Source organism: Rhinatrema bivittatum, chromosome 3 (assembly GCF_901001135.1).
Source record: "Rhinatrema bivittatum chromosome 3, aRhiBiv1.1, whole genome shotgun sequence".
Lineage (NCBI taxonomy): Eukaryota > Metazoa > Chordata > Amphibia > Gymnophiona > Rhinatrematidae > Rhinatrema > Rhinatrema bivittatum.
Genome location: NC_042617.1, coordinates 303,836,687 through 304,125,044, shown reverse-complemented (window position 1 = coordinate 304,125,044; position 288,358 = coordinate 303,836,687). Strand labels below are relative to the sequence as shown.

Sequence of the window (288,358 nt, the reverse complement as noted above, 5' to 3'; positions counted from 1 at the left end):
GCCTTCCGCAGGTGGTTCCTCTCTGGCATACCTATCTTGGGTTCTGGACTTGGACATTCTGCTCGCCGCCATCCTAGGTCCTTCATGGGCCCATGCACCCCCCTCCAAGAGGGGTGGAAAACATCTGAAACCACAGCCCTCTCCAGCCCCCAACAAGAAAGCCCTAGCGGAACAGGTCATCTCCCAGATCTCAGCTGTTCTCTCCAGGTTCTTTGCCCCTTTGGAGCCCAGCAACCATACACCACCTCTGACTAGACCATCGTCTGGGGAAGGCCTTCTTGAGGACGAAGTGAAACCTGCTAAAGGGAAGCCACCTAAGAGAGCACGTATCCCTTCCCCCCCCCCCCCCAGTTCTCCCCCCGAGTTCACTTTCCCAGGACTCGCCACCTTCTTCACCGGGGTCATCTACAGGGATGCCACCTGAACCCTCCTCCCTGCCGAAGGACCTCTCCTATTCAAAATTAATTGAAAAGGTGGGAATGAGGATCAACATCGAGACCAAAAAGATCCCTGACCCAAAGGCGGAATTCATGGGAATTCTAAAGATTTTTGAGGTGCCATCCGAACTGACAGCTCTTTCCTCCCACAGCGTCCTCGGCACGTTGCTGGAAAAGTCCTGGCAGTTACTGTTTTCTACCTTGCCAACTTCCAGAAAGACAGACCTAAAGTTCCAGATGAGACAGTCCCCATACTACTCCTCTTCTCAACTTCCAAATGCCTCCATCGTCGTAGAATCCACTATGAAGCATGCTAAGAAGATGAGACTGCACTCAAATGCACCGCCTGGAAAGGATAACTGCTACCTGGATGACTTTGGTAAACGGTCCTTCCAAACCACCATGCTGGGTGCCAAAATACAACAATACCAATTCTACATCACCCAGTATCTCTGAGCCCAGTCACTGAAACCCTTCTTCGGTGAGGATGCATCACCCACAGGGCTCCTGCAACTGGTTCTGGACATGGAGAAAAGGTTACGTCACCTCCTCCGTACTATCTACAAATCCTCTGAAACATCATTGAGAGCATCCGCTTCAGCCATAGCAACTCACCGCCTTGCCTGGTTGAGAGCTAGTGCAATTAGGGAGGATGTGCATGAGAAACTAGTGGACCTCCCCTGCAAGAGAGACAATCTATTTTGGGACAAGCTGCGAGAAACAGTTTCATTGTTGAAAGAGCAGAATGTGGTGGTCCTGTCACTAGCTTCTCCGACTGATCATTCTGCAAGCGTGAAACACTACTATACGACGTACCATAAACACGGCTTCCAGTGGCGCCCCTTCCATTCCTATCCACCTTACAGGGGGGCCAGCTTTCCAGCTGCATGCCAACCCCCCAGCAGCCCCAATAAAGAGGCAGATCCAGAAGCCAACGTCAGCATCCACCCCCATGCCGAAACCCCCACAAAGTTTTTAAGACATGCAGGGCCACCACCATCAACATGAGTGGGGGGCAGGATAGCACAATTTTTCACCACCTGGTCCGCGATCACTTCTGACGTTGGGTATTGGATATTTATTTATTTATTTATTTATTTATTTGGAGTTTCTTATATACCGATAGCCGTTTGCACATCGTATTGGTTTACATACAACTAATAACTTGTGGGCATAGCCCTTACATCGAACAGTAAAAGTAAAGTGGGAAACAAATATACAAGAGGTATATGAGAAATTAAAAGCTCTAGGAAACAATATACAAAGGTCTATGTAACAAGGTCTACGTAACAATCTCTATGAAACAATATACAAGGGATATATAAGTATATAATAACGGAGTATGAAAGAGGGTTTCTTAGACAACTATAATAATAAATATATCTTAAAGATAGCAATTATGATGTAGGGGACATGATACTAGCAAAAAACAATAACCTTAAACTAGAGGATATCCTGAGAAAGTGTAAGACAGCCGTGTTGAGCTGAGAAATTCAGATATTCAAAAAGGTGGGTCATGAGGAAACAGCCTAGCGTAGGTAGAAGGGTGTGGGAGAGAAGAGGAGGGTTGGGAAAATATAAAGGAGGGCGTACAGAGGGTGGGAGAGGGGGGTGGGTCATGAGTTACATAGGGGGTGGCCAGAGGTTAAGGGAGATGCAGAAAATGCTAAGGAGGGTGAGAGTCAGATGTATGGATATCCTAACGATATCCTATTGTAGTGTCTTCTTCATTGGGGTATCCTGTTGAAGGGTATTCTTCATAATGATGGGGGAGCATGTGGGTAGGCCTGTATAAACAACCAGGTTTTTAGGTTTTTTTTTAATTTAGGAGTTGAGGTCTCAGTGTGTATATCAGGGGGTAGGGAGTTCCATAGGATATCATTTGCAAAGGGTACCAACTGAACTTCAAGCACTCCCCCACACTTCCCTGGATAGCGGTCTCTCCCACGAACTTCTCAACACCACAGATCCTCCTGGAGGAGCTGTCTTCGCTTCTCATCTACAAGCCATCCAGTTGATTCCACCTCGTCAATGGGGAAAGGGATTATATTCCCCGTATTTCCTCACATCCAAGAAGTCGGGAGGCCTTCGCCCCATCTTGGATCTCTGAGAGCTGAACAAATTCCAACCCAAGGAGAAGTTCAAGATGACATCCTTGAAGATGATCCTACCTTTTCTTCGGCCCAAGGACTGAATGTGCTCACTGGATCTCAAGGACGCCTACTCCCACATTCCCATGCACCATTCCTTGTGGTGGTACCTGTACTTCCAGTCCAGTGGGCAGCACTACCAATACAAGGTGCTTCCCTTTGGCCTATCGTCTGCCCCCAGGGTCTTCACCAAATGTCTGGCAGTGGTGGTGGCCCACGTCCGTCGAAAGAGTATTCAAGTCTTCCCATACCTGGATGATTGGCTGTTCATAGCCTCAGACGCCTCAACACTGGAACTGCATCTGAAGGAATCAATAGAGTGCCTTCAGGTACTGGGACTTGTGATAAACCACGAAAAGTCCGGTTTCCAGCTGACCCAAATCCTACAGTTTATAAGAGCAAGAATCGATACGCTGTCCAAGAGGGTGTTCCTACCTATCAACCGAGCAGACGCCTTATGCAATCTAGCCAGGAAGTTGCTGTCCACCTGCAGCACGTTAGCCCATCAGATCTTCACACTCCTAGGCCACATGATGGCGGCATTCTACGTGGTTCCTCACACCAGGCTACACGTGTCACATACAGTGGGGACTAAAGGCTCAGTGGACCCAATATTGGCAACCATTGTTGGACACAATTCACCTGATCTGCTCCATGCGCAAAGATATCGCTCGGCAGCTGCGCCCACAGTCACTCATGAGGGGTGTGTTATTCTGGATACCGCCCCACAAAGTCATCCTAACCACGGATGCTTTGCGCACAGGATGGGGAGCCCACATCGGCCATCTGCAAACACAGGGCCTATAGTCACTGTCAGAGAGGGCTCAACAAATAAACGTCTTGGAGCTTCAAGGGATCCAAAATGCCCTGCTTACCTTCATGGATCAGGTTCAAGGGAAGAATGTCATGGTTCACACGGACAATCAGGTGGCCATGTTTTACAGCAACAAGGAAGGAGGCTCAGGTTCGTGGAAGCTCTGCAAGAAAGTGATAGCCGCTCTGGAGTGTGCCGCCCAGCAGTCCATCAGGTTACAAGCCACTTATCTCCCAGGGATAGCGAACGTGCGTGCAGACCGCCTAAGCAGGATTTTTCACCCACCCGAGTGGTTGCTGAACCAGAAAGTGGCAGATGACATATTCATCCAGTGGGGTACTCCAATCATGGATCTCTTTGTGACAGTGCACAACAGAACTGTACGCGAGTTCTGCTCTGTATTTCTGAGCCCACTGAGATCAGCCCAGAATACCTTCTCATCCTGTGGACGGGGGGGGGGGGGGGGGGGGTTCTCCTCTATGCCTACCCTCCCATTCCTCTGCTAGCCCGCACTGTGCAGAAGTGCATGGAGGATGTCGCCGACTTGATCCTAATAGCCCCAGCCTGGCCACAGCAACCATGGTATGCCTACCTCGTCCTGCTGTCGATTGCCCCACCCATTCCCCTTGTCACGGCAGGGGTCTCCTCTCGCAGGAACGGGGATCTCTGCAACACCTGATGCAGTGCTCTCTGCATCTTACAGCCTGGAGATTAAAAAGACACTACTAACGGAACAATCCATGAGGAGAAACTATCATCTGAAGTGGAAGAGGTGCTCCACCTGGTGCCGGAAACGCCAGGTAGACCCATTCGCCTGTTCACCTGAAACCCTATTGGACTACCTACTCACACTCTACCAATCTGGTCTGGTGACAGCCTCAGTGAGGGTACATGTCAGTGCAATAGCAGCCTATCACCGCCCACACAATGGCCAGCCAATTTTGTCGCACCCGTTGGTCTCCCACTTTATGAGAGGCCTCCTACCCTTCAGACCCCTGGTAACAAAACCTCCTGTGCCCTAGAACCTGAATCTGGTTCTTGGGCAATTAATGCTGCCTGCAGTTCTCACATAAAGTATTTGACCTGTAAGGTGGTGTTCCTTGTGGCTTTAATGTCGGCCAGAAGAGTCAGAGAATTACAAGTGTTGGTCCACTACCCTCCCTACCTACAGTTCCACCACCACAAGGTGACCATTTGGACTCATCCTTCTTTCTTACCTAAGGTGATCTCGGCATTCCATCTCAATCAGACCATTACTCTTCCCACCTTCTTTCCAAAACCTCATACTCGTGCAAGAGAACACCTATTGCATACCCTGGACAGCAAGCGGGCACTTGCCTACTACAAACACAGGACTCAGGTGGATCACAGGGCTTCGCAGTTGTTTGTTTCCTTCAACCTGAATGTGCCAGGTCGCCAGTGGTGAAATGCACCATCGCAAGCTGGATTTCACACTGCATCCAATTCTGCTACTTTAAGTGCTCCCACTTGCTTCCTACCAGAGTAAAGATTCATCAGGTCTGAGTGGTAGCTGCATCAATTGCTCACCTGCACAACATATGCATGTTGTGCAGGTGAGCACACCTTCACTGCCCATTACTGTCTGGCTCAGCAGACGTCGACAGATGTGACGATGGGAGCGGCGGTGTTGGCTCACTTCACGCGAGAGAACCCTCCATGGCTGTCCATGGTAAGATGGGTTGGGCTCGCAGAGTGGATTTAGAGTTAGGGGCAGGGGCCCACATGCCGAGTGAGGTGCAACCCAGGAGCTGGGGACTCCCAGACAGCATGGCTAATTCAGCCATACTATCGACTGGGAAAAAGCAAGTTTGCTTACTGTAAATGGTGTTTCCATAGATAGCAGGATGGGTTAGCCATGTGAACCCCCCCTCCCTGGACAACCCGAGATGGAGAAGAGGGGTGAGGGGGGGGGGGGGGGAGAATTGTATTCCAACACTTTTCTCTGCTATATTACAGACTGAGGAAAGAGTGGGCGCTAATCCACGCAGCAAGACGCGCAGAGCCGCACAGAGCAAAGCTCCATAACAGCTACATAAAGCTCTGCCTCGAGGCCACCCGGAAGGACGTCCCAGACAGCATGGCTAATTCATCCTGCTATCTACGGAAACACTGTTTACGGTAAGCAAACTTGCTTGTACATGAAAAAGTACAATCTGAGATAAAAATATCACTTACAACAACATGTATATTGTATTTGCAGGCAGAAAATCCTGCAAAAAATGTAAAAGGCATTTGGAGACCATATGGTATTAGGCCTATGATAGTGCATGTTAGGTGTAGACTTGACCCTCAGAGAGCCATGAGTAAACTGAATTACAATTACAATATAATAAACTTCCCATAACAAAACAGCACTACATGCCAGCACTCAAACAGTAACAATCCTATCTATGAAATGGCAACACTGCAAATAGTACACCAGCCCATAAAGCACCACTATACCTCCTATTAGGAAAATAGAACAAGCCAAGCTACTATAGACACCACACAAAACTACATGCTAGCATAACATCTCACCTTGTTTACACATGCAGAATACAAACAGAGCCTCACCAAATACTGAATAAAGAGACCATAAACGTTACATAGAAACACAAAGACAAAAACCGAACTGCTCGTTGTCCAGGGGGGTCCTGTGTTCTTCCCTGAGGCCCACAAAATAAAAAGCCCATACTCCTTCCTATCCCCCCACGTCTCAGCCCGTGAAACCCCTCCCCTCCCCACTGGGAACCCTTGCCAGAGAACTACCTCCCAGCAGGGCTGTTCCTAATTGATCCTTTTTACTTACACATCAGTGGCAGGACCAATCAGCAGTAAGTGAAGGAATGAATAACCACATTGGAAAGCGTGTGGGTTCTAGCTTAATTTTACTAATAGATTGTAAAACTGAAAGGATGGTGCTTAACAACTCAAACTGAAAACTGTCCAACTGATCTTCACAAAATAAAATTGAATACATTTGTGAACATACTTTTTCCAGCAACGAACTCTCCAATTACTTCTGCCAATTCCATGGTAAGTTGGCTCCTTACTTCTCTTCTCTTAGTAACTTAGTCCTCAACTTCTCCCATGGGAATGGGGGGGGGGGATTTATCTGAATTGAATACTAACAGCACAAGTCCCAGTTTTTATAAATTCCCTTTAGTCATCAACATTCTGCACTGCCAGCTGTGTGGCACCTGATGGGCATCTCTCTTCTCTGATGATTCTCCCTGTCCATAGAAAATTCTTACACCGTACCTCAACTTCTTCTACTTGGAAAATGATATGAATCCAGTCTTCCTTGATGACACCTCTTCTTTTCCCAGTTCTTTCAAAAGTAAAGGCACCTCTCCTCCAACCAGCAGCATCTGAGCCCCTGGGCCTTGTGTACTCTGTAACACAAAACCCCCAAAATATTACTCAAAAAGCAGCCAAACAAGAAGCAGGAAGGATGGAAAAAGAACTTCCTCTTCCGACAACTAAGACAGTTACCAAAACATGGACAAACACTACAGGGATCAGCACTCTGTCTCCTTTCTTATCCCAAGACTCTGCTTAGAGAGAGACTCCAGAGGCCTAACCCGGGGAAGGTTAACTTAGAAAATCCAAGTAAAAATCCAACTGAAAGTCCATGCTCTGGGACAGTGGTGGGGATTTATAAAGGCTCAGAGCACACCATCTGCTTCTCCCACATGGGGAAGAGAAACCCCAAATTCTGCAAACTAATCTCTCTGCACCTCCCCAGAAAATTGGTTCACTCCTTTTGGTAAGGAATCCAAAGGTTCCTTGCACAAAGTGAATTGATTTCTGTGATGAAGTGGCCAGAGTAGCAGATCAGATTATACAGTAGATGTAGCCTATCTGGATTTCAGTAAAGCCTTTGAGATTGTTCCATATGGAGGACTGGTGAGCAAGCTAGCTAGTCTGGAAGAAAAATTGCAAACTGGGTGAGAAATTGCTTGAGCAACAGGAGTTAGAGAGTGGTAATCAATGAAGTCCACTCAGGGAAAGGAAAATGACCAGCAGGGTACCACAAAGATCAGTGCTAGGCCCAGTTCTTTTCAGTGTCTTGTAAGAAGCATTGGGAAAGGGTTAGAAGAGAAATTTGTAACAGAGTAGACATGCCAGAAGAGGTAGATGATAAGAAAGGTAATTTTCAAGTTTTGGAAAAATGGTCAAAGGCATAGAAATTACTTTAATCCCAAAATTGCAAAGTTATGTATTTGGGATGCAGAAGTCCAAGGGCCAGATATCTTTTTGCAGGTGAAGTACTAACAGCTACCAGACTGCAAAGAGATCTGAGGGTCATCATCTCTGATGTGACCCCCATCTTGGAAACCGTGTTTGGTTCTGGAAATTACATCTCCAAAAGGACATGGACCAGGAGGATGCAATCCAAAGGAGGTTCACAAATATGGTACATGGATTGTCCTATAAGCCATACACAGAGAGACCAAAGGAGCTAAGGATGTACTCTCTAGACTAGAAGACAGAAGGGAAAGAGAAAAAAAGGCTATGAGCATTCAATTGTATAGCAGGTTTCAGCTAAACACCAGAAGGAAGAATTTTCCATAGCTGACAATCTCAAGGACAAGCGCTCATCATATTAAACCGAAGAAAGCTCAAAAGGCTTGTGGAAAAATACTTTTTTCCAGTGAAAGAGTGGAAGACACCTGGCACAGACTTCCAGTGGATATGGTTGGAGCAAAAACAGTGGCAGAATTCAAGTATACAAGATACAAAAGGACTTAGTAGCAGACAGGGAAGAAGACCACGGATCAAAACAGACCTGTGACAGCACGGTAGGCAGGCAGACTGCCAGCTTCTTCTATGGTTCTCTTCCTATGTTTATTGAAGCCTGCTAAATATTGCATTGGTTTTATCAAATCCTTCCTTCAAAAAGTACATTTAAGTGCCTCAAGCCTCTCTGGGCCTCTGTGCTAGGTGGTGTTATTAGCAGCAGGTTACCAATGTTAATGTTAATTTTGTACAGAGCATATGCGTGCTTAACAGACTGTGTTAAAGTGAGCCCAGTCCTTAGAACCCAGGCACTCTACCTATATTTATCTTAGTGCATGATTCCCCATGCTCTCCTCCCACGTGGCTACTTTGCTTGCCAGTCCTTCAGAGCAAGTGATTTTGTGAGGATCATCAGGCATGGGGGCTTCAGGTTTAAGGTGACCAGGTGATAGCTCCACGTCGCCTGGGACAGGCCGAGCCAGTCCTGCTTTTACTCTCATTGCCTCCATGGGCTTGCCATAAAGGAATTTCGGCAGGAAGCCCAAGTCCATGAAGGCAATGGGGGGGGGGGGGAAGCCAAGACTGGATCGGCCTGTTCCTGGCGACCTTAAGCAGGAGAGAAAAAAAAGCAGAGACAGAGTAAGGGAGGACTAAGCTTGAGCTTACACTGCACTGCAGGGTCTTTTGGAGAATGAAACGAGACTTTTGAAGAAAGTGGCAGCGACCTTAGGAGTGTTTATTTAATGGGCAAGAAAAATGAGATTTGTTTTCGGGTATACTTTGTTGTTTTTTTTTTTTTTCTGGTGTTTTGTTTTCTTTTTCGGGGGAGGGGTGATGGTTTAAAGGTGGTGGGGGCAACAGCGTGAAGGAGGTTAGCCTGCAGAGATGGCTGCATGCCCAGTCCTATGGGGATTACAAAAATGCAGTTTCCAGTGATCATCTTTCTTTGCAGGAATTTTATTCTTAGATAAACCCACATTCCTAATGTTTACATAGTTTGCTGGAGCGAAAAACAATTGTTTTCATGTTGGAAGAATTAGAATTAGGCAGGACTTTCTTTTCAGGGGGTTCTTGCTGGTACTGAATACCAGCAACTTTTTCCGCCATTTGCTTGATTTTCCCTATGGACCCTCGAAAAATAAAAAAAAACCCAAAACATGCATCTTGCATGTGAGTACCTGCATCTATTTTTCCCCACAAAGATAGCACTGGTAACAATACCAAGTAGGGTTGCCTCCTCACACCAGGTCAGCTGAACAGCCTGATCCTGTCTTTGTTTTGCCCCATTGCATGCATGAATTTGTAGTTCTGATGGTTTCAGAGAAACCAGTGAGACGATCAGTGCTACAAGTTCATGCATGCAGTAAAACAAAGCCAAGACTGGATTAGCTTGTTCAGTTGATCTAGTGTGAAAAAGGTTAATATAAAGCCATGATCTGAAAATGCCTTTTGCCCACTCCGGGAGAGAGGAGGGGCCAGCATTGCCATTTGGCTAGGGCCTACAATGTTCAAGGGGCCTACGTTTGTTGGGCAAAATTAAAAAAAAAAAAAGCTAAAATATATCTATTTCTAACATGTATAAATAAATATTTCAATTGTAATTGAAGAAATTGCTACAAAAAAGCTCATAAGGCCTTCTTAAATAAATAAAAATTATTTGGGAAATTTAGAAAATGAATTCTCTTATTAAGTATCACATCAGAACCTTACATAGGGGTCTACTTTTCTTAGCTGGCACGAGCCTAATGCCTGCTCTCTCCCGCCCTGAGCACTGTGCAGGAAGAATAACATTTTATGCCCCATTCCTAGGGAGTTTAACTGACCATTGAATAGATGAGTCATAGAGTCAGGTAGGGGATTTGTATACCACAGCCCCCTGAACATCTGCTGGTAATTTTGTAGGAAATATCACTAAAAAAAATCAGAGGATTTAAACTCCTAAATTACAGAACTATGACTAGGAAGGGGATTTATGAGAGAAATGTATTGGAAAACAGTCCTAAGAGGCAAAGAGATTTTAACTCTGATAACCAAGGGTATTCAGACACATGGATTCTGAGATCCCGCACAACAAAAAGATGACCAGGAAGGATGGAAATGCTTGTGCCTAGTGGTTTTCTCTGGTATTGATAAAGAAGTATATGTAGGATATTTTGCATTTTTCTATGGTCCTGCCTGGGGTTGGTCTTTTGGTTGAGCAGTGATCCATATATAGTCAAACAATAGATAATATAAAAGCCAGCATGAGAATGCTAAAGCAGCCATGGGCTATGGGCCCATGCTTCTCCACCAAGAAAATAAGAGGAATGATTTTTATGCAGCTGGCAATCCCCTCCAGGTCAACACAACACTGGGGGGTCAATTACATATTTTTGCATGGGTGAGAGAGAAGTTTAATGTCATCTTTTCATTTAATATATTTTGTTTCTTTAAGTAGTATCATCTCTCCTTCCCTATATCAGCATGGGTGAGAGAGAAGTTTAATGTCAACTTTTCATTTAATATATTTTGTTTCTTTAAGTAGTATCATCTCTCCTTTCCTGTATCAGTCTCTTTCCCATGATCCCTGAAAATTATTTTTCCTTCCATCCCCTTAATCCCTAGTGGTCATCTCTCATTCCTGTCCTCTGCCCTCTATTAGCCTCTTCCCAAGCACTCTCCCTTCTTCACTCTTTTCTTCCTCTTGTCTGCCCTCCCACTCCATGGAACCTTCTGGTACCTTCCCAAGAGCCTTTCTTCTTGTGATCTTCCTTCCCACCTATGCCTCCTTCCCAGTGATCTCCCTCCTGCCCTCTCCCCAGTGTACCTTCCCCTGCAATGCTCCTCCTTCCATGTGCCAGCCCCCTCAAGGCCCCTTCCTTCTTTCCTACACCACTGCCTCCATGGCTATACCACTCACTCAATTCACTTTTTCTCCCTCACTGTCACTCCATGGGAGTAGGCAGGGCACATGCAACAGTGACTGGAAACGCCCTTTAGGGTTATCATCCTGTTTCTCTCCTCTTCCTTCTCTTGTCATGTGGCACATTAGCCACTGAAGTTGCTGGCAGCAGCATTCTTTCTCTCTTCTTGGCACCAGGTTGAGCACCTCACAGAGGCAATCAGTGCCATTCTTCCCTGCCTCCACTTTGCTTTGGGTTTAGGCTTCCAGTGGTAGTGATCAGCTGCATTCTTCCCTTTCTCCTCTCCATGCAAGGTTTGGGTTCCTTAAGGCCTTGTTCTTCCCATCCTCCGCATGAGATCAAGCAGAAGTAGCTTTAGAGCGGAGCTCCTCAGTGGTGAGGTCAGGCCTACTGCTTTTCTTAGTAGCTGCACTTTAGTTGCATCCCTTCTGGAAGAAATCCTGTGATGGTTTTATGAACCCCAGATTGAGAATGACTATTCTGCTTTTCCTGATAAAGTAAATACTTATGTTTACAACAATTTTTTTTTAACCCAACAGCATCCTCACATTCCTTTGGGCTTCCAGTTCAATTAGAACCAGGGCTGAGATCAAGGGGGCAGTGGAATGCCTTTTTGGTTGGGGGAGCCATGCAACCCTGCCCCCGACTTCTATAATTGTTATTCTTTGACACAGATTATTCACATATAAATTATACACTATATAGTTTAACTATAACAATGCTAATTTCAAAACTAAGTTTAAAAAAAGCACTGTCACTCCAGGAGAGAGGGGGTGCCAGCATGGCCATTTGGCTAGGGCCTACAATGTTCAAGGGGGCCTACGTTTGTTGGGAAAATTTTTTTAAAAAGCTAAATATATCTATTTCTAACATGTAGAAATAAAAATTTCAATTGTAATTGGAGAAATTGCTACAAAAAAGCTAGTAAAGCCTTCTTAAATAAATAAAAATTATTTGTGAAATTTAGAAAATGATTTCTCTTATTAAGAATCAACATCAGAACCTTACATAGGGGCCTACTTTTCTTAGCTGGCATGGGCCTAATGCCTGCTCTCTCCTTCCCTGCTTTTGCCCTATTGTTTTCCAAGTAGGGTTTGTCATCAGGGTCAAGCTGAGTCGGGCCTCTATGTATGGACTTGTAGTTGTCATGTTCCTAAGAAAATCAGAGATGCTACAGGGGAAGCAAGGGCAAAATATTGGAAACCATGAGTGATGGCTCTCTGAGGAGACAGCAAGGGAAAAAGTAAGGAGAGAGACTGCACTTTATGGCTCCCTAATGAGAGAGAGAGAGGCAGAAGTAAGGCGAGAAGCTGTGCATGATGAGAAACAGGTGGGCACAGTTCCCTGGTTGCTCACGTGATGACATGTAGCATTGCACACCCCCTTTCATCTTGCTTTTCTGAGGCTGCTGTATCCACGTTATACTTGCAGCGATGATCCACACACTGGGTGCAATGCCTTGGACCCAAAATATTTTGCTTGTTTCGTGTTCCCCCTCCCCACAGTGGTACACGGACACCTCCCTTATTCTGTCCTGGAGGTGGCTGCACCCTCAGTGCTTGTGTTGGGGGGGAAAAGACTTTGAGATCTAAATAAAACTGAGATAGAATAGATAATAGTAACTTGGCACTAAAACTGAGTGGCCCCACCCAATGTATCCAGCTGCACACAGCTGCTTTGCCTGCACTGTTTTGGATGCCAGATGAGCAGGGAATACGTAAGCTCCCTGCTAGCCTCCCAATAGCATCTGGTTCTCTGCCTGCTTCCCATATCCTCAGTCTTACTATGGCCCCTGCCTTTGCCCAAGCTCTTTCTAGGAGCCACTGTTGGTAAATTCAGCATATCAGAACTGTGAACACTCTCTTTGCTCTGGAGAACCGAGTCAGATTCAGACCCCTCAAAGTGGAAGGTTTAATAATTCTGGAATTTTCAAGAAGACAAACCCTTGAGCTCATGCTGGCCAGGACCTCAGTACACACAGCTGTAATCGTCTATGACTAGACTGAGAATCTGAATATTGCATTGGCAAACCTTCACCCTAAACCATGTCATATATTGAGAGGTAATGTTAAAAGTTGCTGCTACTACCTCAAGCATTCACTGGAAAGTATCCTGTGGAGTGGACTGTGTAAATATCTTTCTGCTGTAAATAAACAGACTTTTGTTTGGAACCACAACTGCCTGCAGCCTGCCTTTATTATCTGGGATCTGGCTCACCAGCAAGAGAGAGGGAAACAGAACTAGTAGTGGGTTCGCTGAGAAAATTCCAAGTCTGTGTCTAGAAGGAGAGCTGATACCATCCACAGAGGTGGATGGTAGAACCTCTCATTGCACTGGTTAACCCTGTGCAATGAGAGGTTCAACCCTGGTCCACTCCAAGGCCATTGGAAGGGTTGGGTAAGGCATGCACCATGCTGCAGGGGCAGAAGCAAGCTTCAATGTGGCTCCATCATCGGAGCAGGACTTTTCCTCTCTGGCAGCTGCATCATCAGAAGGCTCTTCCCCCCCCCCCCCCCCCCCCGCCCCCCCAGGATGCAAAGTAGGTAAGTGATGATCTTGGGTCTACTACCCTATCTGACCAACCACCTGACAATAAGAACCCTGAATTTGGGACCGGTCTATCATCCCATATAATCCAGTTACACTCAGAAGCAGCCCAACGATATGGCACACTCAATCTATCAGAGGAACAGACAGCACTTCTTTGAAAAAAGGGGAAGAGGGAAAAGAGGTATTTCTTAGAGTCCAGTCAGATGAATCCAGAACAAATGGGTTATGCATTCCTGCCAGCAGATGGAGACAGAGTAAACTGACGTCACATTATATACACTCCTGCAGTGACATCAGCCTGCCAGTATTCTCTGCCTCCAGCAGATGATGGTCATGCATCTCCCCACTAGGGACTGCTTCTTTTTAAAATAAAGAAGAATTAAGGATTGTTGTGTTTGTGGCATTGTGGACCCTTGGTCGCAATGGAGATGACTCTACCCATGGGAAGGGGCCCCGTGGGGAACCACTGCAATAGGCTGAACTCAGATAGCAGACACAGTATGGATAGAGGCTTTATTGTACTGCTGTAGATAGATGGTGAAAGAAGGAAGGTAAGGCACTGATCCAGGAAGTGCCAGTACGTTCAACAGGCTCAGATGTGAAGTCTCACTCAGATGTTCATGATAGGCAGGAGCCCGCAGTGCGGGTAACGTCGCGGCTGGTGGGTGGAGCTGGAGCACCGGATCGTAGAAGTACTCAAAGGAATGATGGCGTCTTCCTGATGGTGGAAAGTTGGGACCGAAGGTCCATGGTGCAGGATATAATGGCTGGCAGGCCCTTGAGGAGCGAGTACCCGATAGTCCGATATCCTGAAATGTAGAAGAGAGAGAGAGACCCCCGAAGAGCGGTTGTCTTAGAGAGGACCCTGAAAGGTAGTTGGAAGTGAGAGACCCCTGAGGAGCGGGTATCTAGAGCTTCTACAGGAGCGAGGCCCTTGGAGTGAAAGCAGCATCTAAGTGGCAGCTTAGAGCGGTGAGAGTAGCTAAAACCGAAGTCCTTGCTAACTCAAGGTGGTAGCGGAAGCGGAGGCTAGATATACCTGGGAGGTACTGACGTCATGCTGTGGGGCTGCCCCTGAGGTTCCCGCCATGACGTGTATTTGAGCGTAGGAGATGTGCATGCTCGCGTCCTAGGAGGCCACGGTAGTGAGCATGGCGGATGGGGACGCCCATGCTGGTTTGGAAACGCCGAGATCCTCGGCACTCTGCACCGGAGGCAGCCATCTTGCCCAAAGAGAGTGAAAGAGGAGAAAAAGAGGTAAGGCAGAGCGGTCGCAGCCGTCTGTGACCGATGGACACAACAAGGATAAAATTCACCCCGCTCTCCTGCAGTAAGACCAAATGGTCCCTCCCCCAGTTGAGAATTCCTGAGGTGATTTTCGTGGTCCCTCAGATGAGTGCCTTGGTCCGGTAGCTGGTTTAACCAACGTGGACATAGCTGCTTGAGTAGCTGAAAGGCAGCGGGTGTAGGTATGGCTGAGCTCTGATAAATTAAAAACAAAAAAAGAGATAGATACAGAGACTTAGCAGGAGGTTTGTTGTTGTACAGGGTTTCCTTCTCCTCTGGTCTCCATGCTCGGCACGCCTGTCCAACGTTTGTTCCAATCCTTAGGAGGTCGAGGGACGTGGGCAGCTGGTGGGTTGAGAAGCCCCCTTAGGCTAGGCCCCGCTCTGAGGCTTTTCGCTGCATGCCGACAGGATTGTCGGTTCGGCTTGTGCGTCTCGATGTGTACCCAGGTTGAGTGCCTAGTTTTTGGGCACACAGCGGGGCCTTGTAGACTGTGCGCCCACGTTAAGCGATGCATAGTGGCTGCATGCTTACCTATGCACACAAGTGTTACTATGCACTTAAGTTTTTTGTGCGCTTAATTTGTGGCCACCTAGGTAAACGCCTAGGTGTGTGCGCCCAAGTGTTGGATGCATAATTTCTAGACACCTAGTTGAGCGCCTATTTAAAAAAACAAAACAGAAAAACAGCTAGACGCTTGCCTCCGGTTGCCACTCAGCGTGTTGTCGCTCATCCTGGCACCTATGCCTAAGAAGCCTAAATGTCTTTCTCTTTGCACTGCTTGTTATATACAGGCATCTCAGCCAGGAGTGCCCGCTGAATTGTGCCAGTGCTGTTTGGAGGCTCAGGGAGACTTGTCTTCCTCTGATTTCACTAAGCCTGGTTCTTCCCAGCTGGACGTGGGTCTGGGAAAAGACGACTCAGGTGGGGTGCCTGATTTTAGAACTCCCCAAACTGGTTTCTCAGCAGGGGATGGTAGCTCAGTTGAGTACACCTCAGGTCCCTTCCGGTCTGGATGCTTCTACTTTTTCATGGGTAGAATTTTTCCAGGAGTTGCAATCCTTTCTTCAGGCGCAATCCTTGGCCCCATCCCATGCTCCTAGAGCAGAAGTGCAGAGGGAAAACCTTGCCTGGATCTTTTTAAGGTGCCGGAGTACTCCTAGAGTGGCAGCAGGTTCTCTGGATGGAGATCCGGATGGCATGGATGATGACGCCGATCCTGCTTCTCTTGAGGATGGTGAAATTCCCCCCATATTAGAACCATATAGAACTATGCTACGGTTTTTTTCATAGAGATGAACTGCCGGCTCTGCTTTCCCAGACCTTGAAAATGCTTGGAGTTCCTGGGGAAGAATCAGTGTCTGAGCCAAGAGAAATCCCATTTTGGTTTCCTTGCGTACAGCTTCTTGTTTTTTCCCCATGATGGATGCCATTCAAGAATTAATTGATCTTGAGTGGGGCGCCCCAGAGGCTATTTTCAAAGGGGATCAGATTTTGGAAGGCCTGTACCCTCTGGATCCAGTGTTGAGAGCACTTCTTTTTTTTTTTTTCCTAAGGTGGAAATGCACTTGTGTGTGCAGTCTCCAATGGATCACTATTCCCGTGGAAGGAGAAGCAGCCTTGAAGGCTGTGTTACGCGCGCCGGCTGCGGCAGACCCGCGACTCAGCCCCCTCACCTCTTTCAAAGTGATCCAGCACCTGGCCCCTCGTCTCTGGCGGCTGTGGGCCGCCAGCTCCATCCTCGGGCCACCCCTGGGGCCCCCGGCTCTGCTGCAGTTCCCGATGTTCTGTGTCGGGCCTCTCCGCGTGGCCCGTGGAGAGATGCCGTCCCGACCAGCGCTGCGCCCCTCCCTAGGCGCACGCGAGCGCACAGCTGATCCTTTAATAGGGCCCGCGGCGGGAACCTGGCCTTGGGATCACTTATCTGGCTGTACAGAATAGGAAAGGAGAGAGTTGCCTCGCTGGTCTACACGCTGACTGGTGAAGGTGTATCGGATTTTTTTAATTATTTAAGGAATTTGGGACTTTATTTTAGAGTTTATCTGTGATTCCCCTAGCCCTGGCACAAGGAGGGAAATCTCCTACACTGGGGAGGATAGGAAGAGAAGACACGCTGAAATCCATCTCGCACCCAGTGTGTAGGGAATCTGTTTGAGTGGTTTGTTGCTTTTTATCTTTAGGAGGATGTTTTTACCATCTTTCTTGCCCAGGAGTAGGGATAGAAAGAGAGTATTCTCTGTTGTGCTGAGTATTGGGAACTTCACCCTGAAAGATCCAATGCACCATCTGAGAGGAGACTTGGGAGTAAGCGGATTTCCATTTGGAAACCCCCATCGGAGTCTTTGATCTGGAAGGAGAAAAGAAGACTGGGAGATTTGGAGTACTGGACAACACCTGTGACCACAAGTATTTTGTTTCTGATTTGGGATCAGAGAACTAATTATTTCTTTATTCAATTTGTACATTTTAATTACAAGTTACAACTTGTATAAGAAAAAGAATATTGAGAGAATACAATTACAAGAAAACCCACAAAAAATAAAGCAATGTGTAGCCGGTCTCCCTTTTGGGTGGTTTATCCACATCCAGGGGTGCTACAGGTCTGGCTCCAGGTCCAGTCTGGATGGGGAGAAAAAAAATGATCTTTCAGGGCCCCTGGTAATAACAGTCTCAGCCACTTACTCACATTCTAGTTCTCGGATTTCCAAAAAGGGCCAAATTGTCCAGAAAAGGAGCAAAGAAGCCAGAACCAATAAAAGAGGCAGAAATCAAACTTCAGACCAGTGGCTGTTCATACAACTCTAGCACTGGAGTTGCAGGAAAAAAATCAGTAGGCGACCAAAAATGATGTTCAAAATGAAGTCTTTACTGCAACTTAAAAAAAAAGTATCCAGGCCAGATCCACAAAAATAAGAGTCAGCATCAAACAAATCACCAAAACAAAACAGAAGGTTTCCATGTCCATTCTCTTCTCTCCCTGCTCTTCATCCATAGAAAATATATCCTCCCCAATGAGGGTGGGATAACTAGAGTACAGCTCCAGCGTAAAACTGGTCAGATGGAAAAAAGCACAACAATTCAGAAAAATACAAAAACTAGTAAACTGTAATCCATTTGAAAATCTTCACGTCTCCTGAGTTTTTGCCTCAAAAGTCTCGGTCCTTCTCTTCATCCATGCTGTTAACTGGTTGCTTAGGCAGAGAATACATATAAAATATATTATAGATGATATCTCATGCCCTATAGGCTGAAAAAATATACAGTATGGTATCTGATGCATGTTGGAGGGGATATGATGGTATAAGCATAATGGCATATATATGGTGGAATTGCCTGGTTCTAGGTCCTTTTTGGAGTAGGGTGCAAATGCTTGTTAAGGACATTACAACCTGTGTGGTGGAATTAAGGCCCGATATTTGTTAAATGCCAAGTTGGATGATCTCCCAAGACCGCTTGCCAAGTTGATTTCTCACATTTTGGGGCCGATGCAATAAACTCGCATAGAAAGCGGGCACTGAACAGTCAGCGCCCACTCCATAACGCACCCCAGGCGCCCCCAAGGTGGGCGGCATACAATATTTAAATGAAGAGGTCGCGTTAGCAAGGAGGCACTAGGGTCACTTGCGCAACCCTAGCACATCCTTGCTAACGCGAACCCAATCGATTTTCGTGACTGTCATACGCCAGTCATGACAACAGACGCCGAGGTTATCGGCGATGGTTTTCCTTACCAGCGGACAGCCACGAAAACAGACATTGATAAACCCAGCGTTGGTTTTCATGACCAGCGTACAGCAGTAAGAGAAAACAATGCCGAGTTTATCGGCGTTAGTTTACCTAATTTATTTATTTATTTATTGAAGGCTTTTATATACCAACTTTCTTGATACAAATCAAATCAACTCGGTTTACATCGAACTAAGCAGTAACTATAAATAACTATAAATAACCAATCAACAAGAGACAATTTAGAGAGCATAAAAGATACATTATAACAAGGAAGCCTTAACTGGGAGTGGGAAATAAAGAGGGTGAACGAAGATTAAGTACTATATACATGGGAGGGAGGCAAGCCGACCTCTTAATAGCTAGTAAGCGTGATTTGGTGATTGTTTATTTACATAAATGAGTGAGGAACAGTTCTAAATCAGTCTGTGGAACTTGTAGTGGGGAAGGCTTGGCAGAACAGCCATGTCTTTAGTTTCTTTTTAAAAGTTAGTAGACAGGTTTCTTGTCTGAGGTCCGGAGGCATGGTGTTCCAGATGGATGGGCCTGCAGTAGAGAATGACCGGTTTCTAATGTTTGAGTGTTGCACTGCTTTGATAGGAGGGACATATAAGGATCCTTTATAGGCGTCCCTTAAGGGTCTGGTCTTCGAGTGTAATTTGAGGGAGTGAAGTAGATCAAGAGGGGTTTGATGGTGGATATTTTTGTGGATGATAGTGAGTGATTTATGAAGAATCCTGAAGCTTACTGGGAGCCAGTGAAGATCTTTTAGAATGGGAGAGATATGCTCTCTCCTATTGGTGTTCGTCAAAATTCTCGCTGCTGCATTTTGGAGCAACTGGAGAGGTTTTATAGTAGAGGCTGGTAGACCTAGTAAAATGGAATTTCAATAGTCGATCTTGGAGAACAGAATGGCTTGGAGGACGGATCTGAAATCGTAATGGAATAGGAGGGGTTTGAGTTTTTTTGAGTACCTGTAGCTTGTAGAAGCACTCCTTTGTAATGTGTTTTACCGGCGGACAGCCACGAAAACAGACGCCAATAAACCCGGCTTTGGTTTTTATGACTACCGTTCACCGGAAAACCGATGCCGAGTTTATCAGCTTCGGTTTTCGTGGCTGTCCGCCAGTAAGGAAAACTGACGCCGATAAACTCTGTGTCTGTTTTCATGATGGGTCCGACTGTCAATTTGTTTTTTTTGTTTGTTTTATTTCTTTTATTTTCCATCTTTTTTTTTATGTGCACAGCTATTAACACCTGCTCCTGGCAGGCGTTAATAGATGACAATTAAATGTGCGTCTTGGACGCACATTTTTTTTTTTGCATCGGGAGTGAATGCCTAATAGCCTCATTCACATGCATTTGCATGTGATATGTGCTATTCGATTCACTCCGCGTTGGACACAAGTTGAATATGCACTAATCCCCTTATTGCATTAGGGGATTGATTAGCACCTATTCTACCCGCATCCGACTGCAGGTTAACAGTGCGCCCGGCTCAGCGCACCGTATACATCGGCCCCTTTATTAGCAGCTAGAGGTGGCGCTGTTTTAGAGAAAACAGGAAGTGCCTGGAGATGCTTGGCTATATAAATGACTGTGGCATATATATTATATGGAGAGATTGACAACACTTCAGAGAGACATTTTACCATTTTTCATAAGACTTGGGGACCCTTTCATAAGTGAGTGATCCAGGAGAAGAAGAAGAAGGTGGGGAAAAGTAGGGGTGGGCATTCAAATAGTGTGCTTTAAGGAATTGAACAATGTTGTAGGGGTGTGCATTCGGATTGACCGCATTAGTAAAACGCAACTCATATTTTTTTTTTAACTTAAAAAATTGATTCGACATAAACGATCGGATTTCCCACATATCGAACATAGATATGTTCGATATGTGGGAAATCGCGATTGTTGAGCCAAAATAAAAATATAAACCCCCTCACCCTCCTTAATCCCCCCCCCCCGACTTACCACAACTCCCTGGTGATGGAGTGAGGAGTGAGGACGCCATTTCTGCAATCCTTGGCGAGAAGCATGTGACGTCGGCGGCACGTCGAGTGACGCCGGCGTCACGTGATTCTCGGCTCGTTCGCGCCGGACGGCTCGTTCGGCCCAAAAAGAACTTTTGGCCAGCTTGGGGGGGCCTCCTGACCCCCCCAAGCTGGCCAAAAGTTCTTTTTGGGCCGAACGAGCCGTCCGGCGCGAACTCGCCGGGAATCACGTGGCGCCGCGTCACTCAGACGCGACGTCACGTGATTCCCGGCAAGTTCACGCCGGACGGCTCGTTCGGCCCAAAAAGAACTTTTGGCCAGCTTGAGGGGGTCAGGAGGCCCCCCCAAGCTGGCCAAAAGTTCTTTTTGGGCCGAACGAGCCGTCCGGCGCGAACTTGCCGGGAATCACGTGACGTCGGCGTCACGTGATTCCCGGCTCGTTCGCGCCGGACGGCTCGTTCGGCCCAAAAAGAACTTTTGGCCAGCTTGGGGGGGTCAGGAGGCCCCCCCAAGCTGGCCAAAAGTTCTTTTTGGGCCGAACGAGCCGTCCGGCGCGAACGAGCCGGGAATCACGTGACGCCGCGTCACTCGACGTGCCACCGACGTCACATGCTTCTCGCCAAGGATTGCAGAAATGACGTCCTCACTCCTCGCTCGATCACCAGGGAGTTGTGGTAAGTCTGGGGGGGGGGGATTAAGGAGGGTGAGGGGGTTTAAATTTTTTTTTTGCACATATGTACATATACCCAACTCATTGGATTTTTTTTATGTCCATATTGGCCGCAAGTGGGACCCCCTTTCGGACATAAAAAATATGAACATAAAATTTTGCTCTGCACATCCCTACAATGTTGATCTTCTGTGTACCTTTCAGAGCTATGGTGTTAGTTACAATGGAAAATGTTTCAATAAAAATTTAAATGAAAAAAAATTTCAAAACAGATATATTAAACAACACCCTGCAATTAAAACTATTAAGGATTTTAAAATTGCCCTACTGTCCATAGCTGGGAACTTTTGATTTGCAGGTACCCTGAGTTTGTCATGGTTTAGTAGGAAAATAAGAAGGATTATTGTACCCAAGCTTTCTCCTTTCTTTTTCATATATAAATAAAAGCACATGCATGCTCACTCAGATACACACGCACTCCTTTTTCACACATGCTCAGTCACATACACACATACTCTCCTCTCACACATGCTTGCTCACACACACACAAGCTCTCCCTCTCTCACACGCACACACATTCACACATGCTTGGTCACACATGTTGTCAAGCACGCATTCACACACATGTTCGCTCACACATACACTGTCTCTCACACATGCTCACTCACAAATATATGCAGTCTCACATGCTTTCTCATGCACATTCTCTCTCAAACATGCTTGCTGGCACATGCTCTCACACTTGCTCACTCATGCACATGTGCTCTCACACATGATCACTCATACTCACATGCTCAGTTACTCACATACACTTTCATACATGCTAGCTTACACACGCTTGCTTACACACACACATGCTTGCTCACATGCACATATTCTCTCTCATGCCTGCTCACTCACACACACACTCTCTTTCACACACTTGCATGCTTACACATATACATACACATGCTCTCTCACGCTTGCTCACTTACATACACATATGCTGTCTCAACATGCTCGCTCTCACACATACACAAGCATTTGTGCTCTCTCTCTCTCTCTCAAACATGCTCCCTCATGTACTCTGTATCTCACATTACTAACTCTCTTTCTGGAAGCACAAGGGTAGCAGCAGCCTCTATCAGCCCCCTGGCAGACATGATTACTTCTTCAGGTGCAGGGCCCAAGTTGCTCTGCTTTCTACTCATCTGATTTTTTTTCTGCCACATGGGCTGACCTTGCTCTGCCTAGACTCCTACTGCTTTTGCCCACCCTGCAGATATTGCTCCACCTCCTACTCTTTCCAGCTTGTGCAGCCAATGCTGCTCTGGGCCTTCTCATTTTGGTATGAGTGACAGATGGTGCTTCGTTCTCCTGCTCTTCTTGGCCTGTGCTGACTATGCTGCTCTGGGGCCTCCTCTTTTCTTCCGCACGAGCCCATATTGCAGTCTGCTCCTTCTGGCAACATTATCTTCGTCCTGCCTATACCAGGAAAGGAGATGGCATCGCTACTACTCCCAAAACTTTGGCACTCTAGGTGGCTGCCTAGTCTGCTGAGTTCTTCTGCCAGCCCTGCCTTCATCATCCGTGTAAACTGTAAAGACAAACACCATGCAGACTGACAACTTCAGGCCCAAGTGAGAAGTAGAACAGGAATGTAGTCTCAGTCCTTCATGCTTTAACATTTATATCTGTGATCATTCTACACTGCTGGAGAGATCCTTAGCACAAGGACCGAAAATAAACTCAGACATCAAATGTTTGCAGATGATCTAATCATTTTATCCCCTACACCTGAAGGCTTGCATAAGAACCTAAACCTGTTGGAGACCTACAGGTGAATCTGGAAAAGACATATTTTCTAGAAAAAAAGTAAAAAGAAATCTCACATGCAAATTAAAATGTTACCTAAATGATCAAGAATTAGAGCACATCATCGACTCAGTGTTAGGCCAAGGTATGCAAAGTGCAAATGAGAGGTTTAAATTGACTATAAAGATGTTACAGGGGCTATGCAATAAAGAAACCCTGGGCCATTTTCAACTACTTGGCAAAATGACTATTGAAATTATTTGCTAGCATCATTCAACCAATTTTCATATATGGAAGGGAAATTTAGTTTCTCTGTAGGATAGGACAGAAACCCAAAGTAGAGACCCCCTTTTGGACATCTACTAGAACTGGGCCCTAGTATAGGACCTGTAGGGAGTACAAGAGTGGAGCATACCACTTTGCTACAGCATCCCCCCTGTGAGGTTGCTGCAGTGGCGGGATCCTGCCTGATCATGAGCCGGCGGCATTGATCGGTTTGGAGTTTGACGAGAGGAGATCTTTTTCTTCGCTTCCTTCTTCCAGTATGGGCTGGGCCTCACACCACTGGCTATTTGAATAGAATGTGAGATACCACTTCTCTGCTTCACAGCCAGGCTAGTAAGTGTGGCTCATGCTTTTTGGCTAGTTTAAGGATTTTTGGATTTTATTCTGGTTTTTGTCACTGGTTCTGCTAGCCCTGCTCAGGGAGGGAAGTACTCTGCCGTGGGAAAAGCTAGGAAGAGCAAAACCCAGTTTTTTCTATTTCACATCCAGTGGTTGAAATGTGCTAACTCAGTCTTTTGTGAAGCTTTTGGAGAGTTTTTAAAGTGATTTGTCATTTTGGTTTCAGGAGTAAATTTGTGCCAACCTTCCTGCCCAGGAGTGGGGAAAGAAAGTAGTTTGCTTTTCCCTGCTGTGTTGATTTTGAGACTTTCAGCCAGAAAGATCCAATTACCATCTGAGGCAAGAACTGGAAGCATGTGAAGGAGTTCATCTGCAGACCTCCACAGGAGACTCTGCCCTTGGAAAAGAAAGGATAGGGAGAACTGGAGATTCGGAGAACATCTGTGACTCTGGTATTTTTTTTCTGTTTTGGAAGAAAGAACCAATTTTAACTAGGGGATCCCGTTCCACCCTGGGAGCCTTGTTTCCATGATTTGACAGGGGGAGGACCTCTCAGAGCCTGCAGCACTGAGGGGACACTACAGACTTAGGCACATCTGGATTTCATATTGGTTCATGGATGTAGCAATAAGGAAATTGCATGTTGCCAGCTTGTAACCATTGAAGAAGTCAAATAGTAAACATTTTTGTTGCAACACCCATCCTCATTGTCCAGTCGGATTCTTTGGCACATAAAGTACCTCTGTCAGACTTATCTACTAAGATTACACCCACAGAAAGACTTTGACTCTGCACCTTGGGCCCTAGAGGTCTAGCCTACCCTCCTTTCAAATAATCCATCCCACACTGGGGGGTTTTGTAGGACTTTGCCAGCCCTGAGGCTGAGTGTGATCTCCCACCTTCATAGTACATCCTAGAAGAAGGGCTACATCAGTATAAATCCTGCACCTCCATCTGTAGACGCACTCTACATTCACAGGAATTCCAACAAAATTGAGTGCAGAGCAGAACTGGGATGTTTCCCCTTCCAACTCACCAACTCCAGGCCCAATCCCTAACATAATCTGGCGGCTTATATAAACAATCCCAACTCCAACAACCACAAGTCACCCAGTTTAGTGCCCACATGGCATCTTTGGGTGGTGAATGGAAGAATATCTTGAGTTTTACAGAAGAGCAGGTTTCGGCAGTTATGAAAAAGAGCTCTCTTTTTGATTCTGGAGAAATACACGAGTCGAGTAGCTCGTGGACAGATTTGACAGCTACGTCGAAGAGTTTGACTCGGGTAGAAATTCATCAAGCAACAATGGTTTGAATACATTAAACAATAGATGATCCCGCGGGGGTCTACGTATGCAAAAGGAGCCAGGGGGTTTTCAGGAGGACGCAAATTTTGTGTCAAAGTGGATCGCAGTCCTCAACAAATGCTCGTTGGACTTAATGTTATTAATTGTGGAACGAACGGCAGTATCAATATCGGGCCTACAGAATAGGGTGTCAGAAATGAAAGTACAATTACAAACATCTACAAATTTGGAAGAATATGAAGCATCATGTAAACAATTGTTTGAGAACTGAATTTAATGGACCTTGGGAACAACAAACAAAAGGAAACTTTCCGTGTGGCTCCTGTGAGATGTGTGCACTAGTGATAGTCAGCTCAGCATGGCAACATCTGAGTTCGAAACGGACTATTTTTTTTGAATGGTTCTACAAATTGCAATTCGAGCTCAGTGATTTATGTTTTGCAGTGCCCTTGTGATTTAATCTACATGGGTCGCACAAAAAGAAAAATGAGGACACAGTTGAGAGAACATAAAAGCTGTATTAAAACATCTAAATCAGTGGTTCTCAACCTTTCTAATGCCGTGACCCCGAAATACAGTTCCTCATGTTGCGGTGACCCCTCGCCCCGCGAGGGCGGGGTGAGGGTGGGGTGAGGGTGGGGCTTTGGTCATATGGGGGCGGGGTTATGGATGGGGTTGGATTTTAGTGCATACTTATTTATTATGACATTTATAAACAGAACCACCATTCCTCATAAAACAATAAAATTAAGAAACATAAAGCATCAGTTATAATAGTAAAACCATACTAATAAAAGAATATTTTAAAATTACTGATAAATAGAATTTCTATTAATTAAAATCATGTACATTTTTATAATTTCCCAAACACCAATAATATTTCAAAACAGCACATACATCAAATAACACACAATAATTAAAACTAATAAGGATTTTAAAAAGCCCCTGCTGTCCATACATGGGAGCTCTTGATTTCCAGTCACCCTGATATTGTCGAGGATTAGGAGGTTATCCTCTCTCTCTCACACATACACTCACATGTCCATTCTCTCTCACACATACACTGTCACATACTTACACATTCATGCTCTTATATGCACCATAACCTCTCGCTCTCACAGACACTGACACACTCTCAGGGTGTAAGACACTCTCTCCCCCCCCCCCCCACACTCTTACTCCCCTGGATTTTCTCATACACACTCATGCTCTCTTACTGGCTCCCTCACAACCTCAGAGCCTCTCAGATAAAACTCTATGCAGCAGAAATAATGCTGAATGTTGAGAATTGTGTTATGCAGACTAATCTGGAAAATGCACTAATTTCTACATGAGTCATAATGAATCAGTCCTCAGCTGCAGGCTTCAATTGATTATCCTGGCTCCCTTTAATTTAATGTTTGCCAAATACAGTTCATGTGTAACAGCAATCCTAATTCTCCACCAGATCAAGCTGATTTCACATCCCACTTCATACTTTGTCACCTCCAGCTGAGTCAAACAATTAATCTAATTACTGCCACTGCTGCCACGTGGCTATTGGGGAGGCACTGATTGCTGCTATTGACTCTGAAGCCCATTCTGCTGCCTCCTCTGTGCAGGCCCCGTGGGTTTCCACCTCCTCCATGTTGATCTCGTACATTGTGAGATCTGCCATAGAGAAAGTGCTACTCTTGCACATTCCCAAAGATTACATGTGCCAATCAGTAAAAAGTAATTTATTTTTTTTTACATCTGCTTCCCTTTCTAATTTTTTGCCATTTCCTTTTATATTGCCTTTTTTTCTATTTCTTTTCTCTCCACCTGTCTTCTTCCCTCAAACACACAGTCAGGTTCTCATTCTCACATGCATTTCTCTCTCAAACACACATACACACACAGGATCTCACTGTCACATGCTCTTTCTGTCATGCAATCATTCATACACACAGTCTCTCACTGGCACAGGCTGAGTCTCACACACATGCTCTCTCACACCACCACATGCTGCCTTGCTCAAGCACAGACTCTCACTCTTACATGCTGTCTCTTTCACACACACAGAGGCTCTCACATGCTGTCTCTGCAAACACACACAGTCTCTCAACTCATCTCATACTCGCACACACCTCTCTCTCACCTCTGGGCCTCTTTTTTACGGGTTGCCACAGGATGGGCTCTGCAGTGGCCCTAGTCTTCCCGGCCCCGCTGCTCCTCTTCTGCACGCGGCTGAAGCGCCTCTTCTACCCACGCGGCTGACGTGCCTCCTCCTTCCTCCCCATGCGGCTCCGGCAACATTTGTCTTCCGGGGCAGGGCAGGCAGGAAGGAAGTAGGAGGAGCACCTGCAGTGGCTGATACACCTCCTTCCTGCCTGCGCGGCTCCAGCAACATAATCACTGCGACGCGCTAGCTTTTTGGGCCATGTCTCTTCCCTTTTGGGGTTGGAGAAGGCAGGTCGCCAGCTTCGCCCCGCCAGGGCCGGTGCAAGGGTATTAGGCGCCCTAGGCGAAAGGTCAGCTATGCCGCCCCCCCCCCCCCCCCCCCGCCTCCACACACAATTAACTTACATTGTGCATTAATGAAAATAACGAAGTCTGTATTTATAACAGAACACTTATTTGACATTTTTATGCCATGTAAACCATTGAGATGATTTGTCTTATCGACGGTATAGAAACTCTTTTATAAATAAATAAATAAAAATATATAAAATAAACATAAACCAAAGCTATACTTGTTGCTCAAACAAAAAAAGCAGACACATCACATAATATTAAATAATTAAAATGGCAGTCAATCAAGAAAAATGAACTTAAAAAGCCATCTTTACTTACCCCCTCCAGCAGCTCTCTTACTCTTCTTCCATGCAGGCTGTAGTACACACCAGAAGCAGCAGTAGTGGCTAAGCTCTATACCAGGGGTCAGGAACCTTTTTGGCTGAGAGAGCCATAAACGCCACATATTTTAAAATGTAATTCCATGAGAGCCATACAATATGTTTAAAACTAAATACAAGTAAATGTGTGCATTTTATGTAAGATCACACTTTTAAAGTACAATAAGTCTCTGAAAATATTACACCAGGCCTTAAGACACCAATACATCTCCTATTAGGAAAACGGACCAAGTCAGGCTGCTATAGAGTCCTACACAGAAACAACACGCCAGCAGAAAACCTCACCTGAATCACGTGCTGTCCCTCACCTAACATAGAATAAAGAGACCAAAACGCATAACAAGAAGCATGCAGAAAAAACTGAATTGGAAACTGCAACAAGCCAGAGTCTCTGTATGCAGTGTAACAAAGGAAAAAAGAAACATCACCCATCCTTATAAAACAAATCAAGAAATATAAAATCATCACCAGTAAAACTGTACTAACAAAAAGAACATATTTCGAAACAGCTGATGAGTGGAATATCCAATAATTAAAAACTCATATAAAACATTTCCAGATACCAACAAAATATTTAAAAATAGCAGACACAAAGACCCAGTAATGAAAAATAATAAGGATACAAAATTTTTTTTGCTCTGCATACCTGGGAACATTTGATATCCAGGTGTCCTGAGATTGTTCTGAATTAGCAGGAGGTGGGGTGGTTTGCTTGGAACTTTCTCCTCTCTCAGTCACATACCAGCGCTCTCTCTCACACTGGCTCTCAATGACACACCTATACACACATGCTCTCAGTACTCACATATACACATGTTTTTTCTCTCTCATATAGGCTCTTAATTACACATTTACACACATGCTGTCTATCTTTTCACACTTACACACACACACAGGCTTTCAATCACATAAATACATGCTGTCTTTTTCTCTCACACAGACTCTCATTCACATGCTTACAAACATGTCCTCTCTTTCTCTCATTTACACACAGGCTCTCAATCACATACTCACATGCTCCGTCACCTAAATCAGCTCTCAATCACACACAGACACACATGATCTCTCTCTCTCATTTAAACACAGGCTCTCAATCACATACTCACATGCTCCATCACCTAAACCAGCTGTCAATCAGACACAGACACACATGATCTCTCTCTTACTTATACACACAGGCTCTTAATCATACATACACATGATTTCTCTCACACACAAAGGATCTCAATCATACACACATACTCTTTCACACAAACTTACACATACAGGTTCCCAATGGTAAACTTACATTCATGCTCTCTCTCTCTCTCTCACAGGCAGGCTCTCAATCACAGACATACTCTCTTTCACATACACAGGCTCTCAATCATTCACATACATGCAATCTCTCACTCACACACACAGGATCTCAAACACACATGCTTGCTCGCTCATTCACTATCTCTCTCCCCCACCCCGGGAACTCGCGGCGGCAGCAGCCTCCTCCCAACGCTAACCTCTTCATTTTCAGCCCTCGTGGAGGCGGAGTCCCATCGGCCGCGGTTGAAACTCCATTTTCCTCCGAGCCGCGCTGCAGTCTTCTTCCCGTCGGACACTAGCGTGGCCTCTTCTTCCCGTGCAGGCACCCGATGCTCTCCACTTCCTCTTCCGGGCCGCGGGAAGAAGAGAGCACGCCGGTGCCGCTGAGTCAGCGGCACCGGCGTGCTCTCTTCTTCCCGCGGCCCGGAAGAGGATGTGGAGAGCATCGGGTGCCTGCGCGGAAAGACTCCTGCGCAGGCACCCGATGACTCCAGCGCAGGCACCCGGCTGACACCCGATGACTCCCGTGCAGGCACCCGATGACTCCAGCGCAGGCACCCGGCTGACACCCGATGACTCCCGCGCAGGCACCCGATGACTCCAGCGCAGGCACCCGGCTGACACCTGATGACTCCAGCGCAGGCACCCGGCTGACACCCGATGACTCCCGCGCAGGCACCCGGCTGACACCTGATGACTCCAGCGCAGGCACCCGGCTGACACCTGATGACTCCCGCGCAGGCACCCGGCTGACTCCAGTCGTGCCCAGCGTGCTCTCTTCTCCCCCCCCCCCCCCCGCGGCCCGGAAGAGGAAGTGGTGAGCATCGGGTGCCTGCGCAGAAGAAGAGACCACACTAGCGTGGTCTCTTCTTCCCGCGCAGGCACCCGATGCTCTCCACTTCCTCTTCCGGACCGCGGGGGGGGGGGGGGGGGGGGGCGGGAAGAAGAGAGCACGCCCGGTGCCGCTGACTCCAGCTGTCCTGCCGCGTTCCGCCCGGGCTGACAGCAAAGGACTCACATGCTTGAAAGCGCGGCTCTCTTAATTTTACCGGGGCAGTGCCGCCCCCGGGAAGCTGGCGCCCTAGGCGACCGCCTAGTTCGCCTAGTGCTTCCGCCGGCCCTGCGCCCCGCATCCCCGCAGCAGCCGCGGCGCCGCGGACCGGCAAAAAACTCCAACGGCCCGGTACTGGTCCGCGGACCAGTGGTTGGGGACCTGCTTTAGGCGACCCCTGCGTTTTGGTCGTTCGACCCCCGCCGGGGTCGCGACCCACAGGTTGAGAACCGCTGATCTAAATTAACAGCTCCAATTGTGGCCCACTGTTTGGATAAAACACACCAGTTTAAGGAGTTAAAATGGACAATTTTGGAATCTGTTGTGCCCTCGGGGGGGGGGGGTGATATTCAATCTATTTTGAATCACAGAGAACAGTTTTGGATTTTTTAATTGGATTCTGTGAAACCTAAGTGGTTAAATGAGGTGATCAATTGGTACTCTTTGATCTGAAGGTGGAGGATTAAATGAGGGAATTTTTTTGACCTGCAGTTAATGGCGCGCGGGCCATCCAGTGCTCCTACCATGTGACAGGGGCCGGCCAATGGCACGGATACCCTGTCAAATGGTAAGGATAAAGGGCGATCGGCGCCATTTTGATTAGTGGCAGCTGACGGCCCGAGAGCGGGAGATCGCTCCCGGGACCAGCACTGGACCACCAGGTAATTTAAAACATTTGGGGGGGGGGGGGGGGTCGGGAGGGTGGGGGAAGCTAAGGGAGATGTTTTGAAGGGTCGGGGTGGGTTTTTTGTTTATCAGCTCGGGCGCAGCCGATAAAAAAAAAACCCGATCGGGCCACACAAAAAATAATTCACGATGTGAATCGGAACTGGAATCGGAACCGATTCACATCTCTAGCAGTTACTGCCCTTAACAGAAACATGGGGATAACCTGCATGGAGCAGCAGTTACTACCATAAGAAACTTGCTTATGTAACCTGCCTTTAGTAAGAAGACAATGTCACTTATCAAAAAATTATCACTTGTGACACTGAAGGACTGCCAATGAGGTACTGTCTCTTTAAGGACTGTAAACACACTGGAGAGCTGTAGTCAGAAAGGGGCATGTGCAGCCAGATCACCCTTTCCTTCAGCAAGACAGAGGGAGTTCTCTGCTTTGCTCTGCCCTGAAACTAAAATTCTGTTTTAATTAAGGATCCATGCTGTGAAGGACTCAGAGTCCTTTGAATTGTGGAATAGCCACTGCTATTAATTGCATCAGTAGCATGGGATCTTCTTAGTGTTTGGGTATTTGCCAGATTCTTTTGGCCTGGTTTGGCCTCTGTTGGAAGCAGGATGCTGGGCTTGATGGACCCTTGGCCTGACCCAGCATGGCAATTTCTTATGTTCCCTTGGCTGGAGGCTGCGGTAACGAGGGACCAGCCGTTAGTAACAGAAGAAACACTGACGTCATCTCCCGCTCTTCAGCATGCAAAGGACTCCAGTAGGACACAAGCTGGGACTTTATCTGTGCAAAGACTGTGTAAAGATTGGAGATAGCTGCTGATTTAATACCAATTTGAAACCTTTGAGCAGGATTTCATGTCTAAGCCTCTACAGTATTCCTATATTTGTGGAGTGAGCAGATTGATCAAGTTTGCTAATCATTCAGTAAGGTTTAATGCTGTTACATGCTAATGAGGTGTGTAGTTTCATTATTGTTGCTGGGCTATCAGTTGAACTGCAGGTCTCTACAGCCTTAGCCTTGCATAGTCTGATGTTGGTTAACCCTGACTTAATATCCTACAGCAAGAAACCCATGTCACATATATATTGCAAGGTTACACTGGCAGACTGGATGGACCATTTGGTCTTTTTCTGCTGTCATTACTATGTTACAAAGTGACCCGACACTCTGGCTCAATATTATGATCTAAATTGGTTGATCGAATGCTTTATCTAACATGAAAGCCTGACAGAGCCAACTATACACAGTGACTCACTTCTGTAACAGGACCTCACCATGTGATTTAATGTTTTGGTGCCTCTTGCTTAGCTTTGCGCCTATCACTCAGTAAGACCATGTCAGGAAATGATTGAGTGGTTTAGGCATCATGGATCCAGCTTGGAGACAGGAGGATGCTCTTGAGGGCCCTTCCAGTCCCATCTTCTTGCTATTCTACAAGAACATTTCATTGTTGGGAACAAAAATAATTGTCTTACAACCAAACATGGCTTAATGGGGAAGAATCGGCATGATTTTAGCAAGGGGAAGTTTTAAAGACTTGTAATCTATTATAATTTTTTGAAGGTGCAAATAAACATGTGAATAAGGATGAGTCAGTCCATAGAGTGTATCTGCATTTTCAGAAGGCAGTGGATAAAGTCCCTCATGAGAGGCTCCTCAAAGAAATTAAAATGCCATAGGATAGGAAGCAAAGTCCTGTTGTGATTAGGTTAACGAGTTAATAATTAGGAAACACAGAGTAGGACTAAATGATCAGTTTTCCCAATAGAGAGAGAAGTAAATAGCAGAGTGCCCCAGGAAGCCCGTGTTGGGTCAGATGGCGCTTAACTTACTCATGAACAATGCGGAAGAGGGAGCAATGAGCAAGGTGATCAAAGCTGCAGATGTCACAAAATTATTCAAAGTAGCTGAAACTCAAGCAGACTGTGAGGAACTACAAAGGACTTTGCAAAAGCAGGGGACTGAGGAGTAGCCTAGTGGTTGGAGCAGCAGGCTTTGAACCAGGCAGACTGGCCAGACCAAATCCCACTGCTGCTTCTTGTGACTTTGGGCAAGTTACTTAACCCTCTGTTGCCTCAGGTACAAACTTAGGGGCCAATGCAATTAAAATGTGCTGAAAGCAGGCACTGAATACTCAGCCAGTTTCCTAACATTCCTCCTGGGGAACCATACAACACTTAAATTAGGGGTCACATCATCAAGGAGGCACTAGGGGCGCAAGAGCAGTCTGCTGTCCATCAGTTTAGAAAACAGACACTAAATTTATCAGGGCTCATCTTCCTAATCAGCACACAGCCAGGGGTTCAGGAAATGGACGCTTGTTAACTGAATGTCCGTTTCCTGAAGCTGACCACCAGCACTTTTGTTAAACTTTTTTTTTTTAAATTTGTTTTAAGAGAATGTACAGAAAAGCAGTGCTTTTGAGAGTGCTGAGTAATTAACCCCTGATCTAGGCATTGCTGGTGATTGCTAATAGCCTCATCAACATGCATTTGCATTTGATAAGCAGTATTAGTTTCCCAGCACGTTGGACGCGGGTTATGTAGGCAGTAATCCCCCTTAGGTAGCGCCTATACAGCCCGCGTCCTACTGTGGGTTAAAAAGTGCGCGCGGCTGAGCGCACTGTATTGCATCGGCCCCTTAGATTGTGAGCTTCTGGGGATAGGGAAATACCTATTAGTACCTGAATGTAATCTGCTTTGAAGGGCTGAAAAGCAGAATATAAATAAAATCATTATGATGAAATTTAATGTGGACAAGTGCACAGAGAGAAAAATAATCCTAATTACATTTATAAAATGATGGGCTCTGCATTAGGAGTTACCATTCAGGAAAAGGAACATGGAGTCATTGTGGACCATATGTTGAAATCCTCAGCTCAGTGAGCAGTGGTGGTCAAAGAAGCAAATAGAATGTAAGGAATTATTCATAAAGGAAGAGAGAATAAAACTAAGAATATCATATTGCCTCTTTATAGATTATGCTGTGATGCTTTTGCATATCGTATGCAGATAAAAATATAGTAGAACTAGAAAAGGTACAGTGAAAGGCAACAAAAAATGAAAAAGGGAGGATGGAATGGCTCCCTTATGAAGAAAGGTTATAACAGATTATGGTTCTTTTGCTTGGAGAAGAGAAGACTGCAAAGGGGTATGCTTTCTTCCTGCAACATCAGAGCTATCTTCTCACCTTACCCCCAACGCAGGAGATTTGTCTCTAGGCAGCCCGCTGGCTCCATTGACAGCAGGGAGCTCTGACCATGACTCATCCCCACCCCCTGCTGTCGTCAACTGAGCAAGGGATAAAGAGCCAATGAGAGATGCCAGAGGTGGGCACTTCATAATGCGCGCAGAGTACGACAAAAGCGCTCCGGTGTGCACTCCTTCATGCGCGACGAGTGGCAGTGATGGCCTGTCCTCTTCCCCGTTCACTCTCCAGCTTGACATGCCTCCTCTGAATGTTCTTCCACTGGTTTGTGGACATGGCAGGTATGGTTATTTGGCTTATTCTTCCAAACTCAACCTGACCTGGCAGCCATTTTGACATTGTCTGGTAAAGTGTTCTTTTTCATTATGTCTCTTGAAATCTGTTTCCTTAATGATCATGTTCTTAAATTGCCAGTCAGATGAAAGACTAGTTTTTGTGTGATCTCATTTTGTTGGATCAACCAGATGTTTTATGCATCAATGAGCCCTGGTTCACAAACAGGCCGATACAGAATGGTGCGTTTGGCCGAGCGCACCGTTTAGCCCCCATTTAGCTGCGTGTTTAGATGCTTATTATTACCCCTTATACTGTAAGGGGTAATAATAGCATGTGAAAAACACACGGCCAACCACCTCGAAACTAATAGCACTCATCACATACAAATGCATGTTGATGAGCCTATTAGTCACCTGAAATACAGAAAGTAAAATATGCGGTCAAGCCACACATTTTACTCTCAGAAATTAACACCTGCCCAAGGGCAGACATTAACCTTAGAAAGCACCAGGAAAGTGTACAGAAAAGCAGAAAAAACTGCTTTTCTGTACACCCTCCGACTTAATATCATAGCGATATTAAGTCAGAGGCACCAAAAATAAAAAAAAAATCCAAAAAAAAAAAAAAATTTGCCTGCCACTTGGCGGGTTTGAAAACAAACACTCAATTTTGCTGGCGTCCGTTTTCTGAACCCGTGGCTGTCCACAGGTTCAAAATCAAACACCAGTAAAATTAAGTGTCAGTTGTCGGATCCACTGACAGCCGCCGCTTCCGTTAATAAGGAGGCACAATGGACAATAGCACATCCTTATTAGCGTGACACCTAATTTAAATAGAGAATTGTGTACCCAGGAGAGGTGCCTGGGTGCATATCGGGAGAGCAGGCTCTCAAATCGGAACGCCGGCTCTCCCGCGTGTTTTACTGAATTGGCCTGAAAGTCTGCTGTGATTGTTGCCCATCAAATTTATCCACCAGAATATTTGTGGGTCACTCAGCCCCATGCTAATTATTTTTAGTTTGAAATGGAAAACACCTGAGAATTTGGGAGATAAATCTTCCTGTGAAATGCTGGTTTTATCAACTAATGGTTTTGCAATCAAATTTATCTATTCTCTTTGAACAACTTTTGTGTTCAGCTTCTTATCTTAACAAAATGATTATCAATGGTGATTTCAATTTGTACCTAGATGTATTTTCAAGGTCATCTGCTTGTGAACAACTTGTTGATATTATGGCTGGCCTGGGTTGGGAACAGACAGTTAGTAAATCCACACATAAATTAGGCTGCACTTTAGATTTGGATCACACTATACTGCTATCCAGACTATAATCAATTGGTATCTGAGACATAGTTTACAATTGGTTCAATTCCTTTCTCACTAACCGACAGTGCCAAATTCATTTAGGAGCCTTCTCGTCTGCACTCTACTCCATCCCCTCTGGTGGGCCTCAAGGTTTGTCACTTTGCCCTATTCTCTTCAACATCTACCTTCTTACTTACTAGATAGCTTAAACATCCAATTTAAAAATATATGCAGATGATAATCAGTTCTGTATACCTTACTCAACCTTATGGTCCTATACCCTTTCACTTGTCTCTCTATAAATAAATACAATAAGGGGTAGATTTTAAGAGGTGCGCGAACAGCCTACTTTTGCTTGCGCATCAGACTCAAGCAAAAGTACGCTGGATTTTAGTAGATACGCGCGGAGCCGCGCGTATCCACTAAAATCCTGGATCGGCGCGCGCAAGGCTATCGATTTTTATAGCCTGCGCGCGCCGAGCCGCGCTGCCTCCCCCCGTTCCCTCCAAGGCCGCTCCGAAATCGGAGCGGCCTCGGAGGGAACTTTCCTTTGCCCTCCCCTCACCTTACCCTCCCTTCCCCTACCTAACCCACCCACCCGGCCCTGTCTACACCCCCCCCTTACCGTTGTCGGGGGATTTACGCCTCCCGGAGGGAGACGTAAATCCCCGCGCGCCAGCGGGCCTGCTGCGCGCCGGGCCGCGACCTGGGGGCGGGTACGGAGGGCGCGGCCACGCCCCCGGGCCGTAGCCGCGCCCCGTACCCGCCCCCAAAACGCTGCCGACACGCCCCTGCAACGCCGCGCGCTCCGGCCCCGCCCCCCGACATGCCCCCCTCCGAGAACCCCGGGACGTACGCGAGTCCCGGGGCTCTGCGCGCGCCGGGAGGCCTATGTAAAATAGGCTTCCCGGCGCGCAGGGCCCTGCTCGCGTAAATCCGCCCGGTTTTGGGCGGATTTACGCGAGCAGGGCTCTGAAAATCCGCCCCTAAAAGTCTGGCTTTCACATAACCGCTTAAAACTCAACACCTGCAAACTGAAATAATCTGTCATCCATCCCCAACTCTAACAATGGTCCTCCTCCCACGCTTGATCTAAACGGCACTGCCCTTCCAATAAAGTGCGTAACCTTGGAGTAATTATTGACTCCCGCCTCTCCATGAACAATCATATATCCACTTTGATAAAAAATTCCTTCTTTAAACTACACATGTTGAAAAGACTTCGACCGATTTTACACTTCAATGATTTCAGAACAATTCTTCAGTCTCTAATTTTCAGCAGTCTGGATTACTGCAATACATTGCTTATTGGTCTCCAACAAAATGCTCTCCATCCACTTCAACTGATCCAGAATGCTGCGGTGTGCGTTCTCACAGGAACCTCTTGCAAAGAGCATATCTCTCCGATTCTGTACTCCCTACACTGGCTACCAATAGTCCCTAGAATAAATACAAAATACTTTGATTTATAATCTATTGAATGATGACACCACCTCATGGCTTAGCTCACAACTACGTATTTATAAACCAAACCAGTTAGAAGCCTCTGCTCCGCCAATAAAAACCTTCTAGAAGTACCCACCATCAAGATGGCACGTTTAGACATAACCAGAAAGAAAGCTTTTTCAGTAGCTGGCCCTCTACTCTGGAATTCGATCCCAGACAATCTTAGAAACTCCTCCAGTAAGAAAGAATTCAAAAAGAACTTGAAAACTTATCTTTTCGAAAAAGCATTCCCTAGTAAGAAATGACTCAGCACCCACCACCTTTCTTGACTAGCTCATTAGGCCAGAGACCTCCTTCAATATCCTTACTACATGTCTGTTTTTGACAATCCAGTTGGAATCTAACTCTTTTCTTCTTCAATTTTAATTGTTACCTGTTCATATAATTTTAATTTAACTCAAACCTTTTAAATGTATTTTCTTATATTACATACCTTTGTCTGTATTTAGTATTCTATTTTGTTTTGTTTTTTTTTGTGTATAATCATTTTTTATTGGCAAACCATAAAGACAGTACATTAAGTAGTACAAAGTCAGATAACAGGCAGCAATATTAGTACAACAACAATTGCAAGATCATGATGGTTTAACAAGGCCATGATAATACTGCGCAATAGAAAACAGTGGCATAATAATTGCAAAACATAGCAATTGCATAACATAGCAACCCCACTATTTTGTTTTTAATATGTATGTTCACCTTGTAAACCATTCTGACCTCCTCCCAGTAAAAAAAAAACCAAACAATATATAAAATTGTTTAAATAAATAAAATTAAACAAATTTAATTTTTGTTAATGCTTCAATTGTAACTTCATCCCAGTTGTCTATTGTCATTAGCTCGGTCCCATGGTCAGATCACACACACACTTTTCGCTTTGTATTATCCTCTTGTGGGAGTTCTTTCTCCTGCCCCTCAGTCTTTACCAGTACTGGAGACAGGCAGGATTGAGAAGGATTGCTTCAGAGATCTTTCAGCCTCTGTCCTGTCCAACCTTGGCCCTTTCAGGTTTTTGGGCCTTGATGACATTGCTCCATTAAAGCCTTTTTATTTTTGCCAAAAGAAATCCAACACTTGAGACCATCAGATCCTCCTCTATCGCCTCAGAGAGTTTGGCATTTCCAGTCTGGTGCGCCAGTGGTTTTCATCTTTTTTGTCCAATCGTTTGCAGCAGATGCAGACTGGCAACAATACTCCTGCTTAGGATCTGATCTCAGCTGCTGTCCTCCAGGGATCAGCCTTATGAACTTTCTTCTTTAACATCTATATGGCACCTATGTGTAAAGCTGTTGGCTGATATCTGCATGGGATAATGTTTATATGCCAATGATATCCAGTTTTTATCCCAATACATTCTTCATGGTCTGAAACATTGGAGATGATTGCCATCTGTTTATCTGCTGTTCAAAGATGGTTAACCCATATAAGTTACCACTCAATCTAAGACCGAGGTAATTGTTTTGCAGCGTCCTGGTTTTGATCGAGTTCCTTTGTCTGTCTGATTCGAGGATACTTTTATTCCCATCGCCTCTCAGGTAAAACATTTTGGTATGAGAGTTGATCAGAGCCTCACTTTTCAGTCACATATCAAATCAGTTGCTAGAGCAGGTTCTTTTTTTTTTTTTTTTTTTTTTTTTTTACAAACTCTGCTTATTTCGTGGTTTAAAACTCTTGTTAGATGCCTATGATTTTAGAACTGTGGTACAAGCATTGATACTTCTGTGATTAGATTACGACAACTCTATTTATTTGTGTTTACCTGCCTATGCTTTAAAAGCCTTACAGATACTGCAGAATACTGCAGCTTGGCTTATCTCTGGTAAAAAAAAAAAAAAAAGAGAGATCACATTATTCCCATACTTTCTGACATGTATTGGCTGCCTGTGCAGTGGTGGGTAAAGTTCAAGGTTGCATTGCTGGTGTAATGCATGGGACTTCATTCTTTTCCGTGAACAAACTCAATGCTTCATATCTAAAACCCTACTCACTCCTTACGTTTTCCCAATAAACAGGCCGAAACAGTAAAATCAGAGGGAGAGCCGGCGCTCTGAGGCGAGCACCCGCTCTCCCAACGCGCGCCCAGGCCACTCTTCTGGGCGCGCGATCCAGTATTTAAATGAGGGCCCGCAGTAAAAAGAGGAGCTAGGGACACTAGCGCGTCCCTAGCGCCTCCTTGTTGACAGGAGCGGCGGCTGTCAGCGGGTTTGACAGCCGACGGTTAATTTTGCCGGCATTGGTTCTCAAAGCTGATGACAGCCACGGGTTTGGAAAACAGACGCCGGCATAATTGAGCGTCCGTCTTCCGACCTGTGGGCCGATTTTTAATTTTTTTTTTAACTTTGGGGCCTCCGACTTAATATCGCCATGATATTAAGTCGGGCTAACAGTGCGCTCCGCCAGAGCGCTCTGTACTGTATCGGTCTGATGGTTTGCTGGCTATTCCTTCAGTACAACAAGCGCGCCTTGCTGACACCAGAGAAAAGGCATTCTTTGCAGCTACTCCAGAACTTAGCAAGTATTTGCCTGAATATATTCACTTCTCAGTATGCACAAAGATTTTTAAGACCATGCTTGACTTTTTTATTTCAGCAGGCATTCTGGTAATTTGCCCTGATCCTCCCCTTTTCAGCAAGTATTGAGATGTTGTAATGATCTACACTTTGGGAGTTGCACGCCCCGACCGCGCAAGGGTCTGCTCACTTCGCTAGCTCCTCTGCAGGTCGCGGATCGGCCTCCCCAGTGGCAGCCACGAGCACTTCCAGGCCTCGGCGTCCCGTGGTGGCGGTTGCCGGGCCTTCCACTGTGCACCAGGCCTTATGCCGGAGTTCGGCGTCTTCAGTGGCATTGGCCACGTCCTACGCATGCACGCACGGAACGACCGGCCTCTTGTAGGGCCAGGGGCGGGTCCTAGCTCCGCGGCGCGCCCCGATTGAATGTACGATATAAGGAAGTCCCTGCCTGCACTTCCTTGCCTTGGCAATCGAGTCGGCACTGTAAGTGTACTAGTTTGCCTCCGCATTCACAGTCTTGTTCCAGCGTCCTGCTGTTCCAGCGCCTGTCTGTCCTGTCTCCCCAGGTAGTGCCCTCAGACTGTCTCACTGGTACTGACCTCAGCCCCATCCTTGACCATTCTGCTCGCTGCCTAGATCCTGACCTCTGTCTGCCTTGTGACCTCGTCGGACCTCTGGAACCTGACCCCTGCTTCGTTGACTACTCCTCAGACTGATCCTCGGATTCTGACCCCGGCTGCCATTGACCACGTCTCCTGATTCTGGCTTTGTCCCTTGCCTTGTAATCGCTATGCTGTACTGGCCTTCCTTGGTTCTCCAGACCTACAGCCTACTGACCCTTGCTGCTCATGGGCACACCTCTCTACTACCTCTCCGGGAAACCCTGCGAAGCCCACCTAAGTCCAAGCGGCCCGGGTCCCTATGGGATCCACCTGCGGGGACCGTGGGCTTCCAGTGGTGAAGCTCAACCTAGCCTCTGTCTCCTCCAGTGCTCCTCTCCCTGGGGCAGGTGCTTCCTGGTCCCTACCAGGGAGCCGTTCTACATTGCTCCAGGACAAGGGTCCACCTCCAAGCGCAACATTGGGTGCATTATCGCATTTGAGAGACCCAGTGTTTTGCAGGTATTTGTTTTATTGTTCCGTGTCTTGCTGACTGTTTTATTTTGTTTTGTGTGTTGCTGTTTTGTATTTAATTGTTTTTATTTTCTTGAAACTATTATTCTAGTTTTAATTCTTTTTGTTCATGGCTGTGATTCATAAATACTTAATAACCAAAAATCAAGCATTTATCCTTTCTAACAGTCCTAGAACAAGGGATATTCCAGGATACTAGTTGGTAGCAGATTTAAAACAAATTCAAGAAAATAGATATTTGTTTTGGTCAGTACAAAATTAAGCTGTGGAATTTGTTGTCGGAGGATGTGGTCAGAGTTAATAGTATAGCTGGAGGACTGGTCCAATAACAATTATTAGCAAGGAAGGCACAGGGATTGCCATCTCCTGTATCTGCATACCTGGGAACTTTTGAGTTGTGGTCACCCTGAGACTGCTGTTGATTTGGGCGGGAGTGGGAGAGGGAGGAAGAGGGGATGAAGGAAGGGGGATGGAATAATGTGTATCAACTTTCTCTGTTTCACCCTCTCCCTTGCTAATCCACACTCTTTCTTTCTCTCTGCCAGCCCCTATAAAGTCACAGCTCCCTGACTTGTGCACCCTCACTCTGCCCTCAGCTGAGTCCCAAGTCCTGGAATCACAGCAATAGACTGAGTTGTATGTTGCAGTCTCTCTCTAGTTTCTTCCCATATGCAGTAGTGTAGCCAGAACTGAATTTTTTGGGGGGAGGGAAGAGGGGATTGCCAATGTTAACATGAGTGGGCAATAGGCATACTGTATAAGTTTGAGCCCTACTATTATACTCATATTGATAAATAATGCCTTACAGTGAATCTGACTGGATTTCTAAGTAGTCTGCAACAGCCATCATGCATCATGAATGACGCTTTAAAATAATTCAATTGTTTCATGCACTTACCAACATTAAAAATAGCTTATTGATCTGTATTAATTTATTTTATATTTATTTCAGTTTATAAATACACATTATCATATAAAAAATAAATAAACACTTAACAGAAACATCAGATTCAATCATGAAATAAAGCAAATATCAATTGTATTTTTTTCTGAATCTTCTTTCCAAAAACTCACAGTACTGTATATCATAACTACAATAAAACAGCAATGATCATAAGAATCATAAGATTTGCAATGGGTGCAGAGCAGAACAAGGATTGTTCATATTATAATCCAACAGATTCTGGAATCACCTCAGGAACAGCAAAACAAACTCAATCAACTGCCAAGCACTTTGTGAAGTAACACAAACCCTTACAAAATTATTTAAAAAACCCCTAGAACCTTGCCATACCATACCCTAACAGCAATGACTCTCAGGACTGAAACAGCAAGGCAAACATTACACCAGGGCCCTAGAACACTAATACACCACATATTGGGCAAATAAGCCGGACTGCTAGAAATCCCTACAGAGAAACTACACGCTAGCTGAAATACTGCACCTTTGTCACACATGTACAACAAAACACAGGCAGACCCTTACCTAATACAGAACAAGAGACTACAAATTAGAAACAGAAACATGCACACAAGACTGAAATGGAAAACCCAAGAAAACAGTCTCTGTGAACAGTGGAATACTGAAGAAAATGCAAAATATGAATATAAGAAGTGTATATTCTCAAAGATGGCTTATTCCAATCGCTGAAAGTCAAAATCATTTTTTTGCCTTTATCTGATTTTATTTTTCTAATTGGTTGTCCCAGTCTCTTTTCCCCTTTCTGTGTCTTTTCCACATTTTTTTTTTCAAGGTCTCTTTTATTCAGTTAGTTTTCTCTCCTCCTGTCTTCTTTTCTTCCTCCCTTATACAGGCACTCTCTCACACACATGCTTTCACTCACACAGGCTCCCACTCTGCAGGCTCTCTCTCATACACACACATGCTCCTACTCCCACCACTCTCTCTTACCCAGGTTCTCACTCTCACATGCAGGTTCCCACTCCCCCCCCCCCACACACACACACACAAAAGCTCTCACTTTTACAAGCTCTCTCTTACATGCAGGCTCCCACTCCTATATGCTCTGTCTTTCACACCCACTGGCTCTCACTCCCACATGCTCTCTCTTTCTCTCTCTCTCTCACACACACAGGCTTCTCACTCCTGTGCTCTCTCTCATATATACACAGATTTCTCACTCCCATGCTCTCTCTAACACATACTCCCACAGGCTTCTCACTCCCATGCTCTCTCACACACATACACACAAGCTTCTCACTCCCATGCTCTGTCACACACACACAGGCTTCTCACTCCTGTGCTCTCTCTCATATACTCACAGACTTCTCACTCCCATGCTCTCTCACACATATACACAGGCTTATCACTCCAATACATACATCCCACCCCCAAGGCTTCTCACTCTCTCACACAGAAACATACACACAGTCTTCTCAATCCCACATACTCTTATCTAGACCTCTAACTCTCTTCTAGGCTTCCTTGCTGAGACAGGCCTCTTTTTCTGGGGCCCCATGGGATAAGCTCTGCAGTAGCCCTATGTTGGGTCTCCCCTTCTTGGGCAATACGGGATGAGTTCCGCAACAGCCATGCCTTGGGCTTCCTCTTCTCATGCCGTGCGGGATAAGCTCCACAATGGCCCTGCATCCGGCCTCTCTTCTTGGCGTCAGGCAACACTGATTGGGAGGACCTGATCATGAAGTGGGTGGGCCATGGGAATGCCACTGCCCACATGCTTCCTGCAGTGTCTACTCCAGGCTCATCCCTCCTCCTATTCCCTGAAGGCTTATTGAAGGGGAATGGCTGGAGCAGTAAACAGAGTGGCCCAGAGCTTTTTAGTGGTTCTCAGAGACCTGGCATTTAATGCAAAGTCCCTGAGCATCTGGTTGAAATCTGGAAAGTTCCCAATGATTAAAGCAGTAGGCTGAGAACCATGGAAGCCAGGGTTCAAATCTCACTGCTATCCCTTGTGACCTTGATCAAGTCTCTTCACCCTCCGTTGCTGTTGAAAATGTATTCAAGTGGATGGATTTTGGGAGGAGTTTGGGCGGAATAAATGGAAATGAGAATTGCTAATGCTGCATGCAACAGCACAATGCATGTGTTATACATGCTATCGTGGGATATAAACCTGGAAATAACTATACCTTTTTTCCTAGTGTTATGCCTGCAGTAGCTATGCATTGTGGCAGAAATGGGTCCTGTTGAGGGGAGAGGGAGAGTGGAATGGAGTGGAGTAGAGAGAGAGCCTTTGGGGTGACACACAGATTATTTAACTATTTATATCTCTATAAGAGGAACTTGAGGTGAGGTTTTGGTGGTGGTCTAGGGTTTGGGGGGCAGTTTTACATGCACAATCAGAGGTACGAGCAGCACAGTACACATCAGTAAAGATTTGATGTGAACTGGAGTGAGGAAAGGTGCACAAAGATGAGATTTGTTCATTGTAGTCTCGCCCTAGCTTGATAGCAGCTAGATAGAGAGGGCATCAAACTAGGTTGAAAGTACAATGAACAAAACTCATCTTTGTGCATCTTTCCTCACTCCAATTCACATCAAATCTTCACTGATGTGTACTGTGTTGTTTGTACCTCTGCATGTAAAACTGACCACCAACCCCTAGACCGCCACCAAAACCTCACCTCAAGTTACTAGTTGACCTTCTTATAGAGATATAGTTGACTAATTTGAGAGCCTTATAAGGATTCTCTCTCTCTCTCTCTCTCTCTCTCTCTCTCTCCTTCTGCGATAAAAACGCAGGGTGAGGTGAAATAACACGTGCGATAAATTTAACTTGCATTGCGATAAAATAACTGTGTGATGCGGTAACAGGAAAATTTCCCTAAACACGCCCCTTTTCCCTATCATGGGCGTTAGGCCTGCAAAATTTATAGCAAAATGATGAATCTAGGTCTTAGTCAGTTAAGATTCAACTTAGCTGGTTAAGTGGCACCGTTTCAATATCTGGCTTCGCTCAGCAGCCACTACTTAGCCGGATAACTTTTTATCCTGCTATAATGTGAGAGGCGGGATAGAGTTACTTATCCTGCTAACATAGCCAGATAAGTGGTCATATTCAGTTTTACCTTGCTTAGCTGGATAAGTCTAGAACTGCTATTTTGGCTGTTCTAAACTTAGCCGGATAAACTTATAAGCTAGCAGAGTATATTCAGCAGCATAGCTGTGCCATTGAATATCTTGGCCAAGTTAGCTAGTCATGTTTATATTGTGAATCTAATTTGAATCTAACTTGCTCAGCTAGAAAGTGGCTGATCTCTTAGTAAATAGGTGCCTTAGATTGTAAGCTTTCTGGAAATAGGGACATACCTACAGAATGAGAAACAGGGAATGGATCTTCCCATTACTATCTGCTAGGTACTTCCAAGTGATCTAGACTGTCCACTGTTTGAGACAGGATGCTGGGCTTGCTGGACCATTGGTCTGACCCAGAATGGCACATCTTATATTTTTACTACAATTTTAAGAATAATAAAGGGAGATTGACAGCAGAAGAAGAGAGTGCTGGGGCTGAGCACATAGTGACCGCAATAAAGGATATTTTTTCCAGTTTTATAGTATAAAAAGTTCTGTAGCTCTTGGAAGGTCTTAACCCCTTCAATGTAAACAATAAGCTTGCACCATCTGAAAAACATCTTGGTTCACAGAATATTTTGTTTGCAAAATGTATTTGTTGACTTGGCAGCACCGGATATAAACTGGAGCCAACAAAGTGCTATAAATAATGTTCTGAATCCAACAATATTACTTGTTCTCCACCTTGTGCAATCACGCGGGGTGCTTGGCCGAAAGAAAGCAGCAAAATGTGAGAGACTCAAGTTTTCTCAAAAATAGCCCATAGTTGGACAGCTTTTTTGTTCATGGAAATGCAGAGGACAGCAAAAAAAAAACCAAAACCAAAATCTTAGGAATACCAATTAATTCTATTTCCTGGGTAAAATCATTTTCCTGACCCTGACACAGAAAAGTCATTGGAATCTCAACAGATTAGACAATCCAGTAGGAATTAGAAACACATTCAGATTAAAAGCAGCAAGGCATCCTATGAACATGTGCAAAAGGATTGTTAATCCTTTCTTTTAAAATTATAGTGCAGTTCCTTGTCAACCCTGCTAACGTCTGGGGCCTTCAGGGCTTATTCTCTAGTATGCCCCACAATGCCAGGCTCTCTTGTCTCATCCCCACTGTTTAGCCAATAGGAGCTAATGTCCCACAATACAACATTTATTTATTTTAAGCCTTTTTTATACCGGTATTAGTGTGGACATCATACCGGTTTGGTAACATGTGGGTTTGGGTATTTTAATCCAGAAAGGCATCGCTTAGGAAGAAAGATTGGAAAAGGGAGAAGAGAGACAGAGATAGAGCACTCTAATCCATGGATACTCAAGATTAGGGATATTCAATCATTTTAAAAGAATGTATTTCACAAACTAAATCAGGCCATTATTAGTTTCTTTCATTAAATCTGAAATGAATTGATAATGGCTCCAAAACCCCTCCAAAACTTTTGTTTATGTTTATTTTGGGGAAAATAGCACACACTATGTGCAAATAGATGGGTAGATTTTCAAAGGGTACACAAATGTACCCGCGCGCTTCTTTAAAAATCTACCCCAGAGTGCACTGTTTTCTGAAATAAATACAATGAAATGAAATGAAATGAAGGACCCCCCCCTGAAATGAAATTCGGCCAAAAAATGGGCCAGAAATGAATTCAAAATACTGAATTGAAAATTATGGCTACACATATCCCTCCTGAAGCCAGATCTTATCTGAGGAAAAAGATCCCAAGTGAAGCGTAAAATACTAGTGAAGAGACCAAAGAGGCTACTGAAATGAAATAGTTACTTAGTATATTTACTCTAGATGGCCAAGCCCTTTCTTAAAAACTTCATCCCTTTATCTTTGCTTCCAGGATCCAGCCTAGATAGGATCATCTTCACCACACAATATGCAGTGAATTCACCCTGTATCCCCCGCTTTGTCTCCCCAGCACAGCATTTTTCAATAATAGATTCACAGTGACTCCCACAGCATTTTATCTTTAACAAACCCTCTGCAGCTGGGAAAAGACGTTTCAGTGGCTTGGGTGGTATAGAGTGCTGCTAGCCTCTAGTGGCCAGACACCAGTACTGCATAATTCTGTATCACTGAGAATTCAAACATGCTTGGCAGACAGAGAGAGATATGGAAGCACTGACACATGTTCACCTTACAAACACTGATCAACAAACATGTAAAGAACCTTTCCTCAGAGAGAACTTTACAAAAACCTTTGACTCTATCTTGCACCCTGGTCTCTACTTTCAACAACTACACAGTGGAATTTGGGGAGTGGGGGAACCTATGATATAATTAAATCCACGTATTTATCCACCAGCTGTAAGGTAAAAATAAACATGCAGACAGGCAGCTTCAGACAGGAAGTCAGGAGTGAGACAGCGATGTAGCCTGAGCTCCACCCTCTTTAACATCTACATCAATGACCTCGCCACAGCACTAGAGAGCTCCACAACTCCAGGGCTAAAACTAAATGACTCAGAAGTCAAATGCCTGCTATATGCAGGTGATTCTGTCCCCCACCAGAGAAGGCCTGCAAAAGAATCTATACCTGCTGCAAATTGTGGGCCCTACAAATAAAGCTGGAGAAAGCAACAATTATGATTTTCCAGAAAAGGCAAAAAATGTCCAACACAAAACTTCAAATTCTTCCTAAATAAACATGAAGTTGAGCATTTCCTAGACTATTCATACCTTGGCTTGAGACTAAGTGCATCTGGGAGTTTTAAACTGGCTATAATAGACTAGATGGAAAAGCTCTAAGTAACAATAAAGAAAACTCTGGACAAATACAAATCCCCAGTAAAACTACTATTAATATTATTTGATAGCATCATTCAACCCGTTCTCTAATATGGAAGTGAGGACTGAGGTCTATCATTAACTCCAAACTATACAGAATGGGCCAGAATTGCAATAAAATCCAAAGCCTCCAGTTCTGTACACAGACATGCCGTATCCACAGAAACACCCCTAATAATGGTTGCAAGGCAGAATTAGGACAATTTCCCCTACTACTCACCATATTAACAAAAGGAATATTCTAATTCTGGCATCATCTTAACTGCAACACAAACTCCCTCAACTCCCACGTTTTCCATGAAGCAACACAAAACTCTACGCAGCACTTATGTAGCATATCTGCCCTACCAATCCAGCACTATAATCCGGCATTCTGAAAAATGGCAATGCAAATATTGCAATGTATCCTACAACACCAATACACCTCCTACTGGGAGGAGCAAACCGGAAAATAGATCAAGCTAGACTGTCACAGATCCCTGCACAGAAATACAGCAGAATACCTCACCCTCAGACACAAATGCAAAAATCTGGCAGACCCTCACCCAATACAGGATAAGCAATATTTAAACTGTGATCCCACTCACTCAGAGACCCTGTTGTTTATGACCTCTGTGCAGCCTCAGCAAGGCTTACCCCACTGTGACCAGAACTGCTGTTGCGACCTGTGTGCCCTGATTTAGCTCCCTGAATGCTCTTGCTGCCTGTGACCCCTGAAAAGTGAGGGTGCTGAGAAGGAGGCTGTCTTGCCGCTTAATATTTTTTTAACTTTGAGTTACATTAACCTGGCCTGTAGCTCACAGCTCCCATATGGAAACCTTGCTTACCTCATTAAGTAGTGAATATCTTGGCCTTTTGGACAAGCACTTCTGCCTTGAGGGAACCTTGCCCAGTCTGGACCAGATCCAGTGATCACTTTCTCTTCTGAAGGCAGAAAGGTACCCACAGCATTACAGACAGGGCCGACACTAGCTTTTTCACTGCCCTGTGCGAACAATTATTGTGCTGCCACCCCCCCCCCCCCTCCCCCACACCACACTTCTTTCATTCTCTGTCTCGAGCCTGCCAAAAAAAAGCCCAGCTCCTTCCAGCAACCTAAACTTTCAAAACTGTCACCCTCTACCCTCCGGGTCTTCACCCCCTCTCCCAGAACCCATTGCTGGTAGAAGAGTATTAGGTGCCTGAGAAAATCTTATACCCTTGCACCCCCCACCTCCTGCTCTCTCCACGTACATGGTTAAAAATTATGCATATATAATACCAGATTTTACATGAGAAAGAATATTCAAAGTACTATCTTCCAAGATAAAAAAAAAATATTGTAAGTATTTGCATGCAATTCCTTGGTGCCAACCAGGAAATCCTACAAAAAAGAGACACTTGGATCCCATATGGCATTAGGGCTACTGTAATGCGTGTTAGTTGTGGGCTTGACCCTCAGAAAACCATGAGTAAATTATAATTAAAATATAATAATCCTTCCACACCAAAACAGCTCTAACTGCCAGCACTTAAAAAAGTAACAACCCTACACCAGGCCCTAAAGCACCAATACACCTCCTATTTAGAAACATAGAAGAAATCAAGCTGCTATAGATTCCTACCTTCTAGAATACCCCTCCTCAATCACACATGGTAGGCCCTCCCCAAATACAGGAAAAAGAAACCATAAAATATAAATAGAAACGTGCAGGCAAAAACTGATGGGGGAAAACCGCAACAAGTCAGACTCTATGCAGTACAACAATGGAAAAACAGAAATCACCACCAATCCTTAGACATTAAACAATACATTAATCATAATAGTATAAACATACTAATAAGAAGAATATTTCAAAACAGCTAGTGAATGGAAGATCCAATAATTAAAAACTGATAAACAGATTGTTTTACATTTCTCAAACACCAATAAAATATTTTAAAACAGCAGACATATTAAAGAGCATCCAAAAATTAAAACTAATAAAATAAATAATTCTCTATACCTGGAAACTTTTGATTTCTAATCACTCTGAGGTTGCCGTGGATAAGTGAGAGAGGGATACATAAACGTTCTCCTCTCTTTCTCTCATAGATGTATATCTATACATTCACATACATACATATGCTCTCTCCCTCATACACGCACATTCCCTCTTACACACACAATATCCCTCTCTTTCTCACATATACATGCTCACACACACACAAACATGTTCACACACACACACACAAACATGCTCAGACACATACACACACACACATACCTGCTCAGACACACCACACACACACAAACATGCTCACACACACACACCAGCTTAGACACACACAGGTTTCCTCCTGCTCACACATACACTAAGGGCTTCTCCCAGAAGCCCTGGCCCTCCACTTCTTCCGCAGGACAGGTTGGGAGCTGCCTGGTGGCTTGGTTTTTTTTTCTTCTGGCCAACCTGCAGCTGCTCGTTTTGACCTCATGTCTCTGCGTCTCATCTTTCCCACGCGGCAGGTTGGGAACTGCCACACAGCCCTAGGGCTCTTTCTTTTCTTTGCCGAGCAACCCTGCAAATTGATCTTTGCCACACGGTGGCTTGCGAACTGCTGCCCAGCCCTAAGGCTCCTCCTTCTCTTCACTGCATGGCCCTCCACTGCCGCATTTTTGCTGCATGGCAGGCTGGGAACCGCTGCACAGCCCTGCCACGCTTTCCTCTTCGCTGCTGCGGCCCGGCGGCTTCTCTTCTTCTTTGCAGCACCAGCAACTCTTTTAACTCGGTCGTGGCCTGCGGCCGCCGCCCCCTCCAGGCCGCCGCCCTGTGCAAGTTCATGGCTTGCACAGTGGGTTGCGCCAGCCCTGATTACTGAGAGGATTGGGACATGCAGATGGTTCGTAAAAGCAATTAAGGGTTCCATTATGCTTTGTTTGCAGGAGTACTTCTTGGGTCAGATTTAAGAATGAGGGAACAAAGTAGCAAAACTCTATAAGCCAGTTTACATGCACAATGTTCAAATATATAATTAATTTCCTGTGAGTTCTGGTGAAAAAGCCAGCTCATAAAACAGTCAGTAAGGCTGCTAGTAGCCATCTTTGATTTCAATCATGGCCCTCAGACATGATTGCTGGGTTGATTGCCAGCCATGATTGAAATCAAGTGTGCAGCCTTATGGAGTTTTTATGAGCTGGCTTTTTCACTCATATTAACAAAATAAAATGTCTTGGTGGTTTGCAATATTGTGTGTGAAACATAAGGTCATTCTTCTATATTAGTAGCCGTTTCTGAACATATTTGGACCATCATTTGAGATAACATTTTAGCTGACATACATTTTTTATTTTAGGAAAACAGAACTGGCACAGGAAAAAATGTGCAAGAAAATAACTTGGCAGAAAAAGTAATGTGAGATTTTTCCTCTGAGTTAAAGATTGGACATCTCTATATGTAGCCACAAGCATTTCCAGGAGGGGTGTGTGTCTCTTTATGGAGGTGCATGAATTTCCATCTCTGGGGCGGTGTGTGCATCTCTGTGTAATGTAGGACATATATTTCCATGAGATGCATTCATCTTTATGGGATATGTAATCTCTGTGGATATATTCATCTCGATGGAGGTGTATATTGGTGGGAATGAATACGTTTGTATGGAGTTTTGTGCTTCTCTTTGGGTTGTGTGTTATCTCTGTGAGGATGAATGTGTCTCTATAGTTGTACATCTCTATGGGATACATATCTATGTGGAGATGCATGCATCTCTATGAGGGTATGTGCTTCTTAGCCCAGTCCTTGGGACACACCTAGCCAGTCTGGTTTTCAGGATATCCACATGAATGAGATTTGCATGCACTGCCTCCATTGTATACAAATCTCATGCATATTCATGATGGATATCCTGAAAATCTGATTGACTAGGTGTGTGCCAAGGATTGGGTTGAGAACCCCTGCTCTATGTACGTATGTTTATCTCACCATAGAGCAAGGGTTCTCAATCCAGTCTGCAGGACACATCCAGTCAGACAGGTTTTCAGGAAATCCACAATGAATATGCACGAGATAGATTTACATGCACTGCCTCCATTGTATGCAAATTACTTCATGCATATTCATTTGGAAATCCTGAATACCTGACTGGCTAGATGTATCCCAAAGACTGAGTTGAGAACTATAGGGCATATGCCGCTATGCTTATGCAGCACATGCGTTTGCATGCATCTTTATGGAGCAGTTGTGTGTGCACAACTATGGAGAACATAAGAACTGCCGTACTGGGTCAGACCAATGATCCATTGAGCATTGGTCTCACAGCATCTTGTCCCTGACAGTGGCCAATCTAGGTCACTTGTGTGTGGCGTACATTCTTTCTGGCCACGAGGAGGGCAGTCACTTGAGGTTATGTTTCATGGTTTTTAGAATCTTCTCGAATAAAAAGAAAGATGTGCTGTATCTGCAGTCTGCTGGTTTTCTGACAATATGAAGCAACTTGGATGAACTCTGCAGATTTTAATGGGATGATCCCTACCCAGTTGCTCTTTTCTAGAACTAAGAGGTGGTGCTTCCCATTTCTGCCTGGCTAAGAACTGTTAGTGGACCTGTCCTCCTGAAACTTGTCCAAACCTTCTTAAAACACAGCTATACCATTAACCTCAAATACATTTCCAGCAATAAATTCCACAGATGGATGGTCTATGAAGTGAAAAAAAAACTCTCTGATTTGTTTTACATATACCAGTTAGGCACTTGCTTCTCTATGGCATGTGCATCCGTACGATAAGGGGAATGTATCACTGCCTCAAAGGAAAGGGAAATCCTGGTTAGTTTTGTAGATTCCGAGTGCTGAGACAAAGAAAAACCCCAAGACAAGGAAACACAACATCTACACCAGTGTCACAAAGCCAACTGCAGTTTTATTAGCAGAATAAAAGCAAGGTACAGGCAATGGCTGAGGTTCCTTCTGCCATAAGAGTTTCACATTAATACACTTTTCTTTCCTAGGGTTATCCACTGGCTCGAGGTTACCAAGGGCAGGCTGATCCTGGCCTCGTCCTACCCCCAGTGCATGCGTGGAGATGTAGCCCTGGATCCTTGCAAGCTCATCTATACAGCAGACTGAAATCAGGACTGAAGCGGCCCGATCACTTGGCAAACCTCTTCCTTTTTAATGGCTATCACCGCCTCCTCCACCCTCCCCCCCCCCCCCAAAAAAAAAAAAAATTGATCCCTAGTGAAATAAACACATCAAATTGTTTAATTCTTCAACTTCATAATTAAAATCTAGATTTGTCTTTAAATCATTCATGTATAAAGTGCATCACCCTTAGAGCTGTAAGTAGCAAGTATATTCTTGCTCCTCTCTGTCACCCAGCCCTCCCACTCTAATTCTCCCTTCCCTCCATTCCAAATGATGGGAGCTGGACTCCTCCCGGCTTTTCATCCACTGCCAGCTCATGCAGGTGTTGCACTCATTTTCCTCCCCAAGGGACTTTGCGCCCTGAGCAACTGCCCCTCTTGCCCAGCCCTAGTTACAGCCTGATCAATCTTACAAGTTATATTACACAAGGCAAAAAAAGAAGCATATTATGATCCTTATGTTTCACGTTCACAGTCACTCCTCCAAAGGATCAAACTATCTCATAGGCATAATACGAAAATATCAGCTGATTATAACACATGATCTAATCTGCTCAATTTAAATACTATGATATAAATTTTTTTTTTTTGGCCAAAATCATATTTACATTTTTGCACTAAAACATTCCTAGCCATAGAATAAAGTATTTATTTACATTTCAACATTGTCACGGACGGAACAATGGCTAGTGCTTCCATTTAATATATTCAAAAGAGATATAGTTTACCATCGACAACTGAGGCACAGAGTGAAGGCAGATGTGGGCTGGAGTAAAGAAAGAAGCATTGTAACACAAGCCTAAGACAGCGCTTAACATTATCTGATCCCTGGATGGGTCGCTATGGGTGGGCCCCCTTCCCTGATGCCCACATGCACTTCACAGCAAGTACCTTCTGTGGCATTAATCTGCATGACAGCTTCGTGAAGATGTACAGACTACATCCTTTTCATTCCAAGTGGAGTCTTTTCTCCCCAGCGTGGAAACAGGGGGTCAGAATGTGCTGACCCCCTGTTCACATGTATGTGAACAGGGGGTCAGAATGTGCTACAGGGGGTGAACAGGGGGTCAGAATGTGCTGACCCCCTGTAGCACATTAGCTACAGAGAGGGTTCTCTCTGTAGCTAATGTGCTACAGAGAGAACCCTGTGGTGGCTTTCCCTGCTCTGCTGCCACACGAGGACTGCGAGTACCGTGGCATGCCATCTCACCCATGATCTCCCCCAAACGTAACTTTACCTTTTTTTTTTAAGGTGGGAGCTCAACTCTGTGAGGTCAATATTTAGTAAGCCAGTGAGCAGCAAAAATATCCGTAGATAGTTTACATGCATACATTTTCCTGGATACTCAATGGGACTTGTACGCGCAAATCTCCTGCTGAGTATACCTGAATAAAGGTGCACGCATAAAGTTAAGACTGCTGTTTTCCTGACCAAACACTTGGGCATGGCACTTTATCCAGAGAGCACTGTGTGTGTGTGCTCGCTGGGTAAAGTTAAGCCCCCACCCACAGAATGCCTCCATTGGTGCCCCTTTTTGTGCAGATACATTTTGTGTACCTAGAATGCATGCATTTAGCAGGAGAAAATATTCAAAGCTCATTTCTTGCGCCCTGAAAAGTTATACATACGAAGGCTTTGACTATTGACCTCAATATATTCTCTGGTGCTGAAATGTTTTTATTCTCTGGGCAGTGAAGGTACACTGCCTCATAAATTCTAATTATGATCTATAGTCTCTATTCCATTTGCCAGCAGCAAGGAATACAGACACTTTACTAAATTTTGGTTCTTCCAGTGCTCCTTCCCCCCCCCCCCCCCCCCCAATTATAGTTCAGATTCATAGATGCAATGGGAGGCAAAGCCAGCACTGCTGACTCAGTGAGGCCCTTATATCATGGACCTAAGTTCATGGGGATCCTTGACATAGACTGGCGAGAGATCGGTGGAGAGCCCTTGGGCCTCTGTGGTAGACTGGTCCATATTCCTATTTATTTTTCTCTGCAGTTAGGCTGCAGCCTTAGCATGCAACTTTCATTGTGCTGTGGGATATGGCATAGCAGGCCAAGGTCTACAGCTCTGATATGTGTTTAGATGGGGCTGCGACTGGATTTCAACATCGGCAAAACATCACATCAGATTTCAGAATCAGACCCCCAGAACTAGAAACCTTCTTAACTTAAACCCCCTTTATGGAGTGTTCACTGTGCTCGTCCCAGGTGCAGATGGTGCTAGTGAACCACCGTTATGCTATACAAGGTGTGAGGAATGCATCCTTAAGGCTGATCTGTTATCTATTATTATTTCTGTACATCAAGCACAAAAGATATTTCAGATTTCTGGTGAGCTGTGATTTAGCCTGCCACTTTCTGCTTGTGGTATGCAAGTGCCAATGGGGAGGAAGGGATTGTTGGAGGGAGAGGAAAAAAAGCTGAGGTATTTAGTGTAACACCTTCTTCATATGAGGCAGCAAACGTGTCTATTTTTTAAGGCATTGACCACAAAGATCCAAAACAATTTCAAACACAACAGCGAGTTTTTTTTTTTGGTTTTTTTTTTAATAATACATAAAAGGCGGAAGCACCACTCAAAAAATGTACCTCGCCACAGAACTTCTAACTCACATTTCTGAAGGTTTTCCTTTGCAGATCAAAACTGATTTAGAGAATAAGAGAGTAAACACTACTAGTGTTGGAATGATTTCAAGGCACGACTTTAAAGCAGCAGCACTAGAAAAAGGTTTGTTTTTTTTTTTTTAAAGAGAATCCACTTGACCATTAAAATAAATACAATCATTAAGACTCTCCCTTTATTTTATTCTGATTTTTTACTTCCTGAGGAGATATATTAGTGTTTAAAAGTTTGTGAAAGTTCTTTCTGCTCTGCTACTCCCACAATCGGGGACAGCGCTGTGCTGATCATCATTAGAATTCCATGCACACACTGTCCCCCATCTACGTAAAGCCTAAATACAGAATGAACAGTTGGGAGAGTGAACTTGGAGAAGAGAGGGAGAGCTCTTCATACATTATTTTTTCAATGTTAAAGTAGTGACTATACTTAGTGACAAAATGCAAAGAGCACTTAATTCATCAATACTCAAGCTATGACTTGGAAGTCAGGTGTGACTCTTTTGCACTACAGAATCCTTAAGAGCATCATCGAATTGGCTGAAATAAATATTTACATTTTAAGGTTCAAACAAAAGTGTGTGACTGGATGGGGCCCTCTACTGTGGTACACAGTTTGCAACTGAATACACTGGACTTGGGAGTCTGGACTTGGGAGAAAGCAGACAGCACATCTGCCAAGTTGATAAGTACATTTGAGATCAATACTAGATATTTTACTTTGTGACTAAATGCAATCTGTTCTGAACAGACAGCAGGGTTACCATTTTTTTCAGGATAGGCTGATCGGGCCCTGGATTTTCCCCATTGCATGCATGGCACTGTTGTTCTGATGTGAAAAATCAGGAAATGCAGGTCCATAGGGTAAAACCATGACTGGATCGGCCTACCATGAAAAAAATAAAGCCAGTTGGAATACCTAGAAATTGGGCATGGATAGGATTACCAAAAGATGCCAGGCTGAACGAACCAGTCCTGTTTTGCCCCCACATTTCCTTAAGAAAAATTGGACTACAAGTCCATAGATAAAGTGAAGTAAAATCAGGACTGGATCAAGGCCCTGGAGTATAGAAATCCTATAATAAGGGGCAGATGTATCATAATTTTGCATCAGTACAAAAGCTGCTCCTTGTTTAGCAATGAAAAGCATCCCAGGTGTTTTCAAGAGGACACGCCCCACGAGAAAACTGCAGTGTTATTTCTTTTGCACCACAACAAACGTGCAGTACATATAGTATTCTGGGTTACCAGACAGCTTAGGCCATCGACAACAGGCTAGGCTAGTTCAGATTTTGCCACATGAACGATGGACAAGCTGCCACAAAATGGAGATGCTTAAGCACTTCAGGAGCAGCTTCGGCCACTTTTTTGCCAGCCACTAAACAGACAAATGGAAAAACAGAAAACTGCACTCGGGACCCTCTGGATCCACAGCGGGCTCCATGGCCATAAGTGGGGGGGTGAATGGGGGACTGAGGGACAGCAGCTTCTCATTTTACATATTTCAGAGGGAAAGAGGGGGGATGGAGTACTGAGCTAGCCATCCTCGTAAAATTCTATGAGTGACAGACTGGACACCCCCCCCCTCATCCCCCACCCCGCAGAGCCTGAGAAGGGGGTTGCTGAGGGCTGCGGTCAGGAGATCTCATTGCCGAAGACCTCAAGGATGAGGGGCGTGAGCTGCATGGTGTGCTCCGGCTGGAAGGACAGGCAGCGGTACTGCTTGGAATGCTCTTCGCTTAGGCTGCGCAGATCCGCCAGCTTCTGGATCATCTTGGGATACAGCAGGTGATTGCTGGGAGGCAGGTGCTTGCACATGATGTATGTCTGCAGCACGTCCGACAGGCGGTCCTGAATCGCTTCAACCAGACTCGTGTCCTGCACCCCAGCTCGGTCTGGAAACAAATCACAGTGTGATGAAGTCCCTGCGCCACAACTGAGTACTGGGAATGTGTGCACACTGTAGTGCAGTAATCGGTGATGCTGGTGTGTCAGTGACATCTCTGTACCATGGCAGAATAAAGCAGAGTTGCTTACCTGAAACAGGAGTTCTCCGAGGATAGCAGGATGTTAGTCCTCACACATGGGTGACATCATTGGAGGGAGCCATGGTCCGGAACTTTGAGCTCAAAGATTCTAGAACTTTCAAATAGGCCTTACTGAGCATGTGCAGCTGTAGTCATTACCCTGCCCACTAGGAAAAGTCTCTCAGTCCATGATATAGCTCATACATGGAGAAACAAACACCCAGGGGAGGCAGGTTGCTTTCATGAGGACTAACATCCTGCTGTCCTCAGAGAACACCAAACAGGGTTTTAGACCAGGAAACCCTGATAACGATAGTAGGCCTAGAACTTCCTGGATACTGAAAAACTCTAGAGATGTAAGCAAGAGAAGAACTTTTGGACGAAGACTGCATAGTTTCCTTTGTTGTTACAATATAACCGAAAAACCAACTGAGGCCCGAGAGCTTCCCAAAAGAAGCTGCAGTCTACTGGCATCTGAAGTTCAGAATGCATCTGCAGAAGTGTGTTCATGTTTGGCTGATACGCATAATGGGCAGAAAATCCCAAGCAATGCTTGGAAGAATAATCAGCAACAATGGCAGGGTCTGTGACAGACCCTACGTGTGCCAAAGCACCAGACGTAGCTGACCAGCATCAAGAGTTTCAGGGGATGAAAGGCAATCCCTGAAGGGGATTGCTAGCCCAAACCCCCTCACAGGGAGATAAGTTAGGCCTGAAGCTCGCACACACTGTCAAGGGCAGGGCAGGGCTATCCATAGTTCAGGTGAGCAGGAAGGCACTTTGGACAAACTAATGAAATGAGAAAAGCTAAAGGCAGTCCTTGCCAGAACTTGGGGAAAATATAGGGAAAAGTGGTGGATCTTTCCCTGCAGGTATACACTAAGATTTACCATGAATGGCCTAGCTTTTCCTCCCCTCTCCTCGACATTCCAACTGGAAGTCAGAAGGAGCAAAGAACACAAGGAGGCAAACTGCTGGGGTAAGCACAAGTCACTAGGCTATATAACTCAACCCCAAGCGAATAACTCACTGTCTTTTCCAGAAGGATGTTACCCACCGAGATAGAGCCCTCAGCCTGCTTGGAACAGCTGAAACTGAGAGCGAATCCCCCAGGGAAGAAATCCAGAAACACTCCATTAAGAGACAGGAAGCCGGGGTGACAAATGCAGACCCCTGTCAAACAGGATTTCTTCACCCGCTTGGAAATCTTAAGGGTATCAGGGCATCTTAAAGGCATCAGTGTGATCTTGGAACAGACTGCTCTCCAATCTGGCTTAGGTATTTTACCTTGGCCATTATTACATATATTTCCCCCAAAGAAGCACTTGGTCCAGTAAATGGAACAACCATTGCATGAACCAGGACTCTCCTGTCCACAGATAGGGTTATCCCTAAAATGGGGAAGTATAGCTTGCAAGTCACTGCAACCAAAGAGAAGCACCTCTATTGCGGGGTCCCTCATCCCCCAACTCCCTATGGCGATAGGTTGAAAGGCAAACTTGTCAATTAGATGGACTAGAACCCTCCTCCTCACTGAGGCAGGGTCCCTGAGGCGAGAATGACTGGCAATAGTTGTCCTCATCAAAAAATGCCCATTGAGCTCAGCAGGTATCAAAGGTGACTCCTGGATGGGAGAAACCTCTAATCTTCACAGGGGAGCTACTCTGGAATGGCTCCCTCGCGAAACAGACCTGCTGTGCCCCTTAGGACGACCTAAGGAGAGCACTACTGTTCGACCGGCTCTCAGAGCCCATGAGGAACTGAGAGCGACCACCAGTCAGAAGCAGTGACATCCCTTCTCTGGGAAACAAGAGAATGAAGGACACCCCTTGTAGGGGTGGACAACCAGGCATCCAGAGGGGAACCCATAAGGGTTGCCCTGGAACCCAGTTGAATCTTCCTTTCCTGAAGGGACAGGAAAGCAACTGGAATTGGAGCCTCCTGATCCCGAAAAACCTTTCAACTCTCACTGATTGCTAAGATTCAGAAGTGACCAATCTGCCACTGGCAACTACCCTCAGATGGGGTAGGCACCACGGTAATCAATGGAGGAACCCCAGCAAAAACAGTCCAATGACTGCCGCTCCTGTCCTTTGGTCCTGGCCTACAAGGAGAGGCACCAATTTAAAGAATTGAGGCACCAGTTTGGCGATAAACTGCAAGGGTTGGAGCCCTAGGGCCTTCCCCACAAAGGGGATTTGTGACATGGGAGAGGACAAAAGACATATTCCTTTTCTAAGGAAGGAGACTCCCAACACTACCTTCCTGGGGATTACTTCCCTAAGAGTTCAACCAGGAACGCAGTCCTAGGTTAGTCCTGTGACTGCGGCGCATAATCTGTTATGCTCGTCACGAGGGAAACACACACTCACACACCCACCCCATATAGTAGAGGGCAACTGGAAGAATAGAGCCCTCCACTATAAAAGCACACTGACTAGTACTCATACAGTAGTATCCCATCCTACGGCTGGCGGCCAACCTATGTGCCCACTCGCCATGCTTGTGGGTAGAATCCCTCGGCACAGCAAGGACTGAGCACCACCTGTTAGACTCATTGGCTGCGTGCTCATAGAGGGTGTGATGATGACTTCCTTGCCAGTGCTCCCCAGCACTTTGTAGTGCAGAACAGACAAGAAGGCAGATATCTTGACGTGACGATGGCAGAATCCTGGCATGGCTGAGTACTGCACAGACAGGGAGAATGCCGCCTGCTATTGCCCAAGGCACTTGCAGCAGATGCCTTGCCATATCCGATCACGCATGCTGCATTCCACTATCACACTAATTCCCAGTGAAGTGAATAGGAACAGTGTGTCGATAGCATCCCCAGTACCACTGGGTTTATGGTTATGGCATGATGGTGGGTGGCGTTCTATGACGTTGCCCCCTCCAGTACCTGATAACGCTCCAAGAGGCTGGACACAGCCCTTCAAATTGGTTCACTGCCGTTTCCCTCATGAAATGGCAGCAGCGAAGTCCATGGCAACTGACTGTGTCCATGGTGCTCTGCAGTCATGTCCTGTGGCATCTGATCACATCCACTGGTGCCCACCGAGGTGATGGCACCTGTAGGGCCATTAGTGCTCTTGCACTCAACAATGGTGGATCACATCAAGGGCATCAAATGACATTACAACCAGGACTTCAACAGCACTTGACCGTGTCTCGATCAGTTTAATGGTATATAGTGCCATCCCCAGCAACACAGGCACCCACATATATCGACCGCCCGGTGGAACCGATAGAGTCCCCAGTGCCTAAAGGCATCGATGGATTGGCAACCAAGGATGCCAGGGGCGCCTGCAGGCACAGGCTCTGCAGCCCCAACATGTCTCATCGGTGCCCAAAGGAACCAATGACTGCCAGTTCCCCTCAGCTCACCTATCAGTCCAAGCTTGATGGCGTCTCTCGCCAGCGGCTATGGCTGACGATAGCTTTGCTAGCGCTCATTAGCATCGATGGTGCATGAATCCAGGTAGGGCCTCTGATGCCTCCCGATTTCGGTGGCTCAGGCTCCCGAGATAGTCTGTATCCATGGTACCCGATAGCCTTAGGCCAGTGATGGGACAGCAGGATACCTCTTGGTGCCCTGTCAGGACACTGCAAGGAGCATGGAGGGCACTGGACTACTGTGCCTGGATGCCTCGGCATCCCAGGGTTCCTTGAGTGGATGGCGACCTCAGCGCTCGATCCGTCCAAGGCTGAAACCCCTGTTGCCTGAGGGCTTCAGTGGCACTTGAGTGCTCTCCAGAGCCCTGGTGGTTGATGGCCTCAAGGATGACCAGGGCAGCCAAAAGCAATCCCAGTGCTGCATTAATTGTGCTCAACCTCGTTAAGAATGGCAACAAATGGCATCGGTGGCCAACATGCCCAATGGCTTTCATGGCGGCCCCGCACATCGATGGCATTGAGATAGCTCCACACTGTGATAGCATCAAGTTCATGAACCATGATGGACTCTAGGGCAGCCACATTGAGGCTACTCACCTCGATGGCATTGAGGGCGGCTGCAGCATTGAGGCCACGTACCTTGACAGCACTAAGGGTGACCATGCATGCACCTCAATGGCATCGATGGCCTCAATGGTATCGAAGGCCTCAAGAGCATCGATGCTGGCTCCAATGGCATCGAGGGGGTAGAACAGGCGAGTCCCCAGGCTCAGCAGCCTACAGAGATCACCCACGGACTGCATTCAATCAGTCCTGTCAGCTCTTGACAAAGGTAAAAAAAAAAAAAAACCAGACAGAGCAAGGGGAAGACACAGATACTAAACTGCAGGTGCAGTATTTATTTAATAAGGGATAGTAGTAGACTGTCAGACTGCACAGTGACTAAGGCTTGCCATGCAGCTGGCAGACAGTGGAAAGAAGAAGAAAAAGGAAAAGAAAATAAAACTACCATAAGGGAAAGGAAAGAAAAACAGCTGCAGCTCTAGAAAAAAAAATCACTTACAAAACCTGTGAGGAGAGTGCAAAACTGAATATCATGACACACACGGTTCCCACGACCACACGGCTCCACGGAAAAAAGAAACTGAGGGACTCTTCTTAGGGGGCAGGGTGACGACTACAGCTGCACATGCTCAGTAGGGCATATTTGAAAGTTGTAGAATCTTTAAGATCAATGTTCCAGACTGGGGCTCCCATCAGATGATGTCACCCACATTTGAGGACTACCATCCTGCTTGTCCTCCGAGAATCAGTGTAACTATACATAAACAGAATTCTTACAGAAATTTAAAGCAACGCCTTCTGCTTCCTTATCAATTCTCTGTCTCCTTTCCTATCAGCTCTCCAGCACTCTGTGGCTTTACTGAAACACTTCCTGGCCCTTTATTAAATAAATTATATGAATATTTGACAAACATCCGCATAGCTGAGTTCTGCTGTGGCCAAGCAAGGTACTGACAGACTGAGGAAAGAGCCACCAGGGATACATTAACATGAACCTGCATAAAAGAAGTGGTTCACTCTGAAATGTAGAGAGTTCTGGGATAATACAAAACAAAATGAGCCAAGCTTTGTTGGAGAGCCAAGAAGAGGCTGGTGGGGAGGGGAGGAGTTAAGAATGTAGGGAGAGTAGACACTGTCCCTTCACACCACATTACCCCTCTCTTATATTTTCTGTTCATTCTTTTGTTCTCTTTTCCCTGTGACCCCTATGGACCTGTTGTATGATAAGAGCCACACGCTGTGCTCTTGTGAAGCTGAAAATGTTCATTCTGCACTGAAGTCGCCTGCACGTCCCAGTAAATACTCCCAGTTGCCTCTCATCTTCCCTCCACGCTCCTGAGAGACCTGTTTGGTCATAGTTGCCTCGCATTTGTCACACAGGAGCAGGAAGGGGGTGGGTGACCGAGGATCATGATTCCAGGCTATAAACTCCACAGTTCCCATGTGCTCGATCAGACCATGCTTGACCTGCTTTTACAGGCAGCCACATGCAGGGAGACTCTCTGTGGTCACACTACGGGAAGCATGCTGTCCTGGTGTGAATGCAAGAGCTGATCTGCTAGCATTGCTGCCTCACTGCAGATGCTAAAAAGCCAGCAGAACTGGAAAGCGTCCATGTGGGTAGAGGATGGAGGAGCTGGATTATGTAAAACTGGTGACAAGGGATGAAGAGGTAAAGGGAAGTTTTTGAAATCCAGGATTAAGAGGAGGGGGGAGATGTAGGGAGATGGGTAGGATATGAGAGCTGGGAGGGACAGTCAGGTCAGAGCTTTGGGAAGAGAATGGAGGGATGAGGTACAGGAAAATAAAGGCTTCGGGGAATGTGGAAGTAAGAAAACATGGAGGTAAGGACTGGAGGTAGGGACTGGAGTGATTATAATGGTTGGAGGCAGGGAATGAGGGAGAATTTGTAATTTATGGGTAGAATATAGGGAAGTATATAAAATAGTAGGAAACAGATGTGAAGAGGGAAGGAAGGAGAATGTGAAAGCTGCAGGTAGTGGATGGGAGAAGACATTGAAAATTCTGGGCAGAAGCTGCTTTGCTGGGAGAAAGTAAAGTTGACAGATGGAAATAAAGGGAAGTGGGGTTTAAGGAAGGAATGGCCAGGGAGGGAGTGATAGGAAGCACAAATTAGTGTGGTGTGCGACTGGAGAAAAGAATGAAAGAAAGAAGACAGAGGGGCATAAAAGAAGAAGGAAATAGAGGATAGAAAAGGGACAAATGGGAGAGGCAGCGTGCATAGAGGTATAAGATGAGGAGAAAGGCGCAGACAGTATATGGGGACATCAAAACAAATTGATGCACTACGAGAAACTGCAGAGAGAGACAAGCAGCAGAGGAAGAGAAGAGGAGGAAGAAGGGAAGGATAAAATAGTGTGTGTGTTGGGGGGAGTGTGCCCTAAAACAATAGAAAGTAAGGGTGTACCTTCTTCTTGGGTACCGTCACATTTTGGCCATTGGTTTTCTAGATTTATGAACAGTACACAAGGTGGCAGATCTATGGAATGTATCCATGTGATGGATACCTGTGGATAGGGTTGCCATCTGACCCCAGGTTGACTGAATAGGCTGATTCAGTCCCTGTGTTGCCGCATTGCATGCATGGATCTGTAGGTCTGATTTTCTCAGGGTAATCAATGGGACAATTAGCCACATCCATGCGTGCATGGGGCAAAGCCAGGACTGGGATCAGCCTGTTTGGTTGATCTATGTCAACTGGCAACCCCTACCTATGACCCTTCTCTTTCTAGGTTGCTAACTGGTGGATATTTAAATTTTGCCTTACCAGGCGACACAATACAAATTGCCATCAAAAGGACATGTTCTTCTTCATGAAGTTCCAGTTTCTTAAGACCAATCTGAAATTTAACCAGTGGTTCCAGTAGCTCCAGGTTGTGACCAGCTAAGGGATAAAAACAAAAACAAGGCTATACAGAACAGCGATTTCCATTATTCTTATACTTGCATTTGTTATTGCAGCTATTTTGTTATGTGGTCTTCTTTTTCTTCCTAGCAAAATTCTGGTGTCAGGACAGGACTGTGCTAGCTTTTTTGTTGCCCTGTGCTAAAAAGTACTGTGCTACCCACCTCCCCCAATTCATTCAGTGCCTGTCCTGGGCTCATTAAAGAAAACCCAGCTCCGTCCTTCGATTTATATTATTTTTGTTTGAAATATGTTTATTAGTTTAACAAAGAAAACCAATATACATCCCACCATACAAGAAACAAAGAAAGAACATAGAAATGCAACATTCAATAGGACTGAGATTTCAAAATCCCCAAATCCCTCCCTACCCTTCCCTGATCCCTGTTTCCATCCATCTAAAGATTAACCCATACATATATAATTTATACATATGTAAGTTATATACAGCTTACTGACCGATAGCCTTACCACAAACAGTATATGATTTATGATAAACATGAAAAAAAAAAATCAAATCCTCCAGCTCTCCATAACCAATTGTACTAACACATAGTTACTATTGTCACCATGAAGAGAGAGATAACTTGTGAAAGGTACGGTAGCTAAATCTGTTGAATTTGATCTTGTATCTTTTTAGATTCCTCTCTGAGGTTCTCTCTAGCAAGTAAACATGCATAAAAGAAGTTTTCCATATCTCTAAAGATGGGCCTGAAATATGTAGCCAGTGATGCAGAATCAATCAGACATCCTTTAACTAATAGCAATTTGTGCTGTAGAAGTAAGTTGAATGGATTGCTAAGCGAACTTAAAAGGCTAAAAACAGCTGAGCAGCATTTTGTGGAGATCTGAATAGACTCAAGAGTCTGAGTGAGTTCCAAAAAATATGTTTAACAGCACAATCCCAAAGGCAATGGAGAAGAGACGCAGATGGACATGTACGTTTCAAACAGTTGGATTTGCTGAGATGTGCTGCAAAAGCTTCGTTAGGCCAAAATATTGTCTTGTGCAACACTTTGATATGTTTCCCAAAGAAGCACATATTTCATAGCTCGTCCATTAATAAGATCACAATCCAAAATGTCATCAGCTGCTATAATCGATCTTTAAATCTTGTGCCCATTTTACTGCTAATGAATCATATATATAATGATTGCTAGTGTCATGCATAAACTTGCACAGCACAGATACAAGTACTCGAACTTTTGCCATTAAGCATAACAGTGAAATGGACCGCTGACAATATTACCCAGTCCCTCAAGTAATATCTGCGTAACATAACCATGTAAATAAGTTAAGTGATCTTTTCTTGTAAAGTGAAAATGTTCCAAACAATAGTCAAAGGAATGAAAGGACCCAGACTGCAAATTTATGAAAGAAGAAATAGTTGTCATGCCTTGATTGTATAGAGAGTGTAATAGTCTACTGGTGAAAAGTTTGGGTTCCCAGCTAGTGGTAAGCAAAGGGATACCTGCCACTGAAGACCATGATGAGCCCTAAGTTTCTTCTATACCATCCTCATAGCATTAACTAGCAATGACTGTGCTATGGAAGCCAGAAGTTCTTCTGTCTTAGCATGAAGCACATACTGCAAGCTGAAAGGATGTACAAATTCACTTTCCAAACCTGCAATCAACCCTGGTTCCATGTTACCCAACCAGTCTCTGGCCACTAGTAGTAAACAAGCAAGGTCATATTTACATAAACCAGCAAAACCCAACCCTTCAATGCTCTTGCGTTCAATCAGCATCGAGAATTTCAGGCGTGCTCTGCGTCCCTGCTAAAAAGAAATGGGCAAAGTTGCGCTTCAGGAAATTGAGATCTTTGTTCAAAAGTACGAAGGGTGCCATTTGCAATTTATATAAGATTTTTGGTAGTAATACCATTTTATCAAGCACCAAACGGCTAACTAATGATAAGGGAAATTTCAGCTAACTATTTAATTTTCGTTTGATCTCCCGAAGTAAGGGTGGAAAATTAACAGAATACCACAGCTTAGGGAATCTATGAACCTTTACTCCCAAATATTTGATGGTGTCCAATGCCCAGCTTAAGAGAAATTTTGGCCAATTTACCACGATATTCCCCAGAATATCCACAGCTTCCGACTTCAGGAGACTTAACTTTAAGCCAGAGAATCCACCAAAAAGTAGAATACACTCTAACTCTTTGGGAAGTGCAGTCCTTGCATTCGTCAGTACCATTAACATATCGTCCACAAATCTTTAATTCGGTAGAACCAACTACCACACCAGTACAGTACAGTGTCATCTCCTTTTATTTTATGAATTAGGAGCTCTAATGACATAATAAAAAGCAAAGGGGATAGAAGACAGCCTTGCCTAGTGCCTCTTTGCAATGTAAAAATGGAGGAAGAGTAGCCATTAAAACAGATATAAGCCTTTGGATGTTTATATAAGAGCCGAATCGCTCGCAAAATTGATCCTTCAAACCCAAGCGTTTCTAAAACTATAAAGAGATATTTCCACTCCACCCTATCAAAAGCTTTTTCTGCATCAAAGCTAACTAATAATGGATCAAGTGGTCGATGTTTATGACAAGATTCAAGTGCTAGAAATAAATGTCTAATGTTGGTAATTGGTTTCTGAACCATTACAAAACTAATTTGTTCAGGAGATTTAAAACAGAGTAAAATCCCCTTAAGTCTATTAGCAATGTCTTTGGCATAGATTTTAATGTCTTGATTTAGGAGCAAGATGGGCCTATAAGACCATGGGTCTGTCGAATCCCTACCCAACTTATGTAATATAATAATAGCCGCCTCAGACATTAAATCAGGAATCTTTTCCTCAGCTGCCATAGAGTTAAATAAGGCCGCAACTGGGAGATGAGACATAGGACTGCAATTTTTTATAAAATAAGGAATTGAGACCATCTGGTCCTGGTGACTTATGCAACTTCAGGTCTTTAATGACAAGAGATATTTCTATTTTGGAAAAAGGCTTATTCAATCTCTCCAATTGCACCATAGTTAATTTTGGAAGCAACAAATTCTGAAAGAAATTGTTCTGGAAACACTCATTAGTGTTTTTAAAACTATACAAATTTTGGTAAAAATCTTTAAAAACTTCCCCAATATGTAAAGACAAGATGGCAAATGTCCCATCTCAACTCCTGACAGTACTCAAATTTAGAAGGGCATTAAGCTTTGGTCAGATTTGCCAGCATATGACCTGGTTTATTGCCATGCAAAAATAGTTTGTTTGAACAGAAACATGGCATCCTTGGCCTTCTGGTGCAATAAGTCATTTAATAAACATTGGTTGGAAAGGAATTTATCCCTCCAAAAAGTAGATTCAATTGCATAACATTGAGCCTTATAATATGACAGTTGCTTCCCAAGATCTAAAATTTTTTTAATTTTAGATTTCCTCTTAAAAGCTACAAAACTAATAATTTCCCCATGAAGGACAGACTTGGCTGCCTCTCAAAACAATCTAGGATCCGTCTGATGTATGGTATTAGCATTTTTGTACAGCTGCCGTTTCCCAATCAGAAATTCCTGAAAGTCACGCTCCAGATTTAACCATTCCGGCATGCGCCATTGGAATAGACCTGGGTAGCCGCCCAATATAGCCAGTTTGCAAAGAACCGGGCAATGGTCTGAAAAGAGCAAGTTCCCTATCTCAGCTGTAGCAACAATACTGAAGAGAGATTTGAATAGGAGGATGAAATCTATTCTAGATTTAGTTGGGTGAGCCTTAGCACGATGGGTAAAATCTCACTTGCCTGGGATGGAAAGCCCTCCAAACATCTACTAAAGAAAGGGTATCACAGATAAATTGAACCCCTTTATGCCTCCCCATCTTAGAAATTTTTGTAGAAGAGCATCTGTGCAAGTCTGGATCTAAAACACAGTTAAGGGCCTCTCCCAAAACTACAATCCCATCTCCTAACTTAGAGTAACCTTTAACAATATTTGTAAAAAAAAAAAAAAGGAGTGATCATATTGGTTAGCTGCGTACACGGAGATCAAAATAATCTCTTTCCCAAAAAGGTTTCCCTTCATCATAACAATCCTCCCTTCCGCGTCTTTCCAGGAATCTTGTAGAAGAAATGACACCTGCTGATGAATTAGTATGGCCACCTCTTTGTTTTTAGTGGTCCCAGAAGAAAAAAACAACCTAAGCATAACTCCTTTACGCAGTTTAGCATGTTTTATGTCAGACATGTGGGTCTCCTGAAGAAAATTAATGTCCCCTTTTAGTCTCCTAATATGCAATGACTTTTTCACGTTTAATGGGTGACCCCATATTGGCTACATTCCAACTCATATATTGTAAGTGGTTAGCCATGAATCTCATTAAATGCTAAATTGCAAAAATGTCCCCTTTTATAGGAATGAGGTGATAAATATTCCACAAGCACTCCAACCACTTGTAAGCTTTGCGGAAGCCCTAAAGTTGGCTAAAGACTACTTTAAATTGTTGAGAACAATTGTTACAAAACATACAGAACATAATCAAGTACTGATGTAAACCAATCAGTGACTGAAACCTTTCCAACCCTCCCCTGTAACTCCACTCATTTTGGATTCCTCCTTTGTTGGCGAGGGACTGTGCCTCTCGTCTTTTTTTGTGAAGATTTGCAAACTGGAAACTTGGAGTACTGGGCAACAGCTCTTGGATCACTCTGATGTACACTGTCTACATGTTTTTACCTTTCACGTGTTATATTTTTTGTACTGTTTCATCTCCTATTAATGTAGTTGGGAAATATGTTGAAAAAGTTGTTTGAATTCTCTGGGGAAGGACACCCGGTCATGCTTTAGTGACTGGCTCTTCTATTGGAGGGCAACAGCGATAGCTGTACTTCAATTTAGGAACAGGTAGGATGGGTGGAGTTACATGCACACTCACCCATTGTCCCCATCTCACATACACACAGGCTCTCTTCATCTCACATACACAAGGGCCACTCACACATGCTGTCTCCATCTCACACACACAGCTCTCACTCTCACATGCCGTCTTTCTTTCTCATAAACATACAGGCTGTCGCTCTCACACACAAGCATTCTCTTTCGTACACACCAATCAGGTCCCTGCCTCCCCCTCGCCTCTAGGCCTGCTCCACAGCAGCCTTGATGCTGGGCCTCCTCTTTTGGGCTGCCAAGGGTTGGGATCCTTGGCAGCCCTGCTACAGGGTCGTTTCTTTGGACACCGTAGATAGCTAATTGGTTGAACTACAGCCCACCCCATGTCCTCAGAGATGCTGACCAACTTCAGTATGGTGCCGATGTGGCTTTAACTTCCTGTCCGTGTGGGGTTGATGCGCCTCATACTTCCTACCCGCGTGGGGTTGACGCGCCTCCCACTTCCTACCTGCGCAGCTCCTGCAGTCATTTTCCCGAGCCTACTTCTACAGGAAGGTGCACCCAGAGTTTTTGGATGTTGGCCTGGAGACCCAGCAATTCTGACAGAATTCCAGAGTCTCCGGGCCAAATCCAAAGAGTTCCCAGGTATGTGCATGCAGCAGGATGAGAGAAAGTAGGAAGGAAGATAGCAAGATTAATGACTGTTGTAGTCAATTTAACACAACAAGAAAGGCCAAATAGAGGGAGGTTTGTTTACATAAGGAATGAGAGGTCTATGAAGAACAGTTACTCCACACAATGAAGTCAATATGAGGCGTTGCCAGGCAACATGCTCAACAGAGGAGATGCAGTTAGGACAAGAGGTTAGCAAGTACCCAGGAAGTCAGATCACCAAATACTGAGGAGCTCTTATGCAGGCTCTGATACCTTTTATTAAGCAAACATAAAAATTATATTGTTCTATGTGAGCTCCCAAGATCTCATCAGTCCCTTCAGATGTCACAAATATTTTGCTGCCCACAAAGAATGCCATGTTCTCTAGCACTAGTATAGATCTCAGAACTGGGTACTACGAGGTGAAACTGTATTCTGCATCTCAGTATTTTTTTTTGTGACCAATTGAGCCTATTTTGCTTTCTTGGCTACAAGATGAGTCTGCACAGCAGATACTTGCTATTTTACAGCACAACATTTTGATGGGGCTTAGAAAGTTGCCCTGCCGTAAGCCACAAATAAACGCATTAGCTCGGGTCCCACATTCACTCTGTCTTGTTGTATCATACTTTGGTTCCCAGAAGTCAGAATTAGACTTGCTGCAGTCCTGGAGTCCCCAGACAATAGGTATGGATCCATTAGGATAATATGGTAAAGCTGCGGTGCACAGCTAGATGAGATCTTCTTTCATGTACCAATGGCTGGGGTAGCAACACAGCCTGAAGACCATGAGGTACAGAATTCAAATCAACCTGACCAATCGACATCTGTGTACAAGAGGATTTCCTCAGCGCTAAAGACATGAAAAATGAAGCTCGGAAGCCTGGTCGCTCAGGCTTCAATCCTAAATATTCTGGTAGCCCTTGGCTAGCATGCCATCCCTGCCTCCACTATTTTCATGGTGTCACTAGCATTTTCTCAATGCCTTTTGCATTTATCTGGACTCATTGGCATTTGCAGCAGCTCAAAAAAAAAAAAAAAACAAACAAACCCCAAAACAACCCACTGCTTGGTGTGTTTTGAAGCCCCCAAGAAAATCAGCAGAATCCAAGAAAAAAAAAAAGAAAAATCCTCAGGCACAGCTCTGAAAGTCCTTGGTGTCACTTAACCTCTTTGCATTTGACCTCTTTCCCATGGTTTGGATAGAATCTGAGAAAAGTTGGGAGAAGTTAATTCCCCTGAAAAGCCTTTCTGACAGGACAGCTTGCTGCATTTACCAGAGCTGGATCATTCATAGGAGTGAACCTTAGTCCCTCTGTATACACCATCTACTTAACCTCAGCTTGAAAAGAACAGGCTTTGGAAAGGTGAAGATAATGTTCAGGTTATCAGCTGAGTGTTTGCTTTTCTGATCTCTGCAGCTCTTTATTGCTTTGCTTAGCCTTGGGTTGCCTGGCTAACTATTCCTGTGCTTATTTTCTGGTATCCTGATGCCTCTGTTTAGCAGATTTGGGGATAATTTCAACCTGCAGTGCACAGGGGTAAAGTGCAGGATATGGGTAAACTTTCTGTAAAGCCTGTCTCTCCCCACTGGAGATCTCCCTACAAAAAGCCATTTCTGCTCTAGTTCAGTTTGCTCACATTTCACCTCATTTCTTGCTTTCAGTAATGTGGGTAATCGATTTATTGTTCCCACTTTGCAATAAGGATTAGGCAGATAATATAACATTAACTATTAATGTTCTCAGTTCCTTACCATCTCTGGCTACATTGCACATAGAAAAACTGAATGGAGTCACATGCTCATTTTTGCACAATGACTTACCTCCAGAGTAGATCAAAAGGCAGAGAATAATTGAAGAGAGGAATTTTCTCTTGTCAAGTCTTGCTGGGTACTTTCACATGATGGCCTTGCTGTATAGCCTCTAGACTAAATCTAGGCAAGGCAAAAACCACTACTAAAAGGACAATCCCACACTGATCGCATGGCACCCAGGATAACATCTTGAAGCGAAGCCAGCCCCCTGACGTCAGAGGAGGGGCCGGGTGAGTGGTGTTTAAATTTAAACTCACCCCAGGCGCCGCACGCCGTGGGATCGCATCCAAAGGAGCAGGCCCCTTTGCGCGCCCCTTCCTGCAGCCCATTCATCGCAGCCCTCAAAGACACCCCCTTCCTAAACCTTGCCTTCTCCACCCGCTCCTCCCAAACACTAAATAAAAAAAAAACCAAACTGCATCACTAACAACTGCCTTTAAAAAGCAAGCTATACTCTCATATTGCTATCTCAATCAACTTTCAGTTCAAAATCTCAAAAAGATATGAAGATGAACAACAAGATATCATCTCCAAACAATCAACCTACATCCTCTAAGAAACATTCATCCTTGAAACCTCCACACAAACTAAATCAACCAATAAACTACAAAAACAACACACATATCCAACTCTCAAACTATATGCTTCTCTCATTCATACTCATCAATACTCGTTCTATAATTTAAAAAAATCCCTCTATTCAATGACCTACTCAGTGACCACAAACCAGATTTCATTGCAATTACGGAAACCTGGCTCAAAAACACGGACTCCATTCTAATAAACCAACTATCCAACCAAGATTGCAACACCTCTTCAATCCCCAGAAAAAATAAAAAAAGGAGGTGGCTTAATGCTTATATCTAAAAAAAAGCCTGTAACTAACACTTCGCCCATCTAACATTCCTCCACCATTTGAAATTGCTTTATTTGATTCACCAAAACTTCAAATATGCCTCATTTACTGTCCTCCAGGAGCACTCTATAAAAACTGCGCACCTCTAATTGAATATATTATGAACAACATCTCCCTCAACAAACCCATAATCATACTTGGTGACTTCAACGTACATTTCAACTTACCAACTCACTCAAAAACCTGCCAAACTATCATTGATGCACTCTCAACTCTATATCTAGAACAAATAATCCAATCTTCAACTCATAAAGCAGGCCACACAATTGACCTCATTTTTGTCTACACTGAAATCTGGAAATCATTCTCTACCCACAACACAGAGATACCCTGGTCCGACCACCATCTAATCCAAGCTAACTTACATACCAACCTCAATATTAAACCTCCTCAAATCACTCCAAACAAAATATCCTACCGTCCACCATTCAACATAGAACTTTTACAAAAAACTCTTCAATCCGAATTAAACAACATCAATATATCTAACTCCGAAAATGCTACCTCATCATGGCTAAACATCACAAAACAAGTTGCAGACAACATCAATCCCATTATTACAAAGACTAAACAACAACCCAAACACAACAACCAATGGTATAACGAAAATATCAGAACTGCCAAACGCATACTCAGAAAAAAAGAAAGAGAATGGAGAAAAAACAAAAATACTACCACACTAAATAATTATCGGAACAACTTAGCTCAATATAAAAATATCATCAACAATGCGAAAAAGGAATTCTTCTCCAACAAAATCTCCAAATTTCATCATAACCCCAGAATGTTATTCGCAATAGTTCAGAAACTTACCAAAACCACTCAAGAGTCTTCATGCACCAAACATGGAAGTGATGACTTTGCTGATTTCTTCAACAACAAAATATCTCATCTAATCCAATTCAACATAACCAACAACAACCAGAACACCAAACTTAACAACAAGATAACCTCATCATGGTCAAACTTTGACACTGCCTCCACCATTGAAATTCAATCTATAATAAATAAAATGAACCCCGCCAGCCATCCACTAGACAACATCCCAATAACAACCCTCAAATCAATTGAACCTACCATATCAAAAACCATCACCAAATTTGTCAATTTATCACTGACCGAAGGCAACTACCCCAAATGCCTCAAATCTGCTGTCATCAAACCAATCCTTAAAAAGAACAACCTAGATCCAGAAATCCTTTCCAACTACCACCCCATATCAAACCTTTCATTCATAGCCAAAACCATTGAAAAAGTCATACACACTCAACTAGATGACTATCTGGAGACAAACAGCATCCTACCTCCATCCCAATATGGTTTTAGAAAAAACCTAAACACAGAGGGGTAGATTTTTTTAAAAAGCGCGTTTGCGTACTTTTGTTTGCGCAGAAATCGGAGCGGCCTCGGAGGGAACATTCTTTCGCCCTCCCCTCACCTTCCCCTACCTAACCCACCCCCCGGCCCTATCTAAACCCCCCCTTACCTTTATCCACGGATTTACGCCTCCCGGAGGGAGACATAAATCCACGCGCGCCAGCAGGCTGCTGGCGCGCCGAGACCCGACCCAGGGGCGGTTCCGGAGGGCGCGGCCACGCCCCCGGAACACCCCGGGCCGGCACCACGCCCCCGGTCCCGCCCCCAAAATGCCACGTCGTTCGGCCCCGCCCCTGACACGCCCCCTTCCAAAAACCCTGGGACCTTCGCGCGTCCCGGGGTTCTGCGCGCACCGGTGGCGTATGGAAAATAGGCGCGCCAGCGCGCAAGGCCCTGCTCGTGTAAATCCGGGCGGATTTACGCGAGCAGGGCTTTTAAAATCCGCCCCAGAATCTCTCCTCATCTCTCTAAATGACATTATTATAAAAAGCTTTGACAAAGGTGAAAAATACTTGCTCATTCGTCTTGACCTTTCACCCGCCTTTGACACAGTGAACCACAATATACTATTGGAGCGACTATCCCAAATTGGTTTAACTGGCAATACCTTACTTTGGTTTTCTTCCTATTTATTTGATCGAACATACCAAGTATTAATCAACAACAACCTATCAAAAATAATCAACCTCAACATCGGAGTCCCTCAAGGATCAGCTTTATCAGCCACCCTTTTCAACATATACCTTCTCCCCATTTGCCAACTACTAAAAGAATATGAAATCACACACTTCCTCTATGCTGATGACATTCAGCTCCTCATTCCCATACAAAATTCAATTGAAGACACCTACAAGAAAACCTCAGAGCTACTTATCTCAATTAAACATCTCCTAAATTCCCTGAAACTCATAATCAACTTTGACAAAACTGAAATAATACTCATGGATAAAAAACCCAATCCAAATCCGCCACCCCTGACAATACTTGACAAACAAATGATAACTATACTCCCTACCACCCACACCAGGAACCTCGGAGTTATCATTGATAAAGAACTTTCTTTCAAGAACCACATAGCAAATAAAACTAAAGAAGGATACCACAGACTCCTAACCCTAAGACACCTGAAACCATTTCTCAACCCCTATGATTTCAGAACTGTACTTCAACATCTTATCTTCTCCACCTTCAACTATTGCAACTCCTTACTAATTGGAATACCTTTTCCATCCCTCAAACCACTCCAAATACTGCAGAACTCAGCCGCCAGAGTCCTAACTGGAACAAAAATAAATGAACACAACACCAATATTGACCTCACTTCACTGGCTCCCTATTACTGCACGTATTGCTTACAAATCAATGACCATAATCCACAAAATTCTAAACAAAGATCATCAAGGTCTTAACACCCTAAACATAATCCCTCAAAATCCTCCAAGAAACCTAAGCTCTAATAACTCAGGCTACCTAAACATTCCCCCTATCAAAGATGCACATCTGGCAACCACAAGAGAAAGAGCCTTTTCAATTGCTTCACCTAAACTTTGGAACACCCTACCTAAATTCCTGCGAACCCAACATGACCTAAAAATATTAAAAAAGGACCTAAAAACACTAATGTTCCGCAAATTCTACACTGACCCTCAGACATCTGATCATTCCAACTCTCAACTGAACTATCAGTTATAAACCTCTTAATACATTCTCTTCACGCTGAACTGCATACCCTCCTCTTCCAACCTAATAATGCTCTCTAGACTTGATATGCTTATTTCTGATATTGTTCAAATTGTTTTTTTATTGTTGTACAACTGCTAAGAAAATGTATAATGTTCACATTGTTTTTTCTGTTACACAACTGCTAAGAAAAATGTATATTTTTGTAAACTGTTATGATGGCTCTACCCAATGACGGTATATAAAACTCAACAAATAAATAAATAAAAAGGTGCCTGCCCTTAGCCTCTGCACTAATTATGGTAGTAGCGTGCTAGCACCTTCCGGTATAGTTGTAGGCAACAGGAAAGAGATCCACAGCCAGGGCCAGTGCAAGGGTGTTAGGTGTCCTAGGGCAAACCTTACAGCCTGGCACCCCTCCCCATCCATGTTGGTTGCAAACCATCTTTCCCCACTGGTCATACCCTCCACACACACAGCTGGAGCGGTTAACTGAACCTATCTGGCTAACTGAACCGGGATATTCAGCACCACTGAATATACCCAGCTTTGTTAAAGTTAGCTGGATATGTATATCCGGCTAACATTAGACCAGCCCTACAGTGCGGTCAGTTAGCCATATAGGTTAACCAGCTAATTTTGAATATCGTAGTTAGCCAGTTAACCCTATATGGCTAACTCTGCTCCTCCCCAAAACGCCTACCTCCACACCCCAGGAACACTGCCGACGTATCCAGCTAAAATTCTAGAATTAAGCCAGATAAGCCATTTAATATTACGCTAGCCATTTAGATGGATAACTTTTCAGTTATCTGTGTAAATGGTTTTTGAATAGCAGTCTCATTGCATTTATAATAACAGACTTTATATGAAAAAAGTACAGTTGAGGTAAAAATATCACTTTCAGCAACTTTATGTAATATTTACATACACTACTGTGGTGCCAACCAGAAAATCCTACAAAGATACTTGTAACCCATGTGTCAGAATAGTCTAATACCATACGCTGGGTGTGATCTTGGCCCTCAAAAAGCCAAGAGTAGATAGAATTACAATTACAATGTAGTAAACCTTCCATACCAAAACAGCATTAAATGCCAGCACAACAGAAACAATGCTCCTATGAAAAGGCAATGCTACAAACATTACATTAGGCCCTAAAACACCAATATACCTCCTATTTAGGAAAATAGAATAAGCCCGGCAGCTATAGATCCCTACAGAGAAAACAACATGCTAGCAAAATACCTCACCTCAGTGACACATGCAGAACACAGACAGACCCTCAACAAATACAGAACAAAGAGACCATAAAAGTATAAATAGAAATGTTCAGACAAAAAACTGGATTGGAAATTGCAGGAAGCCAAACTCTGTATGCAGTGAAACAATGAAAAAACAAACATCACCATTCCTCATAAAACATCAAATAAAATCAAGAAATATACATTAATGATAATAGAAAATTTATTATAATAAAAAGAATAAATATTTCAAACCTGATGAATACAATAACATCCAAAAATTAAAAACTCTTAAAAATTTTCTGAATACCAATAAAATATTTCAATACAGCAGACACATCAAGTAACACCCAATAATTAAAATGAATAAGGATAAAACTAATCACTCTCTCATTATCTGGGAACTTTTGATTTCCAGAAGCCTGAGATTGTCATGGATTAGCAAGGGGGGGGGGGGGGGGGGGGGAGGTGTTGCACACAAATTTTCTCCTCTTTTTCTCACTCACACGTGATCTCAATTACATACGCTTTCAATCACACACACACATACACACACACACACACACTCTCTCCACACATGCTCTCAATCACACACACAAGCTTTTTCCAGACATCATGCTCTCTGTCACATACACAGAGAAATGCTTTCAATCACACATTCACACACTCATTCACTCAATTCCTTTCCCCCTCTCCCTGAAGTACATGCAGCAGGGACCTCTTCCACCCCCACAACCCACAGAACTCTTGCTCTTATTTCCAGCTGCAGTGGCTGCCAAATCTCTTCCTCCTGTTCTAGGCTGCGGGGGCTGCCTATGCTCTAAGCCTCCTGGGGGGGCTTTGCCCCCTCTGCCCTGCCATGGAATTGCCCTGTACCAAAGAACAGAATCAAGAAAGAAGTCAAATAAAGAACCAGGAGACAGAAGAACTGATAGCTGAGCTCTTGGACTCTATGGAGATGGATAAGTTTGCTGAAATCCAGGTAGGGCTGTCATTGGGGTGAGAAGAGGACATGTACATTGGCACAGTTACCCCAGGCCCTATGGTTTGGAGGTTCCCATGCCAATAAGGTCGCCCTGTCTCTGGCACTTTCTGCTCGACCTCACTTCATGTTGCAAAATGCACTAGAGAGCCAGGTATGCAGTGGGCCACTACAGAACTGCACTGTGGAAAAAGAGAGGAACAGTGGAGAGGTACAGTGGCAGGCTCACTCCTTTCCCCCTGCTATTCATGCTCAGGGGGCACTCTTGTCCCCAAGAGTCAGCCCTGACTCCAGGACTACCTTAGCAAAACACAACACCCAAAATAAAATGTATAATCAGTAATATCAATGTGATCATAATCTGTATAAAAGGACCATCAATTATTACAAAATAAACTGTATTTAGCATCATGCAACAAAAATTATTATGCAGAAAATTTACCTACAAGAGTAAAAGACCAGAAGAAAAGAAAGAATATGACTTCTCCTCCCTGGTTACAATGTAAAGAGATGAAAATTAAATCACTGCATGCAGGAATGTCCCTGCACAATGCACCAATAGAGAAAGATCTTAAAATTAATATGCTCAAGGGGAGAAATCAAGATGGCGGCATGACCATGGTTGGGTTAATTAAGCTGCATTGTGTTCTGCTTGCTGTTTTGAATTACCTGGAAAAATGTCTCCTAAATGCAAGGGGAAAGTCAGGGGCTTCCTTTCGGACCCTGATCTACTATTGGGTCAACAGCAAATCTCATTTCCACCGGCCTGGGACTCTGCTTTATAGAGGGAAGAATTTCCCCATTTTCAACATCAGTGAGGGAGCACCGTTGCTGCTAGGGAAGGTCGTCTCCCTTAGTCCTCTTGACCAGTGTCTACCCCCGGCAGAGAGAGACAAATCACTCAGTCTGCATGACCCATTGGCGCTTGATGACTTCACTGCGGCACCAGCTTGGGAGGGGGCAGCTGTGCCTATGGCATCCTCAGCTAGCTTGCTCCTAGGCAGACCAAGCAGCTCCAGTGAGCTGACTCAGAAAAGATGTGTGTCCACACAAGTGGTGGATGGGACTCCCATAATAGCAGCTTCAGAGTCATCTGAAGCCTTAAGTGAGGAGTTGGCTCTACAGGATGAGTCTTTCCTTTTCCCAACTAAAGCAAAGGCGGTCACATTAGACTATTTGGGAGCTGATGACTTGTTTTGGAGTTTTGATAAACAATTATGAAAGAAAGACTATCTTCTTCATTAGGATCTATGGCACTACAACATGGGGGTCAAATTTTGGACCAAGCATCTAAAATTAATGTCCTTGAAAAGGGCATAGTAGAAATTAAGACTCTAAAACTCTTTGCCTAAGGATAGGTTTGCTCTGTCTAGACGTCTGGAATATTTGGAAAATAGATCCAGACATCTTAACATTCCTATATATAATTTTCCTAAAATTATTGGTGTGCAACCATTGTTGACCTTAAGAAAATATTTTTTAGAGATACTGCATTATGAATCTGACTCTATTCCTTTGGTAAATAAGATATATTTCCTGTCTTGTATCTTCTTATAATGCACATGATAAATCAGCTTTCACATTCTTCACCATTTCATTTTTATTTTTTTTAAGAGAACTCTGGACCTAAAATTCTAGAGAGAGGAACTCTGCTGGTTTCTTTTGTTGCAGACGCAAACCTGAATAAGATGATGCTTTCCTTTCTAAGATCAGCTTTCCTTTCTAAGATCAATCTTTGAGAATTTTCCCAGATTTATCCACAGAAATGCAGGAAAGGCGTAAAGGCATTCTCTCTCTTAGACAAGCAACATTATCTTTAGGTGCCTTGTTTATGCTTAGGTACCCCTGTAAGTGTCATTAGATTTAATAATGATTAGTTTTATATTTTTTTTTGATCTGCAACATCTTCAATCTTTCTTAAGAGTCTAAAAAATGAATATCTTCTTCAGTTCCTAATTCAAGTCAGTGAAGATTTGTTAATTAAAGCAGAAAACATGCTAAGTGATTTCTGTTAAACTTTTTTTTCTCCCATTTCCTACTTCCTCATTTGTTGTTTTGACCTAGAATTGAAATTATTTCTTGTATTTACTAAGTGTAACTTAACTTGTTTTTATTTTATTTTAGATTTCCAAGTGTTAGCAGAAGCTCAAAAACTGTGATGATATTAAAAAAGAAAAAAAATGAAAGACCTCACAATAGATTGTTTAGCAAAAACCCAAAAATCAAGTCCACAGTGAAAATACTGTCGAAGGCGAAATAGAAAAATGCTGGAGGAAATTATGAGAGGATCCCTTAGAACACAATTGCAAAGATAATGCAGGAGAATATAGAAAAGCAAATAGCAAAACTATGGAATAGCAAAAAGAAACAAAAAAGAGCTGGAAATCAGGTCAAGAAACAAATCAGACTAGAAGAGCCCTTGCCCTGATGCAGTGCCCAATCTTTGGCTCAGACATTTTACATCTCTCCACCAAGATGTGGCAAAAATCAATTGATCAGACAGCCAGAACTAAACACTAACAAATAAAAGGAAGAATAACCTTCTCAAAGGGAGACCCACGTCTCAAAATCCTCAATATCTACTTGCCAATTATTTGCCTACCTACAATTCACAAGCTTTCATTGGAATAACTGTAGACAGAACATACGATAACAGACTTTATAGGGTCAATACTTAAACACAGCCATTTACATACAAGAGATATTCAACAGCATGGCTGCTATGCTGATGAACATCCCCTATCAAAATGCTAGTTAGCCGGATAAGTCTTAGCAGGCTAACTTTAGACTTGCTATTCAGCAGGTCTAACTTTATGCTGTTATCATAGCTATATGAGTTTAAATCTCACTACTTATCCAGCTATATTAACTGGATAAATTGCTCCTCCCCAAAATGCCCATTTCCCCGCCCACCACTTATCTGGCTAAGTGGAAGCCGCTAAACTTGGCCAGATATTCAGGGCTGCCACTTATCTAGATAAGTCCTTACTTATCCAGCTAAGTGGTGCTAAATATGGCGCTCTGATTACATTATGATGATAAAATAGATAGGCAACAAGAACAAATGGTATCAATGACCAGTTAATGCAGCCTTGTAAAGTTCTGTTTGGTTCATTGTAGGGTGCCCCCATTCATTTCATTAGTTTTGGAATGGATGAAAAAATTAATTTGCTTTTTATTTTACGCCACTGTGGCACAATCTCCAGATGAAAGAGATCATATTAAGTCAAGTGATCAAGCAAGAAGATGACATAAGGCCTACTCCTGGGTGTCCAGGCCTAGCCTAGGCTCCATCATTGGGCCCGGGACTTGGCAACCAGGACCTGGCCTTGAGTGTGGAGCCTCTGGGCCTTGGTGATTGGGATCCAGATTTGGGCCTAGGCCCAGGCCTGGGCCTTGGTGATGGGGACCTGGCCTTGGCCGGGCTCCTCACTGGGCTCAGGCCTAGGCCTTGGTGACCAGGACTCAGCTTCAGGCTTAGGTTCAGACCCGGGCCTTGTCTGGGCTCTGGCATCAGGTCTGAGCTTAGGTCCTGGCATCAGTGACTGGTATCCAGCCTTGGCCGGCCCCAAGTTTGGGCTTGAGCCTAGGTGGGTCAGGCCCCAGCTATAGGCCTAGGCCCAGGCCCAGGTCTGTGCCTCGGCGACTGGGATATGGTCTCAGCTTGGCCCTAATGTCAGGTTTGGGTCTAGGCCCAGAAGATAGGTCTAAGCCAAGGCCTGGTCCCACTAAAAGCCCATTTTGGGGGTTTTTTTTTAGAAAATAAGTTGACACAAACATTTTAATGTATATTCATTTTCAGCTCATGCCGTTCGTATGAACCAAAAATAGCCTCATCTGTTACATTTTGCAGTTTCATGCAAAACATATGCACATCCCTAATGCTCAAGAAAGCGAACATGGCCAGTTATAAGACAAACTGAAATCTTAGGTTAGACTATAAAAGCGTTTGATAGCGTTTTAACCACTCTTAGATTAAAAACTGCCTTGAAATAAACCCTCAACTGACAGTATATGTCAACTTCACAAAGAAAATGTGGCAACTACATTCCATCTGAATTATGAGGTTGAACAATTTGTCATTCTTTAGATGAAGATCCAGCAAAGAATGCTCAGGGATAAATCCCTGTCACTACTTTTGTTTTGTCTGGCACTGAATCCACCAAGTAGTCTTAAGTGATTGAGCTATAGATTTAACCTTAATCCCAGCCATTAAAATGATCCACATATAACATTACACCTATTATTTGCTGATGATTTGAAGTGTTTAGCTCTTGTGATTGTCATTTAGAAGAACAACTGAGCAATAAAGAGCTTCTCAGATGACAGGATGATATTTGGCCTGGATAAATGTGCCAAGACAATCTTCCTTAAAGGGAAGCTTATCAAAGCTAAAAGCATCTCTCTGACTGAAGACTAATATAAAAGGTACTGAGCAAGAGGGTGTAGATAAATATCTAGGAGTAAATGAAAGAGCAACAATCCACCACAAATTACTGAGGGACGCAGACCAGCAAAGAGAACTGCAAGCGACAAAGTAAATATTGAGAAAAGTTTTAAACAGGAGAGAATTAGATACAAGCCATTAACCAATTGGTAATCTGTACACACTCAAAACAACTTTGGAATCATAGACTGGCCCTAAAATGATCTCAACCAATTGGATGTAAGAACAAGAAATCATACCCACCAGCTAATCTATAAGAAACACTAATCTGAGACTGTATATCCCAACAGCTGAAGGAGGTAAATGTCTTAGAGAAATAGAATTCCACCTAAAGAGCTGCTAGCATAGGCTTCCAACATATTTAACAGCATCAACAGACCTAAATACTCAAAAACAGCTAAAGTATGAAAGTAGACAGCCATAAACAAATTCCATCCTTGGAGAAGCATTCTGAGGAATACAAGGAATGAGTGAGAATCCATCAGTGCATGTAGGGAAAAAAACTACAGAATTTGCAAAATAAAAGAAAAAAAAACTCTTTAAAGAGTGTGAATCAAGGAACAAGGGAAAAACAAGATGCAAATGCTGAGTTTGGTTACAAGTTTATGATTTTAATGTTACTGTAATTTATGTTAAGCAGTGTGATCCGCTAAAGTACTTGGATTAGCAGAATAGAAGGCATTCAATAAATAAATAAACAAATAGATCAAAACCTAACACAGGAAAGGTTAGAGAGTAGTAAATTTAAACCTAAAGATGAGAGTTGCTAATTGCAGCACAGGATAGTGAACCATGAACTATGGTTTACAGCAAGCATAAAACGGAGAAATGCAGGCTCTATAGCACAAACTGGAAACAGTTACACATCTTGTTGCTGGGTACAATGTACTAATGTCAGAAGACCTGTATATGGAAAGGCACAATAAGGCTCATCGGTTGGAAATTGTTTAAACAGCTGAACCATAAAAGAACTGGGATCACAACCCTGACAGATTTGTAGAGAATGAAGAAACTGTGATCACCTGGGACATTTCCATTCAAACTAATAAAAAGCTTGATGCTAGAAAACCACACATAGTGCAAGAATGGCATTATTAATAGCAGTACCAAGTTATTATTCTGTACTACGTAAGAAGAGAGAAAAAAATCATCAAGTATCAAGAAGTGCAATCCGAAACCAAAATAATGTGACAGAAAGATACAGAAATAGTCCTCATTGTCTCGGGACCACAGGCCTGATTTAAAAGATTTTCCAAATGCATCTTGATAGGAAACCCTAGTAGTACATTTGAGAGACTGAGATCATATCTGACATAATCTGGATTAAGAGGGAGGTTCTGTCCCGTCACGGTAGGTCCAAAATAAGGAGGCAATATGTGTGCTGTGAACAAACTTCTGGTCTACAGACTTTAATAATTTCCAAATGCAAAATGTTTTTAATAAAAAGCCAGTAAGATTTGTACAATTTGACTTCAAACAAAGTGAAATGCAATTGTGAAACAAAAAACTCTGTCTCCCCAACACGGGGCCGCGTTTCGCCAAGGCTGCATCGGGAGGAACACTCAAGAGTAATCCTGTTAAACAAGTCAGAAGGAGTTACAACTTTATCTTAATGGAAATATCTGTTATACATGGAGTCTTCATGCGACATTTAAGTATGCTAAGCGCATCTTTCCACATTCCTCGTGATACAGAAAATAAACCCATTTGGAGATACTACCAGAAAGTAATTTAGATTGGAATATTAACGGTGGAGGAGATCTCCATGGCTGAGCACTACTGGATACAATGAGGCTGATATTCAGTGTCATTTGTCCAGCTAAATTTGGATTTAGCTGGATGAATGGCCTAATCTGAAAATCCTGCTGTGCTGACTGGCCCCTAAGTAAGTCGGATAGGTCTTTCTCCAAGTAAAAAGATTAGCTTGAGGGGGTAGGAAGGGGGCACTCTGGGATGGAGCTGGCTGTTTGGCTAAGTTAGCCAGATAAACCCTGATTTCCACCATTTTCCGGCTAACGTAGCTGGACAATTTTAGGACAGCCAAAGAGCTAGCCTAAAGTTAGCTGTATAAACTTGTCCAGATAACTATAAGATAGCCAGGGATGTTCAAAGTTCGCCCATGCCACTGAATATCCCTGCACAGTTAGCTGGCCAGAAACTGAACATGAATCTCAAAGTGCCTAAGAAGATGAGTTGGCTTCAAATAACTTAGAGCAAGCTTAAGCACCTCGGTCCTTGAGGGCCTCAAACTGATTGGATTTTCAGGATATCCTTAATAAATATGCATGAGATAGATTTGCATGAACCCTGCCTCAATTTATACAAATCTGTTTCATGCATATTCATTAGGGTTATTCGGTTTGGGATCCTTGAGGACCAGAGTTGCCCATCCTTGGCTTAGAATAAGTAAAGATGCATCCAAAGATTGTAAGATTAACAAATTAAACCAATTTCTGGATATGTAAGGACTGATGTTTGTAGAGGAATGGCTGCAACCCACAACATGAAATCACAAACCCCTGGATTCTACCTGCAAGATCTACAGTTTACCCAGCTCCAAGTGCAATTTCAACACAAGACAGTGATGCACATGGGTATGCAAGATAACTTGGATAGAGGTTCTGGGTTGTGAGACTAAGTCAGATGGTGAAGGAATTTACATAGAAATGCCTAATCTGTAAGATATTTAAGGTGAACCCTAGGAGAGAAACCCAAACCCTTCTGCCTAAAGTTTGCATCATGGAGAATCCACCATTTGAAATTTTTGGTGTTTTTTCTGGACCATTGCCTATAAAGGGTAATGACACAGTGGAAAAGGCATAAAAAGCCCAATTTTCAAAGCTGTCTGCAGTACAATTTGTATGCATAAGTAGACATGAGGCGATTTATACAAGTATTGTATTTTACTAACTGTGTGGCATAGGCCGTAGTTTATAAAATACCGTGCATTTCTGTCCCAAAAGTACACGCATATATTTCCATAGACAGAAAACACTTACTCCACCTATTTTGTAAGTGTACACATACATATTTTAGGTGCATAAAAATATATAACATATCTGCTAATAACTCTGATTTTAATGTTGAGGCAGCTATTTTATAAAGTATGTGTACTCTGACTCACCAGTTTGCCAATACCTCCACCAGTTCAATCAGACCCTTTTAGCACTGGACCTTAGATCACCACCAGTTCACCCAGAACTCCCACCCAAAATCTGACAAAAGACAAATCTAATTTCAATTGCATAAGTCAGTTAGCTGTGTTAAATGTTCAGACAAATGTATGCATGTGCACCTCTTACAAAATAGCTACTTGAGTGCATATTTTTGAATCCCATCCAGGAACGTCCTTAGACCGCCCCTTTTTCACCCCTGCAAAATGTACATGCCATACTGCAAGTATGCACAAACTCTCAATGTTTATTAAATAGCATATACATGTATATGTAATACTCATTTGCATACATGCTATTTCTATACACAAAATCCCTTTGACAATCCATTCCACGTTGCATTGTTCATCTGAGCTTGTCTCAGACCAGACCGCAGAAAAGTTTTTGCTGGCCTTAAGGTTCACAGGCAGACAGAAATCATGCAAAGGGATGTTTTCGGAGAATGCAAAACCTTTAGAAAAGCAGGACATGTACTTGAAGGAATTGTGGAAAATGCTCAACTCTGAGGAACTGGAAGAATGCTTCACTGAAAAGGGCATCCCTTGGAAATTCAACAATGAGAGAGGAGCCTGCTGTGAGGAGGAATCAGGAAAAGAATGGTGTGCACTGTTTAAGAAAAATATTGGGGAAGGCATTCTTATCATGTGAAGAGATTATCACAATCCTGACAGAAGTAGATGCTGTAGTTAACTCCAGATCATTGACCTTCACCGAAGATGATGGTGGTGAGCTACAACCATTCATCCTAGCACATTTATAACTACCGTAGCAAAATGGTCCTTCAGCAGAGTCTCACAACAATCCTCAACAGAGAGAGTTGACCAAGACATGGAAGTAAGTGTCATAAATTAGTGCATGGATTTTGAGCACAGCGTTGAAAGAGATACTTGCTTGGTTTGAATTCTGTCCCTTGGAGCATAGGGGGAGAATAACTCAGTCTCCCAAAGTTGGGAGATATAGGGGCGGATTTTCTAAGTTCGCAGAACTTGGTAACAGGGGGCAGGGGGGCGAAACAGGGGGGCGTGCGATAGCCTTAGAAAATAAGGCCCTTAGTGTTCATCAGTAAAAACAAATTGCAGAAGAAAATGTGGGAAAAGGAAAAAACTGAATAGCTGTTTTATGGATGGAACTATCTTGTTCTTTAAGGTTGCCCTCAAAGGCTGTGTTACAATGCTTAATTCAATTGATATATACCCCTGGAGAATCCCTATTGGTGTTTATTGGGAGGTGGAGTATGGATGTTGCATCTGTAAACTGACATTTGCCAAAATGAATCACATACTTTTAACACTGGTTGACAGGAAGTCAAATAGAGTTGGGTAGAGAGAATTATGGCGGAAGGCTTTCCAATGAGAAAAAGGCAAGTAGCTCAAGCGATGTGTTCAGGTTTAGTTCTGGAGCAAAATACTGTAAAGTTATAATTTCAACAGGGATGGTGTAGATCTTTGTGATTTGAATTACTGAAGCTGTGAATTCCACAACAACTCCTCAAATAGAAGTATGGGATGTTTGATACTGTTAAGGTGGAGGAGAAGTTCTAGAATAGGTGTGGCCAACTCTAGTCCACAAGAGCCACAAACAGGCCTGGTTTTCAGGATATCCACAATGAATATGCATGAGACAGATTTTCAAGTACAGCCTCCATTGTTTGAAAATATACCGCAAGTACGGTATATTAATTTTGGATGCCTGAAAACCAGGCCTGTTTGTGGCTCTTGAGAACCAGAGTTGTCCACCCCGTCCTAGAACATGGACTAATGAGATGAAGCTGAAGCTGGATAAACTCTTGAGTAACATAAGGAAATAGTTCTTCACAGAGAGGATATGCATGGTACATCCTCCCAGTGGAGGTGCTGGAGGCAAAAGCCATTAAAAAAAATTCCAGAAAGTCTGGGATAAGCACAGGAGATCTTCTGCAGTGGGCAAATGAAGATGAAACCAGAGACTTAGTAAAAACTGTGATAATGCAGTAAGCAGTAAGAATGGGTAGATAAGCTGAACTTTGTATCTACGATCTGTCAGCATATTCTATGTTCCTCTAATGACCTATGTGTTTATGTTGGTTACCTTGAGTGACGTCGCTGATCTTGTATTTGAAGTCTTCATTGCCACACGTCCAGGACATATCCTCCATGGTGAAGGACTGGTTTGACCGCAGCATGATTACTTCAATGGCGCTGGATTTCAACAAGGCAATCTGGTCGTCCGTAGTGAGATCCCTGCATAAGAGAACAGCATTCAAGGTCATTAACTAGCCTTGCTTTATATCAGGGAAAGCTAAGTTGTTTACCTGCAACAGGTGTTCTCCGTAGACAGCAGGATAAATCAGCCATACAAGTGAGTGACATCATCTGACTGTGCAGAGACTGAAGGCTCTCTCAGAACTCCGAAAAACCTAGGTCTTTCTAAGCACAGATGGACATTGCCTCGTAGTTACCTATCATGTGAGTCTCCTCAGTCTTAATAGCAAATTAAGCTTCCACTCTGAAGGAAAAGTGGGAGGAATTGTGTGGCTAATTTATCCTGCTGTCTATGTAGAACACCTATTCCAGTTAAGCAACTTAGCTTTCTCTGTGGACAAGCAGGATACTATCAGCCACACAAGCGGGACCTAGTATTTTATTTATTTTTTATATACCGATATTCGATCTCAATCGAGATATCACACCAGTTTATATTCAGGTACTGTAGGTATTTCCCTATCCCCAGAGGGCTTACAATCTAAGTTTTGTACCTGAGGCAATGGAGGGTAAAGTGACTTGCCCAAGGTCACAAGGAGCAACAGCAGGACTTGAACCCTGGTCTCCTGGTTCATAGTCCACTGCTCTAACCACTACGATTAATTTATTTGCATGTTGATAGCAGATCATTGCAACCCATCTATCTTGCCCAAGGATGGAGGGTAGAGTTAAAGAAGGTAATTAAATAGCTTCGAAGAACTGCCTGTCCAAAGCTGCTATCTTAAAATGAAGCAGTCTCTAGGTAGTAATGAGCAGTGAACGTATGGACAAAAGACCATATAGTAGCTTTGCAGATATCATCTATGGAAGCAGAATGCTGCTGCACTAAAGCAGTTGCTGTAACCCTGATGGGCATTTACTTTACTTTGAAGCTGTAAGGACTTACCCCTGACACGGCCAGCAGCTGGTTGTAAGGTTGCGGCAGGATGCCATCAATCTCCTCTCATGCGGCACAGGATGCCGCATCAACGCTGCTCCACCGAATATCCCTAGATGTAAGTTAGTTAAAGGGCTTACAGTGGGAAAATGCCTGCGGCATCCACTAATGATATCAGCGCCTCAGCCCTATATAAGGGCTTCACGGACTTCCCCTCCTCGCCACAGCAACAGGGCTCCTGCCTAGAAGAGTGTGTTGCTACACCATTCCTGTGTTCCCAGCTTCGTCTTGTCTTGCCTGCCAGTCCAGCCTCCTCCAGCCTTGCTTTCCAGTTCAACCTCATCCAGCCTTGCCTTCCAGTCCAGTCTCGTCCTGCTTTGCCTTCCAGCCAGTCTGTCCAGCTTGTCTTCCTTGTTGTCTCATCAGTGTCTTCTGTGTGTCCACGTCCACCCTTGGCTTGTCATTCTGGACCTTGACGTCTTGCTTGGACCTGACCATGTTCGCCTGCCACCTGAATCTTGTCCTCTTGCCTGGACCACACTACATTTGCCTGACTATTCTTGCCTGCTGCCTGACCTGGGCTTTCCACTGACTTTCATAAACTTGTTATCTACTCTATCTCTGGTATGTCTCTGCTCTAGGGACCCACCTAAGTCCTGCTGGCTGCCAGAATCCAAGGGCTCAACCTATGGAGGAGGCAACTGGTAAAGGTGAAGCTCCAGACTGTCCCGCTACAGGGCCCATTCACCAGTGGGGGCTCACCCTGGTATAGGCCTCAGGGGCTCATCACAGCATTAAAGGCTCACACACCCCCTACCCCTTACAAAAGAATTATATTTGTAGCTGAAAGCTCCTGTTTGATTGAATTAAAAGAAATCAGTGGTTGTGAGGACTTTCTGTGGAATGCATCCTTTGCAAACAGAAATTCATCTGCAGTCCAATGTATGAAGATTCTGCTTGTCCTTTGTAGGCACAATAGGTCACAAATTTGAATTAGGACAAGAGCTATTTTCTCTGAATCAAGCTAAGATGGAAGAACCGCCACTTTTCCACTATGCCTTAAGAATGGAAAATACAGACATTACAGAAAACAATTTAGGTCACAAATTTTTAACAAGCCCCAAACTGTCTATACCTCTGGTCTTGACTGAATCAAAGAACTCAACATGGATTGGATATTGCTTATCTTTAAGCATTTCTAAGATTATGTGGTTATTTAGGCAACAATGAACTCTTCATTTCTCCAAAAAAAATGAGAATACTCCAATCTAAAGCTGTGCTTGGCCCTCATTCATCTGCATGCATTATGCTTGATTACTTCCTTCAAAGTAAGTAAAATTCCAGGTTTCCGCTAGAAACAGAGCCACAAAACCACCACAGCCATCATCATTGGAGCTGCCAACATCAGAGCAGCGGCCATTGACAACAGCCATTGACACCTGAGGGCTGGCTCCAACTGAGCAGAAGATTTCTACCCAAAGGCTGCATCTTTGGTTAAGTAATTGTGATCTATATAGTGCGAAAACAAACTTTAACTCCTAATTATGTTAAGAAGGTCAGAGAACTGGTTTTAAGTAATCTGGGTTTAGTAGTCTGTAATATTTGTGAAATCTGTGTAGACTTAATTGACTGCTGTGCCAATTTAGAAACTTTAAGAAAATATCTGTCTTTAATCACTTAAACAATTGCTATATATTTGTATACCACCTAATCACTTATGTTTAATTGATTAAAAACCCTTAATAAAGCAATTACTTAATTTAGACAAATCAAAGAGGTTTTTATTCTGAGTCAGATCCTAAATAAAAATTATACTCTAAACACCTACTTAGAATCTGTAATCTGCCTTACATTTTGAAAAGAATGTTGGCAACCCAATGGACTGATTTAAATGAAATGTAAAGAGCCCTACTGAGTTTCTATTAGTAGGAACATACCAACCGTGTAGGCAGAAGAGAAGCATCCTTAGTTGGTGTATGGCTCCCCCATGTGGGTTGCTGTGTTGGTGTCTTCTTATTACTAAAAACAAGAGGAAACCTCCAGAGAGGGTATGGATTTTTTGAGTTGACCTTTGAGGAGGCAGGATGGAGCTTTTCTTGCTGCTTGTCTGTGTTCCTTTTATTTGGAAGGGAGTACCCTTGGGCCTTAAGGAATAAGGTCTGGGTCAGATGGAAGAAATGGCACCTCATCTTCTCTTTTTGAGAAACCAAGTGTACTTTTTTTGGATTTTGATTTGGAGGAAGTTGTATCCACCTTTCCTTCATCTTTTTGTTGTGTACTGAATCCTAGTGTTTTATTTTTCCAATCAACTAAATTCCCCAGGGCCTAAGGAATTTAGTTAATCATCATGAGGAAAGGAGTCCCCCCCCCCCCCCCCCCCCGGAGTCTCTCACCCAGTGAGATCCAAGGATCCTTCAAAAATTAATCTGTGGTGTGGATTCACATTCATTCTTAGGAGGAGGAGAGAAATGTGAGAACAGGAGAACCATGGAACCTATCTGGTGTTCACTACCACTAAATATCATCAGGATATTCTGAAGGAGCTTGGATTAAGGTATGACAAGTGTGAATTTAACTTATGCCATCTAAATTTAGTTGAAGTACCCCATTCCATCAATTCTGGGAGGGACCCTGCAATTGGAAAGGGATGTGGAACCTAAAAGAACAGACTGTCAGCAGCACAGAGTCACAGATTTATTGGAAGAGGATTATGCAATGGACTGTATAAAACAAGAACTTGTAAATTGTCATTTACTTCAACTTAAAATCGACTATCAGTAAAGCTATGTTGGAACCGCATTCATTGTCCAGCATAATTAACACTGCACATGTGTTAAAGACTGTTAAACAATTCTTAGGGCCTTGGAGATTGTTCTCCCACTCCCTCGCCTCCCCCAACAGGGAATTCTGGAGAGAAGTGAGTTTGTGGAAGTTACAGGAAGAGTGAACATAGCAAGCCTGTGAAATTGAAGTGTGCCCTTGGATTCCTTGGTAAGAACCTCAGCGCAAGGGTTCATGAAACTGAGAAATCACCTTTGGGAAACATTTAGGATGGTTTTTCAAACTACTGTGCAGTGAAAAACACAAGTATAAGGACAGCATGAAACTAGGGCTTACGTAATCCACTTCTTCTTTGAGCTGAAGTAACTGCTAACAAAATTAAAATATAACTTTTCAAGAAAGGAGTTTTACTTCTGCCACTGCTAAGGGCTCAAATGGTGGTTTCATGAGTGGAACAAGGACTACATTCAGAACCCAAGTTACAGGAGGATCTTTTATTGGAGGTTTCAGATGTATGAGACCCTTTCATGAATCTGGTAACTATAGGGTTGATGGGAAATGGTAACACCTTGCGAATTCCCATGCTGTTCTGCTATGGCACTAAGGTGAACTCTGAAAGATTTAGTTTTCAAACCGGAGTAGGAAAAGCCTTAGTAGATATTGAAGTAAGAGAGGAACAGGACACTTAAAGGGGTCCTGTCTGAATTTTTGAGTGCCAAATAGTGAATCTTTTTCATTTAGGGCTGAATTTACAAAAGGATTTAAGAGCATAAAACCGGGTTTTATGCACATAAATATTTAGAAAATTGTCTAGAGGGTTGTGTGCATAAATGCGATTTAGCACATACCTTTACGTGCACTAGAAAGAGTGATACTCGAGAGTACATTTGGAATGGGGAATCATTTAAGCGCATACTTTTCATTTTTAAAAGAATGGGCCTGATTTTCAAAAGCATTTACACACTTAAAACTGGGTGTTACATGTGTAAATGCTCTTTACACTTGAGGTGGGCTTTTGAAAATTGCTACAATATATGCCATTGAATTATCAATAGGATTTACCAGCGTAAATACACTTTAAGTGCATAAATGGCTTTTGAAAATTACTATGATAGTGTGTTAAATTTACGTGTATAACTTCTTTTAAAATTTACCTGTATATGCATAAGTGTACACGTATACATGTATACCGGCTTCCAAGCAAGTGTAAGTGTGTGTGCATATCCACACTGGGTTCTGCGCACACTCACTCATTTTCAAAACAGACTTGCATGCGTAAATCCACTTTGAAAATTCAGATTAAAGTCTGCATGTTTTTTTTCTAGATGCAGACTTTAGCCTGAAACATGCTGTAGATGTAGGATCTTTTGGCAGAGTCCTTTCTTGAACAAAGGAAAATTCCCTTTATTCTGTTAGGCAACCGCTTGAATGAAATTAACCGACTTTCAACATTCAAGACAATAGAGATAAAGACGAGGTTGAGATTTAGGAAATTTCCATTACACTGCATGACAAGGGATGGGAATATCTGCATCTTTATCAGTGGTTGAATAGCTAAATATTGGAACCATGGAAACTACAGCTGAGGCCAAAAGGAGACTATGAAATGATTTGTCCACTTTTCCTTCTCATTTTCTGAAAAATCCTTGAAATGAGTGGAAACACGTAGAGAAGACCTAGATTCCACTGAACTGAGAAAGTATCTGCTACTAGTCTGCCCCTTGCTAGCCTCCTGTAGCAGAATGTGGGAAATTTATTGTTGAGGAAATATTGCAAAGAAGTCTATTTGTGGAGTGCCCCAAAATTGAAAATAATTCCTGTGCTATATAGTTGTGTAGTGATCATTTGTGTGGCTGTAGTCAACTTACCGTAATCTGCCTACTATCTGATTCTGGTTTTCTAGAAGACAGAGCGCTAGAAGAAACATATCTTGGGATATGCTCATTTCCAAAGTTTGGAGGCTTCTAGGTAAAGCTTGTAAGAACCTGTTCCGCCTTGTTTGCCGATATAAAACATTTCCACCTAGTTTTCTATTTGGATCAACAACGCCTTGTTCTTTAACCATGGGATGACCAATTACAGAGCACTGAGGATTTTTCTCATTATAGTTGATTGATCTGAAGGGACTTCTAGTGACCACGATCGTTGAGCGGAGAAATCTTTTAGATGATTTCACCGAACTTTACTGGAAGCATCTATCATCAAAATGTTTTGAAACTGGGGTTGGTGAAACAATTGACCTTTTAATAGATTTGTGCAATTTAACTGCCATGTCAAAGATTTAATGACAGTATTGGGTATTCTCACTTTGTCTGACAATGGTTGGAGATGTTGGTTCCATTAAAACTGTAGCTCCCGCTGAAACTGTCTCATGTGAAGATGTGTGAAAGAGATGATGTAGACAGTTACTGCCATGTGAATTTACATTTTTATGAAAAGGAGGGCAGAAACTTATCTTTGGTCCCTGATCCATAGAATTCGTTTTCATAATTAGTCTGCTCTCTGTTAAGGCAGAAATGTTTTTCCCTAGGATGTATCCAGATGGGCCCCTATGAAGTCAATTACATAAGATAGCTTCATGTTAGATTTTTGAAGATTGATTAGAAATTCTAGGAACTGAAGCATGCTCATTGTAGGAAGAATGGATGAATGAACTTCTTGAAGAGACTGGCCAGGTATGAGCAAATCATCCAATAACAAAAACATCGTTTTTCCTTAAGGGGTAAATTTTAAAGAGTTGTTCGTGTTAAAAGGCCCATAAATGGAGTTATTATTGATAATTATTGATAATCACCTCTCATTTAAACCATTCATCAAATCCATCATAAAAGACTGCTATTTTAAACTCCAAACAATAAAGAAACTCAGACCCCTACTACACTTCAATGATTTCCGTACAGTCCTCCAAGCTATTATTTTATCGAAGATTGACTATTGTAATGCGCTCTTACTTGGCATTCCTGCAACACACACTAAGCCACTTCAACTCCTACAAAATGCCGCCGCTCGGATATTGTCAAACACAAAGAAAAGAGATCACATCACCCCCACACTTATTGAACTACACTGGCTCCCTATACAGTCAAGAATTCTTTATAAAACACTCTCGATCATACATAAGAGTCTAGTAAATTCCAACCTCAACTGGCTTAACCCCCCCCTCTTACCTCGTACCTCCAAGAGACCTACACGCCCAGCTCTCCAAGGAACACTCCGTGCCCAATCTATTAAATCTTTTAAACTCTCCTCCACTATTAACAGAGCCTTTTCTCTTGCCGGCCCCACCATATGGAACTCACTGCCCCATGATATCCGCATAGAGACCTATACCCCCACTTTCAAAAAGAAACTTAAAACATGGCTCTTTCAGCAAGCCTACTCCATCTCACCCCCTATTACATAAAACCCCCCTATGAATGTTATACTGATATCTTGGTATGAACGCCTTTATGTCTGATGATTTTGTACTTTGCACTTTCATGTATATAGTTATAGTTATATTCCATAGCAGCTACCCATTGATACCTGTTATATGTAAGGGCTCCTCCCAAAAATTTATTTATATGTTGCCTAGTTCATCATATTATATTATGTTATCTGTTATATGTTATATGTACGGGCACTGCCCAATGGTTTTTTGTTTACTGTGAACCGATACGATGTGCGAACGGATATCGGTATAAAAGAAATGTTAAATAAATAAATAAATAAATAAATAGATAGATAGATAGATAGATAGATAGATAGATAGATGTGAGTATATGGGCAGAGTACAAGCAATGAGAAATTACTACTTACCTGATAATTTCCTTTTCTTTAGGACAGTCAGATGAATCCAGAACAAGTGGGTTATGCACCTCTACCAGCAGATGGAGATGGAGCAAACTGATGTCACAGTATATATATCCCTGCAGTGACATCAGCCTGCCAGTATTCTCTTCAAAAGCAACTGTGGACAGACAAGCAAAAAACCTGATTTAAAAACAGATAACCATTTCAATACTTGGCCAACAGGCAACACCGAGCTCAGATAACAATGTAATAACATTAGTCTAGGGACTGGACTAACCAGTAATCCCTGTAATACGTAGTCACACAGGAGGACCATACTATAAACATTCAGCATACAAGGGAGGGAAGCTGGATTCATCTGACTATCCTAAAGAAAAGGAAATTATCAGGTAAGTAGTAATTTCTCATTTCTTAGCGTCCAGTCAAATGAATCCAGATCAAGTGGGATGTACCCAAGCTACTCCCGAATAGGGCAGGAGGCTGCTCATGGTCCTGTCAAAACCACACGTGCAAAGGCCACATCTTCCCGGACCTGCACATCCAGACGATAATATCTGGAAAAGGTATGTAAGGAGGACCTTGTTGGAGCTTGGCAAATGTCAATGGGAGACAACAACATTGCCTGAGCCCTAGTGGAATGAGCCCTAACATGACTAGGTAACAGCTTCCCAGCATCCACATATTCTGCTGTGACTACCTCCTTAATCCATCGGGCTATTGTAGCCCACAAGGCCAGGTCTCCTTGTTTAGTACCACCATGAAGAACAAACAGGCAATCTGTTTTCTGTAAAGTCTCAGTAACCTCCAGATACCGGATATGTCTCTAGACATCCAAGGGTCGCAACAGACGATACTCCTCTACATCTCGCTCTCTATCCAGAGACAGCAGGGAAATGGACTGATTCAAGTGAAATTCAGTGACCACCTTTGGTAAAAAAGAAGGAACAGTTCGCAGCAGTATCGCCCCTGGAGTCACCTGGAGGAAAGACTCCTGGCAAAGACAAGGCCGGTAGCTCGGAAACTCTCCGCACAAAATAAATGGCCATGAGAAACACAGTTTTCAAGGTCAGTAACCGCAAGGATAAGCTAAACATCAGTCTAAACATAGCACCCACTAAGAATTCCAAAACCAAATTTAGACTCCATAAGAGTACTGGAAACTGCAAGGGAAAATGAAAATGTTACATTCCTTTCAGGAAACAGGCCACATCAGGATGAGCCGACAAAGAACCACCATTCATCTGGCCCCTGAAATATGCAAGAGCCGCTATTTGTAACTTTAAAGAATTAAGGGCCAACCTTTATTCAAGCCATCTTGCAAAAATTCCAAAATGAGCGGAATCTTGGCCGAATGAGGAAGAGAACCTTGATCCTCACACCAGGCTGCAAACGATCGTCAAACTCTCACATAGGCCAATGAAGTGGAGAACTTTCTAGCCCTAAGCAAAGTGGAAATCACTGCCACTGAGTATCCACGTTTCAGCAACTGAGCCCTCTCAAGGGTCATACCTTAAGAAAAAAACAAGTCGGATCTTCATGAAAAATCAGACCCTGACTTAGCAGTTTCCTATGTGCTGGAAGTCGAAGGGGAGAGTCCCCCAGTAGCCGCCTCAAATCCCCATACCACAGCCTCCTGGGCCAATCCGGAGCAACCAAGAGCACCATTCCACTGTGGAACTCGAACCATCAGATCAATCAGCAACTTCTCTTCTGGCCACTCCTGCACTAGGGTATCGATCCCCAACAGAGTTGTGAGTCGGAACCGGTTCCAATTCCAGGTTCGGGGATATCGGGACATTTTTTGCGTGCGGTCCGATCTTTTTTTTTTTTTTTTTAAATCTGTTGCGCCCGAGCCAATAAACAAAAAACCCACCCGACCCTTTAAAAACACATCCTTTAGCTTCCCCCACCCTCCCGATCCCCCCAAAACTTTTTAAAAGTACCTGGCGGTTTAGTGGGGGTCCCGGGAGCGATCTCCCGCTCTCGGGCCGTCGGCTGCCACTAATCAAAATGGCACCGATGGCCCTTTGCCCTTACCATGTGACAGGGGCTATCAGTGCCATTGGCCGGCCCCTGTCACATGGTAGGTGCAATGGATGGCCCGCGCCCGTTGTCAGTACTAGCCAGTCTGGTGGTGCTAGGGAAACTCCCATACATAATCTGCCTGCAGCCACCACTGCAGTTGGGAGGAGACTTCCAGCGGCAGGAAGAGCCAAATTGAATAGTCCTGAGACTGCGGGTTCCACCAAGACAACAGGGAGTGCTGAAGAGGACGTATATGCTCTCTTACCCATGGGACTATTTCCAGGGTTGCTGCCATTAAGCAAAGTACTTGCAGGTAGGACTATATGGTAAGGCGCAGTGTGTTCAATAATAGACAGAGCTGTGTCCTCAACGTCTGAATGTGTGCTTCCAGCAGGTAAACTTTGCCCTGCTCACTGTCAAATCATACCCAGAGGTATTCCAATGACTGAGCAGACTGAAGACTGTTTTGGTCAGGTTCACCACCCAGCCAAGCTCCTGCAACAGGGAGATCACCTCGCGGGTCACTCTGCAGCTCTCTTCCAGCTACTTGGCTGAATCAGCCAGTCATCCAAATACGGCTGTACGAGGATCCCATCTTTTCTCAATGTTGCTGCTACTACCACCATTACCTTGGAAACGGTCCATGGGGCAGTGGCCAGACCAAACGGCAGGGCCTGAAACTGATAATGACATCCCAGAACTGTGAACTGTAGAAAGCATTGATGCTCTAGTCAGATGGGAATATAAAGGTATGCCTTGGACAGATCCAAGGAGGTCAGAAACTCCCCTGACTGCACGGACATTACTGAGTGCAATGTTTCCAAGCGAAAATGTGTCACTCAAAGATGACAGTTTGTTAGCGTTTGAGGTAGTTGTGGGTGGATCCTTGGGCCGGTAGCAGATGACCACGCCCCCGGGGGAAGATCCCGAGAGGGACCACCGGTCAGGTTCAGAGAATGGAGACAGACACACACTAGTTCTTTTATTAAACAGTATATTGAACCACCAGAGGTGGCAGTAGTTAGCTGAAGTGCACGGCAGGGCTGTAGTCCCTCAGATACTGGAACAGCGATCCTGGATAACTGAGCTGTAGAGAAACTGAATATAGTGAGTAGGCAGGGTGTGCAGAGTTCAGGAACAGAACCTTGATGGTAACACTCACACAATAGTTTCTTGGAAGCAGCCCAGGAGCTGGAAAGAAGCAGGCCCTCGAGGAGCGAGTACCTGGTTCCAGGGAACGCTCAGAGAGAGAAGGTAAATCACTGATGTTGTAGGCAGCGATGACTTCCTGGCAGAAGTGGTATTCAGTAGCAAGTCCGGGAACGAGGGCCCTCGAGGAGCGAGTACCGGTTCCAGACTGCAATCTGAGCAGCAAAAGAGAAAGCGAGGCCCCCGAGGACTGGGTACCCCTGGTAAGTCCGTGGAGGCAGAGTAGCTTAGGTAGAGTAACCCTTGCTAACTCGATTAGTTAGCGATTTCAAAGACCTTAAATATCCGGTGCGGATGACGTCATCTCAGGGGGACGCTCCTGAGCTTCGCGCCACTTCTGGTACTTCAGTCGAGGCCACGCATGCGCCCTTAGGCTCCGGAGAAACATGGCGGTGTGCAGCGTCTAGCCAGTCTGGGGGCGCTGAAGGAGGACGGCAAGAGGACGCCGCAGCAGCCAAACTTCCAAGAGGCAAAGAGGGAGTCGCCAAAGCAGTAAGGTGGGCGTAGTGGAGACGTCTGGCAGAGATGGTTGCAACACAGTTGACACATTTAAGATCCAGAATGGGATGAAAGGAGCCATTCTTCTTGGGCACAATGAAATAAATGGAACAACCACCTGTATTTTCTTGAGACATAGGGAATGGAACCACAGCCCTCAGACTGAGGAGCCTTGCCAATGCAGATTCCACTGCCTGCTTCTTCTGTGTGAAATGGCATGAACATGTCCCGAGAAACAATATGAAACTCCAGCGCATATCCTTTTCGTATCACCTCCAGTACCCATTGATCTGATGTGATCTCGACCCACCTCTGATAAAAGAGAGAGAGGCATCCTCCTATCTCCTGTTCCTGGGGATGGGTTGGCAAACCTTCACTGGGAGGTTCGGTAGGTTCCACTACTCGACCCACAACCCTTTCTTGGCTGTCAGGGACGAAAGGACTGAGAGGGTTGTTCCTCTACAGAGATGAAAACACCGGATCCTCTATAATACGACCTCTCATGTTAAAAGAGCATGGCATCTGCTTCTTATCCTCTGGCAAATGAGGAACCAGAGATTCGCCCCACTTACTGGCCAATTTTTCCAACTCACTCCCAAATAAGCCTTTAAAGGGCATTTTGGTATGGTTAGCCTTTGAGGTCGGATCGACCGACCAATTTCTCAACCATAACTGACACCTGGCCGCTACAATGGAAGCCACTCCTCTGGCTGAAGAGCAGACCAAATCACAGCCTGCATCTGCCAAAAAAGCAGCAGCTGGCTCCATAACTGCCATGGAGTTCAGCCCGGAGTCATCGATCTCCTGGGAAAGAAGTAAACAAGATTGAGCCACCAGGGAACAACAAGTAATGATCTATAAAGGTCATTGCCACTGCATCAAATACTTGCTTAAGGATAGTCTCAGTCCTTCAACCATGAGCATCCTTCAAGGCCACTCCTCCTTCCACAGGAATAGTTGTCTGCTTGGGGACTGCACACACAAGTGCATCTACATTTGGAAAATGTAATCACTCTCTTGCCAGTGGATCCAGAGGGTACAAGCCTTCTGAAACCTGACCCTCTTTGAAATTAGCCTCTAGGGTGCCCGTAAGAAGATAATTTTAGGCAGATTAGCTAGATCCCTGGAAGACTTTGTACTGTGAATAGAGAGCTATGGATCAGAACAGGCTCTAATGATTGATGAGTGTGGATCAATATATTACATATAATTTAACTACAAAGATTGTATAAAGGCATGATGCTATCATATTGTTCCTGGGACATCCTGGCAACAGGAATGCTGGGATGGCCCCAGGGAACATTTGGTGTCTCTGGGGAGATCAAAGACTAAGACATTTGGTATCTTTTAACACCTGAGAAGGTCAAATGCTAAAGACTGGTACCGATACCAATGAGCTGATAATGAATTAAGACATTTGGGGTCAAAAGACTAGAACTGAAAAACCTTCCTGGATAAAGTGCAAATTGAAACACCTAACTTGCAGAGGGATATATAAGGCATTGTATTTGCTTATTTTAGTTGGATGAGCTGAAAGAAAAAGAGAGCGAGTCATTCTTTTTCAGAGTCCCTGAGCCCACATCTTCCAGGTTTCTATGAACACTGGCTTATATACAAGGAGGACATTTAAGGGAGGTGTTTTTTTGTGTTCTTTATCTTTTGATTAATATCCTATCTTTATTTCTATCTGTTTCCTATTTACCTGTATTGATTTATGTACAGCTTATAGTGATACTGTATTCAATTTTGATATTACTTATCTTTACTGATTTATCATCCATATATTTAACTTAAAAATTAGTAAACTAAGTTTTGCTTTACCAGATTGTGTGTCGAGTGTTCTATGACATAATATAAAATATACCCTCATACGGCCAGTGCGCCCCACTCAAGATCAGTTGATTCTTGAATGGCTTCTATCATGGGGAAAAAAATAAGAGAAAGAAACCAAAATGGGATTTTTCTTTGGCCCAGACACAGCGCATGCTCCAAGAACTCCGAGCATTTTCAAGGTCTGGGAAATCAGAGCTGGCAGCTCATCTTTATGAAAGAATAGAAGCGTAGTTCTGTACGGTTCTAATCCTGGAGGAATTTCACCATCCTCAAGGGAGTCCAGATCGGTGTCATCATCCGTGCCATCTGGACCCTCACCGAGAAGTACGGCTGTTGCACAAGCAGTTCTCTGGAACATAACAGTAGGTCCCGGCAAGGTTCCTACCTGTGACTCTGCTCTGGGAGTATTAGAGAGGGCTGAAGATTGTGCCTGGAGCAAGGACTGCAATCCCTGGAAAAACTCTACCCAAGAAAAAGTAGACGCATCCAATCTAGGAGGTACTTGAGGCATACAGACTGAGTTACCACCCCCTGCTGAGGAACTAGTTAGGGGAGTTCCAAAACCAGGCACCCCACTTGAGTCGTCTGTACCCAGGCCTTTATCTGGCTGGGAAGAACCAGGCTTAGTGAAATCAGAAGACGGCAATTCTCCCTGAGCCTCCAAACAGCGCTAGCATAAGTTAGTGGGCACTCCTGGCTAAGATGCCCGAATATGAGAGACAGTATAAAAGAGAAAGGTGCTTAGGTTTCTTAGGCATAGGCTCCATTATGGCTGACAGTGCGCTTAAGCGGCAACCGGAGGCGTGCGTCTAGCTGTTTTTTAAATTTTTATATGACCATACACACTACGCGACCAACCTACGCATCCAAAAATAAGGTGTCCAACACGTACACCCGAATTTTAAAAGCCTGGCATGTGTAAAAACCGTGGGATACATGCGTGGCTGGGCCCTGAGCGCACAAGTGTCGGGCCAACAAAAAGGGGCAGGCCAGAGGCCAGCCAGGACAGTGGCCGTTAGTCCCCATCCTTGCGAAGTGCGTGCTGGTAGCTGGCCAGCACGCGTAACTTACTTCTGCTCCAAAGGAGCAGGCAAGTTTAAAAAAAAAAAAAAGGGTAGATAGATAGGGGTTGGGGAGGAGAGGGGAGGGGAGGGGAGGGGAGGGGAAAAAGGTAGAAAGGTTAGTTAGGGGTATAGGGAACAGGGGAAGGCCTAGCCACGTCGCCGCACATTGCTTTTTAAAATCCCATCCTCACTTGTGCGAGTCCCAACCCGTTCACACATGAGCACATGGATTTTAAAATCCGGCGCGCATGTGTGTGCGGGAACTGTATTTTACAACATGTGCACGTCAGCGCGTGCATGTTATAGCTGCATCCATGTGTGTGCTCTGGGAACCGCGTGGACATTTTAAAATTGACCCCTTAACATCTCGCATCCAAAACTTAGGAATCCCAAAACTAAGCACTGTAAAAACAATTTAAGTGCACAATGTAACTTAGGTGCACAGATAAGCGTGCGGCCACTTAAGGCGCCGCTTAACTTAGTTGCACAGAATACAAGGACCGACTAAGCATCCAAAAACTGGACGCACAACCTGGACACATGCCGAACCGACAATTCTGTAGAGGACAGCCTAAGAAAAGTTTGCAAAATGCAATTGCAGCCTACCATGTGGTGCACAGTGAAAATGCCTCAGAGTGGGGTCGAGCCTACAGAGGCTGCTCAACCCGCCGGGCTGCCCACGTCCCTCGACCTATGAACGTTGAAATGGCACGCCAAGCACAGAGACCAGGAAAAAGGAGGAAGCCCTACACTACAAAAGCCTCCTTTTACGTCTCTGTAAATATAATTTTCTTTCTTTTTTTTTTTTTTAAACTTATCTGAGCTCAGCCTTACCTGGCTGAGAACAGAGATGGTCTCTGGCTGCGGGGGTAGAGGGCATATGCCGTTACCACCGTGCTCGGCTTCCTGCACCCGCTGCCTTTCAGCTGCTTAAGCAGTTAATTCCACACTGGCTGAAAAACCAGCTAACAGATCAAGGCACTCATCTGAGGGATTAAGTAAATCACCTCAGACATTCTCCACAGGGGGAGGGACCTTTTGGTATCACTGAGGAGAGCAGGGCAATGTAATATCCTTAATTCTCCTTTTACAAAATGAAGCAATCCCCACTAGGGAGATGCATGCCCACTATCTACTGGCGAATACTGGCAGGCTGATGTCACTGCAGGGGTATATATATACAGTGATGTCAGTTTGCCCCGTCTCCATCTGCTGGTAGAGGTGCATAACCCACTTGATCCTGAGATTAATCTGACTGGACATTAAGAAACTTGTATATTAAAACAGCTCAGTTACACATGTATGTGTGTGTGTGTGTGTGCGAGCAACCCAAAGCACAGAAAAAAGGGGCAGAGTTAAGGTATGTCAGGGGCGTTCTGGGGCACAGGCTAACATTTACGCGTGTAAATATGGATTTTAAATCCAACGTCCGCAGCGCGCGTTGGGCTGTAACTCCCGCTTATTTACTTCTGCTCTTGAGGAGGTGAAAGTCTGAAGAAACTTATTTTAGGCCTAAAACACCTGGGTGAGGGGTCTGCATAAACTGGAGGGAGAACCAGAGGCTGAAAAACCAGAAGGGTCTGGATGACTTCGAGACAGACTGGGCAAACTGGTGGACTAATTGGTCAAACTGGCTGTGTACGTTAAAGCCAATATATTCCTAAGGAAGATACATGAACGACGTTTGCTCGTGTAACTTCTTAAGATTAGGAGCGCACATCTGTGCGCTAGGTTATTTTAACTCATATATGCACACTTATGTGAAGGATTTAAATTCCTGCCTATGTGAGTGCACGCCCGCTCATTTTAAAGTTACCTTCCTTGTGAGCAGCAACAATAGCAAATCATTTGGTGAAAACATTGGGTGCTGCAGAGAGGCCAAATGGGAGAACATAATACTGATAGTATTCCTTTGCTGTAGTAAAACATAGAGAAATTTCCTGTGAGTCTTGAGAATTAAGATGCGAGTGTAAACATCTTTAGGTCTAGGGAGCAAAGCCAGGGGAAAAATGGCTCCAAAACAGTTTAATTCTTAATTTTTCTTTCTATAGGTATTTGCTGAGATTTCTTAGGTCTAAGATAGATCAAAGACCAAATGTCTTCTTTGGAATTAGAAAGTAATTGGAATAAAACCCCGAGTTCCTTTCCTGCAGAGGAACAAATTCGAACGCATTGGCTTATTGTCTGTGCTGAACAGAAACTCGCTGGATTGTGCCAACTCCTGTGCTGATCTCCTTTCTGTGTCAGGTGCCTCAGAGGGCTTTCTGTCTTTCACTGCACCAATAATCTTTGGCACTAGTATCCTTTGGCATCAAAGAGCATGACTTACTTGCCTCTTTACTGGAGGGGGAATGGTGCTGGTGTCAAGATTGTGCCAAATCATGACTCGGAGCATGCAAAGACTCTATCCTTTTAACTTGATCCTAGGTCTCTCTGCAGATGTAGACTTTCTCCTTTTTCCTGAGAAATAAGTGTAGCTCCTGGATCTTCTGGGAGATGTGTGAGCCAATGGGCACAATTCAGCACATCTCGAAAAGTATAATCACAGAAGTTGGTCACAGACCGTTTTTTTTTTTTGTTTTGTTTGTTTTTTGGTTTTTTTTTTAACATTTAGGACATTTTTTTAAGCCTGGTTTTGATTCAGATATCTTGAAGAACACTGAGGTGATGCCAAATTTTTTCTGTACAAAATTGAGTTTGACAAGTGCCAAAAGAAAAAAATGCATATTACGGTAGTTCTTTTTTTTCTTGTTTCAGAGACTCACTAAAAATGAAGAATAAGTGAAAGAAAAGACTGAATAAAAGGCATAAAAACAACGAGCAGCTAGAAAAACTTAAGAGCAATTCACTTCATTTGCAAGAGTGGAAAGTACATGATGGAGGAGACTCACACAATGGGGGGCTGCACAGGAATGTCCGCACATTGTCAGAAAGACCTTGGAGTCATTAAATATCACCACCCACATGTGTAGCTGATACACTATCCCTCTTGTCATTAAATCCAGTCCTCAAGAATCTCTTATCAGACCCAATTTTCAGAATAACCAAAACATGTAAATCAAGTGCTCTGTACACAGTGAGGATAACTGTCAAAACTGCTCGTGCACGCCTATATATGCGTGTATAAGTGTGGATGTGAATTTACTACTGTATTTTATTACCTGTGTGCAAATGATATGTGCAGGTTATAAAATACATGTACATATGCGTGTACACGTGCTCGCACATGCTCACATACGTAAAATCCACAAGCCACGCAAATTTGGATTTATCCGGAAAAGTAACAGTACTTATCCAGATAAATTATGACTTATGCGGCTAAGAAGCAGCACTTAGCTGGATTGGTCTGAAAAGCGCTACTTGTCCATCTTAATAGAACTTTTCTGACTTATCCAGGTATGTAAGATAGCTGGATAAGTCTAAAATAAAGGCGCTATTTATCTGGATAAGTTCAAATTTGTCCACCTAAGTAGTGGCAAAGGCACTACTTAGCCGGATAAGTCTGAATTTAGCTGGATAAGTGTGCAAATAAATGATATACACACGCATCTGTACTTCAAATTTTAAAGGAAAACACAATTAAATTTTACTTGCGTTACTTAGACGCACTTACCCCGAAAGTCTGCTTTTACATGCGTTAAGTCAGAGGATTTTGTAACATGCGCAGGATAATGAAATTACCGGTTTTACCAATTAGTCTACCAGTTCGCCCGATCCATCTGCAACTCATGAAAATTCTCCTGGCTCTTCAGCCTGAAGTCTCCCCATCTCAACCAGACTCCTCACCCTGCAATTTTTCACTTTTGAGAGTTTTATGATCACTTACACCTGATATTGAGCAGGCGTAAATATTTTCAAGTACAAGACTTAAGAGTGTCACTTTGGCAGGCTGTAAAACAACAACGTACTCGTAAAAATGCTGGCCCCCCCTTCCCCGTATCACTCCTGTTTTCACACTCAAGTTTACTCGTGGTCCCCAATATAGGCACGTATGTTGCGGTTTTTAAAATAAAGTATACGTGCTATTTTACGCATGCTTGTGCTATTTTTTTTTACGTGCGCATCTTTGAAAATTCACCTCCAAGTGTATGCAAATGCATCTCATGAATACAGAGTGTAGATCAGAAAACCAGGCATGTTTGGGGCTCTTGAAGACTGGATTTGGAAGTCACTGAACCTAAAGCATAAGCATTACAACTGGGCTTCTCCTCCAAAACTATGAACAAAAATGAGAAATCAGATAAAATTACTAAGAATTATAAAACAGTGGGCAGAATCACTGTACTGTGATTAGCTGCTGAAGATTTCGATCTCAGTAAAATGGCACAAGTAAGAACCTTTAAAGCTCAATATTCAGTGGCATTTAAGCCAGATATCTAGTGCTAAATGCTGACTTTTGAATATTTCCCACACTTACCTGGCTAAAATTTAGCTGGATTGCAAAAGGGTGTTCCAGAGGCATTCTGGGGCAGAGCTAAGTTACCCAGATAACTTACCTGGCAAACTCTAGTCATACCATACAGTAGTCCTGAAGATGAATATCCCTCCAAAATTAGCCGTTTATATGGCTAACTTTGCAATCTGGCCAGTGACTATTACCCCCTTAAAGCCTTCTTAGTATATACAGGTTACTCCATAATCAGCCCTTACATTATTAGTTCCTTAGCTTCTATGCAAAAACATTTGTTTGCTATTATGGAGGTGAAAATGAAAGAACTACTACCCTCTATTTCCTATAAAACATTATCTATTTGAATACCTTGATGATAATAATGTAGAAGACACAAGCCTTTTTCAGCAGAAAATAGGGTTTAGAACAGGAGTGTTCAATGCTAGCCCTTGAGGGAATTTGCATAAGATAAACTTGCTTGCACAGTGGCTCAGTTATATGTGACTATCTCATGCATATTTATTAGGGATATCCTAAAAACCTGACTGGTTTGCGGCCCTTGAGGACTATAGTTGTACCCCTGGGTCTGGAAGAAGGCCAGTATTAGGGGAGGCACTGCACTGATAGAGGTTCTCTCCTTCCAGTGCTGACACCGTGTCCCGCTCCTACTATATGCATTGAAACACACTAACTGGGTAGCTTTCCAAATCTCCAGCATCTATCTAGAAAGGGCCAACAATGGCCTCCCAGTGTTACCAACTGGCACAGGAGGACTAGGACTTTACCTTAAGCAACCAGCAATTAAACGTTAAACATTAAATAGCACTGCTACCGGAGAAGATATCCATTCTCACCTGAATCCAGGGATCATCTTGGCAAACCCAATAACCTTTTGGATGCTGTAGCTCACCAGATCAGCCAGGTGAGGCAGCATGGAGAGCTGAGATGAGCCAGATGCCACCACCGAGCCATCACTGCTGTCCTCGCTCATCAGCAGGTGAGAAAAAAATTGTGCTTCGCCACACTCTGTGCAGGAGGGACAAGATACATAATTAGATCCTACCTGATTCATCATAAATGTTCAAGATCACTTGTTCCTCAAGTAAAAACAAAAAAAACAGCAGCAATTTACATTGGAGAGCTGTTTTGAGGTAACTGGCAAAATGAGTAAGGAAACGTATACATCAGAGATGGCAAATTCTGATCCTCATGAGCCACAAACAGGCCTGATTGTCAGGATATCCATAATGAGTATTCATGAGATAGATTTGCATGCGCTGCCTCCATTGTATGCAAATTTATTTCAATCATATTCATTGTGGATGCCCTGAAAACCAGACCTGTTTGTGGCTCTTGAGGACTAGAGAGTTGGCCATCCCTTGGTATACATGATCAGGACGAGTGGTGGGTATGGCATCCTTGAATTTTAGTAAGGCCTTTGACAGTGCCTCACACTGGAGGCTAATAAATAAACTGAGCAGCCTGAGGGTTGGTCTTAACTTGATTAGAAACTGGTTGAGTGATAGACCAGTGGTTCTCAATCCAGTCCTCAGGGACCACCTGGACAGTCTGGTTTTCAGATACCCCTAATGAATATGTATAAGAGATATTTGCATGCACTGCCTCCCATGTATACAGATTTATCACCTGCATATTCATTAGGGATATCTTGAAAATCAGACTGGCCAGGCGGTCCCAGAGGATTGGGTTAAGAACCACTGTGACAGGCAACAGAGGGTAGTGGTGAATGGAGCAGATGTGAAAGAAAGAGAGGTTTACCAGCACAGTGCCTCAATCTCCAGTCCACTTCAGTTTAATATTTTCTTAAATGACATTGCAGAGGGGTCATTAGAACAATCTGCATCCGAGTGGAGCAGAAAAAAAATGAAAGTTGTATAAAAAAAAAATCCTTGCAGATTGGTGTGGAGTTTGGCACATTATGTTTTGTTTTGTTTTTTTCTGACCCAGCAGTTTTCTCCTACTCAGTTAGAGCCAAGGCTGGGATCCTGGCACCATATTCTTTCATTCTCAATTCTGAGGATTTTTTCCCTATTTTACATTCCCCTGCCCCTCCCTTACCTACCCAATCTGGTCACTGCAGTGTCAGTCCTAAGACTCTCTCTCACCAAAGATGTGACATCAGGCAAAAGGGAATGTCTTCACTTCTCCAAATAGTTCCCTTTTTAAAATAAATACGAATCAACCAACCTTAAACCTACACTCATCAATACCTGCTGAGTTTTTATCATACCATTACCATTCACATCTGTGTCATACTTATTCATTTGGTTACTTATGTACCGTTTCATAGTGATGTACCGCCACATTTACTCACATAGTCTTATTTATTCACTTTGCTATTCTATTACATTAATAGGCTGAAATGTAAATATTGCTCTGTTCAATCTCTCCCCTCTTCCAGTTCCAAGTTAATTTTCCCTGTTTTATTGTAACTTTCTCACATCCTTTATCTGATTCACTGTATTTAAAGTTCAAGGTTCTTATTGAAAATATTGTTTTTTACGTTACGTTATGCTTTACACACTTTGTTATTTGTAAACCGGGTTGATGTGATGCCTGTCATGAAACTCGGTATAACAAAAACAATAAATAAATAAATAAAATAAAATAAAATGTCTTGGGATCCATTAAGGGCTCCCTTACAGATCCCCAGCCTTGCTGTCCAATATTGCTCCAACCACAGGAACCTACTAGTTTCTAGCTGCTCCACCACCTGGGCCCAATCACTACCAGTGTTCGCTTCTGTTCACATCTCTCCAATGTCAACTAAAGTCATCAATATCATAAGAACATAAGAAAATGCCATACTGGGTCAGACCAAGGGTCCATCAAGCCCAGCATCCTGTTTCCAACAGTGGCCAATCCAGGCCATAAGAACCTGGCAAGTACCCAAAAACTAAGTCTATTCCATGTAACCATTGCTAATGGCAGTGGCTATTCTCTAAGTGAACTTAATAGCAGGTAATGGACTTCTCCTCCAAGAACTTATCCAATCCTTTTTTAAACACAGCTATACTAACTGCACGAACCACATTCTCTGGCAACAAATTCCAGAGTTTAATTGTGCGTTGAGTAAAAAGAACTTTCTCCGATTAGTTTTAAATGTGCCCCATGCTAACTTCATGGAGTGTCCCCTAGTCTTTCTACTATCCGAAAGAGTAAATAACCGATTCACATCTACCCGTTCTAGAGCTCTCATGATTTTAAACACCTCTATCATATCCCCCCTCAGTCGTCTCTTCTCCAAGCTAAAAAGTCCTAACCTCTTTAGTCTTTCCTCATAGGGGAGTTGTTCCATTCCCCTTATCATTTTGGTAGCCCTTCTCTGTACCTTCTCCATCGCAATTATATCTTTTTTGAGATGCGGCGACCAGAATTGTACACAGTATTCAAGGTGCGGTCTCACCATGGAGTGATACAGAGGCATTATGACATTTTCCGTTTTATTCGTCATTCCTTTTCTAATAATTCCCAACATTCTGTTTGCTTTTTTGACTGCCGCAGCACACTGAACCGACGATTTCAATGTGTTATCCACTATGACACCTAGATCTCTTTCTTGGGTTGTAACACCTAATATGGAACCCAACATCGTGTAATTATAGCATGGGTTATTTTTCCCTATATGCATCACCTTGCACTTATCCACATTAAATTTCATCTGCCATTTGGATGCCCAATTTTCCAGTCTCACAAGGTCTTCCTGCAATTTATCACAATCTGCTTGTGCTTTAACTACTCTGAACAATTTTGTGTCATCTGCAAATTTGATTATCTCACTCGTCGTATTTCTTTCCAGATCATTTATAAATATATTGAACAGTAAGGGTCCCAATACAGATCCCTGAGGCACTCCACTGTCCACTCCCTTCCACTGAGAAAATTGCCCATTTAATCCTACTCTCTGTTTCCTGTCTTTTAGCCAGTTTGCAATCCACGAAAGGACATCGCCACCTATCCCATGACTTTTTACTTTTCCTAGAAGCCTCTCATGAGGAACTTTGTCAAATACCTCCATCACCACAGGGCTGCAGACCAGTGAGAGGAATTCGAAACTCTGGGCTCAAGCTGGCCACAGAGTCTGGAGTTTCTGGCAAGATTCCTTCTACCCTTGGTGACACCAAGGACCTCACCGGAGTCAACGTCATGGAGCCAGGCCAAAAGACAAAGGAATCTACTGGCCCAGAAATATCCTGCATAGGAGCAGATGAAAAAACCCATGGGCAACTCTTCCATTTCTTGCAGATCAAGGTAGGAAGAAACTTTCAAAAGGTCGCCAACGAGCTGCTCTCGCCCACTGGAATCTTCCTTCTGCCATCTTGTATTCCGTGGAAGCTGCAGAGTTTGGATGTCTCACACACTTTTGATGTTTAAAAGGCTGCATGTAAATTCACATGGACAAATCCCAACTTGCAAAGAACAGGAGTAATTGTGTGTGCATCATTTTGCATAATTCTGAAAGCAAACTTATGCACATAAGTCTGCTTTGAAAATTAGTGTAACTTTGCATGTAGCTGCCATGTAAGTTACCCGTGATGTAATAAAATTACCCTCCCTGTGCAGGCCACTGATCCAGTTTGGGCTTTTCCATGCCAGTTGTTTTCCTGGAGACATCATTCTCCAGCATTGGAGCAGAACTGGGCTGCTGGTTTAGGAATGAGCTTTTGAGATCCTGCATGTCCTTCTTCAAGTACTGTGCAAAGAAGGGTCAAACTCTGGTTAAAGCAGAGTTGCCTACCTGTAAGAGGTGTTCTCAGAGGACAGCAAGATATTAGTCCTCACCATGGGTGACATTATCAAATGGAGCCCTGATGCAGAAAACGTATGTCAAAGTTTCTATAACTTTGATTAGGCACACTGAGCATGCCCTATACTACATGTCCACATGGGGTCCCTCTCCAGTCTTGAAATACAGAATATGATTAAAATAAAAAATAGGAGAAACCCAACTCCGAGGGGTGGTGAGTGGGTTTCATGAGGACTAACATCCTGCTGTCTTTGGAGAACGCCTGTTACAGGTAAGCAACTCCGCTTTCTCAGAGGACAAGCAGGATGGTAGTCCTCACACATGGGTGAATCCCTAGCTACAGGCTGCTTCCCAACACAAAAGGGGACCAACAGGCACCCAACTAGGTGCCAGCGGGCACAACACAGGTAACAGAGGGAGAGACAGCCTGAACCCAAACAAGGCAGGAGAGTTGGGTTCTACACCTCCTACAGGTTCTGAAGGACAGACTGGCTGAACATCAGCCATCTCTATCCAGACAATAATGAGATGTTGATATGTGGAGAGAACTGCACATCACAGCCTTGCAGATCTCCTCCATGGGAATTGCTCGCAAGTGGGCCACTGATACTGCAATGGCTGACAGAATGAGCCTTAACATGACCACCAAGATGCAGTCCTGCCTAAGCATAACAGAAGGAGATGCAATCTGCTAGACAATTTGGCAATGGCATCACCCAACTATTCTTGTCAAAAGAAATTAAAAGTTGGGTGGACTGTCTATGGGCTTCAATATACTCCAGATAGACGGCTAAGGCACTACACAGTCCAAACTGTGCAGTGCTCGTTCGCTTTGGTGCAAATGGGGCCTGGGAAAGAATATTGGCAAGATGACTGACTGGTTAAGATGGAAATCCACCTGAGGCAGGAAATTAGGATGCGTACGCAATACCACCCTGTTATTATAAGACTAAGTATAAGGTGGATAACTCAACGCACAATTAAGCTCTGGAATTTGTTGCCAGAGGATGTGGTTAGTGCAGTTAGTGTAGCTGGGTTCAAAAAAGGTTTGGATAAGTTCTTGGAGGAGAAGTCCATTAACTGCTATTAATCAAGTTTACTTAGGGAATAGCCACTGCTATTAATTGCATCAGTAGCATGGGATCTTCTTGGTGTTTGGGTAATTGCCAGGTTCTCATGGCCTGGTTTGGCCTCTGTTGAAAACAGGATCCTGGGCTTGATGGACCCTTGGTCTGACTCAGCATGGCAATTTCTTATGTTCTTACTAAGGCCTGGAGTTTGCTGACCCTGCACATTGAAGTAATTGCCACCAAAAATAGGACCTTCCAGATCAGATACTTCAGATCACAGGTGCACAGTGGCTCAAAAGAAGATCTCATCAGCTCAACTAGCACCATGTTGAGGTCCCAAGACATAGCAGGAGGCCTTATTGCAGGCTTCAGTTGAAGCAGGCCCCACATGAAGTGTACAACTATAGGCTGTAAAGAGATGGGCGTACAATCTACACCTTGGTGGTATACACCAATTGCACTGAGATTACCTCTAATGGAGTCTGTCTTTAAGCCAGCCTCTGACAGGTGTAGTAGGTAGTCAAGCAGTTTTTGTGTGGAGCACGAGAACGGATCTAGGACCTTCGGCTCACATCACATGGAAAACCTCCTCCACTTCAGTCCACAGGACTTTCTAGTAGAAGGCTTTCTAGAAGCCACCAGGACCCGAGACACATCCGCTGAAAGATCAAGTGGCTGTAGGATTGACCTCTGAACAGCCAGGCTGTGAGCGACAGGGCCTGGAGGTTGGGATACTGCAGCCTGCCTTGATCTTGCGTGATGAGATCTGGGGAAGTCCCCAGACTGATCGGTCTCTGGATGGACAACTCCCATAGACGTGGAAATCAGTACTGTCTCGGCCAATGGGGGACTATAAGGATCATAGTCCTCCTGTCTAGCAGGGCTCCTATGAAGTCCAATTGAAGTAATGAGCTAAGATGGGATTTTGGGTAGTTGAGAACGTGCCCAGTGACTAACACCCAGATAGTCAAGCACATGGACCTGGTAGCCCCTGCCTGAGATGTGCTCTTGACCAGCCAATCATCCTGATATGGGAAAACATGCACTCCCAGCCTGCGGAGGTGCGCCGCCACCATGGTCAGGCGTTTTGTGAAGACCCATGGGGCTGATACGAGCCTGAATAGCAACACCCGGTTCTGGAAGTGCTATTTTCCCACAACAAATCAATGATACTTCCTGTCACCAGAGAAGATCTCGATATGAATGTATGCATCATTTAGGGCGAGGAGCACAATGAGTCCCTGTTTTGCAAAAGGGGGATTAAGGTGCCCAGGGAAACCATCTTGAACTTTTTTTTCTTAGAAACTTGTTCAAGGCCCTTAGATCTAGAATGGGACGGAGTCCTCCTATTCTCTTTGGAATCAGGAAGTACCTGGAATAGTATCCCCATCCTCTTTGCCCTGGTGGTACTGGCTCAATCACTCTGGCTGTTAGGAGAGCTCTGCTAATAGTACCTCCTGATGTGCTACAGCCCACAAAATGGGCACAGAGAGTAATTTGACGGGAGACCCAATAGGTTCAATTTGTAGCCCTGACAGATGATGGACAGAACCCACTGGTTCAAGATTATTCTGGGCCACTGGTTTGCAAAGAATCACAGCCTTCCCCCGACTGAAGAGTCAACTGTCGCGGGTATGGGCAACTGGCATACGCTCCCTACAACCCTGTCAAAACCCTGGAGTTGACAGAGGAGCCGCCTGGGGCTTGGGGGCTCTCTGCTGCCTAGGTCAGCTGCGGGAGCCCTGATGATGTTGACAGGAGCAAAGGGGTGGAGAACAGTACTTTTTTTGGCGAAAGACAGACTTCCTTGGCCCCGGTCTAGCCAGCCTCCTAGAAGAGGACTGATCAGGAGTGATGGTGGAGAGTTGGAGGATTTCATGGTGGTCCTGAAGCTGGGCCACTGCTTCTGTCACCCTCTCTCTGAAGAGGTTCTCTCCAGTACAAGGCATGTCAGCGAGTCGTTCCTGTACCTCTGGTCGGAGATCTAAAGCCTGCAGCCATACCATTCTGCAGGCACCAATTCCTGCTGCAGAGGCTCCCGATACAGTCTTGAAAACATCGTAGGTCGCATGGACCTTGCGTTTTCCCACACTCCAGGCTTTTATGTACCAGTGACATGAAGGTGTCTGGGTGATATTGAGGCAGCTGCTCGGCCAGCTCTTGCACCTATTTCCAGATGTCCTGTGAGAACTGGCTCATTTAGAGCTGTTAGGCAGGGATTTGGGCAATGAGCATGTTGCTTGAATCACCTTCCTCCCAAGAGTGTCCATCGCTCTATGGTTCTTCCCCAGGGGTGCTGAGGAATGAGTCCAAAAGCACTTGGCCCTTTTGAGGGTGGATTTGGCCACCATTGACTGGTGGGGATTCTGACATTTATCGAATCTTGCAGCCTTCTGGGTGAGGTAGACCCTTGTCTGCCTTCTTAAGGGGAGGTACTGTGAGGGGGTGTTTCCATATCCTCAGCAGCAACTCCTTAAGGATCTCGTATACTGGGACCACCAAGATCTCCTTAGGAGGCTCCACGAACTAGAGGATCTCAAGTATTTTGTGCCTGGCATCCTCCGTCAACAACTGAAACAGGATGGCTTCCGTCATCACCCTGCAAAAGTTAAGTCCTCAGGCAGAGATTTCCCTTACTCCTCTGGAGAAGGTTCTGAAGGAAGACCCACAAAGCCTTCGGAGAGCTCTGAAGCATCATTCCCCCTAGGGTTCTTCATCATCACTGTAAGCCATAGGGGATGGGTCCCTAGGTGCTCGTCCTTCATCCAGAGGTGCAGGCACTGGTAGAACTGGATGGGGGGGGGGGGTGGCAGGCTTTGATGGAGCTTCCTCCTCAGAGGAATTGGCAATGACTACTGTATTGGTAGGGGGAGCTTCGGTGCTCTGCTGGTCATCAGTGCTGTCCCAGAAACCAGCGTCAACTGGGTCGTTAATGCACCGATGAGCACATTGAGCTTCTCCAAAAGCAGTACAAGGATGGGCGACATCAGGTCTGGTGCTGTTGGTGCCACAGGATCGAAGCACTGCAACGCCCAGTTGACCGCTCGCTAGACTTGACGCTCCAGCTCCTCCTCGAATGTTGCTGATGTCAACACAGACTGGGAGGAAGGGGGGGTGGCCAGATCCTCTTCGGACCCAGGAAGTGGATCAGTGACTGGCATCAGGACTGATGGAGACCATTGCGGATTCCTGGCACCAATGGAGGATTGGCACTTCTCACCATGGGTTCACTTTGGGGGCATCCTGGCAGAAGCTGGTTCATCCCCATGCCCGGCATCATGCATCGAAGGGGACAAGTGCCAATGCTTCTTCAGCTTCTCTCAATGCTTGGCCCGGTCTTTCCCTGGTGCAGAGGCCGATGACAAGGAACATGACCTCCTCAGCCTGGAGATTGACGATGGTCGGTCTCCAGCACACCTATCCACCGGCGGCGACAGATCTGATGGTCCACCACTGTTGATGGCTCGGTGTCCATTGGCGCGGCTTCTTGTTACTTTGATGCCAATGGCTCAGACTTTGACCCAAAGAGATGCTCCATCTTGTCGAGTCGAAGCCATCGTCTTTTTGGGGTCATCTGGGTGCATACGCAGCAACACTGGACGTTATGTGATGTCTCCAGACAGAGGACACATATCTTATATGGATCTGTGATGGACATGGTCCTCGGGCACCGGGGACATTGCTGAAAACCGGACGTGGCCATAATGGATGAAACAAAAGGAGCACAAACTGAAGGCGATGGCAATGGGATGTCTATGGTCAGCAGGCACTGATGTACTGCCACCATGGGGAATCAACCGAGCAAGGAAACTTACCCAAAATGCCGAAAACTCGAGTAGGAGATGCTAAGGGAGGGCACAGAGGGACCTGGCGATGGAAAAAGGAAAACCATGAAAACCGCAAGAAAAAGCATGTTTTCCACAAGGCTAAAAATAGCCAACGTGCGCTCACTCACATTGCAAGGCTTACAGCTCCGCGGAAACAGAGAGACTGGAGAAGGACCCCATGTGGATGCATGGTATAGGGCATGCTCAGTGTGCCTAGTCAAAGTTCTAGAAATGTTGACATAAGTTTTCCGCATCTGGGTTCCATCTGATGATGTCACCCATGTGTGAGGACTACCATCCTGCTTGCCCTCGGAGAATTCTTACCTTAGTCCAAGAAAAAACGTAATTGCATCTTGGGTTGGATTTCTGGCTCAGATCTTCTTCTTTCCAGGGTTGAGGAATGATGCAAAGGCAGCGTTCACAGCCCCTAAAGGGAGGGAGACCTGGTCATCGTGCAATGGTGGACACCTAGTACCCACATTCAGGACTCATGACTGCAGGGTTCTGGATTGAGCACTGGTGCATGGCTCTGGCCGAGGGTTGTTGCTATAATGACTGGAGTAAATAGGGGTGGAAATCCTAGGGGAGCTGTGAATGAAGGCTCATGGTGCCACATCCCAGTCCTGGTTCCCATTGAGCTGGAAGCCAGAAGGGAGCAGGAGGAATTGCGGTTTAAAAAAAAAGTTGAGCAGCAGCATGCAGTCCTTCATCTACACAAGGGGTTCTGAGGATGTCAATCCATGAGGGGGTCATGCACGAGGAAGATCTTTTGGTGTTCTAATACACACAATGTTTAAGAGGCTAAATGATTCACACAAATAAACAGCATATACATTGAACAGCAGTACAGAACCGAAGGCACAGATAAGGCAAAAGGAACAACAGAGTGGGTGAAAAAAATACAAAATAATCCCTTCAACAAAAGAAAAGTGTGTCAGCATTAGCTGCTGAAGCAAACACTCCCCCTCCAGCAGTACATCGAAACAGCAGCATCACATACAGGAATGTGATAAACCAAAACTGCTGTCGTATTGGGAGGGAGGGCGCTGGAAGAAAAGTTAGGATAAGTCAATGAGTGAGTCCAAAAGTTACTTTCTTTTTTTTGGTTCTGTAGCTTCCTGCTAGCTGCTCCTTTGTGCTTTTAGCTAAATTAGACCCGATCTGTACTGGGACCACAGCGCCATGAGTTTCCATTTACAAGTACCCAAGGTTCTTCCCTCCTCTGTCCTTAACAGCATCTAACCAACCATGTCATTGACAGTCCTCAGCCAGAGGCCAAGGACGAAAGTTTCCTCTTGAAAACCAGGGTAGGTATGCAACTTCCATCTTGGACCATGAAGTGTTCCTCCCCTCAGGGGGCTGTGAACTCTGCCTCAACCATGTCAGGAAAGCAAGAAGCCAGGCCCAGGAACTGAACTTGGATCTCTGCATGGCAATGCACAGTGCCACCGCTGTTCAACTTGGATTGTTAACTGGATTGAGCTTTACCCACATAAATGATTCTAGTTCAGTTTTGGATTGTGATCACTGCAAATCACAGACATTGACCATGACCCAGGTGTTTATCCTCAGGTCTGCAATCAGGGATGTATGAAATGCTCATGATCAAAACCCAACCAGATGTGTTTTCAGCCTATTTCAGGTTTCCCTCAGGTTCAATGGGGAAATTTGTTGGAATTTTACCGGCGACTCTGGAAAAAAAAAATTCAACCAAATCCAATGCAAATTTAAAAGTGATTTACCACTTTGCAGAAATCTGTACTGGGCAGGCAATTTTGTATAAGGCCATTTCTACGCACAAAGCATGTTTTACCCGCAGAAGTCTCTCTGAAAATTACACTTTGGGGGGGGGGGGGGGGGGTGCAATTTTGAGTAACCTGCCTAGTGCGCAGGTAGTTTTATACTCGAGAACCTGGTAGACAGTTTTCAAAGAAAACCACACATGCAGTTGTGTTCTTTTTTAAATTCATTTGTACAGCTGCCCAGCGATAAAAGTACCTCTGGACTTTGCACTCCTCCTTTTTCTGCAGGCAGAGGAAAAGGGGGGGGGGGAGTGAACCCTCTGCTTAGAGGGTTCCATTCTGCATGTGTACTTTACTCCCCCGATCCAAACACCCCCTCCTCCCCCAGGTACGCCGCTGTTTAATGTGATTAAAAGCACCATTGCGAGGGAGGGCAGTTTTTAGACTTTCAATTTACATGAGCAAATGATTTTGAAAATTCTCCTCTGCACAGATGTGCAACATGCAATAGCACATGGGATAAATATAACCCATCACGCAGGTTAATGAAAGTCAGAACAACCTTCTGTGGTTCCCAAAAATGCAGCGCTAGCTTCTACCAAATATTCCACCATCTGTTAACTTCTACTGAGGAGGTGTGCACAGTAACTCCTGTCATCTCACCAGGGTGGAAAGAAATTAAATTTACTTAAATACTTTGAAACCAATGTAATAAAGTGCACAGAATTGTGCTAAACGGGCAAATAGCATGCGTTAAATGGGATAATACACGATTTGCCCTTATAGCTTGTGAACTTCAACTATTTGCTTTGCTAATAGCTATACCTTTTTTTTAAACAGTTTTACGCCTATGAAATTTTATTATAATGCAAGGTGACTGTGATGCAAAATTATGCAAACCAGCTCATCAGCTATAAACGCACAGCTAACCATGCACAATAAAACCTTTGCAAACACAATTTTGGAAAAAATAAACTACATCTCAACAAGGTGTACTTTCATTTTTTTGCAATATTTTCCATAGGAAAACTACATACACTATTTTGCTTCAGGGCTTATTTGCATTTAAGTCTCAGGAACAAACTGGTGCTTGCACAAAATGGAAATGTGCATTCAATTGTGTACACTTTAATACATCAGCCTCTATGTTTTAAGCCTGAAGATAAGTTTCTGTAACTGAGAAATGGCCAGCTCTGCAGGGAAGGTATAAGTCTGTGACATGTTAAGGTTCTCCAATGTCATGCTCCCATCTACATCCTGTATGCTTCATGCAAGTGGGAGATTAGGGCAACATCACACCGACCACAGAGCCTGCCTAAGTGAGCCCTGCATGGAACCATCTCAGTCTGCCACAAAGACAATCTCATTCAAAGTTAAATTGTAAAGTTTGCTTAAGGTATAATTCTAGAAAGGAAGGCAACAGCAATGGCTTTATCCACTGCAGCAGTGGAACAAGTTCTGCAGTGCTGGTTTTTGTTAATCTCCTGCCTGTGTGTCCTTCAGTGCTGGTGCGGTATGCTGAGCCCAGGGAGCCCCCTATTGCAGACAATACCTGGAATAGAACTGAGGAGATCTGAAGAGTCTTCTGATGAGAAATGTTGCGTCTGGACAGATGATGAACGAATTTCGTTTTCGGCAGAGGTTCTGACTGGAGGCTACGAGGAAAGCAAAGGATTGACAAACTTTATTCTAAAACAAAGTAGCGAAGTAGATGTCCACCCAGTTTGCCCAGCTATCCCTACCTACTGCTTCTCACTGCAGACCTGACTTGATATTTGGTCTACTCCCTCCTTTACCCATATTTCCATGCTCTGTACCTGTCCCAGGTGTGCTAGAATTCTGTCCCTAGATTGGCTGCTATCACATCTACTGGTAAGCAATTCCAGGCAACTACCACCCTAGGTAAAAAAAAAAAAAAAAAATCCTCACACTTTCTCTGCGCCTGGGCCTTATGTAGGGCCTAGGCCAATTTCGCTGCAACCTATCACAGATTTGAGGCCTGGTTCTGTGGCCTAGGCCCTGGCTGAAGCCTTGGGCTTGCGTAGGCCTAAAGCTGTAGTAGGTCACCGTGACCTCGGCATAGACCAGATGCCTGGGCCTTAGCTCGATGCTGCAGCCTGATCCAGAGATCAGTTTCCGATGCTGGGGCCTCAACCCGGACCCAGGCCCAACACTAGGGCTGGGTTCTGACATCAGGATCCAGGCCCTACCCGGGGCCTTGGCCTGGCCCCAGGCCTGACGCCTCTCCAGCGGAGGGCACCATTTTGATATATGGCTATCATATGTCAAAATGGCACCCTCTGCTAGGTATGATGCGCCGGAGTTAATTAACTCAGGTGCCTCCCAAGCAGACAATGTCATTTCATCTAAGAAGAAAGAAGACGGGACCGAAGATCTCAGAGGCTTGGCCCCAAGCCCTGGCCTAGCCATCAGGCTCTAGCATTGGACTTGGGTCTGCATCAGGACCCGGTCTCTTGACTCAGCCCCAGCCTTGGCTGAGGCCCAGGGTATTGGACTTGGCTCTGGACCGTGATGCTGGATTCGTGATAGAGCAATTAAGTTTGTTCAATTTTTGGGGTCTCGGCTGAGGCCCCGGCCAAGACTCCGGTGTCAGTCTGCAGCTTAAGCCCGAGCGCATATCTTGGTAAGTCCCCAGCCCTAAGCCTAGGCCCCAGCATTGCACTTGGGCATAGTCAGAAACCCCTAATCTGGGCCTCAGCCAATTCCCTAGGCGAGGTCCCAGCTTCAGGCCTGGACCTGGGCCTAGGTCCAGATTAGACAGATCAATTTTTTTTGTTTTCAAAACGAAACATGAAAACTAACTAAATTTAGTTGGATTTTCAATTGTTTTGCTTCAAGAATGAAACGAAATAGAAAATGTCATCTCATTTCCTATTTAATTTCTCCTGAATGCCCATCCCTACTAGAGAGTGCATTGAAAGGATAACTTTCAAAATGCAATTCAATGTGTAAAACAGTGCTTTACCCATGGAAATGCCTTGTTTTAAATTGCTTACCCAATATGCAGGTAAACTTATGTGCTTATGTCCTGTGGGGTAGATTTTAAAAGAAGCGCGATCAGCCTACTTTTGCTTGCGCATCAGACTCAAGCAAAAGTACGCTGGATTTTAGTAGATACGCGCGGAGCCGCGCGTATCCACTAAAATCCTGGATCGGCGCGCGCAAGGCTATCGATTTTGTATAGCCTGCGCGCGCCAAGCCGCGCTGCCTCCCCCCGTTCCCTCCAAGGCCGCTCCGAAATCGGAGCGGCCTCGGAGGGAACTTTCCTTTGCCCTCCCCTCACCTTACCCTCCCTTCCCCTACCTAACCCACCCACCCGGCCCTGTCTACACCCCCCCCTTACCCGGCCCTGTCTACACCCCCCCCCCTTACCTTTGTCGGGGGATTTACGCCTCCCGGAGGGAGACGTAAATCCCCGCGCGCCAGCGGGCCTGCTGCGCGCCGGGCCGCGACCTGGGGGCGGGTACGGAGGGTGCGGCCACGCCCCCGGGCCGTAGCCACGCCCCCGTACCCGCCCCCAAAACGCTGCCAACACGCCCCCGGAACGCCGCGACGACCGGGCCCGCCCCCCGACACGCCCCCCCTCCGAGAACCCCGGGACTTACGCGAGTCCCAGGGCTCTGCGCGCGCCGGGAGGCCTATGTAAAATAGGCTTCCCGGCGCGCAGGGCCCTGCTCGCGTAAATCCGCCCGGTTTTGGGCGGATTTACGCGAGCAGGGCTCTGAAAATCCGCCCCTGTATGTGCAAAAATTTACCTGGACTGAACAAAGGTTTTGGTTTTTTGTTTTGTTTTTTTTACAAGGCCAAGCAGGATGACAGTCCTCACATGTAATATTAAAGCTTCTAGAAGCTTTGAGCATGCCCCAACTGGACCCATGCAGCCTGACCCACATCACTGTGCCCCATGCTGGGCTCCTCCATCTTATCTTTTCTGCGGAATGTGTACGTTATGGCATATAGAGTCAATGAGCTCTTGCCTCAGTGACTTATCCACCTTATATTACGTTTTTCAACAACAATGTAGTTCTATGCACACATTTTAGGTTCCTGCCTAAGGTAGTGCTACACTTCCACCTTAACCAGTCAATCATCCTTCCAACATTTTTTCCTAGGTCACATATCCACAAATTGAACAGGCATTGTACAGTTTGGAGTGCAAAAGAGCCCTAGCCTTCTATCTGGAGCAGACTGTAGCCCTTAGAAAGTCCACCCAGCTTTTTGTTTCGTTCGATCCCAATAAACCTGGAATTGCCAACTGCACCCTTTCCAATTGACTAGAAGATTACATCTTCTGTTATGCCTAGGCAGGCCTGAATCTGGTTGGCCATGTCAAGGTTCACAGTGTTAGAGCCATGGCAGCATCAGTAATCCGCCTAAGACTGGCCTCCAAGGAGGAGATCCACAAGGTTGTGACATTCACATTGCACTATTGCTTGGACAGGGGGTCTCACAACATGACAGTAAGTTTGGCTAGTTTGTTCTATAAGTCTCTTTGAGGTATAAAAATTCCATTCCCGCTAGGGTCTGTTATTTTGTTTCCAGGCTGCCCAATAAATCAAAAAACCCCCCCTCCCTGAAAATAAAATGACCTGCTGCCACCAAAAATGGTTTAGCCCATTGGCACAATTCCTTGGTTATTTCCCTTTTATTGTTCGAGACAGTCTGTAGCTAAGGATTTCCCTAAACGGAAGGGTTGCCATCCTGCTTTGACTCAGAGAAAGCAGAGTTACTTACTCATAACAACAGGTGTTCTCCGAGGACCAGTGGTGAAGCCAGAACTGAATTATTTTTTTGGGGGGGGAGGGAGGAACAAGGTTAACATGGATGGGCAGTAGGAATATAGATTTGAACCCTACTAGTGTACTCTTAGAGTGCCCCTGCCAATGGATTTTTTTTGTAGTCTGCAACAGCCATCTTGCAGCATGAGTAACGCTTTAAAATATTTTGTTTTAAGCACTTCCCAACATTAATACAGATCAATAAGCTGTTTTTAATCTATTTTATATGTATTGCAGTTTATAAATACCTGTTATAGGTAAGCAACTCTACTCTCCAGGGATAGGGTTGAGGAAAGCTAAAATTGAATGCTAAAAATGCAGAGTAATGCATTCTAGATGCAAAATCTCAGTATTGGAGATGAAACTCTAAGCACAAAGGAAGAGTGGGATCTGGGGGCGATTGTATTTAATGATCTTAAGATGGCCAAACAGATGGATAAGGTGATGGCAAAAGCCAGAAAAATGCTTGGCTTCAAAAGGAGAGGAATAGTTAGAAGAACAAGGGATGTGATATTGTCCCATATAGGTCCTTGGTGACACCTCACTTGGAATACTGTATACAATTCTGGAGACCACACCTTTAAAAGGATATAAATAGGATGGAGTCGGTCCAGAAGGTGGCTACCAAAATGGTCAGTGGTCTTCGTTCTTAAGCTTTTTTTTTTTTCCATGCTGGGTCAGACCAAGGGTCCATCAAGCCCAGCATCCTGTTTCCAACAGAAGCCAAACCAGGCCACAAGAACCTGGCAAGTACCCAAACACTAAGAAGATCCCATGCTACTGATGCAATTAATAGTAGTGGCTATTCTCTAAGTAAATTTGATTAATAGCCGTTAATGGACTTCTCCTCCAAGAACTTATCCAAACCTTTTTTGAACCCAGCTACACTAACTGCACTAACCACATCCTCTGGCAACAAATTCCAGAGCTTTATTGTGCATTGAGTGAAAAAGAATTTTCTCCGATTAGTCTTAAATGTGTTACTTGCTAACTTCATGGAATGGCCCCTAGTCCTTCTATTATTCGAAAGTGTAAATAACCAATTCACATCTACTCATTCAAGACCTCTCATGATCTTAAAGACCTCTATCATATCCCCCCTCAACCGTCTCTTCTCCAAGCTGAACAGCCCTAACCTCTTCAGCCTTTCCTCATAGGGGAGCTGTTCCATCCCCTTTATCATTTTGGGGACAAACTTAAAGATCTAAACATGTATACCTAGAGGAAAAGGTGAGATAGGGGAGATATGATAGAGATATTTAAATATCTCCAAGGTTTCCATGCATAGGAGGTGGGTCTCTTTCAATGGAAAGGAGGCTCTAGAACAATAGGACATGGGATGAGGTTGAAAGGGGTAGACTCGGGAATAATCCTAGGAAATATTTCTTTACAGAGAGGGTAGAAGATGCATGGAAGCGCCTCCCAGTGGAGGTGGTAGAGACAAAATCAGTATCTGAATTCAAGAAAGCATGGGATAAATGCATGGGGATCTCTGAGGGAGTGATGGGAATTGTTAAGAGCTACATAAATTGGGTGGATGAGCAGACTAGATGAGCCATACGGTCTTCTTCTGTCATCATGTTTCTATGTGCATCCTTTTACAGTTTCAAAGGTATGTGCATAACATTTCCCAAAATGTATTTTAGCAGGTACAATTGTGTGCAGGTGTTTTTTCAGAGGTAATTTTCAAAAGCAAACATACAATTGCATGTTCACTTTGAAATTCAGTCTAACTTAGGCATGCTTTTGCCCTCTAGCTTTGCTGTTTTGCAGGCTCTCCCTACCCTCCTTTAGTAGCCCTTCTGAAATGCACCACAATGATAGGTTCAGGGATGTCTAATGGATGTGTCAAATTTCAGAAAATTTTGGCACATCCCTCAGAGATACAAAAAAGATCATACTGTAATGAGTGGATCCATAACCTTAATTTCAGAGCCCCAGAACAGAATAGAAAGAGGAGGAGGATCAGTGGCATGCCGCCATTTTCTTATTAAGGAGCTGGCACCAACTCTGCTCCACAAGGAGAGGACACACTCTTGTTTTCATACAATTATTTCACACTGCACTTCGGGGAGTCCCCTCCCAGGAAGAGAAAGTGGGCAATGTGTCGTACCCGAAACTGGTTGAAGTCAGAATAGGTAGGATCATAGGTTTTGCGATGGGCCTCCAGCAACATGTCAATAACCTTCTGGTGCTCCTCACTGAGTTTGGGTCTCTGGGACTCTTTCATCGCCTCCTCTTCCTTACGTTTCGTTATCAAGTCTCTTTTCCTCTGGACTTCTTCATCAGTCAAGATGACTTCAGAGCAATAAGGAGGCAAGAGAGAGAGAGAGAGAGAAAGTGAGACATGAGCAACATAGAATAGGACAGTCATGGTGCTCATTTAGGGGTAGATTTTCCACTTTGCGTGTGCTTCCTGGTGCTCACACATGGACACACCGATTTTCTACCATGCGTGCGCCCTTCCCTCCCTACCCCTAAGCCCTACCTGTTTCTTTTTTTTTTCCATTGTTTCACAACTTACTTCAACTCCTGAGCTGAAGTTGTGCGCACTGGCAGCTGGGTCTTCGGGACAGCGAACAATGGCGCTGTCCCAGCCCACCCCTTCGAAGAAACTCGGCATTTGTGCGCATACCGGGCTTTACGCGCGTGGCCGGGCCTTGCGCACACTGAGCCAATTTTCTAAGGGGTCGGCCACGCGTGTAAAGCCCAGGTTTTATGCATGCAGGGCATTTAAAATCCAGGCTTTAATGCTTAGACATCATAAATCCTTCTCTCTTTCTTCAAGACACTTTTTTATTTTGAATGTTTCATCTTTATTGACAGTTACTCTGACAATGTGCACACAGAGCTAGTTACTGTGGGGGTGATTTTCAGACAATGCATTCAGTTACAAAGCTTGTGGGGTACTTTTTACCTGAAGACTTTGTCCCAGTTTTCAGTGAAAACCTGTGTGAACTTTCACTTTGAACCTTGTCATGGGTATTTGCACCTGATTTTTACCACAGGTACTTTTTTTCCCCCCATGGATAACGTGTAGATTTGAAAATTGCGATGTCCGCACGAGTTATTCTCTTGCCCCAATCTAAGCACATTCCCCAGTAATACCATCTCAAAACTTGGCTAAAAATCTGGGCCTTGTTCTTTAGCCACAGCTGATTAATGCTGGTAAAATGCTTGGAAAACTGCACCATCTAAATATAAAAGTAATGAAACATTACTTTTATATTATATTAATATTTTATATTAATATTATAATTTTATATTATATTAATATTTTATATTAATAAAACAGCATGAAACATGAAAATATACCAAGTACATTTGTCAACATTATTCAAAATTATTTTTTACTATGTGGGGTGGGGGGCGGGGAGGGAGGGAATGGGTTATGTGTTACCAAGAAGAACCGTTATACAATGTCAATAAAACTTTTTTTTTTGTATACTTTATTTATACACATGAAAATGAACAGCAGCAGATAATAAACAGAAGCATATATACAATGCAAGATGAAATAATTGATAAAAGATAATGAAAACAATTAGCACAAAATGTCCATCTTAAAGTGACATAAAATAATATTAAACAAAGATATAGGCATTACTACTGTAAGCTACAATGTGCACGAATCATCCCCATACTTTTTAAATCTCTATCATCATCATCTATACTAAGTCACTCATACCCACACACAAACCCATTTCACACCTCAAAGGATCAGAAAATGCTATGATATGGGAAATAAAGAGAAACAAATAACTCCCAGGCCCAACCCTAAGAAACACATTCACCATATGTATGAGTACCCACATAGAGTTAAGGAACATTGAATTTTAGAAGGCAACATTAGGTGTGTTTCTTTTTTTTTTTTAATTTAATTTTAATTGAATTTTTAAATTTTACACAATTTATACATTGTGACAATAGATAAGTGGTATCCAGATGCAAATAACAAACAATATTTCAATATATTTTTCCATAATGTCTTCTATAATACCACTATATAAAAGGAAATTAAGTGGGGGTAGTGTATATAAAGAACTATAAGCGAACGTTATCTCCAAACAATAATAGGAATTTCAGGCGACCGGATGAAACCCTTACTCATTGCCATTCTGAACCGTATGGATCGGTTCGGGGTGGGAACTAAGAAAAAAACGGAGCTGTGATGGCTCAAAGAACACATAGGAAAAACTTTGATACTCAATAATACACTTGCAAGGATATCTTAAAGTGAACTTTGAACACTAACACAGCTTCTTCTCTCAACTCCAGGAATTTCTTTCTCCTTCTCTTGGGTGGATCTAGTGATATCAGGAAACATCCATATCTTTTGTCCCCGAAACAGTTCTTGGCTATTGCGAAAAAACAATCTCATGATATTATTTTTTTCTGAGGTAAATGCAAATGTTACTAGTAATGTTCCTCTCGTAGTAATTTCTTCATTACTACTTAACTCTAGTAGTGCTGAAACATCCAATTATTGTTGTTGCCGCAATTCTTGCTGTTCTCTATTTCTCTGTGGTAAGAAATATGCTCTAGTTATCAGAGGAGCTGCTTCTTTCGGAATCTTTAATATCTTATTCAAATATTCTTTAAATAGATCCATAGGTACAATATGATCTATTCGTGGAAAGTTTGTTACTCTCACATTTAGACTCCTCAAGGAGTTTTCGATGTTTTCTAATCTCTTATTTTGTATTGTTTCCTTCTGAAACATCCTCTGATGATGGTTTTCTATGGTTTTAATCTTTTCTTCCACAGTTCCAATCTTTCTCTCTTGAGCTTGCAATTTTCCTTCATTCTCAACTGAATTTTTCGCAACCACAGCAACTGTTTTAGAAAAGTTTACAATGGCACTCAATTGCTGCTAGTGCTTCCCATATTGCTTCATTTGTAATGGCTTCTGGCCTCACCAAGAAAGGAGTTAAAGGTTGAGGTAACTCACCCCTTTCCACGGTCTCGGTTACAGAGTCCCTTTTGTGCTCCCGCACATTAGGTGTGTTTCTGACCATAAATGAATATACTCCTTATGTACTTTTTTACATAGATATATTGCATTTAGTTGCTCTATTCGCATCCATTCTGCACATCATTGCTGAAGGCCCTCGGGGCTTGATCCAGGTAGACAAGACACATGCTTTGGCCAATAGTACTACTATTAAGATATATTTAGCTTGGCATCTGGAAATGCCAAGGAAGGCCCGCACCAATCCTAACAATAGTAATCCTCCACACTTAGAAGGTTTGCATTTAATTACATTTTCTATAATTTTTAGAACCACTTCCCAAAAGGGAAAGGGCACTCGACAAAGCACAAAATTGTGAATAAGCGTGCCTTTTTGAATGACATTTAGTGCACAAATCGGTTTGTACGATTTTCATTTTATGTGCTTTAACCACATCAATATCCTTCAATTCAAATTGCTGCATATGGAGCTCTTGAAATTTGGCATCAACAGTCATTTTATACGTGATATCAATATAATTAAGCATCCGTTTTTCATTTACAGTGGTACCAATCGCTAGCGACCAAAAATGGGCAAACAGCGTGAACAGAGACATGTCTTCAATATGAAAGCATAAATTATACCAAATAGACAATGTATTATTACATTTGTTTAACTTCCTTATTAAGGTAATAAAGAATTCTTGGGAACACGCATGAACAGTTAGATCTAGTGTTTTTGTAACAAACTTCAATGTCAGTACCTGAGATAATGGTAGTGAACTTATTCTTTTGATCATCCAGTCTCTCTCTAGCAGAAGTGCATTTTCCTTTTTTATAGCAGACAGCTCAGATTCTAAACGATCTGTCGCCATTTCCTGGGTAAGTACTGTTTTTGAGTGCGTTTCCATCTCGTCCTTCAGATCATCAATGGACGCCTGTAGCTTGTTTAATTTATCTTCTAGCACAGCTGATGCATTCTTCGATATCTCTTTCCTAAGCTCAGCTTTCAGCTCTTGCATCACTGTTCAAATTCTGGCGGCATTTTGAGTTCGCCAATTTTACCTTTTTCTCTGGTTACTCTGGGCGTTTTAGTAGTCATCACATTAGTACGGATGAAAGCATATAGCAAGTCGTCTCTACCACTTAAGTACAATCTCAGGAAGAGTCACAATTTGGAAAATGAATAGGCCCGGCTGGAGCTCCTCTTCCTTGCAACGTCTCAGCTCCGTGACATCACTGGAAGTCGTCAATAAAATGTTTAAATTCCAAACCACTACTGTGTGTAAGGACTATCTCCCTCAGGTGTTCCATATTACTGGGGTCCATATTCAGCTGCTGTGTGGCTTTGCTAGTTAGCTGGTTATACAAAACAGGCTAACTAGTGGTGTATATTCAGCAGTACAGGCATGCAGTTGAATATACCCGGCTATCTTAAAGTTAGCCGGTTATGTATAACCAGCTTTTTTGGTCAAGCCATAGGGCTGTCCTTGAGTTAGCAGTATAAGTTATCCGGTTAACTCTGAGTCAGACTAACTAACTAGTCAGTCTAACTCTGCTCCTCCCCAGACTGTCTCCAATTTATCTGGTTAAATTCTAGCCAGGTAACTAGTTACACCACTGGATTGTAACCAGTTATGAGCTGAATATAGCCAGGTAAGCCATTTAGATGGATAACTATTATGTTGTCCGTCTAAATGGCATTTGAATAAGGACCTCACAGTGTGTACCTGTTAGTGAGTATGGAGCACATTATTTCAGTTCATCAGCTTAGTATGCTAAGATCTGCAGAAAGACACATCATGGACCTGAGGCACTAGTGCAAGGCTTCCCAAGCCCGTCCTGATGAACCCCTCAGCCAGTCAGATTTTCAGCCTGTCCACAATGAATATGCATGAGATAAATGTGCATATGTTGGAGAGCTGCTATCCGTGTACTTTGTTCCTCTGATCTGCACAGATGGGATTCTGGTGGCAAAAAAAGATGCGGGTATAATTGAAAATTCAATTCTATGCCGATACTTTTCTCCCCGACACAGACATGTGCCCAGGAACGCCTCTTTTTAAATTTGGCTAAATATTGCATAGTTGCTCTGCTCAAAGCAAACTTCAAATCCAGGGATCTAGGTGCCTAACTCCGGTGATCGGCCACCTCGATCCCCTTTTAAAATTGCCGTGAAAATGGTGGAGAACCCTTGAGTGCAGGACTTCCCAGATCTAACCTGGTGGACTCTCGACCAGTCGTGTTTTCTGGATATCCACAATGAATCTGCATGACCTAAACTGCAGATAGTCTCTCTCTCTCTGAAAACTGGCTAAAGTCACACAGGTACAAAAGAACTATGAGGTACACATTCTGAGACATTTTGCCAAATAACTTGTAAGTCATCCGGCTATATGCAGACTACTGAATATTTATTTATTTATTTATTTTTTATCAAGGGCAGCTAAAATTTAGCTGGATAAAAAAAGGCATTCCAGGGCAAAGTGGAGTTATCAGGCTAACTTAAGCCAATATTGAACTCTTATCAGACAAAGTTAACCGAATAACTTTCAGACGGCCTCAGAACAGTGCTAAAGTTATCCGGCCACAGATGGACGGATAAATTAAGGATTAAGTGGCTATATTCAAAAGTATATAGCTGGTTAAGTGGCAAGTGTTTTAATTACAAAAAAAAAAAAAAAAAAAGTGGCACGTGAGCCTGGTGGCGCGATTGCCAGACCCCCCCCCCCCCCCCAACAATGTATAAAATACGGGCCCTGCCGAGCTGAGTCACCGTTACCCCCCTTCCAAGTAAAATTTAAAAATAAAACAGACACGGGTTCCCTATCCTGCCCCTCCCCGATTAACCAAAATCAGAATGCAATGCACTCTCCATCCCCCACCTCCTGCCCCTAACAGCCCAGCACTGACCCCAGTACCTTTTAAAACCTCGTTTTGGTGCTGGGATCACAGTACATTCATACTGCAATCCCGACAGCTTCCAGCATTGCTCTGACAAATATCTGCTCAATTTAAAATGAAACTTCTGAGGTCAGCCTGGTAGCTCTGAAGTGATGCTACTCACTAGTATTGAATGGGTAAATGTATCATCAGGACATGCTAGAGAGATAAAGTTCCTGGATGGAATAAATGACATTTTTATGGAGCAACTGGTTCTGGAACTGACGAAAGAGGGAGCTATTTTAGATCTAATTCTCAGTGGAGCACAGGATTTGGTGAGAGAAGTAACTGTGGTGGGGCCGCTTGGCAATAGTGATCATAATATGATCTAATTTAAATTAATGACAGGAAGGGGGACAATAAGTAAATCTACGGCTCTAGTGCTAAACTTTCAAAAGGGAATCTTTGATAAAATAAGAAAAATAGTTAGAAAAAACTGAAAGGAGCAGCTACAGAGGTAAAAAGTGTGCAAAAGGCTTGGACATTGTTAAAAAATACCATCCTAGAAGCACAGTCCAGATGTATTTCCACACATTAAGAAAGGTGGAAGGAAGGCAAAACGATCAATGGCATAGTTAAAAGGTGAGGTGAAAGAGGCTATTTTAGCCAAAAGATCTTCATTGGAAGAAAGATCCAACAGAAGAAAATAGGTTAAAGCATAAGCATTGGCAACTGAAATGTAAGACACGCTAAGAAAGAATTTGAAAAGAAGTTGGCCGTAGAGGCAAAAACTCACAGTAAAAACTTTTTAACATGTATCTGAAGCAGAAAGCCTGCGAGGGAGTCAGTTGGACAGTTAGATGATCAAGGGGTTAAAGGGGCATTTAGAGACGTTAAGGCCATTGTGGAAAAATTAAACGATTCCTTTGCTTCGGTGTTTACTGAAGAGGATGTTGGGGAAATACCCGATCTGGAGAAGGTTTTCATGGGTAATGATTCAGATGGACTGAACCAAATCACGGTGAACCTAGAAGATGTGGTAGGCCTGATTGACAAACTGAAGAGTAGTAAATCATTTGGACCGGATGGTATACAACCCAAAGTTCTGAAGGAACTAAAAAATGAAATTTCAGATCTATTAGTTAAAATTGTAACCTAGGACGGGGGTGGAGTCAAGATGGCGGCAGGCGTGTAGTGGCAGAGAGGAGCTGGCCGTTTCTTTTCTCTTCGCTTTTCAGAATCCTCCGTAAGAATGCCTCCCAAAAGGAAAGGCAGAGTTAGGGTATATCCCTCGATGCCCTTAATACTGTCTGGCCAGAAAACGATCCCCAAACTGACCGCAATTTATCCCGTTGGGGGAGCGGGCCCTGCTGATGGAAAGCAGGTGGGAGCGGCAAATCTATCTGGGGAGACATCTTTAAGCTCCCCAGACCTGAGAATTCCGGCTGCACCAGGACCCTATCAACTCCCTGTGCTTACGCCGAGCGATGAGATACCGAAGAGTATCGCGTGCAACGCCGAGGGAGCAGCTTTCGAGTCGGAAGGTCCCAGATCAACAATGGCGCCTGGCGAGTCTGGTCACACAGGAGTGGCAGTGAGAGCGGAGACGGACTCTAGGAGTGGAGCGACGCTTATCCCAGTCGGGGAAGCGGTGAGAAGAGAACCGTCTAAAGAACATCCCAAGCTACAGACGTTCCTAGAAATAGAAGACATCGCCAAACCGGCAGCGGTAACTCTAGATTCCCTGTGGGAATTACATGCTTCATATCGCCCTATGTTTAAGGGCTATTCTCAACAATTATCTCTATTATCCGGGAAAATGGACAGAATATCACTAGAACAAGATAACCGATTTCAAGAATATACAGACAAGATTGGTGTGTTAGAAGAATCAGTAAAGGCAATGCAGAATGTTAATCCAGGACAAACAAACTGTGTCTAGAAAGATGGAAATTATGGAGAATAAAATGAGAAGATTGAACCTGAGAGTTTTAAACTTCCCAAGAGTCATCTGTGAACTGCCTCATGTAACTTTTAAAAAGTACCTAACCGAAGTACTAAGAATACCTAGTGAAAGTATACCATCCTTTAACAAAGTGTACTTTTTGCCATTTAAGAGAGGGGGGAAGTTAGTCAGCCACAGTTAGATACTGGAAATCTGACAGAGTTCTTAGAGTCCTCATTTGAAATAGTAGAAAGATCAACTTTACTTGTTTTTTTTAATAATTGAGAGTGATGTAAGTCTGCTTATGAGATATTATTTTCAACACCTGGGTGAAAATTTTCTGGGACAGCCTGTCCAAATATTCCCGGATATGGCTAAAATAACACAAGAGAGGAGAAAAGCATTTTTGTTGATGAGACAGGAATGTAACACAATTGGGGCTAAGTTTCTTCTAAGGTACCCGTGTAAATGCGTGGTAACATATAATAAAGATGTCTTTATTTTCTTTGTCCCAGAGCAATTAAGAATGTTTCTTGATACTAGAAAAATGAGCTTATTAACATCTTCCCCTAGAGATAGCCCTTTGAATATCTCAGATAATGGTAATGAAGGAAAAATAATTAAGCTTGTGAAGCTAATTACTGATATGGATTTCTTATTGTGTAATTTCTCCCTTTAAATCTATCATCCACCCCCTCAAACACACAGATTGTGGTTAAATTTTATTTAAATTTCAAATTTCCTCTTGAAGTAAGACGTAATATTGGCAAGATTGCTGAGTTTTTGTGCAAAGGTTTTTGTCTGCTTTGTAATTGTTTAAAACTAATAAAGAGAAAATAAACAAAAAAATTGTAACCTATCATTAAAATCATCCATTGTACCTGAAGAATGGAGGGTGGCAAATGTAGACACAATATTTTAAAAGGGCTCCAGGGGAAATCTGGGAAACTACAGACCAGTTAGCCTAACTTCAGTGCCAGGAAAAATAGTGGAAAGTATTCTAAAGATCAAGATCACAGAACATATAGAAAGACATGGTTTAATGGAACAAAGTCAGCATGGCTTTACCCAAGGCAAGTCTTGCCTCACAAATCTGCTTCACTTTTTTGAAGGAGTTAATAAACATGTGGATAAAGGTGAACCAGTAGATGTAGTGTACTTGGATTTTCAGAAGGCATTTGACAAAGTTCCTCATGAGAGGTTTCTAAGAAAAGTAAAAGTCATGGGATCGGTGGCGATGTCTTTTCGTGGATTACAAATTGGTTAAAAGACAGGAAACAGAGTAGGACTAAATGGACAGTTTTATTAGTGGAAAAAGAGAATACAGTGGAGTGCCTCAGGGATCTGTACTAAGACACTTGCTTTATAATATATTTATAAACGATCTGGAAAGGAATACGACAAGTGAGGTAATCAAATTTGCAGATGATACAAAATTATTCAGAGTAGTTAAATCACAAGCTGATTGTGATAAATTGCAGGAGACTGGAAAATTGGGCATCCAAATGGCAGATGAAATTTAATGTGGATAAGTGCAAGGTGATGCATATAGGGAAAAATAACCCAGGCTGTAGTTACATGATGTTAGGTTCCATATTAGGAGCTCCCACCCAGGAAAAAGATCTAGGCGTCATAATGGATAATACTTTGAAATTGTCAGCTCAGTGTGCTGCAGCAGTCAAAAAAGCAAACAGAAATGTTAGAAATTATTAGGAAGGGAATGGAGAATAAAACGGAGGATGTCATAATGCCTCTGTATCGCTCCATGGTGAGACCGCACCTTGAGTACTGTGTACAATTCTGGTCACCACATCTCAAGAAAGATATAGTTGCGATGGAGAAGGTACAGAGAAGGGCTACCAAAATGATAAAGGGGATGGAACTGCTCTCCTATGAGGAAAGACTAAAGAGGTTAGGGCTGTTCAGCTTGGAGAAGAGACAGCTGAGAGGGGATATGATAGAGGTGTTTAAAATCATGAGAGGTCTAGAACGGGTAGATATGAATCGGTTATTTACTCTTTTGGACAATAGAAGAACAAGGCAGCACTCCATGAAGTTAGCATATAGCACATTTAAAACTAATCAGAAAAAAGTTCTTTCATTCAATATACAATTAAATTCTGGAATTTGTTGCCAGGGGATGTGGTTAGTGCAGTTAGTGTAGCTGGGTTTAAAAAAGATTTGGATACATTCTTGGAGGAGAAGTCCATTACCTGCTATTAATCAAGGTGACTTGGAAAATAGCCACTGCTATTACTAGCATCAGTAGCGTGGTACTGTTTGGGTACTTGCCAGGTACCTGTAGCCTGGATTGGCCACTGTTGGAAAAAGAGGAAGCTGAGCTTGATGGACCCTTGGTCTGACCCAGTATGACAATTTCTTATCTTCTTATGCCACGCAGAGAGACAAGTTTGATTCCCAGACTAGAACCCCTTCCATCCTCGGAAGACGCTGCAGAGGCAACAATCCACTAGGGATGTGCTGCCATTCTAAAAGAACAGGAAATATCATTGGTATTTTTATATATGTCTTACCTAAAATAAGGCAAATGTATATCATTAGTGTCTGTTTTTTGTGTGCGCTAAAGCATTTTAGCATGCATTATTTAAATTCCACCTCAATGTAAACATATAACTGAAAACAAAATGAACGAAACCCCCCCCAACATTGATGAGGAAAATAAATGAAATAAACGGAAAACAAAATCAAACAGAACTTTTCTCCATGCACACAGTTGAGGGGTATTACCATTGCCCTACAGCAGCACCCAGAGGCCAGACTCAAGGTTTATGACTGCATGCTGCTAAGGAAGCATGGTTGAGTGACCCCTAACTGAGGACTGTCTCTACAATGACCGGCCTGAAGAGAGTGAGAGGGATGTAAAACATGGTTAAAATACCCTGGGGAGGTGCATATGAAGATGGCTCATGGTGCCAGTTCCCAGCCCCCGCTACATTTTATTATTTCCTTTATTGCTATGGTTTGTTTACCGATTGTGCTATTCTGTGATGCACAATAGTTTAATTTGAAACACATTAAAAATAACAGACGTGTTTTGTCTGATCGCTCATGTTTTCTTAAAATGCTACACATCTTACCAATTCTGCCAGGGGTATGTAAACTTATGATCATAATTGTATATGCTTTGAACATTCTCCCACTGAAACTCCCCGCACACAGTTAGACCTGCTAAAATGCGTTTAGAAACATTTCAGGAAATTTTGCACCCAAGCTTTTGAAAATCCAACAATGCACATGCATGTACAAAATCTCTCTGCTCAATGCGAGTAAATGTTAGGCGCACCCAGGACACGTGCAAACATGCTTTCCGCGCATCGGACAGCCAATTTTAGAACGGATCATTTCTGTGAGGAAAGCGCCGTTTTTACCTCTGGAGATGCCTTTGAAAAAGACGACCCGCTATGGGGATAATTTCCAAAAGATTTCAGCGCGTAAAACTGGAAGTTACACAAGTAAGCAGCAGTGCGCCCTCACAAGCAGCCTTCCAAAAGGCTGAAGCACGCACGTGCTTGCAGCGTCGCATGTTAAGGGGGGGGGGAGGGGTGGGTTTAGGCGTGTTCCCGGGCAGTGCTTGGGAGTTTGCTCACAGTTTAATATTTTATTTATTTACAAAGTATTTTATATTAAGCCTTTTTCCAAGACTGGCCTCAAAGCAGATTACAAGCAAATCAGAGTCGACTAACAGGCCTGTCAGCAATGACATTAGTTGCAGGGCCATGTGCAGTTGTCAATCAAGGTCCAGGTATAGAGGGATGTTACTAGTGAACAGGCTAGGAGGAGGCCTGGCTGAACACTCATGCCTTTGCTTTTTTTTTTTTTTTTTTTTTTTCTTTCTGGAAAGTGAGGAAAGATGGTTCAAGGTGAAGGGATAGTGAGTGGTACCTCATGCCAGATTCTGGGAGCGTAGCCGCTGAAAGCCCTGACCCTCGTGCAGGACAGTTTCGCAGAAGTCACTGAGGGCAGGATAGAAGGGCCTTTTCGGAGGATCTGAGTCCTCTGGCAGGGGAAGGGAGGGATGATTCTGGGGCCTGTTTACTCACGCATTTAAAGATGAAGCAGAGGGTTTCGTTTTTAAATTTTGCAGAGACTTTTGTAAGCAGTACCTCTGCATGCACTACTGAACTTGCATGAAGGACACAGAGAGAGACGGTGTCTGAAGAGGAGGGAGACAAGAAGGTGGCGAGAGGAAGATTGTAGTATAGAAGGGGAAATGTAAAATAAATAAATAAATATCCACATCCCAATGTAGCCCTCAAGCCAAAACACTTCACCTACCCTTGGATTAAAACACTGGTAAGCAACGTCAGTTCTGGAATGCCACAAACAGGGAAGATTTTCAGGATATCCACAATGAATATGCATAAGGTATATTGGTATGCACTACACATTTTGTTTTCTTACTTTTTATTTATGCAATTTTAAATTAACAAAGCAAAGCAATACTTTGTTTCGGCAAAATGAGGATACCAACAGAAACAAGGAAAAAAAACCCCAAATAATCATAGCCAGTTATGTATATAATTACATCCAATAATATGGATAAGAAACTTTTCACATAGGGGCCAATTTTAAAATTTAAGCGTGCTACCCGGCGCGCACAAATGTACGCCCAATTTTATAATGTGTGCGCTCCCGCGTGCATGTTATAAAATCCGGGGTCGGCGCGCGCAAGGGGGTGCACACTTATGCACCTTGCACGCGCCGAGCCCAAGGGGAGCCCCGATGGCTTTCCCCGTTCCCTCCATCTTTCCCTCCCTTCCCCTATCTAACCCACCCCCCAGCCCTACCTCAACCCCTCCCCCCACCTTATCTCGAAGAGTTACGCCTGCCTCTGGCTGTGTCAGAGCACTCGGCCCTGCCCCCTGACCACCCCAGACCGCGCCCCCGCCCTCGGACATGCCCCAGACTGCGGCCCCACCTCCGGCCCGCCCCTTTTTCAAAGCCCCGGAACATACGCGCGTTCCGGGGCTTGCGCGCACCACCGAGCCTATGCAAAATAGGCTCGGCACGCGGAGGGGTAGGTTTTCGGTGGTTATGCGCTTATCTTACGCGCATAACCCCATAGTGATTATTATCCCCGATAATAAAGAAACATGAGCACTCAAAGAGGAAGAATATACAGGGAGAAATGAAATAACCAGTTAAAGAAAGGCCTAGAGCAAGTAAGGACCCCAAATATTAGTACAGGTCTCAATGTAACATCAAGAATCAGTCGGAACTGTAGAAGTAATAACTCCCCTAGCATCGAGAAAGGATTGTAGCTGCTCAGGTGCAAAAAATATGAAAGGTATCTGAATGTAACTTTACAAAACATTTACAGGAGTAACGTAGAACAAAAGAGACCTTCAAAGTAAGAGTATCTTTCCTGAGACCTAAGAAGCCTTTTCTCCTTTGCTGGGTGAGCCTAGAAATAGGAAAAATCCTGAAATTTTGACCATAAAAAGGAGAATTTAAATTCCAGAAATCAGGCACATGACTTTAGACATTTCAGAATTCAGCAACAAATGACAGTAATAAGGTGGCCCTTCTATATCTCATTTTTTATTATTATTATTATTATTATTATTATTATTATTTATTGTTTTGTTTATATACTGCCACTACTGGAGCTCATGCATATTCATTGTGGATGTCCTGAAAACCAGACCTGTTTGTGGCACTCCAGGGCCGGAGCTGTCCACCCTGGCCTAACAGAAGTGTGCTACTTCTTGGTTATTTATGAAAAATTGAATTTATGGTGGAAAGCTTTTGGATTTTTCTGGAAAATCATAATCTTTGTCTATCTGAGATTCAACCGTAAGGTCCATCATTTGCAGAAGATCTCTGGCAGATTTAGCTTGTCATGTAGACTTTTTTGGGACAGGGGATAAAATGGCCAGATCTTTTGCATACATTTGATCTCAGAGTTATTTAGTTTCAGCCCCAAGAGCTGAAGAACTTTTCAGAAGTTTGGGTGTAAATGCTGACGAGGGCAAGACTGACGCTACATCCCTGCCTTGCTCCTCACGCCCGCCTGGAATCCGTCTGTCTGCGTGACGTTAATCTTTACCTTCCCGTTTGCAGGAATGATGAAAGTGACCCTTACCCTGACAGCCTGCCCTGTGCTTCACAATCCCTTGCTATGACCCTGTACCATGCCTGCCAACAGCACAATGAGATCCATGGGTAGCCAGTGTTGCATACAGAAAAGGCAGGGAGCCATGACGTGGGGGGTGAGGGCGATGTCTGGAAAAATTGATTCGGCTTGCCCCCTCCCACCAGATCTAAAATTTACCCCCCCCCCCCACACACCCCCTTTGTCTCCTTAAATACGCCTGCCTAAAGATACCACTGATTTATACACATGGATGGAGGAAAGTTTTATGAACCCAGAGAAGCTCATTCAATTAAGATTCGAGCCACTGAGCTAAAAATAACCCCCAAATGCATGGCCTATTTCCTACCACTTACACAGAGTCGTGCCAAAGTCCATTACAGAGGGATATTTTTAGTTAGTCCATTTCATTAATAGAGTGAAGCTTTTACTGAGCGGGCTGCATGGCTTAACTACCACTCTTCAGGGATTCGTGCGGAGCAGAAATAAAGTATCTATTCCTTTAAAATGTCTATACCGTGTTTGTCTATTCACAAACAAAAATCACATTGCAATGAAAAGTAGTGGCGAATGGGAGTTGGAAATGGTGGGGAGGAGAGAGGAAGGGAGGGGACTGAAGCCCCTTGGCTTGGGAGAAGGTGGGATGGAAGGGCTAAAAAAGTGCGAGAAGTAAAAGGTACGTGGGAGACAGAGCTCATATTAGATCTCTTGCGTTTTAGGGGGGGCCAGAAAGAGAACTCCTGGGGTGGTGGGGAAGGCTTATATCCCCCTAGGGCCTGAAGGAGAAGGGGCTGGTAAAGTGCCTAGGCTCCAGATGGGAGGGGGACGACGGACAATGAGGAAAATGAGGGGGCGGCTTGCAGACTAAAAGTTCAGACTTGCTGACATGCTTAGGTACAGGAAGGCAACAATTTTAGAAATGGATAGATCCGAAAGGCAGAATCTGTGATCCCAGGACCCAGGGGGTTTGCGGGGCTGTTCTCATATTTTCAACCAAGCCCTCCGATCATTTGTGCATCCAAAATCATGGTAACAGCAGTGGGAAGGGAAGACCGTATTGACCATCTGTGAGTTCATGTCTGCCAGACTCAACTTAACAGACAAAGACAATGAATCCAGCTATATGTGGAAGAAGTATAAGAAAAACATTCATCTCATCCTTACCCTTTAAACGCAGACAACCAGTCTATGTAGATTATGAGACCATTTTAAAGGATCAAAAAAACCAGATATTATAATACATGAGGTCTGGAGAGCACACAGGTCTCTTTCTCAGAAGATCACACACACACACACCCCAGAAGAAAGCGCTTTTATGGCCTCGAAAGTTCACACACTGCAACACTATTTTGTTGATCCTTTAAAAAAGGTCTCTGTGGCAAGGTAAATAAGCGGTCAAGGTGCGAGTACTTTTATTTACAGTGCACATGAAATCACAGCATATCTGCTTACCTTCAGCAACAATCACAGTAACAAGCACCATTCACATACAGGATTCATCTAAGGTCAGCAATGTATACAGAAGCTGCCTTCTCCTGGAGACCTGGGTCTGGTCTGCTGATCCCAGCTGGGCTCTGGCTCTTAACCTCCCCAGCTGGGGCTCGCCCTTAGAGCCTCTGGGGGGATTTCAGATGGACCAGGCATTTGGTCCAGCAGAGATTAAGGAGGGGTAGAGTAAGGCTTCTCCTTCATATTCTCTTCCCCCCCCCCCCCCCCCCCCAGCTTTAATCCATTGGTGCAAGCATCTTCACTCACCCTAGATCCCAACCAGACTCTTTTTAGCCTCCCACCAGCTAAATTCTTGGTTGTGGATAAAAGGGTCATGCTACCCCTTCTCGCTAGGGTTATCCCAAACACCACCACCATCAACTGTGCCCTTTGGCTAGAGTCCAACCCCAAATCCTTCACATGACTCCACATGCAGGCTCTAGGTTCCAATTCTCCTCCAGCAAGACTCTCTGGACTTTGAGTATTCCTGTGATGGCTTCTTTTCCAATTGCTGTACAACTCTCCCTCTCTCAGGCACCAACTCTCTCGCAACTGTTGCCGCTGCATTTTCTGACTCAACTGTTCTGCCTCCACCTGCAGCACCTCCCGCCTGCCATTCTGCAGTAGTTGGGCACTCTACGGTGCCTCCCTCTGGCTCCCCTACAGCACCCCAGTCTGGGCTCCCGGTAGCCCCTCTCTCTGGATTCTCTGCAATGGCTCTGACTGGCTCCTCTGTAGTGCCTCTCGCTGGCCCTTCTGCAGCTCTGCCTTCCACAGGCCAGGCTGTAAAGCTCCACCATGAGCTCTCTTGTAATTCAGACTCAGTCACCTAATTTTCATTCACGCCACTGTGCCTGCTCTCTCTTTCTTCCCTTTATTTATATATATATATTTTAACAATGTGGTCTCCTCAGCAGATCGTCATCCCTTGCTCAGCACTTGGTCTGACTCTGCCAGAAGTTCCTCTATTTCATCCAGCAGCTGTAGGAATTAACTTCTCTGCCTGTCCTGGATGTCTAGGAGTAGATTCTCTGACTCTACTAACTTGGCTTGCTTCTCTAGCTGCCATATTTCTAGCTTCAGGTTCTCCCTCCTGTCCAGCTCTCGAGAGGTGGGAACTCCTACCACACAACAGTACTTGGCTGTTCACTTCCTTCAAAGCACTCTAGCTTCTCTTCCTTTACCTGTCCTGCAGTGCACTCACTGTGCAGTGGCGTAGCCAGAATTGATTTTTTGGGTGGGCCCAAGGTTAACATGGGTGGGCTGTAGGCATGCAGGACTACTAGTTGTTTTCTTACTGATAAATAATGCCATAGAAAGCCATTCTAGGGTGCAGTATAAGTAATTTGCAACAGCCATTATGCATCCTGTATGAAACTTTAAAATAATTTACTTCAATTATTTCAAGCATTAAACATTCTTTATTAATCAGAATTTATTTTATATTTATTGTAGTTTATAAATGCACAAGTATAGAAAACAATCAGATCCAATCATGTAATAAAACAAAAATTAATGTATTCTTTCAGAAATCTTTCAGAAATCTTCATAAATACAATAAAATATAATTAATCATCAGAACAGGTGCAGCACAGAGCTAGGGCAATTCACATTACAACTAACATGAAAAAGAAATTTCAAATTCTGGTGTCACCCCAGCAAAAAAAAATATCCCTCCACTGCTATTTTGTGAAGTAACACAAACTCTTGCAAAGAAAGAGGCATCTAAAACCTTGCCATACAGTCACAGCACTGACTCAGGATTCAAATAACAGCAACCTTATGAAAAAGCAGCAATGCAAATACTACACCAGGCCCTAGAACATTAATACATCACTTACTGGAATAACAGAACAAGCTGGACTACTACTACAGAGAAACTACACGCTAGAAATACTGCATTTCTGTCACAAACAGGCAAAACTGAGACCGACCCTTACCTAATATAGAAATAAGAAACTATAAATTAGAAACAGAAACATGCAGATAAAACCAAAATAGATAGCCTGAGAAACTAAAATTTCTGAACAGTGGAATACTTAAGAAAGAGCAAAATACAAAAATATAAGAAATGTACATTCCCAAAGGTGACATATTTAAATTGCTCATAATAATAAAGCTAAAGTACCACAGATTATCAACAAAACAAATCACAGTGAATTACATTTTTTTTGTATCATTAAGTAGACCTCATACATAGGTGTAGATGTGAATGCTATTCAGCATAACTTTTTACACCAGTAGTATAATCATGGGTCAGAAATTAATTTTATATGCTTAGGGGCGGATTTTCAGAGCCCTGCTCGCGTAAATCCACCCAAAACCGGGCGGATTTACGCGAGCAGGGCCCTGCGCGCCGGGAAGCCTATTTTACATAGGCCTACCGGCGCGCGCAGAGCCCCGGGACTCGCGTAAGTCCCGGGGTTTTCGGAGGGGGCGTGTCGGGGGCGTGTCGGGGGCGTGTCGGGGGGCGGGCCCGAACCGCGCGGCGTTTTCTCTCACAGACTCCCCCTCTCACACTCACGCTCTCATTTGCTCTTCCCCCACACACACACACACAAGCTCACATTCTCTGCAGACACACATACAAGCTCTCACTTTCTCACCCCTCCCCAGGCTTATATTCTTATGCACACACAGACGCACATCCAGGCACCCATTCTCACCCACACACAAACTCAGACTCCCATTCTCACCCACAACCCCATACTCCCATTCTCACCCATACATACACACATTCAAGCACCCATTCTTACCCACATATTTAAGCTTCCATTCTCACCCACACACACAAACCCAGACTCCCATTCTCACCCACATATACACACATTCAAGCTCCCATTCTCACCCACATATTCAAGCTCCCATTCTCACCCTCACACAAACCCAGGCTCCCATTCTCACCCACATATTCAAGTTTCCATTCTCACCCACACACACACACATTCAAGATTCCAATCTCACTCACACACACAGGCTCCAATTTTCACCCACAGACACACACTCAGGCTCCCATTCTCACCCACAGACACACACTCAGGCTCCCATTCTCACCCACACATACACATTCAAGTGCGTGCACAGTTTCCGCTTCCTCCCCCCAAAGCAAGAAGATCAGCTGGCCTCTCCTGCTGCCACCAGCCTCCTGCTATCTTCGGGCCGTACGGCCCACCGATCTTCTTGTTTGGGGGGGCGAGGGGGAGGAAGTGGAAATTGTGTGCTGCGCTTCCGCTCCCCCCGCTCCAAACAGGAAGATCGGTGGGCCGTACGACCTGAAGATAGCAGGAGGCCGGTGGCAGCAGGAGAGGCCAGCTGATCTTCCTGCTTTGGGGGGAGGAAGCAGATGCTGTGCGCGGCCCTTCCGCTCCCCCCCCCCCAAACAGGAAGATCAGTCGGCCATACGGTTGCAGCACTGCTTCCCCATGTGTGCCGTGATGGCGCGCCAGGCATGGGTCCTCCTGTTCACTGTCGCGGGGATGGGATCCCGCGACAGCCTTGCAGTTCTGGTGCCAGTTGGGTGGGCCTGGGTCTACATTGGGTGGGCAGCTGCCCAGCCAGGCCCACCCGTGGCTACGCCACTGCTTCTGTGCTTTCACACTTTGAGAAGGGCTTTGCCTCTAAATTGCTTGGCAGATCACATACACAACAAACTTTCTTTCTTACCTCCCCTGGGGACTTGGGTTTTCTCTGTGCATTGTATAGAGAAAACCCCCCAAACTTACACCATATGTGGCACAGTAAATGAGCAGTCAAGGCTTCTAGGAGTACTTTTATTTCCAGTGCACATGAAATCACAGTATATCTGCTTACCTTCAGCAGTAATCACAGTAACAATCACCATTCACATACAGGATTCACCTTAGGTCAGTAATTTACACAGGAGCTGCCTTCTCCTGCTAATCACAACTGGGCTCGGGCTCTTAAACTCCCCAGCTGGGTCCCACCCACAGAGCTCTCTCCCTCTGTGGGGATAAAAGGTGGACCAGGCATCTATCCTGGTCCTGCACAGGTTAAGGAGGAGTAGTAAGGCTACTCCATCGCAGTCTCACAGTCAGCAGACTCCAATTTTCTTCAGGAGTAATACAACTAAGAGAACGTCTCCTTCACTGGCAAGAACGCCAGGCGCATGAGCAGCATTAGAAGCCTCTTTAGCTTCGTCCCCATGATCATTTCTGCCACGGCTGTCCCCATTTTCACTAAGAACTAGAACATCATTGCCGCTCATGTCTCACTAATCTTTCCAAACTGCCCCAAGAATATCTAGACCAGATGACATTGACAAATTCAAGCTTTTTCTACATTTTGGGATAGAAGTTGTTTGCACACAGCCACTGACAATAATGCCAGGAGTGCTGAACGGCCTCTCAGAATAGACAAGGGTCAGTGCGGTCAGCATGGCCAAGTTTTTCAAGGATGGCCAGATGCTGCTTTTTTCTTGCCAGTCCTGTATGTAATAGGCTGCTTTATTTTTATAAAGTGGCCAGGTCTAAAATCATGTTTCATGGATTGCCGGCACTGCAGTCACAGGTCAGCCTGTATGGTGAAAAATCCGATGCCACAGGAGCTGGTGACGAAAAGAATTTCCACTCTTTACTGCCATCGTAGTGTTAATGATGCCACAGCCTTCCAACCACAGAGCACGAGGGATGAGACGGCGGATGGGGCACAGGGGTGAATGCTCCATGCAATGATCTGTCTTACACAGAAGGGGGCAAATCCAAAAGAGCACTAGAGCAGAAGCTGCACTCAAAAATTATAGTTCAACCACAATAAGTGCAGGACTATGCAACATTTCTCTGCACTTATTGTGGTTGAATTACACAGAAGGGGCAACATTTTAAGAGGTGCCTGTATTAGTTAGTATTTCACGCTTTTCCATCAAGACAGCTCAGAGCGTATTAGAACATGTCTGAATATACATCAAAATAGGCACATAAAATAAAGTCTGCAAATGGAATACAGATGTGCAAAAGAACTATATAGATGTTCTATAAATTCTGAAAACCACAACTTATGCATCTAAGCAGAGGTAGGCAGTTAACATGACGACAAAAAAAAAAAATATGGGTCTTGCCACTTGAATACACAGCAAAAAATTTCAATAGGTTAAACATTTAAAATTGCTCTACCTTAGTGTTCCAGGAGGCAAATATTTAAAAACAAACAAACCGTATGCTGGATAACTGATCCGGTTAAAGTCAGTCAGATAACGGGATATTCAGTGGGATAGACGCCCCCACTGAATATTCCTGAATAAAGCTATCCAGGTAAATCTACCCAGATAACATTGCAACCTATCTAGCCAGTTAAGATACAAGACCATACTTCTAATCTGCATAGAGTTAAAAAAAAATCCATCTTGACTTGGCCTCGGGGTTTGATCTACCACCCCCAACCCCAAATCCCCCTAAAATGATTATTTAAAGTTTGGCCCCTATCCTACCCCCCCCCCCCCCCCAAAGTCTAATAAACTAATAAAATATAAAAGACTCATAGCTTTAGTTCACCTTCCCCTCTCTCCTCCCAACCCTGCCAAGTCCACCCTTACCCTCCTGCACCACCCACAACCAACCTAACCTCATAAGGGGAGCTGGAAACTCAAGCTTGGATCTTGCATCCGGCTCGCTGAGTGCACCTAAGCCACCAGCATTGCTGTCAGAAAATCGCTTTACAAGTAAACGGCTTTGAATATTGACCTCCAGGAATTTAGACTTCTAACCAGGGGCCCCATCACGGCATCCAATCTGATATCCAGATGGGGATTTTAGATACCAAATGTTGATTGAAAATGCATACTATTTTTGCTATACATTCCCCGAGTCACCTAAAATTCCCTCTTCAGAGTGCATGTCCCTGCTCCCGTGGTACCCTATACAGACACTTACACTCTTTCATCATGCCTATGTCCAAACAGCGTTTCAGGCGGCATGCCTGGCAGTGGCGCCGGTTGTCTTTAGTTATTCTGCATTCACCATTAAATGGACACGTGAAAACAGCTTTCCTTTTCATACTTCTCCTGAAAAATAAAAAGAGAAAAGCAAGAAAATTATGCAGCAGCTCCAATGTTTACATCAAGAACACATAAAAGCTGCAAAGCCGTCTAGTCTCCACCCATTTTCCCTACCTGCTGCAACTGCACAAATCCTACTTGATCTCCAGCTTCCCCCTCACTGAAGATCCTCCATGCTTATTCCAGGCATTCTCAAATTCCAATGTAGAAAGCTACTATAAACCAGGTTCCTGTCCCCATGAGTTTATCATTTGTTAGAGCCGTGTATGGATCTCAGTGATATGTTTTGGACCTGTCAAAAAGGGTTTTTCTACTTTGCAGAGACTGCAAGCCACCACAGTCAAGGTGAAGGAATATAAAAATACAACAAAACCCCTGTTTGCTCTCCTGTGAATGACATACATTCTGCAAGAACCAGTATCCAGCACTCACAGTGTTAACAAGCTGGGAAAAGGGCTCTACTGTTTAGTCTGCCCAGAAAACAGCACTACATAGCCAGCCGAGGAGGAAGCCAAAGGAACTTTGGGTGACATTTAAGGAAGAAAAGGCGCAATTTGGTTGGCTCTGTCTCTGTGTAAGGGGTGGGGATGGCCAGGAGTTGGCGACAAGAAGAGAGTAGTGCATCTGGCAGCTCTGCAATCAGTTCTTCTCCTGAAGAACTAATTATCAAGCGGGAGAAACAGAAGTTTGCGTTCTGAGGAATTAGAGACAGCTGTTCTTGCTTCTTAGCTGAGCTACATTTAAAATCCCAACAAGGGACAGAGGAGCCAGGAGCTGAGAGATTTCCTTTCCAGAGATATCCAGGCCCAGGAGCAAATGGCTGGATCACCCTCCTAAGAGACTGAGTTAAGTAATCTAAACTTTGCACAGAGAATATCTTAGCAAAGGAGGGAGGTTTATTTTCTTGCACTTTGTCACAAATTCAGTATCTCATCTTAACTGCTGCAGCCTTTCAGCCAAACTCAAACATGAACCCTTGCCACAGTCACAGTCACACAAGAGAGGGCAGGGAAAGAGAAGCTGATCAACTGTGGATTTTCTGTAAGACTGAAACCGGTTTTCTGTTTAGTACCAAGTAAACCATTTGGGAAGCTCCCCAGGAGAGAGAGACCTGTCACACACTGCAGTGCTCATCTATTTGGTTTGTCATCTGGTCAGCTCCACCATCAAGAGGGATGTCTTCATTTTTTGATTGTTTTTCCCCACACTATTTTGTGTTTGAGACTGGCTGCATCCCTTACAAACTGGTGACACTGGTTTGGTTCTGGTTCCCTCCCACACACTTTTTGAGTACTCTGAGGTAAAGACAATTTTTGAAAGCTGTGCACTTCTCAGCTTTTCCCTCCAACCTTTCTCTATTAGCATTCCTTATTTTTTTTACTATTTTGTATGCGTATGTTGGTTGCCCTGGTTATCAGGCCATACCCAGTGTTATTTCTGCATTGCTTGATTTAAAATAAGAAAACTGCAAGTTTATATTACACTTCACTACTGTACTTTTTCCATGTAATGTTCTGGTTGGATTTACTGTTTACTTACACATTACTAGTTACAGGGTTAATTACTGTTTTCTTCTGGTGTGACGATTTTATCCGGTCTGTGGTGCCACAAGTGAGAGGTTGTTTGGGAAGGGCCCAGAATTGTGGTATCGGGGTGACCGGGTCCCTGTCTAATCCCCCACTCAGGCTACGAACCCGAAGATAAATCATATTAGTAAATATAATTCCTCTTGTAATACTCCCCACCCCAAGCATAGGGGTAATTCAAAGTCCAGACCTGGGGGGTCACACCAATATTAATTTTGCACCCACTAGCTGTCCTGGGAGACTGTTCCATGCAACCACCAGCCTTTCTGTGAAGGAAAGCTTCCTTCCTGTACCTCTGACCCGGAGGGGTCCCCTATCCAGGATCCTGATTCAGATTTCCACCAAAAACCGCTTGCCTCTCGTGCATTAATTTATACCTATGAGGTATCTGAATGTCTCTCTCATCTCATCTCTCTGTCGCCACCACAAGCACGGATATATCTGTTTGTTCAGATCCTCGAGTCCCACCTCATAGGACTTAACGGCGCAGATGCCGCACCGGACCATAATAAAGTCCCAGCTATGACAAGCAGCAAAACTATAGCTCTGACACAGAACTTGTGAAAGCAGAAGGTCACAGGCTAAAGTGAAGGAAGAGTAAATTTTACTTTCAAATGAAAGGCAAGTAATCCCTCTGCAATCTAGGTGCTAAAGGTTTCAGAATAATCTCCTGTTAGAATGAAATAAAGCATCTTCCATACAGCTATTTAAAAATAAAAAAAATAAAAAGTGGCTATACATTTACATCATGGGTTCTTTTTAACATCAAACCCTCCCTGGAGCAGAATGTTCCATAAACAGGAAAATGCTGACCACGATGCAAGTTATTTTGTTATTTGGGGAAAGGCTATTTTGCAAAGTGGGAAAACAAAACAAAGCAAGCGGAACGGGCTTAAACATGGAAACACAGAGCTGAACCACAAGTGGGGAGGCGGAGGGGGTGCAAGCACCAAAAGTGGGTGTGCGGTGCAGCCCGCTGTCCACTGAGGGGGCCGCAGGCATTCCTGAAGACTCAGCAGCCTTCCAGGCCAAGCAAAATACTCAGGGAGGTTTGTAGAGAAGATCCACAACAATGTGTGGGAGAAACGCTGGATTCTATTTGGAGAGCGCCGTACCCTGCTCCTGCTCCTAAAATGCCGCCTCGACCACAAGATTATATGCGAATTCCCTGCAAACTGCAGGTTTGTGCAGCAATCTGTGACACATGCACAGCTCTGCCTAAAGCACAAGGACTTTTGACCTACAAAAGCAGATCCGATGTTGGATATCCCAGGCCGCACCTTCTTTGTCCACGTTCAAAAAGATGTATCCGAGCAAAGAGAGGCTTTTACCAGGATATATTTGGCCCTTTAAAAATAACCCCCCCCCCCCAATTTATCTGGGTAACTCTGCACATAACTTTCCTGTGGACAAAGTTATTCTGGGGGAGGAAAACAAGCAGGGCTCGAGGAGCGGCGCGAGCAGATTTTAATATTTAACCGGACAGCAACGTATTGAATGCCACTTGGCTAAATAAATGTAAGCCGCTTTGAAAGGGCAGGATATAAATCAAAAATATGAACTGCATTTAACTACTACAACTGTTCAAACTGCTCTTGTTGCTGAGGTGGGAGGGGGAGAAGTGGGGTAGTATGAGAAATAATAAAATTCTTGCAACGCTACTATAAATCTGACTCCACTCCTGCTGTTAGCAACTCAGGGTAACCAGCACAGAGCAGCGGTTACTACTCTTAACAGAAGGCATGGGATTACTACCCTTAACCAATATCCTCGATGCTTACATCGCTCTCTGTTTCCAAGGAAGGGGATGGGTGGGTGGGAGGAATTTGGATTCAGAGACAACTAACACGAGCCATGACTTTTTCACAGTCTGGGGTACTGATGCGCAGACATAAGGGAAAAAGCACAGGACTGCTTCTACAGCCAAGTCCATAAGCAAAGCACGTCCAGCAGCCCTGACTGATAAAAGGGGGTAACTTGCTCGGTGCAGCATGGAAGCTTGCTGGGCAGACTGGATGGAGCATTGCTATGTTTATATGCTAACTGCTTGATTTAAAATTCACCTCGAAGCCGTTCTTGGCACACAAAAAAAGGCAGCGCTATCAAATAAATGTAAATTTGTGCAAATGGCTGTCTTAAAGTTGTGCAGATAACTTTATCCAAATATTCGGCTTAACACTTACAGGGTAACTTTCAAAACTGCCCACGTGCGTCCATGTACCCTTCTATAAGGGCACATGTGAATTTACTACTGTATTTTATAACCTGTATGCAATTGAGATGCGCAGGTTATAAAATACAAATAAATATGTGTGAACACGTGCTGGCGTACGTAAAAACTGCCAGCCGCGCAAGCTCAAACTTATCAGGAAAAGTAGTGGTACTTATCTGGATAAGCTCCGATTTATGTGGCTGGGTAGCAGCACTTACTTGGATAAGTCTGAAAAATATTTGTCCATCTAATTAGCATTTTTCTGACTTATCGAGTACGTTAGATAGCTGGATACGTCTAAAACAAAGGTGCTATTTTATCCAGATAAGTTCAGATTTATCCGTCTAAGAAGCGGCAAAGGCACTACACTAAGCCGGATAAATCGGAATTTAACCCGCTAAGGCCTGGATTCATCATTCTTCACAGAATGATGAATCCTGCGAAAACAGGGGGGCAGGGGGCGAAGGGGGTGGTGCTATTCGGCACGCTACTGCCGACGATGACGTTACTAACGTTATCGCCAGCAGCAAGGACACCGGACTCCACCCCCTAATTTGCATAATATTGCATGCGATAAGGCTTTAGAAATTATATGCCTATGTATTTGTACTCTGAATTTTAAGGGGCTATGCAAATTAATTTTACTCGCATTAATGTGACACATTTACTGCCGGCTCCCCCCGGAATTGTCTTCTATGCGCACAAGTCAGGTGATTTTATAACATGTGCACAGCAATGAAATTACCAATTAGTCTTCCAGTTCGCCCAGTCCATCAGCAGCTCGTGAAGACCCTTCAACCTGAAGTCCCTTCATTTCACCCAGACCCTCCCACCCAGTCATTTTTTCACTTTTGAGATGTTTACGATCACTTACACCAGATACTGAGTAGGAGTAAATATATGCAAATAAGAGATTTATGCACATCACTTTGGCAGGTTGTAAAATAGCAACATATGTGCGTAACTGTTGGCCCCTCCCCGGAACACCCCTGGTCCGCTCCCATTATTATTATTAATTTTTTATTTTTTTTTTTAACATAAGTCAAGTTTACTCGCGGTCCCTGATATATGTGCATATATTGTGGTTTTTAAAATACCGTATATTTATTTTATATACAGTTGTTCCATATCATGATCACAGTGGTTTACAAAAATAACATTCATAACTAAAATCAACACATAATGTAGGGTTACAAAGGAAGTATTCATAAACAGGCATTCACATCTATCAAGGGAAATGTTCCAATACATGTTAACTAACTAAAGACCTAGGATATATGGAGTGACGTAAGACGATACATTAAAAATAACAAATTTCACATATTAGAACGTTCAGTTTTACAATCTTTCATTAATTTTGCAACGATAGTAGATCTCTTTCTGATGTTTTAAGTTAGCTTAGGTTGTATGCATTTTTGAATAGCCATATTTTTAGCTCACTTTTAAATCTCTTTCTGTCTGGTTTCAAATGTAACATTTCAGTTAGGGAGTTCCAAAGTTTTGGTCCCGCAATGGAAAACACATGATCTCTTTCATGCATCAGGTGTGACTCTGTATTGTGGGGACAGTCAGTAGTCCTTTATTTTGAGATGTTAGTGTTCGCTGTGGCATGTTGTAATGTCACGCCAATCATATCAGTGTTATTTGAATGGATGATTTTGAATATTAATACCTTAAAATAGATTTGGGATTGAACTGGCAGCCAGTGCACTTTGTAATCAGTGAAGGTGTAATGTGATCAAATTTCCTAGTTCCTAACAAAAGTTTTGCTGAGGCATTTTGTAGTACTTGTAATGGTTTTAGGAGGCATGCGGGAAGACTGAGAAATAAGGAGTTACAGAAGTCTTGGTTTGAGAAAATTAAAGTTTGCAATACAGTTCAGAAGTCTTCGAAAGTTAAAGGTTTCAACCAATGTAATATACACAACTTGGCGTAAGCTGTGGTAATTCATTTATTAATATGCTTTTTCAAAGTAAGGTTCTCATCTAGCTGGATACTTAATCCTGTACTTGGTTGAGTGAGTAATTTTAAAATTACCCAGCTCTACATTCAGTGGTTTAGCTATCGGAGAATTTCTGCTTAACCAAATGATTCAGTCTATTTAGGGTTTAATGTTAGTTTTAGTTGTGATAAGAACATGCCATACTGGGTCAGACCAAGAGTCCATCAAGCCCAGCATCCTGTTTCCAACAGTGGCCAATCCAGGCCATAAGAACCTGACAAATACCCATAAACTAAGTATATTCCATGCTACTGTTGCTAGTAATAGCAATGGCTATTTTCTAAGTCAACTTAGTTAATAGCAGGTAATGGACTTCATCTCCAAGAACTTATCCAATCCTTTTTTAAACACAGCTACACTAACTGCACTAACCACATCCTCTGGCAACAAATTCCGGAGTTTAATTGTGTGTTGAGTGAAAAAGAACTTTCTACGATTAGTTTTAAATGTGCTACATGCTAACTTCATGGAGTGCCCCCTAGTCTTTCTATTATCCGAAAGAGTAAATAACTGATTCACATTAACCCATTCTAGACCTCTCATGATTTTAAACATCTCTATCATATCACCCTCAGCCGTCTCTTCTCCAAGCTGAAAAGTCCTAACCTTTTTAGTCTTTCCTCATAGGGGAGCTGTTCCATTCCCTTTATCATTTTGGTCGCCCTTCTCCATCACAATTATATCTTTTTTTGAGATGTGGCGACTAGAATTGCACACAGTATTCAAGGTGCGGTCTCACCATGAAGCGATACAGAGGCATTATGACATTTTCCGTTTTATTCACCATTTCCTTTCTAATAATTCCCAACATTCTGTTTGCTTTTTTGACTGCCGCAGCACACTGAACCAACGATTTCAATGTGTTATCCACTGTGATGCCTAGATCTCTTTCTTGGGTTGTAGCTCCTAATATGGAACCTAACATTGTGTAATTATAGCATGGGTTATTTTTCCCTATATGCATCACCTTGCACTTATCCACATTAAATTTCATCTGCCATTTGGATGCCCAATTTTCCAGTCTCAGAAGGTCTTCCTGCAATTTATCACAATCTGCTTGTGATTTAACTACTCTGAACAATTTTGTATCATCTGCACATTTGATTACCTCACTCATCGTATTTCTTTCCAGATCATTTATAAATATATTGAAAAGTACAGGTCCCAATACAGATCCCTAAGGCACTCCACTGCCCACTCCCTTCCACTGAGAAAATTGACCATTTAATCCTACTCCCTGTTTCCTCTCTTTTAACCAGTTTGTAATCCACGAAAGGACATCACCACCTATCCCATGACTTTTTACTTTTCCTAGAAGCCTCTCATGAGGAACTTTGTCAAACGCCTTCTGAAAATCCAAATACACTACATCTACCAGATCACCTTTATCCACATGTTTATTAACGCCTTCAAAAAAGTGAAAGCAGATTTGTGAGGCAAGACGTGCCTTGGGTATTGCTTTCATATATGTTGATAGTGTCAATTCAGTATTTTCAAGTGATCTGGAGAATGGGATGTAAAACTGTATGTCGTCAGAATACAGGAAGAATGTAGTTCCTAAATCCATCAGTAATTTGCACACTGGGAACATATAAATATTGAATAGTGTTGCTGAGAGTGCTGAGCCTTGGGATAAACCTGAATCAATCTGGAAAGTTTCACATATGTGATTACTAAGTTTGACTTGGAATGTTCTATTCAATAGAAAGGAAGAGAAACATTTGAGAACACTATCTTCAATCTCAATGTTGCTCAACTGATGGCAAAACAGGGTGTGGTCCACAGTGTCAAAGGCGGCTTTTAGGTTGATTAGCACAAGAAAGTAAGATTCATCCACATGAAACCCTCGTAAAACAGAGTCTGTTAATGAGAGGAGTAGTGTCTCAGTTGAACAATGTTTTCTAAATGCAAATTGATTTGGGAAGAGAATATCTTGGTCTTCCAAATGATTTTCAAGATGGGATAATACTGCTTTTTCAAGTACTTTTGATAGAACAGACAAATTGGAGATTAGACGATAGTTGTCCCAATTGTCGATTCTTCCAGTTTTATCTTTAGGAATTGGCTTTATTACAGCTATGGCTACAATGCCCTCTGAAAGAGAATGATTTATTAATGCTGTGATTGCTGGAGTGATAACACAGTGTACTTGTTTCAAGGAACTGGCTGGAACTGGGTCATGTGGGTGAGTGGCAGGCTTAATCTTAGCGGTGATTTGACTGATTTCAAGATTAGTTACTCTGTCGAACGTGGACCACTTAAACAGGCCATCTGAATCTTCAGTTGCTAGTGAGGGAGAACAAATAGGGAATAGAGTTGGTTTTTTTAAAATATATATTTATTTATTGGCATTTATAAATCAAAGCACACATTACAATACTTTGAAGTAAATCTTAAATGGAAATAACAAAAGAAATAAAGAAACAATATATTATCAGCATATTCTGTCATCCATTATGAAATAAGAAAATTGAAAGGAAAGCACAGAAAGAAGAGAAGATTATAAAGGAAACTATAAAGAAAAGGCCATAGCATTGAATAAGACTCCTGCTTAAATTACATACAAGCTATATAGATCAACTAGGGAACTGGCGAAGATGTTACAACCTTCCTTGCATTAATGAAAGATCTAAGCTGTTCAGGAGAGAAGAAAATATAGCTAACAGAATGATAAGTAACAACATTTACAGGGGTAACAAAGAACAAAAGTAGTACCTATTCCCAGTACCTCGTCTCAAAAGAAGAAAATCTCTTCTCCACTCCTGTGTGATCCTCAAAAGGTCAGGGAAAATATAAATAACCTGCCCATGAAAATTGGAGTTAAGATTACAAAAGTATAAAGACATTATCTTACTTAAATCCCCCTCAGTAAGAAAGGAAACAAGTAGGGTGGCATGATCTATAATCTCATTACAAGACCACTCAATGAGTTGAGTAACATTTAAAGAAGGAGAAGGAATGGAACTAGAGGAGGAAGGTAAGAAAAAAGCTTTGTTAACAGAAGGAAGAGAGTCTGATGGAAGTTTTAAAACATCCATAAATTATCTCCGTAATGTCAAAATAGGACGTTCCCTCATTACTTTAGGAAATTGCAAGAAGAGAAAGTTCAAGTGACGTGAAGAACTCTCCAGGAACTCAACCCTTCTGGAAATAGTGTTCCGTTCTTGAGCTAATTGAGCCTGAACAGTGATCACCTTGGACAAATCTTGCTGAACTGAAGAAAGTTTAATTTCCTGTTCATCTAACTTAGTCTCATGCATACTGACCATGGGGGGTCTAACTTTGCCACAAAAGAAACCAGCTTAGAGGTAGAAATAGCCAGAGCCTGGCCAACTTGCGATATCAGCTCCCAAAGAGAATCTAAAAGTTATCTCTGCAGGCTTCTGAGGAGGGAAGAAATGCTCCGACAATAACAGAAGGGAATTACCATATTTAAAAAGGTACAAAAACTGCCCCAAGATTTCCTGAGGAGACTGTAGAGCAGGGCTTCCCAAACCTGTCCTGGGGACCCCACAGCCAGTCGATTTTTCAGGATATCCACAATGAATATGCATGAGATACATTTGCATGCCATGGAGACTCAGTATATGCAAATGTATCTCATGCATATTCATTGTGGATATCCTGAAAAATCGACTGGCTGTGGGGTCCCCAGAACAGGTTTGGGAAGCCCTGCTGTAGAGGAAATCAGCATTAGAGCAGGTCCTTGCTCTCCCTAAGATGAAACGCCAGATGCAAGACCTATGGCATCCCCTTCCCATATCGGCAACAGTCTGACCTCGACCCGTGCCGTAACAGCCATCAAAAAGGAATCACTTCCGGGAGCCGGCAGTGAAGCTTGCTGGCTCCCGGAGAGGTCAGCTCTCCACCGCTGAATCTCACATTGGTACCTCCACCACCCGATCCAGGAGCAGGGGACACAAACAAAGTGATAAGCTGCTGTCCTTCAAGGTAAGAAGTCTCCTGGGGGTATATCCTTACCTTCTCTGCGTTTAGGAGCCATGAAAACAGCTGAGAAAAAAAAAAAGAAGCAATGGGACAGGGAGCAGCAGAAGTCAGCGTCTCGAACAAGCAGCCATCTTGCTTCCCTCGCTCTGGGAATAAGAGTTTTTAACCTATTGATTTTATCTAAAAAGGATGTGGCATATTCATTGCAAGGAGCCTTTGAGAAGTTATAGTTTTTAGAGATGGAAGACGGGTCCTTAATTAGATGTTTATCATCAAAGAGCAACTTAGAATTAAACATTACACCATGAATCTGTAGTCTTTTTTTTGCTTTATTGGTCAGTGCCAGATATTTTGTTAGGAGAGATTTATATTTTCCTAGGGATTCAGAGGATGGGCATTTCTGCCATTGTTTCTCTAATTTGTTAAGGTTCTGTTTGGTGCATTTTAAGTTAGCATTATACCAGGGTTTCTTTTGTTTAGAGGTATTCCTTACTTTGTTAATAGTTTTAATCTGGACAAGACTAGGTTTTCAGCTATTTCATTGACAATCTGGTCCCAGGAGTCAAATGCCAAGGAGGCAGTGGATTGCTGTAGTTCTTGGAGCTTATTTTCTATTGATTCTGCAAGTACTTCTGTGTCTACCTTTTTTTCTGAAGGTAAAAGTATGATTAATATCTGTATTTTTCTGTGGGGGTTTGAAGAGGGTTATTTCCACCTTTATTAATTGATGGTCAGACCAGGGTAATATTGTGTGAGAAGTATTGACTTGGCAGTTCTTGGGACTGGCAAATATTAGATCTAAAATATGACCTGCTTTATGAGTGGCTTTGGAAAAACATATCATGGGCTACTGTGCTAGGTGTTTTATCTACATGAAGGTTAAAGTCTCCTACAATTAAGGTGCAGTCTAGTGATGGCATATGTGCCATTTTATATGTGCATTGCTATTTTTTTGTTATGTATGCATCTTTTGAAAATTCACCTCTTATCCAGGTAACTTCTACTGAATATCCGGATAAAGTTACCTGGATAATTTTATCCAGATAAACTTACTCGCTCGCCATCTTACTGAATATGAACCTTGCAGTTGAAAGAAAGCTCTTCTCCCAACTAACGGGCTGATTCAGTAAAGTCCGCGGGAGAGCGGGCAAATGCCCGCTCTCCCGGGGTGCGCACAGGCCACTCGCCTGTGCACGCGATACAGTATTTAAATGAGGCCCGGCAGTAGAAACGGGCAAAAGGAGGTGCTAGGGACACCAGCGTGTCCCTAGCGCCTCCTTTTTGACAGGAGCAGCAGCTGTCAGCAGGTTTGACAGCCGACGCTCAATTTTGCCGGCGTCGGTTCTCGAGCCCGCTGACAGCCACGGGCTCTGAAACCGGACGCCAGCAAAATTGAGCATCCGGTTTTCAACCCGACAGCCGCCGGCCGACTTCAAATGGTTTTTATTTATTTATTTATTTACTTTTTTTTTACTCTTCGGGACCTCTGACTTAATATTGCCATGATATTAAGTCAGAGGGTGCACAGAAAAGCAGTTTTTACTGCTTTTCTGTGCACTTTCCCGGTGCCGGAAGAAATTAGCGCCTAATTTCTGAAAGTAAAATGTGCGGCTTGGCTGCACATTTTACTTACTGAATCGCGCGGGAATACCTAATAGGGCCCTCAACATGCATTTGCATGTTGAGGGCACTATTAGGTTCGGCGGGTTGGACGCGTGTTTTCCACCCCGTACTGAATAAGGGGTAAGGGAAAACGCGCGTCCAATGGCGGGTTAACAGTGCGCTCCGGAGCACACTGTACTGTATCGGCCCGAAAGTGAATTCAGCTTACACAAAAATCCCATCATTAATTCAATCTTTAAACCCTTTTGCAGACACATTCAAATTAATCTCTTCCATGTTTATGAAAGTCCCATAAGGGTGCACAGTCCTGTACTGTCCTTCAGAAAAAGATGGAAAGAGCAGAGGAGCAGACAACCAAAGCACAGAAACAGAGAATACCAAAGAAGAGAGAAGAAGCAAGACAGTGAAAGAGGAAGGAATAGAGAGCAAGTGAGACAGAAAGCAAGGGAGAAGAAGAAAGCCAGGAGAGATGATAAAGAAGGTGAGAAAGGGAGTGAGCAGTAAGCAGGCTAAAGGCCTTGCATCCCAGGCGACCTTAGTGAGAGGTGGGGATCAGATGGAAAGCTGCGTAGCATGTTTCTTAGTCTCCTGTAGAGTCAAGGGCTTCACTGACTTAATTGCACCACATCCAGCGTTGGTCTCCCAGTCAACCAAATGAATCAGGATTACATCCCGTAACCCTCTGGGCTTGTGACATTCCCCTGTCCTTTCCTGACTGAATTTGGTTTATCACCACTGAGGTGTGCATGATGCATGAGAAGAGATCTTGGTTCTTCCTCAGGCTCTGAATGCACTGTCCTCTTTACCTTCAGTAAAGACGTAACATTTCTTTTGTGCTTCTTGCCTATATTTACTTGTTCTTTTTGGCCTCCAGAACGTGGACTGTGTGCTGTCTAAAGAGCCCCAACAACAAAATCTTGCTCAAAATTATTCACAATCAAAAAAGGTAAAGCCAAACTCTTGAAATAGCATCACCATGTCAGAGAGCTAGGGCTGAAATCTCTTTCGAGGCACGGAGAGGAACCAAATTAGATGCTTTCCATGCCAGTCTTAATCAGGCATGGACCACAGGATCAAATAATCTTTCACTCTAGTCTAAGTCCAGCTTCTTATTCAAGGCCAAGAATTTGCCAGGATCGCTCAAGACCTCTGTGGTGACAGGCTCTGTCACCAGCACAACCGACAAGTAACTGGCACCCGTCCCGCTGCACCGCCCCATCACCTCAGCGACACTGTGAGTCAGCATATTAGCTGTCATGCTCTGAAATGATTTGCCCTCTTTCAAACTTTGATGTTAACATTTTCCTCACTGCAAGGATTTGATTACTAGGGTATTTTGATCAGGGCAGTACAGCAGGTTGATTCTGGCTGATGCTAACTAATGGCAAAGGGGCCCAAGTTGTCATAAGTTTATTTATTTTTTTCTTTTTTAAACAACATTTTTTAAACAGCAGAGGCAAACCTTGAAAATCCAATCTAAGTCACAGCTCTGCAAAACCGTTCTCTCCTAGCTGTGTTTAAGACCTCTTTGCATTATGTAATTAAATTAAATCTATTATACTAAAATCAGGGGAAAATTGTATGATCTTTCCACGCTTGCTGGGAGTCTGCATTTTTTGTCCAGTCAGGTCCAGATTTTAAATGTTTGCACCCATAGGCAGGCGCAGAGAAATGAGTTGAGAGGGGAGGGGGCATTGTGCACAACCGTTGGCCCTAAAGAAGGCGGGACAGGCTTCTGAAATGCCCGGTTATTTGGTGCATTAAAAATCTGGTGTACTTAGGCCAAACAAGTCAGGTTTTCAGGACATCCAGAATGAATATGCATGAGACAGATTTGTTTACAATGGAGGCAGCTGGATATTCTGAAAATCAGGCCTGTCTGTGGCCCTCCAGGAGGACTGGAGTTGCCAATCTCTGCTCTAGGCAGCTGTCTGTGTTGGCTAGTCCTAAATTCATGCACTTGGATCCTGGAGCATGAAGATTTAGGCCTGTCATTTGTGCAACAGAGGTTACCATGTTAAATTTATCCAATTAACACTGAATATTACAATAACCAAATAGGTGTACCTGGCCACTGGCTAGCTTTTGAATGTTTACCCCCTATAAGGGACTGATTTTCAAAAGATGGTGCGCACCAACCCCAGGAGATATGCGCGTGGCCAGGTCACACATGTGCCATGGGCTTTTTCAAAGGCCTGTGGCCACGCGCATATCTCCAGGTACGTGTGAAAGAGCCGGAAAACAAAAAAGGGATGGTCTGGGGGAGGGGCCAGGCAGGGTCTGGGCGGGGTGTGGGCAGACTCCAATAAAGAAGCAGACTGGAAGGGAACTGGGGACAGGGCCCTGTCCCATTGGCGCACTGGTCCCCCTTGCGCGTGTGCTGATATAATAATCAGGTGCGCATGGGTATCGGAATTTATAACATGCGTGCAGTGTCGCGCGCATGTTATAAAACTGGCGCACGCCGAGAACCGCGCGCACGTGGATGTCCGTGCACGGCTTTGAAAAAATATAATTGATCAAATTAAAAACTTATTAAATCATTTAGAGACAATACAATGAACTAGGTAAAAGTTCACGTTTTTTCTGATAAATTAAAAAAGTTATTTTTGGTTCAATGTGAGCTTTCATTTCAAATAATTACAGTATTTGGAAATCGAATACAATCACGGAAGGAAGATATATCTACCTTAACAAGAAATTGATAGATCTTTTACTGTCTTTGGCCTTAAAACTCATCCTTAATGGCTTGATTGAATATAATATGTTTGAAATACAAATATGAAGCTGCTGCTGCAGCTGAAAAATACAAGACCTAGAAAACAGAAGGAAATCTATCCCAAGTACGCTAACTGCAGTCTTTTTTGTTGTATCAGACAAAATATGTTGTATCAGATAAAATATGTTGTACAAGAGGGTCTGTTAGCCTTCCAGATAAATGAATATAATGCGCACTAAATGGAACTTGTGACTTCAACAAAATCACATGAAGACAAAAGGGGATTTTTGGTAGCTGTGTGCTTGCAGACAGCGAGTTTATATTTTTCTTTGCTGCCATGCAAAAAAAAAAAAAAAAAAAGGGGGTAAGGCCTCCAAATCACACAAACAAGGCAAGGCCTCAAATTGCTTGGTCTTGTCAAAGCCATAAAGTATTTGCTTAGAGCCTAGGGAAGAAACCACACTGCAGCTCAGCTTACATGGTGTGGGGCACCAATGCTGTCGGATATAGAAAGCCGATCCAACATAATCAAAAGAGTCTCACCAAGAGCAGTGTACTGAGGGTCACCACAGAACACCAGCAATTATTAAAGGGGCCCATGGGACTAACCCAAGTAATCACGGACGCTCCTCCTCCTCCCCCCCCCCCCACCTTAAACTTTTCAGTTATATATTAGCAAAAATGTGACAGGGAAAGACTCCTGAAGCCTGCCCTGGAATGTAACATCTGCTCCTTTTAGTTTCTCTTTCCTCGCTTTGTCCTCCCACCTTTCTCCCTGCTCTCTTTGTGAACGCAAAATGCTCTACACGGCTCCAGGCCTTGCCACTGTCTTCTCTGCCACATCGCTGCACTTGCACACAGCGGCGAGTTGGATTAAGCTCTTCTCTTTACCCGTCTCTGATCCTTGGGCACGCAATGAAGGATGTAAAAAAAAAAAAAATAATCTCAAAAATATAAACAGACAAGTGGTACAAGAAATAACTAACAAAAAAAGGGTTAACATATAGATAAAAACAAAACAAAAAAAAAAAAAAAAAGGTTTTCTGACTAGTGATTTTGCCCACTGCCAGGTCTGTGAGGTTTCATGAATCTGGCATCTGAAGTCTTTTCCTCCAAAACAAAAAAAAGTTTTTTCATGCCATGTATCTTTAAAGATTTTGGGTACAATTTTCTTTTTTGTTAAAAATAGTATCCCATTCACTGTATTTATATCACGATTCCAATACTAAATGTTCTGGATGAGTTTTTCTGGTACACCCACTCCCTCCTTTCAGCTGAAAAGCTCCTCTTTCCTGCGAGCACAAAATCCAATTTCCTTAATCATTTCTTCCTAGCCTTCTATTTTTTTTTTCCCTCCCAGAGGCTCTTCGTCACTGACATGCAGGCCTGCGTTTCTCAACGGCCGGTATTATTTTACAAGTCCTAGTAAAGATGAACATTTATATAAAAGAGGCCAACATTGACTTAATGCAGGCAGTGCAAAGTTAGCTGGGTAAACTTACCTGTCTAACTCTGGCTGGGATATTTAGCGGGAAACGTAACCTGCTAATTCTCGCTGCAGGTACCCGGTTAAGTTGAAAGTAAGCTGGATAACTTTAGAGCTGCTCTGCTGTCCACCATGCCCAGACTTATTAGCGCTACCTGGCTCAGTTTACGCCTTTCTCCCAGAACGCCTCCGCGCTGACTTCTTCTTATCCAGGCAAAATCACTTAACCCGGCGGAAACGCATCCACTTAGGCAGGGTGGAAAATTAAAACCCAGGACAAAACCCTTTCAGTACTGGCCTCCTAATGCTGTAATGGCCGGAGATCTAGGAAAACCCGAAGGGGAATGATCCTGCATCCTTCTCAGAGACCGCACGGAGCAGAAGGAAATGAGGGACTCTGTCACGCGGCATCAAGGCTCTTTAAACTTTTCGGAAATTCCTGTCAGAAGCAATATTAGAGAAGTGCTCCAAGATCGAACCACTTTAGAAGCATGAAGAGACCACCACCTTGCAGAGCCTATCGTGGAAAGTGGAAGACCATTTCTGTTTCACGCTCAGCTTTCTCCAAGCAAATGGGAACATATGTATGCTATACAGAGACACATCAGCACTAAGCAAAGTTCCCCCTTCTCGTGAAAAACTCTCTCGCCAGCATGAAATATCTCGGTGTCTCAGAGCTTTAAAAAAAAAAAAAAAAGAAACTCCCCCAACAAAAACATAATGGGGCAGATTTTAAAAGGGATACGCGTGTACCCCCCGAAAACCTGCCCCAAGTTCCCCCTGCGCGCGCCGAGCCTATGTTGAATAGGCTCGGTGGCGCACGCAAGCCCAGGGGCTTTCCTGGGGGGGGGGGGGGGGGGGGCGTGTCGGGGGAGTGTCGCGGCGGCGCGTCATTCGGGGGCGGGGACGCGGGCGTGGTTCCGGCCCGGGAGCATTTCAGGGGCATGGCCGAGGTCTCCGAAACAGCTCCCGGGCCAGGGAATTGCGTGCCGGCTGGCCGGCGCAGGAATAACTTTTAAAACAGAGGTAGGGGGTTAGATAGGGCTGGGGGGGTGGGGGTGGAAGGAAAGCTCCCTCCGAGGTTGCGCGGCTCGGCGCGCGCAAGCTGCCGATTTTGGGCAGCCTTGCGCTCATCAACCCTGGATTTTAAAGGCTACGCGCATCTATTAAAATCCGGCGTACTTTTGCATGGCCAGGAGATGTGCTAGAGTGGAGCTCTGTTTCGTGGCACCGAATGTTAACGTGGAAGATGGAAGGGGAGCCAAATGTGATTTATTGCTGCTAGCCCGTGTCTCCTGAGTGAGGGAGGAAATACATGCTGGCAGACGTCCAGGGCCTCTTCCACCTGTGAGCAAAACGGCGCAGCTGCCCTGGACCCTGCAGAGCAGGGGGGGGGGGGGCCCATCCCATGAGTCCACAAGGCTCTGTCGTGATCACACTATTGGTCAGTGCCCAATCTCAGGCAGAAGAGAGCCCTCCGCTTCCTGCACCAGTAACTCCGCCCCCCCCCCCCCTCACACACACAGGTAGCCTGCAGAGAACAGGAAGAGAGGAATGAATCTGGAGCAGGCAGAGCAAAAAGCACAGCAAAGAAGAGCCACTGCTCCCTAATCCAGCCCCTCCTCTTGTTTCCTTCTTCTTTCCTGTTTGTAGGAAATAAGAGGGGAAGGTTAAAGTTGGGATTGACCAGCAGAGCAAAGAAGAATGCACTTTTTATCTGCATATTTGTAATTGGTGGTCACTTATCCTGTGTTTGGTGAGGGTCTGTGGTCTGGTGTGAGGTGAGGATTTCTTGCTAGCGGGTAGGTGCGGTTTAGGAATCTGTAGGTGCCCACCTTGTTTTGTTTTCCCCAATCGGAGGTGTAGTGGTGCTCTCGGACCCAGTGGAATATTTGCAGGGTTGACTATTCATATAGGGTTGTTGCTGTTTGAGTTCTGGAAGTTAGTGCTGTTCTGGCATGGCAAGTTATGTTACAGTATATGGGCTGTGAGTGACATTTTTACAGAGTTTTGTGTTACTTCACAAAGTGTCTGGTAATGGAGGGAGTCTGTGTCATTGCTACCAAAGTGACAACAAAATTTGAATTTTTTTTTTCTTATGGTGAATACTAAACATAGTAAGAGGCAACATCCTTGTTCAGACCAGCCAATGCACCAATTAATTTCTTGTAATTTATAAAACTAGGTATTTCTTGATTTTTTGAGCAATCAACCCCCCCAAAATCACAGATGACAATAATCAGACACTGTGACATGAGTTCTAACATATATTTGCATTATGTATATGAAACAAAAGTTTAATATTTCAAAGTATGATGTCTGGGGGCAGTTCTAGGCTATCTGCTGCCTGAGGCGAGGGATGAGATGGCAATCCCCCACCCCAAGGGGGGCTGGGGTCGGGGAAGGGTCTCCTTGGAGTCCTGCTCTTTTGGTGATTTTAAATGCTGCAGGGGTCAGAGTTCACAGGGGAGAGTCAGGCTGTGGAGCCTCACCGCACACAACTAAAGATTGTGTATTTATTATAACAGTAGATTTTACATGGAAAAAGGACATTCATAGACTTCTGAGGTAAAACTATTGGAACATGTATATTATTTGTACATGCACTGCTGTGCCAACCAGAAAACCCTACAAAAAAAAAGACATTTGGATCCCATAAGGTATTAAGCCTACTGTAAAGTGCTTTTGATGCAGGCTTGGCCCTCAGAAAGCCCAGGGTAAACAATCACAATATAATAAAACTCCCATACCAAGACAGCACTAAAAGGCAGCATTCAAACAGTAACAATCCTACCCCATGGGAGAAACCATCCCCTTACAGCACCTCCTTTGAGGCTGGCTGTGAATGGGGGAGAGGGGCGCTAGTGGCTTAGTAACTGTGGTCAGTTTGAGTTGCCTTTTGAACTATTTTGATTGCTGAGTTAGGGGCCCATCGTCCTGATTTGGTGTTTCCTGTTATGCAGGAGATTCCTAACAGTGCACTGCCTGCCTGTAAGGATCTGCCCTCCTTTTTGGAAGAGAGACTTTAAGCACTTATATATTTCTGGATTTTGACTGAGCTGAAACCTGGCTCCTTCCTGGTGACAGCCATCTCCCCGGGATCTGGAGGCCAGGGAACTAAAGACCCTTGCACGTACCTGTCCCACGGAAATACAGGGGACGGTGTTGACTCCAAAGGAGATTTTTTTGGATCGGAGAGTTTTTTTCCACTTTTGTGGGCGAGGAAGGTTTTGTAAGCCCCACCCCCCACCACCTCACATTTGATCCAGAACTGGAAGAGTTTGGTTCCAGTTTGTAACACCTAATCCTCCAGAGTGGTCACAGTCATCCAGAGTCTGGAGAGAAGGATAAAGATCCTGGGCACTCACCGCTGGATCTCCCCCCCCCCGCACGGGACACAGGAGAAAGGCTGGGAAAAGAAGACTGAACTTCGAGGACTCGGGTAGGAGTTTTGCCAGGACTTAGCAGATTCCCTCACTCACAGGATTTCCCCTGGCCCGCTGGGACAGTTTATGCACTCAGCACAGGAGCGAGAAGCCTCATCCCAGGAATCGGAGAGAAAGGACAACTACTCGAGAGACAGAAACCAATGTAAAAACCCAGCTGTATTGGGGCACAGTTTGCTCTACTTGATTGGACATTTGTTGGGGTTTTTTTTTTTTGTCTTTTAAAGAATCATAGGAACATTTATTTTGCACATCCAAAACTGTGTCCTGTCTGGTCCCTGCAGCACAGCATTACAGAAGGAGAGAGACATTGCAACACAAACACGAGAAGGTCCACTTCCCCCCCCCCCCCCCCCCAACTGAAAGGACCCACACCTTGGGACACGCAGCTAGGCTGAAGAATGCCTATGAAGACAGCCCCATGAAACACATTCTTTATGGACCCTCAGGGTTTAGTAAAATCCACTAACAGACAGGTTACACTATAAAAAGGCAACAATGCAAATATTTCATCAGGCCCTAAATCATCAAGACACCTCCTATCAGGAAAAGAAAACAAGTCTGCTATAAATCCCTACACAGAAAATACATGCAAGCAGAATACCTCACCTCAGTGCCAGATCCAACTCACAAAATACAGAATAAAGACAATAGAAGGTATGAACACATTTTGTCTGCCTGTTTCTAAACTGGAAATTACAAGAAGCCAGACTTTATGCAGCGCAACAATGCAAAAACAGAAACACCATTATTCCTCATAAAACAATAATAAAATAAAATAATGTAACATACTCATAATAATAAAGATATAGAAAGAATAAATATTTCAAAACAGCTGATGAACAGAACTCAAAAAATGTTTAAAACATTCTCAAAAACCAATTAAATATTTCAAAACAACAAACACCAAACAGCACCCAAAATCCCATGGCAATGTGAGGCGGGTGCACAAGGCCCTATGGGCCTGAAACGTCCTAACACCACAGTCATGCCAATCCACACAGGCTGGAAGGAGGAAGACACCTCACACCATACTTGCAGGGGCTCACTAGTGTCAGAAGAAAGTAGGGAGGTACTTGTGTTGGCCCATAGGAGCTAGAAGGAGACAGCGGCATAAAGCTGCCTTCCCAAGTTATTCGGCACAGAGAAGGAAAGCTGCAGCAGTAGTCAGGCAGCATCAGATTAACAGGGAGTGGGAGAAGGAGGGAAGGAGGAGCAGCTGGCTTTGAACCAGGGAGATCAGGGTTCAAATCCCTCTGCTGCTCCTTGTGACCTTGGGCAAGTCACTTTACCCTCCACTGCCTCAGGTACAAACTTAGATTGGGAGCCCTCTGGAGACAGAGAAATAACCACAGTATCTGAATGTAATCCGCTTTGAAGAGCCGAAAAGCATAATATAAAAATCTGATAAACAAATATATAAATGTAGGAGTCAGGGAGACAAGGGAGGGCAATGGTCAACAGGGCCAACTCTAGGGCAAATGGCATCCTGGGCAAAATAATCAATGGTGCCCTTCACTTGTCCTTGACATGAATTAGTGGGGGCAAGAGGTGCATGCAAGCTTTCTCTACCTCTCCCCAACCCCCAGACTGGCATATGGTGAGGGGGGTGGACTTACTCTCCCTGTCCCCCTGACTCACGTGCACAGTTATTCTCCTCCCTTCCCACACATTACGGCAGCAGACAATGACATGTTGATCGGCCCAAAGGGCAATGCTGGTAGTGCCCGGGGTGCCCCTCGCCTCCTGGTGCCCTGGGATAACCATCTGGCTTGGATGGTCAAGAACCAAAGAAGACAGGATTGAAATCTAACTTTTTGTGACATTGAGCAAATCATCTCACCCTCCACTGCCTCAGGTACAAACTTGGATTGTAAGCAACTCTAGAGCCTTGAGCTTGGATTTGGAAAGGAGAATAATTAAATCTAAAATCCAAACTTGGAAAAATATTAAAAAAAAAAAAACAGCCACAAAAGTTTACCCAGAATCCCTTGTGTGGTTAAAGCGGGCCCCAGAGCAGTCAAAGCAGCCCTTGAAATGGTTACCATAAAGCCAGCAGCCCTATTCTGAATGGACTGCACAGTCTCAATCTATTAGATTGGCCAATTCAGCTTGTCTTTGGAGATGAGTGTCTCTTCTGTACACGGGCAACAAATATAAATCAAGCGTGCAGATAAAAGTTATTTATGAAGAATAATTAGTGTGAGGCTACTACAGTGTCACATTTATTTACCAACCACAGGACTGGCAATATAATCAAACTTTTCTGCCTATGATTTTTTTTTTTTGTAGTGCTTGTGTTTTACCATGCCTGCCCCCCCCTCCCCCTCCCCAATTCTGATGGAGTCTGGTATCTAGTGTTTCTTTCATTTGGAAGAAGCAGGACTGCAAATTCCAGAATGCACCAGGAGGTAAATTTGAAAACCAGGGCATGGCCAAGAAAGTCTGCCTTCAGCAACCGGGATACACTTGGTGGCTCCGAGACTTTATCCATTCAGCTCGTAACTGGCCTTGCAAATCTTTAAGCCGTGCGAGCCCAACCTCTGTTCTGGTCTCTTTTCATTGATCGCTGAGCAGTAATCTCTTCTTGCACCAGCAGGAAAGTTTTTCCATTTCCCCGAGGCCTGCTCCTTCATTTCTGCCCTTTAGAAGTGCTTCGGATCCTGCTGCTTTCTTTCCTTCCTTCCTTTTCCTCGGCTCGGAATCTCGGATGTTAACCTGTGACACAGCCACGTTAAACATTCTCCCAAAACTTGCTGGTTCGAGGTTTATGATTTTCCCAGCTACGTTTTGACCCTTTACAGCTTCCTCTTCTCGCCAGTGGGTTTTCTTCCTGAGAAACTGACCCAAGGATGAGCTTATTCTCTCTCTGCAGCAGCAGCACAGAAAAGATCTTCACCAGCTCAGATATCCGTCCATCAGAAACGTGGGCTGTGAATCAGGTGGTGCACCTGCAGGTGGCTGACTGGGGATATTCCGCTGTCTCTTTCCTCCATCTCCTGCACTCCCAAGAGTATGCTAGCATGATTGACCTCACTGATTGTTCGCAGGTCTCTAAACGGCTCTCGCTATAAAGTCAAAAGACCTCTCCCTGTCTGAAATATATGTAATTATTGATTGCTTTATGCTGAGAGAGAAATGTGCATGCTGTTTATGTTTTAATTTGTCTTGTTCAAACCAATGTGTATAATGTAAAAAGCCGTACATATTATTTATTGTTGAAATTTTATGACTGTAATTATGTAATCCGCATTGAACGGTTCTCTGGCAACATAGCAGAATATAATTAAATAAATAAATAGTCCTCTATAAATTCCCTGTTCCATAAACTCATAGGCAGTTGTTCCCCCCCAGCCCAGAAATGCTCTCTAGGGCAGGGCTTCTCAACCTAGTCCTCAGGATACACCTAGCCCACTGGATTTTCAGGATATCCACAATAAATGTGCATGGAGTAGATTTGCATGTAATGGAGGCAGGGCATGCATATTCATTGTGGATATCCTGAAAACCCTGAGTAGCTAGGCGTGTCCCAAGGACTGGATTGAGAACCCCTGCTCTAGGGAAAGAAGGCAACAAAGATGAATTTCTGCATTATTACTGAACTTAAGTACCATCAAATTGGGATAATCTGCTGCAGACACTACAACACTACCAGTATTTTGGGGGGTGAGGGGGCGGAGGAAGGGAGAGGTTAGTAAAATGAAGTTTAGGGGGTGCAGTTTTAATATTTTCAAAATTGCAGGAGGATTTTAAAAATCACATGGGGGTAGGCCGACAGGTGGACAGGAAGCTAGAATTTGAGTCTCCTGTATGAAGGGGCCAGCTGAGTTCAGGTCCATCACAGAAGAGATGTGCTCAGTCTTTGGGACGGAAGACGGCTGCTGCTGCTACTTTGGTGACTCCCTGGAAGAATGATGCTAAGTGTTCCCTTCAGCCCTCCAGGTCAGCGAAAGCACACGTATTGCACGGACATGAGGTCTGGGGTGGGGATAATTCTATGAAAGAGGAAAAAAAAAAATAGGAGATACAAAGAAATAATACAAAAAGCACTTAAGGCTATGTGTTCTTACGCCCTCTGCCAGGATGCCTTCTGAATCTGGACATGGGCAGAACACCACGCCACTCATCCCCCAGTAACCTACCTTCCGGGAATCAAGACTATGTTGGGCCAACTACCTCAGCAGAACATTATAACCACATGAGTGATCCTTGGATCAAAGAATGGAAAACAACTTGTTTCAGTTGCTAGGGAAAGCCGGCGATTGACCTGTTTGCCTCAGAAATCCGCAGGAAGGTCAAAACGTTCTGCTCCATGCAACCAAGCAGCTACAGATCAGCTCCTGATTCTTTCCTGATAAACTGAAATGTTGGTGTGCTCTATGTGCACCCACCTAGTCGTCTAATTCACCAGCACTGTCCAGAAGGTCCTTTGGGATAAAATGAGAAAAATCCTCGACACATCAGCCTAGCCATGACAAGTATGGTTTCCATATCTTGTAGTCTATCATTTCAATCACCGACTCCATTGGGATTATCTCTGACTCTCATCACAAGGGAAAAACAGCAGGTTCTGCAATCCAAACCTTCCATCTCTGGCCCTCACAACATAGATATTGCCCTCCTTCCAAGGGAAATGGAGGATATTCTGATTTTGGTTAGAAAGCCCTCAGTTTCAGTGGAAAGGGTTCTCAATGTAGTGTGGGTCCAGTCCTCCAGATCCCTTTCTCCTGTGGCCTGAGCAACCTGCTTCAGTATCTATTTTTCCTCTCGTCCTCAGGACTTGGCACTTGTCAAACAAGGTTCATCTGAGCGCAATTGCAGATTATCACCAGCAGGTGGAAGGTGGGGGGGTCCTAATCTTTCTCCACCCTTTGGTATCCAAGTTCATGAAAGGACTATGGCATTCTACATCTCTGGTCAGTAGCCGGCTGGTTACAAGGACCTCTGACCCCTTGCAACCCCACCAGAAATCTCCGCTCAACCAATACGGGCTTACTACCCACCCCCTACATCAAGGAAGTAAGTCGAGTCTCCATAAGAACACGCTGCATCCATAGCAGGCCCTCACCTCTGGAACAACCTCTCACCCTCCCTCAGAACTGACCCCTCTATACCCACCTTCCATAAGAACCTCAAAACCTGGCTCTTCTGGAAAGCATTCCTGCCAGAGAAATAATTCCGCCATTGCCACCCTTTTCCCCCAAATAACACTCCCCTCCACCCCGCTCACCCCCATCCCCTAGCCCTTCCAATTCTCCCCCTCCAATCCTGTACATAGTTAATTCAAGTCAGAAACTATCTCTGTTAAATAGATTTTCTGTTAAGCAAATTTATACCTATATACTATTTTGGAAATCAGTTGTATGTACCTAGCCAGTTTACGCAGTTAATCTGTTACAATGTATCATGTCATTATAAGGCGGGCCTTAGACATCATGTTATATGTAAACCGATGTGATATGTCAAATTGAATGTCTGTATAGAAAAAACAAATAAATAAATAAATAAATAAATAAATAAATAAATAAACAAACAAACAAACAAACAAACAAACCTCCAGGACCTCAATGTAGTCTTAGTTCAACTTATTAAGCCTCTTTCTGAACTACTCAAGTCAGTGAACATGAAGTTTCTCACCTGGAAAATCGACATGAAGAGTAAGAAAATTGCAGCTCTGGTTTCTTACTCCCAATACCTACATTTTTTTGCACAACATGGCTGTCCTGTGTACACACCCTAAATTTGGTATCTGTGTTCTACTTTAATCAAATCATTGTACTACCTACATTCTTTACAAGGCCACATGTCCACAAAGGAGATCTAGCTCTCTACTCTTTGGACTACAAGGGAGCCCTTGCATATTATCTAAAGAGCATTTAGCTTCCTTGTCAAGTTTCTCAACTGTTTGTGTCCTTGATCCCAACAGACTGGGAAGAGAAATTGCTAAATAAACTCTGCTCTATTGGCTAGTGGGCTGTATATATATCGCACTGTTATTCACTGGCTAGTTTACAGACTCTGTCCAGGCTCATCAAGTCAGAGCCATAATGACTTCAGTGGCTCATCTCAGGTCCTCTTCCGTTTGCAAAGCTGATACTTGGAGGTCTACGTACACCGTCATATCCCACTATTCTCTGGACAGCATGTACTGAGCAGACAGTAACTCAGGACAAGCAGTACTGTGCAGCCTGTTCTCCCAGTAGTCCAATCTCCACTTGGTGGCACCAGGTTGCCTTGGGTAGGTGCTTCCATTATGCAACCCTCAGTCTGGGATTCCTCACCTGTAATGGCAAATTCATACCTGTTTATCGATGGAGAAAGCAACTTTGCTTACCTGTAAATAGGGTTCTCCTAGGACAAGCAGGATGGTAGTCCTCACTTGTGAGTGATATCATCCGATGGAGCCTAGCACGGAAAACTTTTGTTTCTAGAAACTTTGACCAGCAGACTAAGCATGCCCAGCCTGCTACTATCCGCATGTCCATGTGAGGTCCCCATTCAGTCTCTTTTTTTTTCCGCAGTGCAATTGCCTCGCAGACCGTGGAGCTCCAACTTTTTGATTCTTTTCCTCGATTTTTTTCGAGTTGCCTTCAATTCCTTGTCGGGTCCCCCTTCGCGGTCGGTGTCCTCTTAGTACGGTAAGTCCTTTTTCCTCGATCCTGCGGTTGATTCCTGTCTCTCCACCCCACCCCCCCGGTGCCAGTCGGTCATCGACTGCACACAGGGTCTTTTTCATGGCGTCAACTGGTTTTTGTTGGTGCCCCCAGTGCCCACGGACCATGTCCATCATGGATCTGCATGGGGTTTGCATCCTTTGCCTGGGTGTCTCACACGATATCCATGGGTGCCGTCCGTGCGATCAGATGACACTCAAGGGAATTAGGCAAAACTTGACAAAATGGAGAATGTTTTCAGGACCCCGAAATCCTCCACTCCTGCATCAGTTTCTTCGATGCCCAAGGATCACAGGGAGCCGCCTCCGACCTTTAGTTGGCACCCCCAAGGATCGGGGAGAGGGAGTTCAATCCCTGGTAGCCTCTCCCCTCCCCCAGACCTCAGGGTCATAGACCTCCTTGGCACTGGGGAAAGACCGGGCCAAGCATTGGAAGCGATCCAGGAAGCACCGGCACCAATCACCATCCCGACACAGTTCCAGTGTGGCATCGGCAGCCACCGAAGTGGCACCGGCCACTGGAGGCCCCATCCTCCAGTGCCCCCGGTAGTCTGAGGCGTTCCCCACTGATACCAGTGCAGAGTGCTATGCCACCTTGGGGACCCGAGGATTAGCTGGCTATGCCTCAACCCCCTCCATCAGTCCTGAGCACTCAGGACTCCCAGGAGGAGCTGGACCACAGGGGGCAATCGGTGGTGCTCAAAGCGCTGCAGAGCTTTGAACTGCCGGCACCACCAGCTCCCATACCAGTGCCCAAGCCTCCACCATCGATGTTGACACCCCTGCTAGAGCATCTGGACTTCCTTCTCGGCGCCCTACCGATGCAGCCGGTGCCCGAGGGGCCTTCAATGCCCCGGCCACTGATGCCCTCCACCAGCACAATCCCGATCCTCGGGTCCTCCGAGGAGGATGAGGCCACTGGGACTGGGCATCCTTGCCCACAGTTCCCTGAGCTACTACCGGACCCCTCCAGCTTGCCACGGCCATTGACTCCCTCGATGCCGGTGGATCCATTGGTGCCCCTGCGCCCTCCATAGCCCTCAGAGTCCAGGGTTCATGCCCCTCACCCTTGGCACCCTGGCCCAAGTGAGGAAGAGGATCCCTATGACCCTTGGGGTAATCACTCCACAGACTCATTTTCAGAGTACTCTGACGACCCTCTCTCAGAGCCTTCACTCCCAGAGGAGTGGCGCCAGTCACCACCTGAGGACCTGCCATTTGCGGGATTTGTCAGAGCTATGGCTAAGGCCATCCCCTTTCAGCTACTCACGGAGGAGGATGCACATCACAAGATGCTGGGAAGTCCTCCAGTTCATTGACACTCCTAAGGAGATCGTGGAAGTTCTGCTCCACGATATTTTTAAAAAACTTCTCCTCCGTATGTGGGAGCACCCCATCTCTGTCTCCCCAGTTAACAGGAAGGCCGATGCCACCTACTTGGTGAAACAGGCCCCGGGGTTCAAGAGGAAGCAGCTCCCCCACTAGTCTGTGGTAGTGGAGTCTACCTTAAAAAAGGCCCGGCGTTCCCGCATCCATGCCTCCGCTCCTACGGGGTGTGAGCATAGGGAACTTGATGCCATAGAGAGGAAAATCTTCCAAGGCGCCAAGTTGGTCGCCCGCATTGCGGTTTACCAACTTTACATGACTCAATACAACCGCAATCTCTGGAAGCGAGTCCAGGATTTTGCAGAGGGCCTTCCCCAGCAGCAGCAGAAAGCGCTTGCCACCATTACCTCGCTGGGTCTGGAAGCAGGGAAACACGAGGTACGATGTTTTTAAAACTGCAGCCTGTTTAGCTGCCGTGGGAATCAGTGCCAGACGGATGGCTTGGCTCTAGGCCTCAGACCTCCAGCCGGAGGTCTAGGATAGGCTCACCAGCCTCCCATGTACAGGCAAGAATCTGTTTGGGGACAAGGTCCGGGATGCAATGGCGAAGTTGAAGGACCATCATGATATCCTCCAGCAGCTATCGGCTAGTTCCTCAGAAGGGCCATCCTCAGCCAGGAAATCCTCCAGGCAAGGTTCTCATAAGCCCTTCTACCAGCAGAGGAAATATTACCCTCCAGCTGCTCGAACTCGCACATCCTGGGCCAGTTCCAGGGGTCATTCCTGCCAGCAGCGAGCCCCCAGACCCCAACCGACACCCCAGCAAGCCCCGGTCATGGGCTTTTGACTGGCGGCAAGGAAGTCAGTTGACAGCACCCCTGGTGCCCGATCCCTAGTCAGTGGCAGGATCCTCAGCTTTGCCTGTGGCTGGGAAGGGATCATGTTGGACTGCTGGGTCCTCTCCATCATCCTCCAGGGGTACTGTCTGCACTTCAGCTGGCTCCCAGAGACCTCTCCCCCATGTCCATCATGGGGTTCATCCGCCCATTTGGTACTGCTTCAAAATGAACTTTCCACCCTCCTCGCAGCGGGTGTAGTGGAACCAGTCCCTCACGAACAGGGCCAAGGGTTCTACTCAAGGTATTTCCTCATCCCGAAAAGGAATAGCAGCTTACGCCTCATTCTTGACCTCAGGGCGCTAAACAGATTTCTTGCAAGAGAAAAATTCAAGATGGACTCTCTGGGCACGCTGATCCCCCTCCTCTGAAGAGGAGACTGGCTTTGCTCCATCGACCTGAAGGAGGCATACGCACACATTTTGATTGTCCCCAACCACAGGAAGTACCTCCACTTTCTGGTGGGAATTGCACATTTTCAATACAGAGTGATTCCCTTAGCCCGCCTTCACATGAAGAGTCCTCAGTGGGCCTTGCAGTTCCAGTAGTGGCAGGCATCTCAGGATCTGGAGGCTCCATTCATGGTCATGGTGAATAAAACGGAAAATGTCATAATGCCTCTGTATCGCTCCATGGTGAGACCGCAACTTGAATACTGTGTACAATTCTGGTCGCCGCATCTCAAAAAAGATATAATTGCGATGGAGAAGGTACAGAGAAGGGCTACCAAAATGATAAGGGGAATGGAACAACTCCCCTATGAAGAAAGACTAAAGAGGTTAGGACTTTTCAGCTTGGAGAAGAGACGACTGAGGGGGGATATGATAGAGGTGTTTAAAATCATGAGAGGTCTAGAACGGGTAGATGTGAATCGGTTATTTACTCTTTCGGATAGTAGAAAGACTAGGGGGCACTCCATGAAGTTAGCATGGGGCACATTTAAAACTAAACGGAGAAAGTTCCTTTTTACTCAACGCACAATTAAACTCTGGAATTTGTTGCCAGAGGATGTGGTTAGTGCAGTTAATATAGCTGTGTTTAAAAAAGGATTGGATAAGTTCTTGGAGGAGAAATCCATTACCTGCTATTAAGTTCACGTAGAGAATAGCCACTGCCATTAGCAAAGGTTACATGGAATAGACTTAGTTTTTGGGTACTTACCAGGTTCTTATGGCCTGGTTTGGCCACTGTTGGAAACAGGATGCTGGGCTTGATGGACCCTTGGTCTGACCCAGTATGGCATTTTCTTATGTTCTTATGTTCTTCTTATGTTCTTATGTTCTCAGGCTCTCTCTGAACTGCAGGGAATCCCTCCCCAATCAAGAAAGCAGGCTTCCCTTCCAGCCCGCATTGTCCTAAGTGACCCTCACCACCAATGCTCCTCACCATATGAATAGCCTATACACTCAAGGCCTTTGGATCATCGCCGAAGCACGTTGCCAGATAAACTTTCAGGAGCTTCGGGTGATACAGTACACCTTATGGGCATTCCGGGATCAGTAGTTGTCCAAGGAAGTTCTGGTCCAGACGGTCAACCAGCTTGCAATGTGGTACATCAACAAGCAGGACGGCTCGGGCTCATTCCTCCTCTGCCAAGAGGCAGTGTAGGTCTGGGACTGGGCCCTCTCCAAAGGGATGTATCTGTGGCCACCTCAACATGCTTGTGGACCCTCTCAGCCAATCCTTCCAGCCGCACGAGTGGTTCCTCAACCCAGCGGTAGCAGTCGCCCTTTTCCGCCGCAGACGATGCCCGACCTCATATCACAGAACCAGGACACCCTGCGCCACCCGAACCTCTGGGCACTGGCCCTCATGGCTTAGATGTTGAGCGCCTGATCCTCTAGCCCTTTCAGTTCTCAGACTGTTTCCCGGGTCCTGATCAAATCCCATAAATCTTCGACCAGGAAGTCCTACACCTCAAAGTAGAAACGTTTTTCCATCTGGAGCAGGGGGCAGGGTTCTGACCCTTTCTCCTGCCCTCTCCCCCAGCTGCTGGACTACCTGTGGCACTTTCTGAGTCTGGGCTCTAGACCAGTTCTGTCAGAGTGCACCTCAGCGCTGTCAGCGAGTACTACTGAGGTGTCACTGGTACACCCATTTCGGTTCAGCCCCTCGTTGGCTGTTTCATGTGGGGTCTCCTCCAACTGAAGCCCCCTCTTCGACCACCGGCAGCATCCTGGGACCTCAATGTTATCTTGGTGAGACTGATGCAGCTTCCCTTTGAGCCTCTGCAGTTCCTCACTTGGAAAGTCATGCTCCTGGTGGCGATCACTTCGGCTTGCAGGGTCAGAGAGCTTCAGGCCCTGGTTATGCACACACCATACATGAAGTTCTTCCATGACCGTGTGGTCCCGCGAACTCATCCCAAGTTCCTGCCCTAGGTAGTGAGAGATTTTCACATCAATCAGTTGATTGTTTTACCCACCTTCTTTCCGAGGCCATATTCCCACCCTGGGGAACGTGCTCTCCACACCCTGGACTGTAAACAAGCGCTAGCCTTCTACCTAGATTGCACAGTGAGTCACCAGCAGTCCACCCAGCTCTTAGTGTCATTCGACTCCAACAGACTGGGTGCAGCGGTGGGTAAGCAAACCCTTTCGAACTGGCTGGCGGATTGCATCGCCTTCTGCTATGCGCAGGCAGGCCTTCAGCTAGCCGGCAGGGTGAAGGTTCACTCTGTGCGGGCCATGGGAGCGTCAGTGGCCCATTTGCGGGCAGTCCCCATCGCAGAAATCTGCTGGGCTGCAACCTGGAGCTCTCTCCACACGTTTGCAGCTCACTACTGCCTTGACAGGGATGGGTGCCAGGACAGTGCCTTTGGTCAGTCCATCCTGCACAACCTGTTCCAGACCTGAACCCAACTCTACTTGTTGCTCCTTGTAGGACCAGAGCATCCCCCTTTGTTCCCCACAGTGCGCAGTTGTGTGTTCGGCCGCCGTTGGTCTCTCTGGTTGGAAGGGGCAGCCTGGAGCTCTGTACTCACCCACATTTATTTATTTATTTATAAAATTCTTATATACCGTCATTCAGCTGGCCATCACAACTGTTTCCAAACTAAAATTCAAATAAAAGAACAGTTCAATTCACATAAAAAACAACTACTAAATTTTTATATAAATACAAATAAACTGTATACAAATCAAATATTTAGAGGACTACCATCCTGCTTGTTCTAGGAGAAAGTACAGTTGCTTACCTGTATCAGGTGTCATCCTAGACAGCAGGATGTTAGTCCTCAGGAATCCCACCCACATCCCCTTGATGTTGGGTTCACCTTCGGTTTGTTTTATTTTTTCGCTCGTCTGCTTTTGCTATGTTACGAGACTGGAGGGGAACCTTGCGTGGACATGCGAATAGCGGCAGGCTGGGCATGCTCAGTCTGCTGGCCAAAGTTTCTAGAAGCGCTGACAGAAGTTTTTCATGCCAGGCTCTATCGGATGATGTCACCCACATGTGAGGACTAACATCCTGCTGTCCTAGGAGAACACCTGTTACAGGTAAGCAACTGCACTTTCTCCATAAACAGCAGGATGAATTAGTCATTCTCGATACCCACCTGCCCTCCTAGAGTCAACGACCTTGCTAAAGCTTAAGCTAGAAAGAGACCTGAGGGGCTCACAAGGCAATGCTTGTGCAGGAACTCCCACGCATGATCGGCAAAGCCTTTTCTGAGCTCCGAGAGCCCAGCCTTTGTCAGCACCATCAGATGACTTCAACAGAAAGAAATGGCTAATTTTGCTGCTGTCTACAGAGAGCCTTGTTTACAGGTAAGCAAACTTGCTTTCTTATTAAGAGGCAGAAATATGTTCCGTAATTGCAGACCATTTCCAAATAATAATCTGAAATGGAAGCTCAAGTTGGATATTCAGTACATCTTGCAATGAATGGATATCAATTTTCTCTGCTAATGCACAAGGGTCTCTACTAAACCTACTTAAACATATGAGAATTTGCTAAGTTTAATTTCACCCTTTTGTCGTGGAAGTTCATAAACTCCTTTCTATATGCCTTGTCTTTGCCATCCAGCTCAGTTAATGAAAGAATTGTTAATTATACATATTGGGTTTTCCAAATAAACAATCCAAAAATAGTAGAGTAAGAATCACAATACAATCATCAAATTTGCCTGCTGAAATTTCAAGGATTGCTTAAAATTACACAGCCACGATTTACCAATAGCCACTACTGGGGTGTACCACAGAAGCATTCTGGTAGGATTTTTTTCCCCCACTTTAAAAGAATTTCTTGAAGCAAACCTTTAATTTTTCCCACATCGGCCAAAGATTGTCTAAATCATTCTGGTATATCACTCTCAAATGCTTTATCCCTGCCTCTTTCCAATAAAAAGAGCCAGGATCTAAAGTAGACTTTGTACAAGGACCAATTAATTTTATAACCCGACAGATTAAAAAAAACAAGGTAATAGTGTAACAGTTTAGAAATGGAAACATCTGTCCATCTGCATGCATGGATATTTACGGTCAGTGCTATTAAACTGAACCCAACAATTATTAAAGATTCCAGCATTAAGTTAAACTGAACTGGAGACGAGGAACAGCCTCACCCCTACCTAGAAAATATCAAGACAGCTACTGAACCACAAGGAGTCTCTGGCTGAGTTAGCTGGATAACTTTACTCCACCCAGGCACACCACTCGAATGCCCCCAAGTTATCTGGCTCAGTGGTTAGGCCAGATAACTCAGGGCTGGTGAAACTAGTGGGATTTTGGAAACCCCTTTCAATATGGATCTCATTATTCACCAATAACCTCACTCCAGGAGCCAACCATGCAGCATACATATAACCTGCACAATCGTTTTTCCCAAAACCTATAGGGAAAGTATCAGTAGCCCGTAAACAGCTATAACATGCAGGCCCAAAGCACCCTCCAGCTTTATACACCCTCAAATCTCAATAGGGGGATCCCAGGAACAACGCAGACATACGCGCTGGCAGGTGCACCTGGCTGCTTCTGTGTGTACATTTACACGCGTGCGGAAAAAGGTACATGCTTACTTCTCCCTGCACACCATCCCCACCTCACCCCCGGATAAATTTTCCAAAGCTGATTCACACACACAAAACGGGGTTTATACACGCAAATCTTTTCACCCTTATAGTGTAATTTTCAAAGGCATTTCTGTAGGTAAACAGTGCTGCACATGAAGAAAAGGCCAGTTATAAAATTTCCCACCTGATATCAGTGGCAGTTGCTACAAGGGTGCAAGAGATGGCAAGTGGCTCCCCCCTCCACAAAAAAAAAAAAAAAAAAAGGCCAGCCACCCCTATTTCGGTCCCCCCCTTTCCCCTGTGACAAGTGCTGGGGCTACGAGGGGAAAAGGCAGGGAGAAAAAGTATGCTTGCACAAAAGGCCGCGATGCAGCTGAAGAAGCAACAAAGGAAACAGGAAGTAAGCGCGGAGCCTGTGCATGAGCCAGTACCCTCTCAAGGCCCGCAAGCAACCTGGCCCCTCCTACTCAGGCTTCCTAGGTAACAGGAAGCCTGTGTGGCAAGAAGGGGTGGGGGTTGCTTCAGGGCCTAAGTGCATGCCAGCTCACAGGCAGGCCCAGCATTTTCTTTTTATTCTTTTCGCTGTTTCTTCAGCTGCAGCATAACCTTAGGGGGAAGAACACCATTCACCCCTAAAGTACTGGGGTCCTCCTGGATCAACTGAGCCATGCCAAGTAAAGGAGGAGAACCCGGGATGGGACCGTGGAAGATGTTGCCACACGGGATTGGGGGAAGGAGAGGGGAGAAGTCAAGAGAGTGGTGGGAGATGCTGGGCAGGAGAGATTATTGAGGAAAGAGGGAAGATGCTAGACAGGGGAGACAGAGAGAGGGGGAGAGAGTAATGGCCTAGGCTAGGCAGGCAGTGCGAGGAAAGTGTAAATAGGAGTTGCTGGGCAGTGGGAGGAGTGAGCAGTCAGATGTTTACTGGGGTGGGGAGACAGAGCTGCAAGGCAGGAGAAAAATCAAAATTTTAGAAATAGATTTAGGGAGGGAGGAAGTAAACGTAGGAGGAAAGAGAAGAAATCGAAGATGGAGAGGAGAGTCTGGAAAAGGAATCAGATAAACAAAAAGAAAATCAAAAACAAGAGAGACGAGTATCCCAAAAGAAGGACGCACCTCCAAAATGGAGAATGAGTATCCCTGTCGGATTTGGCCTGAGTGGGCGCAGAAAACACAGTTGCCAAGTAGCTCCAACACTGTTACCACTGGCACCAAATAATTTTATTCCCCTTTTCATCTGGAACACTGTAACCTAGACCGTCAGTATGGCAGGTCATGGCAACTTTGTAACTTTTTATCATTAACCACACTCATTAAGATCTGATTGTCCGTCCTTATATTGGTGATAATCTGGTTGATCTACTGTTCTGACCCTCCTGATCCAGCTAACTTTCTGGAAAATAATGCGCTTGTGATTTTTTTTTCAGGCAATCTATGCTGACCTAATAAAGATATGTTTAAAAAGGTTAATGTTTAAAAATAGGTTAATGCAAAAACAAACCAAACAACCAAAAGTAAATCTAAGAATAGACAGCAAATAAATCCATACAACTAACATGACTTACTGTTGACATTTTTTAAATCCCCCTCACATATACTCCACAGTATATACAATCGGGTAGATTTGAAAGATACGTGCTGGTTATAAAATACTCTTCACGCATGTCTGTCTGCAGCTCTGCACACATATGTTACATGTGTTGGGGGCGGGGAGAGAGAGAGAGAGAAAGAAAGAAAGAGAGAGTTTTTGGGAAGTGGGTTAGGGTTGGGGGTGGTGTAACAGACATATTCAGACGTATCCATTGTAATATTGACATCATAAAAGAATTTTAGACCTTATAAGTAATGAAAAGGAATGGATTTGTATAATGCAGCTAGCAGAGACTTCAGTGTACAAATCAACTCCTCTTGTTAGAATTTTCATCACTTATAAAGTAAAACATTCTTTTATGATGTCAATATTACAATGGATACCTCTGAATGTATCTGTAACACCCCCCCCCCCAACCCTAACCCACTCCGAATCAAAGTGCTCCCTTACTATGGTCCATATATAGAGTATCAGACTGAGCCTTATAAAAAGAGTCTCTTGCTCCCTCTCCCCCAACTGATATGCCCATACAGGAGCTGTAGCAAAGTGACAGCTAAGGAAAATTAGGAGTTATGGGCATCAATGCTGGCCCTCCTCTGGAATACCCCTTTTCCGCCTACTTTTTCTGGGCGCGCATACATCAATGTTTGCGCGCCCTTCCCAGCTATTTAAAATTTGTATAGCTACCGCGCAGCCCACTTATGCACATAAATGACTATTTTTGCGTGCGCAAGGCTTTTAAATCCACCTCAATGTGAGTCTTATACCTGACAAAAACAAAAACCACATTGTAACCTAATGAGTTCATTACAATGTATTTCAAACAGCCTCCCAATAACCAAAATAATGACGCCATATAAAACATTTTCCTGCTACGAAGAAGTTTCCCTTCCACAATAGTTCCATAGTGGCTAAGTTCCTCATCTCTAATTTCCATTGCTGAAAAGTTGCCAGTTCGTCCCCTTTCCACTTCAGTAAAATTAATTTTTTTGGCAAGCAACAAGGACATATAAACAAACTTCTTCCCTCCCAAGGGAAAAGCAAAAGGTTGTGAAAAGAGATGCATAAAAACAAACAAAACAAAACCCAATAAAGGTGACCGTTCCACATTGCATTTTAAAAGCCTTTCCAAAAAAAAAAAAAAAAAAAAAAGGAAAATATGACTCCAATACGATCCAAGTTTAGGACAACGGAAAAACATATGACAAAAAAAAAAAAAATCACTCACTGACAAACAACGTTTTTGTCACACATCAAACCCTGTTGCTTCATTTTACCTCTCTCCCCCTAGTAATGTAAATACTATGTATAACTTTAAAATGCATCTCTCTCATGGCTGCTGAAGAAAAAAATATGATAAATGCAGCAAAAGCCATAATGAGAGGAGTCCAAGGTACAATGCAAGTCCGTACTCCAAATAGTAGCTAAATTTATCTAGGTGCGGCATTTCCATAATGTCAAGTAGCGACAAATGCAACACACCGTTAGTCGATCGTGCCATGGAATGGTGTCCTTCCAGGACACCTCTTCAACTGTGAAAGCCAGAGGGGCAAAATCATTGGCACATAAATAAATAATAATGGCTAGCTTGTAAACAGGCATAAAAAAAAAAAAAAGGACACAGCTTGGTAATTCCCACTCTTCTCTGAGCTCTTGAAAAGAATATAAATGTTTTGTGTCAGTGCTATCTACGTGTTGTCCCAAACACGTGAGTTTTTGTGATGCCCAATGTGAAAAAATTAAATGTTCCCAACCCCGCCGGAAAATCCATATTACCCAACAAGGTTAAAAAAGGAGAAACAATATCACTTCTGCCCAACCATGATCTCCGCAACAAACACAAGTAGATGGATCGGTATAAAAGAAAATTTTATTGAAGCTTACCCGACTCTGGCCGAGTTTCGCTCAAAGAGCTGCCTCAGGGGCTTTCAAGCCACTTCAATTGGCTTAAACATCGCGTAACCAAATCAGAGAAGATTGGAACAGCTGGCTTTTTAAAAAAATATATTGATCAAGTACTTTTAAAAGCAACGTTTTAAAAGTATTGGTATTGCATACCTGCTTGCCACTTGAAGTGGCTTGAAAGCCCCTGAGGCAGCTCTTTGAGCGAAACTCGGCCAGAGTCGGGCAAGCTTCAATAAAGTCTTCTTTTATACCGATCCATCTACTTGTGTTTGTTGCTGACATCCAACTGGATCGATTACCGGTTTGCTTTCTTGGACCAACCATGATCTCTGCCATTTCCATGCCCTTTCTAAGTCCTTCACAGTCAAAAAACAAGATCTTAACTCCAAAGCCCATTTAGATTTGGAACTATGTAATATATTTATACGTTTGTAGGGAAATACCCTTCTTTCAAACAATCCCCCCCAACATCGTATTTGTGGCCCCCTGAGACTCATTCCTGAATGATCCTAAGCAATCCGGCTACATTATAAAACCTCAAATCAGGTAAGGCCAGTCCTCCCACTTTTTTTGTTGTTGAATGTCAAAGTAGTATAACATATCCAGGCAGTTTTATTTTTCCATATAAAAGACGATACCAAGGAGTGAAAAGATCTAACTTCTCTCTATCTTTAACCCAAAAAGGCAGCATTTGCATCCAATAAAGAATCTTAGGGAAAATAATCCTTTTAAACGAGTGCCACCCTCCCCAGGAGAGACAATAACAGTCTCCACTTGGAGACAGGGAACAGATGAGTTCTAACATTGACAATATGTTTAAAATATAGGTCTCCAATAATGAACGTGTTACAATAACCCATAAACAGCGCAAATTATTTGATGAGGAACTCACCAACCCATCAATCCTGAAAAGATGTGTCCAAAGGAAAGGCCTCCGATTTCTCATAATTAACCTTTAGACCAAATGATTTCCCAAAAGCCGTATCGTTTGCATGATAATGGGAATACTCTCCTTAGGATTTCCAACAAATAAAAGCATATTATTAGCGAATAAACTAAGTTTTTTTTGCTGGGGAGTTCTGTTGCAAACAGAAATACCCTGGAAAAAATGTAAGGATCGTACCTTAATAGCCAGAGGTTCCAAAAGAATGAAAATTAAAGACAATAATTGCTGAGATAATAAACCATTAACTAAAATTTGTGCTCTAGGTTTGTTGTAAACTAAATTGATCCATTGAAGAAAGTCCCCCCTTCCAAAATTATACTTCCTTAAAAGCTAACACAAAAAATGACATGACAGAGGCTTTAATAACTAAAAGAACATCTTTCAAGAAACCGAAAATGGATACAAATGAAGAAAACAGAAAACGGCATAAGCACTGGCAAGTTAGATGCAAAGCATTGGTAAGGAAGGCAAAGAGAACATTTGAAAAGAAGTTTGCTGTGGAAGCAAAAACTCATAAAAACTTTCGGGCCGATACGGTAAAGTCCGCGGGAGAGCGGACAAACGCCCGCTCTCCCGGCGCGTGCACCGGCCACTCGCCGGTGCATGCGATTCTGTATTCAAATTAGGTGGCGCGGTAGAAACGGGGAACAGGAGGCACTAGGGACACTAGCGCATCCCTAGCGCCTCCTTTTTGACAGGAGCGGAGGCTGTCAGCGAGTTTGACAGCCAACGCTCAATTTTGCCGGCGTCTGTTCTCGAGCCCGTTGACAGGCACGGGCTCGGAAACCGGACGCCGGAAAAATTGAGCATCCGGTTTTCGGCCCGACAGCTGCGGGCCAAATTCAAATTTTTTTTTAATTTATTTATTTATTTTACTTTTTTTACTCTTCAGGACCTCCGACTTAATATCGCTATGATATTAAGTCTGAGGGTGCACAGAAAAGCAGTTTTTACTGCTTTTCTGTGCACTTTCCCGGTGCCAGAAGAAATTAGCGCTAATTTCTGAAAGTAAAATGTGCAGCTTGGCTGCACATTTTACTTTCTGTATCCCGCGCGCATACCTAATAGGGCCATAAACATGCATTTGCATGTTGAGGGCGCTATTAGGTGCCGCGGGTTGGACGCGCGTTTTCCTCCCCTTAAGGGGTAAGGGAAAACGCGCGTCCAATAGCAGGCTGTTTGTCAGGTGCATTCGAAGAAGAAAGTCTATGAGGGAATCAGTTAGACCATTAGATGAACAAGGGGTAAAAAAGGGGCATAGCCATAGCAGAGAAACTAACTGAATTCCCTTGCTTTGGTCTTCACTAAGGAAGATGCAAGAGAGATACCCATGACAGACATGATATTCAAAAGGTGATGATTGAGAGGAACTGAAACAAATTTCAGTGTAACTGAAAGATGTAATAGGGGAAAACTGACAAACTAAAAAGAGTAGCAGATCATCAGGACCAGATGATATACATCCCAAAGTGCTGAAAGAACTGAAAAATGAAGTTGCAGTCCTGCTATTAGTTAGTTGTAAATTATCATTAAAATCATCTATGGTACCTCAAAGGCTGGAGGGTTGCCCATGTAATGCCAATTTTTGAAAAGGGCTCAAGGGGTGATCCAGACAACTACGGACCAGTGAGTCTGACGTCTCTGCCAGACAAAATGGTAGAAACTATCATAAAGAACAAAATTACTGAATATACAGATAAGCATAGTTTAACGGAACAAAGCCACATGGATTTATCAAAGGGAAGCCTTGCCTCATCAATCTGCTCCATTTTTTTTTTTAGGGTGTAAATGAAATATGTGGATATAGGTGAGACAGTTGATATATTAATCTGGATTTCCAGAAAGCATTTGACAAACTCCCTCATGAAAGACTTCTTAGGAAATTCAAAAGACATGGGATGGGGGGCAGTGTCCTATTAGGGATTGGGAACAGGTTAAAAGATTTAAAAAAAAAAAAAAAACAAAACCCCAAAAAACAAAAAATAGAGTAAAGCTAATTGGTAAATTTTCTCAGTTGAGAAATAGGAATAGTGGAGTGCCCCAAGAATCTTTTCTGGGACCACTGCTTTTTAATATATTTATAAAATTAATTTGAGGTGATCAAATTTGCAGATGACACAAAATTATTTAAAGTTATTAAACCACAAGAGGACCTTTCAAAACTAGGAGACTGGGCATGCAAGTGGCAAATGAAATTTAATGTAGAAATCGCAAAGTGATGCACTCAAGGACATAATGCAAGGTTCCACATTAGGAGTTTCCATTCAGGAAAAGAATCCTTGATAATAAATTGAAATCTTCTGCTCAATATGCAGCAGCAAAGAAAGCAAATAGAATGCTAAGAATTATTAGGTAAGGAAAGGAGATTAGAATAGAAAATATTATAATGCCTCTGTATCACCCAATGGTGCGACCTTATCCAGATATAGCAGAATTAGAAATGGTATAGAGAAGGGCAAACAAAATGATAAAGGGGACGGAACGATTCCCCTATGAGGAAAGACTAAAGAGGTTAGGACTCTTCAGCATGGAGAAGAGCTGGCTGAGGGGGGTTATGATAGAGGTTTATAAAATAATAAGTAGAGTGGAATGAGAAAACGTTAATCAGTTGTTTATTCTTTTGAAAGGACACACAATGAAGTTACAAGTTGATACATTTAAAACAAAGAGAAAATATTTTTTCACTCTATGCATAATTAAGCTCTGGAATTCATTCCCAGAGGATGTGGTGAAAACTATTAGTGTAGCTGTGTTTAAAAAAGGTTTGCACAAATTACTGGAGCAAAAGTCCATAACCATTATTAAGGTGGAGTTGCCGAAATCCACTGCTTATCTCTGGGATAAGTAGCATGGAATCTATCTATCCTTCAGGAACTTGCCAGGTACTTGTTACCTGGATTGGCCACTACTGAAAACAGGATGTTGGGTTTGATGGACCCTTGGTCTGATCCAGTATGGCATGTTGTATGTTCTTATGATCCCCTGTATTTATCCCATATAGATAACATGATAGGGGCATAACTTGTATCATGGCCAGCCGGCGGCAATTGGAATGGAGACAGCGACAGGCCTGGAGCCAAGGAGCAAGGAGTTGCTCTGGGCCCCACTAGGCCATCAGGTATGCTTGGGGTGAGTGGTCTAGCATGCGTCAGAGATTGGGGGGGGGGGGGGGGGGGGAAGGGGAGTTGAAGGGATTCTATCTCTCAGGGATAGTTTGGAGTTGATATGGGGGGGGGGGGCGGGGAGGAATTTATTGGAAAGAATAGGAGTGTTCGCTATGCAATTTTATTTTTTTTTTACACAAGAGGGCAACCTATAGAAATGAGGGGACAGGTCTCACAAAATCCATGTGGAGTTGAGTATCGGGAAGGATTATACTCTGAAGCAGGGGGGAGTGGTCAAACAGACTGATATGGACCTTTAAGAAGATGGTGGCTCCATGCAAACAGAATGTTATTGTGCCACGCAACCAGTGGCTGGATATGGGGTTTTATACGGATTGCTGGTGCATTGTTCCTGGCCTCAAGACCTTTGCTGTAATGACCAGACTAGGAACACTGAGGGCAAGGATTTATTAAAAACAGAGGAAAAATCCCTGGGCAGTTCTGAATGAAGGCTTATGGTGCCAGGATCCTGGCCCTGGCTCCAACTGAGCTGGAAGGAGAAAGGAGGAGCTGCTGAGCCAAGAAATCCTCCCTCCTTCCTCAGTAATTGAATCACCTTTAGAGATTTAGTAGGTTTACCTTTATATTTGGGTAAACAAATAAGCATGGGTGTAGCTTGCTTATTGTGGCAGTTACTACCCCTAACTAATTAAGCTAGATATTTCACTTAGATGCAGTTCCAACACTGCTCTCTACATTAATGGTGGGGGTGGAAGGGAAATAGAACCAAAAGGTTACTAAGAGCCAAGAGTAACAGATAAGTATGAAAAAAAAAAAAGTGTGAAACTTGCTGGGCAGACTGGATGGGCCATTTGGTCTTCTTCTGCCGTCATTTCTATGTTTCTATATCTGCAGTGTCTATCTAACACCAAATCTAGCAGTTGATGCAAATCCCCTCCTACAATAAGAGGTATATCCCTGGAGAAAAGAAATCTGATTTGTGAAACTTTGAAAGAATTCTGGAGAATCCACTGTTGGGAGACGTTAGCTCTGTGGACCCCTGTGCTGGAGTGAAGTTTGGTGCAATCTATGGCGGGGCCCTCCCGTAGGTCCTCAATACCAGCTGGCAGAACAAACTGGCGCAAAAGTTGCTCTGGAGCTTTACCTATAATCGGCCCCTTTCCCCTCGGACGGAGCCCTTGGGTTCCGGGCGCCGGCAGGACTTAGGTGGCAGTCTCTGAGAAGCAGGTGGAAACGAAGAGCCAGGTGCAGGCTGTGATCATAGGTAGGTGGCAGACAAGAGAGAGTACAGACTAAGGTCAGTGGCAAGTGAGAATAATAGAGTCCAGGCCACGGTCAGTACCAAGATCGATCCAAGGGGGGAAAGGAGGCAGGCTAGGCAGGTGAAAACGAGACAGGCTAGGACGAGGCAGGTAACCAGGAGCGCAGGGATGTAGCAACTCAAACTGCCAGTGCAAGTAGTCAACCCATTGCTGAAGTGGCATCTGTGATGCCGGAAGGCCCTTACAGTGGCTGATGTGGATGACATCATCAGAGGACTCTGTGTCCTAGTTCCTACCGTGAGCCCTTTAAATAAAATTGATGTTGGGTGCGCGCACACGCGCCTAGGGTCAGCAGGAGCCAGGACCAGATGGTGGCATTCTCTCCACGAAGAGGTGGAGGTCGGCAGCTCACGGCAGACCTAGGAAGGATGGGCCACACCGGAGGAGAGCGCCGAGGCTCGTAGGAGGGCCATGCAAGCTGCAAAAACGGAACAGGAGATAATATACTCACAAATGTATTTTTTCTGTACCCAGACACGTGACACTTATAACTGGCATCCCTTCATTATCCTAGTCAGCCAGTTAAGCCTCTTGAAAATGGATCTCTTAGTTCTCAAACGTCTATCTACAAGCTGCTAATACAGCATTTGTTAAGGATAGTTTGGTAATATCCAGACAGCTAGAGAGTTTAGAAAATGTAATTAGATCTAAAAATCTTCGTTTTTTAAAAACTTTCCAATTACTAGACTATTGTCAGCAACAGAGTTGCCTCGGAAATATCTGGGTGAGGTTTTACAAATTTCTACAAGTAGAGAAATAGTGTTAACTAAGATATTTTATGTTCCTAGATCTAAAATTAGTCCTTTGGGTCCTGAGGTTGGAGTAGATATGATACAGGGAGGTAGCCCGAATTTGACTTCCTTTTTTAGAAGCTTCAATGGATGACATTCCTACAAGAGCTACCCTCTTAGTAACTTTCAATAGTGAGATTGATAAAAACTTAATTTTACAAAAATACTTTAAAAACAAGGATTTTCTCTTCTGTGGAAGTAAAATCCAGGTTTTTCCAGATATGGCTAGACCCACCCAGATGAAAAGAAAACAATTTCCGGCATTGTCGTTAGGTGCATTGTTTATACTTAAATTTCCATGCAAGTGTTGCATTACTTTAAATGGAAATAAATTTTATCTTCTAGGATCCTACACATTTAGAAACCTTTCTTCTTGATAAAGAGTTGAAAACGGAGTGATCTAGAGGACTGCTGAGGAATAGATGGAAAAGAATAGAAATAATATGTCCCTCTGTATGAAACTGATATTTGGTTTTTCTTTGCTTAGTAGCACTCTCCATTTTTAATGAGGGCTAGAGAAAAGGCTTTGGATTGACAATCCAGAATTATGTTGGTTGTTTTTCTTGATACTTGTGGAATCCTTATTTCATGTATTTTATTGATGTAAAAATTGATGAAATCCTAATAAAATATTAATTTAAAAAAAAAAAAAAAAAGGTAAAAAAAAACAAATAAAAAAAATAAAATTCATTAGGGCAAAAAAAAAGGCAACCTGGGAAAAAGATCAAAAGGAGGGAGCAATAGTAACCAAAGATAGGCAAAACCAGTATTTTGAGGAACTGGGTTAGTATCACTTCTCTGATGTTCCTATTTAAGAAATATTCCCATCATGGGCAACATCTCATGTGTAGAGGATTCATCTCCCGGAAGGTTATTTTTATTGCATTCAGACCACAGATCACAGTGCTGTGCAGCTGCCGTTCGTTGCCTACAGAGGCTCCAACCCAGACCTTAATCAGCCTCTTAGGTAGCAGCTGATGTTTTGCCATGTTCACCTTGTGCTTGGGTCCGTTGCTGATTTGTGCTCAGTAAGAGATGCTCTAATGCACCTTGCACCAGTGCGGAGGTAAAAGAACGACTCCCTGGTACCCTTAAAAAAGGTATCCACGGCTGCTTGGAATGTTTCATAGAAGCTTGCCAGGGCTTGCACCACTACAAACCTCATGCTGCCATAGTGCCAACCACAAGTCCCTGGAGCGGAAGGTTTTAATAGTAATCTGGTTGTTCAGACTATGCCAGCAATCAAAGTAATGATAGGGTTTTATGATCAAGGAAAAATGGCAGGTTTTTTTTTTGTTTTGTTTTTCAGAAATCTGGCTGAATTATTCTGAGAAATCTGTGCTACAGAGAATGTGTTGCATTTAAAGGATGGTGAGCCATGAGGCAACTCTAAATCTATATCATCTGCACACCGTTGGAAGATAGCAAGGTTTAGGATTGTTGGAGAGACTGTGCTCACCGGATATTAAATCTTAATAAACCATTTCTTACCTGAAAAACCCTTTGCAGCCTTCGCACGTCATGGCGTTGAAATGGAAGCCAGTGGCCCGGTCCCCGCAGACGCCGCAGACACGTGGGACATTCCTGTCAAACTCCACGTCCATATCAGCCATAGAAGAGCTTGATGCCATCGGGTCCATGGCTGTAAAGAGAGAGGAAGCCGACACCGCTTCAATCAGTGGCCTGGGGCCATGCGACACAGCAACAGAAACCCTATAACCGGGTCTGCAGCACACACCTGCTTGCCTCACCTTCCTCAGCAATTGGGATTGGTTTTTTTTTTTTGCTTTGTTCTGTTTTCCTGGAAGCTTCCTCCTGCTGCTCTTCAGCTGGCAGGGTAAAATCAGGAACAGACCCAACTGAGGGCTAATGCCCTATGAGCCCAGCTCCTCAGAGTTTCTACCCCATTGTTATTTCCCTTCCCCTCTAAGCAGGACAGTGCAGCGACAGCCTTTCCTGGCGGAGGGGAATGTAACGCAGCTCCTTCTGGAACTCGACACCCGTCCACCCTGGAACCAGCTGACAGCTGGAAACTCTTTGCCACCCAGCCCCTGCCAGCCCGAAGAGCCGAAGTCTGGCCCAGGAATCAAACCTTCATCTCTCACGTGGATTTATCTGGTTTTTTTTTTTTTTTTTTTTTTTTACATTTCACAATACCAAAGCAACATTCAGCAAGCATGTACTTATACCGAATTGTTAATAATAGAGCTCCCAGACTGTTCCCGGTGCTTGTCCTTTGCACCGACCTTCCAGCGTCTCAGTTGTCGCTCTTATAGAAGGGTTGGGCCTGTGGCCTCTGCCTCACAACATACTTGTTAACATATGTTGCAATCCTTTTAAAGCACAGTCTGTCGTGTGTTATTACTTTCATAATGCACACGTCATAGTGGCAAAAGCCATCCTGTAATGATGCAAATTAGATATCGCTGGAAACAAACATACACTGTGAGACTGCTAGTGGGATCTGAAGCACTCTTATACCTTGCAGTGTGAATTTTTTTTTTTTTTTTTAATTGGCCCATTGACTCATGTTCCCATGTTAGCTGGGGAAGTTTTACCTCTATTTTGTTGGTCATTAACTGATTCCATTTGTGAAACACTCACAGCCTGTACTGCAGAATCTGAGGGTGAAAAAGGACTGAGAATGTAAATATAATTTAAAAAGTTAATTGTTCAAAATACTGAAATGTAAATAGTTAACTATGTAAATGATAAATATACAGGAGACTCTGATTCATACAATTTTATTGGATGGCAATTTTCACAAGTGCTGCCAAAGTAATATACAGAATAATTAAAATAAAAAGGGTAGGAAAAGAAGAGAAAAAAATACAAAAATGGTAATAAGTAAAGGCACAGGTTACAGAAAGAACAGCACCAGCGACATGTCTCAGGTTTTGGTGCTGGGCCATGTTGTCACTGGTCAGGTTTCATTTCTGGCCTGGTGGCAGGATACAATTCTGCTGCTAAAGCTGCTGTTTCTCCTCTTTCCCCCGCATTGCACTACTACAGAACCTCCATCCTCAATGCCAAACACGATTTCTACGCCAAGAAAATTCACGACTACATATACAACCCAAAAGCCCTCTTCTCCTATGTCACTAAACTTACTAAGTCAGCCCCGCCAGTCATCCCTGACAAAGAGGCAAGCAGCAAATGTGAAGAACTGGCACTCTACTTTCATAACAAAATAGCAAACATCCTCCTCAGATTTACCCCAGACCCCCAACTCCTCCCCTAGGCCCACGCCTTACTACTGCTTCCCTCAACTCCCTTGACCTTACATCCTCCATCGAAATAGCCTCAATCCTCAAAAAGATTAGACCAGCCACCCACCCCTCTGACACCGTTCCCACTAAAGCTCTCCTTACGATACCTGACACCATAGCCAAACCCTTGGCTGACATTATCAACTGCTCCCTATCCTCAGGCATAGTCCCTGACTCCCTCAAGCATGCTGCAATCAAACCCCTGCTAAAAAAAAAAAACCATCCTTAGACCCAAAGGACCCAGCCAACTTTCGTCCCATCTCCAATCTCCCCTTCATCTCAAAAATTATGGAAAAGGTAGTCACTCAACTAACAGACTACCTGGAAGAAAACAAGATTTTGCACTCCTCCCAATTCGGCTTCCGCAAGCACCTCAACACAGAAACCCTCCTTCTCTCACTCTTGGACTTCCTTCTCAGAGGCATGGACCAAGGATGTTGCTACATACTAGCCCTCTTGGACATCTCCGCCGCCTTTGATACTATAAGCCATAATCTCCTCCTCACCCTCTCTGGCACTGCACTCCTTTGGTTCACATCATCTCTCTCCAATAGAAAATTCTCAGTTAAAATAGGCAATTCCGAATCCGCCCACTATGCTTTCTCCCAGGGAGTTCCCTAGGGCTCTTCCCTCTCCTCCACCCTTTTCAACATATATCTTACCCCCCTCTGCCAACTACTAACTGAGTTCGGCCTCAAATTCTTCCTATATGCTGATGATGTGCAAATCATCATACCCATCCAGGATACCTTAACCAATGCCCTGGATTTCTGGAAAAATTGTCTTAATTCCATCAATGCTCTCCTCTCTGACCTTCACCTAGCTTTAAACACATCCAAAACGGAACTGCTCCTCATTTCACAATACTCACCCACTAAACCTACCATCGCAAATGATCCCGCCTATGACATCTTCCTTAGGCAGCCCTGTGCACGAAACCTTAGGGTTCAGATTGACCAACAACTGAACCTAAAAAAAAACATATCAATCTAATCCTCAAGGAAGGTTTCTTCAAACTCAATGTGATGAAAAAACTAAAACCCTTACTTCATACCAGTGATTTTCGCACCGTCATTCAAACCACCCTCTCAGCAAAAATGGACTATTGCAATGCCCTCCTCCTAGGCCTCCCCTACTCTTCAATAAAACTCCTCCAAATGCTGCATCCTTAAAAATTTGCATTGGCTCCCGATCCCCTCTCGCATATTCTATAAAACCCTAACATTGATCCACAAAGCTATACACATTCGCAATTCAAACTGGCTCGTCGAGCCATTCTGCCCCATACGGTCTAACAAATCCACCAGAGCCTCCAATAATGGGACCCTCCATGTGCCCTCACTAAAAAAAGGCACACCTCACCGCCACAAGGGTTCAAGCCCTCTCTATTGCTGGTCCCACCCCCCCACCTCCGGCTCAAGACTTGCACCTCTAAATTCAGAGCCAATTTAAAAACCTGGCTCTTCAAACAAGCCTATCAGCAATAATATCCCCCCCCCTCCCCTCCTTGCTAATACCCTCTGAACCCTTTGTACAAAGTTTTGGTCACATATTTTATACTTTTATGTTAACTGTTATTGGCTCTCAGTTGTTCTCGAGCAGCCCCACTCTTATGTACTTCTTCATACCTATGATCTCCTAGTTTCTATATGCTCCCTCCCCCTTACCCTGTTCTATGTAATTTCCATTCTATATGTTTTATGTAAACCGATATGATGTCCCCACTAATATCGGTATAGAAAATTAATAAATAAATAAAATTATAAACAATTTTTCCTGCTCATGCTTCTGTGGGAAGTCTTGGATTTTCTCTGTCAGCTTTGGGAAAAACGTGCATCTTTGACCTCTTTGGAGGTAATTTTCAAAGGAGTTGTGCATGTAAATGTAGCATATATATATATCATAGCAATTTTCAAAAAAGTGTATTTATGGCCTTAAATCTTTTTGACAATTCAGCCCTCTAGAATGAATTTTCAAAGCAGTTACGCACACAAAAGTATCAATTTTCAAAAAAATGCACCTGCACACGTAAATCCTTTTGAAAATTACCTCCTCTGTATTTTGCACAGGAGGAAATGCATTTGTTTCTATTTCTCCAGTGATGTACTGCATACAGAGTCTTTCTTCTTGGGGTTTCCAATTTAGTGTTTGTCTGCAACTTTCTATTTCTGGTCTGGGATGAATTATCCTGTATTTGGTGAGGATCTGCCTGGGTTTTTTTGTTTTGTTTTTTTTTTGCATTTGTGACTGAGGGGCATTTTCTGTGTAGGAATCTTTGGTAGTCCACCTTGATCTGTTTTCCAATTTACTCCTACCAAAAGGAGGTGCATAGGATTTCAGGGCACATTGCAATATTTGCATTACCATATTTTCGTATTCCGGCTTGTAGATTTTTCAGTTCCGGGTGTTAGTGCTGGATTCATATGGTGGGTTTACTACACAGATGCCGAATGTGGTTTTTTCTACAGGGTTTTGTGTTACTTCACAGAGAGCCTGGAAAAGGAGGGGATTTGTGTCACTGTTATAGAGATGACACCAGAATTTAAATATTCTTTTTTTTTTGTATGGTGAGTAGAAGGGGGAAGTGTCCGAATTCTGCTCTGCACTCATTATTAGGGATGTTTCAATGGACACAAGCGTGTCTGTTTGCAGAACTGGAGGTGAAGGATTTCTATATAGTTTGGGGTTAATGATATACCCCAGACTTCACTCCCATATAAGAAGATTATTTGATAGCATCATTCAACCAATTTTAATGGCAGTGTTACTTGGGGGTTGTATTTGTCCATCAGAAGGGGGGGTTCCTGCCTGGACCTCTCTTTATTTTAGTTCTGCTGACCGATGCAACATCGAGGGCAGACACCTTTGGGCCCACTGTCACTGTCGATTTCAGAAGAGAGCTTCCTTCCTCCTGCCCCTCCCCCCAGGGCTAGAGGGGGGGGCAACTGGCTGTCCTAATGCCTAGGGAGGTAAGAGAAGACCACCAGGGGTTAAATCCACTGCTAGCTGTGACCACAGACTCTACTTGGTGTGGTGGCATGAATTACAACTGCCAAAATTCCTCTGGCAGAGAGTAAAACTTAAATGTAAGGTTATATTTCCTGAAAAAAATCATTCTAGAAATTAGGTATTATTAGTGGACTAGTATGTAGATAGTGCAGCATATGCATTTTTTCAAATAAATACATGAATAAATATGAAATTATAATTTGGTTCGGGCTTTTCTGGAATATTGTGAAATCAATGTCTTTTACTGCCTTGACATGTACGAGCAATTCGAGTGATTTTATCAATCCTCAAAAAAATATGTTTCCAACTGAATTTTAGCCCATGTGGAACTTTTGCTGTAATCATGTTACCTCATGAAACTGAACATACTCGTTGTAGGCTTTGACTGAAGGAGGATTATTAATAATAAAGAACAAGGACAGTTGAATTATAGCAATGAGAGATGAGTCAAGTAAATAAATGGAAGTAGAAGTCAGGTCCTGGAAAAAAAAATTAGTCGGTCACATGTAGGTTTCGTTGTCTTCAAAACAGACAGATGATATTTCATCTGGAAAAGAAAGGGAAGCTTCAGGCTAAGACTATGAACCTCACTCCAGCCAAACAGATGGAGGGATCTTGGAAAGTGAAATGACTTGTGAAGACTCTCCAGGTTAAGTTTACGATGCTAATATGCTTCACGATGACACAGATTTTCATCCCCTGGGGATGTGCATTCATTTTTATTAATATTCGTTTTTAGTGCACACTAATACAAAACAAAAACGAATACAAAAAGAAACCGAATAAACAAAATAAAACAAACTGGGAAAAAAAAAAAAAAAAACCCCAACAAATTTTTTTCTGGCTGCACATCCCTATCATCCCCATTTCCTCTAATCCAAACTGAAAATGATAGAACAATCAGTACTGTTGTGCAATGGAGGGAAGATATGACCAGGGTTGTCTTGTTTACTCTAAAAGCAAGGATTCTGTCCTTTGCTTTGCACAAAAGCTGTTCCCATCATCAGTTTTGAAATTTCCATTGCGAATCAAGGTGTGTCAGATTGGGGGGGGAGGGGGCGAGAGAATTAGCACATCTCTGTGCAAACACAAAACTAACAAAGATCTCACAGTTACAATCAGAAGAGGACTCCAAAATGTCAAAACAATTAGATAGCAGGAACACATTGACAGCCTACCACAAAAACACCTCCAGCAAGAGAGGCCGCACAGACGTAAAGTCCTGGAAAGACACCTAGCATCCCATAGCATACTTTCCGTGGCCACCACAAACAATGGTGACTTTCTTGGCTTAGTAAAGCTTCCGGGGGAAAAAAAAGCGTGTTCCTATTAAGCAAGCACACATTTAAAAGATGACTTTTTAAAAAGTCCGACGCATGCAATCAATCAGGGGATGCGCAAATATGTCGGGCCGGAACTAGGGGGTTTGGAAGTCCTATCCCTTAACTGGACAAACTGGGAAAACTAGCAATGGCGTCATCATGCGTCCCTTGTAAAATTTCTCCACTTATCTGGTAGAAGCGGGATTTGCACGCACATCTGTGTGGGTCCATTTAAAAAATTTGACGCACACGTACATGTGTCCAAGCTATTTCATAATATGCGCACATATACGCGGGTAGGTTAGAAAATGGCTGCGTCCCTGGGCAGGGGCCGACAAAGGCACGCACACACGTGTTGCCCGCGCGTGTGTTTAAAATTTACCGTCCCTGCGCTTCTCTTCACGGGAGACCTCAGATCACTATTTGGGAAGAAATACTCAGAATGAATTCATTCAGCTTATGGCCAAAAGGGTCAAACAAGAGATTTTGCAACAAGCGAAGTATACAAAAAACATTACTCAGCTATGCTGGAAGGTACATTTGATATAAGCTGTGCAGAGCAGACTAAGATGCTTGTACATTACATGTCATAGACAGGACAAGGGAAATAGCAATGCTTAGGGTTTCAGCCTGCTGCAGAGGCTACAGGAGAGGATCTCACTGAAAAAGTAACATAGTAATGATGGCAAAAAAAGACCAAAATGGTCCTTCTAGTCTGCCCAGCAAGCTTCCCAAGGTAGTAACTGCCGCTCCGTGCAGGTTACCCCCATGTTTCTCTTAAGGGTAGTAACTGCCGCTCCGTGCAGGTTACCCCCATGTTTCTCTTAAGGATAGTAACTGCCGCTCCGTGCAGGTTACCCCCATGTTTCTCTTAAGGATAGTAACCTGCCGCTCCGTGCAGGTTACCCCCATGTTTCTCTTAAGGGTAGTAACTGCCGCTCCGTGCAGGTTACCCCCATGTTTCTCTTAAGGATAGTAACTGCCGCTCCGTGCAGGTTACCCCCATGTTTCTCTTAAGGGTAGTAACTGCGGCTCCGTGCAGGTTACCCCCATGTTTCTCTTAAGGGTAGTAACTGCCGCTCCGTGCAGGTTACCCCCATGTTTCTCTTAAGGGTAGAAACTGCTGCTCTGTGCCGGTTTAGGTTTTTTTAAATTTATTCCCATCCTCTAGCCTTTTAGGGATCCACAGTGTTTATCCCATGCCCCTTTGAAATCCTTCACAGTTTTAGTCTTCACCACTTCCTCTGGAAGGGCATTTCAGGCATCTACCACCCTCTCAGTAAAGACTGACAATGCTTATGCTTTTTCCTATTTTCTTCAGATCGATCCTTCTTCCAATTTTTGAAGGATGTTGCTTTTTCTAAAATAGCCTCTTTCACTTCACCTTTTAACCATGCCGGTAATCGTTTTGGCTTCCTTCCACCTTTCTTAATGCGTGGAATACATCTGGACTGCGCTTCTAAGATTGTATTTTTAAACAATGTCCATGCCTGTTGAACACGTTTAACCTTTGCAGCTGTACCTTTCAGTTTTTTTCTATTTTCCTCATTTTATCAAAGTTTCCCTTTTGAAAATTTAGTGTGAGATCTGTAGATTTATATATTGTCCCCGTTCCAGTCATTAGTTCAAATTTGATCATGTTATGATCACTATTGCCAAGTGACCCCATCACCGTTATCTCTCTCACCAAATCCTGCATTCCATTAAGAATTAAATCTAAAATAGCTCCCTCTCTCATTGCTTCCTGAGCCAACTGCTCCATGAAGCAGTCGTTTATTACATCCAGGAACTTTATGTCTCTAGTAAGTCCTGATGTTACATTTACCCAGTCAACATTGGGATAATTGAAATCTCCCATTATTATTGTACTGCCAAATTGGTTAGCTTCCCTGATTTCTCTTAGCATTTCATCATCTGTCTGACCATTTTGTCCAGGTGGACGGTAGTATACTCCTATCACTATACTCTTACCCAACACACAAGGAATTTCTATCCATATAGATTCTACTGAGCATTTAGTCTCTTGTATGATCTTTATCATTTATTTATTTAATTTATTTATTTATTTAAAACATTTCTATACCGGCCTTCATGAATGGGATTCATATCAGGCCGGTTTACATGGAACAGGGGAAACCAGAAGTAAAAATAAAACCAAGTAAACATAAATAAGAAAGGTCGAAAAATCAAAGTTACAATAAACAGGGGTATTGAACTTGGGAGCTAGTTGGACTCTATACCCTCCCGGACATAAAATGCCCCCCCCCCCCCCCAGTTCATTCTCCCTATCATTGCGATATAATTTGTACCCTGATGTAGCACTGTCCTATTGGTTAACCTCCTTACACCAGGTCTGCCGTTCTGACTGCAGCCTGTGACACATCAGCGGCCACTTGTTAGGGTTTAGTCTGTGTCTGTATGAACTGGGCCGCACCAATCTGATAGCGAGTCTTGTGCTTACCTTCCTGAAACGTGACACCTAGCCACATTAGGACGTGGGAAAGAGACTTTGGTGAACCTTTGAGTCGAAGCTGGATCTTTGTTTTATGACAGTAGGTAAATGTTCTGGTTCTTCTTTGCTAGTGTAAAATGGTTATAAAGTGCTTTTTCATTTGTACTTCCCACCTGATCGACTTTGCAAATTATAACCACATATGGATGATAAGTGCTGGGGGGGAGGGTTATTATATATGGTGGGAAAGCCTGATTATATTCCATTTTTGGCCCACGATTACTATTTTGATTGGTGAAATAACTGGTGCTGCATGTGCTTGTTACCCCTAAATGAGCCTGGTGTTTCTCATACAAGTCAGCTTCCCATCCAACAGATTTTCCTGGCAGCGCACTGGGAGCTGGCATATTGCTGGAAAAGGTGTGTTCCCCATCGCTTGAGGCTGTGCGGTGGTGACTGGAGAGTGCTTATCGCTTACTGCAGTTAACCGTAACACTTTAGACAGATTTGGTCTCCATTTGTTTCGTGGCTAGACAATCAAGGCAACGAGGGACCTTGCGTAGGATCTCCTAACCCACACCTGGGAAGAGACTTGAATAGTTTTGTGCGGGGGTGGGGAGGGTTTTCCTGTTAAAAGAAATTCTCATTGTGGTTTTTCTAGTTACGTCAGTATCTGTTTATGATATGATGGGGCTTCTTTGCAGCTGTACTGTGTAACTGGTACACTTATTTTCTCAATAAAATTTGAATGGGAGGAAAAAAAAACCAACCCAATTATTTTACCTGACTGGGCCAGTTCTGGTTCTGTCTCGCTCTGTCTTTGGCCTACGTATCCACAAATACAATGGGGGTTAAATTCAGGACTTAATCCACTTGTTAGGGTTTAGCTGGGTGCAGCCCTAAAACAAAGATGTAAAGAGGAGCTCTCCTGGTAACCTTTTGTAAATAATTGCTGGTTTTGGCACTTCCTGGACCTTCCTGTCTTGTTTTGATCACCTCTTAAAATGTGCCTGGTCTTAACTTCAGGTGCAGCTCTTGCAGAGTAACATCAGGACACCGCCCCCAGTGCATAGGGCAGGCAGAAGTGGTCTCACTGTCACTGGCCAACCCTACCTCTGGGCAATGAGTGACATTATCCTTGGATCGAAGGACCCCGAGTATCTGAGAGAGAAAAAGGCATTCTCTGATGAAGCAGAGAAAACGTTTGAGCGACTCAACCTGCCTCTGAAGCACTTAAAAAAGTTTACTTCTGTTACAGTGCAAATTCACAAAAAGCATCTGTGCCAGAAAAGGTTTTCTGGAGCTCCTGAAACCTGCTTAGGGGTTCCACGGACTTGCTGGGGATTTTGCCACAAGTCTGGCTTTTCTTCTGAAAGGCATTCACCGGACTGGAGTGACTTGAGGAACCTACAGATCTTTTATCCTTTACATCTCTACTTGTAACTAAGGCTCTTTAACCAGGGCTTAATTTGTAGACAAAAACAGACGTGGAGTGGGGGGAGGGGACAAAGAGCAGAGCCAGGGCTAGGTGTGACCTCTTCACAGGGGATGGAGCCAGGACCTCTCTCCCAAACACTTCCTCCCCCACCAGAGGGCTCAACCTCCAGCAGTCCTTCGCCCATCAGAACCGATTTACACCACTGGTTCTGTTCCACTCCCTCGGGTCCTGAGGAACAGGAGGGGAGGGCGCAGAACAACGGGGAACAGAGTGGCTGCTCTCTGCCTCATCCCACTCTTCCCTGTAGGCTGCCTAGAGGGGAAGGGATGGAGCAGAGCACCCCCTGCTGCCCGTCCTCTCAAGTCTGAAACAGGAGTGGTGGAAGTGCATTCCAGGCTGTTCCCCCAAAAATGAAGTCCCAGCTATAACATTTTATAAAGGTACAGGTCTAGGCCTCAAGGATAGGCAGTCAAGGTAGAATGCACCCTTCCTTCTACTGGAATATAAATCTGAGCCAATACTCTATCCCAGGGGTCACGCAGGACCCATGGTAGCCAAAAAGACCCCTCTCCTGGCATATCATGCCCTCTGCAATGCTGGTACATGAGCAATTAAATTTTCCAATTTTGCTGCCTCCCCTTTGTACCCGCCAGAGGCCAGCATGCCAACACCTCCTTGAGAGATATTACGTATTTGGAACTCGGCCAACGAAAGCGCTGCTGACTGCTGCTGTGTAAAGCACCATCCTAGCACTATCTTGTCAGGACCCATAGACGGAGGTGGTGGAAGGGTCAGCTACACCACAAAACAACTTACAATCCAAGGAAAAGAAAATTGTGGAAGGTGCCGACGACAGGAAAGGTAATGATCTGCAAGGAAAGACCTTTGCTTCTGGTGGCAGCGGTAGGAGCATCAGAGTCTGGATTCATACAGGTCCATGGAGGGAACCTAGGACCCCACCCATTCAAATGATCTAGCACCCTTAACACTGAGACTTGCAATCACTGGCTGAATTTCTCAAAGTCTGAAATCAGTTTCTGGAGATACGCAAGTGACGTTCCTTGCAATTATTTCACTCCTTGTCTATCCTGGTGAGGTTTTCTAAACCTAATCTTGTAATTCTGGTGCCTTCTCATCAGGCCTGGAGTCGGAACGAGGAACCGGAGCAGACTTTGCAGCGCCATGCTTGGGTCCAACACCACCAGATCAAACAAATGGCCCTTTGTCAAAACGCCATCCTCTGGGAATGCCAGGAGGTAGTGTTCCTCGTGAAAAGCGGTTAAACAGGCCTGGGAAGAGGTAACCAGCAATAAAAAACAAACTTACTGCCCAGTGTCACGGTGCAATGCCAAAGAAAATGAGAGTCAATTGTAAAGCACATGGCATCAGCTCCTAAGGAACACGGGATGGGATGAGGGCCATCCGACCTACACAGCACAGAAGCAAGCAAGCTTCATGGGTGACTTCAAATAACCTCATGATCTCACCTGCTGCATGATTCAAAGTTTTCTTCTTCTATTTAGTAATTTAGGGCCAAACCAATATCTTTTTTCATCAGATACATGTGTGCTGTTTATAACTGGTGAATGAGAGATCACGACTTTCAAAGTATTTTTGCACATAAAAGAAATCCTGAACTGTAGCTACACGATGTTAAGTTCCATTCCAGGAGCTACCACCCAGGAAAAAGACCCAGGCATCATGCGTAACACATGGAAATCATCGGCTCAGTGTGCCGCGGCATCAAAAAAGCAAACGGAATGCTAGGAACCACCAGAAAGGGAACGGCGAACAAAACAGAAAATGCCACGTCGTCTCTGCACCGCCCCATGGCGAGACCGCACCCCGAGCACAACTCTGGTCGCTGCATCCCAAAAAAAAAAAAAAGACACAGCCGCACTAGAGAAGGGCAACCAAAACGACAAAGGCAATGGAACGGCTCCGCCACAAGGAAAGGCCATAGAGGCCAGGGTCTCACAGCCTGGAGAAGAGACGGCCGAGGGAGAATACGACAGAGATCCCCAAAACCATCCATGAGAGGTCCAGAATGGGCAAATGCAAATCGGCCATCCACTCCCCCAGATAACACAAGGACCAGGGGGCAACTCCATGAAGCCAGCAAGCAGCACATCCAAAACAAACTGGAGCAAATTCTTCTCCACTCAATGCACAATCAAGCTCCGGAATTCATTGCCGGAGGACGTGGCCAGGGCAGCCAGTGCAGTCGGGTTCCAAAAAGGCTTGGATGAGTTCCTGGAGGAGACATCCACAAACCGCCACCAATCAATAGGGAATAGCCACTGCTTGTCGCCGGCAGGAGCAGCATTGGATCCAACCCAGTGCCTGAGCACCCACCAGGCACCCGCGACCTGGATTAGCCACTGCTGGAGACAGGACACGGGGCCCGATGGACTCCTGGTGTGATCCAGCACGGCATGTTCCTAGGTAGCCCTGGAAGAACCAGTAAGGCACATCAGGGGTTCCTAGGTAGCCCTGGAAGAACCAGTAAGGCACATCAGGGGTCAGCAGCAGAATGTCTCTTATTTCAGTATTACTGGTAAAACAGATGAAATTTGGCATCTCTCTCTGACTACAGCAGCTTCCAAAGTATCGAAGAAACAAACCCAGTGTCTCAGCTACAAAACCATCATTGCCCCGTGCTGGCAGACGAAGTGAGATCACAAATGATTATTTGCTAGAACTGGAACTGATCTTTTCGGCCAGGGCTACGATAATGGTTCAAATAAAAATATGCATGGAGAGCAGAGCGCAAAGGAGCTCAGACAAGAATCCTTCAAACAAGCTGAAGAGCATGTGAATGCCATTAATTGAAACGTGATGCTTGCTGATGAAGCTACTACTTCTACAGATACTGAAACAAACAATTTTGGAATATTCCAGCATTTGTATGCATTATTCTCACCTTTTTCTCACTATTGGGCAATTCTTAATAAGGTAAATGTCACTCTGAAACAACTTTCAGACACCAGAGGGAAGTACAGAATTGAAAGTATGAAAGCTGATAGGTGGCAGCTAAGAGAAATATATAAAAGCACTGGAAAGGTTTATGAAGGAAAGAGGAGATTCGGTTGTTTGGAGTGAAATTTAATCCCGATTGGATGTTTTAAGGCCTTCCAAATTCGTAGTATCACTTGCGTGGTATGACAGTCTGGTGAAGGTAAACCTATTTAACAAGATGAGGCACGCTACTAAAATGCATCTAGAAACGTCATCATTTACTTATTACACACTATTTTAACTGAAGAAAAAAAACTGGGTTACTGCAGATTTGAAGTTACATTAATATTTATGAAGTACAATGGTGTGCAAAATTAGATTAAGAACCATGGCAATTAAAAAAAAAAAAAAAGGCATAGTAGGTGAAGGAAAAAGATTTATCAGGGTAACATCTGGAGAGGTATAATGAAGTACATACAAGCGTCAGGGTGATAGTTAAGGCACAGTGATGGATGTATCGGGGCAACATCTAGAGAGACATGGGCAGCTCCCCCACCAGCACAGATGTGCAGGTGCCGCAAATAACCGGGCGCCCGATGCATCCATGTGTCTGGCCATCCCCCACCACACCTAGCCTTGCCTCAGGTGCACCAGGGTGGGGGGAGGGGTTCGTTCCCTTCCTTGCCGTATAGGTAATGGCGCTGGCATTGTGCTGTTGCCGCCGTGGGGATCCTCTCTGTGGCGGCGCTGCTGCTGATGCCACTCTTCCGAGTTGGTCCAGCGTCAGCAGTGGTGATGTCATCAAAATGCGCCGCGACGCCAGGCCACCTGATTGTCCCAGAGGGGCGCGTGATGCCATCATCGGGGGAGGGGCGGCCGGCAGGAGATTTAAAACCCGCCAGCTCCCCTCGGCCCCGAAGCAAGCTGATTTCCCGCCCAACCCCACCATTGGGTTAGCCAGAACTAATTGTTAGGTAGCAGGTTTATTGCTTGCTTGTTATGTCTCAACGGTGGCGACAGAGTCCAGGAAAGCCTATTGTAACTCGAAATGCATTTAAAAAAAAGAAGCTGGGAGGTGCTGGTATGGACGAGAGGGGCCACCACTTCGTTTAGCCACGGATGATCAATGTCGGGTGCCGGGGTTCAGGGCCTTGACAGATCGATGGCTGAATACATGGGGAGGGGCTCTGGCGGGGCTTGCTGTGTGGCGGCCGGGTCGAGACCCCCTCTGATGCTGGCAGTCATGTCGCCTGTCCAGGGGCTCACCGCAAGCGAGACCCCCCCCCCCCCCCGTGGTTCCGCTTGGACAGAAAGAGTCAGAGTTATTGGCACCTGACCGACAGCAATATGTAGGCATTATTGGCAACACACGGTGCCTAAATTAGACTCCCCTGTTAGGGACTCTAAAACGGCTGCAGCCATTTCATCCAAGCTGCGTGTCACGTTTTTCTTGTGTGAGTAAATGGAAGAGTCCAGCTAGGCTGGGTGGGGGTTAGGCAGAGCCATGGGTGTCCGGGCTGCCCGGTGAATGATGAGGTAAAGGTATCAAGGGCACCCAGGGCTATAGAGTTTAAGGACAGAGAAGTTTGCGGTAATATCAAGAGAAGTCTTTTTGGTACCATGGCATCAAAGGGATGTAGAGTTTAATGACTGAAAGCAGTTGTGGGGCAGATCAGGAATAGTATTTTTTTGGCGATGTCTGGATAAAAATGCAGGTAGTTTCTCAGTGATATGCAGGGTTAGAGCAGTTACTGTCGCAATACCAGAGAGTTTAGGTGCTGAGAAGTGTGGCTTGAGAGACAGATTGCAGGTCCATTTCATGACCAAACCCTGCTTCAGAGTTTTTGTTTTTAAACAGATTCCTGGAAATTAGCAGGTTTGGAGCTAACCTGATAAGTTACAGAGATTTACACAAGTTTGGAACTGAACTGGATAAAGTCCTCTTCTCTGGTGCTTGTGAGGAGCAGTTGCTTTGATGACTGGACAGTTAGGTGCGTTTTACCCCCTCGCTTCCCCACCATTAAGGATCTTCTGTGCCTATCCCATAATTCTTTGAATTCTGTTAGTGGATTTGTGCTTTCACCACCTCTTCTAGGATTCTGCTCCATGCATTCACCATCCTTTCTGTAAGGAAATACTGTTTTATGTTACTCTTGAGGCTATCCCTTCTAGTCTACTATCTAAAATAAGGCACCAGAAAGGACTACTGAGAGTCACATAATACCTGCAATATACTGATATAGTTTATGGGATCCTAGTGGACTCCACTTCCCTGGCTGTTCTTTCTCCATCAGAAGGACGTATAGCCTCCAACTACATATAAAAAGGTGACAGAGTGAAGAGTAGGGTCTGTGCACAGAGCAGAGGGAAGGACCTGTGCACAGAGCAGAGGTGACACGGAGCGGAGGGTAGGGACTGCACATGGCAGAGGTGATATGGAGTGGAGGGTAGGGACTGCACATGGCAGAGGTGATATGGAGTGGAGGGTAGGGACTGCACATGGCAGAGGTGATATGATAGAAGAAGGCAGGCTATGTACTGAAACAAAGAAAAAAATGACTATTTAAAAATAAAGGTCACGTACTACAAAACAAGTAAAAATCACATTATTTAATTTTTTTTTTTATTTCACAAGAATTTATACAGGACTGTTTTCAAGTTTTATTACAGCTATCAATGTTTAATCACACTACCTCTTGAAGAACAGAAATTTTTTGTCTACTAAAAGATGAAAAGAAGAACAGTGCCTTGTTGCCACACCGCCTTCTTTCATGGGATCTCTAACAGAGCTCAATAAACCTGCAATTACAGCACTCTGCAGTCTCAGATTCTAGCCTAGCTTTGCTGGCTGGATAATGACACCCTGAAATGGTATAAAATTAATATACTCTTCCAATCCCTGTGGCAATTACAACCATGCCAGGACTACTTAGGTTAGCAATATTGTAAAATGGTAAGGAGAGCTTCCCCTTACATAAAGCACACCCACCTCTTACCAAGAGCAAAAAAACATACCCATCAAAGCAATGGAAGGAAGAGATGGGCATGGGGAGAAGCTCAGCCATGTGGCTCTCTGGTTGTGTGCGTTTCCTCCCCCTGACCATCTCTCTCCCTGTCTTTTTTTTTATGTGTCTCTCCTTATTTTCCCTTTTCCTCTGTATCTGCCTTACACTTTTTCTAAATGCCAATGAGAAATGCACAAGTTAATACATTGCATAAATGAGTATCCCATAAAGAATGATTTAAAAAAAAAAAAAATCAATTTAGATAATGAAGAGTTCAAAATTCAGATCAATGGACAGCAGCTTTGTGCTCCTGGGGATGCGGAGGCCCTCAGGGGTATTACCTAGTCAAGGTACCGAAGGATTCGCCACGAAACGAAACTTGTTCTTTGGGTTTATAGCTCCGTGGGAGTGGGCTCTCACAGGGATCTAGCCACCTAACAGGGTGAGGTGGCTAGATCCCGCAGAGGGACTATTTCTTCCTCCAGAGTAACTAAATTTAGCCACTCAAAAAAAAAAAATGAGCAGTGGTGGGGGCTGGATTAGTGTGAGGGAGGCAAGTTAGATACTTGAGTGCCGATTCACCGTTTGGTTCCCAAACCCCCAGCACTGCAATATACAGTCCCCAAGTCCCGGCAGCCTGATTTCCGCCACCTAGATTTAAGAAATCTTTAGTAGCAATCCTGACTGCAGAGATTCAGCTGAAAATTCCCCTAATTAAACCTATGCGGGCCAGAATTGGTCTGTCTAGGTCAGGAGCTCAGTTGTGGCTGCAAATCTACCAAATGGTGTTCAGAAATTGAAATGAGTTATACTTTCAGGTCTTTCTCCGTTGCAGTTACTGGACCTACCTTACACTGGGCAGCCTATCCCAGGGCTTTCTCTAAGAAGTGAAGGATCACGCACAGGCAAGCAAAGAGCAGAGGGGGGGGGGAAGGGCCAAAAAATAATAAAACTATGTAAAATGTGTTTTACGAGGTCGTCAACTCACTAGGCACCCAGGAGAGGAGAAGATAATGTGTTTCGGGAGTGCAGTCACCTCCTGCTCACAGGCTCAGCTGTCTAAGAAGCGTATTCATACAGGCTACGAACTGGCCCCATATCATCTGAGGCTGAGCCAGTCCTGTTCTTACCCCCCTGTGAAGAGGTATACACAAGAAAACCCCAGAATAACTTAAGGGACTGGATCCAGAGATCTGGCCTGGTCCACCTTAAGCCTCAAAGACAACAGGGAATCCTGGTCCAGGAGGCAGCCCCTGGGAACAGGAAAGATCCAGGCCAAGAGATCTAAGTTGTGATACTGCCTCTTTATTTATAAGCTGCAAAGATATGCAGAGGGTTTTTTTTTCCTGTTGTGAATTAATAAAAGTTCATGAATAGCCAAGCCAGATCTTAGCCTGCATCTATTCTCTGGCCATTCTGACTGCACACGGTACCACACCCCCATTGCATTTATGAACTTGCTAGCTTAATGTTTTTCTAAGAAAAGGAGGAGGACTGATTCAGATTGTATGGAATTAAATGATAATTTCTATTTATGTGCCAGAAATCAAAATAAATGCTAGCATTTAAAGGGACAATGCTCACAAATAAATGCAATCATTTAAAGTGACAACTACATTCCAACAGCACTTGATACTAGGTATGTACAGAATCTAAAATTTGTTTTGGTTCACCGATTCATTTCGTAGACCAGTCATTCATCGGGTTCGTTTAAAATTAAAAAAAAAAAAAAAAGTTGTTTTTCCGTTTCATTTGTTTTACATTGAAGTGCCATAGATATCACTGTAAAAGAAAAAAAAAGCTGGGGTCCAGGTCCAAGCCCAGGGCCTGTCGCTACCCTTTGCTTAGATGTTTCCCTAGCAACTTGTGGGCTCCCTCCCAACATTCGGGCTGATACAGTAAAGCACAGCCTGGCTTGCGCACTTTTGAACGCGAATTAGACGCGCGTTTTAGACATGTAGGATGGATGAGCGATTCAGCATATGCTCTAACACGTCCTTAGCGCGTGCTGAAAACGACGCGTTACAATTAGCGCCTGCCGCATGTAGATGGTATGTTAATGGTGTTTAATGACCAGATTAGCTATTCCCCTCGATACAGTAACTCACGCCCAAAATAGCGCGTCTTTACCCTCTATTTTTAACGCCTGCCCTGACCCTGGCGTTAGTGTGGTGCTTTGCTCTTGACAGTCATGAATATCCAACGGACAGCATCATGGACTACATGTATATATTGGACGTGTAATGTATCGAGACCTGCCTGCCTCAGACTGCACCATGGACGTTCCCGCCTCTTTCCGGACGTCCATGATGGGAGGCCCCGCTCCCTTCCAACATCCATGGCCGTTGCCTTGAGCGCCCGGACGTGGAAGAGAGCGGGGCCTCCCATCATGGACGTCCCGGTGTCCATGCGGGGTCTGTTGGAAAGAAGCACCCATTAGTATGCCCTTACCTGCTGAAAGCATTGCCGATCTTCCGGAAGATATCCAAAGGTACCGCTGTAACCGCTCTGTCCTGGCCCAAACCAAATACATAGAAAATTTACTTGGCGATGCAACTTATATACACGTCCACGGTAGGATTATGACGCAGCGATGTCACAAAGGGGGGAACAACGGGATAAGTTTCCAGATCGATGAAAAGTTTGGAATGTAACTTTTCGTAACATTTTCAAAATGACATTTCCCGTTCCATTGAAATGACATGTATGGAAGCAGCGCACCCTGGATACTGTATAGGAGTTCTATAACGTCCTATACAGTAAAGTCGATTGCGAATGCCTAAAGTTCATAGGCACGCATTTGGCGTGCTTTTGGTGCCGCTTGGATTTGCGTCTAATTTGAATACTGGATCGAGCGGATTGTGAACCAAAATGTGCGCACGTCAAATGAGCGGGCGCCGGATACGGCCGCTCTTTATTTTACGAGTCGGTACTGTATCGACCCGATAGTCTCTTCAACACACAGCCCATGTCAGGGGGGGGGGGGGGGGACAGTGAATTTATTGATATAATTTAAATTGGTTTGATGCTGACAACTGAACTCTTTCTTGCTTGCCTGTACACAATAAAACCTTGCATTCAAACTTTAAGGACATTGTTGAACTTTTGTGTCCTTCCTCCTTGTACTGATTAAAATTATTATATACCTACAATTAAACCTCAATTCCCCACCTTACAAGAACATCAACAATCAACTATGTATAGGGAACCACTCAATGTGTGGTTCTGTGCGGAAGCCCTATACTTGGGATAGCCACTGTGTGCTTATCCGCTTGTATGGTTGTTGACTTTATTCTCAACATAATCCTTTTTAATAAATTTTCGTTTTTTATTTTTTGTTGGTTCAAATTAATCCTCAATATCCACTCCCCTTGGCGGTCATCTCAACTCCCATACAGTGCCCCTACTTTTCATAAGTACTTATCTGACTATATTTCCTGAAGGAAACCTTAAGCCTTGAAAAAACTGCACCCAAGAAAAAGCAGCCAGATCCAGACCAAGCCCAGAAGAAACTGGAGCGAGGCCCATAGAACTATCCTCTCCTGCGGAGGAGCCAGTCAAGGGAGAACCAAGGTCTGGCATCCCCCCAGACAAAGCTGTGACCAATCCATCATCAGAATGCGAGGATCCAGGCTTAGCAAAATCCAAGGAAGACAACTCTCCCTGAGCATCCAAACAGCACTGACAAATGTTGGAAGACAGGTCAGGCTGAGAAGCCCTAATATGACAGGCAAAGAGAAAGGCTTCTTGTTTACCTGTGCCATCACGGTGGTAAATGCACATCTGAATGGCTCGCGCTCAAAAATGTATGAGAAAAAAAATTAAGCATCGGAGAAGTAAGCATGGCAAGGCACACGCACAACTTGTACACCAAGCCAAAGTGTTTGAAACAGTTCAAAATGTGTGCATGCAAACGGTGCACCCAAAATCAAGCTCACAACACATGTGCAGAGCTGATGTACTGCGCACACTGACGGCCTGTAGAGGGCAGCAAAGTATGCACAAGCGCACGAAAATGTCACCGCGGCCTTCCATGCAGTGTGCAAGCAAAAAGCCTAACTGCGGGGCCTAGCCCCCCAGGGTTGCTCAACCTGCCAGGCTGGCCAGTTCCCCAACAGAGCAGAAACAAACATTGGGATGGCGCACTGAGCATGGAGACCCCTCTAATTGTCTGTTTCCTCTCTTTTTTTTAAATTTTGAAACCTTACTGGAGCTCAGCGCTTACCATTGAGTACAGAGACAGTCTCCAACCATGGGGAGAGAGGGCATCTGCAGTCACCGCCGTGCTTGGCCTCTTGCATCCTCTGCCTTTCAGCTGACTGAGTAGCTAAGTCCACACCAGGAAACCCATTACCGGACCAAGGCACACCTCTGAGGGACCACGGAAATCACCTCAGGAATTCTCAACTGGGAGAGGGACCTTTTGGTATCATCTCAGGAGTGTAGGACTTTTTCCTTAATTTGAATTTCTCCTTCCAAAAAAAAAAACAAAAACCCGAAGCAATCCCCAGAGGGAGATGCATGTCCACCATCTGCTGGAGATGGAAAATACTGGCAGGCTGGAGTCACTGCAGGAGTATATATACCGTGACGTCAGCTTGCTCTGTCTCTATTTGCTGGCAGGGGAGCTTAACCCACTGGTCCTGAGTCCATCTGTCTACATGCTAGGAAAACTTCAAATGTTGCCTTGTTGGCGTTGGAAGAAGGATATAAAATGATTACAATACTTAATAGTAGGTTTCCTATGGAGGAATAAAGCTAGACATTAAATATTGAAGAGTGGGATCGCTCCAGTGGAGGGCGTCTGTGGCCGAGGAGGCATCAAAGGCCTCTCAGGCACCAGTTGCGTCAGTAGGGCGCCAAGAAGGATGTCCAGATGCTCCAGCATGGGTGTGAACATCAATAGCAGAGGCTCAGGCACCGGTAAGGAGGACAGTGGCACCGGCGGTTCAATGCTCTGTAGCGCTTTGAGCACCGCCGACTGCACCCTGCAGTCCAGCTCCTCCTGAAAGTCCTGGGTGGTTAGGACTGACGGAGGGGAACGAGGCGTCACCGGCAAATCCTCGGAAGGATCACGAGTGGCATGGCACCCTGCACCATAGCCGGCGTGGTACACCTTGGGCAATTGGGGGCACCGGAGGATGGAGCCGCCGGTGGCTGGTGACTCTGATGGTGGCGCGGCAGCCGCCAATGCCACTCCGGAACCATGACCAGACAGTGAGCGGTATTGACGCTTCCTGGATTTCTGGCGCCCAGCCCAGTCTTTCCCCGGTGCAGAGGATGACAAGGACCCAGAGGTTAGTGGGAGGGGAGAGACCCCAATCCTTATGGGTACTTGATAGTGGGACCACCAGGGGAAGAGATGGAGACTGTTCCCCATAGTCCTTGGGCGTTGAGGACACCAAAGCCAAAATAGAAGATTTAGGAGATCCGAAGAGCTTCTCTATTTTATCCAGGCGCGCTCGATGCCCTTTGGGAGTCATTTGATCACACAAATGACCCCCTCTGACATCGTGCGCGGCCACCAGGCAGAGAATGCATACCTCTTGTGGATCAGTGTTGGACATGGTCCACAGGCACTGGGGCAGCGTCGAAAACCTTACGACACCATCGGGAAAAAAAAAAAAAGAGGCCGGTGCGTAGTCAATGACTGACCGGCACCATGAAGAACGAAGGCGGCTGAAACAAAGGTACCTAGCGAACGGAGGAACTGAACATGAAGGGGAACCAGACACAGAAAAACCCTGAAAAAGTTAAAACTATTTCAAGGAGTTGGAGCTCCACCCCTGCGAGGCTACTGCACCACGGAAAAGAAGAGACTGAAGGGGGACCTTGCGTGGACGCGCGGATAGCAGGAGGCTGGGCACGCTCAGTCTGCCAGTCAAAGTTTCTAGAAACGTTTCCATGCCGGGGTCCATCTGATGATGTCACCCACATGCGAGGACTACCATCCTGCTTGTCCTAGGAGAAATCATGTTATCCTATTTGCTGCCCCTTATTTTCTTGAGCCGGTTATGTCTGTCAGATTTTGGGCTGCTTCCTTTAACTGTTACGAAAATGTGAACTTTCTAAGGACACACCATGCTGTTATGTGTGTGATGCAGTAACAAAAAATGTTTAAACTGCTGGAAACAGTGAGGCTATGCAGGGCCTTCCCAGAGAGAAAACAGGAGTCAGACTGAACCTTCACCCCGTGTCACCTTTTACAACTACACACACACACATATTGTATTGGTTGTGCTTAACAGGTTTATTTTTCCCCTTCTCGATCCTGAGAATTCTGTAACACACATCAAATCTTAATAGAAACATCCGTTTATTAGATGCCTAGGCAAAGTTACCTTTACTTCCACCAGCTACCAGTAGTAAATGAACCCGTTCTAATGAGTTGGTCAGACTACTCTTGATACCCTGCAGAATCTCCAGCCTAGACAGTGCTGTTTTTAGACAGGGGACTCATGGCCTATCCTCCACCCTATGCCTAGTTATCACTACTAGCAGTATATTTTACAGCACTACTTAATGCATGAAGCATTAAGTACACATAAAAAGAAGAAGGCCATGATCTGTGACGCTTACAATCTAATCCAAACACACAGACAAGACAAGACAAATAAGAGGCTTCAGGAAACATATTTTCAATGAATATGGTTAAAATCCAGGAGGCTATGACTGGGAAGAGCAGTGTCAAAGATTTAAATGCAATTACCAGAAAGGTACATTTTTAAGTGGTACTTGAACATGGCCAGAAAAGGAGCATGGTGTTATCAATTCAGTAAGGTGGAAAGCACAGAGTTAGATTTAGGTTTCTGCCACCAGAGGCACTGCTGGTGCTGTCGTACCCCTCCATTATCCTGCACATGATAGGCAAGGAAGGGGCTGGATTAAGGAGCAGAGCAGCTTTAGACAGCAGAGCAACTTTGCTCTACTGTCTGCTGCCGCTGCACCCTCTTCTCCTTCTGTTTTCTATATCCTGCCTGAGAGGGTTGCGACTGGAACAGGAAGCAGACAGCCATTCTCTATTAAAGTGAGATTCAAAGCAGCTGGAAGGCAGAAAATCTTCAGCCAGCCTGCTGCCCCCAGACGTTTGCTGCTCTAGGCAAAGGCCTAGTGTGCCAACTGGCAAATCCAGACCTAGTGGGGAGTTGGTGATGGAGAAGAACAGCTTGCCTGGTAAATGGAGGTCAGGAAAAAGGGTGAAGGGGAAGATAAGAGGAGAAGGAATGAGAAGCTGCAGAGTGAATGTACTTGTAGGTGAATACGAGAAGCTTGAACTGGAGGCAGTGGATGAGGAAGAAATGTAGTGGCTTGAGAAATGGGGTGGGCTGGGAGGGTCACATGGTTGTAATGGTATTGGAGGAACATAAATCACGCACCTGAATTCTGAATTAGACTGTACTACAGACAAATAGTTCAGAGGGAGACCTGCAAGGAGGAAGTTGAAATAGTCAAAGTAAGAGGTGAAGAACGCGTGGACAAGGGATATGATTGTGTGTTCAGAAAGGAAGGAAATAATTTCGGGGCGGTTACAGTGAGGGAAAAATGACACATTTTAGCAGTATTTTGGAATGTGTGCAGGAGTTGAAGATGACCCCCAAGACCGACACTGTTATCCATGAAGACAGAAAGAGGGAAAAGGGGGGAGAGGAGAGATTTTGGAGGAGCAATAAGCTTTCAGAAGAAAGAATGTTCTAGAACAAAAAAAAAAAAAAAAGTCATGCTATGAGTCTCCTAGGAGGTAAACTCAGGAGCAACAGCAGGAAATATTTCTTCACGGAAATGGTGGTGGATTCATGGAATGACCTTCTGGCTGAGGAGGTGGAGACAGAAACAGTGACAAATTCAAGACAGCTTAGGATAAGCATGGAGGATTCCTGGTTATGAAAAAAAATGGGAGGAAAACCAAAAGATCAGCTGGGTCTCTGGCACTGTAGCAGGAGTGCAGCTGGGGAGAGTACAGATGAACCTTGAAGTCCTTTACTCCATGCTTGAAGACATATCCCATGCTTCTAAGTTTTGTCTTGGTGATGTTAAAATTTAAGGCAATAGTGGGACAAGCGGGACCAAGATTGGGGACTAGATTCAGAGTGAAATTTCTGGTGCAGAGAAGGGGGCTCTGGGAGCCTTCGGCATAAAGGAAGGCACCAGAGACCATAAAAAGAGATCACATTGAATTAAAACCTATTATGGCTGGAGAGGGCAATTTTCAGAAGCCATTCACCCTGATAAACACCAAATTTACCTAGGTATGTTGGCTGTTTGAAAATTGCTTGCCCCTTACCTGACTAAAAGTATGTGTTTGGGGGAGAGAAGAAGGGGGGAAATCAACAATGCACATGCTTTTACCTGGGAGAAAACACAGGGAGGCTCGAGGGCAGGGTTAGGTGGGGGGGGACGACGACTGGGAAACGTCATCGCTCTGCAGAAAAAGCTGGTGCACATCTCTGAGAGCCCTTTTTCCTGGACCAGTTTTCTCCTGCCTTTCCCTTTGAGAATAGGTGCAAAGCCCCTGGGTAAAAGTAGCCACAAACTTTGCATTCATTGCTCCATATAATCAATGTTATGGCACTGAACTCTGCCGAATATGATGCAGATAGACCACACACACTGTGTGAAAAAGTTTAAATGCTGAATAAGCAGCACACACCCTATCACTCCAAAAACTGTGTGTCATTCTACTGGGCAGGTTTAAAAAAAAAAATCTCGAATGAAACTGTCTTCCTTGCTTTTATGGCTTTTTGCCCAGAGCATGGTTTCAAGTTTACTTTCTCACTGTTCCTTGTACATAAAAGGTTTAGTACAGCAGGCATAATGCAGCCTATTTGCCCTATGGGCCCTGGTGAAATCTGAAGTCTTTGCAGGCTCTGATACCCTTAATTGGACCAATGTTAAGAATTATTCAACCGTATTCATGTTATCAGATTTCAAAATAATGGTGAGAGCCAGGCCTTTGGATTCACAAGGTCCTGTGGTAGCCTTTAGCCACCTTCTGCTTACAGTTCTGACACAGGGGGTACGCAACTCTGGGTCTGGAGTGCCACAAAGAGGAGAGACTGTGCATGCAGATTTCTCTCTTGCATATTCACTGGGGATATATCCTGAAAACCAGACCCATTTGTGGCATGCCAGGACAGGAGTTGCCTACTGCCTAACACCTTCCCCTGTTCACAAGCAGGGCAATTCTCAACTTACCCACAGAAGTGCCAAGTCAGCAGGCACTTTTCACGTTCAGACTTTGCACCAGCTTTCAAAGGGAACACAATTTGCTGGATAGAAGAGTCAACTAAAGTAGAAGTCTCTTAATTTTTTTTAATGCTCTCCATGTGCATGGTGCTTGACAAGATAAGTCACAGTATGCTCTTTGTACTGTGCAGTTTTTCAAAAGTGCGCATGCTTGTCCTCTGCCAATTTAAAATGTTACCACTAAGTGATTTTTCTTGAAATTTTTTAAGTTGATCCCCAGAATTTCCCTGAGCCACTGCTAGCGAGTCAGAAGTTATCTCGGATACCTTGGGCTCTAATTCTTGATGTGCGTAGTTGCGATGTAAGTTTTGACATCACAGGCACGTCCACCAATCAGCTCTATTGGACAAGATGTAAATTTGTGCACTCTTGCTAACATGGCTATTCCCAAAGCTGCTGGAGGGAAGCAGCTTATTTCCAAGAAAATATATTTTTTTTAAAAAGCCTAATATAAGATGTGCAAATAGTATTGTGGAACTGTGGCCTAATCCTGTGGTTTTACATTTACATTTAAAATTTATTATCTGCACTCATCATTTAGAAATAGAGGTGGAGTCCATAAAACGCACAATTTTAAAAGCATTACAACATAGCGCAAGAAAGAAAGGCAATTAAAACACTGTGATTCATCTATTTCTCATGATTAAAAAAAGACAAAAGTAAACTATAAACTTATTCACTAATATGATTCTGCCCTTACAATTTAGGTGGAAGCAGAATGAGGTGGAATGGCTGTCTCAAGGTTACATGGGGAGGGGGGAGGGAGCAGGGGTGAGCCACAGTAGAGAAAGACCTCTCTTGCCCCACCCAGTCTGATCAGTTGCCTCCAGTTCCACCACAGACTTTACTTGTTCTCTAATCATCACCTTCCCCTTGCCTCTACAGTTGGTTTCATGGTTCGGTGCTCTGAATTCCACTCTATACAGTCAGCTTTAGAAAAACGTATAAATATAAGCTTATAAATCATCTGTGCTGCTCCCAGTGAGGCCAGCCACAAGACGACAGTGTGGGGAATACTTCACTGCATGCATCATGTGTGCTGGACACAGACATTTGTAACAGATCTGAAAAAAAAAAAAAACAAAAAACCAGGAGCTTGATCCGTGGCACATCCAGAAGGGGCTGGGAAAGGCAACTTTATGCCCAAGCTTGGGAAAAAACAGGATCTGGTTTCACCAGGGACTTCTTAAGAAGGAGCACACCGGCGATCTTTGGCGCATGCAGACGAGGCAATTGCTCTGGGCCCTCCAGAAAAACTACTCAATATTAAATTTCCAAGCGGACCTCCACTCCTTCCTTCTCGTGCCCTTCCTCTGCTCCACACTTAGGCCCCCCCCCATGGATCAGCACCGCCTTTGTGAATGTGCAAATCACTTCTGCTAATATATAATAGGACATAACATTCAAAATTGTAAGTATTTGGTGTGGACACCAAGCAATTTGTAAACATTTTGCTGTTTACATTATGCAATAATTTTATTTATTTATTTATTTATTTTAAAAGGTTACATAAAAAAAAAGGACCCAGATCATTTTCTTGCATGATTTCTGTTAGTTAATGCATATGCCCGATTAAATTTAAAGAGGCAGATCTCCCCAAAGGGTAAGTGTGCAGGTGGTCAAGGTGAGCATGCCACTGCTGTTTATGTGATGCTTGTAGACTCTGGGTTTTCAGGATATCCAACGTGAACATGCATGAGTATCTCAGGGATCTGTACGTGGACCGGTGCTTTTCAATATATTAATAAATGATCTGGAAAGGAATGAGACGAGTGATCAAATCTGCAGATGATACAAAATTATTCAGAGTAATTAAATCACAAGCAGATTGTGATAAATTACAGGAGGACTTTGCAGGACTGGAAGATTGGGCATCCAAATGGCAGATGAAAGTTAATGTGGACAAGTGCAAGGTGTTGCACATAGGGATCCATATTAAGAGCTGCCACACAGGAAAAAGATCTAGGCGTCATAGTGGATAATCCATTGAAATCGTCGGCTCAGTGTGCTCAGCAGTCAAAAAAGAAAACAGAATGTTAGGAATGGTGAATAAAACAGAAAATGTCATGCCTCTGTATTGCTCCATGGTGAGAATGCACCTTGAATACTGTGTACAATTCTGGTCACCCCATCTCAAAAGATATAGTTGCACTGGAGAAGGTACAGAGAAAGGCAACCAAAATGATACCATGGATGGAATAGCTCTCTTATGAGGAAAGGCTAAAGAGGTTAGGGCTGTTCAGCTTGGAGAAGAGACGGCTGAGGGGGGATATGATAAAGGTCTAGAACGGGTAAATGTGAATCCATTATTTACTCTTTCACATAACAGAAAAACTAGGGGGCACTCCATGAAGTTAGCAAGTAGCACATTTAAAACTAATCAGAGAAAATTATTTTTCACTCAACGCACAAAAGCTCTGGAATTTGTTGCCAGAGGATGTGGTTAGTGCAGCTTGGTTTAAAAAAAGGTTTGGATAAGTTCATGGAGGAGAAGTCCATTACCTGATATTAATCAAGTTGACTTAGGGAATGGCCTCTGCTACTACTGGCATCAGTAACATGGGATCTACTTAGTGTTTGGGTACTTGCCAGGTTCTTGTAGCCTGGATTGGCCACTGTTGGAAACAGGATGCTGGGCTTGATGGACCCTTGGTCTGACCCAGTATGGAAATTTCTTATGTTCTTAAACCTGCCCGCATTTCGGTCTTCATACAGGGTCAACGTGCATACTGGGATGATCTTGGAAACCAGACTGCTCAGGGGGGCCCAGGAGGACTGGCGTTAGGAAATGGCCTAGAGCACCCGTTTTGAAAGCAGAGTCCTACAGCTGCTCTTCCAGTCTGGGCAGGGAGAAACGGAAAAGGCCCTGGCGAGTGGTTCTGGCATTACTAGAGATTTTTTTAATTATACTGCATTGCATTACTCATGATGCCTGTAAGTTTATTACAAATTCTGGGCAGGACAGAATGGGAAAGTCATTACTACCAAATCGTGGCTTTCAAAAATGCAGGCCATACATCGAGATTAAATTCACTGTGGTACAAAAACAAAAATGAATGTGCTGGACTAAAACTAAAATTACCACCAGCTCAAAGTTTATATTTCAGAACATTTTGAATGATTGAAATGACAGCGGTTCATCACAAAAGGAATAAAAAAAAAAAAAAAAAAAAAACCAGCAAGTGGTGGCCTGGCAGTGAGAGCAATGAGCTGGGAACCAGGAAATCCAAGCGCACCACCAAGGTCCCAGGAAGAGGGGGAATTCCCGACTCTGTCACGAATATTCATCATGACCTTAAGCGAGTCGCCTTCTCTCACACTACCTTCAACTGCAAGCTCTTTGGGAAAGGAGCTTGTTGCTCCTGTGCATCAGCTGCTGATCGAGCCTCCCCTCCGGAGTCCGGCGTGGCTGTGGAAGCAGGCGATGCTTTAAGCCTAAGCGGGTCCCGCGAGCGTTTCGGGGCCCCCACACCTTTGCTCCGTCGATCCCTCCTCTGGGGGATCCTGAAGCAGCCAAGGCACCAGACTTCTGCAAAGCCTAAAAAAAAAAAGCATGGTGCATTATTAACACAAAATCCAGGGAGAACCCCATGAGATGGGCTCATCTGTCAGGCCACTAACAGGGTATGGCCTAAGCCCTTTCCCTAGGACAGCCATTCTGCCTTCAGGCATTCCTCGTAAGGACCCCCTTCCCATCAGGGGTGCTAGCGGCCCCAGCAGCCCTTCCTCTCCTGCAAGACTGGAAGCAGAGTCAGCTTTTGGCCCAACCCCCTCCCCTGGCCCTTCCCCTGCATGCAGGGGGGTCTTGGGTGGGCCTCCATCACAGGCTGGGCAGAACGACCCAGCCATGCTGGGGGGGGGGGGGGTGGGAGCTTCTTAAATCCTCAGGCCACATACCTGCATCCTCATCATTTTCTCTCTCTCTCTCCCCCCCCCCCCCTTCTCTTTTTCATGGTTCCCAACCTGATCCTGTCTCAAGGCACAACACAGTGTGCTGCAATCTGTACCTTCCCTCTCTCACCCGAGTTTCGGGGGAAAGAGTTGCAGGCTGCCGCTCACAGCTGCATTGCTTGCTGTGGCTCCCTTCCCATACCACCGAAAAGCAGAGTCAGGGTGGAAGCTAGACAAGGGAGGGGGCTAGAGAGAGAGAAAAAGAGAGACCTCGAGATCCTAAAACAATTTTTTTTTTTTTTTAATATAAATAGGGCCAGGTTCTCTAGGATCTTCAACTCCCTAAGGAGGATCCCCAATCCCTAGTGAACAGGGATCCCCACCTAGGCACCTAGAAACACCTGGGAGGTAGCTGCACTGGGGGAAAGCAACCCCGAGAGGTTGTTGCCCCAGGAGCTCAGAAAACAACCAATCCAGGGCTGCACCCTGGCTCTGAAATGTTTGGAAAGACTGTCTAAACTTGTCCACAGCTGCAGGAGACAGAGACTACTGGCCACTCCCCTCTTATAGCCGTGAATGAGATCATGAAAGGGGTGTGCCCTCTGTCTCCAGCAGTTGAGGGGTGAGAGATCTCACGTGTAATGGACTGGCCTAGCCAAAGAAAAAGGAAATAGATCTTAGAGAGGGGTTAAATGAAGTTTCTGATTAATGCTTATGTAGAATTCAAGGCCAGATTTACTGAGCTTTCTTCCCACAGATACAAAATGGGAGAAAATCTTTAGTAAACCAGACCCTAAATGTTCTATTGACAATAGTTTCAACAAGGATACTCAGACCAACCCAATCTACAACTATGAACCAGCCGATAATCAATAAAGAAGACCACACACTAAAGACCTGCTCGACTCCTATAGGAATCAGGAGTGGATGGGAAAGAGGAACAAGGACTTCGGATCAGCCCGAGGGTGGGGAAGAGAGGAAGATATGAGTACTGGGGTTGGGTTTGCTGGACAAAGGAGGAGAGTAAGATAACAATGCACACCATCCGCTTTTCTATTTCAGTAGCCAAAAGCCAGCAACAGCACAACAAAATGAAGCAGTCCACAGAGATACACACAGAATGCCATTCGGGGGACAGACTGACTTGGCTGATTGCCTTGGGCCACATAGCTGGAAAAGTGGCATTGACTAGATGCTGAAGATAGCAGTGAAAGCAATTGCAAATGCACTAAGAACACAAAGCTTGATTGGATTCCAGCAAACAACCGAGGCAGCCTACAGAGATGCAGGCTCTTCCAGTCTCCATCGCAATTGTCTGGGTTGGTCATTTCACAATTGAGATGGGCTTACTGGGGAGAAGTGGAGTTTGCTGTGCCAGCTGCTGGGAAGTGTCCATGCTGCAGAACTGGGCAAAGCCAACTCACTGCAGCCAAAGCCACTCATCTGCCAGGTGGCTTCTAGAGGCTCTGACGCACAAGAGGAAGGGCTCGCTACGTGTGAGAGACGTCCTCCAATTGTGCTAGACTTGGCATGTCTGCTCCAATGTTGGTTTAAAGAGAACATTGCCTCCTCCCCGTGCCATGTTGGTTCAGTACCTGCTCATAAGGGAGAGTGGCCTCCCCCTTCTCTGGGTCTTCAATGCTAACAGAGAGGGAAGCAAGTTTCTTAACATTTTACTAGGGTATCAGATCAGCAATGTCTCAGACAAACCAGTGCTCCCTACTACCATGCTAGGGCACTAGGTCAATAATGACTCAAAAAAAAAAAAAAAAAGTGTAATCGCCTAACCTCTTCTGCAAAACATCAACACCCCAGGTTTCTTCATGGCCTCCCACTCAAATCTTAGGCCAAAAACAACCCTTCTACAATCCCATGGCATCAGAGCCTATGGCAGTCCGCCATTATGAAAACATCCAGCTCAAATAAACCTGGTGACTGCTGCCTTTACCACAGAGCCAGCAAAGGACATTCATCGAACACAACTGACCCTGAAAGCAGTGGACAGGCAGTTTACAAGAATAGAAATGGACAGCGGTTCACCAGCAGGACCTCGTATGGGAAAATGGAAAGAGCAGGCTGAGCCATCAGCGTGTGGTGGAACATTACCGTTAAAGTGCAGGACAGTGGTTATGCTGCAAGAGTTTAATACACCACCACACTTCCAGCAGAATCCTGCACTGGGAAATGGTAGAATTAAACCCAGCATTGTAAGGAATGCTTAGGACAAAACATTTGGCCACTTAAATTGTTCTCTTAACCAAAAATACTATTTCTCTTAGACAAGGGTAGTGCGGTTGTCATGTTAGCCCACTTAAATACATGAAAATAAAAGGTTAACAAACAAGTTCTAGTTGACACTTTTTTTTTATTTTAATTGGACTAACTTAATACACAATGACTTGATGAAAAGGACAGAACACTTGAAAGCTACTCACAAATGTATTTATTCCTAAAACAGACCAATACGGTTTTTAAATAAGGTAAGCTAAAGAAGAGCAAAAAAATTGGCATTTAAATAAAAACATATCAAGGCTCTCAAAAGAGGAACACTTGGAAAGATACAGAGAAGGATGACCAAAATGATAAAGGGGATGGAATGGCTCCCCTATGAAGAAAGGCTAAAGAGGTTAGGGCTGTTCAGCTTGGAGAAAAGACGGCTGAGGGGGAATATGATAGAAGTCCATAAAATCATGAGAGGACTAGAATGGGTAACATGAATCGATTATTTATTCTTCTAGATAATAAGCATTAGGTGGCAGTCCATGAAGTTGCTAAGTAGCACATTTAAAACAAATCAGAGAAAACTCTTTCACTCAACGCACAATTAAGCTCTGGAATTCATTGCCAGAGGATGTGGTTAAGGCAGTTAGTGTGGCTCCGTTTAAAAAAAGGTTTGTACAAGTTCCTGGAAGAGAAGTCCACAAACTGCTATTATTCAAGTTGATTTACGGAATAGCCACTGCTTATTACCAACATTTGTAGTATAGGATCTATTTAATGTTTGGGTACTTTCCAGGTACTTGTGACCTGGATTGGCTACTGTTGCCAACAGGATGCTGGCTTGATGGACCCTCGGTCTGACCCAGTATGGCAACTTCTTATGTTCTTATATAGATATCTGTTAAAACTGAAATATGTGGCGTATGTCAGAGAAAGAAAGGGAGAGGTAGAGCTGTAAAACTGAGAGGAGATGTTGAGAAATGCAAGCAGGGGACAATAAGGAAAATGCAAAAATGCTAAACAAATGTTTCTGATCGGTATTCACTAAAGAAGGGACTGGAGATGAATAGCTGATTATTGGCAAAGGTATGTAGGATAGTGGACTAGACGCTGTATCATTTACGGAAGAGACTGTTATAGTGTATGTAGACAATCTAGAAAAAAAAACTGAAAATGGACAAAGCCAAGGGGCCGGATAAAATACATCCTAGGATACTAGAGAGCTCAGAGAAGTTTTGGTGGATTTGCTGAAGGATCTGCTTAATAGATCTTTGGAGACAGGAGTGGATCTGCACAACTAAAGGCGGATGCTGTCCTTCTTTATACGAGTAGCAATATGGGAAAAATTGGAAATTACAGACCAGCTAGTCTGACTTTTGCAGTGGAAAAGGAAAGGACAGTGAGCACATCTTAAAAAAAAAAGCAGCAGGTTGCAGGATCCAAAGCAGTTATGAGTTTACCAGTGGAAGATTGCATCAAACGAATCCGATCAATTCCTTCAGTTGGGTGATCAGAGAGAGTTAGATCATGGGCAGGCATTGGATTTCACGGTGTACCTGGAATTCAGAAAAGCTTTTGATGCAGCCCTGTACAGGAGGCTCATAAATAAAACCGAGCAGATTAGGGGTAAGACTCCAAGATGGTGGGACTGGATTAGAACGGTGTGGGCAATATATGACAGGGTGAGGTGGTAAATGGAGGTCACTCTGAGGAAAGAAAGCTGGTTAGTGGAGCGTCTCGGGGATCAGTCCTGGGCAGATTTTGTTCAATGTTTTTGCGAGAGACATGGCAGATGAACTTTGGGGGGGGGGGGGGAGGGGAGTTTGTCTTTTTGCGAATGATGCTAAGACCTGCAACAGAGAGGACACCCCTGAGAAAGTAGCCTGAATGAGAACAGACAAAGAAAGCTCGAAGCGCAAGAGACTATTGGGCAGCAAAAAGTTTCAATACTAAAAAAAAAAAAAAAAAGAGTTATGCATTCTGAGACCACTTTTCAATCACTTTTACCCGGGGAGGCTAATTAGGTACCCAGGGAAAATCATCGTAAGAAAAAGAAATTGACCTCCTTCTTTTGTAGGGGAATCAAACCGTACTCTACTTTTACCCGTGCCACTACCAGCCAGGGCTGAGGGATCACATCCAGGGATTTCATTTTGCGAGCACCAGGCCTGCTAAGCAGCAACAATTTGGCACAGACTTGTAAGGCAAGTACGGGGAGAACATGTGGCATCAGTTGGCTCCAAATTTTCCCATTGAAAACATGCATAGGGAGCGATATCCTACAGGTGGTCATGCTCTAGGGCTGGCAGCTGAGATGTATCCTGTCAGTGTGGACAGGAAATACTGGGCAGACTACATGGGGCCAGATCCTCTTTTTCTACTCTGTGCAACGACATACACACACACACACCCCCCCCCCCCACTCCCACCAATGCATGTCAACAGGCCTGCTGGAAGGGGAGGGGAGACGGCAACACAGCATGTTAGTTTTACCATTTTATTACTAGCACTTAGGGGTGAATTTTAAAAGAAGTCACATACAGGCGAGCATATGGGCCCAGGACGAGCAACAGTTAATTTTAAAACCGGATATTTGCACGTGTATATGTGTGCGTGAAAAACAGAGCGCGTGAAAAAAAGGGGCGGAGCCAACATTTACACACATAAATCCCGATTTTTACATCCAGCGAACGCAGCTCTCGTTGGGGCTGTTACCTGCGTATATTTATGTCTGCTCTTTATTAGGTGTCAGTTTGAATAAAAACACATTACAGCCAAAGACTGACTGTTACCTGTTGAAATATCAATGGGGCAATGTGTCCCCCTACCTGCCCAAGCTGATGCCAGGAAGCTTCCCCTTTCCACCCTCTTACAGTTCCTGTTGCAACTTTCCTCTTCCTTCTTTGCTGTTGGTGCCGCTGCCTGCTTCTGAGGCGAAGGTCAGGTCCTCAGCCAGAGACCTCCGTCATTGCTCTGGAGAAGAATGTTCTGAGGGGAGACCCCTTCGAGTCCTCTGAGGAGGATTCTGCAGCTTCATCCTCCCAGGGGTCATATGGGGCCTCATCCTCACTGTATTCTACAAACGATGGGGGCCCTAGTTGCTTGGCCTTCATCCAAAGGCCTAGGCACCGGTGCTGCCCCAGCAAAGTTGGACGGGGGGGGGGGGGGGCTGCAGGCCTTGGTGTCACCGCCGGCCTCCATGGAGCTTCCTCCTCCTCGGAACCGGTAATGAGCACTGCATCGTGCCCCACTGGGCATCAATGGCCTCCCAGGAACAGGCACCAGCTGGGTTGGTAAGACACCGATGAGCACATTGAGTTGATGGCCCCGCCAATGTCAATGGTTCGGTGCCCTTTGGTGTTGCTCCAAGGTCCTTCAGCGTCGGCACCAATGCAGTCTCGGACTTTCTTGCCCCGAAGAGCTTCTCCATCTTGTCAAGGCGAGCACGATGTCCCTTCGGAGTCATCTGGTCACACAGGCGGCACCCACAGACATCATGCGATGCCCACAAGCAGAGGATATACACGTCATGTAGGTCCGTAATGGACATGGTCCTCAGGCATCGAGGGCATTGACGGAAACCCGACAAGGCCATGACAAAATGAACTGAAGGGGCGAAAAATGAGGACCAGTGATGGCAGACAACTGACACCGGTGGGCACAGAGGCATCACCACCACGGGGGGGGGGGGAAGAGGGGGGGGAACGGAAGCAAAATTAAAAAAAATAACCCCCACTTACTGAACCACCGATAAACCTTGCTGGGGAACAGGAGAGGGGCCTGAACCGAGAAAGATATGAAAATAAAAAAAAACCCCCAGTGAAAATGTTCTCCAAGGCAATTTTGAACAAAAAAAACTACAAGCTCAGAAAAACCATGAGGCGAACACTCCATGGGAAAAAAAAAAAAGACTGAAGAGGGACCCCACATGGACGCGTGGATTAGGGCATGCTGGGTATGCTCTGTGAACCTAGTAAAAGTTCTAGAAACTTTGACATAAGTTTTCTGTGCTGGACTCCATCCGATGATGTCACCCATGTATGAGGGCTACCATCTTGCTTGTCCTAGGGAAAATCGCTTTCATTGACTCAGGTACAAATCAGTAGGGGTGTGCATTCGTTTCCTACGTATTGGTAATCCGCAACATACAGGGCCATATTTGTTGTATTTGTGGGGAAGCGAAACGTATCGCGATTCCCCACGAATACAACAAATCTTCACCAAATTATTCGGCCGTCTAAAGAAGCGAATTTAAACAAACCCTCCACCCTCCTGACTCCCCCAAGACTTACCAAAGCTCCCTGATGGTCCAGCAGGGGTCCGGGACCCATCTACTGCACTCACGCCGTCGGCTGCCAGTATTCAAAATGGCACCGATAGCCTTTGACCTTACTATGTCACAGGGGCTACCGGTGCCACTGGTCGGCCCCTGTCACACGGTAGGAGCAATGGACGGCCGGTGCCATCTTGCTCCATGTGACAGGGGTTGACCAATGGCACCGGTAGCCCCTGTGACATAGTAAGGGCAAAGGTTATTGGCGCCATTTTGAATACTGGCAGCAGACGGCCCGAGTGCAGGAGGTCGCTGCCGGACCCCCGTTGGACCACCACGGACTTTTGGCAAGTCTTGTGGGGGTCAGGAGGGTCCCCTAAGACTTGCCAAAAGTCCCTGGTGGTCCAGCAACAACTTTCTGCACTCGGGCTGTCGGCTGCCAGTATTCAAAATGGTGCCGATAGCTTTTGCCCTCACTATGTCACAGAGGCCAACCAATGGCACCGGTAGCACCTGTGACATAGTAAGGTCAAAGGCTATCGGTGCCATTTTTGAATACCGGTAGCAGACGGCGTGAGTGCAGTAGATGGTTCCCGGACCCCCCACTGGACCACCAGGGAGTTTGATAAGTCTTGGGGGGGGGGGGGGTTGTAGTTAATTAAAATTTTAGCCGGGAAACGAATAAGAATGAACGCATCGGGGGCCCCCCCCTTGCCGAATACAACGTATCTGTCCCCCGAATACGAATACCAAATGCAACGTATGCGGTCCCTCTGCACATCCCTACAAATCAGGGATATACCTATAGTATAGGTGAAGTGCTCCACTGAATCTGGCTAACTTTAAGTGGTTAAATTGCTTGCCGCACTGCTGAATATTGACCTCATATTTTTCTATTTGTATTAAATACAAAACTGTCTTAAATGCAGAGTACAAGCAGGCCAGGATGTTGATTCACAAGAAGAATTCCAAACCATGATAATAATATTCAGATATAAATGAGCACAGCTCAAGTAGCCATACTGGTCTTGCAGAAAACTGGGTAGTCTATATTGAAAGGGGTTTTTCTGGCTAAGCTGGGACTTAGCAGGACAGGGGCTTGAAATTTCCACTAGTATGACCACCTCCGATTTATCTTGCTAAGTTGTTAGCTGGCTAAAAACTGAAACAGCTAAGTCAAGGGCAATTCAAGGATGGGCCAAGGGCATTCTGGGGCAGAGCAAAATTATCCAATTAACTTAGCTGAATACAGACCTCCGAGTCCTCTGCAGGTCTGCAATACTTGCTATTGTACCCACCAAAGACAAAGACAAGATTGTACATGAGCTTAAGAGACCAATTTTGATGTACACGATCATCTCCAGATAATGCTTATGTTGGTGCAGGAAACCCAGGTTATCATGACAAACATACAAAGTGCCTACGAACGACTAATGAAGGACACCGCTTTTGCTCAGACTGCCCTTATGGAAACGCATACTAAGCAATGACAATAGGGAGATCAACTGCGGTGCCACAGATTTACAGCATTGGTGCAGTCACCATGGGCACGGGGAGGGGGGGGGGGGGGAGAGAGGGTAAGGCAAAGTAATCCAGCAGTTTTAGCGAACCCACTCCAACTCTCTAGTGACAAGAGAGATGCAACTAAATGAATAGAGCTTCTTCTGTTTGACCATCGTGGGGGAGTGGATTCTAGGACAGGGCTTTTTTTTTTTTGTTTTTACATTGCCTGCTGTAGACTAGACTGTTACTGCTGGTTCTCGCTCTGACTAAGATGCGTTTCCTCATGAAGTCACTGTGATGCTACGGAGACGTCTGCTGATGTACCAGCACAGCAAGGTAGCAGGCACAAGCAAGGAGCTGGAAGGCCTCTGCTCAGGGGCTGATGGGTTTCCTAGGTAACCCAGCCGTAGGTAGGACACAAGCGTCTCATTTCTAAAGGGCACATTCCATGCCTGGTGAATCTGACAGTTACAATCAATCCAAACCTACCACTACCACATTTTGGGAGGGTTTTTTGGTTTTTTTTTTACTTTTCTTTCTTTCCTTTTTATTTGAATACACAAGAAGGTCAGATTGGTTTATTAGGTTGGAAGAAGACAATGGTTCCATCCAATCATGCAAAGCAAGTATCAAATCAAGATGTAAATACATGTATTGGTAATGAAAAGCAACAACTAAACAAGAATTATATAAAACAAGGGAGAGCAATAAATCTCCGGGATTTATCAAAGTGCTTTTCACTGCTATTCAGCACCATTGTCCTGAGAGGTCCTGGGACAGACAGACAGACAGATGCCTACAACAAACAAACCACAATTTTTCTCAAATCCTCAGACACAAAATTTTAGCAACACAATATATCTGAACTAGTTAACACAGAACGCTTAACTTCTGCCTTAAAAAGTCATTTGGGAAAATATTCCAGTCCTAGTAGAAAACGCCTGTCAAAACTGACAGGATACAATGCCATTTCACTTGTTCCTCTCCTTCTCCACCACCCCCCCTGCACCCTCCCATCCCCCAGTCCCCCATAGAGGGCAACCATGTTCCTTGCTCATGTGCCGGTTCCTCCCTCCTCCCAACCCCCCCCCCCTTCCCCCAGGGCAACTGTCATCCCTCAAGAGCAGCAGCAATCCTCAATTGCTCCTACCCCAGTGGCTGCAACATTCAAAATGCCGTCAGTGAGGCGTTTCCCATATGTCATCTGATGCACCATACGAATGCACGGTAAAGTCAGCTCCTGCAAAGGCACGAACACCAAACCTGAACTGCCTTTTATATAGCGTGACTTGGGGGTCCCTTAATGGCAATGGAGGTGGAGAACAGATTTGCATTGTCTAAATTAAGCCGCAGTTATTTATGTGGTGTGAAAAATCTTGTTTAGCCTGATCTGGTGGCGTGTTTGTATTTCTGTTTCTGTTGTTCTTTTTGTCACATATGTATGCTTTTGAAATACCATGCAAGTCGTTTGTTACATTCTTGTGCCTGCATAAAAGGGATATTTAAAAAAAATTAAAAAAAAAAAACCCTTAAGACATCAAAATATTCAATGCGATAAAACAGATCCCTTAAACAGCACACCCACCAGCACTTAGAGAGAAGGAATAAATTAGAAACTTGCTTTTAACTGTACCATTTATGAAGTTTTTAAAAGTCTGTGATTATGTCCGTCACCCATGAAAGTGGATGGCGAAGTTCCAATTTCTCTGATGTTTTAAGATTTCCGAATTTCAGAATTCTGAGGGACTTTTCATCTGGCCACGTAGCTAGGATGCGTTTGCTTACTGTCAACAGCAGAGGTGGGGGGGGGGGGGGGGGGGAGGGAAGGGAGAAACAGAGCAATAACCCTTCTTAAATATAGGTCTTGAGACAAGGAAATTGGTTTTCCTACCCAGAGCAAAGCTGGTAATGTGGTTCAGATAAAACTCTGGTCCCACCCCTTGATCCCACAAAATAGTTATAAGGTTTCACTGCTAAAAATAGTAAATCCAGGAACCTTTTTCAGATGTAGACATGTGTTACATGTAGTTACACAGCGGAGGAGAAACAAAGGCAAAAGCCAGAGATTAAGCAGAGTTTGTGATATTGAAATACACAGAAACCGCGAGGCCCACCTACTTTGCCCACTTTACTTCCTGTTACAATATACCATAGCTCCCACTTGATCTCTGGCTTGTCTTTCACCTCTTTGCAAGTCAGGATCATCCCTGCTTATTCCAGGTTTTCATAAGTTCTGTTACTGTTTAGTGCAACCTCTGTGGAGAAGCTGAAATTCGCCCCCTAATGTGATGGGGCCGTCTTAAGATACATGTCAAGGCCTTTTTTCATACTCGCCATTTTTAACACGTGCAAAGCAGCTTTAATGTGCACATAAAACTTTACAGCATAGGCTCCCTATATGTTGGAAACTGGGATACCAATTTGTTCCTAGCTACCTCCTCTCATATTTCTTTTATGGGGATAGAAAGTACGAGCTAATGTTGTGTTCATGATTTCACCAGTAAGCAGATAAGGGAAGTGCGTGCCACTTCAGCTCACTTATATACTTCCCCCAGGTATGCCACATTAAAAAGTTATAATCATATATAATAATTTAAAACAAAAAAACATGACAACAATGTTTCCAGACTAAAAATAAAATTTCTCAACTGTCACTGCAATCACCTGGCCAGAGTAAGCTGTGAAAAAACAAAATAGGTGAAAAATATCCCCACATGATTACAAATGGAGGCTCATGGGGCTAGATCCCAGCACCAGCTCCAATTGAACTGGAAGTATATCACAGCAGAAGAAGACTGCCAGGTCCAAAAAAAAAAAAAAAAAAAAAGAAAAAGTTCCCTCAATGGCAGTGCCTGAACTGAAAGCTTGTTATGTATTTTTATGTTATGGGAGTGTAATTATTATTGATTTTTTTCAATTGGGAGAGTATTTTATGTTTGATTTTGGGATGGAGACTTTGACCTGTAGCATTTAGATTATAAAGGGATAACTGATTTTTCCTCCAGTGAGCATGGAGGTGGAAATTGTGTTCCTCTCAAGGGATTTAAGTTTGTTGTATTTTTGGCTTTATTATGTATAAACTGCTTTGAGTTTTGGGTTTTTTTAGGAAGGTAGTATACAAATACAAAATAGAAACAAAATAGAAACTATTTCAACAGAAACATGGTTGAAGGCAGGATCAGATTTAAAAAATGGGGCGCCCATAGGGAAAAGGAGACAGGAGCAAGTTTTCTCCCCCCACACACAGAAATTATTAAAGGGGTAGAAGAACAAATCCCCCCGGATTGCCCATATCCAGATCCTCCCCTCCCCTGAGCCAGCATCCACCCTCACCTCACAATTCATGTGGATCCACAGCAACAACAGAAACTGTTCTTGTGCGTTCACAGGCCCTGCATCATCCCCAAGCTGTCCTCCACGCAAACTTTCTGTTACCATGGAAACCCATGTCGGTGGTACTGCTGCCCAGCCTGAGAACACCCTAGAGCTTGCAATCCCCATACTGTTTTTGCCCAGTTTTCGAAATGACAGAGGTGCAACAGTAGACCTGAATGGCAGTGGCTTCTCAGCACCTATGAAAATTTGCCTACATTGCTGTGCTCAAATTTGGGTCTAACACCACCACATCATAACCTGCATAAACTAGACTGGAAGGTTCTTGAAAAAAATCTGGAGCATGACCTACAGTGACCTGATGAAGGAAGCACATCTCTCGAAAGCTAGTCAGAAATTGTTGTCTGAGGAGTTTTTCAGCTTTTGCGTCAGTGAGAATAGATATATCATCTGAGATGAATTCAAAGGCGGCAAAGAACAATCTTTCGCAATAGGCAGGATTCCTTCCCCCAGAATCTGAAAAGACTGAGCTACATACTTCTTAAACAGCACAAGAGTAGAAATGCTTTAACCCTTAGGAAAGTTAATGACCCTCAAATTTTTCATCTTAAGAGAGTTTTGAATATTTTCCATTTTTCTAGTCTTACTAGAACTATCTTTAACTGTTATCATTTTATACTCTTATAATTGTTCTATCTTGAAAGAAAAAAAAAGTCAAATATAGTATCAAGTGCTTGTTGTTGCAAGCTCACTTTATTTCCTCAAAAGAACCAACGTTCTGTTTTAAAATCCCAACATTTCTGCCAAGAGCACAGTAGAATCTTTATGTGTAGAAATCTCCTGTGTGCTGGAGAAGAGTATAGCAATGGGGTTATTTTCCCATCCACCAGGCCAAAAATATCAGGTGGATGACATACTAAGACAAATTAGGGAAGCTAACAAGTTTGGCAGTGCAGTGATAATGGGAAATGTCAATTAGCCCAATATTAATTGAGTAAATGTAACAGTAGGATATACTAGGAATAAATGACTGCTTCATGAAGCAATTGGTTCAGGAACTGATGAGAAAGGGAGCCATGTTGGATCTAATTCTTAGGGGAAAACAGGATTTGGTGAGAGGTAACTGTGGTGGGGCCACTTGGCAATAGTGATCATAACATGGTCAAATTTGACTTAATGACTGGAAGGGGGGACATTAAATAAATCTACAGCTCTAGCATTAAACTTTCAAAATGAAGTTTGATAAAATGAGGAAAATAGAAAAAAACTGAAAGGTGTAGCTACAAGTGTTAAGAGTGCAACTAGATGTGGACATGGTATTTTTAAACAAACAATCTCAGAAACCCATTCAAGATATATTCCAAACACTAAAAAAAAGTGGAAACTAGGCCAAAATGACTGTTGGCATGATTAAAAGAGGAGGTGAAAGAGGCCTTTTTAATCAAAGGAACTTCCATCAAAAACTGGAAGAAGGAGCCAACTGAAGAAAATAGAATAAATCATATGCATTGGAAAGCTAAATGTAAAACATTAATAAGACAGAATTTGAAAAGAAGCTAGCCACAGAGGCAAAAAACTCATAATAAAAACCTTTTAAAAATATATACAAAGCAGAAAGCCTATGAGGGAGTTAGGTGGACTGTTAGATGATCGAGGGGCTAAAGGGACACTCAGGGAAGAACCATTGCAGAAAATAATATTTTGCCTCAGAGTTTATTGTTGAGGATGTTGGGCAGATACCCAGTTTTCAAGGGTAATGATTCAGATGAACTGAACCAAATCACTGTGAACCTGGCAGATTGACGAAACTGAATATCAGCAAATCGCCTGGACTACATGGCATACACCCCAGGGTTCTGAAAGAACTCAAAATGAAATTTCAGATCTATTACTTGTAATTTGTAAGCTACCATTAAAATCATCCATTGTTCCTGAAGACTGGAGGGTGGCCAATTTAACCCCGATATTTAAAAAGGGCTCCAGGGGCAATCCAGGAAACTATAAACCAGTGACCTGACTTCAGTGCTGTGAAAAAATAGTGGAAACTATTCTTTAAAAAATAAATAAATAAATAAATAAATAAATAAATAAATCATAGAACAGACAGACATGGTTTAATGGGACACAGCCAGCATGGATTTACCCAAGGGATTTCTTTTAAAAGGGGGTTAATAAATGTGGATAAAGGTGAACATAGATTTAATGTATTTAGATTTTGAGAAGGCATTTGACAAAGTCCCACATGAGAGGCTCCTAAGAAAATTAAAAAGTCATGGGATAGGAGGCGATGTCCTTTTTTTTGGATTGCAAACTGATTAAAAGATAGGAAACAGAGCAGGATTAAATGGTCAATTTTCTCAGTGGAGAAAGGTACATAGTGGAGCGCCTCAGGGATCTGTACTTTTAACATAAGAAAATGCCATACTGGGTCAGACAAAGGGTCCCATCAAGCCCCTTATCCTGTTTCCAACAGTGGCCAATCCAAGTCACAAGTACCTGGCAAATACCCAAACATTAGATAGATCACAAGCTACTACTGCTTATTAGTTACCGAAATAGCAGTTTATGGATTTAACCTCTAGGAACTTATCCAAACCTTGGACAGATGCTTTTTAATATATTTATAAATCATCTGGAAAGGGGAACAATGAGTGAGGTGATCAGATTTGTAGATGCCTCAAAATTATTCAGAGCTGTTAAATCACTAGTGGATTGTGATAAATTGCAGGAAGATCTTGCAAGACTGGGCATCCAGATGGCAGATGAAATTTAATGGTGGACAAGTGCAAAGTGATGCACATATGGAAAAGTATCCCTCGTTGTAGTTACACAATGTTAGTTCCATATTAGGAGTTGCTACCCAGATAAAAGATCTACATGTCACGGTGGACAATACATTGAAATTATCAGCTCAGACTGCTGCAGCAGTCAAAAAAAGCAAAACAGAATGTTAGGAATTATTAGGAATGGAATAGTGAATAAAACGGAGACTGTTCCAATACCTCTGAACCACTTCATGGAGAGACTGCACTTTTGAGTACTGTGTGTAATTCTGGTGGCCCCATCTCAAAAAAAAAAAAAGACATAGTTGCACTGGAAAAGGTACAGAGAAGGGGGTTCAAAATGATAAAGGGGATGGAACTGCTCCCCTATGAGGAAAGGCTAAGGTTAGGGCTGTTCAGCTTGGAGTAGGATGGCTGAGGGGGGATATCATAGAAGTCTATAAAATCATGAGAGGACTAGAATAGGTAAATGTGAATTGGTTATTTACTCTTTCAGATAATACAAAGATTAGGGGGCACTCCATGAAGTTAGCAAATAGCACATTTAAAACAAATCAGAGAAATTCTCTCTCACTCAACACACAATTAAGCTCTGGAGTTCATTGCCGAAGGATATGGTTAAGGCAGTTGGCATAACTGGATTTACAAAAGGTTGGATAAGTTCCTGGAGAAGTCCATAAACTGTTATTAATCAGTTTGACTTAGGAAATAAATAATAGGCGATAGTCTAACCATCAAAGATTAATCACTGATAAGAGAAGGAGGGACACCAAATACTCTACAATGTCCATAAAGTTCCAAAAATGGTTTTTATTATATATAAGCAAGCAGAAAAGTTCAAATTGTCAGCATCAAGCCAATAGTTTACATCAACAAACCAAAAGTCGTCCCCCCCCCCCCGATATGGGCTTTGTCAGTGTCTCCTCATTCACTTAAACTTGTGAATCTCGACTTGCACAGTCCTTTAAGTAATTGCTTTACAAAGATGTACCCCTCCACAGGGCCAAAAGAACGATCCCCCCCACTGCAATAAAGTCCTTAATGCAGCAGCATCTCACCCCTCCAAAGAGAAGGCTTTTGAAAGTAATGAAATAACAGAGCCTGTCAAGACTGACAAAAAAGCAGATCACTGCAACCAGCTATTCCAGGCAAGCAAAGTTGTCCTCTGGGCCAATGACTGATGCCCCTGAAGACTAGAAAGGGAGTTTACCCTTACACTTTGGATAATCAAGAAAAAATAGAAGGCTGAAATAAACCAATCTTTTAATTAGCTTGCAGAAAAGAAGAAGTGTCTGACCAAGCAGAAGAAGCAGCCATCTTTCCCACCCTCTCCTCTTTCATTCACATATTTCAGCTTTTCTTCCTTTAGCCAACCTGAATTCTTACTCTCTCTCTTTCTCATCCCACCTTCTCTACCAACCTCTCCTCATCCCCTGTCCCCTCCACTCTTACAGTCTCACCCTCTACCTCTCTCTGGGTTCTCCTCCCTGATCCCATATGCTCCTCTCTCTCACACCTATGCCCTTCTGAACCCTACCTTTTTGGCCACTTCTGTCCAACCCTACCTGGTTGGTCACTTCACCCCAATCACAGGTCCTCCTCCCTCTCTAGTTGGCAGAAGTGCAGTACTTTACTTCCTGTAGCCTCTGCCGACTGCCCAATGATTCCAGCAGCCTCATGGCTTTTGAACTATGCAGGGCTCATTACATCTCACATTACGATTAACACAAGATGTAAGGAGACCCATTCCAATGCTGCTGGATAAGCAGACAGCAGAGGCCACAAGTGGAAAGTTTTCTGCACTCTTGCTGGCCAAGGAGAAATGGGCACAAGGTTATAGATCACGTGAAAAATACATGCAGGAGGGATTTAGTTTAGAGGAAATATTGATCTTCATGTCATAAGGTACAGCCCTGGTCTTCAGCATGCTATTTAAGGCCTGGATTTATCAAAATGCGGTAAATATCGCATGCGATGGGAAAAACGGCGTGTTTTATGGAAATAGGGAGTTTACTGCAATTTGCACTAATACCTAGTGCGAAGAGGTAAGTTACCGCAAATAGTGATTACCTTATCGCACTTTGAGATAAGTGCCAGAATGTGGTATTTCCTACATACAACCACCTGGTGGGGGGGGGGGCATGTTAGATTATGGAGGGAGGGAGAGGGAGAAAGAGAGCATAATGCCCTAACCCTAGATAGGTATTTATATCTCTATGGGAAGCCAACCTAGTAACTCGAGGTGAGGTTTAGGTATTAGTGTAGGGGTTACTTTGACATTCAATGTGAGACGTACGAACAGAACGGTGCTCTCTTGTGAACATTTGATGACCCTCGGAGTGAGGAAACGCACCCAAAGATGAGATTTGTGCAATGTTCTCTCAACCTAGCTTGATGTGGAGAGTCCATCAAGCTAGGTTGAGAGAACATTGCACAAATCTCATCTTTGGGTGCGTTTCCTCACTCCGAGGGTCATCAAATGTTCACAAGAGAGCACCGTTCTGTTCGTACGTCTCACATTGAATGTCAAAGTAACCCCTACACTAACACTAATACCTAAACCTCACCTCGAGTTACTAGGTGGGCCTCCCATAGAAATATGAATACCTATCTAGGGTCAGGGCATTATGGCTAGTCTCTCTCTCTCTCTCCCCCCAAGGTCTCCGATAGCTAGGTGGACGCTCTGGGAGGTTCAAACTACCAAAACCGGCAACCACAAAAAAACATCACAACAGGTGATACAGCCATAACACAAGCTATCGCACAGCTTAACGCTCCTGAAAATGTTGTAGCTAAAAATTGGCATTAAAGTCATGCAATAGGGCTTCACAAAAACAGTAAACCCAGCCCACTCCTGCCCCTAACTCCTCCTCTTTTTCGGATTTGCATCGCACCATACAATATGGTGCTATCGCATGCGTTAAGGGCTTATTGCATGCGATAAGCCCTTAACGCATTTTGATAAATGAGGGAGTAAGTTTGGAAGAGACATATAGTCCATAGAAGGTAACTATAGATACATTCAAATTGCTAACAGTAGCAAGGGATTGCCCTACCATAAATAAGAAGCAAGTTAAAAGCTAATCAACAAAGTCAGTGAGAAGACATGAAATCTCTACAAGGTTAAACATTTAAAAATACAAGCTTTTGGGACATTTAAGGTCCCTTTGTAAGGCACATGTCAAATTGCTGTACATCACAACTAAAAAATCAGTCATCCCACCTGAGTAAATCATTACATTTACCTATAATGCATGGCAAATTGATAGAACAAAGATCTTTTATTGTGTTTTCTTGTTTCTAATTCTGATTTTTGTATAATTGTATTGTATATTGTAAGTATATTTATTGGTTTTATTATTGAATATTTGTGATTTTGTATTTATGCAGCTTATTTCTGTTCAGATTCACTTTTGTTCCTTGTGCCATTTGCCAGATTTAGGATGTCTTTATTCGGTATTGAATCATTAACATTTGGGCTGCAATTAATTTTTAGGATCTTGATCCTTTTGTACATTTTTGTTTGTTGTGGTTTCTTTTGTACATTTTTTGAAGCTGTAATGTTTTGTCCTATATACATTTTATTGTTTGCATTACCGGTTTATGATTTTGCTTTTCTGTTGGTACAGCATAATTTTTTAAATTATGCTGTACCAACGCCCTGAGAGCTTTCGATGATGCAGCATGTAAAAAAGTTTTAAATAAGTAAATATGCTTTGGGCTTGCATATCATACATTTCTCCTATAGTCTTGATACATTCCTTATTGACACAATAAGAGTAAGTGCCCCAGAAACATGGTTCAAAGTTGTTTCCTGGCAGAGGCAAATATGTAAAAAAAAAAAATAATAATAATAATAATAATTTAAAAAACCCCCATGAAGGTCAGGATTCATCCAATGCTCCAGCTTAGCTTGCCTCCAAGGTCAAGGCTAGCACATACTGTAGAAACCAAAATGAACTGGGCTGAAGAAAGGCTATCACAGTCACAATTACAAGTACATAACAGCGATGATAACAGTAAAATCAAATTATGTATTTTTTTTTTCTTTTTCCTTTTATTTTAGCCACGTTATCTAGTACTTTGGCAACATATATACAAACTGTCATGCCAATAAAGTTTCCTGAATCTGAGAGAACAAGAGAGCGAGAGACCAACGAAGAAAAGTGAGGAAACGCCTCGGTATTAATAGAATCAAATTTCTACTCTGGTCCCTGTATCCCCTGAGCCAGATAAGTATGACCACATCTCCTGGACTGGCACGTGGGACGTGTCAGAAATATCCATTTCAGTTTATGCATAAACACAGCTCCATTTACTCTTGTGCGTGCTGGGCAGAAAAAAAAAAAAAACCTGTTCCGGAAAACCGAAAATAGAAAGAAATGTAGCCAAGCCTGAAGGATTTAAACTGCACCCACTCCAAAAAATAAAAAAAGGCCCAATGCGGCCACCACTGAATTTATCCATGCGGAAATGGGCAGGTGAAGTGGCACAATAAATCAACGGGACTGCAGGTTTCGCTGCAGTACAGCAGGACACGAGTGAAAAAACAGCCATTTTCACACAAACACAGTTTTATGCACTTAACTGGCTTTCACAATCAGGTGCAAGTGGGCAAAATTGCGCACATTGCTCTACAACGCGGGGTAATTTTGTTCACCTTGAACAGAGGCGTGCCCAGGGGCGGGGAAGGTTGAAACATGGCGCCTATTTTTGTATAATCAAAAGCGCGTGTTGCTTTACTCGAAGAAAAAAAAAAAAAAAAAAAGATCCCCCCTGCAGGTTATTTTTGTGTGGGTCCCAAAAAGCAAAAAGGAAGGCGATCTAAGAAAACAGTCAGGAAAAACAACAGGAATTAGATGCCACAGTCTTTTTCAAAACTTTATTGCAGTGGAGATGTATATATTTCTTAGAGCCCGACTCTGGCCGAGTTTCGCCGTCTACGGAACAGCTGCCTCAGGGGCTTAGATGTTCTTGGACTCAGGTTGATAAAACTGTGATCTTGTGTGATAAACTCGTCTTTCCAAGTACAATACGCTGTATCTTTGATGCTTTTTATTCCATGTGCACTTCAATCGCTATTACGGGTAGAGACGGGGATTCGGAAAGAGACATGCAAGCTGTTCTAGTCGCAGGACATGATTAATGCGTCGTCTGAAATGGGGATCAGACGTATCGCATTCACAAGACTACGAAGTAGCACATGGAATAAAAAGCATCAATGATACAGCGTATTGTACTTGGAAAGACGAGTTTATCACACAAGATCACAGTTTTATCAACCTGAGTCCAAGAACATCTAAGCCCCTGAGGCAGCCGTTCCGTAGATGGAGAAACTCGGCCAGAGTTGGGCTTTAAGAAATATATACGTCTCCACTGCAATAAAGTTTTGAGGAAGACCGTGGTATCTAATTCCGGTTATTTGTGTGGGTGCAATAATCAGAAGAAACATAGGCGTATACTTTTGCACTGATTATTGGAACAAACCTCCAGGATAAATAGTAGCTGCGGAGGTTGCAACAACACGAGTACTTCGTCGATTATTGCCCTCTAACAGGCCGATGCGATAACTTGTGCGTTGACAGCCTGGGCGCCGAATTTCAGCACACAGTTTTAATGCCCAGGTTAGAAAACGCTTAACCCCCGATGCTGTAAGAAACGCATCAGGAGTTAAAATGCATGCACATCGAGTTTAGACGTGCAGTCTCGCAGGCTGCATGCGCATTTTAATTCAGGAGGAGGAGGGGGGCAGAACATATAGGAGCACATCTCTCTTGTTGCGTTCCTAATTTAGAAGCACAGCTCTTGTTGTACATCTAACCTAGGAGCACTACTTTGGTTGTGGCTCAGAGGTGGCTATCAAGCCATGGTTAGACTTAAAAAAATAAGTGAGCTGTCGAGCCTTTGTCCTTGCGGGTAGGGGGGGAAAACCCTGGTAGCAGATCCAGCATTAGAAACTTTCCCTCCATCTCTGACCAGCGCACCTCCCTATGATAGGAGGGAATGCTTGATGCCCTCGTTTTGCATGGGGTTTCCATGTGAGAGCGATGAGCTGACCACTCATTTTTGAACTCTCATTTTGTGAGCGTAAAACTCTTTGCTGCATCCTCAAAAGAAGGTTTACCCTCACAAAATGAGCGTTCAAAATATGCAGGTAAACCCGTGAACGCACTTTCCTGCCTCAGCCTGTAAATTATTCTTCTTAGGAATAATAAATCTAGCTGTAATCCTGTTGTACAATAGCCCGGGGCTCAGTCTGCATTAAAAAAAAAAAAAAAAAGTGTGCGCACACTAGGGAGCAGGGCTTAAGGGCACGGGCAGAAGCCCAACGTATAAGTGGCTGTTTGGTGAACCTTCATGAAGAATATGAAAACCGATCTGAAAAGATTTTCGAAAAGTTAGACGTGGATTTTAAATCGGATTGTGAACCAGGTTCAGATTAAAATAAAAAACCTAAAGTGAATTTATCAAAAATCTGCTGGCAGAATTCCAACAAAAATGTCCCCAGTGAATTGAAGGGGCATGGAAAAAATTTCAAACTCAAGTCGGGCAGAAAGTCCGGTTCCTAGAGAGAGGGACTGTGCTGCATCATAGGACATCAGTGCACAGCTTCTCAAACTGATAGAAAGTGCTAGGGCTGCCTCCTAGGACCTGCTGGCTGGACGCACTTCTAATTTAAGATCCATCTCCCCGTGGCATGCAGTGGGATACAAAAACAGTTCCAGCTCAGCTTGTTTCTGTGACCCAGTGCTAGTCCAAACCACCATAAGAACATGCCATACTGGGTCAGACCAAGGGTCCATCAAGCCCAGCATCCTGTTTCCAACAGTGGCCAATCCAGGCCAAAAGTACCTGGCAATTACCCAAACACTAAGTCTATTCCATGTTACTGTTGCTAGTAATAGCAGTGGTTATTATCTAAGTCAACTTAATTAATAGCAGGTAATGGACTTCTCCTCCAAGAACTTATCCAATCCTTTTTTAAGCACAGCTACACTAACTGCACTAACCACATCCCCTGGCAACAAATTCCAGAGTATAATTGTGCGTTGATTGAAAAAAAACTTTCTCCGATTAGTTTTAAATGTGCCACATGCTAACTTCATGGAGTGCCCCCTAGTCTTTCTATTATCCAAAAGAGTAAATAACAGATTCACATCTACCCATTCTAGACCTCTCATGATTTTAAACACCTCTATCATATCCCCCCTCAGCCGTCTCTTCTCCAGGTTTTCAAGACATCCCTAAAGCAGTGCTTCTCAACAGGTGTGTCGGGAGGTCCTGGGAGGTGAGTCGCAGGGCCAGCAGATGGCTGCCTCCATATCAGCCAGGGTGGAAGTTGGTTGACTTCTCTTACATTGGGCCTGATGGGAGGTTTCTCTCACTTCCTTCTCTTCTTTCTGGCCCAGTGGGAGGCTGTTTCCTCCTTTGCCCAGATCAGAGAGAGACATCGCCAGCTCCTGCTGTTCTGGGCCTGATGAGACACAAACTTTATCTTCCCCTGCTGAGCCTGGGAGGGATGCGGCTGATGATCTCTTCACCCTGTGGAGGGTGAGGGAAAGGAGGCTGGGGATGCTGGGAAGATGAAGGTGGAGTGGAGAGGGAGTGTGGGGGCTCCTGAGCAGGAAGGGGTGGGAAACAGGGGAGAGAGGGAGCACAGGGAAGGGGATGTGGGGATCAGGAATTCTGGGCTGGGATGTGAGTGTGAGTGGATGATTGAAAGGGAGTAACTGGGAAAAGTGAAGGATGATGGAGGCACGGATGGGGAGTGATGGGGTGCAAGAGTCATACTATGTCAGTTTTGGGAATGTGCATTTCTTCTCTCTTTGTACTTTGTTTAGTGTAGGAGGAAATATATTTCTGTTTCCAGCGCTTGCAGAGTGGCTTTTTCGAGGTTTCCATTCCAGTTTGTGTCTCCACATTTGTACTTTGTGGTCTTTCATTCTGTATTTGGTGAAGGTCGGATCTGTACGTGTGACTGAGGTGTGAGGTATTGTACTAGTAGGTCAGGATTTGTATCAATCTTCTTTGTTGTGTTTTCTTATTCTCAATAGGACATGCGCTAGTGCTGCACTGCTGCCTTTCCATAGGAAGGGCTATTGCTGTTTGAGTTCTGGGAGTTAGTGTTGTGATGCTATGGAAGGTTTGCTACACACGTGCTGAGAGGTTTTAGTTTTCAGGTTTTGTATTTTACAATGCCCCTGGTAGTAAGGGAGTTTGTGTTGCTGTTACTGAGATAGCACCTGAATCAGAATATCTTTTTTATATAGCGAGTTTTATTTGAAATATCCTAATTCTGCTCTGCATTCAATGTTTAGAGACCCGGGGTGGGGGGTGTTTGGGTTCCTGTGGATGCAGAGTATATGTTTACATTTAGCCCTGTGATGGTCAAGTGGTCAGTGTGCCACGCCTGTAAGCATTATCTGCCAGGGGTGTCCCAAAAGAAAAAAAAAGGTTGAGAAGCACTGCCTTAAAGAATATGCCTGAAATGGCCAGAAAAATGGTGACAAAAGAAAATCAGATGAACGGATACTGTGGACGAGTTTTCTTGGGAGCAGCGCCTGCCCTATGGAACACAAAGTCTTAAGAGCGCTGCCAAACACAGGACTACTCCCACTTCAGGAAGCAAGTAAAAGCAGAGACTCTTCCACTAGGCTTTTAATGTAAAACCCACAGCCATCTCCACCCTGGAAAGCAATGGAAGCCCACCCACCTGCATGCAATGGAATTAGAACAACTGCTATATAAACTGCCTGGCCCCTTATATTACTGCTTCAACCTATTGCTTTGCTGATATGTTGTGTATGTTATGGAAATGGTTTTTTTTACACAGTTTAGTCCTATTGTTTAATCTAGTTTAAGTTTAGGCCTCACTGTCCACCTTTGCCTTCAGATTAGAATTGTCAAGCTGCTACACCTACGGGACTTTCTATATTTCCACTCTAATACGTTCTACCCCACCCTGGGTGAATTTTTAATTCAAAAAGGCGGGTGATAAATAAAAAAAAAAAAAAAAAAAAAATCAATCAATACATATCTGCACACATGGAAATATATCTCATGCATATTCATACCCAGCAGGCGTGCCCCGTATCTCTATGGCAGGGATGGTGAACTCCAGTCCAAGGGCCACACACAGGTCTGGTTTTCAGGATGGCAAAAGGTATGCAAATATGTATCATGCATATTCATTGTGGGAGACTGAAAAATATGTTCGTGACCCTCGAGGACTGGTCTAGGGCAGGCCCTTCCCAAACCACCTGGGGACCCCACATCCAGTCAGGCTGCATGACACAAATATGCAGGAGTCAAAATTTGCAAACATGGAGTCTCCAATGCAGGCAAAAATTTCTCTCTCGCCTATTCATTATGGATATCCTGAACACTCACCTGGCTGTGGGGGTCCCCAGGGCAGGTGTGGAAATTCCTGGTCATGGCAAGTGGGCAAAAAGTCACTGCTTTCCCAAGATCGGAGGAAAGAACCCGACTGTCAGGCATGGAAATATCATAAAACAGTAACAAAAGAGCAGAAGGTCAGGCCAGTTTTATGTGGTGTAAACCGGTGGCGCAGGATGGGCAGTCAATAAAGGAGTAGCTGCAGACACTGTAGGGAAGTCACAGACTATGCTGAGCGAGCACAAACAGCTTTAGACCAAGATCTTATAAGAACTTCAGCCCTTACTATGAGATATTTACAGAAAGCTGTTCTAAGAACTACTGGGAGTTTTCATGCCCTGTTGAGCTTTCCCCATTGAGAAAATTATATCCATAGTTTGAAAGGCAAGTGAAGAAGAACAGGACTGGATCACACTACCACTTCTTAACATTTCTATATTTCACCTCCTTTCTTATAACTCTTGGATTAGGTGGATCCAGAGCAGCCAAGGAGGGAGACTTTTGACTAGCCCTGTTTTCTGAACTTAGGTCCCAGTGCATTGTGGTATTTGTAGTCCCTGCTTCTACTATTTGCAATCAGGTACCAGAGTGCACCGGGATAGCACTGTCAGAAATCCAGGACTGGCCTAAAATTTCCTTCCTGAAATGGGTCACCTGGTAGACAAATCAGGAAAAGGATCTGGGTGTTCTAGAGCAAGGGGGTTTTTTTTCAGTGGTGCTGCCAGCCCTTTGGAATGATTTACTTCCAGAAATAAATGGTCTTGCTTTTTGCAAGAAGATTAAAACTTTTTTTCCATCCTGAAGGTAAGCATTCTTTAAAACAGTGTTTTGGTAGAACGTTATGAATTGTGTCTTAAGTTGAATATTTTTAAATTTTCGTTGGACACCACTTCAGGTGCTCCTATTACTGGTAAGGAGAGGTGGTATAAATAAATAAAATAGTGGACCTGAAGTGACTACATAAAGGAACAAGTGACTCAGTCCTGGTTTTTCAATGACATTAGATCCATATGTATCATAACAAATGACAGATTTACCTCAAAAGACAGTAAGTAGTCTGAATGTCTCTTTTTATTTATGCACTATGTTTGTATATGTCTAATTAGCATATTCTCCTTTTTCATATAACTGTTAATATAACAATTTTTATTCATACTAGTGCTTGATAATTTTCAAAAATCAAGTTGTATATTTGTGCGTGTAAGACAGGGAGAGCAAAGCTGACCCTCTCGGCATCTCAGAAGTGACTAATTGTTATTCAGACGCGGGAGGCGTTGAAGATGTTAGCACTCATTATAAAAATTTGAATAAGATAAAATACTTGAACAAGATTGAGCTCTTTTAGCCTATTTTAAGCACATAACACACAATTTGTTTTTCACAATTTTTTTCACACAAAAACTTTCAAAAAAAATTCCAAGGTAGGAAGGAGGTTGGTTTATGATTACAAATTGTAAGATTCTGTGTACAAGGTCGAGGAGGCATGTTACAGAAAGGGGTAGATTTTTAAAGTTATGCGCGGGCATAGATTTGTTCACGCAACCCGACGCGAACAAATCTACGCCCGATTTTATAACATGCGCGTTCTGCCATGTGCATGTTATAAAATCCAGGGTCAGCGCGTGCAGGGGGGGTGCACAATTGTGCAACCTGCACGCGCCGAACCGAGCAGCCTGCCTCCATCCCCTCCCCAACCCACCCCCAGCCCTAACTAAATCCCCCCCCCCCCCCCACCTTTGTGCAGAAAGTTATGCCTGCCCGAGGAAGGCGTAACCTGCGCGCGCCGGTGGGCTCCCAGCACGCCATTCCCCGGCCCAGGGACTGGTTCGGAGGCCTCAGTCATGCCCCCGGCCCTGAATTTCACGCCGTCCCGGGGCTTTGCGCGCGCCGGCAGCCTATGCAACATAGGCGCACAAGTCCCCTGTGAGCGTAAATCCGGCTGGATTTACGCGCGCAGGGCTTTTAAAATCTGCCCCAAAGAGCGGGGATTTTGTGTATATTGTTCGATTACAGAACAGAGCATTTTCCGCCATAGCTCCAGATTTATGGAATGACCTATCTTTGGAGATTAAGGAGGAACAAGATATGATGAAATTTTGTAAGATATTAAAGACTTGTTTGGTGAGCAATGATAGGAATTGAGGAAACCTGAAAGACCAAATCTATAGTGTTGATAATTATGTGTTTTCTGAACTGACCGATGTTTTATTGTATTGTGCTTTATTGCTATACACCGCTTTGAACAATTTAATTTAAATAAGGAAAGTAGTCTAGAAAAGTTATTAAATCCCTGCTGCTCCTCTCCACTAATCCGAGGCCCTATTCTCCTAAATCTCACCCAATTTGAGTTCCCATTGTACCCCCTTAACCCAGAGTCTCCACACTACTTCCCACTCTCCCAAGTCCCCACACCAATCTCCCAGCCCCCAATCCGAGTGCCTGCTGCTCCTCTCCCACTGATTCTCGAGTCCCTACTAGCCTCCCCATCCCTGAGTCTCCCATCTCCACTCTCTCTCTCTCCAATCCATTCCCCTGAGTCTCCACTCTCTCCTGGCTCACTTCCTGAGACTCTATTCAAGTGCTAATTTTTATTTTTTTTTACCTGTTTGTTGGGGGAGGGGGGGGGGGCGCTCAAAAGTTCTGCTAAAACCTAGGTCACGTGATGCTCTGCCAGTGAGAGGGAGCAGGTGAGCGAGGCTCTCCCAATCCTTTTCAGTATCTGGTATAATATAATCTACCTGCCTAAGTACAAAGTTGGAAAAATGAGCAGGGAAACCCAGAAACATTATTTTCCGGCTCTCTGGGCTGAAAAAATTGAAAATGGTGACAAACGGGAGCACTCCTGCCCAGGAGAGACCAAAACCAAGATGGATAGGGAGCTTGAGAGAACGTCTTGTCTATTTTACCGTTGGTACCACTGCACGGGGCCTGAGCAGGCGCATACCACAAAACTCTGTGCCAACTACGTTATTTGTGCACCTATCCTCCAAACTACGCTTCACCACAACCATAGGTCAGCAACGAGATTAAACACCTCTTTTCGGTTTTCTTATACAGTTCGGTTTTTTTTCTTTTTCTGTAGTATAATATTTGGTCCTCTGACAAAGGGCAGTAAACTATGGGCACAAAATAGGTCCCTTGGAGGCAGCAGCTGCTAAGTCTACATTTTTCAACAAGTCTAACAGGCCGATGCAATATCACGCGCTCCGGCTAATGCATAGCTTAACCAGCGATTGGACGTGCATTTTGGATGTGCTAAATTAACCCGGACGCAATAAGGGGATTAGCATGTCCAAAACATGCAGAGCTAATAGCGCTCATCACATGTAAATAAGGCTATTTATTTATTTAAAAACTTTTATATACCAGCGTTAGTGGGGACATCACACCGGTTTACATGTTAACAGCAGATCAGAAATTACATTATAACAGGATAAGGGAACTTGGAAGGGGAGAACAATAGTGAAGCATAGAGGGATAGTGAACAAAACTGTTAAAGCATAAATTTTGTAATTTTGGATGACCTCACAGTTTGAAATCCCTCCTACCCAACAAGGAAGTTTTCATTCATTCGGGTAATAGCTATTACCCCCAATGCAGTACATCGCTGTGCAACTGACGAGCAATTTTTAAACTGGGCAAATTTAAACACCAGCCTTAGAGCTGGCGTTGTGTTGCTGCGCATCCATGGCTCACTCATCCAAAAAAAAAAAAAATTTCAATGGTTCCTTCTACTGAGGTGCTTTGGGGGCTGCCAGCAGTTGATCGTGGTGCAGCCACTTCTCTTTTTTTTCTTTAATACTGTAACTCACTGATGTAGCCTCATCATCATCATAACTGCCCACCTTGAGTCCCGCTGTTTCCCTGACCGACCAGCGGGAGAAAGGGTCCGCGCACCCGGGGTCCGCCTCCCGCCTCTGCCCGTGGCTCTTGGCTTCTCGCAGTATGTCCAAAACGCACAGGTTTTTCACGTCCCGAGCCAAAGTCACCGAAAAAGAACTCAGTTGGATATAAGAAATGAACAGCTTTTAGGAAGGGAGAAAGATGTGGAGAACCGATGCATAATGTGCATCCAAAGTGGATGCCCGGTTTTTGTTTTTTTTTCAATGTGTGCACAGTCACAGCTCCCCTGGGCGCCCGATGCTTTTTAATGCAGCAGCTCATTAGAATATAGCACTCCGCACCCAAAAGAGGTGGATGTGCGAGCGTTGAAAAAAAAAAAACAGGCACCCATTTTGGATGCACCTTTTTAATGCGCGATTTATTGCGACCACCTGACATGCAGGGGGAAAGGGGTGTGATCTTCCAGCCTGCATAGTGCGCGACAGCACAGAAAAAAAACAAACAAACAATCTCGTGACTGTTTCTAAGGACCCTTTCATGTTCTGGACTACAAAATGTTATTGGTAATAAGATTGGCGGGGGGAATGTGTTCAAGGGATTTAAAAAAAAAAAAAAAAAAAAAAACCACACTCAGCACAGTTTGTATTTTGTCGAAAGTTGCTGTGAAGTCACCTTTGGTTTTATCTCGTGGGGTTCTTTCATGAGAAGGGTAAGGCCCACCTTTTCTGTGTGTTATCCTATATACTTTATTACACTGACTAATGAGGAGTAGGTACCTGCAATTAGTGTCCCTAAATGTGAGGGGAAGCTTCGCCAGTGAAAAAGGTCAAGAATCTTACAGTATCTTAGGAATAATGGTGTTTCTGCAGGAAATGCATTTGGTAGCTGAAGAACATGAGAATCCGAAGAGAGCAGGTGTATGCAGCGTCGTTCTCCTCACACAGTAGAGGAGTATGCATTTTGATACATAAAACCGTCCCATTACAAATACACCGCTCCCAGTTTGACCCTGAAGGTCAGTATGTAATACCAGAAGGTAGACTGTGATGTACGTAGCAGGATACGGTCCCAGTAGTGGACACACTGAATTTTATAACAAGTTGGGACATTGCTAGATTTTGACACCATGTTGGTTATTCATCGGGAGAGACTGGAACATTTGTGCTGGTCCACAGGTCCCCCGGGGGGGGGCATGTTTCAATTCTGAATTCAGGGGAGGTCTCCTAAAATCTAGTGCAGATATTTAACGTAGTAGATTATCTGGAGGGAAAGCAACCCGCTTTCTTCTCTCCCAGGCACCACATGTGTAACAGGATAAACTACTTTCTGTGCCGTGGACCCTTATCTGCTACGGTCGTAGAAACCGAAATATCATCATGCACGATATATCTGACCATTGCGCAGTGACTATTCAGTTTAATCAGTGCCGGTCTACGACCTTCTTCGGGCTATGGAGAATGAAAACTTCCTTGTTGGGTAGGAGGGATTTCAAACTGTGAGGTCATCCAAAATAACAAAATTCATAATCCCGCAATGGAGTATAATCCTATGTGAAGATGGGAAGCCCTAAAAAGCAGTGGTTGGAGGGCGGCCACAATATCTCATGCTAGTTATATCTTAACCGCTGGAGAAATGAGAGGCAGAAGGAGCTGGAAGCAAAGATAGCGTCCCTTGAAGGTCTGCATAAAGCAAATAGCTCTAAAAGAATTAGCAAGAGATAAATGAAAACAGGTGCAAGTTTCTAAGAAGTATCCTTGTGAATCATGAAACAAACTCACTACACAGGGTAAAGGTAGGTCTCTTGCTGGTGAGGGCAATTAAAAAAGGAAGAACAATTCAGTCTGTGGGCAGAGGTTAGGAATTGCCCCATCTTTGTATCTTCTAGAAATATGGCCAGATAGATTAAACACAAGGGTCCTATAAATGGACCGGTAATCTCTTACATGCTGCGCGACCTACAATTGCACATATGTGGAAGCGAGTCCAGACGGTGACCTGCTGGGAGAGCAAGGTAACAGTTGTCGCACAGATGGAAAAACTAAAAAAACTCATCTGCTCTGGGACCAAGCGGACGTCTACAGCTCAGTGTGAGCCCCTTACTGGACTTGGAAGGGAATGGACAAAGGCACCGTTTTCATTGAGAGGCAATCGACCATGGGAAGACATTAAAGCTTCCCTCGGTGAACTTGAGGGATGCTCTTTAATATAGTACGGCATGACAAAAATAGGGTGTACTTGTGTGTTTTCGTGCCGTCGGGGGGGGGGGGGGGGGGGGGGGGGGAGGGGGGAAGAAACACACCTGTCCTCATTTATGTCCAGACAGATCCAACATCTGGTTTAAGAGCCGCAGTCCCAGAATGCCTCTCGACTACCCTTTTTTGTTTCACCTTTATAAGCGATACTGCTAGCACTGCGCATACTCTACCAGAGGAGTCTTGAAAAAAAAAAAAAAAATACTATTCAAGCACACAACTTCCAATTTTTCCCCACACATTTTATTTATTTATTTTATTTATTTATGAACTTTTAATATACTGATATTCGTGGGTCACATCATACATAAATGTTCTGAAAATCTACCCCCTTGAAAGTGCAAAAAAAAAAAAAAAGTTCTGAAATATAGCATCAAGAACTATAGGCAGAGACCGAGGGCCTGGGTCCCACTTTTTGAGGAGATCTCTCTCTAAATCTGGACAGGGAGGTAGTCTCTGATCCGGTCGCCGCACAGCACTGCTGCCTTAATCCTTAAGGCCACAGAACTGCTCTGGGAAATGTATACCGATGCCAATTTGTGCAGGGTCTGTATTGATCGGTTGCTTTGGCTCATGCAGCAGTGTTTCTTAGGGAGAACATTTAACAGCATGTCATAACCCAAGGAATGTGGACTTTCACCCATATGCAGGCATTCTGTCCAAACATGGCCAACATCAGTTCAGGTAAAAAAAAAAACCTCACCTCATATATATTAAGTTATCCAGAAAAACTTCCACTCACACTACTGAATCCCAGATAAATAAAAGTTATGTAAGCCCTCTGGGGATAGAGAAATACCTCAGTACCTGAATGTAAACCGGTGTGATATCTCAATTGAGATCGAATGTCGGTATATAAAAGTAATAAATAATAATAATAATAGCTTTCAGCCTGCTTCGTGGCACTACCAGACTTAACTGGATAACTTATCAGGATAACAGAGTTATCAAGGTAAATTATCCAGCTAAGTTTAGCCTGCCCTGAAATGCCTCCAATTTATCTAGGCAAAACGTTACCCAGATAAGAACATAAAATACTTACTATACTGGGTCAGACCAAAGGTCCATCAATATCCTGATTCCAACAGTGGCCAAGCCAGATCACAAGTATCTGGCAGGATTAGAATGGGTAGATAGATTCCAAGCTACTTATCCCAGGAAAATTAGTGGATTTCTGCAACTTCACCTTAATAATGATTTATGGACTTTTCCTCCAGGAACTTGGCCAAACCGGTTTTAAATACAGCAACACTAAAAGCTTTCACCACATCCTCTGGCAATGAATTCCAGAGTTTAATTATGCGCTGAACAAAAATTAATTTGCTCTTATTAGTTTTAAATGTTATCACCTAGTAACTTCATTGTGTGTCCCCTGGTCTTTGTCCTCTTTGAAAGAGTAAACTGATTAACGTTTACTCGTTCCATTCCACTCATTATTTTATAGACCTCTATCATATCTTCCCTCAGCCATCTCTTCTCCAAGCTGAAGAGTCCTAACCTCTTTAGCCTTTCCATCCCTTTTATAATTTCTGTCACCCATCTCTGTACTTTTTCTAATTCTGCTGCAATTCACTGAGACGACACATTTAAAAACCACAGTTTGTCCAACTAAGTCCCTAACTTAGCCAGGCAAACTATCTGAATATGGACCAGAGTTTTTTAAATTCAAATGTCTTATGCCAATTAACAGATAGATAGTCTGTCCCAGGGAAATCAGAGCTATGATTCCACTAGGCACTTCATGACAAGTCGATCACAAACTTGAGGGTTTTTTTTCTTTAGGGAAAAATCACAACTCTGCATGCAATGGGAGTAAAACCAGGACTGGCTCACGCAGTCCCTTTTCATATGAAACGACAGCATGCGATCACCCTATGTATCAAGCTAAATCGCATTAACTAGGAATGAATGCACCCACAGGAAAACAACGGCAGCGTTACAAAGTTTCAGAACTCCTTTTACTAAAAGGGGGCCCGAGATCAGGGCCAGCCTCAGGGTGTGGCTACACGGGGTGCTGATGTGGCTCTCCAGGCGGGGGGGGTTCTCCCCCCTGCCTGTCTGCACAGGACACTACCAGGGATAAGGGCAGCTCTGCCAGAGGTTCAATCCAGTCAAGCTTTTTTTTACTGCATAATAGCTCCACACACTATAACAGAAAAAAAAAAAGGGTGGAAGAATTTACAAAGGGAAAAATGATACACAATACTGCTCCAAATAAAGCGAATACGGTATTTTCAAATACTGCCTGGAATGAGAATGTTCAACAGAAATCAACACAAGATAAAAAACAAAAATGCACACAGACAAAAACCAGAGAAGGGATTTGGAAGGGGAGAAACAGTGGAATGCTTGAAGCAAGGACCCCAAAACTTCAAAAATGTTAGTAACCAGCAAGACGTCCTAGTCTCCAGCTAACACCGGGCATCTAAAATGTCCCGACTTGTAAAGCAAGGCATCTGTCAGATTGATATTACTCACACAGAGGCCAGAGAAGTGTGATAAGTGGAGTGCCTAAGAGGTCAGTTCTGGGGCTGGTTCTGGTCAATATCTTTGCAGGCGACATTGCAGAAGGGTTAAGAGGGGAAAGTTTGTCTTTTTTTTGCTAAAATCTGCCACAGTGTGGACCCACCTGAAGGAGTACAGAGAATGAGAAGGCATCTAAGAAAGCTTGAGGATGGGCCTGGCCATTGGTTTGGCACTTGGGATTCAAAGCCAAGAATTGCATCTGAGGTGCAGGAATACGAAAGAGACGTGCGTGATGGAGGGGGGGGGGGGGGGGGGGAGGCTGATGTGCACGGACAGGGAGAGACCTTGGGGGTGATCGTGCCTGACAATCTGAAGGCAGAAAAGCAATTGTGAGAAGGTGATGCCTAAGGCCAGAGGGATGCAGGTGCAACCAACAGGAAAAAAGTAGTGATGATGATGCCTTTCTACGAGTCTTTGGTGAGGCTTCACCAGTTCTAGAGACCGTATCTCAAAAAGGATAAGAGTCTGGATGGAAGCAGTCCAGAGAACGCTGGCCAAAATGGTGTGGGATCTGCACCAAAAAAAAAAAAAAAGACTTATGAGTTAAGACTGAAGGATCTTAATATGTATATCCTGGAGGGACATATGATAAATTCCTTTGGGTCTCAATTTTGCACAAGAATCAAACCTTTTCCAATGGAAAGAGAGCTGTAGAATTAGGGGGGGTCAAATATGAAATTCCAAAGGAGGCAGGCTCAGGAACAGAGAGAGTCAGGACATATTTCTTCATGGAAAAAGTTAGTGGATGCATGGAACGTCCTCCCAGAAGAAGTGGCGATGACAAGATCAGTACAGGAATTCAAAAGGGCGCGCGGGACAAACACGGAGAATCCCTAATGGCTAAAGAATGAAAAGGAAGGAAAAAAAAAAAAAGGTAACCTTATCTTTAGGTGAAAGATTTCAGCACGGGGGTGTGGTACAGGGTAGTCCGAGAACAGACCTCAGGCTGGACTCTGGCAGAATCCTTTGTTTATAGAACTTAACAGCCCAAACTCTTGGCTCAATACAGCTTCACAAAATGAAAGGTAGCAACGTAACTTACAATTCAGAGGGGTTCCCTCTCAAGGAACCCCCCCTCCTTCTGGGCCCCTACCTTCTTATCCCAGGCCAAAGGGAACTTCCCTGGACCAGAACCCTTTGCACTGCGGGTCCCTAAGGAGGGCCAGGCCAGATATCTGTGGGCGGTCCTTTAAAGGTGTTTTGATGAAGTTTCTTACAGACATCCTCACAGGGGGTAACCCACCCAGAAGCTTACTGGGCAGACCGGATGGACCACTTGGGTATTTTTCTGCTGTTATTTCCTTGCTGGACTGGAAGCTCACTTTCAAAAGGAGGCTCAGAGTATATGTCAAAAAGTGCCTGTGGCGATTTAAAAATGCATCTCCATGTGTGCCCTGTCTCTCTCCCGACCTAACTCTGCTGCTTTTTCTCCATGTGCTATGAAAAGCGGAGGGAGAGGGAGGAGCATAACCAGACTATATTTTTACATGAGTGAACTGAACATGCATTTACTGCATAAAAACCATCTCATTATTGTGCCCTCTTCCCCTAGTTTTAAACAATTAACATTGTACAGGTACTGTTACTAATGCTGCAAAGTGGTATGTATTCTAGTAACTACCTATAATAAATCCTTTTCTGCGTTTGTTGCCCAAGGTTTAGCAATCTGTCTTCTATTTTTTTTGGGACTACGCTTGGTGTCCATACTTGTAGAGGACTGACCGATTGCATATAAAAGCCAAGAAAGATAGTTTGGTTTGTCGCTGTGAGTTTTGTTTTAAATGTATATTATGAAAGTAGACATGTAAACTGCTTTGAACCTGGTCTATACATTTTTTAACTAAATAAATCCTTTTCATTTTACCTTGTGTGTCTGTCTCCCACTCTCACTCCCCTCCTACCTCTCTTGCCAACATTCTTGCTATCATCTTACTTTTCCTTTCGCTCTTCTCCACCTCTGTCTTTCTGGTCTCCAATACATCCTCACTCCTCACCATTTTTTCACTCATGTCGCCATCTCAGACTTCTCCGTTTCCCTCTCTCCCTAAGTTGCCTCTCCATTCTATCTCAATACCTCCATCTTCCTGCCTCTGGATTCTCATTTTATATCCCCCCTTTCAGTTAATCACTATCCTTCAACTCTCTCTCTCAGCAATCTAATTCTTCAGCTCCCCCTCTAAGCAAACCATCACCTTCCACCTCCCCCTTTCAGATCTTCCCTATATTCTCCTGTCTGTTTCCCCTTCTCAGTCTTCATCTCCCTCCTTCAGTGCCCCCCACCCCTCTCAGCGTCAATCTGCCTTCAGCCATGAGCGGCATGTAGCACTCACCGTCTCTGCAGCAGTCCCATTACCACCTCTGTTCCCAGAGCTTGCACCAACTTTCAGAAGCCAGTACTCATAAGAACATAGAAATATAACAGCAGAAAAAGACTGTTTGGTCCATCCAGTCTGCCCATTCTTTCCGGAATTCAGATACTGGTTTTGTCTCCACCACCTCCACTGGGAGGCCGTTCCACACATCCACCAGCCTCTCTGTAAAGAAATATTTCCTAAGATTTCTCCTTTCAACTAAAACTGAAAAATCCTAAACCGTAAAAAGAGAAAAATCCATATGACATGCTCCCCCACCCCTATAAAACAACACTTTATGTAAAGCAAAGAAGCCATTAAATAAGTTTATCATTTCAGTGATTAGCTGCATAAAGGTTTTCTATGACTAAAAGTCAAATAAACACATAAAAACTATGTACGAGATAATGGACAAGACAAATGCCTGAACATAAGGAATGCCATGCTGGGTCACACCAAGATACATCGAACCCAGCGTTCTGCCTCTGACAGTGATCACTCTGGGTCACAAGTACCTGTCATAAGAACATAGGAAATTGCCATGCTGGGTCAGACCAAAAGGTCCATCAAGCCCAGCATCCTGTTTCCAACAGAGGCCAAACCAGGCCACAAGAACCTGGCAATTACCCAAACACTAAAAAGATCCCATGCTACTGATGCAATTAATAGCAGTGGCTACTCCCTAAATAAATTTGATTAATAGCCGTTAATGGACTTCTCCTCCAAGAACTTATCCAAACCTTTTTTGAACCCAGCTACACTAACTGCACTAACCACATCCTCTGGCAACAAATTCCAGAACTTGATTGTGCATTGAGTGAAAAATAATTTTCTCCGATTAGTCTTAAATGTGTTACTTGCTAACTTCATGGAATGCCCCCTAGTCCTTCTATTATTCGAAAGTGTAAATAACCGATTCACATCTATTCGTTCAAGACCTCTCATGATCTTAAAGACTATCATATCCCCCTCAGCCGTCTCTTCTCCAAACTGAACAGCCCTAACCTCTTCAGCCTTTCCTCAAAGGGGAGTTGTTCCATCCCCTTTATCATTTTGGTTGCCCTTCTCTGTACCTTCTCCATCACAAATATATCTTTTTTGAGATGAGGGACCAGAATTGTACACAGTATTCAAGGTGTGGTCTCACCATGGAGCAATATAGACGCATTATGACATTTTCTGTTTTATTAACCATTCCCTTCCTAATAATTCCTAACATTCTGTTTGCTTTTTTGACTGCTGCAGCACACTGAGCTGACGATTTTAAAGTATTATCCACTATGAAGCCTAGATCTTTTTCCTGGGTGGTAGTTCCTAATATGGAACCTAACATCATGTAACTACAGCAAGGGTTATTTTTCCCTATATGCAACACCTTGCACTTGCCCACATTAAATTTCATCTGCCATTTGGATGCCCAATTTTCCAGTCTTGCAAGGTCCTCCTGTAATGTATCACAATCCGCTTGTGATTTAACTACTCAGAATAATTTTGTATCATCCGCAAAGTTGATAACCTCACTCGTCGTATTCCTTTCCAGATATATATATATATATATATATTGAAAAGCACTGGTCCAAGTACAGATCCCTGAGGAACTCCACTATTTACCCTTTTCCACTGAGAAAATTGATCATTTAATCCTACTCTCTGTTTCCTGTCTTTTAACCAGTTTGTAATCCACGAAAGGACATTCCCTCCTATCCCATTACTTTTTAGTTTTCTTAGAAGCCTTTCATGAGGGACTTTGTCAAATGCCTTCTTAAAATCCAAATACACTACATGTACTGGTTCACCTTTATCCACATGTTTATTAACCCCTTCAAAAAAATGAAGCAGATTTGTTAGGCAAGACTTCCCTTGGGTAAATCCATGTTGAGTGTGTTCCATTAAACCATGTCTTTCTAATGCTTTACGATTTTGATCTTGAGTATAGTTTCCACTATTTTTCCCGGCACTGAAGTCATGCTCACTAGTCTACAGTTACCCGGATCGCCCCTGGTGCTTTTTTAAATACTGGGGATACAATGGCCACCCTCCAGTCTTCAGGTACAATGGATGATTTTAATGATAGGTTACAAATTTTAACTAATAGATCAGAAATTTCATTTTTGAGTACCTTCAGTACCCTAGGATGCATACCATCCAGTCCAGGTGATTTGCCACTCTTTAGTTTGTCAATCTGGCCTACTACATCTTCCAGGTTCACAGTGATTTCATTCAGTTCATTGACTCATCACCCCTGAAAACCATCTCAGGAACTGGTATCTCCCCAACATCTTCATTAGTAAACACAGAAGCAAAAAATTAATTTAGTCTTTCTGCAATGGCCTTATCTTCCCTAAGAGCCCCTTTAACCCCTCGGTCATCTAATGGTCCAAAAGACTCCCTCACAGGTTTTATTATGAGTTTTTGCCTCTATCACCAACTTCATTTCAAATTCTCTCTTCGCCTGTCTTATCAATGTTTTACACTTAACTTGACAATGCTTATGTTTTATCCTATTTTCTTCAGATGGATCCTTCTTCCAATTTTTGAAGGATGCTTTTTTGGCTAAAATAGCCTCTTTCACCTCACCTTTTAACCATTACGGTAATCATTTTGCCTTCCTTCCACCTTTCTTAATGTGTGGAATACAACTGGACTGCGCCTTTAGGATTGTATTTTTAATCCATGTCCATGCCTGTTGAACACTTTTAACCTTTGCAGCTGCACCTTTCAGTTTTTTTCTATTTTCCTCATTTTATCAAAGTTTCCCTTTTGAAAGTTTAATGTTAGAGCTGTAGATTTACTTATTGTCCCCCTTCCAGTTGTTAGTTTAAATTTGATCATGTTATGATCACTGTTACCAAGTGGCCCCACCACCATTACCTCTCTCACCAAATCCTGCGATCCACTAAGAATTAAATCTAAAATAGCTCCCTCTCTTGTTGGCTCCTGAAACAATTGCTCCATGAAGCAGTCATTTATTCCATCCAGGAACTTTATGTCTCTAGCAAGTCCTGATGTTACATTTACCCAGTCAATATTGGGATAATTGAAATCTCCCATTATTATTGCACTGCCAAATTGGTTTGCTTCCGTCATTTCTCTTAGCATTTCATCTCCTGTCTGACCATTTTGTCCAGGTGGACGGTAGTATACTCCTATCACTATACTCTTACCCAATACACATGGGATTTCTACCCATATAGATTCTACTGAGCATTTAGTCTCATGTATGATCTTTATCCTGTTGGACTCTATACCCTCCCGGACAAAGTGCCACACCCCCACCAAGTTGATTCTCCCTATCATTGCGATATAATTTGTACCCTGATATAGCACTGTCCCATTGGTTATCCTCCTTCCCCCAAGTCTCTGTGATGCCAATTATGTCAAGCTCATCATTTGCTGCTATACACTCTAACGCTCCCATCTTACTTCTTAGACTTCTGGCATTGGCATACAGACATTTCAAGTGTGTTTTTTGTTTGTATTAACAACCTGCTTTTCAGTTGTTAGGGATAATTCAGAAATCATTAGCTTCTGTGATTTTTTACATATAGGCACATGGACCATGTTTGCTTTTAATGGAACCTCTCTACTAGGATTTTTTATTTATTATTTTTATTTAATGTGTTTTGTGTACAGTCATTCGGTTTCACCATCAGAACAGTTTACATAAACATGCATCAGATTGTAACAGCGTCATCACATAATCTTATCATGTAGTGAAGGTTAGTTTTATCTATTAGTTAACACTTGCGCATCAAGTTATTACATACTGCACATTTAATCAACTGCAAAGTGTTTAACCCACTGCAAGGTGTTACATACAAAGTTCTTACATTCTGCACGTTATTACTGTCGGCCGCGGTGGTCTGCGACCAGAGCCGGGTGTCATGGCCGCGGCGGGCCACAACCAAAGCTGGGCCGTCGGTCACGGCGATTCTGACCTAAGAGCTTACCCGAGGCGTCGGGCAGTGTCGGAGGCTCCAGCTGAGGCAGGCAGCCTTCCTTTTGGTTTTCTTCGCAGCCATTGCCAAGCCTGGCCACATGTTCCTCTCGGCCGGGCTGACTCCTCTCCCTCTGGCTCCACCTAGAGCCGCACGCGCAGCTGATGAGATTATTTAAAGGAGCCATGACAGGAAATAGTCATGGCTCCTCCTGGGACTCCTCCCGTGAGTTCCTGTATTTAAGGCAAGGTCTGATCCTCAGACCTTGCCTTGGTATTGAGGCACCTTGCTGTGTGTATTCCTGAGCTCCGTGATCATGGTTCTATTTTGCTCTTCGTCCTGCTCTGCTCCTCCTCCCTGTTGGATTGATTCTTGGCTTTTTGACCGGCTTTCATGCTTCCTGTGCTTTGACCCTGGTACGGCTTCAGATCCTTCTCCTGATTTGCTCCTGGACTGGCTTACGACCGGCTCTCGACTACTCTTCGACTCCCACTTCAGGACGGACTACGACCTGCTGGAGGCGCCAGCCATCTGGAACCCCAACCTGCAGGAGGCGCCTGCATCCAGACCTATCTACAGTCTTCAGGGAGTCTCCTAAGTCCCAGCGGCCGGGTTCCTACGGGCTCTTCCTGGGGGAATCGTGAGCTTCCAGGGTGACGTCTTCAATCAACGTCTACATCATCAGGCCTTTGCCCTCCGACGGTAGGGACCTAAGAGGGTTGTCTCCCTTTTGGGTAGTGCTGACTCTACCTTGGGGTCCGCTTTCGGATTCATAACAATTACATAATGCACAGTGTGTTAGGGATACCCTAACTCTCCTGTTTCATTAGTATCCTTCAAGGATACATTTCTCCAAACCATGCACTGCTGAGTGACTGTTGGCTTTCCCCCTTGTTCTAGTTTAAAAGCTGCTCTATCTCCTTTTTGAAAGTTAGTGCCAGCAGCTTGATTCCACTCTGGTTAAGGTGGAGCCCATCCTTTCGGAAAAGTCTCCCCAGTTCCTTAAAAAACTGAATCCCTCTTCCCTGCATCATCGTCTCATCCACGCATTGAATCTCTGGAGTTCTGCCTGCCTCTGAGGACCTGCACATGGAACAGGAAGAATTTCAGAGAATGCCACCCTGGAGGTTCTGGATTTCAGTTTCCTACCTAAAATCCTAAATTTGGCTTCCAGAACCTCTCTCCCACATTTTCCTATGTCGTTGGTGCCCACATGTACCACGACAGCCGGCTCCTCCCCAGCACGGTCTATACTCTTATCTAGGTGACGCGTGAGGTCTGCCACCTTCGCACCAGGCAGTCCTCATGTCCACCAGCCATCCTGCTATCTACATTTTTAATAACCGAATCACCAACTATAATGGCTGGCCTATCTTTTCCCTCCTGGGCAGTAGCCCTGGGAGACTTGTCCTCAGTGCGAGAGGACAATACATCACCTGAAGAGCAGGTCCTTGCTACAGGATCACTTCCTGCTACACCAGGGTGATGTTCTCCTACTGGGAGACCTTTCTGATCCAAGGCAGCACTGGGGCTGCCAGACTGGATTTGGGACTAGGCTTCTATGTCCATGACGGTCTCATCAATGTTCCTTTCTGTCTGCCTCAGCTCCTCCAAGTCTGCTACTCTAGCCTCCAGAGATCGGACTCGTTCCCCGAGAGCCAGGAGCTCTTTGCACCAAGTGCACACATACAATCTCTCACAGGCGGGTAAAAAAATCATATACGTGACACTCAATACAAAAGACTGGAAAGCACCCCTCTTGCTGCTAGACTGCTGCCTTCCATCTTAGTTTTATTGAGTTCCAAGTTAAGTTTAGGAGACTAAAGGAGTTGGAATGAGAGTACTTTAAATTTCCAGGTGAATTTACTAATTAATCAGCTAGTGTCCTAAAGGGGATGATTAAACTTTCAATAAGGGCTGGTACAATAGTATGATTTAGATAAGACCCTGATTGATTTTTAATGAGAAGGTGTCTCGTAGCCTAAAAATCAAGGGTTGAGTGGGTGGGAAAGACAGACACAAGAATTAACTATCTCTGGCTTGCTTATTACCTCAGACACACACAAACTCTAAAGAATATATCCCTTAATTTCGCCTTTCACCAAACTTTTAAAAGCTATACTTACCAATCCTCTTTAACCACTGCTAAATTAATCTTCACTCGGTTAATGGGAGGGTTTGAGATTCGCGCGCTGTTAGGCGCATGCTTCCGGTCCTCCTCTACTGCAAAGGGTTCGGGGCCTCTGGAAGCTGGGTCTGTGGAATTCAATCCCTGGATCGCTTGCGGTGACCTCTGGACTCCTCTCCCGGGGGATGCTGGGAGCAGTATGCATATGAGCCTTCCGGTCCTCCTCTACTGTCAGATCTCCAATAGTTGATCTATTTTTTGTATCTCACTTTCAGGGGTAAGCACTGGCTAAGAACTGTTTACAGACTTTTCCTTCAGGAACTTGTCCAATCGTCTTTTGAACCCCACTACATTAGTCACCCTGACCACTTCCTCTATAGCTTGATTGTAGGAAGTATTTTTTCACTCAGTGCACAATTTGTTTTAAATCTGCAGGATGCAAGTTTCATGGAGTGTCCCCTAGTCCTAGTATTGTCTGAAAAAGGTAATTACCCGTTCCACCTCACTCATGATTTTAAAAATTTCAATCATATCCCCTCTCAGTCATCTCTTTTCTAGGCTAAAGAACCCTAATCTGTTTAGCCTGTCTCCACCTTTTCTATGTCTGCTATGTTTGTTTTTGTTTTTTTGAGATGAGGAGACCAGAAGTGCACACAGTACTCAAGATGTGGTCCCACTGTGGCTAGATACCAGGCCATTATGATATTCTCACTTTTATTCTCTAACTTTCTATTTGGCTTTTTGACCACCATTGCACATTGAGCTGAAGATTTCACTGGTACCCAGGAACTACAATCAGGACAGTCCAATAGCCTTGGTTTCTGGACGGTTTACAGACCTCATGCTACTTCTTCTTTGGACCCGATACCTTAATTAAATGAGAATGCACCAGACTTATTCTGATGTGCCCATAAACAAATTCTGGGAGGATCCAGATCCATTCCTTTGATAGATCATGGTACCTGCCACCCAACTCAGGCCATCTCTGGCTGAGTTGAAGTGGGAGACCCACCCTGCATTGTGTTTACTGTGGGGACTAGCAGGACAACAGAGACATCTGAAGCTACCAGTGAACCCTGGCTCCGGGGAATTAGTTCCAGAGTGCCCATCGCAGAACCCAGGAGCCGGTGATAATCCTATACCTGGGGACCTCCATGAAATAAGTCTCCCATTTGAGCAAACCATTTACTGACTCTTTCCCCCCCAAGTCTGGAGACCTCTGCTTACCATGTTAACAAGACAAGACCCCAGCAAACCCAGAGAATGGGAAGAGAAGACTTCCTGCGCAGATCACCATCCAGCCCATGACTCTGAGCCCCAGCCCCCCTTGGACCAGGTTAACAGGGCATTCCTTAGTCTTCAAGGGCCAAGATATTGAGCAAAATAAGGCTTAAGATGAATCCCTTTCGATCCCGGAGTGAAGGGCATTGCCACAGAGGCAAGTCAGAAGTCAAAAGAAGAAATGCTTCCTTCGAATACAAAACAAAGGACCAAATAGGATCTCTAGAGATCTTGCCTGTTGGGAACGCAACAGAAGCCCATCATCCAGGGAAGAAAGGAACTCCTCGTGCCTCAGTGCCAGACTGTAAGAACAAAGGGGCATCCCGAGACATCCGACGACTCTCTTCTGACTGAGGGAGTGCTAGATGAGGCCAGCCTTTTCTTTCAGAACTCCAAACAGGTATCCAAGCTAAACCATGAGCGGTACTGAAACACAACCATCAAACTCTGGCTCTTCCCCAGAGCAGCCCTTACCATCCACTCTTGGAGGATGACATGCAGGGAAATACCACCATCGCTTTGGAAGAAAGGCGCGGCAACCTCTAGGGACCATCCATCCCGTACAATGGCCAGAACTACAGGCCTTAGGAGGAGAGGAATCGCTCACCATAAGGGCCTCTCTAAGTGGCTGCCTACCAGAATTGCTTTGGAGAAAAGGGAGATCTACAGACCCCTACACAGGCCAGAAGAGTATCTGGAGAAATCCTCATTTTCATCACCCTACAACTGGGCTGACTGATATCTGGACAGAGCATCACTTCCCCGGGTTAACTCTTCTGCCATTCCCAAGGCCACCGTGACTTCAAATGGTCCTGAGGCCAGCGGAGATTATTCTCTTGGAATCTGGGATCCAGCTCTCCTAGACCTTGTCCAAATAGTAACCGTAAAAAGGGAATACTTACTAAGATGGGCCTCAAGCTTTGAACCTGCTGCCTTGTCTTGTGGTTCATGGCCAATACCTTGGTATCAAACCAAAGGATAAACAGGAACAAACCCCTCTTTCCAGAATAACCCCTTTAGAGTCAAACTCTCCTTATTTCTGGTTTTCCAAAAGAGTGTCCTCCACCATAATCAGCTCCACTACCTGTCACAAGGAAATCTGGTGGAAGTGGCCTCCTAGGAGCTGAAAGTTCAGGAAGGACCAGGAAGAGTAAGCAATATTTTTTTTTTTTTTTTTTTAATTTTACTTGGGACCCAGGAATTTTCCCACAAGCACACCAGGAATACGAGAGTAAAACAGGCTTTTGCCGTGCACGGCTTAAACTGCAGGCCTAAATGATGCATTTAACATAATGCCCTCTGAACAGGAGTCATGTTCTGAATGCATGGTCTCGCTGGGTTCACACCATCTGGGCCCGTGTGTACACGAAGGAACTTCTCTGCTCGTGGTCAACCACTCGGCCCTTTAACCAGTCCCAGTACAAGGGGGCGAATATAAGGCCACATGGGATGCCTCAAGCTAGTGGCTGGAACTGTCAGGGCAGACTGCAAAGGTAGCAGGGCTGTCTGCTTCCCTTTGCCTCGCAGCTTTCCCACACAAGGCTCAAACAATTGAAAGTTTCAGCTTTCTCTCTGAACAGCTGCAGAGCCTGCCATAAAAAAAAAAACACAAAAAACCCACACTCCTGTAAGACTGTGGAGGTCCCCCACTAAGTGCTGGTTATCTCCGCAACAGCTGTGGCCCCCATCCAAACATACCTCCTGGGGAAGAGCGTTTGACTTTATAAGGGCAGGCCAAGTTCCGATGACTGCAGGTCCCGCCATGACAGTGAATACTTTCACCTGCTCAGAGGGTCTCCTGAAATGAGAAGGCCCTTCTCTACTCACAGCTCTGTAAGTTTTATGTCACGGCAGACACTGAAGGACCATGGGTTTTTTTTTTTGGTTTTTTTTTAAATGATGGCGTAACTGCCACTGCCTATCCCAGTCAGTACAGAAGTAAGAGAATTAAACCCATATGCAGGGAAGTGGGGAGAGAGGTTGGCAGGAGATTGGGTAGGGCTTGAAGGAGGAAGGAGAGAGGAGGGGAGAAGCTCACACCAACATGTCTGAAGTAAAGGGGTACCTGCCAAAGGCTTCCCCTACCTAGCCAGGCCCAAAGGAAACCCTAGAGGCCATTCAAAGGGAACCTAGGAATCGCTTACCAGGTAAGGTGTTACCAGGCCCAAAAGGGAACCTGGGAGTCACTTATCAGAGGCTGTTCAGGCCCAAAAGGGAATTACTTACCGGATGTTCCTCAACCAGACCCCCCCGAAAGAAAACCGGGAGTCAAGATCAAGGCCCTGCTCAACCAGGCCTAGAGGGGAAGCCTGGAAGCTATTATCTGGGCCTGCTCCACTAGGGGAACAATCACAAATATTGTTGCCCTAGGAGCCAAGATCCTGCTTCAACAAGGACCAGGCCCAAAGGCTGGGCCCTAGGGAGCCATGAAATCCTGCTGCACGAGACCACCATGTTCATCATCATGCTCAAAACAGAGAAATACTAGCTTTTGCCAGAGCAGCACCAGCCTATATATCAAATGAACATTGGTATATAAAAGCTTTTACATACATACATACATACATAAATAAATAAATAAATAAATAAATAAATGTCACTGTAAAAGCTGTCCCCTGTCTCCATCTGCCAGTAAGCAGAGATAACCCATTTGACTGGTGTAGAAAGGATAAGGAAAGGTGACAATTTTCAGCCTGGCCACAGGCGTTGCATATTCCTGGAATCACTGTACCCACGGACCAGGCCTGCGAGACAAAAATGTTCAAACAGAAACCCACCATAGGGATTTCCCTTTGAAAGCCAGGCTGGCAGCACACAGCAGGCAGCTGCTTTGAAGAAAGTACAAATATACGTGTGTGGAAAGTTCCCGTGGGGGCTTTCAAAATGAAAAGCCTGCATTACTCTCCCTCCCCTTTCTGTCACTGTAACAGCAAGTGTATTTTTGCCTACAGTAAAAAAGACAGCAATTTTCATCAGCCCTTTTTATACAGGTAAACAGGTTGTAACCAACATACAAAGTTCTGAAAACTCCCCTGATAAATTCTTATACATAAACCAATACTGGCTCCTCTCATGTTTTACCCAAACTCTCCATTCTGTTCCTGCTACTTAACCCCTGTAATCATCCCAGTCATGTTTAAATTCTGCTATAGTCTTGGTCTCCACCACCTCTGCTGGGAGTCTTTTGCAGACCTTGTCCTTTTTCTCTTTGGTTCTTGCAAGTCTCATAATCAAAACACCCAGGTCCCCTCCCAAGTCTCAGCACTGAGCTTTGTAATATTCCCCACACAGTCACCAAAATCAATAAATGCAGTTTTTTGGAGATATCCAGCACTCCCCGCCCACACCCCCATGCTCTCTGATGTTTAAAGGTCTAACCATGGCCACACCATGCAGGTTACACCGGTAAATTTAAAGCATGCACACAGCACGGGCAGCTGTAGAGCGGATCACCCCCGTCAGAGCCCCATGCAGGCATTACACAAGAATACAACCTGGAAACAGAGGAGTGAATGCCAGGAAAAAAGGGTTTTTAAATATAGATGCCTATTATTACAGGTTACATCTTTTACTCCATTTAATACAGCTTTTGTTCCCTAGGGAACCCTTCTGGTCACATAAATTGGTGTTAAGCTATGACAAGCATGCCCTTAGATCTCACACAGCGACTGCGGCAATGCTACACAGCCATGCCAGCCAACAGCACAAACATGCACTGCTATTGTGCTGATCAAGCACACAACCCAAAGCAATTTGGGTGATTACACACCATGCAATGCAACAGAATTACACACCACAAAGCACATCTAGATTATACAAAATAGCACAGCACAGCTCTTGACATACAAGGGGAGTACAGACATAATACAGTCATAAGCAACAGTGTGCACGTAAAGGAAAGAAGTGAATGCTTCCAGAAATTACATGTGTGGCTTTATGTCACTTGTCCATTCAAAATTATTGAATGAGCCAATATATTTACAGCTTTTTGATGTCCAGTTGAAGTATTTGTGTTTAGGGTGCATGTGTGTTTTCTTGTGTGGTTGTGCTTTAAAATAAAAGCTTTCCTTTTAGCGTAGACTTAGAGCATGGTGGATATCTATGCCCTAGTGATTCGTCCTTTCAGCTAGAGTCTCCAGGTCTAAGCCCAGGAATGCGTTCAAGAATTTTTCATTTCTTTGCAGGCTGATATCTTTTAACGGACAGAGCAACAAGTAATTTCTGAATAAAAAAAAAAAGGTACCACATCAGGTCTGGCAGTAGCCTCCACCTTCCACTTTCTCCTCAATGGGGAAAAGGAAGCAAGTTCAAAAAGATTCTGGGTTGGCGGGCACACAGAAAACCACTATAAGCAAAAGTGAGCCATAGGTGAATGCCAAAAAAAAAAAAGTGTACCTTTCTTCATTTTTTTTTCTATAACTTTAATTAAACCAGATACCAAAAGAAGGGATCTACATAGTCTTGCCCACGTACAAGCTAAGACTTATGTGAGCCCCATAAAAAGTATCACAATAACTCACAAGAAATCCCTTACCAGGATCAAAACAACTCTGCATTCACAGATTTAACAAAACTAAACTGATGTATCGTTTACTCAGTGCATTCAGAATGCCTCATCCTTGTATTAAATAACCCCCCAAAATTGCATTCGTAAAGTCCAATGACTTCATCGATCACTGCCACAACCTTCTACTCATTTCGGCATCCCTGAACTTTACTTTACCCCATTACCTTCTTCCGTGTGACACATGGCAGCTCTTGCCTTGTTGATAGCGTAAACACTTTTCACAAGAAGGTCTGACTCCAGGTCCCGAAAGCCAAACCCAGCCCAGCACACACAGATGCACGCAGTACCAGCTTTTATTCATTGAGCTGCACCGATTCTCGTCTCGTAGTTGCCTAATTAACACCAGCCCCTCAAACGCATATACACATACCCGCACTCACGTGCCTAGCCCCTTCGGTTCCTACCTAATACACAAAACGGCTACACAGCGCTTACCGGGTAAGAGGCAAACTCCGCGATCAGACTGCGAGTCTGCGTCCAACTTCACGAGACGACAACGTTCTCATCCCTGTCTCTCTCCGCCCACCTCTTGCTGCTTCTCTCCGTCCCCTCGCTCTTTTTTTTTTTGTGTGTCTCTTTCTCTCTCTCTCTCGTCGTCGTCGGCTTCCCTTTCCCGACTTTTTGCAAGCCCTATCACGGCGAAGTGACTCACTTCCTGACATGCTGCAGCCTTTTAGCACAGCAGCCCCTACCGAGCTGCCTGCTGTCAGCCCGGGGCGGCTCGTCGCGCGCCTGATGACCTCACCGCTTCTTTTCCACGCGCTGGCTGCCCGCGTCCCTGAAAACACCCGGCGCACTTCGGTTTTATGGTTTGTTTGGGCTTTTTTTTTTTGCTGGGGGAAAAGGGAAATCGGGGGAGGGATTTTAGTGGTAGATAATAGGAAGGGAGGAGAGGCACAAAGAATAGGGTTGGGGAGAGGACCTAAGGGAAGGAGATGTGGGGGGCAAGAAGAAGGAATCAAGGAGGGAGATGAAAACAATAGGATCAGGTCAGTGCTTCGAATGCTCAAAATGCCAGGCAGATTTCAGAAAGGTGTATTCTGTGTCTGCTCAAGTGATTAACACAATATAATATGCCCCCCCCCCCCCGCTACCACCACAAAGAAGAATCTAAGGTCTGATTATTACTGCAAGTCACATGGGATCCCACGTGAAAAGCACTATTGCTAAGAAGAAAAGTATTCAATACTGGCTCAGTGAGACGTGCTCTTGTCAAAATAAGAGTGGCCCAAAAGACCGTTTTTGTACATCAGTGGCTTTCCCAGGTACTGTGCAAGGATTGCACTAGAGATCCCTGCTGTCACTAAGTTTTTTCTCCATAGACAAAGAATGGAAGAAAAGCCATCATGAGTCAGGCCCTTAGTCAGAGGAAAAAAAAGAGAGGGAACGTCCAATTCTTCCTCACCGAGTCTTCTTCACTGAACAGGGCCGGGTGGCTGCATGCCAACAGAAAAGGCTTTGGATCCCTGGTGGTTGTTTTGGAGGGTAGGGAAGGGAGACCCAACCCTTGTGCAATGGTGAAACCTACTAGCGGGAGCTATGGGTGCATGTGCCTTGGGCTCAGGAGGAAATCACGCCAATGGCTGGGCTAAGGAAGGTGACAGAGACAGAAATACCCAGGCTAGTTGTGAATAAAGGCTTAGGATACTGCTGCCCAATAAACAATAGCCAGTATTGATTGAGTCACATGCCCAAAAAAAAAGAAGCAAGATGAAACCACCAGCTTGGAAATACAAATTATTAATAAAAACAACAAGACGGAGCCCAAGGTTTATGTAGGGTGGTGGATCCCACTCCTGCTCCATGGGCTGGCTGGAGTGCACAGGTGCCAAGCGCGCTCTCTGCCAAACACACTCTTGCTATTTAGCAGTTTGAACCTCCTGCACACTACGGCTGGAGTGTGCCTGGTGGAAAGAAAGGTATTGGTGGTCACCCAAAAATCTTTTTTTCTATGCAGACAAAAGTATGCACATCATAAAAATACACACATACTTACAGATGGTTAAAAATCCACTTACTCAGATATGGCTAACTTAGGGTTTACTCTATTTTTATCTGCATAAAAGGCATCTAACTAAACCTTTGAAAATTTGCCATTTTACATGCTGAGGCTTTGAGGGACTAGGGATTTCCTTATTTATTTAATGCTGTTAGGTGAAGTGAACTGTTTTTAAGTGTAATTAATGGGGGTGTTAAGCTAATCAAGTACTGGAGGTAGGGTCGCCAACTGGCTCCAGATTCTCATGACAGGTTGATCCAGTCCTGGTTTTACTCCATTGCATGCTGGGACTTATGATTTCCCTATTGCATTCCTTAAGAAAAGCAAGAATATAAGTCCCTGCATGCAGAGGAGTAAAACCAGGACTGGATCAACCTGTCCTGAAAAACTGGAGCTAGTTGGCAACCCTAACTGGAGGGCATGATAGGGGGCATAAGAGATACAGGAATACAGAGAGCAGTTTGGGGTAATGACAGACAAAAAAAACTGTTTAGATCCAGAAACTTGGACAAAAGTAAGGAAAAAAGCTGAGCACAGAGAGCACCAGCATACCAGAGTTGTCAGCCTTCATTCTGATGGCACATTTGATGATGATAACAGTGACGATGAATGAGGTGTGTACTATTTTTGGGTTTATCTATGTAAGTTGGGACCCAGGTGCTGTGAATCTGGGAGAAAACATAAATGGTGATATTGCAATGCACATAGGTATAATTTCAAAGCTTTTGCAAGTACAAATGCAGACTGCAGGATTTCCTCCCTGCTTAGAAGAATAGGGTTGTTAAAGATGAACAGGCCTGATGCTGTCTCACCTATCTGAGTGTTTGCCCCCTATGTATGAGAGAAGAAGGGGCTGGGGAAGGAGAAGTGTGTGTTACTATGGCTGCAGATATGAAACTTCAAAGCATTTGCTGGAAGAAGAGGTGCATCTGGTCCCAGGAATGGAGACTTAGTGATATGTGAACTAGCAGTCTGGGGAAAGATGTAAGAATGTCATAAAATGCAAAAGCTTACATCTCAAAGGAAACTACAGGGTACCTGTTGGGAGTATGTGTGTGGATCTTTGGGTTCTATCTGGGAGACCTGCATGATGCATTCCATTTTTCTGTGTTTTCTTGTAAATTAGTTTTAAATATAGTCATATCTGTTATATAAAGATTAAATACAGTTTACCTTTGTTCTGCAAGATTATTAAAAAAAAACAAAAAACTGTTGCCTCTGATGTGCATGCATAAGTTACCATTATTTGATTATAAATGAGTGGATATTGCCATGTTCTAAAAGTGAGGTTCAATTCCTTTTGGAGACAAGGCTGAGCTAACACAGACTTCAGAACTGGGGGATACAGGGTATGTGTGTGTGTGTTGTTGATGTGTATTGAAATGATCACATGACTTTTTCTTCTTTTTCCCCCACTGAATCCTTCCTGCAATGCCCCCTTTTGGGACTGCCCTCCAGACAGATAGGGGCAGATAGAGCCATGTTTTGCTCTGCTGCAAAAACTGCTTCAGATTTATCCTCACTCCCCAGATCCTTTCCAGAAGCTGTGGCCATAATTAAGGAGCTAAAGGTGATTTATCTCTCTGGCTTTTCAAGAACTTTGTGCTTCTGTCTCCTCTTTTTTTTTTGGGGGGGGGGGGGGGAGGAATGAAATTTCCATAAGCCTCATTGTATTGTGGTAGAAAATCTAGAATCGCTATAGGATTGTCCTTTGCAGCGTGTGCTTTCTGGAGGCCATAAAAAGGTATTCAAAAGAAGTAGGCTAAAAGTGTAGGGTGTCCTTAGGCAAGTGCAAAGGGAAGTCCTTAGCCCAACCAGAAACTGTACACCTAGCAAAATTACTGCAACTGTTCATGACCAAGATCCACAATTTCTACCGTGTGCAGTTTGTACTGCTTCTGAAAGTAATACAAAATTACTCTTAGTTCTGAGGGACTGCTATCCCTTGTTAAAAATCTTGGAATTTTAAATCATTCTAAAATTAGACTATAAAGGTAAATATTAATCTCCCTTTCTGTCATGTGGCTGATTGAGAATCGGCTACTTCAGATTCACCTCTAGTTTATTTGTCAATTTGTAAAGTTGGCATGTGCCTGTTTTTATTTATGCTTCATAGTTGTCCGTTATAGGCTTCTGATAAAAACAATTTGATTCTCGGTATCCGCATAGTTTTGAACCCAAGATTTCTGCTTTACCAGCTGCAAGAAAGAAACCCTAGGTGAACTGTTGCCTTTCAGGTTGCATTTCTCCAGAATTCAATCAGTTCAGAAATAAACAATTTGGGGAGCATTTCTCCTCATTTGAGTGAAGGGGAGAGCCTGGGGGCTCTCAACTTTTCACATTGCCTGTCTGGCTCTGAGAAAGATGCCCAGTCCTTGACATGAAAGCACAGCTAATAACGTTCTAAATCCTTGACTTAGACTGATTCAAGAGGCAATTAGCGAGGTAAACATCTGAATGCCCATGCAAATCTATTTAATTTAAGCCCTCAAAGCTTATAATAAACTGCGGTGTTATGGGAGAGAAACAATGAAACCCTAGATATGGCTGAGCAGGGCAATAACATGAAATGAATGTGCAAAGGTTAAAGAATAAAACTCAGAGCCAAGTGTGCCATGAGGGACAGGGGGAGTTGTTTTTGATTCAATCCTTAACATAAACTCAGTGCTGGAAGCAAAACTGTTTCCTCAATCGACAGACTTTCCACCTCTGTCTAATACAATAAGGCATGCACCTATATATATATATATAAATATGGATGTCTGTCAGCATTGGGATAATGTGCACCGCTCACTGAGGAGCCTGGCATATATAGCTTGGTATTTACACTATTACTCGCTAGGCTAGCACAGAGTATGTGTGTGCGTGTGTGCACTTGCACGCACTCTCATAAATTCTAGGTTCTGCACATACATCAGGGTATAAATTCCAAATTTTATTTTTATTTAATAATTTATAGTCCACTTCACTCAGTAACAATTGCCATAAACCGACTTACAGCGATTCACAAAAACATTGTATTTACATATAAAGTGGAGGGAAGATGGTGTGTACTGGAAGGGGGTTAAAGAGAGTGGTGGGTTGGGTGCAGGAAGGGGGAAAAATTCTGCTGTCAGGCTGGGGAGGAGCTTGGGACAGCACTGGAGCAGATTGAGGAGGAGGGGAGTGAAAAAGAGCCTCCAGGAAGTTTTGCCAGGTATCAGCTATTTATTCAATTATCCATCAACTGGTACAATTCGTAATTATTGGGCTCATGCTAGAAACCCAGCTGTGCAAAATGTTGCCACCCTGCACCTGTGCTACCAAAGACAGATACAGGAGATTTCAAAGAAGGAACAAGTCTGTAAATACAGGCATTCAACCACATCCTTCAAGACCTTGACTATCTTCTGCATTCTTAAATAGGCTTGATGGCCTCATGGCCAACCTTGATGGCTAACCATTCCCTATGGAATTTCCTCCGTGCTGCAGGGAACCCTGTTGTATGACATTTCCTATGAGCTCCAGATCTTCAAAGATTGCCAATAAGTCACCCCCAATACCCCCTTTTACTATAGAGGTTGCCCACAGATGCAGACTGGGAGCAACCCTTTAGGGAAGCAAGACCCCTACAGTTTATAGATTTTAGATAGCCAATTGCTTTTATCCTATCAGTCCTCTTTCGAGTGTCCTAGAACCCTGCTGCTACTGCTATGTATTTTGGTTTTCATACATTCCCATTCACTTCCATGGTACTAGCAGCTAAGAACACATCTCATTTACTTTGAAATACCTCTGTGGCTGCTGCTTTGCTCCGATCCGGAGGCAGACCCCCTGGTATTTAATTCACTCCATGCCGCATTTTCTGCATCCTATGATTTGCAGCCCATCTTGAATTGAGAGAAAGAATGACATGTCCTCCCTTGCACTGCGGAAGCTGAACAGGATCAACCTGTCTGAACCCATCTGGTAACTCCACCCTTGGACGTCAGTACCTGAATTGGGTGTTACTTGTATGCTTCCATCCTTGGAGTTTTAAAATGTCCTTAACACCGGGGGTCTTGTGTGATTACCTTCTTGATGGCTTTGAACTTATTTCTTCTCAGTTTACTACTTGGATTCTTCACACACTCTGACAGCTTTTATTAGACCAACAAAAAAACATTATCTGAAGAAACTGTTGTCTGTGATCTCTCAAAAACCTCTTGAGTTCTTTCATGACAGATGAGAGGCAAAACCAGAGAGGATGGTTACCAACATGAGGGATACACCATAAACCCTATGAGTACAGCCACCCGAAGAAGGGACCCATGTTATCTCAAAAGCTCCTGTACATCATCATCCTTGGACAATTCTTGTATTGATGTCCAATAAAAGTAAAACAGCTTGTGAAGAATCCTGATTTCTCCAGTGCCAATATGGCTATTAGACTTCTATCTTCCACCACCTCTGAGAGACACAGAGAACATAATTATCTCTGAAAGTAATTACTCAGGATTGACAGGAAAAACATAACTCCCTCCTGCTTTTATGGTGCATTTCAGGCCACATAAAACTGTTTCTGAATTAGGTTACAATGTGGCTGCTGTTTAAAAGACTGTTACGTATTTAGCAATACTGGAATATACACTGCAAGTGGTTCCAGTCCCTGCCAGTCTTAATTACCTACAGGCCGATTCAGTAAAGTCCGCGGGAGAGCGGACGAACGCCTGCTCTTCCGGCATGTGCACCGGTCACTCGGCGCGCGCGATTCAGTATTCAAATTAGGTGGTGCAGTAGAAACAGGCAAAAGGAGGCGCTAGGGACACTAGCGTATCCATAGCGCCTCCTTTTAGCCTAGAGCGGCGGCTGTCAGCAGGTTTGACAGCCGACGCTCAATATTGCCGGCGTCAGTTCTCGAGCCCGCTGACAGCCACGGGCTCGGAAACCGGACGGCAGCAAAATTGAGCGTCCGGTTTTCGGCCCGACAGCCACCGGCCCATTTAAAAAATTTTTTTTTTTAACTTTTTTTGCCCTTCGGGACCTCCGACTTAATATCACCATGATATTAAGTCTGAGGGTGCACAGAAAAGCAGTTTTTACTGCTTTTCTGTGCACTTTCCCGGTGTCGGCAGAAACTAGCACCTACCTTTGGGTAGGCGCTAATTTCTTAAAGTAAAATGTGCGGCTTGGCTGCACATTTTACTTACTGAATCGCGCGGGCATACCTATTAGGGCCCCGTTTTCCGTCGGAGCGCACTGTACTGTAATGGCCTGTAAGTGAGCCAGCTGTCTCACTTGAACCCCCAACCCAAGGGCAGGTCTGTCATAGGTTACCTCACATACAGTGGGATCTAATTGGTGCAGGCAGTGGGTGTGGGTGTGGGGGGGCTGTGGTCAGTTGAGATGTATAGCTAATAAGGAATCACTGTGATGTAATCTGTAACTCTCTTGATAACCTGGCTGTGCCCAAAGAATCAAACTGCTACCTACAAGCTCACTGGCCGTCAGCCAACCTTCCGCATTTCCTAACCACATCTCCAGAAATGATTGGCAATAGTTTCCTGAACTAGCGACTGATAAAAACAAACTTTCAGCTTGCTAATAATGTCTCTTCTCTCTCACTCCCTACCTACCCATCCTGCTCTTTTTCAAATGCTACAACTTAAAATATGCTTCCTGTTACCATCAACCCTATCATTTCCAGGGCCAATTTTTAAACATTTCTATTACAGATTTTTAAACCAGCTGCCTATATCCATCCTTGCCCTCTTCCCTAGTCTAAACTTCTGTCTGTTTTGTCTTGCTCTTTTACTCTCTCTTTCTCCTGCCTTAACAATGTATTTTAAAAGAAATCACATTTTTATAACTTATCAAAGATTTATTGAGTTCATGCTTGACACTGAGACAGAGAGCAATCAAAATGTCAACAGCCAGTCAGAATATATTTTGTAGCCAGTCTAGGGGTGCAATCTCATTGGCCAACTCTGCTCTACAACCCCCATTGGTCTGCTGTCTTAGGACCCTGCCATCTCCTTTCCAGTTCATTACAACCTGCTCAACACCTTGCTCTGCTGAATGCTTCCTCGCCTCCAGTCCACAGGGTTACAGGGCCAAGTTTAGGCAGAGGCATCATAGGCCAAGCGCCCAGGGTGCCAAATTCTGAAGGCACCCAAAAACCGGGACTGCCCCGCTGCTCTTCCACTTCTGGGGGTGAAATCCCCCACTCCCAGTATTCTGCCTATGGGCACCATAATCTTAAATCCAGCCCTGCAAGGTTACTGGGTGACTTCATGTCTCCTAGAACAAACTAATCCGGTACTGGTTGTACCTCCGGGCAATGTCATTCTGATTTCCCTATGAAAAGCAGGAGATTGTCCCCCAGTTGAACTATCCCTTGCTTTCCCATGGTTTGAACTTGCTTGTTCCCCCCCCCCCCCCCCCTTTTCTCTCGGGGTCACCTTCAGAGGCTGCAGAAGGGGATTATTTGCTCTGCTGCAGCTCCAGAAGCAGCCAAGGTCCTCCAGGGATGGCCAGTGGGGACCAGATCAGTCTCTGGGAGACCCAAGGGAAGGCTTATCACACTAATGAAAGTCCAAGCTCCACACCAGTTCTTGGTTCCAAATGAGGGAAAATGTATTGAAATTTAGAAAAAAACAAGAACACTTCTTAAGGATTGAATGCTTCAGTCAAGATCCAGGATACAGTTCCCAAACTAAGCAACGGCAGGAAACATCCCTCTTTAACAGGCCGATATAGTACAGTGTGCTCCGGCACACAAAGCTATGCCCCCAATAACTCTACTGCAGGACTGGGTTTAAGAATATGGCACCCAAATGCTCTGGCGGAACACACTGTTAATCCACGATTGGACGCGTGTTTTGGATGTGCTAGCTTTACCCCTTATTCAGTAAGGGGTAATAGCACGTCCAAAACGCGCGTCCAACTCCCCCCCCCCCCCCCCCCCCCGAACCTAATAGCGCCCGCAACATGCAAATGCATGTTGCGGGCGCTATTAGGTATTCCCGCACGATTCAGAAAGCAAAATGTGCAGCCAAGCCGCACATTTTACTTTCAGAAATTAGCGCCTACCCAAAGGTAGTGAGTGCAGCCTTCTGCATGGCAATTGCCGTGATGTTGGCTACCAGTAGAAGGCTGGAGAGCCAGTCACAGTTGCCGGATTGAGAATACAGTCAGATTAGGACTGGTGAGACTATCTAGCAGGTACCAAGATACAACAGTCTCTGCACACTTGATATGGGCAAGACAAATTCCTGTAGTGCAAGATAGACATTACCCTCCCTTCCCTGCTGTCCGATGTGTGCGGAAAGAGGGAAAATGGAAAAGTGAGAGTGATCAGGGAAGAAGAGACAGCAGGGTCAGGACTGGGGGGGGGGGTGAGGGGGACCGCTGGCTCTGGTGTCAAATCCAAAAGGGCATCATCAGCAGGGCTGCTTTTACCTGTGGGCATTAAGGGGTGGGCCCCCATCACATCAGCACACAAAGCTATGCCCCCTACTCTACTGCAGGACTAGGTTTCAGAATGTGGCACCCAAATGCAGAGGCGTGGAGGTGGCAGGACTTTGCCTCCAAAAATCGAACAGATGCAGGAGGAGTCCTGGTTTGTAGGTGCCTTCAGAATTTGGCACCCTAGGCACGTGCCTGTGCCTAAATCTGGCCATGGCCCTGAATTTCAGGCAGCAGAGAACTGTGACTGTTCAAAATAAAGGACCTGCTGCTCCCTAATCCGGCCCCCTCCTCTCCTCTTGTCCCCCACCCTTCCCTCCTAATCTACAGAGAATAGCAGATCAAAGAAGATTTCAGTTTTTGTCTGCATTATTCCTCTTTCTGATTTGTGATCACTGATTCTGTTTTTCGATAAGGGTCGTGTTCTGCCTGTGGGAGCACACGGTGAAGTATTCTGCTAACATGTAGGTTCCAGGCAGGGATTTGGGGCAGCCCGGTTTGTTTGTCTGACTAGGAGGTGCATTGGTGTTCTAGGACCTGCTGGAATATTTGCAGGGTTGCCTTTGCATACCGGGTTGTTGCTTAAGTTCTGGAAGATTTTGGTATGGCAGATTTGCTATGTGGGTTTTGCAGAATGTCGTGTTACACTGCCAAACTGGTCTAGTAATGGAGGGACTTTGTGTCACTGTCACTGAATATGTTTCATATGCTGAGTGGTAAGAGAAAACATTCCAGTTCGGCCCAGCCTGCCAATTCAGAGATTACCTTCAACCGATATAGTACGCATTTCTTTTAATTGATAAATTTAGGTATTTCTTGGGGGGGGGGGGGGTTGCATGCTGAAAATCACAGATGATACATTCATCAGACACTGTGACATGATTTCTGACAAATATTCATATTATGCATATACATTCAAAACAAATATTAAAATATGATGTCCAGTTATGAAATTTTACAGGATTGTTTTTGGAAGAGTTATGGTGAAACATAATAATTGTTGAGTTTATTGAAATCTCGGGGGAGGGGGGAGGGGGCTATCAGCCTGAAAATGAATTGTAGGATGGGGGTCATAAGGCTGAAGACTGAAGGAGCAAGAAAAGTGGTTCCCAAGCTTGCCCTGAGGGACACCCCAGCCTGTCAGCTTTTGGGAATCCTGCAATAAAACAGTGTGTGTGTGTGCGAGAAGGATCGAGGCTGCCTCTGGGCCTGTGAATGCCTGATGGCTCACTGGCCCTGTGATGATTTAATGTCCAGTAGTTTCTGCAGCTATTGCTGCTGGTGCTGCACAAAGATCTACAGTACTGCTACCCGAGGAGCATAGGAGGGAGGAGAGAGAGAATGGAGGGGGCTGCCACTGGCCAGGGAGTGAAGGGGGAGCCAATGAAGGGATGTTACTGGGCAGGATGTTGAGGGACAGAGAGAGAGGGGGATGTTGCTGCTGGACAGAAGGGTGGAGGAGAGGGAACTGCTGCTACTGAGCAGAGGATTGGGGGGGGGGGGATAGGGAGCTGCTGCTATTGCTGGGAAGAGGGTTGGGTGAGGGCTGCTGCTGCCGGACAGGATGTTGAGGGGGGAGGGGGAGGGAGCTTCTGTTATGGAGCAGGTGGTTGGGAGCCAGAGAAGTTGCTGGGCAAGGGGTGGGGGAATGGGGGGGGGGGGGCTGTTGCTGGCAGGGGGTGAAGAGGAGGGGGAGCTAAGCAAGGGTGGGGAGAGAGATAAGAGATGATGGTGGTCAAAGAGTGAAGGGAAACGAGGAACCTGCAGGGGCGAGGAGTGGGTGGGGATGAAAGAGGGAGGCTGGACAAGGGGTCAGGGAAGAGCAAGAGGGGGCACTTTACTGGAGCCGCCACCAGAGGGACAGCTGTGCCTTCACTGCCAAAGGGCAAAGCGCTGTGCTGGAGCAGTGGTCAAAGGGGAAAGGGGAGAACCTAATTTTGAATATCTGCTCCGGGTGCAGAGAGGAAGGGTTCCGACCCCGAGAGGCAGGGAGAGGTGAAAGAGAAACGGGGAACAAGGTTGTGAGAAAGGAGAGAGAGTGGGCGGGCACATTTTATTTATTTATTTAACACTTTTCTATACCAACCTTCATGGTAGAGACCATATCAGATCGGTTTACATCGAATAAGACCAAAGGATAGGAAGACCTGGGAGAAAGATAAATTACAGCTGCTAGAGAAAAATAAAGAGACACAGGAAAGTACACAGAGAAGAAAACACAACAAGAAATGGAAAAAGCAGAATCAAACAGCCTGAGCTAGCTGTGAGATACAGGCAGACTGAAACGGAGCATTACCACAAAGGAAAATCCTTCTCCTCCACAATGACTTCACTACATTATGCCTCACATTAACAGCAGGAAACCACAGAAATTATTTTTCAACTTAAAAAAAACAAACAAACCCTGCTCACCTCACTGTATGGTAACTAAATCACACATCTTGATTTATCAAAAGCTCAGCAGCAGCTAGGAGAGCTGCTGTGCATCTGTCACAGGGCATGCCGAGGACTACTGTGTGTGTGCGCCTGTGACAGCCCATTCTCAGTTGTACTGTGCGCCTGTTAGGAATAATCTGTGCCTGTGGCAAGCCATGACCAGGAGTACCAGGGCTGACTGGGGGGGGGGGGGGGAGGAGGCAAGTGGGGTAACTGCCCAGGGCCCAAGAACCTTTGGTGAAGCTGAGGGATATCACTAAGGCACTGGCACTGGCTGAGCCCACTTCCTAGTTTCAGCCCTGGGCTCTCCTGTCTCTAACACTGGACCTGAAGAGTACTAAGTGCCTGTGACGGGGCATGCCCGGGGGCACTGTAATATTTGTGACAGCACATACCCAGGAGCCAGGAGTGCGATCTGCACAAGGCATGTCCAGGAGCAATGAGCGCCTGGGACAAGGCCTTGCCCGCGGGTGCCTGTGTGATGGCAGAGCTGGGGAGCACTCTGTGCATGTGACGGGGCTTGGCGCGTTAGGGTCTCTCTCTGGAAATACGGCCTCGGAGATCCGCGCGCATTACACAGACAGACACACACACACACAGAGAAACCAGCTCCCCTGGAACGGGTTACAGAGTAACTGCTGAGCAGATAACTCCCACTGGGCAGCTGCCTAACCCCAGCCCTCGCTCGCAAGTTCAAAGATCCCCGCTGCTGGAGTTTCCAGCCTCCATTCATGGATCACAGTAAACCTCAGGCGAGCGGCGGGAGAGCAGCACCTTGCATGCCTGGAAGTAAATAAACAAACACACACTGCGGCTTTAACGTAAGGCCATGCCAGATCCGTGTTAGACGGGAAGGAGGGGCTCCCTGCCAAAGGCTCTGCGCTTACCGTCGGTCCGTGGGTTTACAAATCGCTGGGTCTCACGGGTCTGCCTTGCCTGATAGCACTTGTGGGGTTTCTTCTAGTCTGTCTGTGTGTGTCTCTCTCTCTCTGTGTCAGCAGTGTCAGATTTTAGAACACGTGTGTGTGCGCGTCTTTCTCTGACAGCACTTTGGGGATTTCTAATCTGCGCAGCTAACGTTTGATACACAGCAGCCCTATCCATGTCATTCACCGTACCTGTGCTTCCTCCTCCTTCTCGGCCCCCTCTGTTGCTGGTCTTCTCCACCGAAGAAATGAAGTCTTTTTTTTTTTTTTTTTTTTTAATTGAATCCCCCTTTTTTATTTTCTCAGGCAAAGGGGTCCAGAATCCCCGTTGGGAAGTGAATGCGCAAGAAGCAGGGCTGTGAGGATATTCTTCAGGAAGAACTCCCTTGCAGGTGCTGTAAAGTCCCGCTTACAGGAGAACAGTCTCCCCCGGGTCAGTGCTGCAATGTCCCTGTTACAGAAAGGGAGTCTCCCGGCCACTTTCTGAACGGGGAGGATAATACCTGGCCAGGGCTGTAAAGTCCCGATTACAGGGGAAGAGACACCCCGTTTGTTTAAATGCTGTCCCGGTTACAGAAGAGTCCTCGGCCGGAGCCGTTTGTACGCACAGCTCGGTTCCTGTAATCTTCGATACTGAAGAAAACAACTACTAGCAGAAACTCATGTCAGTCTGCTGAGCCCGGAGTGGCTTTACTCTGTAGCACATTTTCGGCAGTGGCTTCCAGCTTTCTAGTAACTTGATCCTCTGCGTTCTTTAGGGAGCATCAACAAATAGTAACTGCTGTACTCCATTAAGGGAGTCACTGCGAATAATGATAACATTTTATTGAATTATACTGTAAATAAGCTTACAATAGCCTCCCCTTAAAAATAAACAAACAAAAAAAGAACAAAGTTCTGAATCATTCACATACTCATAATATGCACAATAACAACATGGGCTCCATCAATCTAGCACAAAATGAACAAGGAGGATAGTATCTGAATCTACAAGAGACTATGCCAGACTGGCCAACTCCAGTCTTCAAGAGCCGCAAACAGGCCCGGTTTTCCAGGATGTCCAAAATGTGTTTGTATATTCACTGTCGATATCCTGAACACCAAGCCTTCTTGTGCCTGTTAAGGACCGGAGTTGGCCACTCCTGGACTATGCATTAAACTGTGGGAGCTGAATTTACCACGGAAGCCTTGGTTTTCCAAATGGTAAAAGAGGTCTAATGTGAAGAGAGGCAGTATGGCAGCAAACCCTGGGCATCCTTCCAGCCATTGCATTTGTTAAAGTTTTGTGGGTTTTTTTTAAATCTGTTTAGATGACTGCATGGAAATTGATGGCCAATAAAGACCTTCCCATTCCTCTCCTCTGCCCATTTAATGCAACACTGCACACCTCATTGATCTCTGGCTTTGCCCTCACTTCCCCACCACTATTCCTATTTGCCCTGGGGCTTTGTGAACTCTCATAATTTTTGCCCCATTCAGCCTCTGCTGAGAGACTGCTCTAGGCATCCACCACCCCCTTCTGTGGAAAAGTGCTTACTGTCTCTCAGTTGGTTACAGTGCAGTCTCAGCCGGGTTCCCGTCTGCAGCAACCTCTAGTTGTTTTTCAGCTTCACCTGGGTTTGCAGCAGCAGCAGCGATACCTGATTGTTCCTTGGGTCTCATCTTGATGCTGAAGGTGATGGTCATGGGAACATCTGCTTAGGGCTTGCTGGAGTCGTGACATTCAGTGGGGGTGCTGCATCAAAGAGCACACACTCTGTCACTGTCCCGGGAAGAAGGGTCCTGTATGCCCGGCCTTGTTCATTGTATCCCAATAGCATGCCAACTATAACTTTGTCTGCCATCTTGGAGTACGCTTCATTTATAATTTATTTATTTATTTATGAATTTATATATACCACCATCGTTTAGAGGGTACCATCACAACGGTTTACTTGAATAAATAGTGACATATACCATCAGACAACTCATGGGTGTCATCTTGTTTGCCCTTGTTAGTAGCAGGTTTGCAGATACAGTAGTTTGCAGTCATCAGTATCTCTCCCCGGAACTTGTCGGAAAGGAAGGCATCCAGCAGCATTGTCCATGTGATCTCCATCAGTGTATGGTTCCTCCTCTCTGTTACACCACTCTGATCAGAAGTGCTGTGTTCTGGTGCTTGATCCTTTGTCACTTGAGGTATGCTTGAGCCGCTTTGTCTACATACTTTCCTCTGTTTGCATAGATGGCTCCAGGTTTACCCTGAAACTTGTTGCTCGTCATTGCCACATACTCTTGAGTTTCTCTAGTGTTTCACTTTTGTGTCTTAGAAGCCAAGTCTTTGTGTACCTGGAGTAATCCTCAATGAAGACCAGGATGTATCTGTTCCCAAAAGAGGTCACTGTCTTCATTGATCCATACAGGTCATTGTGAATTAGTTCCAGTGGCTGACTTGTTCTGCTGTGGCTGACCTCTGACAGTGGTGCCCGTGCCACGTTTTTATTCAGACAGCATATGCATGTCAGTAATTTTGTGTATGGGGATATCCTTAAATCCACTATTATCCGTTTGTTCAGCAAGTCATTTATTGCATCTGGGCATCTGTGCCATAAGTGTGGGGTTGAGCAGCTACTTTGACTTCTTCATCTGTGCAGATGATTCTGTACAAGTTATTATCTGCAATCCCTTGCGCTACTATGCATGACCTCTTTTTTTAATGCTGCAATATATCTGTTATGTTTGGCGGCTTATAGGACTGCCCTTTGAGCCATCACACTCACCCTCATCGCTGACTGGTGTTGCTGGAGGCCTTCCATTGTGGTAGAATGCTAGCGTCTCCATATGCTGCTGACTGCCTCTGCCAGGCTGCCACCTTACATGTGCATGCATAATATAGGCCCTGAAGCGGGAAACATTGAGCGGCACCTCCCGATGATGTCAGCCTGACTGGACTATTTAAGTAAGTGCCCTGCAGCTTTCCTTCGCCTCAGCAACCAGACTCCTAACTAGTAGTAGCAGTGCGTGTTGCTACAGAGTTCTAGTATTCCTGTATCTTCCAGCTTGTTTCTGCGCTCCTGATTCCTGCCTCATCCAGCCTTATCTTATCCAGCCTTATCTTATCCAGCCTTACCTCGTCCAGCCTTGCCTTGTCCAGCCTTATCTTGTCCAGCCTCACCTCATTGGATTCAAACAGCATCCAATGAGGGCCTTCATTTTTACGGTCTGGGAAATTGATAAACATAGGGGTAACCTGCACATTGCAGTACTTCCTCGTATAAGCTTGCTGGGCAGACTGGGTAGATCATTTGGTCCTTTTCTGCCATCATTTCTATGTTTCTGTATTTCTGTGTTTCTTCTCCAGCTTTCCCCATGCAGCCCACCTTGTCCAGCCTTGCCTTTCTTATTTGTCTTGTCCAGTATCTTCAGTGTGTCTTCATTTACCCCTGGCCTGACTCTCCAGATCTTGTCCTCTTGCTTGGACCATGATTGCTTGCTGCCTGCATCTGACCCCCATGCTCGGACCTGACCATTCATACTAGCTGCCTGCCACAACCTTTGACTCTATTGTTTGCCACCTGCCACGACTCCGGTGTGCTTTGGACTTTGTGATTGTCTCAACCCAAGGGACTCACCTAAGTCCTGTTGGCTGTCAGAACCCAAGGGCTCAGCCTGCAGAGAAAGTGGCTGGTAAAGGTGAAGCTCCAGAATGTCCCACTAGTGGGCATGTTTGCTAGCTGCCAGCGTAAGCCTTGGGGTTTGCCCAGCACAGAGTGCTCACATACCTGCTACCCTTCACAGTATCCTTGTAGAAGAGGACAGTGTGAAGAACTTGCTTATCAGGTGTTTTACTGATAGTAGGCTTCCCTTCAGGTCCTTGCAAATGCAACACATTTTTCATGAGAATTCTGTGCCTGGATCCATTTATTTATTTATTTTATTTATTTAAAAATTCTTATATACCACTTACACAATTTGTTTAATTGATCTATGCGGTTTACATTTTAAAACATATATAAATTCAAGGTAAGACAATTTAGTAAAAGATTATATATGAAGCAAGTAAACCATGCAGATTAAAATAAATAAAAAGATAAATAGGGGACATTAGAGCGACCTTAAAAATTGAAGTATGAGGTAGACAGAAGAGACCTGGCTTTTTCCTACCTGAGGCTTCCCTCCTCTCGTTATACTTGAATTACCTCTTGATTGACCAGCTGAACCCGGGGGTGATCTGATTGGCCCCAACGGAACACCATTTGAAAACGCTGTTTCCTATTGGCTATCGAGCAGAGGCGGAACCAGGAAGCGACTTGAAAAGCTACAGCGTCTACCCAAAAGTTTGAGGTAGACAGAAGAGACCTGGCTTTTTCCTACCTGAGGCTTCCCTCCTCTCGTTATACTTGAATTACCTCTTGATTGACCAGCTGAACCCGGGGGTGATCTGATTGGCCCCAACGGAACATCATTTGAAAACGCTGTTTCCTATTGGCTATCGAGCAGAGGCGGAACCAGGAAGCGACTTGAAAAGCTACAGCGTCTACCCAAAAGTTTGAGGTAGACAGAAGAGACCTGGCTTTTTCCTACCTGAGGCTTCCCTCCTCTCGTTATACTTGAATTACCTCTTGATTGACCAGCTGAACCCGGGGGTGATCTGATTGGCCCCAACGGAACATCATTTGAAAACGCTGTTTCCTATTGGCTATCGAGCAGAGGCGGAACCAGGAAGCGACTTGAAAAGATACAGCGTCTGCGGCGCGCAGCCGACACCGGCGCGCTGCTTAAGTCGCGCGCGCTCAAGGGGCGCGCACGTCAAAGCAGGGCTTTGACGGGCTTCGACGGGAATCGCCGGGAAGTGCCGAAATAAAGTTTAACAGACAGATTGGTCGCTGAGACTGTAACCTGACTCAGGTAGGAATTAAGCCTTCCTTCTGACGCCCCCACAAGTGGAAACCTTATATTATATAGCATTTAACCATCTAATACGTGTTTTAGTCCCTTAGAGTTTCTTTATTTCCTTATCATGCCACATACGAAGCGGAAGGCTAAGTTAAGGCCTTCCAGTGATGTGGCTTCTCAAGAAAGTGGACAAAAAACTGTATTGGACTGGTTGGATCCTCATAAAAACCCGTGTGAACAGGCTGCTGTAGAAGGAACGCTAGAACGGAGCGATTCCCCTCTAGCCACAGAAATATCTCTTAGCCCGGGTGCTCCAGCTCCACCATCACCCCCTGGGAAAGAAATGGGGGAATCCCCAGTGAACCCAGGTGGCCTACAGGAGGAGTTTTTGATCCCTCTGGATCTTCGAGGGAAGTTTGAAAACTTTCAAGGGAAATTAGAACAAACACAGCAATTGGAAAGGAAACAATTAGAATCAACGGGTACTCTTAATACTTTGCCACAAGATGCAAGCACCCCAAAAACTCCTGAATTGGAAATGGGAGACCAGGAAAATATAAGTATAACTATAAAAAGAGATGCTATACCAAAGAAACCTGCAAATATTACATTGGAGTCTCTGTGGAATTATATGGCCAAATTAGATGTCTCAATAAATAATTTAACAGAGGTTGTCTTAAAAACCTCCAACTCACTTGTAATTAATACCAATGAAATAGGGAAGCAAAGAGGGAATATAAATGAATTAAAAAATCGAGTCTTACAAGTTGAGAAAATTCAAGTCCATCAAATAAAAATAGAAGATGAGGTGAATAAGAGATTAGAGAACTTAGAGAACACAGTAAGGTCTTTAAATTTGAGAGTGAATAATTTCCCACTAATTAAGAAAATGGATCCATCAGAGTTATTTAGAAATTATTTAATGCAAATATTAAAGATGTCTGAAAAAGTATTACCAGTAATTGTAAAAGCTTTCTATTTGAGAGATAAAAAGATAGAATTAGTGATGGGAAAATCAGAAGAGTTTAATGAGAAAAATGGTGGGGGAGACTCAATTGATTTATCTGATTTGCTTCAGAAGTCACAAGATGAGTTGGAAGTAAGATCAAGGAGAACACTTTTGGTTCAACTTGCCTTCTCCACTGATAGAGAAAATATTATGAGATTATTCTTTCGTAATAGAGCAGAGAACTTCTATGGCCAAAAAATATGGATCTACCCAGACCTTACACGGTCTACACAGATCCGTAGAAAGAACTTTTTACAACATAGGAAGATGGTGCTAGATAAAGGGGGGTATTTTAGTTTAAAGTACCCTTGTAAATGCATTGTGAGACTTGAGGGTAAAAAATATTCCTTTATGGATCCAGAGAGATTAAAGGATCTCCTTGAAGGAAAATAGACTGGTAATAGGATAGAAATGGGTCCAAATGTAAATGCTTAAGATAAATGTATATATTTTTTTTTTTCCCTTTGATCCGTTCATTAGATTTAAGGATTCCACTTATATTACCTTAAATAATCATTTGAGACAGACATTTGATGTATAAAAGGTATTCCTGAATATTATTAATTTGAATGATTTATTAATAATCAATGTCTGTCAATATGATTTTTTTCTTATGTATTAATGTTTATTGTAATAATTTGAAAGCAATAAATAAAGAATTTAAAAAAAAAAAAAATTGAAGTATTCCAGTAACAAAAGAAAGACATGAAATCTATGATTATGTGATGTTATACGCCATGGTGCGTATAACATCACATAATACATGGGTTTTTAAAGCTTTTTTAAAATTCTTTGGCAGAGGATGTCCTCTGGTAAGGAGTTCCAAAAAACTGGGCCAGCGACTGAAAATGCGCACTTACAGATTAGATCCAATATTGCTGTCTTTATTGTAAGCACTTCAAGAATACATTTGTCCATTGATCGTAATTGACGAGATGGTTTGTAGAGTCTCAGCATTGAGCATAGACAGACTGATGATGGGTTACAGATTAAATTGTGTATTATAATGAGAATTTTGTATTTAATACAATATTATATTGGTAGCCAGTGCAGGAATTGCAACGTTGGTGTGATTGTTAAGGTAGTGGACTCTTGGGCCGGCTGAGACTGCAGGTGTTGCACTGTGGGGGCCCACAGTGGGCATCGCAGCCAGGAGGCGGTGCTGAAGAGGTGTTCCAAAGAAGGCTTCAGCACTGGAAGCCCGAGGTCCCCCAGGAGGAGCCCGTAGGGACCCAGACCTTTTGGAGTTAGGTGTGACCCTATGCAACCAAGGATCAAGGAAGCGGCCAAAGAGATGGTTGATGGGAGCAGTTGAGCCCAGGAGGCCAGAAGAGTCTTCACCCTTGGAAGCCTGCGGCTCCCCCGGGAGGAGCCCGTGAGAGCCCGAGCCGCTGGGACTTAGGAGAATCCTCTGGGCAAGCAAGAACTGGATACCTGTAGACGACGAGGAAGCTGAAGTCGGAGTCAATGGACAAAGCAGGATCAGAAGCCAGAAGTCCGAAGCCAAAACCAGGAGCGGAAGCTGAAGTCGGAGTCAATGGACGAAGCAGGGTCAGAAGCCAGAAGTCCGAAGCCAAAACCAGGGGCGGAAGCTGAAGTCATAGTCAATGGATGAAGCAGGGTCAGAAGCCAGGAGTCAGAAGTCCGAAGCCAAAGATAGACGGGAGTCCTGGACTGCAACTAGCAACTCTGAAGAGCGAACCTCGTTGCAAGGCAGGGAAGGAGCCACGCTGCAGGGCTTAAGTAGGCCTGCAGCGTCTGACGTCATCAGGAGACAGTCCTTGTCGTTTCCCGTGCTGGCCCCTTTAAGTCCCGAGCCCCTGCACGCGCACCTAGAGGGCGGGGCCAGACATGAGGGAGCGCCGCGGCTGAGGCCAGGACAGGTCTTGTTGGCATCGCGGCGGCCCGGGCCGGCCTTAAGGTGAGTGGAGGACCCGGGGCATGGCCCGGGGCCTTAACAGTACCCCCCCCTCCTACGCCCCCTTCCTGGGGCTTGGATTTAGCTGGATGATCCACATGGAACTGGCGGAGGAGGTCCTTGTCCAAGATGTGGGAGGCTGGCTCCCAGGAGTTCTCCTCAGGGCCGTAACCCTCCCAAGAGAGGAGATACTCCCAGCGTCTGAGGTGGAACTGCACGTCTAGTACTTCCTTGACTTGATAGACTGTATCCTCATGTGCCTCAGGTGTGGCCGGTGCAGGAGTCTTCCTATGGAAGATGGATAGAACCAGTGGCTTCAGCAGGGAAACGTGGAAGATGTTGTGTACCCTGAGCGTAGGCGGGAGATGGAGGCGGTAGGAAACTGCCCCTACCCGTTCCATGATAGAGAACGGGCCAATGTACCTTGGGTCCAGGTGCATTGAAGGAAGCCGTAAGCGGAGGTGCTTGGTGCTTAGCCACACCTTATCCCCGGGGAGAAATGACGGGGCTGGCCGACGTAGGCGGTCTGCAAACTTCTTCGCGATAACCGCAGTGCGTTGAAAGTTTCTCCTGGGTGGATCTCCAGAAATGGCACAACTGTTGGTCCGTGAGTTGTACGGCTGGAGATGGCATTACCAACGGCAAGGGCAAGGGAGACTAAAGGTGTTTCCCATATACCGTATAGAAGGGCGAACTGCCGGTGGCAGAGTGCTTGTTGTGGTTATACGAGAACTCTGCCCATGGGAGTAGGGCCACCCAATCATTCTGCAAATCTCCCACGAAGAACCGGAGGAAAGTCTTCAATGTCCGGTTCATGCGTTCCACTTGGCCGTTAGCTTGGGAGTGGAAGGCGGTTGTGAAGTCTAGCTGGACCCCAAACCTTTTACAGAGCGCCCTCCAATATTTCGCCGTGAATTGAGAGCCCCTATCCGAGGCGATGTGTCGGGGGAGTCCATGAAGGTGAAAGATGTGGCGGGTAAACAGGTTAGCCAGTTCAGGCGCTGTGGGCAACTTAGTGAGGGGAACAAAGTGAGCCATCTTGGAAAATCTGTCAATCATCACCCAGATCACTGTCTTCCCTTCAGAGGCGGGCAGATCGACAATGAAGTCCGTGGATAAGTGGGTCCATGGCTCAGTGGGAATAGGCAGTGGCTGAAGAAGACCCCAGGGGCAGCCGGTAGGAGTCTTCTGTTGGGCACAGGTCGGGCAGGAACTGATATAGAGCCAGATGTCCTCCTTAAACTGGGGCCACCAGTAGAGCTCAGAGAGTAATTCCTGGGTTCTAGCTCCCCCTGGGTGACCGGCGGTCAGGGAGTCATGGGCCCAAGAGATACCTTCTTACGGAGACGAACTGGTACTACCGTCTTTCCCATAGAAACCACGTTGGATGCCGCGAGGAGTACCTTAGCCGGGTCGAGTATGAACTGTGGTGGATTTGGAGTGTCCTCCGTCTCCGCCATACGGGAAAGGGTGTCCGCCCGGATGTTCTTGTCTGCTGGTCTGTAGCGGAGGAGGAAGTCGAAGCAGCTAAAGAAGAGGGACCACTGGGCCTGTTGGGGATTGAGGCGTTGGACGCAGCATAAACATTCTAAGTTCTTGTGGTCCATATACATGACCACTGGGCGCTGGACCTCTTCCAACCACTGGTGCCATTCTTCAAAGGCCATTATGATGGCTAGAAGTTCCTTGTCTCCTATGCCATAATTTTTTTCTGCAGGTGAGAATTTCCAGGAAAAGTAGGAACATGGCAGGGATTTGCCGTTGCTTGATATTCAACTCAGAACAGCTCCGACCGCCATGTCAGAGGCGTCAACTTCCACAATGAACTGAAGTTGGGGGTCCATGTGATGGAGACAGGCAGCGCGTGCATGTTATAAAATCGGGAGTAGATTTGTTCGCGCCGGGTTACGTGAACAAATCTACGCCCACGAGCACCTTTTAAAATCTACCCCTATATCCACTGAATCACCATTTATTTATTTATTTATAAGTGGGTTTTGTTTTGTTTTTTTTTATACCGAGGTATAGCTAGCAGCCTTCACCCCGGTTTACACATGTTTATTATTTCCTTAAAAAAAATGTAGCAAATCGGTGAGGCAAGATTTCCCTTGTATAAATCCATGCTGTCTGTGTGTATCGTTAAACCATGCCTTTTTATATGTTCTGTGATTTTTTCTTTAGAATAGTTTCCACAATTTTTCCCAGCACTGATGTCAGACTCACCAGTCTATAAGATTCCTGGATATCCCTGAAGCCTTTTTTAAAGATCGGGTTACATTGGCCACCCTCCAATCATCAGGTACAATAGAGGTTTTTAATGAGAGATTACAAAATACTAGTAATAGATCTGCAATTTAATTTTTTAGTTCTTTCAGAACTCCGGGGTGTATACCATCAAGTCTGGGCAATTTGCTACT

General features: G+C 44.4%; 1 protein-coding gene across 10 annotated transcripts; it reads right to left on the bottom strand.

The window, feature by feature from the left end:
* Positions 1-55,273: 55,273 nt before the first annotated feature.
* VDR (vitamin D receptor) lies at positions 55,274-278,858 on the bottom strand. Of its 10 annotated transcripts, none has more exons than XM_029595097.1 (10): positions 278,332-278,858; positions 271,125-271,780; positions 189,864-190,014; positions 145,640-145,770; positions 124,486-124,670; positions 119,126-119,228; positions 107,021-107,192; positions 87,525-87,676; positions 64,194-64,310; positions 57,057-57,316 (listed from the first exon to the last, which is right to left on the bottom strand). In XM_029595097.1, the coding sequence occupies exons 3-10, from the start codon at positions 190,010-190,012 to the stop codon at positions 57,057-57,059; spliced, it is 1,269 nt and encodes a 422-aa protein (XP_029450957.1). In that variant the 5' UTR covers positions 190,013-190,014; positions 271,125-271,780; positions 278,332-278,858. The 10 variants fall into 10 exon arrangements, with proteins under 10 accessions (XP_029450950.1, XP_029450959.1, XP_029450957.1 ...); XM_029595096.1 differs by lacking the exons at positions 271,125-271,780; positions 278,332-278,858 and adding exons at positions 218,392-218,606; positions 265,789-266,109; XM_029595090.1 differs by lacking the exons at positions 271,125-271,780; positions 278,332-278,858 and adding an exon at positions 190,931-190,988 and having other exon boundaries at positions 55,274-57,316.
* Between the last annotated feature and the right edge of the window lie 9,500 nt (positions 278,859-288,358).

Coding starts and splice junctions, on each gene's coding strand:
- VDR (XM_029595090.1), bottom strand. CDS start 190,961: ATGGAATCAGTTAATGACCAACAAAATAGAG. Junction 107,193..119,125: donor TCTCCTCAGTTCTATTCCAG/GTATTGTCTGCA, acceptor CCTCCTGCACAG/AGTGTGGCGAAGCACAATTT. Junction 87,677..107,020: donor AAGATGATCCCTGGATTCAG/GTGAGAATGGAT, acceptor TCTCTTATGCAG/GGATCTCACTACGGACGACC.